General features: G+C 41.0%; 2 protein-coding genes, 1 long non-coding RNA gene and 1 other non-coding gene across 17 annotated transcripts; 2 read left to right on the forward strand and 2 right to left on the reverse strand.

Moving 5' to 3' along the window:
- Nucleotides 1-26,848: 26,848 nt before the first annotated feature.
- LRRC8B (leucine rich repeat containing 8 VRAC subunit B) lies at nt 26,849-100,343 on the forward strand. Of its 11 annotated transcripts, none has more exons than XM_055401697.2 (6): nt 26,849-27,132; nt 74,136-74,190; nt 77,522-78,955; nt 83,139-83,241; nt 85,358-87,525; nt 95,129-100,343. In XM_055401697.2, exons 5-6 carry the CDS (start codon nt 85,384-85,386, stop codon nt 95,399-95,401), a joined length of 2,415 nt encoding a protein of 804 aa, XP_055257672.1. In that variant the 5' UTR covers nt 26,849-27,132; nt 74,136-74,190; nt 77,522-78,955; nt 83,139-83,241; nt 85,358-85,383; the 3' UTR covers nt 95,402-100,343. The 11 variants fall into 11 exon arrangements, with proteins under 11 accessions (XP_055257672.1, XP_055257668.1, XP_088691591.1 ...); XM_055401693.2 differs by having other exon boundaries at nt 26,849-27,094; XM_088835465.1 differs by having other exon boundaries at nt 26,849-27,094; nt 77,522-77,749.
- Nucleotides 100,344-105,647: 5,304 nt separating this feature from the next.
- LOC148778062 (uncharacterized) lies at nt 105,648-137,648 on the reverse strand. 4 transcript variants are annotated; one of them, XR_016037216.1, is made up of 5 exons: nt 137,511-137,648; nt 134,544-134,637; nt 132,019-132,079; nt 128,562-128,765; nt 105,648-105,865 (listed from the first exon to the last, which is right to left on the reverse strand). It is a non-coding gene; the product is annotated as an uncharacterized LOC148778062 (long non-coding RNA). The 4 variants fall into 4 exon arrangements; XR_016037215.1 differs by lacking the exon at nt 128,562-128,765; XR_016037214.1 differs by lacking the exon at nt 105,648-105,865 and having other exon boundaries at nt 127,523-128,765.
- A 346-nt stretch (nt 137,649-137,994) lies between these two features.
- Nucleotides 137,995-229,951, forward strand: LRRC8C (leucine rich repeat containing 8 VRAC subunit C). Its single transcript, XM_055401970.2, has 3 exons — nt 137,995-138,133; nt 186,284-186,425; nt 223,072-229,951. The coding sequence occupies exons 2-3, from the start codon at nt 186,288-186,290 to the stop codon at nt 225,343-225,345; spliced, it is 2,412 nt and encodes an 803-aa protein (XP_055257945.1). The 5' UTR covers nt 137,995-138,133; nt 186,284-186,287; the 3' UTR covers nt 225,346-229,951.
- TRNAS-GGA (transfer RNA serine (anticodon GGA)) lies at nt 157,171-157,242 on the reverse strand. The gene has a single exon. It is a non-coding gene; the product is annotated as a tRNA-Ser (tRNA).
- Nucleotides 229,952-288,358: the final 58,407 nt, after the last annotated feature.

Here is a 288,358-nt window from a genome sequence, read left to right on the forward strand (position 1 = left end):
GAAATTAAAAGATACCATGAAATTAAGTGACACTTGCTCCTTGGAAGAAAAGCAATGACAAACCTAGACAGCATGTTAAAAAGCAGAGACATTACTTTGCCAACAAACGTCTGTCTAGTCAAAGCTATGGTTTTTCCAGTGGTCATGTATGAATGTGAGAGTTTAATCATAAAGAAGGCTGAGAGCCCAAGAACTGATGCTTTTGAACTGTGGTGTTGGAGAAGACTCTTGAGAGGCCCTTGGACTGCAAGGAGATCCAACCAGTCCATCCTAAAGGAAATCAGTCCTGAATATTCACTGGAAGGACTGATGTTGACGGTGAAACTCCGATACTTTGGCCACTTGATGGGAAGAACTGGCTCATTAGAAAAGACCCTGATGCTGGGAAAGATTGAATGCAGGAGGAGAAGGGGAAGACAGAGGATGAGATGGTTGGATGGCATCACTGACTCAATGGACATGAGTTTGAGCAAGCTCTGGGGGTTGGTGAAGGACAGGGAAGCCTGGTGTGCTGCAGTCCATGGGGTCGCAAAGAGTCGGACACAACTGAGTGACTGAACAACAACATTTCATAACCTAGATCCTTCGGTTGCCTGAGTAACCTCTTGGTCCACCTTCACCTGGGCTTCCCAGGTGGCACAGTGGTAAAGAATTCACCTGCCAATGCAGGAGAGCCAGGAGGCATAGGCTCAATCCCTGAGTACTAAGGGATACTCAATACTGCTCCAGTATTTTCGCCTGGAAAATCCCATAGACAGAGGAGCCTGGTGGGCTACAGCCCATGGGGTCGCAAAGAGTAGGACACAACTGAGCACACACACACACACACACACACCACCTTCACATAGTAGTATAAATGTGGTGAAGAGCGTCACTTGAATATAGATCCTTGGAAGTTCTGAAGTACAGAGATGTGATATCTATCACTTTGAAAAAGAGTTGAAAGTTGGAGAGAAGCAATAGAAGGAGTTCCAATAGTAGGCAGGGTGGATTAAAGGAAAGTCAGTATGGAATGAAATCATACAAGAAAAATGTCGTAGTCATGTAGCAAAAATCTTTCACCACATTCTAAGAGACTGACTACACTCACTCGATATCAAGAATGAAATAAAATACAACATCATAATGGACCAGAGACTTTGAACCCTGTGCTTTTTTTGTTGCAAAGAAGGGAACAACAGATTATTTATATTGATGGCATTTGAAGAGTATTTGAAACTAGTAAATGATGCAAAGTTCCACTGCAATTAATAGTATATCCAAAGCCAGTGATATGGAAGGGAGAAACCAGATGCTTTTAGGGACCCACTCTTAGTGCGAGAGCTGAATCCCCAGAGCAAAAATGAATACTAATGAAGAGAACTGGCTAGCAAAATAGATGACTGGAGCTATCATACAGCAGTTGGTTCCGTTCCAACTCAAACAGCAGACGAATCTGAGGCACTCTAATATCTTTCTACAGCCTGGCACCGGGCAACAAATAGCCCATCTGTATTGCTGAGATGGCACCAGTGAGAGCAGACGTCTATTTACATGAGGACAGATTTCAACGGCTAAAATTACTCTATGTTTGGCATGGTTTGCTCGTAAAAACTGAGCATGTAATATGCCAGTGGGCTATAATTGGTTCTATGAATTGTTTTCCTCATGCATGGTAAATTTTCAGTATTTTTCAAGAGTCTAAATTTACAATTTGCAAGGGCCCAAATTGTTTTAACTTAAAGCAAGCTAACTAGAAAAGTTATTTTACACGTTGTTGGAATATAACTATGTGGCCCTTTGTACTCAAAATATATATATTTACTATTTCCTTCCAAAATCAAGGGCTTTTTTTTTTAAGTTTTTTTCTTTTTGGTTGATAAACTGGGTTGGGTTTTTTTTTTTTGGTTCTGTTTTTGTTTTTAAGGCAAGGACTATGGAGTCTATGGATCTGGATTATAAACTACTTTTCATTCCTTACTAGCTGTATTACTGTAGTTATTTGTGGGCCTCTGTTTCTGATCTTCAAAGTAAGAATAGGAACGTTCTTTTCAAAACTGTTGATGCTAAATGGGACATAGAGCATTTCACAAAGAGTCTGGAGAAATTAAATATTAAATAAATATTAACTACCTCTGCTTCTTTCTTCTCTACCCTCAGTGTTCTGACACAAATGCAATGTTTTTAAATTTTAAAAAGTAATTTGACCTAAATCTGACCTAAATTTAGCTCTCTGCCCAGATAGATGTATTTTTCAGGAAGTAGTTCAGAGAGGAATCTATGCAGTCATAATGATTACGGGTAAAGCTAGTACACAAATTGAATTTTTTTAATCAAATTATTAACAATGATTTTTTTAAAGAAAAATTTAGAGAACAGAAAAAAGGTTTATTTAAATAGTGAAATCAAACAAAATAAAAACCAATGATTTTTAAATCAGAGTTCACACTTCAGAAAGAATCATGTGAGGTAGTAAACTTTGCTTGGAAAAAATAATCACCCCTAATTAATCTGCTTTATAATTCTGGGTTTCTGGTCCTATATGATGACCTTGTCTAAAATGGGATATGTCTCTTTGTAGTTCTTTGTAAGCCTATAATTAAATATTTACTCATCAAAGCCAATAGATTTTGAAAAGGAATACTGCATAATGTTTATTATATTTTGTATTTGAAAACATACTCTTTTCAAGAGTAATATTTCAATTTTTTGGAATAATAGGGCCATTGTTATACTTCAATCTTCCATGGAAAAAGCCTGCCTGATGTGTGAGTTTGTGTGTGTGCGTGTGCATGTGTGCGTGTTATAACACGGAATATAAGCATATACTCCACCTAGTACATGGTAGATCACCAGTGACTGCTGGTTTTAGCAAATAGTGGTGCTAGTGGTAAAGAAAAGTGAAAGTCGTTCAGTCATATCCGACTCTTTGCAACCCCATGGACTGTACCGTCTACGGAATTCTCTAGGCCAGAATACTGGAGTGGGTAGCATTTCCCTTCTCCAGCAGATCTTTCCAACCCAGGGATTGAACCCAGGTCGACAGCATTGCAGATAGATTCTTTACGAGCTGAGCCACAAGGGAAGCCCAGTGGAAAACTCGTCTGCTAATGCAGGAGACATGGGAGACATGGGTTTGATCCCTGGGTTGGGAAGATTCCCTGGAGCAGGGCATGGCAACCCATTCCAGTATTCTTGCCTGGAGAATCCAATGGACAGAGGGGCCTGGCAGGCTACAGTCCTTTGGGTTGCAAAGGGTGCAAAGAATGAAGCAACTTAGCACACAAACCCTCATCAGCCACTAACACTTCTTTAATCGATTTAACTGTTACAGAGTTTAAAGGGTTAACAAGAGGAGAGATAAGACTGAAAGGATGCAAAAGGTCTTATCCCCTCCACAAAGAGTTTGGAGCTGTGGGACACTGAAGGGAAATACAGGGTCACTGAAGATAAAAATTCACTGCAAATGGAATACATCTGAGAGAAAAACCATAGAAATATTAAAAATTGGCATATGCAGAGTACAGGTTATTTTGCATTACATCTTAAAGTACTTGTCCATTGCTCTAGCTGCATCATAAAATCAAAATAATAATACAAAATAATAGTGAATTATAGGTGGGTCTGATTTTGTCAGAAATCAAATATCAGACATGGCCATCTAATCAATTAGTATCATTGTGTCAAGTATTCTATTAATCCAGCTGTGATTTCTGAACCTACCTCTACTGATATGGATAAGGAATCACTTTTTAAGGAAAATTTTTTAAGTTCTCCTAGAAACTTCTATCAGAAACCTTAAAAAAATTTAAATGTCCTATGCTAAAAAATTTTCTTGCATGACAAATTTAAGCAATGTGAAACCCAAGAGACTAGAAATATGGTTCAATCATGTTACCTGTCTTGACTGGCATTGAAAAAGCAGATGTTAGACTAAACTTTAAAGCATTTCGTTTGAATATAATAGATCTAAATTTTTCTCAAATGTCTTTGTATAACTTCCACACTATTCATATGACAATGAAATCTCTGTAAAATTTGGTTGTTGGGGTTATTAACTTGTCAGATTGCATTGATATTTCTAGATCTGAAAGCATAACTTCTATTTTAGGAGATTAGGAGAGTTTTGTGAAGAAAATCACCACTTTCAAATATTTCTGTGGTATTCACATGGCACACTGTTTGGAATCGCAGGTGTTACTGAGAGAGTAATTTATATGCTAATATATTCTGAATTAGCAAGACACAGTGAAAAAGTGATTTTGAACTTCAACTATACATTCACTGTTTAGTTAGGTGCCTAATTTATCATTTAAGTAGAATTATAGTCCTGCTGAATAGCAATTTCTCGTTCAGTTCAGTTGCTCAGTTCAGTTCAGTTTAGTGACTCAGTCGAGTCGGTGATGCCATCCAGCCATCTCATCCTCTGTCGTCCCCGTCTCCTCCCACCCCCAATCCCTCCCAGCATCAGAGTCTTTTCCAGTGAGTCAACTCGTCGCATGAGGTGGCCAAAGTATTGGAGTTTCAGCTTTAGCATCAGTCCTTCCAATGAATACCCAGGACTGATCTCCTTTAGAATGGACTGATTGGATCTCCTTGCAGTCCAACGGACTCTCAAGAGTCTTCTCCAGCACCACAGTTCAAAAGCATCAATTCTTCAGCGCTCAGCTTTCTTCACAGTCCAACTCTCACATCCATACATGACCACGGGAAAAACCATAGCCTTGACTAGACGGACCTTGGTTGGCAAAGTAATGTCTCTGCTTTTGAATATGCTATCTAGGTTGGTCATAACTTTCCTTCCAAGGAGTAAGCATCTTTTAATTTCATGCCTGCAATCAGCATCTGCAGCAATTTTGGAGCCCCAAAAAATAAAGTCTGACACTGCTTCCACTGTTTCCCCATCTATTTCCCATGAAGTGATGGGACCAGATGCCATGATCTTAGTTTTCTGAATGTTGAGCTTCAAGCCAACCTTTTCACTCTCCTCTTTTACTTTCATCAAGAGGCTTTTTAGTTCCTCTTCACTTTCTGCCATAAGGGTGGTGTCATCTGCATATCTGAGGTTATTGATATTTCTCCCGGCAATCTTGATTCCAGCTTGTGCTTCTTCCAGCCCAGCATTCCTCATGATGTACTCTGCATATAAGTTAAATAAGCAGGGTGACAATATACAACCTTGACGTACTCCTTTTCCTATTTGGAACCAGTCTGTCAGTCGCTCAGTCGTGTCCAAATCTTTTCGACCCCATGGACCGCACCAGGGCTTCCTGTCCATCACCAACTCCCAGAGCTTGCTCAAACTCATGTCCATCAAGTCAGTGATGCCATCCAACCATCTCATCCTCTGTCTTCCCCTTCTCCTCCTGCCTTCAATTTTTCCCAACATCAGGGTATTTTTCCAATGAGTCAGTTCTTCCCATCGGATGACCAAAGTATTGGAGTTTCAGCTTCAGCATCAGTCCTTTCAGTGAATATTCAAGACTCACTTCCTCAAGGGTTGATTGGTTTGATTTCCTTGCAGTCCAAGGGACTCTCAAGAGTCTTCTCCAACACCACAGTTCAAAAGCATCAATTCTTCGGCGCTCAGTTTTCTTTATAGTCCAACTCTCACATCCATAAATGACAACTGGAAAAATCATAGCTTTGACTTAGATGGACATTTGTTGGTAAAGTAATGTCTCTGCTTTTTAATATGCTGTCTAAGTTTGTCATAGCTTTTCTTCCAAGGAGCAAGCATTTTTTAATTTCATGGCTGCACTCACCATCTGCAGTGATTTTGGAGCCTAAAAAAATAAAGTCAGCCACTGTTTCCACTGTTTCCCCCATTTATTTGCCATGAAGTGATGAGAACAGATGCCATGATCTTAGCTTTCTGAATGCTGAGTTTTAGGCCAGCTTTTTCACTCTCCTCTTTCACTTTCATTACGAGACTCTTCAGTTCTTTTTGCTTTCTACCATATGGGTGGTGTCATCTGCATATCTGAGGTTATTGATATTTCTCCTTGCAATCTTGATTCCAGCTTGTGCTTCATCCAGCCCAGCATTTCTCATGATGTACTCTGCATATAAGTTAAATAAGCAGGGTGACAATATAACACCCTTGACATACTCCTTTCCCAATTTGGAACCAGTCCATTGTTCCATGTCTGGTTCTAACTATTGCTTCTTAACCTGCATACAGATTTCTCAGGAGGCAGGTAAGGTGGTCTGGTATTCCCATCTCTTTAAGAATTTTTCATAGATTGTTGTGATCCACACAGTCAACGGCTTTAGTGTAATAAATGAAGCAGAAGCAGATGTTTCTCTGGAACTCTCTTGCTTTTTCTTTTAACCTAATCTAAAAAAGTAAAGGTTTTGAAATGATCTCTACCATCTACTTCACAAAACATCTTCGGTGTAAAAAGAAAGCATTTATTGTACCCAACAATGAGTATTGCTCAACCTATAAATCCTCCTTTACATTATTCTTACTGAGAAATATCACACTGTCACTTATTGAAGAGAGACCAGGTGCTTGTATCCTCTGTTTAAAAAAATCTGGCTCCTTTGGAATAAATCACTGCAGGATGCTATTTAAATTGATATTCACGAAGCACCTAAACCTTTAGCACTTGAACCACAATGGGGCTTAGCGGGTATGTAACACCACTTGAAGTCTCTCCATTGCCAATTAATTTGAAGGAAAATATTGCCATGTGGGGTTCTTGCTTTAGAGAAAAAGCTCTGCTCCTTGCTAAACCAAGTAATTTAAGCATGTTGAGTGGGAAATGGGCCCATAAGCATATTACCCAAAATTTTCACTCCTTGGAGGAGCTTAATCAACAGATTTCAGCATTGTTGAGCCCTAACAAGGCTGACCCTAGAAGACTTGATCAAAACCAAGGGTATTTGTGCTAATGAATATCTACTGGAGCAAGTGCTGGTGTGTACTCCCATGGATACCGCTGAATTTCTGCTTACTATTTTATTCTCCTTGTTTCCCCCCTTTTTATTTTCATTTCTCATTTCTTTACTCCTTCCTGGACAATTTTGTGTAGGTAACAGACAGAGGACAGGCTGAGTGACCTAGGATAGATCAGATCTAATCTCTTCATCTGCAGAAATGAAAGAATAATATTAAATTTACTGTGTTATAAGAATTGGAGATAGTAAGTGTAAACTTATTTAAAAGATAGAAGGTAGCCAATGAAAGTAGCTATTATACTACTTTTATTAATATTACTACAGTTATTTTTATGAGGTTGATTTAGATTCTTATACCAGGTACGACTGAACTCTACTCTGAGTTTCTTTACTACAAAATATCCATCCCTAGATGCTATGAGCGTTGGCTGCTAGACAGGCTCACGCCATCTCCCTTGAGATGCCTGGGAACTTGCATGCTCTCATGTCATGACTTCGCTGAAGATTTCTTCTAAGAGGACTTAATTAACCAATCATCTATAAGAACTATGACCTTAGACTTTGCCTCTGGGATACTAACCTAAGAAAGTTATTGTTAGTAGTAGTACTGCTGTGACTCAGTCATGTCTGACTCTGTGACCCTTTGGACTGTAGCCTGCCAGTCTCCTTGTCCATGAGATTTTAAGGCAAGAATACTGGAGTGTGTTGGTATTTCCCACTCCAGGGGATCTTCCTGACCCAAGGATCAAACCCATACCTCTTGTGTTGGCAGGTGGATTCCTTATCACTAGTGCCACCTGGAAAGCCCATTAGCAGCAGGAGCAGCAGTAGTAGTCAAATATATCTCATGCCTCCCACTAGCAACTAAAAATACTTCAAGCATTCAACTAAAGACAACGGTAATCTACACTTGATCAGTTTCTCCTTCCTACTTCCACTTCTGGCATTACAACGTGCAACCCAGACTCACTCCTCAGCAAAACTGAGGAGAAGTATTTTTTAAACAGCCATGTAAAAATAGCTGGCTGGGGACTTCCCTGGTAGTCTGTGGTTAAGAATCCACCTTCAAACGCAGGGGATGCAGACTCAGTCCCTGGTTGTGGAACTAAGATCCTACAAGATGCAGCAGGGCAACTAAGCCCGTGAACCAGAACTGGAGAGAAGCACAGATGTCACAGCTAAAGAAGCTTGAGCTCCACAACGAAGAGCCCTCATGCTGTAACTAAGACCCAACACAGCCAAACGAAAAAAATATATTTTTAATTATTAAAAAATAAAAATAGTTGGTCGTATAGGTATATAAAATATAAATGGCCCTACAGCATACAAGGAAATATTTACTTAAGAATATTTACTAAAATTCCATAAAACTACAAGAGTCTGTAGTATCTGAACCAAGATGCACACTGTCCCTCCCTATTACCAGCTCAAGGAGATGGGAACTCCACCCAGACTGATACAGCCAAGAACACAAGGTTCTGACTCCTCCCCAGGTCCCAGCTGGCGGGCTATCTTCCTGGGAGGGATAAGAAAGACATCAGCATTTTTCATGCTGCACCCAGCAACTTGTTCCTGAGGGAATGTTCTAGATAAGTGTAGCCAAGAGGCAAGGGCTCCGTTCTACCATTCATGAGACAAAGGTTCTACCTACGTAGGACACTGGGATCCCAACTAATCTTGCCTCAGCTCATAGGACAGGGGATTTATGCCAAGGGAGACAAGCCAAGGCCACCCGGGGCTGTGCCCCACATCCATGAGCACTTAGTTCCTCAAGTTGGGGTGTCACTTAGAATTGAGCTGTTTCTTTCGATTTTTTTTTTATATTCTTTTATTTGACTGTGCCAAGTCTTAGCAGCAACACACAGGATCTTTGACCTTCACTGTAGCATGTGAACTCTTAGTTGAGGTATATGGGATCTAGTTTCCTCACCAGGAATGGAAACCGGCCTCCTGCATTAGAAGCACCAAGTCTTAACCACTGTACCACTAGGGAAGTCCCTTGAGCTATTCTTACCCTAGGGCCAGAGTTGTGGCTCAGATAATCCTACCAAAGGCAGAGACTGTCAAACTGGGTTCATGAAAAAAAAAGATCCAAATATGTGCTAACAACATTGCTAATCGGCTATTGGGCTTCCCTGGTAGTTCAGATGGTAAAGAATCTGACTGCAATGCAGGAGATCTGGGTTTGATCCCTGAGTCAGGAAGATCCCCTGGAGAAGGACAGGGCAACCCACTCCAGTATTCTTGCCTGGAGAATCCCATGGACAGAGGAGCTTGGTGGGCTATAGTCTATAGTGTTGAACAGAGTTGGACACAAAAGAAGCAACTTAGCATACTCCAGTATAAAATAAAAAGTTTTTTAAAAAACAAACATATGCTTTCTATAGGAGACGCAGGTTATTGTCAAAATTACAAATAGATTAAAAGTTAAATAATGGAAAAAGATGCACCCTGCAAACGACAACCATAAAGCTGGAGGGACATAATATGATACTAAAATTATCAGTCCATTAGGAAGATATAGCAACTATAAATATATTTTCACCTAACCACAGAGCACCAAAGATATGAAACTAAACCTGACAGAAATGAAAAGAGAACTGTATACTCATCCTTTAGTATCCACAGTGTATTATTGGGTCTAGGACTACCCACAGACACCAAAATCTGTGAATGCTCAAGTCCTTTATATAAAATGGTATAGCACAGTTGGTTCTCCATATCTGCAAGTTTTGCATTTGTGAATTCAATCAACAACCAGTTGAAATTCAATCCACAGATGCAGAACCTGTGGATACAGAGTGGTGACTATGTTTACATAAAGTTCCCCCTATCATAGCATCCTTAAGCCCTGGTCAGCATTTCTTATAAAGCCCCAAATGCGCAGTTTGGGGAATACTTGATGGAAGATTAATTATTTTATAGTTTTTATTTTTAAAAATTAATATACCTAATAGTTTGCCTAATAAAAGGCAAAAAGTTTAAATTTAATAAAACCAAAATAACCTATTACATTACTTTTATCACTTCTTAATCAGTTCTTTTGGCATTAAAAAGACATAATTCTGGATTATTTCTTTAGCTTTAAAATAAAAAGCAAACAAACAAAACAGAAATCACTTGATAGGCATAGCTCTACAGGAAATCTTTATATGGCAATGTCCAGATTCAAAAACTCCTCCAAAGCCTGAAATTTTGTCCTATGGTTATTAGATTTGGATATATTCAGAAGACATTGATTCGGCTTAAAAGCAGATGCAGTTCACAGAACTCACCTTTTTAAAGCGTACAATTCACTGTTTTTTAGTATAGTCACAGAGTTATGCAATAATCATAACTGTCTAATATCAGAACATTTCATCAACCCCCCAAAAAACACTGTACCCATTAGCAGTCACTTTCTGTTCCTTCTCCACCAGCCTCTGGCAATCACTAATATATGTGTGTGTGTGTGTGTGTGTGTGTGTGTGTGTGTGTGTGTGTGTGTGTGTGTGTGTGTGTGTGTGTAGAGTTACCTATACTGGACATTTCATATAAACAGATCACGTATTATGTAATATTTCATGACTGGTTTCTTTCACTTAGCATGTTTCCGAAGTTCATTTATGTTGTGTATGCTTGCTAAGTCGCTTCAGTCATGTCCAGCTCTTTGCCACCCAGTAGCTTGTAGCCCGCCAGGCTCCTCTGTCCATAGGATTCTGCAGGCAAGAATACTGTGGCAGGTTGCCATGCCCTTCTCCAGGTCATTTATGTTGTAGCATATATCAAATCTTTATTTTTATGGCTACAAAATATTCCATTGTATGGGTATACAACAATTTGTTCATTCATTCATTAATCGGTGGACATTTGGACTGTTTCATTTCGGCTATTACGAATAATGCTACTATGAACATTCATGTACAGTATTTTGTGTGGCCATGTATTTTCAATTCTCTGGAATATATTCCTAGGAATAGAATTCCTGGGTCATATGGGCTTCCCTGGTAGCTCAGATGGTAAAGAGTCTTCCTGCATTGTGGAAGACCTGGGTTTGATCCCTGGGTTGGGAAGATCCCCTGGAGAAGGAAATGGCAATCCATTCCAGTATTCTTACCTGGAAAATCCCATGGATGGAGGAGCCTGGCGGGGTACAGTCCATGGAGTTGCAAAGAGCTGGACACAATTGAGCAACTAACACTTTAACTTTCATAGTAATTTCATGTTCAACACTTTGAGAAACTGTCAGGTTATTTTTCAAAGTGGATACACCAATTTACAATTCCACCAGGTATGTCATAAGGGTTCCAGTATCTCCACATCATTACCGAGATTTGTCATTTTCTAGTAAGTTTGAAGTAGTATCTCCTATGAATTTGATTTGCATCTTCCTAATGACTAATGATATTGAGTATCTTTTCATGTGCTTATTGTCCATCGGTACTTTTTTTTGGTGGGGGGGAATGTTGATTCAAACACATTGCTATTTTAAAATTGGGTTATTTTTCTTCTTTTTGTTAAGTTTTGTTTCTATATATTCTGAATACAAGTGTCTTATCAAATATATGATTTGTGAATTTTTTTTAACATTCTGTGGGTTGTCTTTTCACTTTCTTAACATTAATATTTTATTTAACACTGTGCTGTGCTTAGTTGCTCAGTCGTGTCCGACTCTTATGACCCCATAGACTATAGCCTACCAGGCTCCTCTGTCCATGGAATTCTCCAGGCAAGAATACTGGAGTGGGTTGCCATTTCCTTCTCCAGGGGATCTTCCCGACCCAGGGATCGAACCCAGGTCTCCTGCATTGCAGTCAGACTCTTACCAACTGAGCTATGAGGGAAGCCCAGAATAAGCTCCAAAAATGTGAGTTCCCTTCTGTACCCTGAAACAGTCAAGATAAAGTCCTCTGTTTTGAATTTTTGGACTTGACTTTGTCTTACCACTGCTGCTAAGTCACTGCAGTCGTGTCCAACTCTGTGCGACCCCATAGACAGCAGCCCACCAGGCTCCGCCATCCCTGGGATTCTCAAGGCAAGAACACTGGAGTGGGTTGCCATTTCCTTCTCCAGTGCATGAAAGTGAAAAGTGAAAGTGAAATCGCTTAGTCGTGTCAGACTCTTCGCAAACCCATGGACTGCAGCCTACCAGGCTCCTCCGTCCATGGGATTTTCCAGGCAAGAGTACTGGAGTGGGTTGCCGTTGCCTTCTCCATTTCCTTACCACTAACTGAACTGAACTGAACCCTTATCTTTTTACTTAAAATGAATGTGAAAGAATACAATATTTGTATAAATGTATAGCTACAAATGCTCTGGAGGAAAGGCAGAAATACAAGGCAAGGAAGTGAGACTTGGATTTTATCACAAATCATGCCATTCTCAAGGCCATAACACCAAATCTGTATTTGCAGCACAGTAAAACGGAGAAGGCAATGGCAAACCACTCCAGTACTCTTGCCTAGAAAATCCCATGGATGGAGGAGCCTGGTAGGCTGCAGTCTGTGGGGTCCCTAGGAGTCAGACACGACTGAGCGACTTCACTTTCCCTTTTCACTTTCACACATTGGAGAAGGAAATGGCAACCCACTCCAGTGTTCTTGCCTGGAGAATCCCAGGGAAGGGGGAGCCTGGTGGGCCTCCGTCTATGGGGTCACACAGAGTTGGACACGACTGAAGTGACTTAGCAGCAGCAGCAAAACATGTCTATCTGCCATATCCTATTTCGAAAATCCAGGACATCTGAACTCAAATCACTGTCTGTCATCAAAAAAAATAAAACACAATGAATCTTGAATTCCTGCACTATGAATATCTCCAGCAGAGAGCACTAATGTTTCTTGAACATTTTGTGAAAGTTGTGTTAAACTAGAAAAGTCTTAGGAAGCAGTTACGACCATTTTCCATTTCCACATACCTGGGAACATAAGACACAGGCATTTATTTCACATTTATTAACAGTTTATAGAGTTTCCTGGGTAGCAGGAACAGCTTATAGAACACTCAGTATTTCCAGGTACCATGTTAGGCCTTGGGATCCTAAAGAGGAAAAGATACACTTCTTACTCTCAAGGAATTTAGTGTCTAGTGAAGAAGCTTATCTCAATTTCCCAACAGTCTCCTCTTCCATCAATCAAGGAAAGCATTAACTAATTAATCATGCATTTCTCCATCCCTAACCACACACATATATGGTAGAAAAATGCATGAACTGTTTTTGCTTGAAAAAAGTAGGTCCTGGAGAGCCTTGGAGATAATATAGTCAAAGCCTCTCATTTTATACATAGAAATTCTAAACCTGGTAGGTGACTTACGCAAGATCATGATAAAAGCTAAGATTAACATGGGACTTACTATGTGCTTGGAGCTACTATTTATTTAATCCTCACAACCCATTTTCCAAATAGAAAACTAAGGCATGGAGAAATTAAGTAATGACAAAAATCAAACAGCTTATAAGGGCAAAGCCATGATTTGAATCCAAGCAGTCTTATTCCAGAATCCATGCTTTTAAACTATGCTATATTCAAGTAGCTATTTCTACAAGTAATCATGATTTTCTGACTCATGTCTTTACACTGTCTTGTTACTTTCCAGCATCTCTAAAGCAAAAATTTTGGTCAAGAATTATCAAAGAAATCTCAAGATATTATGGCACTTCAAAGGCACAAGACACTCAAGTTGGGAAAAACAGCCCAATCCAATGTGGATGTATACATTACCACGGGGAAGAGATGGAGGCATTCATGTGTGTGGCTGTTAAGTCGCTTCAGTCATGTCTAATTCTTTGCGACCCTATGGACCATAGCCCACCAGGCTCCTCTGTTCATGGGATTCTCCAGGCAAGATTACTGGAGTGGGTTACCATGCCCTCCTCCAGGGGATCTTCCTGACCCTGGGATCGAATCTATGAGAAATATAATAAGTAATCTTGTAATAGGCAATTTTTTAACTAACTTTGACAAATGTTGCCACTTGTATATCATTGCTTTTTCTTCTTGACTCACCCCCATGTACTCCTCCCCACGTCCAAACCCCAGTCTTTGCTTTTGGGCTGTGCTGGGTCTTTGCTGCTCTGCACTGGCTTTCTCTAGTTGCAGGGAGCTGGGGCTACTCTTTGTTGCAGTGCGTGGGCTTCTCTTGCTGCAGAGCACAAGCTCCAGGTGCGTGCGCTTCAGTGGTTGCGGTATGTGGGCCCAGTAGTTGTGGATCTTGGGCTCCAGAGCACAGGCTCAGTAGCTGTGGTGCAAGGGCGTAGATGCTCTGTGGCATGGACCAGGGATTGAATGTTGTGTCCCTTTCATTGGCAGGTGGATTCTTAGCCACTGTACCACTGGGGAAGTTCCAAATCCCAGTCTTTTAAATTTGCTAATTCTTCAATCAAGTAAGATCAAGTTAAACTATGAGAACTGAAGTGAACAAATCTAGGAATTAAATCCTGAGATGACCCTAGAATACACAAGGTAGAAAAGATGTGCATTTCAGAAGTCTCAAACTTCATTTCATTTTACTCTTTCCATTAACATCCAACAAATACTTGTTTTGTGCCTACTATGTGTAAAACGCTGCACCTGTTTCTGAGGATGCACGAATCCTTGTGATGGATATGACCTTTGCCCTCCTGAGGGTCGCAGCATTCCTGTAGAGGCTGTTAGGGATGTAGAGTTAAGTAGTCGCCAACTTTCAACCTACTGGGGCTCTGAATGATGGCTGAACTACAAGAGGATTAATAGAGTGGCTCGGCAAGTCTAAGGACTGCTAATAGATGACACCACTCTTAGATATACAGACTTTAAAGGAAGAGCATATTGTTTAGAAATGCTTGTAATACATTATTTGAGTGATTTGTGTGAATTATAAAACAGTCCATAAATAGAAATTACTTGCATTATGATTATATTTTCAGAATGCAACATCCTTTTTGTCTTCAAGGACCCTGGAGAACAAAATATTCTAGCTTTTTATTGAATTAGTAAGTAAATTAAGTAAATCTAGGAATTTTACTGGACTGTCGACTTCATTGAAAGAACATAAAACTATAAATTTCCACCCACTCATATATCTGTTTTCATCCTTCAGTACTTGTAACCAAGCTGTCTGTAACTCCTCCACCTACACAGAGACCTCTGTCAGCCACCAAAAGCTGTTCCACTCACCAAAACAATAGGCTTCCTTTAAACCCTAAGTCATTTACCCATTAGGTCTCAATTCCTCTGAGAAGTCTTTCCTACTTTAACCCACTCTTTCTTCTACTAGTATAAGACCTGACTACCTTTGCCCCTCAATTTTGAAATGAGATAAAGGATACCTGGTTTATTACTGCTCTTTTCATAAGGTAACCTGGTTATAACAGCTATTATAAAGTGTATTTGAGTTGTAGGTTCTGAACCATATCAATATCCTGCATTAAGAGATGTTACTTAGCTGCTCATAAACCACAGTTATATGAGCTCATATAATCCACAGTTGCTCATGTAACCAGCTATATGTTTACCTCTATTTCTTTAAGATTTAAAACTTTAAGCTTCTCAAAGGTACATGTCTTTTTGCTCTTATATGCTCCCCAAACAACAATTTGGTGGAGATAGTGAATTGGATGTAAAGAAGCCTGCGGAGATATGTTAGTAGAAGAATAAGCAGATAATTTAAATGTGTGTCTGCATTTGGGTACACAGAATTCAGGAGACAAAGCCAGAGAGGATGGTGATGTGGAGAAACACTGGAGTTTGGTTAGTTAGTCCTCACTGATTTATTAATATCACAACCAGCCTAACATTCCCTGGAGGAATGCTGGGAGACTGTAGACCTCAGGAGGGCAAAGGTCACATCTATCACATGACCCAGTGTATCCCCCAAATCTAGTACAGTGTTTCACACGTAGTAGGCACAGAATAAATAAATCAATAAATATTTGTTGGATGATAAATGACTGAGTCTCCTTCATGGATCACAACCTTGTCAAGGCAGAGGGGTTTGTGTAACTCAACAAAGCTATGAGTCATACCGTGCAGGGTCACCTAAGAAGGACGGGTCATAGTGAAGAGTTCTGACAAAGTATGGTCCACTGAAGGAGGAAACGGCAACCCACTCCAGTATTTTTGCCTGGAAAACCCCATAGGCAGCATGAAAAGGGAAGAAGATGTAACACTGGAAGATGAGCCCCCCAGGTAGGAAGACGTCCAATATGCTATTAGGAAAGAGTGGAGAAATAGCTCCAGAAAGAATGAAGAGGCTGGGCCAAAGTGGAAAAGATGACCAGTTGTGGATGTGTCTGCTGGTGAAAATAAAGTCTGATGCCATAAAGAAAAATATTGAATAGGAACCTGGACTTTTTGGGTCATGAATCAAGATCAATTGTATGCGGTCAAGCAGGAGATGGCAAGAGTGAACATCAACACTTTAGGAATTAGTGAACAAAAATAGACAGGAATGGGTAATTTTAATTCAGATAACCATTATATCTACTGCTGTGGGCAAGAATCCCTTAGAAGAAATGAAGTAGCCCTCACAATCAAAAAATGGTTCTGAAATGCAGTATTTGGGTGCAATATCAAAAATGACAGAATGATCTTGGTTCATTTCCAGGGCAAATCATTCAACATTACAGTAATCCAAGTCTCTGCACTAACCACCAATGACAAAGAAGCTGAAGTCGAACAGTTCTATGAAGACTTACAAGACCTTGTAGTGAAGTAAGTGAAAGTCCCTCAGTCGTGTCTGACTCTTTGTGACCCATGGACTTTAGCCTACCAGGCTCCTCTGTTCATGGAATTCTCCAGGCAAGAAACCACTGGAGTGGGTTGCCATTTCCTTCTCCAGGGGATCTTCCTAAATCAGGGATCAAACCCAGGTCTCCTTCTTTGCAGGCAGACCCTTTACCGACTGAGCCACCAGGGAAGCCCAAGACCTTGTAGAACTAACACCAAAAAATGATACCCTTTTCATCATAGAGGATTGAAATGCAAAAGTAGGAAGTCAAGAAATACCCAAAAAACAGCAAATTTGGCCTTGGAATATGAAATGAAATAGGGCACAGGTTAACAGAGTTTTGTCAAGAGAACACAGTGGTCATAGGAAACACCCTTTCCTAACAACAAGAAAGGTGACTCTACACATGAACATCACCAGATGGTCAATATCAAAATCAGATTATGTTTTTTTGTAGCCAAAGATGAAGAAGATCTATTCAGTCAGTAAAAAAAAAATACTTGAAGCTCACTGTGGCTCAGACCAAGAGCTTCTTATTGTAAAATTCAGACTTATATTAAAGAAAGTAAGGAAAGACAATAGGCCATTCAGGTATGACCTAAGTCAAATCCCTTATGATTATACAGTGGAGGTGATGAACAGATTCAAAGAATTATATCTGGTAGACAGAGTGCCTGAAAAACTGGACAGAGTTTTATAACATTGTACAGGAAGCAGTGACTAAAATCATGGCAAAAAGAATGCAAGAAGGCAAAGTAGTTGTCTGAGGGGGCTTTACAAATAGTTGAGGGAAGAACAAAAAAACAAGGGGGAAAGGGAAAGATATACCCAACTGAATGCAGAGCTCCAGGGGATAGTAAGGAGAGATAAGAAGGCCTTCTTAAATGAACAATCCAAAGAAATAGAGGAAAAGAGTAGAATGGGAAAGACTGAAGATCTCTTCAAGAAAATTGGAGATATCAAGGGAACATTTCACTCAAGGATGGGTATGATAAAGGACAGAAATGCTAAGGACCTAACAAAGCAGAAGAGATTAAAAAGAGGTGGCAAAAATACACAGAAGAATTATACAAAAAAGGTGTTAATAACTCAGACAACAACAACGGTGTGGTTACTTACCTAGAACTGGACATCCTGGAGTGTGAAGTCAAGTGGGTCTTAGGAAACATCACTACAAACAAAGCTAATGGTGGTGATGGAATTCCAGTTGAGCTACTTAAAATCCTAAAAGATGATGCTGTTAAAGTGCTGCACTCAATATGTCAGCAAATTTGGAAAACTCATCACTGGCCACAGGACTGGCCAAAGGTCAATTTTCATTTCAATTCCAAATAAGAGTAATGCCAAATAAAGCTTCAACTACTGTACAACCGCACCCATTTCAAATGCTAGTAAGGTTATGCTCAAAATCCTTCAAGCTAGGCTTCAGCAGTACCTGAACCAAGAATTTCCAGATGGTCAAGCTGCGTTTCAAAGAGGCATAGGAATCAGAGATCAAATTACTAATATTCATTGGATACTGGAGAAAGCAAGTTAATTCCAGAGAATCATCTACTTCTGCTTCATTGACAACACTAAAACCTTTGACTTTGTGGATAACAACAAACTGCGGAAAATTCTTAAAGAGATGAGAGTACCAGACCACCTTACCTGTCTCCAGAGAAAACTGTATCCCAATCAAGAAGTAACAGAATTGTACATGGAACAATGGACTGGCTCCAAATTGGGAAAGGAGTACATCAAGGCTGTATATTGTCACCCTACTTATTTAATGTTTATGCAGAGTATATCATGTGAAATGCCAGGGTAGATGAAGCTCAAGCTGGAATCAAGACTCCTGGAAGAAATATCAACAACCTCAGATATGGAGATGATACAACTTTAATGGCAGAAAGTGAAGAGGAACTAAAGAGCCTCTTAATGAAAGTGAAAGAAGAGAGTGAAAAAGCTGGCTTAAAACTCAACATTCAGAAAACTAAGATCATGGCACCTGGTCCCATCACTTCACAGCAAATAGAAGGGGGTAAAATTGAGGCAGTGACAGCTTTTATTTTCTTGGCTTCAAAATCATTATGGACGGTGACTGCAGTCATGAAATTTAAAGATGCTTTCTCCTTGGAAGGAAAACTATTACAAACCTCAGTTCAGTTTAGCCGCTCAGTCGTGTCTGACTCTTTGCGACCCCATGAATCACAGCACGCCAGGCCTGCCGGTCCATCACCAACTCCCGGGGTTCACTCAAACTCATGTTCACAGAGTCGGTGATGCTATCCAGCCATCTCATTCTCTGTCGTCCCCTTCTCCTCCTGCCCCCAATCCCTCCCAGCATCAGAGTCTTTTCCAGTGAGTCAACTCGTCGCATGAGGTGGCCAAAGTATTGGAGTTTCAACTTTAGCATCAGTCCTTCCAGTGAACACCCAGGACTGATCTCCTTTAGGATGGACTGGTTGGATCTCCATGCAGTCCAAGGGACTCTCAAGAATCTTCTCCAACACCACAGTTCAAAAGCATCAATTCTTCGGTGCTCAGCTTTCTTCACAGTCCAACTGTTACATCCATACATGACCACGGGAAAAACCATATCCTTGACTAGACAGACCTTTGTTGGCAAAGTAATGTCTCTGCTTTTGAATATGCTATCTAGGTTGGTCATAACTTTCCTTCCAAGGAGTAAGCCTCTTTTAATTTCATGGCTGCAATCAGCATCTGCAGTGATTTTGGAGACCAAAAAAATAAAGTCTGACACTGTTTCCACTGTTTTCCCATCTATTTCCCATGAAGTGATGGGACCAGATGCCATGATCTTTGTTTTCTGAATGTTGAGCTTTAAGCCAACTTTTTCACTCTCCTCTTTCACTTTCATCAAGAGGCTTTTTAGTTTCTCTTCACTTTGTGCCATAAGGATGGTGTCATCTGCATATCTGAGGTTATTGATATTTCTCCTGGCAATCTTGATTCTAGTTTGTGCTTCTTCCAACCCAGAGTTCCTCATGATGTGCTCTGCATATAAGTTAAATAAGCAGGGTGAAATAAACAGCCTTGACGTACTCCTTTTCCTATTTGGAACCAGTCTGTTGTTCCATGTCCAGTTCTAACTGTTGCTTCCTGACCTGCATATAGGTTTCTCAAGAGGCAGGTCAGGTGGTCTGGTATTCCCATCTCTTTCAGAATTTTTCACAGTTTATTGTGATCCACACAGTCAAAGACTTTGGCATAGTCAATAAAGCAGAAATAGATGTTTTTCTGGAACTCTGTTGCTTTTTTGATGATCCAGTGGATGTTGGCAATTTGATCTCTGGTTCCTCTGCCTTTTCTAAAACCAGCTTCAACATCTGGAAGTTCACAGTTCACGTATTGCTGAAGCCTGGCTTGGAGAATTTTGAGCATGATTTTACTAGCGTGTGAGATGATTGTAATTGTGCGGTAGTCTGAGCATTATTTGGCATTGCCTTTCTTTGGGATTGGAATGAAAACTGACCTTTTCCAGTCCTGTGGCCACTGCTGAGTTTTCCAAATTTGCTGGCATATTGAGTGCAGCACTTTCACAGCATCATCTTTCAGGATTTGAAATAGCTCAACTGGAATTCCATCACTTCCACTAGCTTTGCTTGTAGTGATGCTTTCTAAGGCCCACTTGACTTCACATTCCAAGATGTCTGGCTCTAGGTGAGTGATCACACCATCGTGATTATCTTGGTTGTGAAGATCTTTTTTGTACAGTTCTGTGTATTCTTGCCACCTCTTCTTAATATCTTCTGCTTCTGTTAGGTCCATACCATTTCTGTCCTTTATCGAGCCCATCTTTGCATGAAATGTTCCCTTGGTATCTCTAATTTTCTTGAAGAGATCTCTAGTCTTTCCTATTCTGTTGTTTTCCTCTACTTCTTTGCATTGATCACTGAGGAGGGCTTTCTTACCTCTCCTTGCTATTCTTTGGAACTCTGCATTCAGATGCTTATATCTTTCCTTTTCTCCTTTGCTTTTCAGTTCTCTTGTTTTCACAGCTATTTGTAAGGCCTCCCCAGACAGCCATTTTGCTTTTTTTGCATTTGTTTTTCACTGGATGGTCTTGAGCCCTGTCTCCTGCACTGTGTCACGAGACAGTATTAAAAAGTAGAGACATCACTTTGCCAACAAAGGTCCGTAGAGTCAAAGCTACAGTAGTTAAGTATGGATGTGAGAATTGGACCATAAAGAAGGCTGAGCACTGAAGAACTGATGCTTTTGAATTGTGGTTCTGAAGAAGACTCTTGAGAACCCTTTGGACAGCAAAAAGATCAAACCAGTCAATCCTAAAGGAGATCAGTCCTGAATATTCATTGGAAGGACTGATGCTGAAGCTCCAAATCTTTGGTGACCTGATATGAAGAGCCTCCTTATTGGAAAAGACACTGATGCTGGGAAAGACTGAAGGCAAAAGGTGAATCAGGTGGCAGAGGCTAAGATGTTCAGATAGCATCACCAGCTCATTGGACATGAATTTGAGCAAACTCCAAGAGATAGCAGAGGACAATGGAGCCTGGTGTGCTATAGTCCACGTGGTTGCAAGAAGTTGGACACGATGTAGTGACTGAACAATAACAATAACAAATGTTTGAGTAAAATGAAATCTGAGATATATGAAAGATGAACTATACCTATATTCTTTTCTTATATAGTCCAGGATACATATATTAACACATTGGAAATTAGAAACTCTAGCCTAGACTGTTAGTGGCTTGTCCTGGGTCTCATGGCCAGAAGAAACACCAAGTTCTGTGCTCTTTCTGGCATATATTTTTCTCCTGCATCTCTGAAATGTTCTGAATCTTATTCTTTTATTAATAAATTTATTTTGATTTCGAAAATTCTTAATAAACTACATATTTAATATACATATTAGCTCCTACTCTTAGAGAATCATTTTATATGAAAATTGAAGTCTAGTTTTTGTCCATTCTAAAGGAGATCAATCCTGGGTGTTCATTGGAAGGACTGATGCTAAAGCTGAAACTCCAATACTTTGGCCACCTCATGCGACGAGTTGACTCACTGGAAAATAGTCTGATGCTAGGAGGGATTGGGGGTGGGAGGAGATGGGGACGACAGAGAATGAGATGTCTGGATGGCATCACCGACTCGATGGACATGAGTTTGAGTGAACTCCAGGAGTTGGTGATGGACAGGGAGGCCTGGCGTGCTGTGATTCATGGGGTCGCAAAGAGTCGGACACAACTGAGCGACTGAACTGAACTGAACTGATAATTAACAGATGGCCTTATATTAGGCCAAGAAGCCACACATACAAGTACACACACCCACAGCTGTTGAGAAAAAAAATAATGGTGGGAGGTGGTGGGGAGAATCAAGGGCTGGCTGGTGTTAGATCTGAACTACTTTAAACCAAAGAAATGGAAGGGTCTACTATAAAGAACCTCAGAAACCAGTCAAACCAGTTGCTTTTACCAGTAGCAGGAGACTTTTTGCCTAGATTTCAACATGGTTCAGGGAACACAGACTCAGTCCTCAAAGGGATCCCAGTAAGCACTCAGTGACTAAGGGCTTTTTTTTTAGACACTTTGCAGGAGCACAAATTCTGGTTTAATTCTAAGATTTCAGTCTGGCTTCACTTGTAAATATTTTCTTAGAAGTCTTCTTTTTATGGATAGGAAAGGGACAAGAGTCAATAATTGGATGGCTGCTGTGTGGCAGACTCCAATACATGATCCAGATGACGGTATATATTCTTTAAATGGGATGCATGGGAAACTTTCAAAGAAACATTTGGACATCTTCCCAGAAGATAGATCAACTGGGGATGCTGGGCATCCTGCTGCAGGAATTCATGTTTTTCCTTTGGAGAAGAGGCTGGAAGTTCACCTTTCTAGCCCCTGTCTCGTAAGGAAATGAAAATGCATATTTAAGACAGAGTGGGCGATCAACACAGTGGGATGTGAGAGCACAGTGTAACTAGTCATGAGTATTCCCTCCTAGGGCCATGATAAAGGATCAGCTCACACAGAAGTGTACAGCCGGCCCTGCACAGTTTCTAGTCAAGCTCCTTTATTCCAAAAACACGTGCAATATCCCACTCATTCTACCTTTGGAATTCTCACCACTGAGCTCAGTCTCAGGGGTCATTCCCAGAATTTTCCCCAGGTCCGTGGAAAGCTCATGACAAACCTCTGCAGAGACTTCCTTGGTGGTTCAGTGGTTAAGGTAGAGGCCATGGGTTGGATCCCTGGTTGGGGAATTAAGATCCCACACACAGTGCAGCCAAATAACTTGAAAACAACAACAACAAAAAACCCCTCTGCAACCATGAAATTGAAAAGATCAGGAAAACATGGTGAAGAGTTTGGTTAAAAATAGATAAAAATTTTTGTCAGTTACAATAAGCCCAACTATACACAGCTGAACCAGGGGGGTTCTGGCAAAGTTTCTGAGAATGCAAAACCATGAATGCCTTCTAGCTTTTCTTTTCTTCTGACTTGATGTCTTGGTAAAACTAACAAACTTGAACCATGATGGTGACACAGTATTTTAAAGTAATATTCTAATTTAGAAACTTAAAGCTAGCCAAACTTCCCCAAACCCATGTTCATTTAATTCTCCTCCAACCCTTTATGGCTCACCAACCTCACCTCCCCTTTAAGATGCTATATGTTATCTGGATAAACCTCCTTCATTAGAGTACACATCTTTTAAGAAAAGGAATTATTATATTTATCTCAGTATTCTCCCTCACCTCTGTCAGATCTCCAGTACTTTCTTTTATACACTGTAGGCATTCAATGTTTAATTAATTTAAAGAAATAAAGGATTTTTCATTATCAGAAATAATTTTAGAATTAGAAAAGAACTGTTAATACTGGATAATATTCTCTTACATTAATCATGAAAATTCTCAAGACACAGAGAAAACTCTTATCAAGGCAGCCACATGGAGCATAGTTTAATGCTGATGTCACTCAGATTTTTTCCCCAGGGTGTCAGCTCAAAAGGGGCCTGCAAAACCCAACAGTTACTTAATTACTTCTTGTTGGTCATATAGTTCAATAACCAGATGACCAAATCATAGTGTTCCTTTCATTTCTATTATCTGTGTCACTGGGCAGAGGAACCAGACAAATTTGCTATCTATAGTCATCCCCTTTGTCATATGAATATGACGAACCTATCACTCACTAGCTAGTCTCTTACTCAATGGGTTGTTGTAGAAAACAGAATTTCAACTTCTGCTTCTTCTAGAAAGTCTGAACTTAACCAGAAAGAGATTGACTGAGCCCTGAGAATGGATTGATTATTTTAAAACAATATATGGGGTAGATAAGACAAAGATATAGGATTCAGTTTTCCTAAATTTTGCTTCCCTTTCAATCAAGTTCCCCTTTCTTCATGAGGCTTTGTCTATAACCATCTGCACTGATCCATCTCTTCAGTGGAGCCTAAGCAGTACTTGTTTTCAATGTGTTCATCTAAGCTATGGGCTGCTGAGGTCAGGGAAGGAGTCTCAGGCTTTTTTGGCATTGCCCACCATGTCTAGCATAATTATGTGCACATAATAAGTGCTTTAATATACATGCATGCATGCTAAGTCACTTCAGTCATGTCCAACTCTTTGCGACCCTATGGACTATAGACCGCCAGGCTCCTCCTCTGTCCATGAGATTTTCCAGGCAAGAATACTAGAGTGGTTTGCCATTTCCTTCTCCAGAGGATCTTCCCAACCCAGGAATCAAACCTGCATCTCTTGTCTCCTGCATTGCAAGTGGGTTCTTTACCACTGGCAATAGATTTTGACAAATTTGGCTGTGGAAATAGTGACTGAATCTCTTAGAATTTTCTTTGATCAGAATAACTGATTTTCTTTCATCAAAATAAATTGATCAGAGCCCCTTAAAGGATTTTAGATACTTCTTTAAGGACTGAGCATATTTCAAGATTCCACTCATCCTGTTTTCGAAGAGATTACAATGTAGTAGAAAAACTGGGCACAGGCATAAAATTCAAAAAGTATTTGTATTTCTCATTATAAAGTCTAGCCTGGGATGCCAATAATTTCCAGTTACTAAATATTCCCCTGTATGGGCTTGAATCATGTGCACAGTATTAAAGTTCTTTGAGAATAGCATTTGAGGTCATTTATTTTTCTCCTGTAATGTAAGCAAGAGCTTATATGAAGTGAAACAGGAGAAAGAAGAAACAAGAGAAGCATCTGTTTGACGCTAGTTTCAGAGAAGTATTCTCAGAAGCAATGTCACAAATTCAGAAGCCCACTTTCTCCAGTGTCAGTAATACATGTGTCACCATGGAGGGTGATTTTGTTCGTGAGAACTGGAATAAATACATTCATAAGCCACATATCCGAGATGAACCCAAAGCTAATACAGTTTTAATGAACTTGAGCACTTTAACCTCGCCTGATGGTGACTTGGGTTATCAAACATGGGAGTCACTTTTTTATTCATACTCTCATAGGAATTGAAAACATAATTTTCAATTATGATCATTCAGTTTATAATCTATTTTACAGATGAAGAGGTTGACTTCCAAAAAGGTTAAGTATAACTACTCCACGTCACACAAGTAGTGATATTCATGGTTTTGGGAAGGGGAGAGAATATTCCTTTCCAAACATTCAAAGATACATACGGAAAATGAGACATTAAAAAATTTTAATGTCACGACTTTACAATCAATCAGTATTTCTTATAGCACTTGCTTTTTTCCTTTTTCATACATAATTCTGTCTTCTCCTCCAGGTTTTAAGCAGTTTGATGACCAAACTCAAACCTAAATTAGCTTAACACATCTGTACATACACAGTGTCTCACACTCATAAGCTATATTAGAACTCTATCGGTGACCAAAGGAAGGAATGCTCTTTTGGCTTTTCCTCCAAGACAGCTGCCAACCCAGAATGGAATGGACCAGGAGAGAAAAGAGTAGTGTCATCACAAAGACAACCAAGCCTCTTATTCCTTTCTGGGCTAATTCAAATAGCAGTCCTCCTCTCAACAGTCTCTGACTGACAGAAGCCAGTCTCACATAACTCAGTTGTTCCGTTTTCTCTCCTCCCATTTATACAAGCCGATCAGATATGTTCCAACTGCGAGTCTTTTATAGTCTCTATTTAATTCCTTTGAGAGGTCCCTGTACAAACATTTTTTTAATGGAAATGTGACTGCCATAGCAACTCAGATATAAATGTTGCCTAAGTGAATCACAGTGTTAAGGATGGTAGTCTGCAAAAAGACTGAGTTAAATCTGGGGTGGGGATGAGAATCGAGAGTGAATGACGATGATAAAAAATTTTGCCCCCCGAATTCCTGGCTTTGGATTTACTTTTTAACTTTTCCCACCTAATTGTGGAGGGAAAGCAGAGGGGCAGTAGATGGGGTGAGCCTGCAGTTTACCAGCAGTAAAACGCTGCTGCTGCTGCTGCTAAGTCGCTTCAGTCGTGTCCGACTCTGTGCGACCCCATAGACGGAAGCCCACCAGGCTCCCCCGTCCCTGGGATTCTCCAGGCAAGAACACTGGAGTGGGTTGCCATTTGTAAAACGCTGGTGATGAGTAAAACAAGACCACTCTACAGCGTTGTTCTCTCCCCATGCGGAGGATAAGGACATATATGAGAAAGGCGGATGCTGTTGGAGGCCCAGAATCTTAACTTAAGCCGCTTAGTTTGGTACAACTATAAACTGCCACACAGGGCTCGGCCCAGCAGCCTAAGGACACAGCGTAAGGAAAGGTAAAGGGATTTCCCGCAAGCCCCACCCCAGGCTTCCCTGAAGATTCAAATCACATTATGTAAATAAGTTACTCTGGGTATGCACGTGAGAAGGCGCTGGTCCGATACAAAAATACTGTACTTCCACGTGCACCTGGACAGTCCTAAGCCCCTCTTTGGTCTCTTGAAACCAGCCCTCCGCGTTCCTAGCCCCAGCTCGATGGGCGCAGGGTACTGCAGCCTGCGCACCGGAGGCTGTGCGCGGCGGGCCGGGCGGCCACATGGCGCGCTCCCGGGTGATGGCAGCTGCGCTTTGTTTCCATCAGCAAGGGGTGAGTCACAGGTTCCCGCAGTTCTTAAGCTGGGCAAACCACTCGGGCCAAGTCTGCTGCAAATGTAACAGCAGGAGCAACTGCCGAAGCAGCCGCATCCCGTTTCTCCTCTCCTACTCCTCCACCACCGCCACTGCCGCTCGGCCGCGGCCGCCTCCGCCTCCTGCCTCCGCCCAGTCCCCTCCTCCTTCCCCCGCGAACTTAGTCAGCGGTTCGCGCCGCCGCGCCCCGATTGGCCGGCGGAACGCGCCGCGTCACAATGGAGCCGGTTGGAGGCGGCGAGCCGGGCAGCGCTGGGGCTTCCCGCTGAGCCCGCAGCAGCCGGCGCCGAGGAAGTGCGGGCGCGGGGCCGCCGCCTGCGCGCCCGAAGCGGCGCGGGGCGCACGCCGTGGGGAGCGCCGGCGCCCGGGGCCGGAGGCGCGCGGACAGGTCCGGGCCGGACGCCCCCGGGCACGGAGGAGGCGCGGAGCCGATCCAGGTGATGGAGGCAGAGAACCGGGCGAGGGGACGCAGCAGGTGGGGTTGGCCGAGCAGGTGCGGTTACCTGTTCTCGCCTCACCTGAGAGCCGGGCCTGCGGGCAGGTGGCTGGGCGGGAGAGATGAGAAGCGGTTCTGCCACTCCCTTGTCTCCGGGAGAGTGGGAGTGATGCCCGTGACTCCTCCGGGGTGCTGGGGTCATTCGGGGCAGGAGGAATGGACGCTGTCTCCCGCATAATCGCGGCGCCACACCTGAGTGGGAGCCCTCGGGGCGGGGCGGGAACCGACTTCTGGTTTCCCCGGGCTGGGTCTCGCCCTCTCTAGGTGAGCAGACCTGGCCGGAGGGCGTCCGCGCTTGGGTCGCTTTCCTTTGCCCCCTGCCCTGGTGCCGTTCGTTGGCACACGTTTTTCTGCTCTCGGGAAACCTATTGTACAGTTGGTCACCTGCTGATTGATGGTGGTGTTGCCACTCATTTGTTTGAGGGAGAAGGGAGCAACTTCTACCGTTTTCGGAGAGAGAATCTGAGTTTCCCCTTCCTAGGCTGCCGCTGAGCAGGTGCCGAGAGGTCAGAAGGGAGGAGGCTCAGTGTTGGCTCATCACTTTGTCCTCGGCTGACTTCCCAAAGTCCATAGGTTGCCTTTAGTCAGATGACGTGTGGGGAAGACTTTTGTGGTCAGGAAGACCCTATCGGCAGCCCGCTTCCTACCTCCCCCGAAAAAGGTCAAACCTGAACTTAGAAACAAAAACCTACCCTTAAACTTTCTTGAATAAATTCGCCTTGCCAAAAACTTTTAAAAATCCGTAAAAAGACACCGGTATGAAAATTTAATTTGCAAATAGGTTACCAACTTAAAATAGACAATATTCACTTTTTTTTAAAGAGGAAATGGTATGTGTCTTTATCAGACTATTAGGTCTCTAAACCTTAGTTAGGTTGTAGTACACAGAAGCAACCAAAATGCAGTGTAAGTATTTAATTACAATAACCTCCAGGTGCTGAGGTTGAACCTCCTGAGAACCCCAAGTGCTCTTTGATTTGTGAGTGTCAAGGTGACTTCTTTTTACTCCTGGTTTCCTAGTCAACAGCTTCACCCTTGAAGGAATGTGAAATGACAGCCAGTCCGCAAGTGACTGGGCCTCTGTGTTTTAAGACTATTCGTCCTAACATGTCTGATGTTACTCTTAGATCAGGTAATGAGGGGGACAGAGTTGTCTCCGAGTGTGCAGTTGAGTCATGATACCTACTGTCCATTTACTACATGTTGGAATTAAATTTTGTGTTATTTGAAACTTGTTCTTTTTTTCTTAAATTGGAAAAGTGTCCCAGCACGTCCAGCCTAGCGTGAAGATTCGCATGTCGAGAATGATTTCATTTGACTAGTTGTTAAGATTTGCTTTATAAAAAGCATTGCCCTCCCCACTGCTGTTTCATTCCTCTGAAGCCTCGGAATGAAAAGGGTTCTATTGAATATCACTGAAAAAGGGTATCAGGGTGTCTAAGGTGTTTTTTTTTTGTTGTTGTTTTTTTAAAGAGAATTTATTTTTTAAAGCAGTTTTAGGTTCACAGCAGAACTGAGAGTAGCTGCAGAGAGTTCCCATATACCCTCTGCCTCCATTCATGCATAGCATCCCCCATTATCAACATCTCCCACTAGAGTGAGACCCTTGATAGAGCAGATGAAGCTGCACTGAGCCGTCATCATCCAAAGACCATAGTTTAGAGTTCACTGTTGGTGTCATACATTCTATGGATTTAGCCAACTGTGTAACAACGTATATCTGCCATTATAATACCATCAAGTATGATCCTATATGGTATGATCACTACCCTAAAAATCCTCTGTGATCTTCCTATTCATTCCTGTTGACTGCCTAGCCCTTGGCAACCAGTGATATTTTCACTGTGTCACACTTTTCTTTTTTCCAGAATGTCAGATAGCTGGAATCAGTCTGGAGCCTTTGTAGATTGGCTTCTTGCACTTAATATTATGCATTTAGGCTTCCTCCATGTCTTTTCATGGCTTGTTAACTTTTTTTTTTAAGCACTGAATAATATTACTTTATGGCTCTAGATTTTTTTAGACTGTGTGGGTAATTTTCCTGTAAGTGGCTTGAAATTTGTGATTTTTTTTTTTGTTTTATTTTCTGGTGTGGAAGGTTGGAAATATTTTAATATGTGAAAGATTCTTGTTTGAGCTAAAATTTTTATTTATAAACAAGTTTTTGTAATTTATGAATCTATTTTGATGGTATTTAATATTTTTATTTTCTTTTTGATTTTTTTTTTTTTTACTGCCCATAAAAATAGCCTATTTAATCTAATCTCTGATGTTCATGTAGTGTCTCTCAAGTTGAATTTCCAGATTTGTTTTTCTCTTTCCAGCATCCTTCTCGCATACACTGGTATTATCAGAAACAAATGTATGCTGACTCTGTCCTGTTACCCCAGACTCAATGGCATGGTTTCCAGTGCCTTCCATATAGCGTGTCCCCTCTGCTTTCTTGACTCAGAGAGTACTGCTTGTTCTGCAAACATTACAAACCTATGACCACTCATGAGGAATTTGGGAGGCCCAATTACAGTGTAGAGTTTCTTTAATGAATTGTAAAGTGTATTCTAATTTCTGTCATGTCTGTTTTCATATTGCTGCCTTTTATTTTATTGCTTTTGCCCACTTGCATTTTATTTCTCATCTGTATTTTCTAAACTTCCTATGTACCTTTATTGTGACAGGTTTTTACCAGGTGTTTAAACTAATGTCTATGGCAGACATAACAACTTATTTTTTCCTTTTCTGGATCATTAAGAATGATCTCAAATAAAATTAGTCCTGTCTGCAGTTACTGAATCTGTCTGCTAAGTTCTTATCAGTGCTGTTCATTTAGAAATTGAACAAAGGGAAATAATAAACTCCCTGTTCTATGACTTCCTCTTATTTAGGATTCTGCTCAATTGCAACAGAATTTAAATTCATTTCTTCAATGCTGTTGTGAACGCGTGTAAAGGAATTGAATAAAAATGAGTTGTCAGAGCTTCAGCCTTGACCTTTCCTTTTGCCTTTTTGGCCCTTAAGCCTTGATATGGGTCACGTGATTCTCCTTGGTTCTTTCCAGACTATCTTTGAACTTCATCTCCTGCTTCTTCAGTTTCAGGGTTCCTTTAATTCTTTGTTGTGTTTGTTTCATCCTGTGGCCATTTTCAGGGATTTGTTTTACAATGCCTACTTCTTGGTCAACAGTATCTGTCAGAGACATCATCAGCTGCAAAACTTCTATTTCACTTGTCTTTCCAGCTCCACACAGTTGACTCTGCCCGTCTCTTATGGAGACTGAATTCTTTACTGTCAAGTAGCATATTCCCTTTGTTGGTCTCTCAGGTAGGAAGATTTGAGAGCATATTCAAACCTTCCTTCTTTTCTTCTGTTATATTTTTTTCAGCATTTTTACACTTCCCCCTCATATCTATTGCAGATTATAATCAGGAATTCTTCAGGCTTCCACCTAAGAGCATAAACTATGCATATTGATGGGCCTGGATTTGAACCCTACACTGTATCACTTTGGATGAGTTACTCGATTAGTTAAGATTAGCTGCCAGTTACAGAGACCACAAAGAACAATGGCTTAATTAAATAAAGCAATGTTTGTTTCTCTTTCATGTTAAAAAAAAAAGTTTGCAGAGAGACAGTCCAGAGCTGGTATTATGATTCTGCAAATCTTTTCAGACCTAGGCTGGTTCCACCTTTTAGAACCCCAAACATCAAATCAGACCCTCAATCTCATGATCCAAAGGGGAGCTTAGGCCGTCACATTCAGGTTCCAAGTTTAGAGAGGAAGACGGAAGGAAGGAAGGAAAGAAGATGGGGGAAGCAGGAGCCCAGGGTCTCTTAAGGAAATTTTCTGGAGGCTGTCGCACACTTCTTACTACATCTCATTGACCAGACTTTGAGTAATATGACCTCATCTAGCTTTTCACTTTCATGTGTTGGAGAAGGAAATGGCAACCCACTCCAGTGTTCTTGCCTGGAGAATCCCAGGGACGGCGGAGCCTGGTGGGCTGCTGTCTATGGGGTCGCACAGAGTCGGACATGATTGGAGCGATTTAGCAGCAGCAGCTAGGATAGAGACTAGGGATTATTGTCCTTACTTGAGACAATCTTAAGCCCAGCTAAAACATGGGAGTTTTTCATCCTTAGTAAGATAGAGGGAAAGAAATATTGGAGTAGTCAACCACCACTGTTATTCTACACCTCTTTTTTCTTGACTGTTATTGCCCTTCTCACAGGAGTCTTAAGATTAAAAGAAATATTAACATGAAAGCATATAATACATTATCTGGTGTTAAACAAGCTTTCAGTAAATGTTAGTTCGTATTACTCCTTATTCCTTTTTCACAAATTATCTCATTTCTCTGCTACCACATCACTGATATCCAAATCCCATTTTAAATACTGGCCCCAATTGATGGTACAAGACTATAGTCGGGTTCCTTATCATGGGAGGGAGCAATACATTATGACTCAATGTCAGCATCTACTTCTTAGCTTAAAGGGTGGCTAAGATTTAAGATATAGCTCTTGGAATCAAATATAGCTAAATATAAATCCTGGCTCTGTCACTTGCTCAGTATGTAACCTCAGCCTCTTGCACCCTCAATTTCCTCGTTTGGAAACCTGGGGTAAGATTCAGATATGAGGAGTATGGAAAAATTATATTTAGAGTACCTAAGAAATTGCATGATAAAGTGCTAGCTTTTCTTTTAAAATTTGGCCCAATCTTGGTGAACCTTTCAGAAAATGAACTCTTATTCCATTAAAAAGAAATTTTAAAATTGGTCATCTCCATACATATCTAAAATGAGTGTTGCTAAATTTTTAGTCAGACTTTTTGAGAATTGTCCCCAAAATCAGTTTAAACCCTTGAATAGCAGCAGTCTTTGCTTTTTTAAAAAAACACAAACCAGAATAGCTCAGCCTTAACCTTCTTCAGCCTTGATTTGAATGATTTTGGCAGATCCACTCTCAGAAGCAGAATCATTCCCACCAGTGAGTATGTGTCATAGTATTTTTTTTTCCAGCATCTGTTTGTTAAGCACCTACTGTGTACCAGATATGACTATGCCAGGTTCTAGGGACACAGCAGTAAGCAAAAACGTACATGGTCCCTGCCACCATGGGGGTTGCAAGGTACTAGGGGAGACAGGAGAATCAATCACTGGAAATGAAAAAAATTGCCACTTAACATGGTCAGGAAGGAGATATACAGGTGCTATGAAAGTAAGTGCAAATATCTTATGGTTGGAAGTTGAATGGTGTCTTTAGGAAAACATTGGCCAGTGAGCGGAAGCAAAGAGGTGTTGTGGGAGTGTGGTTTGAAATGAGCTCTGCCATGAGACGAGTATGGTCTGAGCATGGATCAGAGTGTCCCACAGGTTTCCAGCACCATACCAAAGAGGGTGTATCGTTTAGAGCCATCATTAAAAGACGTGTACATAATATATAACTTCTCCATGTGAGTCTCTGAAAGGGGCTACATAATTCAGGAACAATTTAATTCTTTTATAATTTATTTATGCTTCAGTGACAAGCTTTAAATTCAGATACCTTTTTTTTATTTTTGATACACCAAGCAGATGCATCTGAGAAAATAGTCAGTAAAATAGGGTCTTTTCAGAGGGTCAGAGGATTGATCTGCATCTTCCTTAGGGAGTGGAATTTGAAGACCTTTGGCTGGACAGGGTTACATGAAAGAATGTTGACAGAAGAATAGGTAACCCACAAAGCAGCAGTGGATGATGACCACAGGCGGGGAGGCAAAGGCAGTGTTTTCTGGAGAGTAGGCTGCATTACTGAGCTTGGGATGGCCCATCTCAGGGCCCACAGGCCGCCCAGCATCCCATCTCTCCAAGGCTTTCAGGCTTGCATAGGTAGGACCCGGGTTAGCACCTTGACAATGGTATACCATTTTTCCTTATCCTTTCCAGCTGAGCTAATGGGGGCATCCTTTGGGAGAAGTGTTGTGTCTCTCATCCCTTTGAGGGCCTTGGAAAGTGTCTGGGAAGCTCTGCTCCCACATAACATGTTAAGGCATGACTGAGCCTGTGGGGCAGAGCTACCTGCCATTGGACTTCAGATTGTGTCTTGCTCTGAGCAGATAACATTTATGATGAATTTCATCCTGGAATGCAGGAGACCCGGGTTCGATCCCCCTGGAGAAGGAAATGGCAACCCACTCCAGTACTCTTGCCTGGAGAATCCCATGGACGGAGGAGCCTGCGAGGCTGTAGTTCAGGGCTTCCCTCGTGGCTCAGAGGTTAACGCATCTGCCTCCGATGCGGGAGACCCGGGTTCGATCCCTGGGTCGGGAAGATCCCCTGGAGAAGGAAATGGTAACCCACTCCAGTATTCTTGCCTGGAGAATCCCATGGATGGAGAAGCCTGGTAGGCTACAGTCCCCGGGGTCGCAAAGAGTCGGACACGACTGAGTGACTGAACAGAACAGAACAGAAAAACTTTAAAGTTCATCTCTCTAGGCAAAACTGAGTTTGTTCCTGGCCCCTGTTTCAATGCCCAGATAGGCAATTGAGCAAGTGACTTCTCTTTGAAAAGTGTGTGTGAGTCATGATGCCGTTTCTAGATATGCAGTGCTGTGCTTGGTGGGCAGATTCCCAGAGAATTTATGCTCTGCTAGCACTGCCCTAAGGGGCCGCAAACCTTTTAACTTCACCCTCCCAGGAATGCCTTTGGAGCTGGGACTTCCTCTGGCTAACCGCTAGCCTGGTAGTTGGAATTCCTCCCTAAGGACATGCCAACCTTGTTACTACACCAGGGACTTCTCCATTGCCTGGACCCCCTTCCTTTATGAGTCTGTGTAACTGCTTCCTTTTCAATGAATACTTGGCTCCAGTGACCTCAGGGATCCTTTCCCTGATCACCTCGGATAAACTACATCCGCCTGCCCTCATTGTAGTCTTTCAGGCTTTGATTTATTGTTTGCTGGCTTGTCCCCCTTCCTACCCCTACCAGAATATAAGTTGTGTGAAAGCAAGGATCTTGTCTCCCTAGTATACCTGCTCTTAAGCCTGATATGTGGTAAAACTCCCCAGACTGCTACATGTGGTTTGGGGCAAAAAAATCAGTCCTTTGAACATAAAATGGGGATGATAGCACCTGTGCTACCTGCCTCACGGAACAATGAGGAGCTGGAGTTACTGTATACCAAAGATACTCTCCCCACTCCAAACTTGCTGTTATCTTTAGATTTCATATTTTTGCAAATAGCAATATCATTAACCCAATTATATAGCCCTAAATACTTAGAACTCATTCTGGGCTTCACTTTGCTTTGTTCCCTGTTAAACTGCTCTATAAATTATGGTAACCAGTTTGTCCAGAGGCCGCATCCTTCAGGTCCCTCCCATCAGCACCCTTCCTTCACAGCTTCTGGACTGCCTTGAGTCTTTTCCAGGCCTGCTGCTTATTGCCTGCAACCAGTAGTTCAGTTTATAGTCTTTCCAGTCTTCTACCACCACCCCTCAATTCGTTGTCCGCACAAGAGGAAAATAATGATTATGAAAGGTAAATTTCATACCACCACTGCCTCGTTTAATAATCCTTTAATGACTTACTCTGTCAAAGTATCAAGTCCAGATGCCTTGGAGAGCCATATAGTACAGTCTTCCTCTGCCTGCTTCTTTAGGTCTCCAGTTTCACCTTTCACCCCTCTCACCAACGCATGCACTGTGGACACAGCATGCAGTCACACCCCACGTACCAGGCATCCTAAACTGTTTGCAGTGCAAGGAGGAAGGTTAAGAGGTAGTCAGATGGCTCCACTCCATGCCCCACCTGCTTTTTTTTTTTTTTGCCTTTTCTCCATCTGTGGTGTTCATATCCCCTTGTCACTTGCTCATGTTTCAGGAGTCAGTTCAAGATACTTTTTCTGGAAGACCATTCCAGACCCTTCCCTCTGCCTGCCACTTCCAAGAGATCCTGATTCCCTTCTCTGTGCTACCTCCGAGCCTTATACACTTCCTATATTGTTTTGTTCATCCTCTGATTGAGCTTCCTGAGCCAGGCATTATACTTGGCATGTAAATTGATATCTGGGAAAGAATTAGGCAATTAAACTCAGGATACTTATTATCTAGTCCAGGGCTTTATTTCAATAACATTCTTCTGACTGGTATTTGAAAATTTGAAAGATCTCCTTGAAGGTTAGAAGTAGGAAGAATTATCATATATATGCTGGTGAAAGTAGTCACTCAGTCATGTCAGACTCTTTGTGATCCCGTGGACTGTAGCCTACCAGGCTTCTCTGTCCATGGGATTCTCCGGGCAAGAATAGTGTAGTGGGTTGCCATTGTCTTCTCCAGGGGATCTTCCCGACCCAGGGATTGAACCCAGGTCTCCCACATTGGAGACAGACGCTTTAACCTCTGAGCCACCAGGGAGGTAGTAGGTATCAACTGAATGACTGAAATATTTTGTCAGTGTGCTAGTATTTACTGAACATTTATTGTGTTCAGAGTTCTGGATTTGGCCATTTGCAGGATAGGCTTGAGTCAGCTCTTAGAACTTTTCTGAAATAACTCTGGCTTTATCATTCTATCAGAAGTCAGAATTTTAGATGGTCAGCACAAGTTCTTGGTTTACAGGCAGTTTAGAACAAAGTATCTGAATGTTTTTCATCCATTACCCCCTAAAAGGATTTTGAAACACTATCTCCCCTCTTCATGTGTTTTAAAAGTTTTATCTAATTTTTTTATAGTTGTAAAAAATGGCATCTGTGATATATAAATATTGATTTAGAAAGACATCTTTTCTAATGTACCCAGTGTAAGTTAAATACTAAAATGATTTTGTATCTACCATGCCATCCATTTAAAAAACACAAAAACAAGCTTGTTTAGAAAAGCTGGAAATTTTACATAGTTGTTTCCCTTGTGGAATGCATTTCATTCTTCTATAAAACTTACTCCCCATGTAACATTCTTATGTTTGAAAATCTTTCATTGAATTCCTTATCATACTCTTATAACACACATATACACACAACATACTTTTGAAGTTCTTGTGACTGTAAGGCTCTAAATGTTGCATAAAATTTCATTTGGATTGAGTTTTTGTGATTTTGACCAATATACAGTTGACCAGAACAAGTATATTAGAATTTTGATAAATAATTATTAAGCATAGGTAAAATATTATGGGAAATAACTTCTCGATGAGATGCCTGGGACTTAAAAATATTCATGCATAAGTAAATATTTCATATTGCTAAGATAAGATAGGCTTCATAATCAAGTTTTCTTTTTAAATGTAAATGCTTAAGACACATTCCCATGTGTATATGAAAATGAAGGCAGTGTAATTCCACTCTGTTTTTTAAAATTCTGAGGTGTATGCCAAAATTACTTAGTAATTGATCACAAAAATGATTTACCATGTTCTGCTGTCTGACTTGGTTGTATCTCCCTCCAGTGTTGTTTGAAGCAGAAAAATGGATGCTTTTCCTTAACCCCCAAAAGGATGTTTCAGTCTTCAAAGTCATTCACTTTCTTAACATCTGTAACCCTACAGTTATCTCAAATGACCCTCAACTTGGGGCCTGGAGATTTTTACTCCCCAAGGCAGTGTACCATAAGCAGACTCCTGAGAAATGAAAGGTTTGCCTTTCTTATGGTGTGTGGGGAGAGGATGACTATGAAAAGGGAAAGAGGGAGATGACCGGAAGGAACCAACTGGACATCAGGTGTTCTGAAATAGATACATTATTTTTTGGCTATGCTGCAAGGCATGCTCAGGCTCTTTGTTCCCTGACCATAGATTGAACCTGTGCCTCCTGAAGTGGAAGCACAGAGTCTTCACCACCGGGCAGTCAGGAATGTCCCAGAAGCAGATACTTTTAGACAGGCGTTAATTGGTGATCTGAAAGTAGATTCTACCAGATTACCCCTTCTTTTGAAAACAAAAGGCCCTCCAAATCCCATACCTCACTTTGTAGATCAATTGGTTGGGTGCTGAAGAAAACTTTTCCCTATCAAGATAGCTAACTTGTCATGGAAAATCATGGAAAATTCCCCTAATATGCCAATATAAAAATTTCTTCTTGGTGGACAGGAATATTCAATAGGGAAAGAACATGGTTAGCGTGGATCACTGTTTTAAAAAGGCTTGATGGAAGCTAATTTGATACCATAGTGATGGAATCACCATTATCCATTTTAATAAGTATACTCAAACTCTCCTAGAATATTTAGAAATACTTTTTATACCCATTGCTAGGTAGGTAGACTAGATACAAATAGAATGTTGGTAAAGATCAACAGATGCTTGACTGACAGTCACATAGGTCAGTATGTGACTGATTTCTAATTAGTCCCATTGAAAAAATTTTTTCTGCAGCGTTTTATCAGGAATACTAGTTTTTGGGTTTTTTTTTTTTTTTCCCAAAGAGGAGGTTGTGAATTACATGCCAAAAGGTTTGGTCCCAAGCTAGGTTTAGGACATTTTTTTTTCTTTGCAGATTAATGCATTCTGAAGGGAGAGGAGTTGAGCCTGGCCATCATCCCATTGATTAAGAAGTCTTTCCTGGGGTCCTCTTGATCCTAGATGCTCTCGATACCATGTATGTAAAGACAGTGTTCAGAGGTCCGCTGTGCCCTTGCCTTCTCCCACCAGTTTGTAGCAAATCTCTCCCGAAACACTTACAGAGCCCCCACTGCGTTACTTACTATATTTTTTGATGTTGCTTCTAAAATACTAAAGCATTTCTACTCACATTTATTCTCCTGGTGACTTGTGGAAGACAGGTCAAGTATTATTCCCATGATGCAAATATGCATACTGGGTTTATAAGGGGATATGTGGCTTGTCTCAGCACACTCCACATGTTAGCTGCAGATCTGGTACCTGATAAAGCAACTTTTTCTATGTATATTGGCTGCTTCCTTTTCCCAGAGTCATTTTATAGAAGGCTCTAAAAAGGAAAACTTGCTGTAAAGTGGTCATATAATAATTAAGATAAATATGCTCACAAATGCTTAGTGTAGAGTACATTGTTCTTAGCAGGCCCTCAACTTTTTTAAAAAGAAAAAAGATGTATTTGAATTTTGAATTTGCTTTTCTTCATTTTATGGATTTAAAAAAATTATTCAGTATTTTTTGGGGCACTTAATATTTGCCAGGCATCACGCTAGCCCTGGAAATAAATCAAACAATGAAGAAAACATAAAAAAAAACGTTTTTTTTTGCATGGAGTGTACATCCTAGAGGAGGGAAGATAGAAAATAAGCAAATCTGACATACAGTGTTGATCTTAACGAGTATCTCTTTTTAACATTTTTATATTGTAGGTATCCTTGAGGGTCTTTCCCAGAATAATACAACACATATGCATAACATTTTAACATGCCTTGAAATCATCCTTACAACACTTCATTATTTCTGTTCTCAGTTTTTCTTTTTACTGATAAGAGAGTAAGGTTGAAAAAAGCAAAGTGAAAATCATCCAGTATCACAACTAGTTGGCTTCCCTGGTGGCTTAGCATTAAAGAATCTGCCTGCAGTGCAGGAGATGCAGGAGACTTGAGTTTGATCCCTGGGTCAGGAAGATCCCCTGGAGAAGGAAATGGCAACCCACTCCAGTATTTTTGCTTGGGAAATTCCATAACAGAGGAGCCTGGCAAGCTACAATCCTTGGGGTCACAAAGAGACACAACTGAGCCGCTAACCAACAACAAAGTTGCTAGATTGTTAAACTCTTTCAATTTAGTCCATGAAGTGTCTCCTGCTTTATGTCTCTCTCTCTCTCTGTGTGTATACTGCTTTTATTTATGTAGAAAACCTCTCCAGGTAGCTTATGTGGCTAAGTGTAGCTCCTTTTCCCATTTCCTGACCCATAACAACATAAATAATATCCCAAGTATTCCAAATGTCTTAGAAAATGGTCAATGAGGAGAACTCAGGCTGGTAGCAGAAAAGGAAAAAAACAAAAACCAAAATGGAGATCGTGGAGTGGGAAGATTTTCTTACAGACCTAATAGGGACTAGCAGTGCCTTTGAAGGTCTGTGTGCAGACACCAGAGGGATTGGTGGCGGGAAAGGCCTTGTCCCAATTTCAACAGGGACAGTGACTTCCTAGGGTGACACAACAGTCACCCTCACCAACCCACCCAATGATTTCCCCTTTGGACATTTTATACAAAAACTTCGAAGATAAACTTGTCAGTTTCAGGAAAATACTCATTGTGTCAACTTATCTTCCCAGCCACACTTCCGTCACAGATGTCTCAACTTTTAGTACTACGAAATAACCAAAAAATTTTTTTTTATTTTTTTATTTTTATTTTTTTTCGAAATAACCAAAAAATTTAAGTAGCAATCAGAATGAGTGTGTAATTTTCAAAATTGGATGCTGTGTAAAGGTTTTGATTTGCATGCAAAATTTTCTAATAAAATACATCTAGCTTTTAAAACCTTCAAAACTTACCAACTCCACCTCCTACAAAACACTGATATTTACTGAAATTTTAGGCTGCTTTCTATTGTTGCTCTCTTAAAGACAAAGAAAACTTACTTTTTTCCATTAGAAGTTCCCCTTAATGTTATGTTGATAGAAGAATTGTATCCTCTTCTCTCTTAACCAGTGAAAAGCCCTTTCTTCCATACTCCCCATCCCCACCTCCATTTCTGAGTATTTCTAGCCTACTTTTCCATCTGTGTGCCTTGTTACTATGGTGATGGGCACCATAGAAATGGAGAACAAAGCGGATGTAATAAGCATCTCCTCCATGGTTCACAGTGCTAAAAAGGGATCTAGGTTTTTTCAGGCTTGTTCTTTATTGGTAGTAGAACTGGACCAACCCAACTGGGAGGGAGCACTGGGATTATGAGCTGATTCAGGCCCTGCTTTTCCCATTGTTCGCCTCTTCCCCAGATCTTTCTTTACCCAGAGGCATGAAGGTGAGCAAAGAGTAATGGGGGCTTGTGGGGAGGATGTAGTACAGAAATTAATGCCATAGAGTCACCGCACTGCAAAAGACAAATCTACTGAAGCATATTACATAGGAGGGAATCATGAACTGGTTTTAACGTTTACCAGTCATCAATCCTATTACCTGAGTTAGCATTGTTCAACTTTACCTTTGCCTTAGAGATTTGCCAGCCTATGTTTTCCTGCCTTCAAGATGCTTAGCCTGTTTTAGACTTTTTTAAAAAAATGAATACAAATTTATCTTAATTACTGATAGCTTGCAGTAATTGGTCCCATCTGTTTGAATTTTTTAAAATAAGAGGTTAAACTAATATATATACTTATTTTGCTTGTTTTAGAATTACAATTAAATATTTTCCCTGCATTGTAAAATTAGTATTTTCCATAAAATCTGGGCGAAGGCGCCCACAGGTATTTACTTTTATTTTTAATTGGAGGATAATTGCTTTCCAGTGTGTGTTGGTTTCTTCCATACAACAGTGTGAATCAGCTATAAGTATACATGTATCCCTTCCCTCTTGGGCTTCCCTTTAAACCTTCTGCATGCATGATCATTCTTTAATACATCTTCATGTATCAGATTCTTGGACACTCATAATGAGATACCCAAAAATTAAATAAAATATTCCAGCTGATCAGTTCCATCTTCTAGACAGTTATTTCTAAATTTTTTAAAATTATGTTTTAAGTTTTACATTGCTCATGTTTTTTGTCTGTGTTTTATGTACAAGGGAAATAATTTAGCACAGTGCTTTAGTATATACAGTCATAGGACATGAATCAAATTTGGAGCTAACCAAGCTGAACATTTTGTTTTTCTGTCGCATTGTAGCATGAAGGCCTGAAGTTCTTTTTGACTCTAAATTCTTGCTTCTTTGGTCACGTGACTCCTTTCTTTTTGCCTGATGAAATAGTATTTTGCCAATTTTATCTGCTATAATGGCTCTTATACTGATGTGAAAATAAGCTCGAAATCAGCCTCACACTTTGTGTGTTTTAAGTATAGACCCAGCATGGCCCTCCCTGCCAAAGTCAACGCTCCCCCTTTGTGTCGTGAGCAGAAGAGTGAGAGCGCCAGAGACTAGAGTGGGAGCTGGAACTTTGAAAATCAGCTTCTGCGATAGCAGAATTCATGTGTTAAAACCTACCCCTTAAGGTGATGGTGTTGGGGAGACAGGTGGGAGGTAGTTAAGTCACAGGAGTAGAACCTTCAAGAATGGGAGTTGTGCCTTTATGAAAGAGACTCAGGAGAACTTCCACCACGTGTGGACACAGAAGCAGCCCATCTGTGAACCAACAAGTGAGCTCTCACCAGACACTGACTCTTCTGGCACTTGATATTGGACTCCTTAGCTTCTAGAACTGTGAGAAATAAATGCTTATTGATTAAGCCTCCCAATCTTTGGGACAGCAGCCCGGATGGATTAAGACAGCTTCAAAACCTGAGTGTCTTCTGACTAGAAACGAGAGAAGACTTGGGAGAAGTAGTGTGGGTTCTGTGGGAAGAATAATGACTCTTTTTGCAGAGGAGAGGTCTGTGGAAACCAGGTAATCACTCCACGCAGGACAGCTCCTTGTTTCCCAGAAGGCTTGAAAACTGTGGGCATGTTGGGTAGGTTTTGTGGGGAGAATAGAGCTTGTATCTGCCAGGAGTTTCTCCCTTCATGGGCAGTTGTTCTCTGATGCCTCCTGGGAGGAGGGAGTATCCATTGCATTTGATATTATCATCAGTGAGAAGGTAGAAAGTAGGCCGGCTGAACTATTTCTATTTTTACAATCAAGCTGGCTTTCTGAGACACTGTGTCACTTGGCTCCCAGTTAAGGAAGATGTTAGGCAGGATAAGAGTTCACTCTCCTTAGTCATTTTGCTGACCTCTACATAGCTCTCCTCATGCCTGAAGGAAGAGGTGAATGAATGAATGCATGTTTACTGCTGGTCATTTTATTGAGTTGTCAGTCAGTCAGTTCAGTCGCTTAGTCATGTCCAACTCTTTGCAACCCCATGGAGTGCAGCACGCCAGGCCTCCCTGTCCATCACCAACTCCCGGAGCTTGCTTAAACTCATGTCCATCGGAGTTAGTGATGCCATCCAACCATCTCATCCTTTGTGGCCCCCTTCTCCTCCTGCCTTCAATCTTTCCCAGAATCAGGGTCTTTTCCAAAAAGTCAGTTCTTCCCATCAGGTGGCCAAAGTATTGGAGTTTCAACGTCACCATCAGTCCTTCCAATGAATATTCAGGACTGATTTCCTTTAGGATGGACTGGTTGGATCTCCTTGGAGTCCAAGGGACTCTCAAGAGTCTTCTCCAACACCACAGTTCAAAAGCATCAAATCTCGGCCCTCAGCTTTCTTTATAGTCCAACTCTCACATTCATACATGACTACTGGAAAAGTCATAGCTTTGATATGACCTTTGTCAAAGGTCATAGATAGACAGACCTTTGTCAGCAAAGTAATGTCCCTGCTTTGTAAGATGCTGTCTAGGTTAATGCTGAGCTTCTTTATATTCCCTTCAAAGATCTCTTTGAAGACTATGCACATTCTGGCTGGTCTTCTGAGTTTGCCAGTTGTGCTGACATAGATAAATTCCGTAACTCTGTCTCAGTTGCCTCATCTGTAAAGTAGAGATAGCCTCGTGGCGTTGTTGAGAGCATGAATAAGTTCATTGATATGAAGGGCTTAGTAGAATATGTAACATATGATTATCTTTGGTGAGCATCATCTTCCATGACTGAGTGTTACAATATGCTTAGTGAATTTGACTACTTCAGCCTCGCATTACCTACTTACAGGGGCTTCACAGAACACTGGGCTTGTTTTGTCTTATCTACCTAGGAGGAGCTAATAGGGCCAGTCCCATTTCATTTGTCTTTTGATGATTTATAATAAGTTGTTTCACCTAAGTAGGCTTTAGATGGACATTTTTCTGGTTATTTTTATTTTTTTTATTGGAGGCTACTGTGTGGATCACAATAAACTGTGGAACATTCTGAAAGAAATGGGAATACCAGACCACCTGACCTGCCTGTTGAGAAACCTGTATGCAGGTCAGGAAGCAACAGTCAGAACTGTACATGGAACAACAGACTGGTTCCAAATAGGAAAAGGAGTACGTCAAGGTTGTATATTGTCACCTTCCTTATTTAACTTATATGCAGAGTACATCATGAGGAACGCTGGGCTGGAAGAAGCACAAACTGGAATCAAGATTGCTGGGAGAAATATCAATAATCTCAGATACGCAGATGACACTACCCTTATGGCAGAAAGTGAAGAGGAACTCAAAAGCCTCTTGATGAAAGTGAAGGAGGAGAGTGAAAAGGTTGGCTTGAAGCTCAACATTCAGAAAACAAAGATCATGGCATCTGGTCCCATCACTTCATGGGAAATAGATGGGAAAACAGTGGAAACAGTGTCAAACTTTATTTTTTGGGGCTCCAAAATCACTGCGGATGCTGATTGTAGCCATGAAATTAAAAGACGCTTACTCCTTGGAAGGAAAGTTATGACCAACCTAGATAGCATATTGAAAAGCAGAGACATTACTTTGCCAACCAGTGTCCGTCTAGTCAAGGCTATGGTTTTTCCTGTGGTCATGTATGGATGTGAGAGTTGGACTGTGAAGAAAGCTGATCGCCGAAGAATTGATGCTTTTGAACTGTGGTGTTGGAGAAGACTCTTGAGAGTCCCTTGTACTGCAAGGAGATCCAACCAGTCCATTCTAAAGGAGATCAGTCCTGGGTGTTCATTGGAAGGACTGATGCTAAAGCTGAAACTGCAATACTTTGGCCACCTCATGCGATGAGTTGACTCACTGGAAAAGACTCTGATGCTGGGAAAGGTTGGGGGCGGGAGGAGAAGGGGACGACAGAGAATGAGATGGCTGGATGGCCTCACCGACTCTGTGGACATGAGTTTGAGTGAACTCCGGGAGTTGGTGATGGACAGGGAGGCCTGGCGTGCTATGATTCATGGGGTCGCGGAGAGTCGGACACGACTGAGTGACTGAACTGAACTGAACTGAATTATTTTACAATATTATATTGGTTGGTTTTGCCATACATTGACATGAATCCGCCCCTGGTGTACATGAGTTCCCCTTCCTGAACCCCCCTCCCACCTCCCTCCTCCCTTTATCCTCCTTCTGGGTCATCCCCGCACACCAGCCCCGAGCATCCTGTAACATGCATCGACCCTGAACTGGCGATTCGTTTCACATATGACAACATACATGTTTCAATGCCATTCTCCCAAATCATCCCACCCTCACCCTCTCCCACAGAGCCCCAAAGACTGACTGTTCTATACATCTGTGTCTCTTTTGCTGTCTCATATACATAGGTTATCATTTACATCTTTCTAAATTCCATATATATGCATTAGTATACTGTATTGGTGTTTTTCTTTCTGGCTTACTTCACTCTGTATAATAGGCTCTAGTTTCATCCACCTCATTAGAACTGATTCAAATGCATTCTTTTTAATGGCTGAATAATACTCCATTGTGTATATGTACCAAAGCTTTCTTATCCATTCGTCTGCAGATGGACATCTAGGTTGCTTCCATGTCCTGGCTATTATAAACAGTGCTGCGATGAACATTGGAGTACATGTGTCTCTTTCAATTCTGATTTCCTCGGTGTGTATGCCCAGGATCTGGTTATTTTTAGATTCAAATTACTTAAGCCTTGAAGATTAGGCTTTTGGATAGTTATTGATTGTACAGGAACACTACAGACAAAGAATTTGTCTGTACAAAAAACACTACAGTGTTAGAAGAAATTATAGCTGTCCCAGGAGCAGATTGGAAAAGCCTGTAAGTCTTTATTTTAGCCTGAGATTTGTTCAATCTTCACATTCTCTGAAATTCAGCCTTGAATTATTCAGCAAATGAACATGTAACAAACTTATGGTCCTTCACATTTTTAATGCAAATTTTCTGTGATATGTAAACTTTAACTTTGAAAAGTCTTTCATGATAATTGATCAGCATGGGTAACAATACTGAAAGCCACATAAGTCTAGATGGTATAAAGTCCCCATTGCTGTTTGTTAGAAGCCTTGGAACGCCTTTGTTTCTTGTCTTGTGCATGAAGGTGACTGAATCAGTGACTGGTAGTTTCCTTAAAGCGTCTAGATAAGAGAGTTTATTCTAACAATATGATCTCATTTTTGAAAAGTGATTTTTTTTGTTTGTTTGTTTTCTTCAATCTCTGTGTGTGAGTGAACAGAGAATGAGTTTTAACGGTGCAGAGAGTTAGTTGGTGTGTGCAGTATAGGATGATGGGAGGGGAAGGGAATAGAGGAAGGGGGAACTGTTCTGTAGTTCTCCCTTTTGATTCTGTGTTTTTCCTCTCAAGTGAAGTCCTTGGAGATGTTACACATGGTGCAGTCTTACCAAGAAAAAAATTCTCTCTGAAAACATTTTGTTTCTTAATGAGATTTATTTTGGTGCTTTGTTGTCAAGTGCTGGGAATTTTGAAATGTTTTCTGTGTATTTCTGTAATTTTTTACCTAATAATCTCATTTGGGTTTACCACGCTTAGCAGCTGTTGTTTCTACCAACTATTGCTAAATTGTGTTAATGTTCAAAGTTGAAAAACCCTGTTTTCTACATTGGCCTAGATTATCCAGAGTTTTATAAAATTTAAGTCTTTTCCTCATTCCTTGTACTTTTCTTTTAGTTGCAAGAAAACTTATAATATTAATATTCTAATGGATGGTTTAGATAGGCTGAAGCTGTCTCTCCCAGGACTCCAATGATAGCTTGCAGTGTCATTTGTAGAACAGTATTTTTTTGATAAAGCTGTCTATCCTCTTTTTTACTGGAGGAGGGAGAGACCTTGATTCTATTGTAATTTAAATAGTGTTTAGTGTAATATGATAAGTGTTTGCAGTTTGATAGTAATGATTACTCTCTGGCAAAGCGAAAGGAATATTTGAGAAGTCAAAGGCTTTGAAAATGTCCTGCTGCTGCTGCTGCTAAGTCACTTCAGTCGTGTCCGACTCTGTGTGACCCCATAGACAGATGCCCACCAGGCTCCCCCTTCCCTGGGATTCTCCAGGCAAGAACACTGGAGTGGGTTGCCATTTCCTTCTCCAATGTGTGAAAGTGAAAAGTGAAAGTGAAGTCGCTCAGTCGTGTCCGACCCTTAGCGACCCCACGGACTGCAGCCCACCAGGCTCCTCCATCCATGGGATTTTCCAGGCAATAGTACTGGAGTGGCTTGCCTTCTCCGTGAAAATGTCCTAGGAGAGAATAAACTCAGAATTATAGCCATTTTAATGGATAATTCTGCAATTTTATTTGAAAGAGAGCATCAAATGTTGAATTTTGACTTTTCATTTAATTCAAGTAACAAGAAGTTTTATTAAATAGCTGACAATACATCTTGCTTCCTTTGCAGTCTGTTTTTAGAGATCCTTCACTGTGTCTGTTTTAATTATAAAGCAGTGGTGGGGGGTTGGGTTTTTTTGTTTCATTGATTGTTTTTGTCTTGTTTTTTTGTTTCTTTTGTGGCTGTGCTGCTCAGCATGGGGGGTCCTAGCTCCTCAACTAGGGATTAAACCCATGCCCCCTGCAATGGAAGGATGGAGTCTTAACCACTGTATCGCCAGGTCCCAAGGCAGTGGTTTTTGCAACTAGACTCTAGATATGCTTTTAAATTCCACCAGGAGTTAACTTTGTTAGTTCTGAATCTCATCTGACTTCTATTTTTCACATTCCCATTTCCCCTGTTGAGAGCTTAAATCTCTTCTCATGTATTCAAGATCTAAAGCAATAGTTGTCCTTGTTATCAAGTCAGATTTCCTAGTAATGATGTGTATCAACAACATGCTTTGTAATTACAAAGCCATCTTTGCCTATATAATTGCTTTTGATTCTGACAGTTCCAGGTGGCTCAGAGGTAAAGAATCCGCCTGCCAATGCAGGAGACACAGGAGATGCGGGTTCGATCCCTGGGTCGGGAAGATCCCCTGGAGAAGGAAATGGGAACCCACTCCAGTATTCTTGCCTGAGAAATCCCATGGACAGAGGAGCCTGGTGGGCTACAGTCCTTGGGGTTGCAAAGAGTCAGACATGACTGAGCATGTACGCATGCATGTATGGCAGTCTAGGGAGGAGAAGAGAGAGAAAATGGCTATAGTTAATTCCTATTTTATGGGAAAACTTCAAGAAGCCACTCAGTATAGCCCAGAATAACATATAAACAGTAGGACCAGAACAAGAACTAATTCTTTTAGCTCCATGTCTAATGTTCTTTCTGGCTATCATACTTCGTGGGCACACCCTGTAATATGCCATGAGATGTTTGTCATACAAGTAATTGAGTCAATATGCTGTGTGAGATTGGTGTACTAAATTTTTATAAACTTTCTAAAACCAGGTTGTTACTTAGTTCGCTTCCTACTGAGCGTCATCATTTCACTGTCAGTTCAGAGCAGTTTCCTGCTTTGCAAGCTAATGACATTGTGAATGTACAGCTTAGGAGGTCAGGAACAACAGAACAATAGTAAGAGAGGCGCCCAAGGAGACTTATAACAAAGTGACAGGTTCAGTGGAGAAGCAACATAGGAAGAGAGACCCAAGCCAGCCTCGTCGGGTGAGAGGATTTGGAAAGGCGAAGGGAGTGGAAGGGAAATATCTGACTGGAGATGTACGGGACAGAACTGAAATACTGTATATTTCAATATACAGTACTGAAATATTTGTGGGTGAAATGATGTCCAGGATTCACTTCAAAATTAATCCTGAGCATGGGTGTGATAAGAGTGTTAATTGTTGAAACTAAGTGGAAGGGTACATGGGACTTCCTTGTACTTTTATGTGTACTTTTGTATGTATTAGGGATTTTTCATAATTAAAAGCTTAAAATATAACAATGGTCCGTATTTTTGGACAATGAGTCGGCTGCCTATTTGGAATTAAGGGCGTGTTCAGAGGCGTAGTGGGAGATGATGTTGGAAAGGCAGTGTGGGAACAGAGTTGGTGCTGGGAAGAGTTGATGAAGTCTGGGTCTCTCTGAAGTCCAGACTTTCTGGAGTCCTGATGAAGGCCAGGACTCATCATGTTCTAATGGAGTCTCTGCCGAAGTCCAGACTCTCTGGAGTCTGGGTGATACTGGTAGACACCGCTTCATTTTCTAGACTTGAGTTTCACTTAACTGTGAACTTAAAAGTGGAGTTGCAGTACAGCCTGCTTCTTCATCAAAGAGGACAGCAGCCCCACTTGGGGGTTTATTTGGCCCCATCACATCTGACATTCCATATTCCACTCTGGAAAAAAGGGCTTTTACAAACAGAGTTGATGGTTGTGTGACAGAAGGTGTTACATCTTAGGAATCTTTCTTGTAGAACATTTCATCAATTTATGGATGTCTACCTCAAAAGGACTTATTTTTCCATCTACCAAGTTCCTCCTCTGCTCTTTTTAAAATTCTCTGTCCTGTGTGCCTAAGAATGAGCAGTAAAAGCGAAATAAAAACACTGCTGTTGTTGTTTAGTCGCTCAGTTGTGTCCAACTCTTTTGTGGCACATGTGCCTGACAGCCCGTAATTTCGCTTCCTGGAAGCAGCCTTTAACAGCGGACTGAGTTACACACAGCAGCACCGAAGTCTATAGAAAGCCAAACACCTTAGTGTAGCTTTCTGAAGCAAAGTTCCCTCTTCCTTCCTACTTAATGTTTCTCTGATGCTGAGGGAAAAGAGTTGAGAGAGAAATTTGATAGTTGGTTCTAATTTGATAGTATATTAAAAAGCAGAGACATTACTTTGCCAACCAAGGTCCGTCTAGTCAAGGCTATGGTTTTTCCCGTGGTCATGTATGGATGTGAGAGTTGGACTGTGAAGAAAGCTGATCGCCGAAGAATTGATGCTTTTGAACTGTGGTGTTGGAGAAGACTCTTGAGAGTCCCTTATACTGCAAGGAGATCCAACCAGTCCATTCTAGAGGAGATCAGTCCTGGGTGTTCATTGGAAGGACTGATGCTAAAGCTGAAACTGCAATACTTTGGCCACCTCATGCGATGAGTTGACTCACTGGAAAAGACTCTGATGCTGGGAAAGGTTGGGGGCGGGAGGAGAAGGGGACGACAGAGAATGAGATGGCTGGATGTCCTCACCGACTCTGTGGACATGAGTTTGAGTGAACTCCGGGAGTTGGTGATGGACAGGGAGGCCTGCCGTGCTATGATTCATGGGGTCGCGGAGAGTTGGACACGACTGAGGCACTGAACTGAACTGAACTGAACTATGGAGGAATTATTATTTGGTTTTGATTCAGTGGTATGATGGAGTTGACACGAGTTAATTATTATATTTTCAGGAATTCTGCAAGCCAGTTGTTAAACACAGCCTTCAAAAAACTACACAAACTTAAAGTGTTAAAGTAACACTCAAAACTTATCACTTCCTATTTATTTTTCTATAATTTGCTGTTATCTGTGCTCTTAAGGTTATTTATAAATGTATAAACTACTTAAGGTTATTTGCATGTAATGTATATGTAAAGTTCAAATTACCATACAGTTGGACTCATATCAGCAAGGTCTGCTCAAAATCCTCCAAGCTAGGCTTCAACAGTACATGAACCGAGAACTTCCAGATGTACAAGCTGGATTTAGAAAAGGCAGGGGAACCAGAGATCAAATTGCCAACATCCACTGGATCACAGAAAAAGCAAGAGAATTCTAGAAAAACATTTACTTCTGCTCCATTAATTATGCTAAAGCCTTTGACTATGGATCACAACAAACTGGAAAATTCTTTAAAAGATGGGAATACCAGATGACCTTACCTGTCTACTGAGAAACCCATGTGCAGGTCAAGAAACAACAGATAGAACTGAACATGTAACGATAGACTGGTTCAAAATTCGGAAAGGAGTGCGTCAAGGCTGTTTATTGTCTCCCTGTTTATTTAACTTACATGCAGAGTACATAATGTGCAATGCTGGGCTGGATGCAGGACAAGCTGAAATCGAGATTGCTGGGAGAAATTTTAATAACCTCAGATATGGAGATGACACCATCCTTATTGCAGAAAGTGAAGAACTAAAGAGCCTCTTGATGAAGGTGAAAGAGGAAACTGAAAAAGCTGGCTTAAAACTTACATTCAAAAAACTAAGATCATGGCATCAGATCCCATCACTTCATGACACATAGATGGGAACAGTGGAAACAGTGACAAACTTTATTTTTTTGGTCTCTGAAATCACTGTAGATGGTGACTGCAGCCATGAAATAAATTAAAAGACGCTTGCTACTTGGAAGAAAAGCTATGGCCAATCTAGACAGCCTATTGAAAAGAGAGACATTACTTTGCCAACAGAGATCTGTCTAGTCAAAACTGTGGTTTTTCCAGTAGTCATATATGGATGTGAGAGTTGGACCATAAAGAAGGGTTAAGTGCCGAAGAATTGATGCTTTTGAACTGTGGTGTTGGAGAAGACTCTTGAGAGTCCCTTGGACTGCAAGGAGATCAAATCAGTCAACTCTAAAGGAAATCAACCCTGAATATTCATTGGATGGACTGAGGCTGAAGCTGAAGCTCCAATACTTTGGCCACCTGATGGAAAGAGCTGACTCATAAAGACCCTGATGCTGGGAAAGATTGAAGACAGGAGGAGAAGGGGACGACAGAGGACAAAATGGTTGGATGGCATCATCAACTCAATGGACATGAGTTTGAACAAACTCCAGGAGATGGTGAAGGATAGGGAAGCCTGGTATGCTGCAGTTCATGGGGTCGCAAAGAGTTGGACCCAACTGAGCAACAACATGTATAATGTGTCTGCATAGTGGAAGTACCATATATATGCTGCACATTTCTTATCAACCCCATTGAAATTGGCAAGAACTACCCTCCTCCCCTGGCTAGAGAAGTGGTTGTTAAATACATACCAGTACACTCTTGGGTATGATTATGATGTTGTGGTTATGTTTTTTAGAAATTTTTTACCTGTTGGAGATGAGGACTGAAATAAGCCCGATAAAGGATTATATCTAGTATTTGTTTCAAATAATCCCACTGGAGTGGGTATCATGTTTGTTGTGTCAGAGTAATGGACACACAGGCTTCATTTTACTACTGCTCTCTACTTTTGTGTATGTTTCAAATTTTCCACAATAAAATGTTAATAATTAAGGAATGTGCTAAGTTGCGTCAGTCGTGTCTGACTTTTTGCAACCCATGGACTGTAGCTCACCAGGCTCTTCTGTCCATGGGATTCCCCAGGCAAGAATTCTGGAGTGGGTTGCCATGCTCTCCTCCAAGGGATCTTCCCGACCCAGGGGTTGAACTCATGTCTCTTAAGTCTCCTGCATTGGTAGGTGAGTTCTTTACCACTAGCTCCACCTGGGAAGCCCAATTTAGGAATATTGCAATATAAATAAGTTGCCTATACCCAGTAGATGGTCTAGTACCTGTCTATCCCTCAAACTTTGGTGCATCAAACATTGAAAAAATATGATTCTCTAATTTTAGAGCCCTTTCTTGTAACTGGTTGATGTAGATCATTGAAATAAATGTCTCTTTCTTATTAAACAAAATCAAGAAATCACTATGTACAGTTTACCATACCTGTAAGTATAAAGGAACCCAACAGAGCCCTCTATGACACTGAAAAGCTCTCCCTTCACAGTGGGATGAAAATGTACTTGTGGGATTGCAATCCTGTTTGCAGAAGCAGTTGAACAGATAGGGGAAAATGAATCAAATTATTGCTCAGAGGACTACTTTGGGCTATATGACAGCTGTGTACCCTCTAGATTTATTTTCAGTCTAACTGATTTGAGTCATTGCTCAAGAAAGGAGTGCTGTCAAGTGCATTGTCTTCTCTGCAGTTGATGAGCCTTTCTAAACATTGCCTTGCTGATAAAATTGATGTGTTTGGAATTGCTGGCCTATGAATTAAATTAGGCCAAATCCAATGACTTAAAGCACGTAGCCTAGGTTATGTGCTGACTATCTCACAGAGTGCACAAGCACAATATTTTTTCTAACGTATATCTAGACATCAACTGGATAATTTGTAGCTTAGAATACATCTATTTTTTTTTCTAAGTTTGAAGTCCTTTTTAATTTCATTCACTGTATGCATCTGGAGACTGGTGGTAGTTTTCTTCTTTTCTTTGATTGTATAATAATTCCTACTTACCAAATGCAGTTGACCAGAGAAAAAAATTTATGTAGAATAAGGAATGCAAGTGATCACTGTGATTATCCCATCAAGCAGAGTGGTGAGGAAATTATTAGGTTTTATGTGAGGGGGACAGGGAAGGGCAATAAGAACCTTTAGGGGAAAGTAGTCTATAATATTTATCTTGTAACTTTAAATTATGTGAGTTTCTAGGCTGTGTAAGAAATACAGGCTTAGACCATCCTCTGGATTTAACCACATACACCAAAAAAAAAAAAATTAAAATGTCAAGCAGTAAAAATAACAGATGTTAAACTCAGGTACCCTGGGGTCAGATTACCAAAAGGAAGTCTAGGTTGAAGCAGATGCTGCAAACAGGAACTGAGGTCAGGAAACAAGAAGTCAGAGCAGGAGGGTAGAAGAATCATAACTCCTTGTAAGACAGAGCTTGGCAGAGGAATCACCCGGAGAATCTGGGAAGGTATAACACTTGGCTACCATTTCTGCCACGTTCATTCTTTTGTACCAGTAACCTTCAATGCCCTACAGAATCTCACAATGATACAGGTCCTAAAAGAATTTCTTTGGAGTATATGAAGAGAAATCATGGTTCAAGATGAAGTTAGAATATGGAAATTGAGTAATGATTGCTAAGGAAAAACACACGTCAAGTTTGTGAAGTACAGTAATCACAGGACTGTGATATATTCACTCAGCAGTTATTTACTGAGCTCCTATTATCTGAGTTAAAAGCTAGAGAGAGACATGTCATTGAACTTTACAGATAAAAGCTTTGTGCTCTTGGAGCCTACTGTGCCTGGTGGGTAGACACAGAAAGTAGACAAAATAATTATGTAGTACATTAAACAGAGATAAATTACATAGAGAAGAACAAAACAGGAAGTATTCTTCAGAATTGGATTCCCCAAGGATACATTTCCCAATTCTATCAAAGCCAGCAAAGGAAAGATTGATATTTATAAATATACAAAACGTAGCACATCTGAAATTCCTTCCTGTTTCTGTTAACTCTGTTGATAAGCTAAATATATTCACTGTTTCTGCAACCAACCAGTAAATTCAGAGCACAAAATGAAGGTTAAGTTGCATGAGAGAGAGCAGCTTTTTTACACCGAAGTATACCATGAAAAGGGACTTCCCTGGTGGCTCAGACAGTGAAGCGTCTGCCTCCAATGTGGGAGACCCAGGTTCGATCCCTGGGTCTGGAAGATCCCTTGGAGAAGGAAATGGCAACCCACTCCAGTATTCTTGCCTAGAGAATCCCATGAATGGAGGAGCCTGGTGGGCTACAGTCCATGGGGTCGCAAAGAGTCAGACACGACTGAGCGACTTCACTGCACTTCATACCATGAAAAATCTGCCCTTACACATTTTGTTAGAGACTTGGCCATTCATGATCAGGAAGGCAGTGAACACCTCCAATGGGAGACTGGCAGTTCATATTTAAAGTCTTTCAATCCTGTTTACCTCCATTTGGGCAGACAAGTAAAAGTCACCTTAAGAGGCGTGTATGAGTGTGTGTGTTTTATAACATACAGACTTTATATTTTAGTCAACTTGATTGCCTTCATAAAAAATTAAGTTGTCTTATCTTTAAATAGAAATGTTCACAAAGGAAAGTATTAAGTGAACTACTTTTTATAGGAGATAGACTCAGTCTACATTTAGTTTTTAATTTTAAATAACTTATTTTTTCCAAATTACCAAGCACAAGCCTTTGAATCCAGCATTGGCCAGAGTCAGTGGCAAAAACAGTCTAACAACTCATTCATATGTTCTCCAATCCGCAGGGCTCCAGTTTATTTCCTACTGCCTACCTAAACCTTACCACCTAAAAGGTACTTCAAACTCAGTATTTTTAAAAAACCATTCTCCACTGACCAATTTTCACCATTTACCCTGGGTCCAAAACAAGGGTGGTCACTTGTCCCTGAGTCCTGGCTCTCCTTAACGTTGGGTTTGCCACCAGTCCTGATTAGTACCTGAGTGGCCCTAGGATGGTCTTGGTCCCTGTCTCCTGTACAATGTCACGAACCTCCGTCCAGAGTTCGTCATGCACTCTATCAATCAGATCTAGTCCCTTAAATCTATTTCTCACTTCCACTGTATAATCATAAGGGATTTGATTGAGGTCGTATCTGAATGGTCTAGTGGTTTTCCCTACTTTCTTCAATTTAAGTCTGAACTTCGCAATAAGGAGTTCATGATCTGAGCCACAGTCAGCTCCTGGTCTTGTTTTTGCTAACTGTATACAGCTTCTCCATCTTTGGTTGCAAAGAATATAATCAATCTGATTTCGGTGTTGACCATCTGGTGATGTCCATGTGTAGAGTCTTCTCTTGTGTTGTTGGAAGAGGGTGTTTGCTATGACCAGTGCATTCTCTTGACAAAACTCTATTAGCCTTTGCCCTGCTTCATTCCGTGCTCCAAGGCCAAATTTGCCAGTTACTCCAGGTGTTTCTTGACTTCCTACTTTTGCATTCCAGTCCCCTATAATGAAAAGGACATCTTTTTTGGGTGTTAGTTCTAAAAGGTCTTGTAGGTCTTCATAGAACCGATTAACTTCGGCTTCTTCAGCATTACTGGTTGGGGCATAGGCCTGGATTACTGTAATATTGAATGGTTTGCCTTGGAAACGAACAGAAATCATCCTGTCATTTTTAAGATTGCATCCAAGTACTGCATTTCGGACTCTTTTGTTGACCATGATGGCTACTCCATTTCTTCTAAGGGATTCCTGCCCACAGTAGTAGATATAATGGTCATCTGAGTTAAATTCACCCATTCCAGTCCATTTTAATTCACTGATTCCTAGAATGTCGACGTTCACTCTTGCCATCTCCTGTTTGACCACTTCCAATTTGCCTTGATTCATGGACCTAACATTCCAGGTTCCTATGCAATATTGCTCTTTACAGCACCGGACCTTGCTTCTATCACTGGTCACATCCACAACTGGGTATTGGTTTTGCTTTTGCTCCATCCCTTTATTCCTTCTATAGTTATTTCTCCACTGAGCTCCAGTAGCATACTGGGCACCTACTGGCTGTCTGAGGAGGCCTTACAAATAGCTGTGAAAAGAAGAGAGGCGAAAAGCAAAGGAGAAAAGGAAAGATATAAGCATCTGAATGCAGAGTTCCAAAGAATAGCAAGGAGAGATAAGAAAGCCTTCCTCAGTGATCAATGCAAAGAAATAGAGGAAAACAACAGAATAGGAAAAACAAGAGACCTCTTCAAGAAAATTAGAGATTCCAAGGGAACATTTCATGCAAAGATGGGCTCGATAAAGGACAGAAATGGTAGGGACCTAACAGAAGCAGAAGATATTAAGAAGAGGTGGCAGGAATACACAGAAGAACGGTACAAAAAAAGATCTTCAGGACCAAGATAGTCACGATAACGTGATCACTGACCTAGAGCCAGACATCTTGGAATGTGAAGTCAAGTGGGCCTTAGAAAGCATCACTACTAACAAAGCTAGTGGAGGTGATGGAATTCCAGTTGAGCTATTTCAAGTCTTGAAAGATGATGCTGTGAAAGTGCTGCACTCAATATGCCAGCAGATTTGGAAAACTCAGCAGTGGCCACAGGACTGGAAGAGGTCAGTCTTCATTCCAATCCCAAAGAAAGGCAATGCCAAAGAATGCTCAAACTACCGGACAATTGCACTCATCTCACACGCTAGTAAAGTCATGCTCAAAATTCTCCAAGCCAGGCTTCAGCAGTATGTAAACCGTGAACTCCCAGATGTTCAAGCAGGTTTTAGAAAAGGCAGAGGCACCAGAGATCAAATTGCGAACATCCGCTGGATCATGGAGAAAGCAGGAGAGTTTCAGAAAAACATCTATTTCTGCTTCATTGACTATGCCAAAGCCTTTGACTGTGTCCATCACAATAAACTGTGGAACATTCTGAAAGAGATGGGAATCCCAGACCACCTGACCTGCCTCTTGAGAAACCTGTATGCAGGTCAGGAAGCAACTGTTAGAACTGGACATGGAACAACAGACTGGTTCCAAATAGGAAAAGGTGTACGTCAAGGTTGTATATTGTCACCTTGCTTATTTAACTTATATGCAGAATACATCATGAGGAACGCTGGGCTGGAAGAAGCACAAGCTGGAATCAAGATTGCTGGGAGAAATATCAATAACCTCAGATATGCAGATGACACTACCCTTATGGCAGAAAGTGAAGAGGAACTCAAAAGCCTCTTGATGAAAGTGAAAGAGGAGAGTGAAAAGGTTGGCTTGAAGCTCAACATTCAGAAAACAAAGATCATGACATCTGGTCCCATCACTTCATGGGAAATAGATGGAAAAACAGTGGGAACAGTGTCAGACTTTGTTTTTTTGGGCTCCAAAATCACTGCAGATGCTGATTGCAGCCATGAAATTAAAAGACGCTTACTCCTTGGAAGGAAAGTTATGACCAACCTTGATAGTATATTAAAAAGCAGAGACATTACTTTGCCAACCAAGGTCCGTCTAGTCAAGGCAATGGTTTTTCCCGTGGTCATGTATGGATGTGAGAGCTGGACTGTGAAGAAAGCTGATCGCCGAAGAATCGATGCTTTTGAACTGTGGTGTTGGAGAAGACTCTTGAGAGTCCCTTATACTGCAAGGAGATCCAACCAGTCCATTCTAAAGGAGATCAATCCTGGATGTTCATTGGAGGGACTGATGCTAAAGCTGAAACTGCAATACTTTGGCCACCTCATGCGATGAGTTGACTCACTGGAAAAGACTCTGATGCTGGGAGGGATTGGGGGCGGGAGGAGAAGGGGACGACAGAGAATGAGATGGCTGGATGGCCTCACCGACTCTGTGGACATGAGTTTGAGTGTACTCCGGGAGTTAGTGATGGACAGGGAGGCCTGGCGTGCTGTGATTCATGGGGTCGCGGAGAGTTGGACACGACTGAGCGACTGAACTGAACTGAACTGAACTGGCCCTAGGATCCATGCCCATAAACTATTTTGCAAAGTACCTGCTTGAAAGAGTGATGGTACTTTAAAGTATTTGCTTTTATTCCCCCTTTTCTCACATTCAGTCACATCTTAGTTCAAACCTTCTTTTTTTGTTTTTATCCCTTGGACTATTGATCTGGTCTCATACATTTCCCCCTTCTAATGACTCCTCCCTGCTACCAAAGCAGCAAATACTAAATTTCTGAGTTTGAAATTTAACACTGACCAGATCATTTCACTTCCTTGTATAAAAATCTTCATGGTTCCATAGCATGGTACCCAAGTCTCTTTATGATCTGAACCTAAGTGGCCTTTTCACCCCACCTTCTTCAACTTTCCCACAGGGTTCATTCCCCAGAGCAATACTCAGTCAAAACTTAGCCTAGCCAAACCCCTAATAAAGGAATAAAACCTTTATTATGTTAGTAAATTATCCTTGATCAAAGTGAAAACGAAATTCACCAGACTGCTCATTGGCCTTCCAATGAATAATTGAATATTAACTCACACTTCATGATAAAGCCTTTCACCCAACTTCATTCCTATTTCCTTTCCTCATATCTCCCATCAGCCAATACTTGTCAAGTTTTTTTCTGTTGCTGCCTCTAAGTCGCTTCAGTTGTGTCCGACTCTGTGCGACCCCACAGACGGAAGCCCACCAGGCTCCCCCGTCCCTGGGATTCTCCGGGCAAGAACACTGGAGTGGTTGCCATTTCCTTCTCCAATGCATGAAAGAGAAAAGTGAAAGCGAAGGCTCTCAGTCGTGTCCTACTCTTCGCGACCCCATGGCCTGCAGCCCACCAGGCTCTGCTACTTAAATTCACTCCTGTTAGTTTCACCGACACTACCCCGTTTGGGTCCCCACTACTCAGTTATTGAATTACTACAGTAGGATCCTACCTGCTTCCCTTGCCTGCACTGTCTCCCCTCACTTCTCCTGTCCCAGGGGTCTCCCATGCCCCACTAGGTTCATTTTCCTAAAACAGTCCTTGCATTCTATTTTAGAACATATAGTGTTTCTCTTTTGTGAGTCAAGACAAACTATATTCTTCACTCTGGAATCTTAAGTCTTGAAAGTGTCTTTGTACATCATTGTGAAGTCATTTCCCTTTGGCTAGAAGACTACCATCCGTCATCAGTGGGACCTGCTGACTCATTGCTCTTCCTCACTCAAGACCTCCCTGCTCTTGCCCTTCCCCAGCTGGAATTCTTCTTGATCCAGCTCCATCTTATTCCCAAAGTCTCAGATATACATCACCTATGCTGCTCTCTCCATTCCCTGAACTCTTACTGTTGGCCTTTGTGAGAGGCAGCATTAATAGTGAGAACACCACCATATTTGGTGTCAGTAAGGGGATCAAGCTCCTGTTCACCATACATCTGACTTAGGCAGCTGTTTTTCCTCTCTAAGCTGGTATCCTTAGTAAAGTCAAGTGAGTGATTTAAGTGACTTATGGGAAAAATTACTCCATAAGCTTTAAAGCATTATGCAGGTGTATCTCACTGTTGTTTCAACTACACTGTTCAGTCCTTGATTATATGTATTTCTGTTCCCTATTCATTTTGTGTGTATTTCCCATCGCCCTAAGTTTTGAGTGTTTGAAGGGTAGATGTGAGATGAAATGCAGAAGTAAAATGAATTCCCATTTAGTGAGTGTCATTCCTTCTTGTCCTGTTTAGCCCACAACACAGCAGGTGTTCAATAAATTCTCCCCGTCAAGAAAATCCAGTGAATACAAACGTAAACGAAAAGGCACTAGAGTGGAAAGTACAGGGAAAGAGTAACTGGCAGACAGTGAGATGACCAGAGGAGACTGTCAAGGCCACTGGCCTGCCTCAGTACTGACGGACTTTATCAGCTTACTGGTGGGCTCATTAGACCCCTAGGCCGTATCTTTAGACAGGATGATAGAATTGCCTCATTTTCTTAGGAATAATACAGTTCTTGCATAGAATAGGCTCTCAAATGTTTATTGAATTCACTATCTACATAATTAATTATGCATCCTATTATATGCACACGGTTTATACAGGCATGTATAGTGCCCGTGGGTGGATGTCACTGACATTCATAGTTGGTTTTTTTTTTTCCTTTAAATTTCATTCTCGTGTGTAGCAGCAGTGTCTGCTTTGTCTACAGAGGAGCACTGGCCTATTTACCTTTGCATTGTGTTTGTGCAGTGTCTGACAGGGAGTACCTGATTCCTTGTTGAAGCCTAGCTTATTTACCTAAGAAATGTCTATAGAAATATTGCATTATTTTTATAGTAAGCTTAGTCAGATCCTGCTTAAAATTAAAAAAGAATAAAAGTAACTGTCAGTAAGTGGAAATTCCTTCTGTTTTTGCACAGGTATCTTTCAGCTGCCTCTTCCACAAGGCAGACCTCTAGGAATGAAGGAAAAGGTGCGGAGAGCAGGTGCTTACGATTCTGCTTGGTAGGGGAATATGATCTGTGACAAGTCTTGTTTGATAACACTTTTCTTGAACAATAAAAAGAATCATTAGATACGTATAACTCTTGTTATGTCTGGGTCACTGAGTCTTCATACTCAGTGAAAAAACAAACTGATCAAACAGTAAAATATGGTTCCTATTTTTAAGGAGTTTATAATTTAAAGTAAATCACAAGGAATGACAGAAATCTCGGCAAAACCATTAGGAGGGATTTGCTTGTTACCTTAGAAGCAAAAGGCACATTTCTCCAAAGTAAGTCATTAAAGACTGCGATTGTTTTCTTTTTTTTTTTTTCAGGACTGACTATGTATCATGAAAATGATAGCTTAACCCTGTTTCCATTCACCAGGCAGGTGGGTGAGCGCCCTCGTTTCAGATGAGCCAGCCCAGCTGCAGGAAAAGGCATTTGCATAGGAGGTTGAGGGGAATTACCAAACAACAAAATGAAGACTTCTGCTTTTGCAATTCCTCCTAGTACAACTTTAAATAAATTGATGTTTCCATAGGAATGAATTCTTACACGAAATCTTAATAGTGCTTCAGCAGATTCCAAATGTATTCTTTCATCTTACTCTGCTTTCACAACGTGATCATATTTGTTCTCACTTCCTGGTTTGTCCACACAAGCCTGTTGCTGGGGAATGTTTAAACAAAGTGTTTATGAAAGAAGGATATAGTTTTTAATGGATGTGTTTTGATTTGATGTAGATTTAGTTCCCATAGTAGTTTTTATAGAAATAAGATTTCTGATGCCTAAACTGGTAAATCAATTACGTAAAGAACACTTTTAAAAAATCTCTTTTGGCACTGAATTTAATTAATTTACCTTGTGGTAAAGTCTACAGAACTGTTTGATTAGGCACCGGTTGTGAAACAAATGAAATGTTGGCCCATGATTAGAGTAATTGTAACTTGATTTTAAAAAGAGATTTGGTTGCATGGTGAGTGACATAATGCCTAACGATTTCTCCAAAAGAAAAGCCCATATACTCTTGGGTGGATGGCTTGCCTCGGGCATGTCTAACACGGCCACTTGTGTATCTAGCACCATTGTGTATGTGTGTGTGTGTAATGACTGCTCTACTCTGTTACAACATTGCATGAAATATTTGGCTACTAATTCTAAAAGTATTATTTTTATCTCAAAGCATCTAAATTCTACCAAAGTATTCAAGTACCACCTAGTGTAGAAAAACTAATCAGGAATTTTCTTGGCAGTCCTATGGTTAAGACTCCATGCTTCCACTGCAGGGGCCGTGGATTCAATCCCTGGTCCAGGACCTAAGATGCCTGCGTGCCTCTTGATGCAGCAAAACAGTAATAACAACGACAGAAACTAATCAAATCCTTGTCTCCTTTGAAAACATCAATTACGACTTCTAGGAAAACTCTGTCCCCTCAAAATCTAATTGTTTTTTCCAGTTGCATCATTTTACTGGCTAATCTGAAAGCTTAATATTTTTAAGCGTAACTGCTTTTCTACTTGGTATTTCAAAGTCCCAATATGTTTTATTTTACAAGGTGACATGCTGTATACCCTAATACAGAATTAGGCTTCCTGCTGTCATCCTCAAATCCTTTCCAATGCATACTTCCTTATGCTTTCAAATTAATTTCCTTAATATATACTAATATGCCCTTGCATTTTTTTCCCATCATTCCTCTGCTCACATGCCATCAGTGGTTTCCTATTGCTTGTATTTTCTAATCTAAATTCCTTTTTGCTCTCATAAAAATACTTGACTATTAATTCTAAAAGTGATATTTCTATCCCAAAGCAATTATTTCTCAGGTGCCTGTTACATACCAAGGGCTGAGATGCATCTTGAAAAATTCTTAGCCTGACAATCTAGACTTTAACCCTAATCTACTTTACACTCATCTCCATTATTGCTGGCTCAAAAATTCCACTCCATCCGCACTAACTAAATTCCACCCCAGTCTCTTCACTAACTTCTGAAATATCCTTTTGCTTTTTATTTGTTCCGCATCCCTTCACATAAAATATTATGTGCCCCTTATTAATCCTACCTTCTATCCCTCATCCCATTACCTCCCATTTATATAAATCCTGTGCATTTTTCTTGGTCCAACTCATAAATCCTGTGCAATGGCTATTATTTCCTTAGCATACATTACCTTAAAATACAACTATGTGATCCATTTGTTTGATCTTTCTTGTATTCATGCTTTATTTACCAAAGCATAAGCTCCTTTTGAAGTTCATGTCTTGAGTCTGACACCTTTCTGTCCCCTTCAGCACCTGGGATGATGCTTTGCACCCAGTAGAGGCTAGGTCATGATTGTTGAGGGTACCTAGTGCATGAAAGGTGTGGAAGTCCTCCCGCGCTCTGAGCCCCATCTCTGGCTGGGACCAAGTTGGTGGCACATAGGACCCTCTTCACTCCTGTCTCTGTTCAACTGACAGTGACTTTGTTGTTGTCTTCCTTCGATGAGTAAAGACTTTCCACAATAGAAACACGCGTTGTTATTGGGTGGAAATAGAAAAATGTTATTTATCATGTATGGATTAAGGGGAAAATAATAGAGATAGGAAAAAAAGACACCATTAGCTTTCTTGGCACAATCTTTCTACCTTCAAGTTTGTTGCTGAGAAATAATCATAGATTCATTTGCTGTGCGCAGAGGGGAAACCCAGGTCACTGACCAAAGATGATACCTGTTGTGCTGCTCAATTTGTCACTGAGCCAGGCAAAGCCCCACCCTGATTTACAAGTCATGTATTAAACTTCCAGACAGCGAGTGTGGCTTCTGTTTCCTGGAAGCCATCACAACTCTAAACTTTCAGAGAGAGCATGGTTTCTCTCCTTTGCTAACACCCCATGAAGCCACAGAGTCCTCTGAGTTCTGAAGCCCAAAGCCAACCCAGTGTGTGGAAGCCCTACCACTCCCCTTCTTTGGAATGGGGACTACCTACCTGATTCCTGTTATTACAGTTCTTTGTGGGTTCTTTTAGAAGCCTGACCTTCCTCTTATCACCTCAGTAACCCCAGAGCTGCCTTGAATTATTCTTAGGACCATGCCTAAACTAAACCTTTTTCTCTGCTGACAGGGCTAGAATAGAGACATAATTTCGTAAAGGATTCTGGTGATTTGAAAATTAGATGATGCAGTGTTTGTAGGAAATGGTTCTGGGTTTTGCTTCAATCTAGGGGGAGGGAGGTTCTAATTTTAATTATTTTAATGTTCATTTAATATTTAACAGCAGTTCTGCCTGCTTAGCCCTGGGCATACAATGATGAGCATGAGACATGTAGACCTCCTAGAGCTTATTGTTTTAGTTGAAGAGAAATAAACCTCAATTAAATGATTACATAAAGGTATGTAATAAATGCTGTGAAAGCAAGGAATAGAAAACTAAAAAAGCCGGATGTGAAAGTCCTGGTCAAAGGTGTCCCTTAAGAAGTAACTTCTCTAAGTCATTAACTCAGGACATCCATGGCTTAAGTGACTGCCTGCTCTGTTTGGGCCTTGAAGGTGAACCTGACTTTCTAAGTGGACCACTTGGCACGGTTTCAGACTACAACTATTTTGAATAAGAATTAGCCCTCCTGTAAGACTGTTCTCATGCAATGTGATGCCATGAGTAGTATAATAAATACATGTATATTTGGTCTTTGCCTTCAGTTTATAACACAGAGCTCCAAAAATCCTTGGAATTTCCTGATAGAAGCATCTTTTGTTCCACAGGATGAGTCCCTTTTAACCCTACCCGAGTTAATGCAAATAGAGTGACTCTGGGGTGGCTTCTAGATGGGGGCTGATTGCCATAGGAACCAACCAGGTGATTAGAGGGTTGGAACTTTCAGTCTAGCCACTGACCTCTGAGGAGGGAGGAGGGGGTGTTAAGAGATTTCTAATCGCCAGTGGCCAGTGATTTAATCCATCATGCCTATGTAATGAAACTTCCAGAAACATGCCTAGACTACAGAATCTGGGAACTTCCAGATTAGTGAACATATTGAGGCTCTGGGAGGGTGTCATACTTAGTGCATGAAAGCTTCACACCCTCCGCCACCCTCCCCACACACACCTCCAAATACTCACCCTGTGCATCCCTTCCATTTGGTTGTTGCAGAGTTGTATCCTTTATAATAAACATGTAAGCATAATATGTTTTCCTGAGTTCTGTGAGTCATTCCAGTGAATTATCAAGCTTGAGGAGGGGGTTGTGGGAACCCCTGAATTTGTAATCACTTTGGATAAAAATGTGGGTCAGAGTCCCTGGGACTTGAGACTGGCATCTAAAGTAGGGGCAGTCTTGTGGGACTCTACACATAAACCTGTGGAATCTTGCATGAACCTAAGTGTCAGAAGAGGATTGCGTCGAAGGCTATCCAGTTGGTGTCAGAGAAGGTAATGTCAAAAAAGACGACTCACTATGTCTACCCTAAATGGAAGCCAGACATTTCTCTGCTGCAGCAGAGCAGCAAGTGGAAAGCAGTGTTTTTGACCACCAGCAGGCGTTAACCAGGGTTGCAAATAGGAAGAACTGATTTAACACCAAGGTGAAAGTGGACTTTTTAACTTCTGAAAAGTAGATGATATAAGAGCTTGCTTTTCAAAACTGACCTACTTCTCTCTTAATGCGCTTGCTCAATCGTTTACTTCCCACACCTTCCAGGGAAAACAGGAGCCAGAAGAGATAAGCAGTCTTGGCTGATAGAATGTTTTAAAAGGCCTCTGGGTTGGGCAGACAGGAATGGCTGCACTTCTTTGGCACTGTGAACCAGAGATTGTGGGTGTTATTTTTTTAATCTGTCTTTCTTTCTTCCTTCTTTCTTTCCTTCCTACCTCTCTCTTTCATCCCTAATTAACAGTATGAATGGTCCATTTTCAGTCGAATTTGGAGAAGACCCATGTACTTGAGTTATTGTTTTCTCACAGTGAAGAGACTATTGTAGTTTTGTGTTTTGGTCACATATTTCTACCTGGACCCCTGTGCCTTTTTAAAAAATTCTTTTTGACTTTGTAGTAGGACTTCGATGTGAGGAGGCATCAGTGACTCTGTAACACTTGCTGTTTTGTTTCCTTGGAACCAAGGTGGTATAAATAAAGCTCACTTCATGGGCTGTTTTGTTTCAATTTAGGATAGTGCCCCAAGGCCAGAAGCAGGATCCTCCTCTAAAATTACCAGCAAAAAAATTGGCTTTCTCTAATGGGTTCCCCTTTACATTTAGGTACACCTTTAATGATTGCAACGTGCTTCTGCAGTATTTCTTTATCACTATTATCAAGTCATGGGGGCAGTATAGATTGGCCCTATTTCAAAGCCTAGGACATGGTGGCCTGGACTAAGTGAGTGGTTTGCTTTAGCCCCTGCAGATGGTGGTGGAGGCAGACGTGGGAATCGTTCCAGTGTACATTTTCCACTGTGAGCAGAGAAAACCAGCCCCTACCTCCTACTCTCACTTGTGGGTGGAGTGGAGGGTTAGGGGAACAAAAGATATGAATAAATAAAACGTGGGCAGTTTGCAGTCACCTAAAGCAGCTCCAGAACATTCACAGAGCAACACCTGTTCTCAAGTGACTGGTGATCACAGAATAAGGTCCAATCTGCCCAGCCTTTGGGGAAGGAAATAACAAGAGCTAATAAGACCACAAAAGGAGCTGGATAGCTCTCCTTTCCATGCTGTTCCATTGCCAACTTCCCTCCCACCCCCCTGAGGCATTATAATAACAAATAACCAAATCAGGAGATGATATGTTTTAAAAAGAGGTCTGTAGCTACAGTATGGAGTTGGAACTAAGGAAGTCAAGAAAGGAGGCTTTTCCAGCTGTCTTCCCCAAAGATGAGGCAGGCTTCATCCAAGGCAGTGGTAGCAGGGATGCAGAAGGGAATAGTTTAAGAAAAGAACCAATTGATTTCAGAGAATAGAGGAAAATAAGGTTTGGGGTTAGGTACGAGAGTTCTGGATGTTGCCATCAACCTTCAGCATCATTCAGCTGTCAGTGTTAATGTTGCTTCCAATAGTCAGGCACTCAGGAAGAGCAGGTTTGATGTGGGTGTTGAGAAGTGACAGGTTCAGTTTGGGAAATGCTAAGTTTCAGTTTTCCATACGTCTCAGTGTGCAGCCAGGAAGATAATGGGGAGGTGATCCTGTGGTTTAGGATTAGGGAGCTGGGCTTGTCATGTAGTGTTTGGGAATCATCTGCAGGGAGATGTGGATGATTCTTAATAGAGGATGTCCCCCCAGGAGAGATATACATGCGCAGAGAAGCTACTAGCCAGGGACTGAATCCTGGCAAACCCTGCTGCCTAAGGGATGATGGTGTTAGGACCCTTCCATGGTTCCCACTTACCTTTCTAGCTCAGTTAACATCAATGCTTTCATCATATGCTTCACCTGATGACCTTCCTTTCTTGCGGTGACCCAATTTTCCTCTCATTTTGGCAAGACCAGTTTATTAGTTTCTAATTGCATACCATTCAGTGTACTCTCCAAAACACAGCATTTACCGTCAGGTTAATGCTTTTCCTGGTCATATCACTTTCTTCTCTTAAAGCCCTGCTCCACTCCCATCACTCCAAAGTGGTCTTTTCAGATTAGGTCTCACTTAGCTCCAGCTTCAGTCAGTCAACTCACAGGATGGTGGAAATGCTGGGAGTCGGAGGGTCTATCATTTGGCTCTCTGTAACATGACAAGTGAGGGAAGTCGGGTCAGATGAGGTGAGATGACTTGTCTAACATATGATCAGTTAGGTATAAAGTAAAGAGTAGAAATTGGGTTTTCCCATACCTAGTCAGGGATTCTTTCTGTTAGGGCATGATGCCTCCGAGTCTTGATTCTTCCCTATGCCATGGTGATAGTTACTTTCCTTCATTTAAACATCCAATCTCATTACTACATTCCCCTCATCCTTCTTCAATATATCCCTGTGGAGAGGCAGTGCAGTTATTTCTCATTTTAAATTGGCTCTCATTTGATATGGACCATTACCTTTATTCACTCATGCCTTGAATGAACATTTCTGCCACACATAACGCAGAGATCAAGGAAGTAACAAGGCAGTCCTACAGAATTGTGTGTTATGAAAATCTCAAGGATTGATTGATTGACCACTCTAAGAGCCCGATAAGTATGTCTGCTATCATTAAGGCAAAGGATTGTGGCGAATCTTCTCTAACCACTTCTACACACAAACACACACACATACAATCTCTCCATCTTAGCACTAACCTCTCCCTCCACCCTGTCTCACACCCTATAAGGCTATCCTAGATGCTTTTCGCTGAACTGACCTCTTTATAAAAGAAGATTAACAGGAGGATCAAATACTTTCCAAATTCATCACAAGTTATTAATGGCTTTTATAAACACGTGGGTTCTTCATTTCTTTTAGGAGAAAAAAAAAAAAAGATCTCATATGTATGTGTTTTCCTAACTAGTCACTAGAAGATTTTTGAATGTCTTAGCTTCTTTATATATGGCTGTTTATCTAGTATAAAAGAGACCCATGCCTTTTCTGGGCAAATTAGTGAGATCATATCTCCCCCACTCAAATCCTTCCAATTAAAAGTAACCAAAAAATTAATAATGAAATATTTAGTGTTATAATAATTGGTGAATTATGGACAAAGCAAATTTGACATGGTATAACTATATTTTTATGTGTTGGTATGTTTGTACATGGGGGCCTGCTGTGTATTTCGTTTGTGTAATCCATTTATGCTCATTTTAAAGCAGTCGGGATTTCCCTGGTGGTCCAGTAGTTAGGACTCCATGTTTTCATAGCCAGAGGTGTAGGTTCAATCCCTGCTCTGGGAACTAAGATTCCGCAAGCTGTGAGGCATGGCCAAGAAAAAAAAAAAAGAAAAAAGAAGCAGATAGTTTTCCTGTTTTACATGAGAGATTTTTTTTGTGGTAAACTATATATAAAATAAAACGTACAGTTTTAACCATTTTAAAGTGTATAGTTCTGTGGCATAAAATATATTCACATCTGTGTGCATCTGTGATTATAGACTTTAAAACATGGCCTTGGGTGACATTAGCTGTATCTGACTTGTCTGCATCATGAACCTTGATTGGAAAGATTGGCATTGCTAGAACAAGTGGAGGTTACTTGGACAGGTTAACTTTTTAAAAATGTTGCATCACCCTGTGTTGTTTTGGCTTCACAATACTTGGTCTTCCCTATGTGTCATATATTAAATAATTGAGGTAAGTTACATTTATATTTATATTTCACAACACTTTGTAGTAACTGAAGTCATGTAATACATTGCAAAATCTGGCATGGAATTCACTAACTTGGGTGGAGAACCAAACTCCCTAACATCCAGTCTGGTTTCTCTTTACAGGGTAATACTTTAAAGGCAACCTTTAAAGAATTCATTTTAGATATACCTATTAGTTACCATAAAAAATTTCCATTGTTAATGGTAATTAAAAATTACCATTTTTGAGCATTTACTTCGAGCCTCCTGCTATGCTGAGCATTTGACTTTTGTAGTTACCTCATTTAATTCTGAAAATATTTAGTTCTTATTGTCATCGTTATTTTGCAGATGAGAAAACTGATACTTAGTTTATCTAAGATCAAGCACGTGGTGAATGACACAAAACTTGATCTTAACCATTCTGCTACACTCCCTTCCTCATAAGAGTGTCAGGTAAGATCTAGGCCTGACAAAGCAACTAACAGATTAAGACATGCAATAGCTTCTTTATTAAGTCATTCAGAAAGGTCATATTTAGGTGTTATGGCATAAATTTATTTTGTCGTTTTAATTGCTAAGTCATGTCCAACTCTTTGTGACCCCATGGCCTGTAGCCCTCTGGACTCCTCTGTCCATGGGATTTTCCAGGCAAGAATACTGGAGTGGGTTGCCATTTCCTCCTCCAGGAGATCTTCCCCACCCAGGGATTGAACCCACATCTCTTATGTCTCCTGCATTGGCAGGCAGATTATTTACTACTGAACCACCTTATTTTAATAGGAAAACCAGGAAGAAAAGCCATGTAAAACATCATTTAAATACAGATGAAACTTGGGTTACTCCTCTTGTCATTACAGGGATGAGTGAATGTTTCTCTATAAGAGGCTGTGGCAGAGGATGCACACCTGCTCCGGCTGGCTGTCATGCTGATCTTAATTACTTAATAGAGGCAAGCAGGATGGAGGGAGCAGTTGGTGATTCTGTTTCACTGGATGGAATACTGAGTAATGAACAGGAAAACTTTACAGATCTGATTTTTAGATTGTGTCTTTCAGTTTCTCTAAAAGATAGATTTAGGTTTTTTCTTTTTTTTAAGCATTCTCACATTCTATATAAAACTCCTTTTAACATAGCTCACTGGGGAGGCGGTGTAGCAGATGGCTGTTAGTCAGAGCTGGTGTGAATTCTGGCTTGCTTTGTGAGCTTGAGCCTGAGCAAGCTTCTTGGTTCCTCTCGTTCTCACCTTTCCCACCATTAGAGTTGAGACCATATTATCTACTCACTAAATGCACATTACATGGGAGCCTTCTCCTTTCCACCTCCCACCGCCTTTCTCCATTCAGCAGACCGTTGCTGAGAATCTTGTGTGTTAGCCCCTCTCCTGCACGTGAACTCTTCTAAGAGCTCATAGTGAGAGGCGGGAAGGCATCTGACCAGCTCTTGGTGATGCAGTTCAATAGCAGCGGTATAACACTCAGCCCCTGCCTCAATGCTGAAGAAGCAGCAGGTACGGAACCACTCCCTGTTTTGGGGAGTGAGTGGGTAGCAGTGTTTGCTTTAAACATCTTCTGTGTTGAATGTTTAGTGGCCATTCAGTACTTGGTGAACCTTCAGTTCAGTTCAGTTCAGGCCAGTCGCTCAGTCATGTCCAACTCTCTGCGACCCCATGAATCACGGCACGCCAGGCCTCCCTGTCCATCACCAACTCCCGGAGTTCACTCAAACTCATGTCCACAGAGTCGGTGATGCCATCCAGCCATCTCACTCTCTGTCATCCCCTTCTCCTCCTGCCCCCAACCTTTCCCAGTATCAGAGTCTTTTCCAGTGAGTCAACTCGTCGCATGAGGTGGCAAAAGTACCTTATAGTTTTATATTTTGTGGTCGGAAATTAGCTTGATCTTAACACGAGTCTGATCTGCAGTGCGTGGCAATTTATTTTTGTCATTGGGTTGACAGTATGGTAGTGCAGATATAGCATTTTTTACAGTGACCACGGTCAGAAGTTACTGGTTTTATGAGACTGTAACCATCCCAGGACATGAATATTGTCAGCTTGATCATAGCACGCAGTATTGTGGAACTACAATAATTAGGGAGCACCTAATATGTGGCAGGCCCTGGGCAATGTCCTTCCCTTCCCAGAGCCTATGGTCTTGGGGGAAGGTGGACTGGGCATCAAGTGGGCACAGAATGACTTGGTGCACATTATCCTTCTTAGGTGGCAACTTGATACTTCCTTTGGCCCACGTGTTTTCTCATTGCCTTATACTGTTAATTTGTACAAAAGAAGAATTGTGAAGTCATAATTTGATAAGATATTAAGGTCACTTAAGAATGCTGTGGCATTTATCCAGCGATCCATCACTGATTCAAATTGACTCGCTGTCATTATAATGCAGCCAGTCAGGCTGAATTTGACAGCGCTTCTCTGTTCAGATTTGTGAGATGTCATGTTTGGTGAGTAAGTTGGCAAATATGAATTTTTCTCCTTTCTTTCTGAAGGGTAAAGGCTTAGCTTCTGCTTCTGAATCTCTGCACCTGTCAAGAGCTGATGGAAGTGCCTGAGGCTCTGTCTCCACTGCTTTACTTATCACCCTTCCAGGCCCACTGTACTCTGCGTGCACATATCTTTTAGAGAGCCAGGCCTGCTCCTCCTTGGTGCTTAACTGGGTGGGGAAACCTGATCTGGTATTGTTGGTTCACTCGATAATTACTTAGTATTTATGATGAGGGCAAAGGCAGGACTGAGGCATGGGAGCACCCTAGGTGGACTATTAACTTGTCACTCTGGGCAGGCTAATGATTTGATGCCACTTCAGCCTGCTATTCTTTAAATATTCGTTCACAACATTGTTAAGAGAAGCCAGGAGCTGTATGAGAGATAATAGGGTAGCCAAAGAGTGCCTCTAGTTCCCCCCTTTGCCAGGTCTCAGGATCTCAACTGACCAGAAGAAAAGTAGCAGATTCCTTGCCTTTTCTTCCAGCCATATTCTGTACCGTCCCTGAGAAAAGGCATAATATTTTAGTTTAATTTCACTAACTTTCCAAAGATGTTTGAACACCCCATTGATGAATTGGTACAGGGAAGCTGCCATAATATCTAGGCCCTAAGTCTAGCCTTAGAAGGAGACACTGGGCTAGATCCTGAGAATATAGGTAAATAAGATTCTGCCCCAGCCCTCAAGGAACTAGAGACAGTAACTTATTACGTGTTATAAAATAGCAGGAGAGAACTATTGTTCAGTTGCTCAGTCATATCCAGCTCTTTGCAACCTCATGGACTGCAGCACACCAGGCTTCCCTATCCTTCACCATCTCCTGGAGCTTGCTCAAACTCACGTCCATTGAGTAAGTGATGTCATTCAACCACCTCATCCTCTGTTGTCCCCTTCTCCTCCTGCCTTCAATCTTCCCAGGATCAGGGTCTTTTCTAATGAGTCGGCTCTTCCCATCAGGTGGCCAAATTATTGGAGTTTCAGCTTCAACATCAGTCCTTCCAATGAATATTCAGGGTTGATTTCCTTTAGGATTAACTAGTTTGATCTCCCTGCAGTCCAAGAGACTTTCAAGAAGTCAAGGGACTTTTCTAACACCACAGTTCACAAGCATCAATTCTTCAGTGTTCAGCCTTCTTTAAACCATAACTTTACATATCTTTGCTGGCAAAGTAATGTCTTTACTTCTTAATATGCTGTCTAGGTTTGTCATAGCTTTTCTTCCAAGGAACAAGTATCTTAATTTCATGGCTGCAGTCACCATCTACAGTGATTTTGGAGCCCAAGAAAATAGTTTTTCAGTTTCCATTGTTTCCCAATCTGTTTGCCATGAAGTGATGGGACCAGATGCCATGATCTATTAGGCTTCTGGGAAAGCAGATGGAAGAACAGTGAATGTAACTTGTGGAGGTCAGTGTGGCTCAAGGCAGTGATTCATGACAGTGATCCTAGGGCGAGATCATTGGTGAAGTGAAATACCCTTTCTTAATTTTAAGTAAATCTGGTATTCAGAGTTTGAATCTATCAGATGGATGAAAATAGGATACTTTCAGTTTACGCAACGTAAAGTGTTAAACTTATGGAATTGCACAAGGCAGGTTGAGTTAGTGTGACATTGCAGTGATTCTTACTATGTTGACCTGGTAGCTTAGATGATAAAGAAAGATTCATAATTCCTTGCTACATCTTAAAAGGAATCTATCACTGAGAGAGAAATTCTCTCAAATGGAAGGCCTTTCTCAGATTCTAAAATTTTATGGTAGGCCTTTGCATTACTACAGAGAAGTTTGTTTCCTCAGACTCTGCTATCTCCACTGATTAGAAGGAAATAAGAGCCCCTGGCGTCTCAGTTTTCAAAGTAAAAACCTTGGGACCTTTTGTGCTTTGTATCAGAAAGCTGGTCATCCCCTATTGTTCCTTAATCCACAGTCCCTTGGGAGTATTCTGTTTTGTGTCCCTGCCTGGGAGCTTTCTGAAAAAACCTCTTATTTGAGAAAGGGAGTTCTCAGTGTTTGTCATCTCCAGATCTTCCAGAATACATTTTTAAGGTTATCTTGGGATTGATTTTTTTCAGGGAAAATAAACGTCTTGTGTCTTGCCCCTGGGGAGAGTAAATGTTTTTCAGAGGGTAGATAAGGCCAGTTTTGTAACACTCCAGCACAGCGAGCTGGGGAACTCGCTGATGCTGCCTCAGCAGCTGGGTTTGTCACAATGATTGTGACAGTCCAAGTCCTATTTTAATCTTGCCTAATATGGAATATTTATTCTTAGAAGCATTGTGATTTAGTACTTTCACATTTCATTATTCCAGCTTGTACTGTTTGGTGCTGGGGAGGAAGAAAGGTGTTAACTTTTGCTGTTGTTTCTAAGATGAATTTGCGTGATTTGATTTTAGGCTGGATGAAGACACTGAGCCACATTTTGTTGGTTTTGCTTTTTTTTTTTTTTTTACTTGACAACAGTGGCTTCACTCTGAGATGACAAGCTGTCATTGTGAGAGAGTTTGCATTAAGTTCTACATTTGTATCTTCTCAGCAAAATACTCCAGTTTAGGTAAATGTGAAATGGAAAAGAGTAATGAAACTCATTGTTGAAACATGTTGGGAAGCATTCAAGCCAATTCAAAGAAGTGTGCAGTAAAGCAACAATGAGATTCTTTTCATATATGGAATTAGCAAAGACTTTTATTTTTAAAGATGATTCCCACCTCTGGTGAGGGTATTACTCATACTGTTCACAGGAAAGAAAATTAGTGTAATCTCCTTGGGAAATAATTTGATATATCAGAAGCTTTAAAATGTTTATGCTCTTTAGCCTACTACTGTTACTTCCAGAGGTCTCTGCAAAGGAAATCACATGAACAGAGTTACGTATTAGTAATAATATGCATTATTAGTAATAAAAAGAGAAAAATCTATGATTCAGTAGGGAAATGATTTTGTAAACTATGACATATCCAGGTGTGAACTGTTATGATTATAAAATGATGTTTAGAGAAACTACAACATCAGGAAAGCCTATGAGAAATGATGAGTCAAAAATCTCAATATCTTATCATTGAATTTTATAATGGTATAATTGTATAAAACTAGCAGGCCAGCAGAAACCAAAACAAAAATAAAACTGGAAGGAGAAAATGATCCTAAACATTAAGTCGTTTTCTCCCCAGGTTTCCCTATTTTCTGTAAGAAGCATAGATATTTTCAATGAATTTTTCTTTTAGTTAAGAGAAAACAATTTTCTTGTAGTGGTGCCTTAGATATAATGCTTATCTCATTCCTCATTAAAAATTTAAAGTTTATATTTTATGGCTTGTAAATTGCCATGGTGATGGGATTAAATGCTTAGCTTATGACGTGCATGCGTGCTAAGTCATTTCAGTTGTATCCAACTCTTTGCAACCCTATAGACCACCAGACCCTCTGAACATGGGATTCTCTAGGCAAGAATACTGGAGTGGGTTGCCATGCCCTTCTCCAAAGGATTTTCCCAACCCAGGGATTGAACCTGCATCTCTTAAGTCTCCTGCATTGGAGGCACATTCTTTAACCATTAGTGCCACCCAGTGATTTATTTACCTCCCTGGGTTTTAGTTGACAACTTTTGTGAGAGGTTAAAAGTGACCTCTCTAACAGCAGTTGCTTTATTAAACCCTTATCTTCTGTATGTTTCAGAAAGTTGTTATAGATGTTTGAAACTTTAGAACCACAAAAATGGATGAAATTGTCTGGCAGTTTGTGATGGATACAATGTAACAGTATGTTTATGATTTCTCTTTAGGAATTTTTCAAATAGAAACTAATTGCAGCCTTTCCAGTTGACCAGCATTCATAGGGTAAGATTAATATTCTGAATTGTGAACACATGGTAAAGATAATTACTTTTACATTGGTAGCTTGGGGCAAATAAGTACTGAATACTTAGTACGTAAAAAGATCACTATTCTTACAGATGTTTTGAGTAAAATCCTTTTGATGTTTTAAAACCAATTAAACAGAAAATTAAATCTGTATACATTTTGGTAAAATATCATCTTCCTATCCTTTGTTTATTTTGTATGTAGGAAAGGATATGTGTGTGTGTATGTGTTAGATATTTTTAAGTTTTTAACGTTAAAGATCTAAAGAATATAATAAATGTTTATGAGAGGCTTAGACTCCATGACTCCATGTCTCTATTTTTCTGATTTTTGTTTAAGGTAGCATTTTTAATGCATAGAATTGGTTTGCTTGGTATGTTTCCATAATAAAAAGATGGCCTAGCTTTCCTCGAGTAGGTAAGTCAGAAGTAAACAAGTCCCATCTCCTGTTGCTTTCTGCAAGCATCATTCATCTTTTATAGTTGCAGAAGTTTAATATTGAATTAGCTCTGTGGCAGAGCTCTTGACTTGGACATAATGAATGATTAATTTTTATGTATTAAATTGCATGGCTCACCAGTGTTCTGAATATGGCATATGTCTTAAAGCTGTGTCACCCAACTGAACATAGTCCTGGTAAAGCAGTGCTGAGGACAGTGGGCCTGTCTCCTACTGTTTTCTGAGCATCCTTCTTTTTACAGATGAAGGTAGACACTTGGACTTCTTGAGTATATCCACATTTTGCTGTTGAATTATCGAGTTCACTGTGAATTCTGAAAAGCTAATAACAGATCAACCACTTCTCTTCTTATAACTTCAGTGACTTTTCCACCACTCCTATACTACTTGTTATCTGAACTGTGTATCTGGCCTGCAGGTCCTCTGTTACTCTTACTTTCCCCAGGCTTCTGACACTGCAACCAAGTGTCCTCCTTTCTGATCTGCACACATCCTAGGCTTCTTGCACCTTCTGCTTAAGATGATCTCCCCCAATATCATCACATGGTTGGCTCCATTCTCATCTACATTCTAGTGGTAGTCCCTCTAAAGAGAGAGGCCTGCCCTGACTCCCCGGTCTAAAGTAGCTGTGTCTTCTTCATAGCTTTTCTGATTTTATCATGTGCATGTATCTGATTGTCTGCCTATCCTTACTACACAGTAAGGTCGCTGGGAGCCAGGATCTTGTCCTTCTTGCACATTTCTACATTTCCCTAACACTTAGAACTCTATTTGGCACATAGTAGACACAAGTCACTCCAGTACTCTTGCCTAGAAAATCCCATGGATGGAGGAGCCTGGTGGGCTGCAGTCCGTGGGATCGCTAAGGGTCGGACACGACTGAGCGACTTCACTTTCACTTTTCACTTTCACACATTGGAGAAGGAAATGGCAGCCCGCTCCAGTGTTCTCGCCTGGAGAATCCCAGGGACGGGGGAGCCTGGTGGGCTTCCGTCTATGGGGTCACACAGAGTCGGACACGACTGAAGTGACTTAGCAGCAGCAGACATTCTAAATATTTGTTGCATAAAAGACTAAAATCCTGACCTCTCCTTGACAAGCACTGCTTTCCTGTTCTCCGTAATGTTTCACCCATTGTCTTTGGGTATTTTGTTTGTATAGAACCAAATGCAGTGCTTATTTTTGGCCACCATCCTACTCATTTTGGCATTGAAATGACAGTGTAAGATGGTGTTGCTAACTCTCAACTATGCATGTCATCTCTCCACAATAGGATTTTAAATCCCATGAAAGCAGAAACAAGGCCTCATGTTTCCTTGGTATACCTTTGTAATCCTAAACGCCATGATTGAATGCAAGTAAATGTTAACTTTAGAGAAAGGGTTAAGACCAATGGCTTAATCATGTTTTTAAGTACCTAGAAATACTTTCTAGGTACTTAAAAATATAATTCTGGTTTGTGTGTCCTAGAGCAGGGGGAAAAAACTTCTCATTTTGATTTATTGTTTAAAATATTTATAACATAGAAATGTTTTGGACTATTGTTTCAGCTTCATGTTCTAAAACTATTTAAGAAAGCCTATTATTACTTAGGCTAGGTGGCCAGAGCAATGCTCTCAACTTCCCAGTTCTTTTCAAATTAGGCAATAAACCATGTTTTACTACCCTGTGACCCTAGAGAAGCTACTTAAACACCTCTGAAATTTAGTTTCTTTATTTGTAAAAAGTTAGACTCTGATCTCTATGGTTTCTTCTTGGGTTAAATAGTCTGTATGATTCTGCTCCTGTGAAAGGTAGGTCACCTGAGGAAGAATTAGAAGCAAATGGACTGATGACTGCTGTTGTCATTTAAAAGAACATGCGTGATTCCCCAGGGACTGAGTTTGGCTCAGCTTTGTGGTTTGCTGACCCTAGGATGATGGGAGGGGGTCAGGAAAACAGTTTTATAAACGATGAAGATGGTAGAGAAGGGTTGGAGGTTGCTGTCTGCACATTCTAGGAATTGTGTAGCCGCTGGTGGCTCATGCTCTACTGTTAATGAGATAGTAATAGGGCTGCAGCTTCTCTTCATTTTACACTAGATGATTTGGTATCTTACCTAAAACATCAAAGAATTGAGAGGTCTTTCTGAAAGCGCAATTACCATGTAAATTAAATACATGATGTGTTTCATAACCATCAGAAACAAGAAGTGAAGCAATGTTCCTTAAAGTTCAACAAATCCGATTTAATTAGGATTTCAAGAGATGGTCACATGCTCTCAATTGTCATATTCAGTAACTTTCTCCTGGGACTTCAGATGATTAGGGTAATTTTTCTAATATTTAGCATATCATTTGATTGTTTCACAGATCTCTTACCACTCTACAGCTTTGGATAAGAAGCTGCAGAATGACAGCTACCCGTCACTGTTCTCCTTTGGTTTCTCTGTTTTGACTATGATGTCAGATCCTCTGATTTCTGTGCTCCAGAAACACTGTGCTGCTCTTTTACCTGCTTCTCTGTCCACCTTTACTCTTCATTGTCTGATAGCCCTTCCTCATCTGATATGTTACAAAGGAGAGAGAGATCCTAGTCTTCTTTCACCAAATTCTTCCAAAGAATTCATTTCTTTGGCACTATCTGCTACTTAAATGCTCAGGACGTCCCGTGGTGGGTTAAAGATGGCTGCAAATACTTTGTGATTTTTTTTCCTGTCAAGAGATGGAGTCTGTTTCCCGTCCTTTTAAATCTGGGCTGGCCCTGTTATTTTTTCTGACCCGTCACATGTGGCAGAAATGGTATGGGGTAAGGCCGGGCCTTAAAGGGATTTGTAACTTCTGCTTTTGTGTGCTTATAATTTTCTCAGTTAGAACTCAGCCACCTTGCTGTGAAGAAGCCTAAACAGCCATGTGGACGAGTGGTAAGGCCCTTGGTCAGTAGCTGAAGCTGAGGTCCAGGCCAAGCAGCCAGCCAGAACACCAGCCCTGTGACTGAGGCATCTTGGACCTTCCAGCCAGCCCAATGTTCCAGCCAACACCATGCAAAACAGAAGAACTGCCTCTTCATCCCAAAGAGTCATCAGAAATGATGAATGGTTATTTCAACTGCTAAGTTTTGGGCTGGTTTGTGACATAGCAATAAAGAACTAAAATAAAAATTGGTGCCTAGAAGCAAGGTGTTGCCACAGCAAAACATCTGGCATTGGCTTTGAGACCAGGTAGCAGTGAACCTGAAGGGGAAGTAAGATTATTATTAATGGTGGCTGGAAGGGCAGAAAGGAAATTTATACTGGAGGATATAAAACAGTACCCTTGTTATGTATTGGCAGAAAACTTGACAAGACTGACACCATAACATGGAATATAGAAAATGAACCTAATCGATTTGTATATCTAGCTTAGATTTTCCTTCAGAAAATGGAAGTACTAATTGCCTTCTTAAAAACACTTATGACTAAAGTAAGAGAGAGATTAATTATAGAAGAAACAGTTCGGATTTTAAGTAAACTTTTAGAGGACTTATTTCCAATTCAGAATTTTCTGGGGTCATGAATAAAATTGTTCCTTATTCCTAGCTTCTCTTCCAAGCAAAAGGTACTCAAAGGTGAGATCCAGAGCAGCGCTAGTGCAGTAAAACTTGGTCTTAAGGTCGGAATAAAGGCCAGGGCACAGGTATAGGGCCCTGTACTAAGACTTCAGGAAGATTTAAGGCAGTGCCTCTTCTCAGCTAGATAGAAAGGCTTCTAAGAATCTTAAGGGTGTTGTTCCATAGTATTCCAAACATGATTTAGATGACAAGATCCTGGACTTTAAGCCTGAACTTGATGCCATAGTGGAATAAAACTTTGGGCTGAGGGCAGGACTTGGGAGAGGGTGAGGCTTTCATGTGAGAGGAATGTAAATCATTTGTGGGTAGAGAGTAGACTGATGTCTGCACATTCTTTGCCGTTCTTCCACTGAGAGGAGGCATTTATTCCCAAATAAATCTGGGCTGGTACATGACTCCTTTGGCCAATAGCGTATGCTGGGCATGACACCGTGATTTGAGCTGTGCCATAAAAGAACTGCGGTTTTCACCTCTCTGTTTGGAATGCACCATCATAGAACCCAGGCACCATGCTGTGTGAGGACACTCGAACAACCACAAGAAGTCTCACATGAAGTTCCAGTCAGCACCAAGTACCAGCCTGATGAATAAGGACATTTTGGACCTTCCAGCAATCTCTGTGCCAACCAACTCCAGGAAGTGAAAGAACCACCCACAGAATCACAAGAAATAAACTTATTTTTAAGCCACTAAGGTTTGGAATGTACAGACTAACTAGCCAAAATCCTTCCCATCTATATGCTTCCAAGATCTTGCTTCTCCAAGGAGAGGCTTAATCCCTTAGATACATCCTGCCTAACATGTGAACATAATACTCTTCTGCCCTATGCATTTTTGTACATTCAGTTATTTATTGTACAAATACTTATTGTACACCATATGCTAGAAATTGTGGGAGATCCTATAATGCCATAGGATCAGAATCAGAATTCTTTTGACCCTGCTTCTCCATGGTCCTCTCTTAGGATATTTGATGTTGCTAAGTGGTGTTGAATTTTCATTTACAGTGACTATTTTATTCACTGCTTCTTTTCAAATATATTGCAAAGGCTTTCAGTATTATTTCTGGCCCACATGATTGAAATAACCTTTCAGCTGCCCGCCTGTTTCTAATCCCTCCACCTTAAATCCATCCTGCAAATCTCTGTAGCTCAGTGACTCATTGTTCCCCTTCACCTGAAGGTTCCTGTGGTTGATGGTAGCTGTTACTTTGTAGTCTTTGGGAAGTGGGTGCGCTCTAGACATCTGAAATTTCCAGGAAGACTTAAAAGACAGGCGGTTTCCCCAGTTATTTTGTTGCCAGTCTATCTTGTGAGCTCTCTCCTCTGACCTCACTTCCACCAACTTCAAGAGTGGCATCTGGGTTTCAGTTTCTTATAAAAGTGCTCCAGATAGTTCTACTGTGAAACCAAAGTTGAGAACCACTGTCTTAGATTTGTGATTCTCAAAAAGTAATCTTGTACCACTAGCATCAGCATTACTTAGGAATTTGTTAAAAATACACATTCTTGGGGCCTACTGCAGACCTAATGAATCAGAAACTCCAAGAGTGGGGTTTATCACGTGATTTCACAAGCTCTCCAGTGATTTATGAGCATTAGTGTTAGAGAAACACTTTACTAGATGAATCCTACAGTTCCCTTCTAGATCGCAAAATTAGTGTCTGGCTAGTGATTCTTCAAGTGCTTGAGGAATGCTAAATAATTGTCATCAGACCTCTGAAGAGTGGTTCAGAGGATTATTTAGTATAAAGCAAAGGAGCCAATGAGTCCTGGACACTAATGCATTGTTTCCCAGAGTGAATTTAAATTTCAGCTAAAGATATGTTAGACCCAAGAAACATGATGAGAAGAGTAGGGCTAAGTATTTTGAAAGACTATAAAGTGATTTTTAAGTCAATTATCAGTGAGAGTAGTGTACAGAAACCCTATTTTGATTTGTTTGGCTATGTCCCTGCCTGGAGCCAGAGACAGAGATCTTTGAAGTAGCGTCCAGTTCTCAGCATAGAATGACTCTAAATACCATCTGATCATCATTTGTTTATTTTTTCACTGGTTATTTTGGAAATGCTTTCAAAGTAAAATTAGGACTAGTGGGAAGTAAAGACCGTCTAACTTGAATGTTGTTGTTCCAGTCTTAGAGACTTCGGGGTGAGATTGTCAAATGAATTCATGTGCTTTGAAAAGCTTTTATGATTTTTTAATGAGGTTTAAAAGCTAAAGGAATGGGATTAAGACCATAAAATCCTTTACTTTTAACATTGTTTCTTTGAACTGATTTAGTGCATTTGTATATTAGAAATAGAGATCTGATTTGGATTGAATCCTCATTGTTTGCAAAAATATGGTCTGGAAAAAATTTCCTGGACACACAAACAGTATTCAACTTTGTAACAACAAAGGACAGCTATGTTCTAACTCTCCAGTTAAGCACTTCAATTAGAAAAATTAACATCATTTAATATACAGGAATGCTTGAGACTTCATACAGCATTAAATGCAGATGCTGTATATTTATATAAAGTCTTAAATAGTTCAGTGGAACATGTTTAGTAGAAAAAGTTTAGCTGAGAAAGCAGATTATATAGTATGTAACTGGAGACAGTGCAGAAAGCTATACATTTATAGCCTGGTCTTTCCAAAGATTGAAATGGAACCCACTTACAGCGCAGATGCTGGTGTAAGTTGATGTCTTAGTTCCTTCAGGATGCTATACAGCAAACCATCGCAGCAAACATTTATTTCTCAAAGTTTCTGGAGGCTGGAGAGTCTAAGATCAGCAGATTCAGGGTCGGAAGAGAGCTCACTTCCTAGTTGGTAGATAGCCATATTCTTTCTGTTTCCTCACAAAGTGGAGGGGGCAAGAGAGCTCTCTGGGGACCCTTTATAAGGGCACCAATCCCATTCACTAAAGTACCATCCTTGTGACCTACCTCCCAAGGTCCCACCTCCTAATCCTGTCATGTTGGGCATTAGGATTTCAAAATACATATTTTTCAGGGACACAAATATTCAGTCCATTGTAGTGGGGGAAAGAGTTAAATATTCAACTTTTTCTTAGCTTTTGAAAGAACTGAGATTGGCACAGTTAAGTGGATTAAGTGGCCTCGACAATGTGGTCTGGTGTGGACGAGACTTGAGATTTTATCCTCAGAACCTAGGTTCTAGTTGTAACTATTTCTTGCTGTTCTTGTCACCTTGGACAAGATAACACCTTTGGGGCCTGCCTTATTTTCCATGTTTATAAAATGTAACGAATCATACTTATTATAATGGTTTGTTGTAGGTATAAAACTAATATAAGTGAAAGTGCTTTGACAGTAAGAAAACCGATATTAGATTATTGATAACAGATATTTATTTGTTCTCTCTCTTATTGATGAGGAACTTATCCAAGGAAGTCTAAATTAGTTGATTAGAGGAAAAGTTTATGATTCTTAAAAAGATGAACAGGAAAAATGATTTACACATAATTTAGAATAAATGTCACAGATTTGTAGTGAATTGTGGTCCTCTAACAGGTTAGTTATAGTAATCTCTCATTCTGATTATTTTAAAACCATTACTGTAGTTGGAAGTTTGTGATTCTATTTTTTTTTCTTCTTATGTCTAAAGTAGAAAATATATTTGCAGTCTTCAGGGAAACTGTGTTGTATAGTGAGTATTGTGATGGCTGGGCAGCATTTTAGAATTATGCAATAAATTCTCTCCTGGTACTTTACAGCTGCAGTGCAGCGGAACAATATGTAAAATGTTTCACACATCAAATGTCTTTATCATGCTTACTACACATAAATGCAGTTGTCTATTATATGTTGTCAGACTTGTAAAAATCAATTGTGAATAAGAAACTCATACTCCAGTGGTCCTAAGTTTGAGTTAATATACAGTTGGGTTGTCACACACTAACTGTGCTTTCTGGCCTGAAAAATAATTTGATCCTGGGTAGTAGTTATAAAGAAGCTTTTACACATGGATTGGTAAATCCGAAGTAAATTTCAGACATGCTAACTTTTTGATCTTTGAAAATGACAAGATTACAAGAGTATTGCTAAAAGTACCTTAAGTATAATTTGGGGTCAGTACTCTGAGCTGGATTTCGAGTACTTAATAAACCAAAAAAAGGATTGTATATTCCAGGCAAATATATGAGCCTTCTCAGCAACTTTTCAGAGGGTACATAGGCACTAAAAAATACAGTTTTCACACCCAACTAAAAAAACTTTTGTATGTTTTAAAATGTTCTCACATTTCAAACGAATCAGTATATGTGTAATTTAAATAATTGAAAATTATTGAAATAGATGCTAAGAATGACTTTTATTAACTTACTATGTACAAAACAAAAACCTATTAATGTAAAGGACAGCTACATTTAATAATATAATTTTAGAGAATTTCAGTCTTATTTCTGAGCTGTGTAAGTTATTAACTTGTAGCTATATTTAATGAATTAGTAGGCTGAATTTTAAGAGCACTGAGTCTCATTTGGATAGATGTGTGATAAAGTGCAGAAATTATATGATTTGACAGGCCAGCTGATGAATGCAAATAAGACCAACTGAATGAGCAAAATTAGAGTATGTAGACTGCCTGGAAAAAGCTAAGTGTTCACCCAAGTGTTGTAGCTATGGCACTTTAAAATATGTTATTAATAACATGTAAATTTCTGTAGAAACATCTCTATAAATTAAGGTCAGAGGCCATATATGATCTGGTCTGTGGATGGGGTCTTCTATAAGTAGCTTTGCCAGAATGTCCTCCAGTGTGAAAAGTAAACTGAGTTATGAAAATGGAGAGGGTCTCTAAAGACAGTATCTCCAATTTTGTTTGTTTGAATTATCACAGCTATTTCAAGATATCTATACTTTCTTTTAGAATGAAGACAATCACAGAGATGGTGTGTCTAAGAAATTTCAAAAGGTGTAGGCCTCCTGATTGAAGTACAGTCAACTTACTGGATTCATTTTTTTTCATTATAGTAAGTATAAACTTTTAAAGTATATTGTTCCGGCCAGTGTTGACTTGTATTCTTTGTTGAATAAATATTACTCTCTGTCAAATACCGTTATTGTTAAAGCTGTTTCTGTTTATATTATTCTATAGTTTATTGTGTAGCTTTAATGAATTTAACTCTGAGGATCTTTGAGAGAACAAATAAAGCTATAGACTTTGAGCTGGCAGAGCCCTTAGAGATGATCTCTTTCACTTTCTTTGTCCATTACAAGAAATTCCTTCACAACATCCTTGACAGATGGTCATCTTATTTAACTCAGTCCTGGTAGGGAGAAGGGCCTAAACTATTTCACAGAACTATTTCTGTGGATGTCCCAGCACAAATTAAATCAAAATACCACTTTCTAAAATGTGCACCCTCTTAGTTCTGCCTCTGGAAGAAATCCACGTATTCTTTAATCCAAGAGGTAGTCCTTCAAAAAGGTTTAAGGATGAATTCTTAGATTCCCCTAGTCATCTTTTATCTCAGCTGAATATCATCAGTTTCCTGCGTTCCTCCAAGGGAAATGGTTCATAAACAAGAAGCTCCTGATTGTTTCAGTGTCCAATTAGTCTTTAACCTGTGACTCAGCGTTGGGTTCCAGGTGTGATCTCACCAGGCAGCCACAGAAGGACTGTTGCCCCTTTATCTGAGTTCATGAATTAATATGGCCACAGGTTACAGTCATAGTATAGCTATATGGAGCATAAATATAGCTACATGTTGCATAATAGCTATGGCACAGTTAGCTTAAAGCATGCATTCATGTCAACTAAAATCCTTAGGTATTTTTCCCATGTTCACCCAGCAGTGTCTTCTGCCATCCTTCCCTCCCATCACATTTATGGTATTTGGGGTCCAAGTCCAGACTTTCTATCTGTTGCCTGTAATCCTCTTGTTTTGGGTTTTTGTCATGTCTTGACACAGTTATAATTAACTGCAGTGGAGTGAGGCAGAATGGGAGGAGTTGAGAGTTAGAAGGAGATCCACTAAACCAGAGTAAAGGAGGGAAGCCCTGGAGAGCTATTTAATCAAGTCATGGGTCCTAAGAGGAAGTTGAACCCATATAGTATGATGTTGCCTAGAAAGGATGCAGGTGGAAACTCGTGCTGCAGGCCAGTAGTTAAAATCAGAGATCCTGGGGTGCCCTAGCAAGGGGGAGAGCATGAAGGTATAGGGTTCAGAGTTGGATGGCCCGTTATATGTTAAGGCTGACCAGCCAAAGAAAAGTAAGGAGTGTACTATGAATACTTTTCAATATGAAAATGAAAAATCCACCTTGTTGTTTCTGAAGGCAAAAATAATAATAGCATATGCCCTTAATCATTTGTTGTATTAGTACTTTGCCGTCAAAACACTAAATACAAGAGAGTCCCCATAGTAGGGTGTTGTGACTAGGGCTTTCTTCCCCATCCATTTTTATAAGCCATCACCATTATGTGTCAGCTTTTAAGTATTCTAAGTTGGATGTGAATTTAAGTCACAAAGTTAGAGCTTAGGGGAAAAGGAGATAATATATTAAATCATAATTTTTCCGAACATAGATAGGATTGGTAGATCCTGCTAATCCTAAGGGATAATTTTATAAAGTAGTGCTTGCTCAAAGGAAGTTCCTGTAGTGGTTGAAACATAGCTCCTAGGCTGTAACCGATTCTCCAGCCTTGGAAGTGGGATGTGAAATAGAGCTTATTCAGACCATTTAGAAGGTACAACCTATGGTTGTTAGAAATCAGTAGCATAGGAACAGATTTTCCTAATGTTGATTGAAGAAAATTCAGTTTCTGGTTTTTAATAGATTAGCATGAAGTGGAGATGCAGGAGGAAGCTAGATAGTTGCTTCACGTCCTACCCCAAATACCTTTGCAGAGATCCAGCCTGGCGATCACCAAATATTCTCTCATCTAAGGGACTTTATAGTTCTCAGTTGGCATAGCCTAAGGTTTCAAATGAAGCCAGGAGACTTTGATACTTTTTGATCATCACCCGTGCCTGCCAGGTTTTGCCCCTGAGCTTAAGCCTAATTGGATATGTACAAACATTAGAGTTTAAGCTTACTTGGGGTACTTGCTTCAGTGGTTTTTCTTTTATTTTCCTCTTCCAGTTTCTGTCATCCTACAAGGGAAAGCCATGATTACACTAACAGAGCTAAAATGTCTAGCAGACGCCCAGTCATGTTATCACATCCTGAAGCCGTGGTGGGACGTCTTTTGGTATTACATCACCCTGATCATGCTGCTGGTGGCTGTGCTGGCTGGAGCCCTCCAGCTGACACAGAGTAGGGTTCTGTGCTGTCTTCCCTGTAAGGTGGAATTTGACAATCACTGCGCCGTGCCTTGGGACATCCTGAAAGCCAGTGTGAACGCATCCTCCAATGCTGGGATGCCACTTCCGCTGCCCCTCAGAATCCAGAACGACCTCCACCGACAGCAGTACTCCTACATTGATGCCGTCTGTTACGAGAAGCAGCTCCACTGGTTCGCCAAGTTCTTCCCCTACCTGGTGCTCTTGCACACGCTCATCTTTGCAGCCTGCAGCAACTTCTGGCTTCACTACCCCAGCACCAGTTCCAGGCTCGAGCATTTTGTGGCCATCCTGCACAAGTGCTTCGATTCTCCGTGGACCACCCGCGCCCTGTCAGAGACGGTGGCCGAGCAGTCGGTGAGGCCCCTGACCCTCTCCAAATCCAAGGTTCTGCTCTCGTCCTCAGGGTGCTCAGCCGGCGATGTGGATTCCAACAAGCAGTCATTGCCCTACCCACAGCCTGGCTTAGAGTCAGCTGGCATAGAAAGCCCGACCTCTAGCGTCCTGGACAAGAAGGAGGGCGAACAGGCTAAAGCCATCTTTGAAAAAGTGAAAAGGTTCCGCCTGCACGTGGAGCAGAAGGACATCATCTATAGAGTGTACCTGAAGCAGATCATAGTCAAAGTCATTTTGTTTGGCCTCATCATAACTTACGTTCCGTATTTTTTAACCTACATCACTCTGGAAATTGACTGTTCAGTGGATGTGCAGGCTTTTACTGGATACAAGCGCTACCAGTGTGTGTACTCCTTGGCAGAAATATTCAAGGTCCTGGCTTCATTTTACGTCATCTTGGTTATACTTTATGGTCTCACCTCATCTTACAGCTTGTGGTGGATGCTGCGGAGCTCTCTGAAGCAATATTCCTTTGAGGCACTCAGAGAAAAAAGCAACTACAGCGACATTCCAGATGTCAAGAACGACTTCGCCTTTATCCTCCATCTGGCTGATCAATACGACCCACTCTACTCCAAACGCTTCTCCATATTCCTGTCAGAGGTCAGTGAGAACAAACTGAAACAGATCAACCTCAACAATGAATGGACGGTCGAGAAACTAAAAAGCAAGCTTGTGAAAAATGCCCAGGACAAGGTAGAACTGCACCTTTTCATGCTAAACGGTCTTCCCGACAACGTCTTCGAGCTGACAGAAATTGAAGTGTTAAGCCTCGAGCTGATCCCTGAGGTCAAGCTCCCCTCTGCGATCTCGCAGCTGGTCAGCCTCAAGGAGCTCCACGTGTACCATTCGTCCCTGGTGGTCGACCACCCTGCCCTGGCCTTTCTAGAGGAGAATTTAAAAATCCTCCGCCTGAAATTTACTGAAATGGGGAAAATCCCACGCTGGGTGTTTCACCTGAAGAATCTCAAGGAGCTTTACCTGTCGGGCTGTGTGCTGCCTGAGCAGGTAAGCACCATGCAGCTGGAGGGCTTTCAGGACCTGAAAAACCTGAGGACCCTCTACTTGAAGAGCAGCCTCTCCCGGATCCCACAAGTTATCACTGACCTCCTGCCTTCGCTGCAGAAGTTGTCCCTCGATAACGAGGGGAGCAAGCTGGTTGTATTGAACAATCTGAAAAAGATGATCAATCTGAAAAGCCTGGAGCTGATCAGCTGCGACCTGGAACGTATTCCACACTCCATTTTCAGTCTGAACAATTTGCATGAGTTAGACCTCAGAGAAAATAACCTTAAAACTGTGGAAGAAATCATTAGCTTTCAGCACCTCCAGAATCTTTCCTGCTTAAAGTTGTGGCACAATAACATCGCTTATATTCCAGCCCAGATCGGGGCGTTGTCTAATCTAGAGCAACTCTCTTTGGAACATAATAACATTGAGAACCTGCCCCTGCAGCTTTTCCTATGCACCAAACTACATTATTTGGATCTAAGCTATAACCACCTGACCTTCATTCCAGAAGAAATCCAGTATCTGAGTAATTTGCAGTACTTTGCTGTGACCAATAACAACGTAAGTAAATCCATTCTTCCCCTTTTTTGGCCAGTCATTTGAGTGTCTGCTGTTGCAGTGTGTGGCGTCACTAAAGATAATGGACTTTAAGTCATGCTCAGCATCCTGAGCTTGGCCTGACTGCCACTTACAAGACATGTGACTGTGGATGAATTATCAAAACACTGAGAGTCAGTTTTTAATGTAATTTACGAGTTGTCATGGAGATTTTATGAGAAAAAAATAAAAGCATTTGGCACAGTTTCTGGCACGTAGTAGGTACGCAAATATTCTCTTTATCCTCTTTCCCTGTTTTTTAACATAAACATCACAAAAGTTATGGCAGAGCTTACTTTCGTTTCAGAAAAGGCTTAAGTACAATATTTAGAAAGTTTCATAAAATTTTTCAGCTTTCCAAGTCTGACATAGGAGAACGTCTTGTAAAAAAATTCTGGGATTGTGAATTATTCATAAGTTCTTTCTGTGATGCGGTAAGAAAGACTTGAAATCTCCATGCACGTCTAGAAAGACAATTCAAAATGAAAGGCCTGGTTCTATAATGCAGCACTAGGGCTTCTTAGAAGCTTTTTCCAGCATCCATGCTTTAAAAATGAACCATAATTTGCAACAGTAAAGCCAAATTAAGGAGAACTGAACTTAGCTGAAACAAGAAAAAACAGAATAAATGAGTAGTTTCCTAGGTTAAAATGTGAAGAAGAAGGAAAAAGACAAAAATCCTTTTGGCTGAAAGGACAAGAGAGTGATGGTAATATCCATATGGGAAGAAGAAAAAACCTGTCAGAAATCAGGTCTGCCAAAAGTTGAAAGTGACTCCCCTTTAGTTAAAATGGGAACTACTTTCTTCTACCCCACCCCAAAAGGTATTATCTCCTAGACTTTTTTATTTATTTTTAATTGAAAGATAATTGCCTTACAATATTAATTTGATTTCTGCCATATATCAACATGAATTAGCCATAGATGTACTCCCAGACTTTTTAATAGTTTATATTTCATGCTAAATATATCTGTGAACATGGAGTTGGCCAATAAACATATTGATCACCAGACAGTGTTTTTAGAAACCATAAATTGTTGGAAAAATACCAGAGTTGGGGAAAGAACAGAATTTATGCTGACTTTTAGAACTCTGGCTTCATTATATGTAGAAGGATAGAACCCATTATAAGATTATGAGGTTTTAAAACTCCTTTAAAAGTTAGCAGTGTACCTTAGAATTACCTGGAGGGCTTGTTGGAACACAGATTTCTTGGCTCCACTTCCAGGGTTTTTCATTCAGTAAGTAGGTCTGGTGTAGGATCCGGGAGTTTATAGCACTAAAAATCTCAGGTGAAGCTGGTGCTGCTGGTCTAATGACCATACTTTGAAAACTACAGGTCTAGAGTTTTAGCATTAGTGTTGCTTAATTATAAAGTTGATTAACATTTTGGTTACAGTTTTTCATTGTTAAACCTGTACTAAAAAATATAAATAATTATTTTGAAAGGTATTGGTTTCACCAAGTTGTTGTCCAATTAAATCACTCCATGGAGTTTTGAAAGTCACAGCTGATTAAATTGTCATCTAACCATAATTATCTAAGTGTATCAGCAAGTTAATGATTTTCTCTAGTTTAATGTAATGAAACTGAGACTGTTGGTACTGTTGACACTAAGTTTATTGACTTCTTTTGTGTCTGAAAGGGAGACTAGGTGTTAGTATCAGATGTATTTTGTCTTGAATAAGGAAAGAGTACTTGGTAGCATATGAAAATTCTTATGCCTAAGATAATTAATGGCCCAAGAACAATGCCGTCTTGGGCTGTGTTGTCTCAGAAGTCATAACCAGCAGTTGTGAGCATCCTCAGAACTGTTGTAATGACTACAAATCTTGGACTGGGTGAGAAACACTCTTCTCAGAACTGTGAAGAGACTTACCTGCTAAGGATGTGGTGAAATTGGAAGACAGCAGCCAGAGAGACGAAAGGTTCCTCTCTGGTGGGACAGTGTAGCCTAGTGATAGGAAGCACTGGGAATGGAAGGGAAAGAGAATAGTTCACACTGTTGGTCTTCAAATATTCAGAAGCCCTACTTAGGAAGGAAAGCCTGTTGGGAGTTGCTGTTAGTGTTAGAGCTCAGACAAGCAAGAGAAGAGCTCATCTTTCCCAAGAAAGCTGTCCAGAGACTGAATGAACATCTGAGAAGGGAAAAGTGATTTTCTTAATAAAACTGTCCAGATATCAATCGTCAGCTGCTTGGTGGGAATACTGGTAAAGGGAACTGAGGATTCATGTTTTATGTAGGAATTTAAGTAACTTGAAGGTTTCTTTTTGAAACCTTAAGGTTCTCACGACTATAAGGTAGACCAAAATATTTATAAAACTTAGAAAATAAAGCATCAAACCTGCCGCATCAATATTTAGATATGCTTATACTCAGAAACGTGAGTTGATTCCTCTTTCTGGAGTGGAGGTTGGTAAAGATTCCAGAAAGAATACTTTTTTAAAGACTTGGACAGTGTGTCAGATTCATAAGATGGAGGCAACAAATGCTAACTCTGGGGTTAAGCAGAAAAGACATTTATTGAAAATATGTCATGTGTCTCATTACTGAAAAGGCTACAAAATCAGGCTGAGGAAACAGGGACAAAGTTAGATATCAAAAGAAAAGCAGCCAAAATCATAGTACAAAAGTAAAATTAATAGGTACCCCGACACTGACCATACCAGCACTGAAAACGATGCTGCTGTTACTGTGACCCTTGCTCTCCCACAAAATCGGTTCTTCATGGTTTCTGCTTTATGCCTTTGGCCCCACATCTAAGCAACTGATAGAGTTTGTGAATGCTCACGGGCTTCCCATGTGGCTCAGTGGTGAAGCATCCGCCTGCCAATGCAGAAGGTGCAGGAGACACTGGTTTTATTCCTGAGTCAGGAAGATCCCTTAGAGAAGGAAATGGTAACCCTCTCCAGTATTCTTGTCTGGAGAATCCCACGGACAAAGGTCTCTGGTAGGCTACGGTCCATGGGTAGCACAGAGTCAGACACGACCAAGCAAACACACATGCTTATGCTCATGAATGCTCACACTCGAGCTTCAGGAGATCTGGAAACAGAAGAATCTGGTTTGTCAGTTCTCCAGTGGGAAGTGGGTGCTGCTGCCCACCAAGAGCGCCATGAAGATAAGGTAGAGAATTCTCTAGACATTGAAAATGTTGGGCAGCCCCCAGATGAAAGACATTCACTGAGAGGACACTCCAGACTTTACTCCATGGGATAGTGATAGGTCTTCTCACAAAAAACATGAAACAGTTTTTAGCATGTTTTTGCGGCAGGATTCCTCAGAGCCTTTATCATATGAACATGCATTGTGCTTCTCAAAGAGGAGGATAGGGTGTGCAACATTTGGCACATGTATTTGAGCAAGGCGTTCTTTTTTATGGTAACTCTTGAGAGGAGTGTTCTGAGAACACTGATTGGGGAAATGTGGAAGGGTAGAAGTCATGCCCAGAAGATTGTCACTGGCATGCCCAGGTGTAATAAGAGATGAGAGCCTTTAGACAGTGGGGGAGGGGGGGTCCGAATGGAGACTGCCTTGAATTCTGGCAGTCTAGTTCAAGTTGAATCATTGGGTGGTAGCTAAGGTGAGGCTTGAGCCTGACAGTTCTAGGTAACCTGAATTGGTGCCTCCGAGGAGGCCCTGGTTGTGGCATACTCAAGGGTTGGAAGAGGACAGTCGAGAAACGGAACCCCATGGGAAGTTTTAATCAGTTATGATTTAGAAGTAGGAATATAGATTAAAAAGAGACTCATGTATGAAAGGAAAACTGTGGATCATTGGTCCTGAGGTCAGCAAAGTACAGCCGCAGAGCCAAATCCACTCACAGCCTAATTTTTAAGTGATTGAGGAAAGAAAAATAATAATACTTCCTCATATTTTAAAATTATAGGAAATCCAAATTTTAGCGTCCATAAATAAATTCCATTGTTCTCCCTGCTGCTGCTGCTAAGTCACTTCAGTCATGTCCGACTCTGTGCGACCCCATAGACGGCAGCCCACAAGGCTCCCCTGTTCCTGGGATTCTCCAGGCAAGAACACTGGAGTGGGTTGCCATTTCCTTCTCCAATGCATGAAAGTGAAAAGCGAAAGTGAAGTCGCTCAGTCGTGTCCAACTCTTAGCAGCCCCATGGACTGCAGCCCACCAGGCTCCTCCATCCATGGGATTTTCCAGGCAAGAGTACTGGAGTGGGGTGCCATTGCCTTCTCCCTAGTGGGCCTGTATTACCAAAAAAATTATACTTGTTATATTTTTCATTACATCACTTAGAAACATGTGAAAATTTTTTCTTTTGTTATTATAATTACCTACGTAGTATTTTCAGTTTTGCCATTTGGTCTGCAGAACTTTCAAGATATTTACTATCCTGCTCCCTTTTTTGTTTTTTTAAGATTTTTTATTGATGTGGACCATTTTAAAGTCTTTATTGAATTTGTTACAGTATTACTTCTATTTTTTTGCTTTGGGTTTTTAAGATCTTAGTTCCCAAGACATATGGGGTTTTAGCTCCCCTGCACCCCCTGCATTGAAAGGTGAAGTCTAAACCACTGGACCCCCAGGGAGGTCCCTCTTGCTTCTTTTGAGAAAATCTTTGCCAGCCTCTGTTCTAATCCAGTGCCCTCACTTTATTGATACTGAAACTGAGGCTCAGAGCAATTTGCCTGAGGTCCGAAGTTTCCCAGTGATGGATCTGGGCTGGACCCTCTGTTCAGCTCCTCCAGTGCTCTTCCTCCTGCAGCTCAGATGCATCAGTCCAAATGAGGCTCCGTGGGAAGCAGGGCTGTGTGTGGGTGATGGGGTGGGAAAGGGCAACCTCCAACTCTCTCCAGTGCAAAGTTAGTCAGACTATGATGGTGTTGGATGTGACCAAGAAGCCCAGGAAAGGAGGAGGATGTACTGGCTTTGCTCAGATCTTAAAAATGACTCCAGTTTATACCTCGGTCTTCCAGTTTCTCTATTTCTGCATTGAAATGCATTTTATAACTCACAGACATTTAGCCCAAAGGTGAATAGTGTAGAAGTCCCCTCTAAAGATCATTTATGTGGCAATGTTCCATGTTGGTTTTGACATTATCACTTAGATATGGAAATATTCAGCTTTGTCTCTTGAAATGATTGGACTTTATGGATTTAGGTTGGCGTGTTCTGAAATAGCATGTGTCAGTGGCCAGAAAAATAGGAAAGCTGACATTGAGAAGGATTCTGAAGTGAGGTCCCAGCCTCTGGGAAACAGGGAAATATTTAATTGTCAGTGTCAGCCATGAATACAGGAAGAGAACCATCCTCCCTTGGATGTTCTGAGGGCTTGAGTACATTTGGCTGAGACGGACACTGACACTCAGGAAGTGTGCGTTGTCCACAGCCTTTCACTCACTTTCTCAACAGTGACACTGCTGAGGGGCCCACCCCAGAGGCTCACTCTCATTGCCTGGTGAAATCCCTCACCTGTACCGGGGGCTGAGAAGAAGCTAAAATCACAAATTCAGAGGTCTGAAAGAAGATGAGTGAGACATGGTAGTGCTGATAGCCAGAGAGGACAATGGCTTAGGGTCTTCACCCAGTTAAAAAAATCAGTACAATTAAGCAAGATACCTGCTGGAGTCTGGAAACTTGACTGAAGAAGAGAGATTGGGATTCTTTGATGCAGCCCTGGTTAAGGCACTTTTCTTCATAGCAGCCTCTGTAGACTAATGATCTCCATAATTGTTTAATACTTCTCTTCCCCAGTAGACCAGTGCTTGTCAAAGGAGGGCAGTTGTACCCTGCAGAAGACATTTGTCTGGAGACATGTTTAGTTGTCACAGCTAGAGAGGGCAGTGGCACTGGCATCTAGCAGGTAGAAGTCAGGGATGCTGGTGAATGCACAGGGCACCCACACACAAATTATCCCACCCCAAATGTCCGCAGTGCCAAGGTGGAGAGACCCTGCGTGGGTCTTAAAGACCCATCTGTCTTGCTCAGCATTTTATCCCCAGCACCTGGTTGGGAGCCTGGCACAAAACCAGACTCTCAGCAGGCACCCACTGAATCCATGTGAGACAAGTCTGCCCTCCTTTCAGCCTGTTTGCCTAAGTCATTCCTTTTGTGCCAGCAGGCACTCTCAACCCTGAGCACATTCATTGCACAGGACTGATCATTCCCTCTACTTTGTACGTCACTGACCCTATTTTTGAGCTGCAGATAATGTCTGATCAGAAGGGGGTTACGTTTTTTTCCTCTCATTTTTCTGCCGTATCTATCCCGAAATTGATATATCTGTGGTTTTGTATCTGCATTCTTAAGGAATGAAATAAAAGGGTAGATATTTTCCTTTGCTTATACCACCTAGTATTTTGATGTAGAATGATGAGTTATATTGCATGATAGTCTTAGAAGCAGTGATCATTTGGTTTCTTTTCAAGGATATCCAGTACTGAATGTATGTATGAGTGATAGAGGAGGGGGCAGATTCCAACATAATAAGCCTTTTTTTATGCAGTCTGACCATCGTTTACACTGTATAGGGAATGTTTATCTTTTTAAAGTGATATTTCTGGAAGGCTCTGGAAGTTCCTGCAGAGAACTGGCTCAGTGGGGTTGTACTAGGTCATCAGAGGAGCAAGTTGAACTCTGGAGCGCCCCTTTCATCCCTCTTTCTAACAAAGCAACTTCTTGCACTAGGGAGCCTGCATTGTTTCATAGTTGCAGGGTTGCCTGGTCCAGACCTGTATAAATTTGTGAAGCATTAGAGGGTGGAGTATGTGCGGTCCAGCTTGGTCTGGAGCAAACTTGCAGTTCGGTGGCAGGATAAGAGCTGAGCGCATTGAGTATGCTAATGCTTTCTCTGGGTGTCTTTCCCCAATAAGCCCATTTCATATACACACTGTGGCTCCCTTAGAAACTCACATGCAACCTTCCCACCAGATAGAGGAGCAATTCAGTTGAGCATTTCTAGGTGTTGACCTAGTCACAGGCTATTGATCATATTCCAAATGATTTCTCTGTTTCATATGACTTAAAACTCAGGAGCAGGTAGAAGAGTTAATACTCGTGAGTGTGCATGTAGAGGAGAATGAAACGTTCATGTTTATACGATCACATCTTCTTGTCTCTGCTTCTGTCAGCATTTTTTTTTAAACCAGAAGGAAGTTTTCAGTCTATATTGTGAAACCCTAAGAAATAGCCTTGAGTCTGTTTTTGAGGTTATAGTTCATTACCTCACACAGTAAACTCTTTTTGAGGACTGTTAAGATTGATTTGCTTCTCCTGAGTTACTGGTTTGTAAATGAGTATGTAACTGATAGGTTTCCTTTGAGAGTTGAGAATTGCTTTGTTAGAGCTAATCTGTTGCCCACCCATAATACAACAGGGGTTTCGAAGTTCTTGGTGGCCTCAATCCTGACGCCAGAATGTCCTTATTCTTCCTGTAAGTTTCCCATCTACTTCAAATGTATCATCATTGTTATATGTACCTCTCTAAAATGTCTGGAAATGTTTTGGGGGAAAGGTAGGGGTATAAATAAATACTTGTAGTATAGTAGGCCCTCAAAAACCAGTTTTACTGGCTTCTTTTTTTTTCCCTTTCCAGATTGAGATGCTTCCAGATGGGCTATTTCAGTGCAAAAAGCTGCAGTGTTTACTCTTGGGGAAAAATAGCCTGATGAGCTTGTCGCCTCATGTGGGTGAGCTGTCGAACCTTACTCATCTGGAGCTCATTGGTAATTACCTGGAAACACTTCCTCCTGAACTGGAAGGGTGTCAGTCCCTAAAACGGAGCTGTCTGATTGTTGAGGAGAATTTGCTCAATACTCTTCCTCCTCCTGTAACCGAACGTTTGCAAACATGCCTAGATAAATGTTGACCTAAAGAGAGAATAATTTTTAAAAGTACATTCCAGGGCTTTAAATGAGAACTAAATTTTCTAAGTTATAAAGATGAACAGTGGATAGTTATCACTAACTATAACCAAATGTCTTATTATAATAAGGCAACTCAGTGTCTAAATTAAACAGGTAAAAAGTATTAACACTGAAACTAAGTTTTGTGAATGATTGATCTTTAACTTATGGAGATATAAGAAGTGTACACTTGGGTAGAATGGGGCCATGAAATTATTGAATCTCTACACTGCAGTTTTTATCTTTTGAAGATGAGATATTACTTACTTGCATACTTGTTTTAACTGACTTCCTGTTTTGATATTTATCACCTAGGCCATAAACTCATCAACATAAATTCCCTTGAGGTACACTCAGCACTGTCTTTGATTTATGTTCTTAAATACTTTTAGGCAGGATGCATTGCGCTTGGCAGAGTTCCTCCTTGGCTTAATTTTTACTTCCTGCCCCAGCTCGTTTGAGTCTTCCTTCACCTGGTTTTCTCTTAACAACAGTGATGAACCCTGAGAAAGTGCCTGCCTGTGGCCTTTGCACAGAACAGGAGGAGGGTATTTAGGACAAGTCATCCTCGTGCCATCCTGAAATTTTAATGTATCCTCTGCAATTTCTTCTTGTATATCATCAGAGCCTTTTTTATTTGCTACTAATTTTTATATCAAACGTAAAACATATAAATGTTTTCTATTGTGTAATCTTGGATTCAAAATCTGTGAGAATAGTTTTTGTAAGGTACAGAGAACACATCCTTTTCTTTAAGAACTTACTATTAATATACTTGGTTTCGGCTGCTCACGTTTGTGCGCACTTGGCTCCAAAATGTTTTTGCAGTCTGCAGCTAATTATTTCTGGATAACAAAAGCCTTGTGTTTCATGCCCTAAAATATTTGGGGGTTTCCTTCCAAGAGGATGGCCGCATCACCTACCTCTCTCTTCCCTAGCTGCTGTGCTATTGTACGGGTAACCCTTCTTAATTACTTAAAAAAACTGATGGAGGGGAGAGGTACAGATTTGGATCTTTAAAACTGATTTTCATACACTCTGTAGAAATTAAGTAAAAGTTAAACAAAGTACTTTCTTCTCCATCTGCATGATCTCTAGATAGGATTATAATGTGAAACACAGCCTCTATTCATTGTTTAATATGGGTTCTCAAAGCTCACAAAGAAATAGATCTAATTAACTGAAATTCATCTCATGTCTTTATCTAACTTTTCTGGAATACATTTTGCTCTTTTTTTTAAATAAAGAGTTCTGTGTTTGGCTTTTTATTATCATGCATATTGTAAAATGAATAAAGCCGACTGACTCATTTTGGGGAAATGTACATTTTCGATGTGTTTTTCTCTGTGTCTAGGCATTGTGATGCCATTTCAAACTATGAAATAATCTATTAACAAAACTGGACAATAATCTCAACAAAACTGGAAAACACTATGGGTAAAGCGTACTGTAAACATGGAATTGTGATATATGGTATGTTTTTTCCCTTGCTTTGTCCCTTCCAGAAGGATGAAAATGAGTTTTTAAATTATGGCCAAATGTAGCTTCCCTCACCTGCCTCACATCTTTGAGCTGACATCCAGAGAAAAGAATTGTTCACATCAAATAAAATTTGAGTAATAGCTATGAAAAACATAAAACACCAAAAGCTGCCTAAAACACTGCTGTTTATTCTGAATGAGGAGGAACAATGTAAAAATGCAATTCTTACCAAAACTTGCCTTTAGTCAGAACACTCAAGCTCTCAGGGACCCAGGCATAACTGATGAAACTTTTCTTCTAGGACTTCAGAAAACAGATTCTGACTCTAGGTTTTTTGTTATTTTCAATCTTTTTAATGTGAGATCCTTGTCATTTTAATGTTTCCCCTCTGTGTTGCACAGTAGAATTGTCATGTATACCAATTCCAGTATTGGATAGGATTATCCTATGTTTGGGACATGAATATGATACATGGAAATATGTTCATTTTGGGTCATATAATTACTCGTAATGTGTATGAAAAATCTGATCCATTTTGATAAGGAAATGTTTTCAAAACAAATTTCAGATTTACTACCATTCCCCTGGGGCTTCCCAGGTGGCACAGTGGTAAAGAATCGCCTGTCGATGCAGGAGCTGTGGGTTCGATCCCTGGTTTGGGAAGATCCCCTGGAGGAGGAGATGGCAACCCACTCCAGTATTCTTGGCTGGAGAATCCCATGGACAGAGGAGCCTAGCAGGCTACAGTCCATAGGGTCACAAAAAGTCAGACATGACTGAGCAGCTAAACACACACACCATTCCCCTGACTGTCTACAGCCCCTCCTGGCTAGTCACCAGGTTCTGTTCACCTGCAAAAGGCACTAGCTAAATCTTCCTTATCACCTGTCTACATTTCTGGAAGCAAGTTACTATCATAATGAGTTTTGTAAGCTGCTTTCCAAACACAAGAATTTGGTTACTAGTGCAAACTCCTTTCTTGATGCATAATTTTTAAGTTCACATTTTTATTTCAATCCTACACACCACTGGCTTTGGGAATGATGTAGCACAGATGCCATGAACTCTGAGACCACCACTTAACATGCAAAACTGTGGTGTTTGCCAACTTTACTGCAATATTGGAGCAGATCTTCATTTTGGAAGAGGATTTTCAAAGAAGCAAATGAAGTTTATTCAATTATAATTTTGAGACTAGTTGACACTTGCTTTCCAAGAATATGTAGTGTATTTTCCAAAAAATAAATATGGATGTTATTCAGAACAAAGTTGACGACTTATGCTAGCCTGGATGCATTTTATTTACATACTCACACACAGATACACAATGATGAGCCTGTATGCACATTCCTGTGTGTACAAAATTTATTTATTTTGGATATGTGTAATATTTTTCCAAAGTTGCAAGTGGTTGTAGGTTAATGCTAAAATATTCTTTTTTATTCCTTACTTGTAATCATGGAGTGCTCTGTTCTCTTAGCTATAATATTAAAGTGAAAGTCGTGTCTGACTCTTTGCAACCCCATGGACTATACAGTCCATGGAATTCTCCAGGCCAGAAAACTGAAGCAGGTAGCCATTCCCTTCTCTAAGGGATCTTCCCAACCCAGGGATCAAACCCAGGTCTCCCAATTGCAGGCAGATTGTTTACCAGCAGAGCCACCAGGGAAGCCCAAGAATACTTATTAAAAGAAAACCAAATGCTCAGACTTGGTCAGCAACCCAAGTGGTTTTGAGCATTTCAGGTAAAGTGTAGTGAGTGTTCCCTCCCTAATGTACATCAAGGTCCATCTGTGTGGCACGCAGATAAGGTGTTTCCATTCTTCATCCTTCGTCTTCATTTTCTCCTGATATCACCATGTTTCACTGTCACTTAGCAGATGTTTGTGTTAAACAGGGTAAACAGAGATGCCAAGATCTCATTGTTGTGGCATAGCTCCAGTGTATATGCTGTGGGGAGCTGCAGTGAGTTATGTGTATAAAATTATTGTTTGATAGTGGAAATATTTGTTTCTGTTCTTTAGGTGTCTCATGATTTAAATTTTGTATGTCGAATTAAAATATTGCATAATATTGATGGGTTCAAAACCATTAAAATAATCAAACAATTATTCTGTGGGTTTAGTTTTATTTCCTTGTATTTTCAATCAAATACTCTTTCCATTTCACTTTCTTGTAACCTTGTCCCATCCACATAAGCTATTTTGTTTTCTGTCTCTGCTCACCCACCTCCTTAAATTGATATAGTAACAGAATATATTTGTGCTAGAGAACTTGAAATAATACTGGAGCATGTATTTATTTGGGGGGAAGCCAAAGCCTGTGATTATGCCTAACTGAACTGTTCTACTCAACCTATCCTTGCAGTGTTCAGAGCTGATCCAGTGATCCTTCATCCATACCAATATAACTGAGAGAATGAGAATACAACTGTAACTCCACTTTGTTTTCAGGATCTGTACACTGCATCAGAATCTGTGTTTATTTCTTTCTAGAAACAAGAGGAAGTCTGGTCTGTGGAGGAGTTATTTTGCACCCTGGTTTGAATTATGAAGACATTATATACATGAAATGGCCTAAACTAATAACTGTTGCAAAATGCCCTGGATATAATAATTTCTTCAGCTGTATCTGAAAGCTGAAGCAGTGAAAAGAAACCAATATCTGGTTTCTTCCTGCCTCTGGTCCATCACTTCTGCATCCACTGAGACTTTTCTACTAAGTACCTTTTGGTAATGAACTACATTTTCTTCGCCTTTTTAAAAATATGAACAGTTCCGTCAAATCCTAAAAGTATTAGCATAGAATATAAGAGCCAAAGTACTGAGTTGAGATGGCTTCCGACTGAACTGAATTCATATTTAAATTTTGCATTTGATTTGTATAATACACTACGGCTGAGAAAAACAATTAGGAAAGCCTCCTGCATGTTACATGTTATCTCTTAAAAGAGATGGTGCAATTTAAAAAATTCAAAGGGGCACAGAATTAGAATGGGTGTGTTTGTACATATATATATTGTGTATAAACCTAAATATTCATGCTTAAATATTTTTCAAGCTCTTCAAATGTTTCACTCTCAACAAAATAAAGGGCCAATTCTGAGAAGAAACATTTTCTGTAGTTAGCTTCACAGAGAATGCTAGCATTTGTTATTTTTTTTGTCATGTATTTTGAAACATGTACATAATTGGTTTTTGCTTCTGGTAATGAATTATTAGAAAATGTAAGATTTTGTTGTGAGCTGAATGCTTCTGGACCTCAGGTTTACCATGTAAATCTGAATTTTGGTGTTAAATCCCTCGGCCTGAGATTTAGTACTTTTGAGTGAACTTTATTGTTTTTAAAATAAAATAACTTTTATGTAATATACAGATTCAACTTTTATAATAAATAGCAAATAAAAACAGATTCAGTGTTGGAGGAAGTTGACTGGACTAATTTTACCTGTTGCATTTATCAGTGCCCAGATTCCGGAAGTGAGTCCCTCCTCTTCCCTGAGTTCCCTGTGCAGTTGTGTTGTTATATTGTTCACCAAATGATAGATTTCAGATTTATGTTCTGTAATTGTCTTCCAGTTGCTAAGTTATGTCTGACTCTTTGCAACCCCATGGACTGTAGCCCGCCAAGCTCCTCTGTCCATGGGATTTCCGAGGCAAGAATACCAGAGTGGGTTGCCATTTCCTCCTGCAGAGGATCTTTCTGACCCAGGGATCAAACCCACGTCTCCTGTGGCTTCCGCATTGGCAGGCAGATTCTTTACCACTGAGCTACCAAGGAATGGTGGTATGACTATCATCACGGTAATATGAGTTTTTAAACTATGCTACAATGGCCACAGGGCTCTGAAAACTGTTGGACTGATCCTAGAGTACACTGTGGGAGGGTATGCAGTCTGTCACTCTCCTGATGCATCTGTCCAACAGTGTTCAGTGTTCACCCCAGTGTTCATCACAAACCAACCCACCTCCCTCCCTTTCTTCTTCTTGGCTCCTGTTTCTCCATTTGCTGTTAGTTTAGCACTAACATTGACTAGTGGACCAGATGAAATAAAAAGTAAAAAACTAAGACAGGAGATGTTGAAGTTTAGGTAGGGAGAAGAGATGGAATTATCTGGTAAACCAGGTGCATAATAGTTTGAACTTTTGGATAGAAGACTTTCCCCTCTCTCAATCACATACACAGAGTTTCAGGAGCACATTAGGAAGCAGATACCAAGAACTTTTCTTTGCTGGAGGGCAGCACTTGATATAGACTGAAGCAGGTTATGAAGGAAACTAGATGGCACGATTTTCCCCTGGAAATGTACTTTAAGCAAGGCTTTCTCTCACCTCTAAATGCCTTGGGAATGGGAGTATGTTGCGATGAAACCAGTGCCTGACCTAAGGCATCACTGTGAGGTGCTTTGGCTGGGTCCTGTCCTAACAGCCCAGAAGGCAGTCACTGGCCCCCACAATCGTGGCAACAAGGGTGGCTCCGGGTTCTTCACTCCTTTCCACTTTGCAAATCATTTTTCAAACATGCTGTGAAGGGAGCCTAGCTGTGCAGGCAGAGGCTGCGGCCATGCTGTTGAGACCACAGCCTGATGCTCTGGAGCTGCCCCTCATGGTTGGGTTTCTGCCCCTTGTTTGGATTCTCTGAAATCCAGGTTCCTAGCTTGTTTTCTGTGTCCCTCTCATCTCTGAGATCCAGAGAAAAGCAGTTTATCCAAAGGCACAAAGCCAGAGCTTGAACTCAGCCCCATATTTACAGAAAAATATCTTTATGCCAAGGAAGGATCAGAAAAAAGTCATCTTTCAACATGTGTAGTCTCTTTTCGGAAAATATAAGTCTCTCTTCACCCTGTGTTGTCTCATTATGCTCCAGATGAGGGTTCTAAGTCCTAAATACCAGTACTTCTATAGAACAGCCTGTGTGCCACTGAGCTTTTCAGATTACTTCTCATATAGCAAATATACGTTTTGTGTGCCTTTTTACACAGGCCTGTTGTTGGTTTGTGTAGGGCTTCGGGCACATCATTTTTTTACTCTCTGCCTCCCTCTGCCGCTGAGAAGAGAATAAATCAAATAGAAGCTTGCCTAGTGCCTATCAGTTTCTCCTTGCCTGCCTCCCGAGGGAAGATCTTTAGAATTCAGTGGCCCTCACTTAATCTCAGAGACTCCATCTCAAATGAGATGCACTTAGAAAGCCCTATGCAATGCCCAGCACCAGGATCAGACATGACATGTTGGGTGCCTGGGCAGGAAACAATTCAGCAACCTTGAAACATGCTTTGAATGTTCATTTATTAGGTGTTTGGTAAAGATGGGGGAGCTGGTTTTCTACTAGTAAAAATCATGAAGCTTAAATAGGCTAATTATTTCCTTCTCCAAGAGCAATACTCTCACAAAAAAGTGAGGTAAAGCTTAAAGATGACTGAGCAGAGAGACAGGTGGGGATTGGGCAGACAGTGTAAATAAGTCCTCATAGTATCCCTATCAAACACCCCTACAGACAGTCTCTTCTCCCAGGCCTCACGAGCAGGCCCATCAGCTGCCTGGTCTCCCTTCTCTTTTTTCCCCCCCAGAGCATCCTTCTCTTTTGACCCAGCTCTTTCCCTTCTCAGATTTCAGGTTCTGCACCCTTCAGTGTCTCTGTCTCTGACTGGACCGTTTAGCGTTGTCCTAACCACATATTCCATACTTTCATAAATCACCCTTTACTAAATCCCAACTTTGAGAGTATTAAATACCCATCCTATCAAGGGAGATGTTTTACGTGTAGTCATCAAAATAAATGTCTTTGAAATCACAGTGTCCAGAGGAGTATGACTGTCAGCTGGCTCAACGTGCTTGCAACCCTAGGAACTGGAGGCAAATGGGATTTTACTAGGGACAGGATGGTTTCCCAGGTTCCTCAGGTTGTAGGTTTACCAGAAGAGGAGTAATAGATTTGGACTGTTGAATATAACGTACTGAATAAAATAGGATACATTTGAAAAAAATAAATAACTGTCTTTCAGTTATCAGGATTCTCCCTTCCTACAAAGTGGTTTCTTGTCACAATTTCAAATTCCAAATGATAGACTTATTCACTGTGCTGGATGGAAGTAGGGCCAATTTGCAGTCCTTAGGCTGGTAACGAATTGCATATGAAAACCCAAGTTAATTTGTCCTGACCTATTATCAATTATTCCAATAATATTTGGTGTTCTTTGTAAGTTAGTACCAAGGCAAATGTTGTAACATTAAGGGAACCAAATGCCACCTGTCTGAAGGGAGTTTCCCTCTGCTGCTGCTGCTAAGTCGCTTCAGTGTGTCCGACTCTGTGTGACCCCATAGACGGCAGCCCACCAGGCTCCACCGTCCCTGGGATTCTCCAGGCAAGAACACTGGAGTGGGCTGCCATTTCCTTCTCCAATGCATGAAAGTGAAAAGTGAAAGTGAAGTCGCTCAGTTGTGTCTGACTCTTAGCGACCCCATGGACTGCAGCCTACCAGGCTCCTCCATCCATGGGATTTTCCAGGCAAGAGTACTGGAGTGGGCTGCCATTGCCTTCTCCGGAGTTTCCCTCTAGTCTTTCCTTAAACTGGGTTAGGATTCACATCCTTGTCTTATGTGCCTATGTCTTAACGTGCTTCTATGGCATGTCCTAAAAAAACTACACAGGTCATTTTGGGTTTTAGAGAAGAGTGGTTCTGTTACCCTTTTTATAATAGACTGAACCAGTCTCGGGTAACTGCTCTGTAAAAAAGGCAATCCAGAAGAAGGAGCCAAGTGAAAAAGCATTGATTCAATCTGCATTCTGAGGCCTGAGGGAAATTCACTGGCCCGGTGATTCCTGGGCAGAACAATATATTATAGGCCTCATTAATGGCTTCAAACTGAGGAAAGATAAAAATCTAATCATTTCATCCCTGCTCCTACAGCTTGGAGTCTGCCACCTTGGGGGAAACATCGTATTGGGATACACCAATAACATCATTTACCTTCTGCAGATTCCCAGGTGGCAGCAGTGGTAAAGAATTCGCCTGCCAATGCAGGAGACAAATTCGATCCCTGGGTCGAGAAGATCCCCTGGAGAAGGAAATGGCAACCTGCTCCAGTATTACTGACTGGAAAATTCCATGGACAGGAAGAGCCTGGCAGGCTACAGTCCATGTGTCCCAAAGAGTTGGACATGACTAAGCACGTACCTCCTGCAACCGGCCAAATATTCTAGTAGGTTCTTCATGTGTGCTGTCTCAGTCCATCCAGCAACCTTATTTGGCGTGTTATTCCCAATTTACAGATAAGAAAACAAACTTAAAAATGAGAATTTCCCCAACATCTTGTGACTGTTCAGAAGAGGAATCCAATTTAACTTACAGGTCTGCAAAGCTCTTTCTACAGAGATTTAGGTAACCAGCACCCCAGATGAGCACTTCACAGTCTCACCCACCTGAGTATTTGAAGACTCATGGATCATGCTCTGCTTTTCGGAGTTCACTGGTCTCCTCTTGGTAGCTTTAAGCCTATTCCTTCCTCCTGTTCTATATCTATCTTAGTTTGTCTTCTCCTGAGCCAGTGAGTCACTTCCTGTCCATACTATTTCCCCCATCCTCTCCTAGGATCACAGAACTTTCCAGAAGAAGAGACCATGGAGATTTTTAGATGAGGAAAACCTAGGTGACTTGTCTAAGATCACAAGCCCACTGCCTGGGAGAGGTGGCACCGAAATCTGCATATCCCCAATTAGTGCTCTTCTCAGGAGCACAGGAGTCTGTAATAGCAGTCTCCAATCCCCAGGCCATGAACCAGAACCCATCTGTGACATGTTAGGAAACAGGCCACCCAGCAGGATGTGAGTGGTGGGCTAGTGAGCGAAGCTTCACTGTATTTACAATCACTCCCCATTGCTTGCATCCTTCTGATTCATGGGAAAATTGTCTTCCATGAAACCAGTCCCTGGTGCCAAAAAGGCTGGAGTGTGCTGTGCTGAAGTCGCTTCAGTTGTGTCCAACTCTTTGCAATCCTTTGGACTGTAGCCGCCAGGCTCCCCTGTCCATGGGAGTCTCGAGGCAAGAATACTGGAGTGGGTTGCCATTCCCTCCTCCAGGGGACCTTCCCGTCCGTGGGGTCAATCCCGCCTCCTGCATTGGCGGGCGGGTTCTTTGCCACTAGTGCCACTTGGGACGCTCTGCTGGTCTACAACCAGAGCCCCGTGGAAGAGCCAAGACTAGCACCCAAGCTTCCTCCCTAACTGCAAGTCCTATGCTGTCTCTAACAAGCTGCATTCACTTCAGCTATGTCCTGTATCTTGATAATAACATTTTCTGGGCACAGTGCAGTGCTGGGCCCAAAGCACTTGAGGCTCCTATTCCCACTTCACTTATCAGACAGCTAGGCTCTGAAAGGAGCCATCAATAATGAATCATTATTGAGAGCTTTTGAGTTCAATGGCCATAGACTTTATAAATGTGTTTAAAATGTGTTAAGATAGGCACAGTCTCCATTTACAGAAAAGAGAAGGCAACCCAGGATGGTAAGTGACCTGTTAGATTATATAGCTAGTATGTGGCAGACCCAGGTTTTGGACTGGAGACTCTAGCAGCAAAGCACTGCTTTCTATATAGTGCCCTCTGCCAAGACCATGTGACTGACAAGTGATGGTGGTGTGAGAACAGCCTAGGATTTCAGCCTCTGATCCAGTATTCTGTCCTTTAGACTGTGCAGACATGCTGGGAAAGGATTGATATGCACACAGATATATCCATATACACAAACACATAGCTTTATACCCTTTAGTATAAATACAACAATTTCATCCAAACGACTAACGTAATTTTAAACTTGTGGTTATTTTTGAAACTGCAGTTTTTCTTTCAATGTCCTAACCTAAACTCGAGCACATGTGCTCTCATCAGAGGAACAGACTGCCATTCTGAGTTTCAGACCCTGTGGGAGATGATGGATGAAGACCTTTACCTGTTAAAAAAAAAAAAAGAGTTGTCAATATTTTGGTTCTTGCTTCAGGATGCACGTGGGGCTCCCAGTCAGTTTGGGTTTCATACAGAATGGCTGTTACAGTTTAACTCCCTGAGAATCTTAGTTTATTATACAGAGATGCTGGCAGACATTTTAGACTTGCAAAATGACTACCAATCACAGTTCAGGCTAAATTGATTCTAAATTTGTTCTGCTGATGTGGACTTTTGGAGAGTGCGGAGGCGGGGTAGGTGATGCTGTCCTTACTGAATGCCTGCTGTGCTCTGGATAAGGAGGTGTGTTCCTCACCCCAAGCTGGGGCTGTGTCCCTCCCTGGCTCTGCATATTGGCTGAACATACCCCTAAATGTGGAGAAAGCCTCACCTCAGGCTCTAAGAACCCACTCCTTGAAGCCTTGGTTCACTTGGCATTTCCCCTGGGTTTCTTCAGAACACCCGCCCTTCAAGACAAGGGCACGTCAGACCCACTGTGAGCTGCCCGATCAACCACCTCCAAGGCCCTTCACACAGTGGAACTGCAGCTCCCAGATGACCATCCACCCCGGCCACTGAGCTCAGCTCAGGAACAGAAGATGGCTTACCAAGTGACTTTGCAACATCACATTAGCTGCTTTTATAGTCTTCTAGAAAAATGAAAGAAATTGGCCTGCCTCCCTTTTTCTTTCTGATGATGAATCTAATTCCCCCAGTTTAGAAAAAGCGCCCAGAGATTTTTTTTTTTTTTTCAAGATTGAAAATGAGCCAAATGGCTCAGGTGCTGCCTCAGATAGTCAGCAGGGGCCCCAGCTGAGCCCCTGGCCAGAGTGGCTACAGGGAATCCCCTTCTTGGCATGAGCTGTGGCTCGGGAGTTTGGACATGCTGAGGATGCCGGGGGCCAGTTCGTAGTGGGAGAGAATGTGGGATCCTTGTGACTTTTAGGATTTGGCATTAGCCCTTGCAACTGCCATTTCCAGTGTGATCTGTGGGTGCCTGTGTGCTAGGGTCCCCATCTAATAGACCCTAATGAGAGGGTGAGCTTAGGTGTTCCCTAGGTTGCCTTCCAACTCCAGTATTCTGATCTATATAAGATGCTCAGTAAGTGGGAAGTGTTGATCAGGGTTATTATTGAGTAATTTTCCTAAGAACTTGAGCATGTCATACATTTAATTTTTAGCTTTATAAATGACTCATTTTCATGGCATGTGAACAAGTCTTTTATTCACTTAAGAATCTACTGCATAACAGCAGGTGAGGGAGGATGGAATGGATTTAAAGGGTTGTTCTGCCAAGCCTCCCATCAAGAGAACCAGATGTGCGGTGAAAAGGAGCCATGGAGGGCAGGGCAGATAGGTGCACTCCCAGGAGGTCCTATGTCCTCTCAGGTTACAGTTCCCTGTAAGGAGAAAAGACCTCGGGTGGCACGGGTAAAAAGGTGACCTGGGAGGTACTTGACCCTCTTGGGCTTTTAACACCAAAGCATGCAATCCAAGGCTGATCCATCACCACTGATGTCCAGCCCAGAGTCTAACCTGAGACCAACTGCTGCCTCCCAGTTTTCAGTTCTTTGGTTTCTGTTTCATGGGGCTCTGGGCCTAAGTGTTCCATCAGCCTAAGTGGCCTAAGTGTTCCTAATAGGCTCCAGCAGCAGAGACACGCTTCCAGGCTTGGGTGCACTGAGCGGTGTCAGCTTCTCCCTGCTTTAAAGGTACAGCCCCAGCAGGGTGCCAGTACCAAGGGCAGACTTGTATGGCTGATCTGACCCATGATTGGCAGCCCTGGAGCTGTGTGCTGTGCACCTACTTTGTGCCCTGGTTCCCAGCTCAAGACTGGTCCAGGCCTAGGTGTGAACTCTGCTGTGTTTAGAAGAGGAGAAAGCAAGCCCCTTGTCTTAGAGCTGGGCTGTCAGCCGGCTGCACCCTGGGTTGGAGTCTTATCTCTACCAGTGAGATCTGGGTAACCTTACCTCTCTGAGCCTCAGTTTCCTCATCCATAAAGTGTAGACTCTACCCTACAAATATTTAGTGCCTGCTCCCACACAGGGACTACCTTAGGTATTGAGGATACAGTGGGATCAATAAGGACAAGACAAACAGCCTCATGAAAACAGACCTCCCTTGGTCTCAGGAGGATTCCAGATTAAGTACAATGCTTAGCATCATGTTCAACCCCAGTGAGTGTTCACTGCATGTTAGTGGTCATGAGTTTCCTCCCAAAGACAGATGGTAGAAAATCTTTTAAAATGTGTTCTTTCTCATCTTTATCTTTACACATGTATTTCTCTTTCATGTTCCATTTGTCTAACTAACTTGAGTTCTTCCATTTCTTGGGTTTAATGGTCACTTCCCCAGCATAGCAGCTGCCTGACCAGGTCCACATTCAGGCTCCCCTGTTGTGCGTTCTCATGGCGACTGGCACGCTACTCTAAGGTAGCCATCCCCTTGGTAACTACTACTTGTTTAACGTCTGTGTTCCTGACTAGACTATAAATTTGGTGTGGACAGCACCCACAGCTGCCTGAAGCATCAGCACTGGGCTTTGAGATTCTCCATGAATGTCTGCCAATCGGACTGCCCTACACGTGGAGGGGATGTTCTCCTCTGAAAGAGAAAAGTACATCAGACCAGAAAACGGAGACCCTGATCCATTAGGAGCACATGGCCCCTTTCTTTCCTCCCTCTTTTCTCTCTGCTCATATGAAAACGACAGACAGCCAAGAGATGGCTGAGAAAAGCAGCCGTGCCCTGGACAGCACCCACATCTCCCTGGAAGCAATCAGGTAACCAGGAAGGTATCATCACCTGATATCAGGAATCAATCAGGTAACCATATTATGATGCAAAGGAAGGCAAGAAGGGTTCCCTGTTGGTCCCAAGCATGTCCCCACCACCACGCAGGGCACTGCTGAGAACAGGGCAGGCAGAGCCTTCTCTGATGTACCACAGTCACACTTGTCTGTTCTTCCTCTGTCAGATTGTGTGATTAAAGGAAGAAGCCTTGCCTCTTGTAGCTATAGAGAGAAGAAGGTTGAGAAAATGAAATCTGACTCCACATGACTGGAATGATATTAGCAGCAGAAATGCAACCATGTTGACTTTTCACTCTGTCACCCAGAATGACAGGAGCCGCCTCCTCCAACCTCCCACCTCAGTACCTTGAGAAAGAGACAGTCATTTACATGTGACTCACTGAAAATGTTCATATTCTTGCCCTCCAGTACACTGTGAGATTTAACAAAGCAGCACTGTGACCTGACCCCAGTGATTTGCTTCTGGCCAGCACCCAAACCCTCAGGGCAGTGCTGGACTTCCCACATGCATTCTTATAGGCCCACCACAGGAATGGCAGGGAACGGCATGGCAGTCCGCTAGGCCAGGCCTTCCCAAACCTCCATACCTTTGCCCACCCTGTTTTCTCACTCAGAGGCCCCTTCCTTCAACATAAATTTGGGAAATTATCTATCATCTATCTACTATTTAAAGAGATGGGAATATCAGACCGCCTTACCTGCCTCTTGAGAAATCTGTATGCAGGTCAAGAAGCAACAGGTAGAACTGGACATGGAACAATGTACTGGTTCCAAATCAGGAAAGGAGTACGTCAAGGCTGTATATGGTCACCCTGCTTATTTAACTTATATGCAGAATACACCATGCAAAATGCCAGACTGGAAGCACAAGCTGGAATCAAGATTGCCAGGAGTAATATCAACAGCCTCAGATATGCAGATGACACAACCCTTATGGCAGAAAGCAAAGAGGAACAAAAGGGCCTCTAGATGAAAGTGAAAGAGGAGAGTGAAAAAGTTGGCTTAAAACTCAACATTCAGAAAACAAAGATCATGGCATCCGGTCCTATCACTTCATGGCAAATAGATGGGGAAACAATGGAAACAGTGAGAGACTTTATTTTCTTGGGCTCCAAAATCACTGCAGATGGTGATTACAGCCATGAAATTAAAAGACGCTTGCTCCTTGGAAGTAAAGCTATGCCAAACCTCGACAGCATATTAAAAAGCAGAGACATTACTTTGCCAACAAAGGTCCATAGAGTCAAAGCTATGCTTTTTCCAGTTGTCATGTATGGATGTGAGAGTTGGACTATAAAGAAAGCTGAGCACCGAAGAACTGATGCTTTTGAACTGTGGTGTTGAAGACTCTTGAGAGTCTCTTGGACTGCAAGGAGATCAAAGCAGTCAATCCTAAAGGAAATCAGTTCTGAATATTCATTGGAAGGACCGATGTTGGAGCTGAAACTCCAGTACTTTGGCCACCTGATGCGAAGAACTGACTCATTGGAAAAGACCCTCATGCTGGGAAAGATTGAAGGCAGGAAAAGGAGATGACAGAGGATGAGATGATTCGACGGCATCACCGACTCGATCAACATGAGTTTGAGCAAGCTGTGGGAGTTGGTGATGGACAGGGAAGCCTGGCATGCTGCAGCCCATAGGGTCACAAAGAGTCGGACATGACTGAGCAACTGAACTGATCTATCTCCCTACTTCTTTATCTACCTAGCGGTCAACTTCTCAAACCTGCATTCATTTTTCAAGATTAAGACAAAATATTTTGTCTCTGACCACCTTCCTTCCCTCAAGTTACAGTTCAGTGCTTTTATTCTTAAGCTTTATAAAAAGGTAGTGAAGTTATTCATAGATTTCATCCTCATTAAACTGACAACAGAAACCAAATTTTGTTAATCTTTCTTTCCCTTTCAACTAGTAGAGTGCCCAGCACACTGTAGGTACAGAATGAATGAAAAGCAGAAGTTTAGGCATTGGCAAACCTCATCCCAGGACCAGGGGGTCAGTCAGAAAGCCCAAGGAGAAGTACACGTACCAGAAACTGCTCATGGGTACTTTTTGTAGATAGACTGTGAATACAGTAAGTCTTCGAAGGCTTGTGGGCATGTGAACAACATGAGGAATTAGAACTCTGGGTGCAGACTTTGAAGGTATGATGGGAATGATGAGGCATTGGTATGAAAATCTTATGCTCATCCTATCGATGAGAGAACTGAAGCTTGAGAATGTTAAATGTTTCTGTAAAAACTCACACCGCTGGTAAACAAGTCTGGCTTAGAATCCAGATCTGATTTCAAAGTTTGTATTCTTAGATACTATGCAGAAACTCAATCAAATTTGCAAACACCACCTTGAACTAACATCCTTTAGGTCTTCAGCGAACATTCTCCCAGCTTGTTAAGTGACCCCAGCATGTCACTAACCCTGACTATGCCTACTTCAGTTTTCTCTTCAGTAAAATGAGGAGCATTGAGGTAGGTGACTATAAGGCAGTTTCAGGCTCTGATTCTCTCTGGAATGCAAATAGTTTCCTAATCGGGGGATCAGTGTGGTCAAAACATAAGTGTACTTGTGTATTGGCCCTGAAAAAGTTTTTCACAGGTTGCAATTGTGACTCCAAAACACAATAAAGACTGCGAAATACAATCTTAAGTATTATCTTAAAGGTCTAGTCATTCTTCCCAAATGGGCAGTTAAAATATGCTCAGGCACTAAAGCATGACTGTTGAATTCACAGAAATCATCTGTTTATCTAAATAGTCATACTCAAGTCACAGCAAAGCTTTCACTTGCTTTCTACCACCTTAGGACCTTTATTCTACCTATAATTCCGTATCATAGTGAAAGAAAGTTCAGCATTGCACTACTCCGACCTGTGGCACCTACCCTCACCCCATCCCAGAAGTCTCCATCAGACATAAATGCATTTCTCTGCCTTCAGGCTGAATCTTAGGGTAGAGCGCCTCTGAAAATGTCTGTGTGGTTCAGGATGAACTTCACAGTGAAAAGTTTCCGCCCAAACCACTGACTAACATCCTGTTGTTGTTTTCATCAAATCTATGCAGTCCCTCCTTTGATTTGGTTTCATTTGGAGTGATCTGTCTGATGCCATTTTTCTGAAACATTCAGAGCAAGATACAATCTCATTATGGTCAGTGACAAAGAGTGGACCTTTCAGAGCATAAAGAAACATCTGTCCTCCATCTGCAGTGCCTAAAAAATAGGACTTTCAATAGAGTACATTGTAGGACTCTAATGCCTTTAAAGGGCAAGAAATCCATTTCTGACTAAAATCTCCAAAAATATGTCTAACAGAATATTTTCCTCTTACATACTGTTTTTCAAAGAGCATTTCAAAGGCCACTAGTGCATAGCATTTAATAAGAACATAATCTTTAGGTTCAACCAGACCTGGTTCAAATACTTTTTCTGTCATGTAGTAGCTGTGTGCTCCTGGAAATTGACTCAATCCTGATAATTTTAGATTTTTTCAGGGATGTAAAATAGAATAATTGCACCTGCCCTGGGAGATAACATTGTCAAAGAGAATGACGTGTGTGTGTGTGTGTGTGCGCGCGCGCGCGTGTGTGCGAGTGTGTGTGTTAGTTGGGAAGTCATATCCGACTCTTCCCAACGCCATGGCCTGTAGCCCGCCAGGCTTCTCTGTCCATGGGATATCGCAGGAAAGAAATCTGGAATGGGTAGCCATTCCCATCTCCAGGAGACCTTCCCTACCTAGGGATTAAACTAGGTCTCCTGTATTGCAGGCGGACTCTTTACCATCTGAACCACCAGGGAAGCCTGAGTGACACTTAGTCGGGCACTAAATAAACATCAGTTGTTGTTCCTACTTCATTGTTGCTGTTGTTAATCCTCAGGGCAGACTGGCCTGATTTCTCAGGCAGCTGAAAGAACACGGGATTTGGAATTAGAGGACCTGAATTTGCACCCTGCCACTGCCACTTACTAGTTGTGTGGCCTTGGGGAAATTACCGAATGCTCCTCAACTCAGCTTCCTCACCATAAAAGAAGGAACATAAAAACTGATGCCCAAAGCTCAACTTCTCTGCACACCAGTGCCGAATCAAATCTCAGAGACAAGAGTGAAACAGAGAAGGATAGTTTTATTACTTGGCCAGGCAAAGAGGAATATAGCAGGTACCTGACTCAGAAAACTATGTGTACCCCCACATGGAAAGGATAGTGAGAACTTTTATAGTAATGCTTCAAAGAGGGCTTGTGATCAGCTCGTGGACGCTCTTCTGATGTGTTGGCGGTGAGGTAAGGAGGAGTCTGCAACATCAACCTTCAGGTTTCAATTGGTCTGGGGTCTACATGCCTGAGGGCAGCATACCACAGTTAGTTGTAACTTCTTCCACCTGGAGGGGGTTTCAGTATCTGCAAAACAGCTCAGACATCGTTGTGTGTATCCGCTGATGGGGAAACAGGACCTTGTTTCTCTTGACTGTTTATCCCTAGTCTCGCCTACCCTCCCTTCCCTAATTAACAACGGCTTGAATCTGCCCATTGGAACTCAGGAAGGTCATGGAAGCTGAATAAAGGTTATTTCCTATAATCAAAGAAATGGGAGACACAGAAAGGCTTTGTGTCCAGGAGCCCCTGTAGCATCCTATTTGGTATCAAAACTAACATGTGAGGTGTAAATGAGCTGGTTTGTGTGAAACATATTTGCCAACTGTCAAACTCTAAGCGTTTAGCATTATTTTGTCATTGTTAATATTATGGGCTGAATGTAAATGTCCCCCCAAAATGCATATGTTGAAACCCTAACTCCCAATGTGATCATATTAGGAGGTGGGCCTTGGGCAATAATTAGATTTAGGTGAGGTCATGAGGGTTAAGCCTATAGCATAGGATTAGTGTCCTTATAAGAAGAGAGCCTGGAGTTCTCTCTTCTCTCCCACTCCCCATCTCTTTTTTAAATTATTTTTTAATTGATGTGTAATTGCTATACAGAATTTTGCTGTTTCCTGTCAAACCTCAACATAAATCAGCCATAGGTATACACATATCCCCTCCCTCTTGAACCTCCCTCCCATCTCACTCCTCTAGGTTGACACAGAGCCCCTGTTTGAGTTCCCAGTGACACGCAGCAAATGCCCATTGGCTATCTATTTTACATATGCTAATGTAAGTTTCCATGTTACTCTCTCCAGACATCTCACCTTCTCCTTCCCTCTCCCCATGTCCATAAATCTGTTTGTCTGTTTCTCATTGCTGCTGCTGCTGCTAAGTCACTTCAGTCATGTCTGACTCTATGCAACCCCATAGACAGCAGCCCACCAGGCTCCCCACTCCCTGGGATTCTCCAGGCAAGAACACTGGAGTGGGTTGCCATTTCCTTCTCCAATGCATGAAAGTGAAAAATCAAAGTGAAGATGCTCAGTCGTGTCCTACTCTTAGAAATCCCATGGACTGCAACCTACCAGGCTCCTCTGTCCGTGGGATTGTCCAGGCAAGGGTACTGGAGTGGGGTGCCATTGCCTTCTCCAGTTTCTCCATTGCTGCCCTACAAATAAATTCTTTGGTACCATCTTTCTAGATTCCAGCGTGGGGTCGCAGAGTTGGACATGACTGAGTGACTGAACTGAACTATTTATCTTTCTCATTCTGACTTACTTCATTCTGTATAATAAGCTCTATGTTCATCTACCTCATTAGAACTGACTCAAAGGTGTTCCTTTATATGGCTAAGTAATATTCCATTGTGCATATGTACCACAACTTCTTTATCCATTCATCTGTCAATGGACATCTAGGTTGCTTCCATGTTCTAGCTATTGTAAACAGTTCTGCAATGAACACTGGTGTACATGTGTCTTTTTCAATTTTAGTTTCCTCAGGGTGTATGCCTAGGAGTGGGATTGCTGGGTCATATGATGGTTTTATTCCTAGTTTTTAAAAAAATCTCCATGTCATCTTCCATAGTGGCTGTATCAATTTACATTCCCACCAACAGTGCAAGAGCATTCCCTTTTCTCCATACCCTCCCCAGCATTTATTGTTTGTAGACTTTTTGATGAGGGCCATTCTGACTGGTGTGAGGTGATATCTCATTGTAGTTTTGATTTGCATTTCTCTAATTGTTGAGCATCTTTTCATGTGTTTGTTAGCCATCTGTATGTCTTCTTTGGAGAAATGTCTGTTGAGGTCTTTTTCCTACTTTTTGAATGGGTTATTTTTCTGTTATTGAGTTGTATGAGCTGCTTGTATATTTTGGAAATTAATCCTTTGTTAATTTTGGAAATTAATCAGTTGTTTCATTTGCTATTATTTCCTCCCATTCTGAGGGTTGTCATTTCACCTTGCTTATAGTTTCCTTTGCTGTGCAAAAGCTTTTAAGTTTAATCAGGTCCCATTCGTTTACTTTTGTTTTTATTTCTATTAGTCTAGGCGGTGGGTCATAGATGATCTTGCTTTGAGCCATCAAGAATTCTGCTTATGTTTTTCTCTAAGAATTTTATAGTTTCTGGTCTTACATTTAAGTCTTGAATACATTTTGAGCTTATCTTTGAGTATGGTATTAGGAAGTGTTCTAATTTCATTCTTTTACATGTAGCTGTCCCGTTTTCCCAGCACCATTTATTGAAGAGGCTGTCTTTGCTCCATTGTATATTCTTGCCTCTTGTGTAAAAAATAAGGTTTCTGGGCTTTCTATCTTGTTCCATTGGTCTATATTTCTGTTTTTGTGCCAGTACCATACTGTCTTGATGACTGTAGCTTTGTAGTATAATCTGAAGTCAGGAAGGTTGACTTCCTGAAGGATGTCCTTCAGGAGAATGTCCTTCCTGAAGAATGAAGGACCAGCTCCATTCTTCTTTCTCAAGACTGCTTTGGCTATTCAGGGTCTTTTGTGTTTCCATATGAATTATGAAATTTTTTGGTCTAGTTCTGTAAAAAGTACCATTGGTAATTTGATAGGGATCACATTGAATCTGTAGATTACATTTGGTAGGATAGTCATTTTCACAATATCGATTCTTCCAATATCTCTTCATCTGTTTATGTCATCTTTGATTTCTTTTATCAGTATAATTTTCTCTATACAATTCTTTTGTCTCCTTAGGTGGATTTATTCCTAGATATTCTTTTTTGTTGCAACAGTGAATGGGATTGATTCCTTAATTTCTCTTTGTGATTTCTCATTGTCAGTATATAGGAATGCAAGTGATTTCTGTGTATCGATTTTGTATCCTCCCCTCCCCATCTTAATTCATCTGTCTACAAGCCAGGAAGAGGGCCCTCACCAAAAACTGAATGTTGACCTTGGACTTCCAGCCTCTGGAACTGTGAGAAAGACGTGGCTGTTGTTTAAACCACCCAATCTGTGATATTTTGTGACAGCAGTCCAAAAAGACTAAGACGACACCACCACCATCTAATTTTTTTTTCAGAAGTTTTCATTTACAAAAGTCTTGATTATGTGCTCAAGCAATGATAACTGATTTCCACTCAGCCTCTGAAGTGAGGGTTCTGGGACAGACTAAGGGAGCATTGAGGGTAAACCATCTGTCTTCCCCAACAAAACATCACCATTACATATTAGGTGTGTGAGTTAGTGCTGATCTCCATGAACATTTAATGTTCACATGTCTGAAGAGAGGCTGAAGCAGAAAAGGGTTGTTGACTATGATCTCCGCCTATCATGTGTTGTTTTTCTGTTATAATTGTTAGGTTTTTCATATTTTACCTCCTCCCCAACCCCACCCCCACCACATTTAAAGCAACTGGCAATCCAGCTCCTCCTACTTTCCTGGGAATCTGATCCATTTGTCCTGCCCATAGGGTGGAAGTCCTTGGGCTTAGGGCTTTAAAACCAGCAAAACTTAAGTTTGAAGCCTGCTTCCCCGACTTTCTGTGTTACCTTGGTCAAGTCACTTAACCTTTCCACACCTCCATTTTCTCATATGCAAAATGGGAGAGACTACCTGGTTGGGAAAAGTCAGTAAGACAGTACATTTAAAATTCTGAGAGCCACGTCTGTCAGCCAGGGCCACTCACCAGCTTCACCCTCCTTCCTGGAGCTCTTGTATTATCCCTGCTTGCTTCTTTTACTTGATTACTGACACCTCTCCAGGGCTTTTGGAGAGATGATCACCAACAGAGTCAGCAGCTATTGTGAGCCTGTAAGAAAGTATTCTCAGGGAAATACTAATCAATACGATATCTCAGTAAAAACAATAGACTTTATTAAATATATATGCTGATTGAATATTTGAAAGAGAGAGTGTGTAAGCCTGGATATTCACAATACCTCTGGTGGATATATACACAAAAAAGGTAACATTGTAGATCCTTTTCTCTGCATATATTTTGTATTTTCTTTTAATTTTGCATCATGTACATGTAATAACTATTTTTAAATTACTTAAAAAATGTCAGTGATATGGGAATACGTTCTTGATTTGGATATTCTAGAAAGAGTTCTCCAATACCCTGAAGGTTAGCATAAACTCCAAAACTTTCTAATATATGGATAGGGGAAATTGTGGTTTTTGAAGCTGAAAACTACTGTCTAATAATAGCCTATTAAAGGCTGGAAGAAGAGATTTTAATTCTGTGGCCTCTTTGCTGTAGAACATCTATAACCTCTTACCTCAAGGTGTGCAAAGAAACCATTTGTCACCAGTAATAGGAGTGATGCTAATGGAGAGCTCACTGTGTCATGCACTGTTATGTGCATATTTCACACACTACATCACGTTAATTTTGACAACATTCTTGTGAATTGAGTCATTACTCATATTTTACATAGTAGAAAGTTGAGTCTCACAGAGTTTCCTAATTAGCAAGTGGCAGAGCTGAGATTCAAACCTACTAAAGGTTTTTTAATGTTTCTTTTTTATTAGATAAATTTGACAGGGAACATTGTGTAAATTTAAGGTGATATTTATCACATTACATTCTTATAGTATTATTGTCTATATTATACTGTACCTTAGATCTCAATTACTTATAATTGCTCATTACAAGTTTGTACCCTTAAACACTGTCAGTCTTATACCCCTACCACTAGTCCTCTGGTAACCAGCATTTTATTCTGGTATTTTTATTTGTCTTTATAGGTCAAACCTGTTGTAGGTTATGACAAGGGCCATTGGATTATTATACAGGTTAAATTAATTAATATATTTAAGTGCTTAGAATGGAATTTCTTATAAGTATTCATTCTCATTAAATACCAACATTAACATCTTGGAGTCAGGGAGGAATTTTGTAAGTTAGAAATAAGAGCAAGTCAGGAAAAGTACACGGTCATTTTTATAAACTGAAATATGTTAAGGTCCCATTTATTCCGTAACTTAAAAGAGTTCTATGTTTTTCAAGATAGTTGTCCTTGTTTTTATTTCCTATGTATGCCATTTCCTAGATCTTCCTAGAAGGTCTCCTGCTGTCAATTTTTTGTGCCACTCCTCCTCCCCCAGCATTTTATGCTTTTTCATTACAGACTTTTTTTTTGGCCCTGCCATATGGCTTGCAGGATCTTAGTTCCCCAACCAGGACTGGAACCCATGCCCCCTGCAATGGAAGTTCAGTGTCCAAACCACTGAACAACAAGGGAACTCCCCCATCATAGAAATTTTTAACATAAAATCAGAGAAAGATAATATTTTAAGGTGTAGCTATTAGGATGACCACCCACACAAGCGGAAGTTTTATGTTTGGATCTTCCTTAGTGGTTCTGATTGGGCTGTGTTTCTACCTGTGGGAACTGAGAACAGGTGAAGCAGGAGACTTGAAGGGCAGTTTGCTGTTCCAAGTGTTTAAGTCATAAAGACAGTTTGAGATCCTATTTTCAACATATACGGGAATAGCAACTGCATAACTGCTTGCTTTAAGCAATATCTGAGCCTGACTGACAACATGTTTCTGCACTCACATGCCAGGCTCACAAAATTACAAAGCAAGAGAGGAAAATCCCTTCCTTTTGCCACCAGGCCGCCTTATCCTCCCACCAGAACTGCAGTCTATTTGAGCTGCTCTAACAAAGCACTGGGGGCTTGGGGAGGTGCAGGGGGGTAGGGGGGCAGGGGCTGGACTTCTTGCTATTCCTCAACAACAGCAGGTAATCTCCCATTTCAAGGCCTCCACCCAAATGCTTTTCCTCAGATACCGGATATCCATGTGGCTCATTCTCACACCTCCTTCAAGCCTTTCCTCAGCTGCCTCCTTTTCAGTGAGCTCTTCCATGACCCACAATTTGTAATTGCCCATCCCAGTTACTCCCTTCCCCTGCTTTATTTTGCTCCATAACCTTTATCACCAGCATATTTTACCTTCTACTCATTTGCTTTAGTGTTTATTTCCCTCCAAGAGACTCTAAACTCCACAAAGGTGGAGATCCTATTTTATTCACTGCTATCTTCCCAGTTCTTAGAACAGCGTCTGCCACAAAGTAGATGTTCCATAAATATTTGTTAAATGATTGAATGAAATCCTCATCGGAGGATAATGAAGCAGAGAGAAGCTCAGTTTTAGCCCAAGATCACAGGACTAGTGTGTGCAAGGTTCAGGATTAGAACTCAGCCAGAGCTCACTGCATTCTCTCAACCTCCTTCGGGGCTTCCCTGGTGACTCATTGGCAAAGAATCTGCCTGCCAATGCAGAAGACACAGGTTCAATCCCTGATCTAGGAAGATCCCACACGCTGTGGAGCAATGAAGCCCATGAGTCACAGCTAGTGAAGCCCATGTGCCGAGAGCCCGTGCTCTGCCAAAAAGACAAGCGACCACCATGAAAAGCCCATACACCACAAGAGAGTTGCCCCTGCTGGCTGTAACTAGAGCAAAACCCAGCAGCAACGAAGACCCTGCACAGCCAAAAATTAAATACATAAATTTATATTTTTAAAACTCTGGTTTAACAGCTGAGTGGGGGGACTCCCCATCCAACCATAAGAGCTGGCTGGCTGGGCTATACCGTGGGGGAGGCACTCACCAAGATTCAAATGCAAATCCTGCTAGAAGGGCTGAGCTGAAACAGAACCAAGTCTTCTGGCAGCACTGTTGACACACTCTGATTAAGGAAAATCATTTGAAGGCATATGAAGAAGCGTTCCAGTTTTAAGACTGGCTCTAACTATTTTTCTTTCAGCTGTAGCTTTCCGGGACGATGAATGTACCATATGTCAGTGTCTCCAGGTTCCCATACAAATTAGGAAACTAAAAATGCCCGATGATTAAAACAGATTTCTGCTTGTTTCCATGGGAAATCAACTGCTCCAAAACCTTAGGAAACTGGGAGGGAGGGAGACTGTTCAGCTCGAGGTGCTGTCTCGGAGTTGCTGCACTCTGCCTCCTGCCTAAGTTTCCCTCCAGTCTGTTCAACATTTTGGACAGGTGGGGTGGTGGAGTGTAGTCCTAGGTGGCCTACCCTGCTGGCAGCCAAGTGACACCACGAAGACCAGTGTGTCTTATCCAACTCCTATGAGCCTCCTGACTCCAGGGGACTGGACACTCTACTCCAGGCCCTTCAGTGCTGGATCCCAGGCCAACCACGCAGGAAGGGCCTCTTACAAATGACAAATAGACACTGAAGAGTGCCGAGCCCCTGGCCTCATCCTTCCAGCATGGTTTCAGCAAGTGTTGAGCCCAATAGCAGGTCTTCTCGTGGACCGAGGGATGCCTCTCCAGGACTCTTGTTTGCAGACTCACTGCTGGCTACTCACAAGTTCAGTTCAGTTCAGTCGCTCAGTCATGTCCGACTCTCCACGACCCCATGAATCACAGCACGCCAGGCCTCCCTGTCCATCACCAACTCCCGGAGTACATTCAAACTCATGTCCACAGAGTCGGTGATGCCATCCAGCCATCTCATTCTCGGTCGTCCCCTTCTCCTCCTGCCCCCAACCTTTCCCAGCATCAGAGACTTTTCCAGTGAGTCAACTCGTCGCATGAGGTGGCCAAAGTATTGCAGTTTCAGCTTTAGCATCAGTCCTTGCAATGAACACCCAGGATCGATCTCCCTTAGAATGGACTGGTTGGATCTCCTTGCAGTACAAGGGACTCTCAAGAGTCTTCTCCAACACCACAGTTCAAAAGCATCAATTCTTCGGCGATCAGCTTTCTTCACAGTCCAACTCTCACATCCATACATGACCACGGGAAAAACCATAGCCTTGACTAGACAGACCTTGGTTGGCAAAGTAATGTCTCTGCTTTTTAATATACTATCAAGGTTGATCATAACTTTCCTTCCAAGGAGTAAGCGTCTTTTAATTTCATGGCTGCAATCAGCATCTGCAGTGATTTTGGAGCAAAGAAAAATAAAGTCTGACACTGTTTCCACGGTTTTTCCATCTATTTCCCATGAAGTGATGGGGCCAGATGCCATGATCTTTGTTTTCTGAATGTTGAGCTTTAAGCCAACCTTTTCACTCTCCTCTTTCACTTTCATCAAGAGGCTTTTGAGTTCCTCTTCACTTTCTGCCATAAGGGTAGTGTCATCTGCATATCTGAGATTATTGATATTTCTCCCAGCAATCTTGATTCCAGCTTGTGCTTCTTCCAGCCCAGCGTTCCTCATGATGTACTCTGCATATAAGTTAAATAAGCAAGGTGACAATATACAGCCTTGACGCACTCCTTTTCCTATTTGGAACCAGTCTGTTGTTCCATGTCCAGTTCTGACTGTTGCTTCCTGACCTGCATACAGGTTTCTCAAGAGGCAGGTCAGGTGGTCTGGTATTCCCATCTCTTTGAGAATTTTCCACAGTTTATTGTGATCCACACAGTCAAAGGCTTTGGCATAGTCAATGAAGCAGAAATAGATGCTCTTCTGGAACTCTCTTGCTTTCTCCATGATCCAGCGGATGTTGGCAATTTGATCTCTGGTGCTTCTGCCTTTTCTAAAACCTGCTTGAACCTCTGGGAGTTCACGGTCCACATATTGCTGAAGCCTGGCTTGGAGAATTTTGAGGCAGTAGTAATTTGGGGAAGTGGGAGGAGTGGCCTCAAAACAGCAAGGGGTCCCTGGGCAGCTATACCAAGGATGTCTCTAGAAGACTGTGATGATTGCTTGCTCCTGCCTGCCCCAGATTTAGCACCAATTTATTTGCCTAAAAGAGAGACTGTTCAGAGAAAAGGCTGCAAAAAGATTTCAGTGTTGTCTTGCCAGTGGCAATCTTTTATCTTCTTTGGGAAAACTGGCTCAGGTGCTTACCTTAGCCTAAGTTGCTGTTTAGTTGATAAATTGCATCCAACTCTTTGTGACCCAATGGACTTTAGCCTGCCAGGTTCCTCTATCCATGGGATTTTCCATGCAAGAAAACTGCAGTGGGTTGCCATGTCTTTCTCCAAAGGATCTTCTCGACCCACGGAGCAGGAAGTATTGGCAGGTGGGTTCTTTACCACTGAGCCAACCTGGAAAGCCACAGCTTAAGTTCGGGGTTGATCAAACCACACCACCACTCTCCCTCAACCACCAGGCAAGCTGAGGGTGAAAAAAAAATAACTTTTTTCTGCTTTCCTAACCCGTAATGTGGAGAAGGCAATGGCACCCCACTCCAGGACTCTTGCCTGGAAAATCCCATGGATGGAGGAGCCTGGTAGGCTGCAGTCCATGGGGTCGCTACGAGTCAGACACGACTGACTGACTTCACTTTCACTTTTCCCTTTCATGCATTGGAGAAGGAAATGGCAACCCACTCCAGTGTTCTTTCCTGGAGAATCCCAGGGATGGGGGAGCCTGGTGGGCTTCCGTCTGTAGGGTCACACAAAGTCGGACACGACTGAAGCAACTTAGCAGCAGCAGCAGCAACCCGAAATGTAATTCAGGCATGCCAGGGTGAAGCCCAAAGCTGGAAAGTTGGCAGTAAAGTTGAGAGTAGAGTTTAAATTTGGATCCAGACAGCTTACTAACTTACTATCTGGGAGACCTCAGGGAACTCAGAGTCATAGTTTGAGTGTTTCTAAAGTGGTGATGACAATACCTCTTCCTCAGTGAGGTTACCAGAATGAAATAAACTAACTTAGGTAAAAGCACTCATACTGAGCCTGGTAGGGATTAGGTGCTCCGTGCCTGCGGCTTCTCTCTTCTTTCCCCCTGTTGCTATGTTTTACTGCCAAAATTGGAAACAGCTTGGTGAGCGATAAATAGGCAATGCCCTCACGCCACTCATAACCGTTATTACCAGCACTAGCAGTTCAATTCTTCTCAGAATTACTACTGGCGATGCAGATAGTACAGAGGATTCCAAATCCTTGGACATATTATCCCACTGGCAACACATCAGCCAGGCTTGGTCGTCTTGCCTAGGCAGAATGTTTCTCAGACACTAACTGGAAAAAGACAGTGTCATCTTCTGCCAAAATAAACCACTGGTAGGTCCTTGTAGAATTAAGTCCATAGATCACAATGCATTCCAAGTGCCTTCCCCTAGGCTAGTCAAAATATTTTAACTCCTCGTGTCTTTAAATGACTCACAGGTGTGATTGCTTACCATGAGGCCATCCTTATAGGTTTCACATAATCAAGATTAGAGGACACATGCAGTGTTATCCGGAGAAGGCAATGGCAAGCCACTCCAGTACTCGTGCCTAGAAAATCCCATGGACGGAGGAGCCTGGTAGGCTGCAGTCCATGGGGTCGCTACAAGTCAGACATGAGCGACTTCACTTTCACTTTTCACTTTCACACATTGGAGAAGGAAATGGCAACCCACTCCAGTGTTCTTGCCTGGAGAATCCCAGGGATGGGGGAGCCTGGTGGGCTGCCGTCTAGGGGGTCACACAGAGTCAGACACGACTGAAGTGACTTAGCAGCAGCAGTAGAAGCAGTGTTATCATTTTGTGGTCCTGGGGAGGCTTTCAGTAAATTAATCTTTACATCACAGCTCTTCTATACAAACTCATGCTCTGGTGACTTGATCTATTTCTGCAGATTTCCAGTAATGGCTTCTCAATACTGCCAGATCTGTTTCTACCCCTACCCCAGTTCTAACACTGACAACCCAGAGTTGACACAGGCTCCACAGGTTAAAGGCGAAGTCCTCCACATGACTGTCTTCACTTCAGATGCTAGACATGAGTCTTGGGAGATCCCCAGATCACTCATTCTTCTGCCCAACTAGCTACAAATTTGGGGGTTCCATGACTTTCCCAATGGCTCAGTGGGTCAAGAATCCAACTGCAATGCAGGAGACACAGAGATGTGGCTTTGATCCCTGGGGGAGGAAATGGCAACCCACTCCAGTATTCTTGCCTAAAAAATCCCATGGACAGAGGAGCTTGGTGGGCTACAACCCATGGGGTTGCAAAGAGTCAGACATGACTGACCAGGAGCACAATAAACAATATGACAACTTGAAACATTCACTAGAATGACTCACAGAGCTCAGGTACTAGATTTACAACTTTATTGGATACGACCAAGAGCAGCCAAATGAGATGCATGAAATGAGGTCTGGGAGAGAAGAAAGAGCTTCAGTGCCCTCCCCCCACGGAGTCAGGGCAGGTTACTCTCCAGGCACATCTATGAGTTCATTAACCAGGAAGCTCCACTGAGCCCCAGTGTCCAGGGTTTTTACTGGGGTTTCATTACATAGACACAATTGATTAACTCACTGGCCTCATGATTGAACTCAATCTCCAAGTACCCCAATCCCAGAGGTCAGGCTGGCCTAAAGTTCCAACACTCTAATCACATGGTTGTTCCTGCTGATGTCCATCCCTCACCCTGAAACTATCAAGAGGCCCAGGTGAGTCAATTCTTTAACTTAACAAAGACACTTCATCATTCAGGAGATTCCAAAGGAAGAGTCGGACACGACAGAGCGACTTCACTTTCACTTTTCACTTCCATGCTTTGGAGAAGGAAATGGCAACCCACTCCAGTGTTCTTGCCTGGAAAATCCCAGGGACGGGGGAGCCTGGTGGGCTGCCGTCTATGGGGTCGCACAGAGTCGGACACGACTGAAGCAATTTAGCAGCAGCAGCAGCAGCAGCAGCCCCAGCAATGGACAAACATCAGATATATTCTTCATTATATCACAGTCTCTTAATATTTACAAACCATCAGGATTTTGAGTTTAAGCTTTTTCCTTGGGGCGGTGGAGAGATATTTGAAATAAGTTGAAGTCATCATGTATTGAGAAACTACTATGGCCAGCCATTCAGAATATGTGCTGAGAGCAGAATTTGGACAATAAATTGGGCAACTATGTGGAGGGTGGTCTGGCTGAAGCTAAAATGGGGAAGACTGAGAAAGAGGCGGTGGCTGCTGTGCAGCCACAAAGTGGTGAGAGCTAAACCAGGGGAGCAGAAGTGGAAATGCAAAGGGAGACGTTGAGAGAGATTTTGAAGGAAGCTTTCAACTGATCATTTAAAGTTTTTTTTTTTTTCCATTACAAGAGCCTACACAATGGACTGAGAAATTAGAACTACTTGAAGAGTTAAACTACCTTCTAAAGATATCCAAGTAATATTGACAAAGTGGCTCCTCTGTAACAGAACTTTGTATTCTAAACATTAAAAAATGCAACATTAGAGATCTTAATGCTTTACCTCTTGAATAAATTTCAGGAACCCTGTTCTCATCATTAATGCCGTATTCCCATTCATTCTTCTGAACAAAAAATGGGGACTCCCCTTGTCTTCAAATGAAAGACTTATTTCTGTTTTAAAATGAATATTGTCAGTTTTCATCTTTCAAACAGCCTTTTGAAATTTCTTCACTGCTAAGTTCAAGATCCTTTCCCTCCTTAGATCAAAAATTCATGATGCATCCCTGAATAAATTATGTATAAAAGAGAACCTGTAATATTGTTGCATTAAAAACTAGCTATTTCTTCCTGCATACAGATTTCAGTAAACAATAAAAGTAATATTTCAGAATTCTGTGTATATGTTTTTCTCACACTAATTATTAAAACAGTGAATTACTCATATCTGTAGAAGTTCTGCAATATGACAGATATTTTAGATAAGAATTTTTCAAATAAAGTAATTTAATAGATTTAAATTTAGGGGCAAAGAGCAATGATGATTATTTAAATGTATAGAAATAGAAATGAAATAAGAAAAATTATACATAGCTTGTTCAGGCAATAAGCTTTCATTTTGTTGTTGTTTTTCATTTGCTAAGTCATGTCCAACTCTCTGAGACCGCATGGGCTGCAACACACCAGGCTCCCCTGTCCTTTACCATCTCCCTGATTTTGCTCAAATTCATGTCCATTGAATTGGTGATGCTATCTAACCATCTCATCCTCTGCCTCCTCCTCCTTTTGCCCTCAGTCTTTCCCATCATGAGGGTCTTTTCCAGTGAGTTGGCTCTTCACTTCAGGTTGGCAAAGTGTTGGAGCTTTAGCATCAGTCCTTCCGATGAATATTCACGGTTGTTCTCCTTTAAGATTGACTAGTTTGATCTCCTTGCAGTCCTAATGTTTACTGTAAGATTTTTAAATTATATATCAAGCTATTAGACATTGACTTTTAAGAAAATCGGCAACTGGCAACTCTTCATGTTTGTCAATATGCTTAAAAAATTTTGGAGAAAAGATTTCTTTGACATATTAAAATAATTAAGTGAACAAGTAGTTTTTGAACCTCAACTAGGTGGGAAACAAAAAAAATCTAAAGTGTCAAAAAAAGAAGATGTAATTAGCTGTTGAATATTAATAAAAATTAACATTTACTGCATGTTTACAATGTGTCAGGCATTGTGCTAATCATCACAGTCACACTGTAAAGTAGATATTAATACTATAATTTATCCCCATTAAACTATGAAGAAACTGAAGCTCAGAGGTTAAGCAACTTATCCAATTTCGCACAGCTAAAGATTCATTACTATAAGCATTTATAAAAAAGAAAGTGTTTTTATAAGAAACTTTATGGAGAGAGGATATGAATAGGACATTTAAAGACTGATGGAATTTGAAAGAGAGTAGAGAGATGAAGGAAAAATGAGAGAAAGCAGAAAGTAGTCTGAAGACCTGCACAAAGCCAAGATGGTGGTAGAGTCTCAAAGCCAGTGAAGGCGTGTGCCAATGGGGTGAGAGTGCCCCTCAGGGAAAACGGCTGCAACTCTCATGAAGGTGATTTGGACAAACCCTGGGTCCCTGGGCATTCAGTTATCATATTAGAAAAGCATGCAAAGCAGGCTAAAATCCAGATAAATCCAAATCCTTTTCATTAAGGAATTACACCACTTCTGCCCAGCTACTTGAGGCCTTGCAGAAGTCAGAAGATGGAACCCTACTTATGTTGGGGGAGGTCATCGAAAAGATGAGACAACTGGTTTTGACCTGCAAACTGGACCCAAGCAGTTGGAGGTACCCTACCTCCTCTCCTGTCCTTGGAATATGTCTTCTGTTTGCTTCCCCCACTCCCAGAAGCTGGCCCAAGAGGACTTCCCTGGAGGTCCAGCAGTTAAGACCCCATGCTTCCACTGCAGAAGTGCAGGCTTGATCCCTGGTTGGGGGAATTAAGATTCCACATACCACTAAGTACAGCCAAAAGAAAAAAAAAAAGGCTGTTCCCAAGGATGAAGCCTTGAGATAATAATCTGGTGATAAGCCTAGATTGCACGCAACCGAACCTAGTTAAGGACTCCATATAGACTTTTAAGATTCTGGTGGGCAGATGCAGAAATCTACTTGTTCTGCATCTGTCCAATATAAGCCTTATAGAAAATCCCCTTATGAAGCCTGCCACCTACCAACCTGGAGTGGTCTGCTTCTTTGTTCCTTCTCTCCCTGACTTCTGGGTATGGGCTTCAGTTTCAGATCACACCTGGGAAGTTCCCAAGGAGGTTTGTGAACCATCAACTTACTTCTCTTAAACCTCTAGATTCATTCCAGATTTGAGAAGAAGCTTCTTCCAGTCCTTGACAGAAAAAGAAAAATACCAACCAATCTCCACAAAAGTCATTCAGCAAAGCCCATGATGACTCCTGTATTTTCTTGTGAAAATGGTAGCAGGGGATGCAGAAGTGCATCTTGTTCTTGCAACTGAAATTTGTGCTGTACCATTTGTCTTCATTAATCAGACACTGAACAGATCTAACATTGCAGAGAGTTTTATAGGAAACTTCCCTATCACTAATTTTCAGAAATCGTTTTGGAATTTTAGAGACTGACCAGAAATCTATAAATGCTGTGCATTAAATGATCTCATCATTCTAAGTAGCAGCCAGCCAAGATTTTTAAAATTCCTTTCTCCTTAAAGCACTCAGAAGTCCCCTACTATTGCCCACCTCCATGCTCTTTGGGAAGATTCGCTCGGTTAAGTTTCCAGTCTGATTTGAAGAAAAGCACTGTGATGTGATGTGATTGTTAGCCTAGACGCAGTCACAATGTGCCCATCTGGGGACTGTGGCAACTGTGGGTGACTTGTGGGCTGGTAATACCACTCCTGATAATGAAAAATTAAAGCTTGCCCAAGTAAAGAACTGGTAACTTTAAAAAATATTGTTACTTTTACCTCCTTCACTGGATACAGACTGTAAGACAAAGGTATAACATCTATTGTATATTTGTTTTAGATTATTAAAATATTTTTCAAATGCATCTTGTGTCAGGAGTTTAACATGCATTGAAACGGAACATTTCAAAGTGGCTTAACTGGAGTATCTCCCTGCTCAAAATGAGCCACACAGTATCTCCCTTCTCAGTTACTGTGGGCTGATGATGGACATAATTCATCCTTAAATGGTCCTGAAATATATTATGTAGAGAGGAAGAATAAAACATTATATTTGTGAAGATAATCTGGAGATAAAACTACAAAGAAGCAAGGAAATTGATGTTTATTTCTCTTAAGCAGTCCAGAAAAAAAAATCACATTTTCTAGAAGTTTAAAAAATTCTGATGCTATAAGGCAGAAAAGGATACAAGACTGCAGTAAGAGGTCAGGCTTTGGGATCAGGTACCTTGATTCCCTTTCTGGTTCTGCCACTTTCCCAGGTGATACTAGTTGTAAAGAATTCACCTGCTAATGCAGGAGACGCCAAGAGACATGGGTTCAATCCCTAGGTCAGGAAGATTCCCTGGAGAATGAAATGGCAACCCACTCCAGTATTCTTGCCTGAAGAATTTCATGGGCAGAGGACTCTGGTGGGCTACAGTCCACGGGGCTGCAAAGAGTCAGACACAACTGAATACATATGTCCTGGGGCAAGACACATTACTTACCCGTGCCTTCAAGTTCCCTGTCTGTGAAATGGGGACAGTGACAGTACCTACCTCATACTGTTACATGGATTAAATGAAACAGTAAATGTAAAATGCTTTAAGCCCTGCCTGGCTGACAGCACTCAACAAATGTTAATTTATTGATACTACCCTATTTGTAGCATTCAAATCACTGTAGCAAATTATCAGACAACCTCTTAAAAATTCCACACTAGGTTGCTCACAAATCAATTATTGTTATATTCTCAAGTCCCTGAAACCCTTTTGATCAGAAAACATTCGTTTCAAAGCAACTGATCAAAAGCATTATTATAGAACACATAAAGTTTGAGTTCTGGTTTAGTCAATGAAATCAACATGAAGAAGTGACATCAGATAAGATGTAAATAGACTGTTGTTGTCAGGAGTATCTTACAAGCTGAAGAATATCATTGACATTCAAGAACTCTGGATGTTTTCAGTTTCTTAAATGTAATCACTGTTGTTTTCATGTTATCATAAAATGATCCTCCCTTCGGCCACGTGAAGCAATTTAACTATCCAAACTCCAGTGTTTTCCTTTATTTACACTGCTTTTGGAAGAAATTAGTGAAGTTAACTCAAAAATACCCTCCCACCCCACACACACATCTATTCTTTATGGTTATATGGTAAATTTATTTGCACTGAGGATTAACTTTTAAATTCCTTTAAAATAACAAGATAGAACATAAGATAGTTTATAGTCATTTTAATGAAAGGTTAACATGCTGGAAAGAAATTCATGGTGCCTTTCTTTGATAGCCCATAATCAGAGCACATCATTTCTATCAGCCCTCTATTGAATGTTCCTCAGAAACAGGGATGGACAGCTGTAAATATTACAACAGGCCTAGAGAAGCATTTGTAGGAGAGTATGTTCACAGTAACAGGGAGGGAGACCACCTAAGGTCATGAATTATTCCACCCATGTTCAATTCATAGGGAGGAAAAAGCCAGTTACTGTCAAGGACTGTAAAAGGCTGGAGACTTCATTATTTGCAAGCTAAAAAAATCAGCCTGCCCCAGTTTCTTGGATGCTGGTAGAAGACATTAAACTCCTGGATCAGAGATGGGGAAAAGTTCATTTCTTACAGCAATAGCTGTAGCCAGAATATCAGCATTTTCTGTGTGTCTGTTCCCTGAGCTTCAACATACTATCAGCAGGTTGTGTTGTAGAAGAGCAGCCATGATCTTAGGTAGTGTGAACCCTTTATAATGAGTGTGTCTGCCTGTCCTTTGCTCTGGAGAGAGACATTATAATATTATCGTACTGAGCAGTCACTGTGCTTGCCCTTTGCTCCAGAAGGAAGCATTATCACTACTGTCAAAGCTGTTCACCATACAAATGTCTTTGAAAATCTAGTCTGGAAGAAAGGGCAGTCAGTGTCTTGCTCACAAGATGTGCAGAAATATTATAGACGCATGGGCAGTTGTCTCCTGTCGGTTTATTCTATGCTATCCCTTCGAGTTCATGGAAAGTGTTAGTTGCTCAGTCATGTCTAACTCTTTTGCGAGCCTATGGACTGCAGCCTGCCAGGCTCCTCTGTCCGTTGGATTCTGCAGGTGAGAATACTGGATTGTCATTTCCTCCTCCAGGAGATCTTCCCACCCCAGGGGTGGAACCTGGGTCTCCTGCATTGCAGGCAAATTTCTGTCTGAGCCACCAGGGAAGGCCATAGAAAGAACCTAAAGGCTAACACAAACATGTAAAAGCAAGGGAATATTCCTCAGCGTAAAGGAACAAGGCCACACTATTACCAGTGAGAATGGGGGCTCCTTATCCTATTAAAGATGACAGGTACTCTATTATGGCTATTTGTAAGGAAAATGCCTGCAGATCGCATCTATCAAGAGGGCTTATCTTCGTAGGCATTCATTAAATTAATAGTTAATAGGGTCTATAATTCCCTTCTCTTTCCAAGGAGGGGAAATCTTTTGAAGGTTCTGACGTCTTTAATTCTAGAATAACAATTCAAACATTCTATTCTGAGAGATTTTATTTTCTTGGAGTGTTGATAGATATGACAAAGGAAATGGTTTCATGGTAAATGAAATTAGAGAAAAATCACTGCAGATGGTGATTGCAGCCATGCAATTAAAAGACTTAGTCCTTGGAAGGAAAGTTATGACCAACCATATTAAAAAGCAGAGACATTACTTTGCCAGCAAAGGTCCGTCTAGTCTAGGCTATGGTTTTTACAGTAGTCACATATGGATGTGAGAGTTGGACTATAAAGAAAGCTGAGCGCAGAAGAATTGATGCTTTTGAACTGTGGTGCTGGAGAAGACTCTTGAGAGTCCCTTGGACTGCAAGGAGATCCACCCAGTCCATCCTAAAGGAGATCAGTCCTGGGTGTTCATTGGAAGGACTGCTGCTAAAGCTGAAGCTCCAATACTTTGGCCACCTGATGCAAAGAGCTGACTCGTCTGAAAAGACCCTGATGCTGGGAAAGATTGAGGGCAGGAGGAGAAGGGGATGACAGAGGATGAGATGGTTGGATGGCATCACCGATTCAATGGACATGGGTTTGGGTGGACTCCGGGAGTTGGTGATGGACAGGGAGGCCTGGTGTGCTGCGGTTCGTGGGGTCGCAAAGAGTCGGACACGACTGAGCGACTGAACTGAAGTGAACTGAAGTTCAGCAAAGTCAACAAGTATTTTTAGAGCAGGACTTCTCAGAGCCCTTAGCATGTTAATATTCACTGTGAATCCCCAAGAGGAATAGAGTGTTCCCCAATGGCTCCCCAATAGAGTGTTCTCCCAATGGCCCCAAAGACCCCTATTTCTCAGGGTACTCAAAGGGTAATTCTACAAAATGCTACTTGGAAATGCCTCGGTAGAGGAAAGGGTTTATCTCACTGACAATGGATGGCTGAAGACACAGGTGCTTTGGGAAGAAATTGCCTGACTGGTCTGCCCCACTCTAGACATATTTCCCATAGATAACTGCAAAGGATGCCTTCCTGCATCTTTGATTATATGCTGGTGACTCATTACTTCCCGAAATCTAGGGAGGATAAATATTACTAGCAATAAGCGTGATCACCAAAGATCTTACCACTGTTACTGAGAAGGCAAACAAGGCTTTCTTGTTTCTTTCTCCAGAGAGGTAAACAATGTGAGTAAAGTTAGGAAATTAATAAATGAACTCCAAAAAGTCTCAAGAAATGTACCTTTTGTCAGTAGAGGTGGCAGCTTTAAGAAGACAGCATCCAGGCATGGCTGTAGCATTTTCTGAGTGAACAAAGCACCGTCCATGATACTTTTCCAAAGAGAGAGTCATGTTTATGTAACAAGAGCATCTGCAATTTCACTACCCTGATAAGGTGTCAAGACACCATGGATATTCATGCCTCAGAGAGACAGAGAAGAGCAGCATTTTAGTCAGAGGAAAGAAGCAATTCTTCAGGCCTGAAATAAGGTGGTTTGTCAGGGCTGATGTCACTGAAATTTGAAGCAAGTTGATGTTAAAGTGTCATCTGAGATGTTCTAGGGTACATTCTACATGCATAATATGGTGTTAAGAAAAGGCTAAAAATGTTTAGTCCTGGGAAAAACAATGAGTTACCTTCCTTAGGAGGTAAATCCTAATGTAGTTTGTTTAATAAATAAGAAAGTTCTAACCCTCTTAACAGTGTTTCATTATCTTTAGAATAATTTATTTCACTGCTAGAGCCAGTCATTTGTAGATTTAATTAACAAGTTAACACAGGTAAAGTTCTTAGATCAGTGGCTCTATGTATATGATTAAAAAGTAGTAGCAAGCAAATATTATTTAGTAGTGCAGTTATAGCAGTTATATTTGGATACAAAAAAAGTCACTCCTGAGACTATCAAATTCATTTTTACTTAAAACTTATACTATATGTCTATCATGTGAAAGCTATTTATCATTGGTCTATATAAAAATAAAAATTCCAAGATTGAGGCTGCCTGGTATATTTCATATTGCCTAAGCTCAGAACCACAGACACTTCATGCACTTTCATTAAGTTTGCTTTCAGTCATAAAATGCTTCTCAATTAAAGAGCAGAGACATTACTTTGCCAGCAAAGGTCCGTCTAGTCTAGGCTATGGTTTTTACAGTAGTCACATATGTCATTTAATCATCCCAGAAAGGCACATTTAGGATATGAGTATGCTAATGGGAAAAGCACAAATTAACTCAATTTCAAAAAGCATTGAAAAAGTACATCATAAACCTTACTGAAGATACTTGATGGAGTCAATTTAAAAATACATATTCCATTCCCATGTGATTGAATAGTGGTTAAGCCTGAGAACTCTAAAATTAGACTCACCTGGGTCCAGATCCTAACACTTTCACTCATTGGTCATATGGCCTTTGGCAAGTTACTATGTGGCCTTTGGCTAGTTATTTGATTACAATCTGCTTCTCTATCAATAAGAGAAAATACCACTGCCTACTAGCTGGGGACAGCAACTAAATGATACAATACATATAAATATTAACATAAAGCTAGTACTTAGCACATTAGCATGTACTGTGTAAGTGCTTATTCACCATTATTTCCAAAGAATATCTCACAAGTTAGTGGGACCAAACACTTACATATTGTGTTTGCACGTGCACACACATGCATGTGTTTTGAGGGAGATGTATAAATTATGATTGTAGAAGAACTTGACCCAAACTTTTCTAGAATCCTATTTTAAGTCCTCAACAACACTACCCTCGCCTCTGGCACAATTCTACTGCCATTTTAGGATCAAGCCCACATTTGACCACATTACCTCCTGGGCAACTTCCTGCTTACAGGACATTTTCTAGGGAAGGTTTCTCTTGTTTGAGCATTTTTATTGGCATACAGTCAAGAATTTAAAAACTGTACCTAAAGGTGGGTTTTGTCTTCCAGCTATTAACTCAGAAAGTGCTAATAGTTGCAACAATGTTAACAGCTGAAACTTAAAAACAACCAAGTTTCCTGTTAGTTCAGGATCCTTCCCACAAAGCTCAGAAGAGGTCTGCAGAGCAGATGTGCAGAGGGTGTGCAGAGAATGCTGGGTAAAGTTCTGCGGGTGGTTTTAGAATTTAGATTTTACTTTCACTATTACTGGGCAGGATCAACTGACATCCCACACAAAACACACAAGCATAGCAGGTTGATCTTAAAGAATGAGCCCAGCATTGAAAAATCAAGGTTTAAGCAGATACATGTACATAACAGATAATTTTAGTATAAAGTAAAGGGTTGAGGTTTTAGAGACTGCAGTTTAATACAAATTATACTGGAAGTCAGAACCTGTATAGGAAATGGAAATATTTTTAAATGTGTTCTTTCAAAATTTATTGCCAGGCTCTCTGCTAGTATTGACGTAGAAGTGAATAAAGAAACAGTAGAGAAGCAAGACGTAAAGAGATAAATGGCAGCATGCGACGCAGAAACAGAGATTCAAACATAAGTTCTATGGGAGCACAAGGAAGAGAGAATTACGCTTGTCCGGAGCCTGCAGAGCTCTACAGAGAAGGTGACTTTTGAAATATGCTTTCAAGGAATGAGATAGCTCAGGCTGCTTTTTATTGTAGCTAATAACAATGCAATATAATCACCATTTCCATACAATCTACCACGGCAATTGCATATATTCTTTCTAAGCCTCACTGGAACCTTAAAAAGATGGTATTATTCTTCCAATAAAGATATGGGAAATGGGGTTCAAAAATTAAGAAACTCACGATCACATAGCTGGTGAATGGCAGATTCAGGATTTGAGCCCAGATCTACATCATTCTGGGCTTCCCAGGTGGCACTAGAGGTAAATTACTCCACCTGCCAATACAGGAGACATGAGACATGAGTTTGATCCCAGGGTTGGAGAGATACCCTGGAGTAGGAAATAGGAACCTACTCCAGTATTCTCGCCTGGAGAATCCCATGGACAGAGGAACCTGGTGGGCTATAGTCTATGGGGCCACAAAGAGTCAGACACAATTGAAGCAACTTAGTATGCACATACTACATCATTCCAAAGTTTGTACTATGGTCAGGAGTTGCCCAGAAAGATCTACTTCTTTACCCTATTGTCAACCAGTATATGGTTAACTTGTAACTATACTGGACAGGGAGGCGTGGCATGCTGCGATTCATGGGGTCGCAAAGAGTCGGACATGACTGAGCGACTGAACTGAACTGATACCGAACTCACCCTGGAAGCCCACCTGGAATGCCAAACTCTGGCCTAAAGAATTGAATATGGAATGAAAGATCAAAATGGTAGCCTTGGCCCACAGGGCCCTCTCTTTTCTCCGAACTTCAACCATTTAGTTCAAAATGGTTTATACTGAGTCAAATGCATGCCAGATTCCCTCTCCCATGCTCTGTGAACACCTGGAAATCAGGGAATAAGCCTAATCCTCCTTTGAGACCCTCGGGGTCCAGCAATCACAGAAGCTGGCTGATTGGTAATTCACCTAGCGTTTTACAGAGGGCTTGATAAGTGTGTGTGTTGATTTCAGTTCAGTTGACTGAAGTGAGGTGACTATAGACTTAAGGCTTACATTCTGTAAAATAAGAAAAGGAGATCTAAGCAGTACAATATAGTAAGTTTCAGACTAGCGCCTCTCAGACTTTAGGGTGCATGAGAATCACCTGACTACACACAGAACTGTCCAGCTTATCCTACTAGAAAGCAGGCACAGAGTAGACAAAGGTATTGCAATTAATGGGGAGGAGCGGGGAGGGACTCAACTTGCAGGGACTCAAATCCATCTGCAAGCTTCATTGCTGTTTCTGGTCCTTTTGTTCTCTGAGCAATAGTGCAAGTCGCTCACTCATGTCCAGCTCTCTGCGACCCCATGAACTGTAGCCCACCAGGCTCCCCTGCCCATGGGGATTCTCCAGAAGAGAATACTGGCATGGGTTGCCATGTCCTCCTCCAGGGAAACTTCCCAAGCCAGGGATTGAACCCATGTCTCCTGCACTGCATGTGGCTTCTTTACTGTCTGAGCAATGAACTGTAGTAAATACCATGGCTACCATTTATTAAGTACTTATAAAGTGTTTGGCCCTGTTCTTGGTGATGTAAGTGTGTTATTTAATTCTCACAGTGCCCTATAGTACTATACTTACACTGCTGATGGGGTGGGGGGGAAGTAACAGTAATTTCCTTACATTTACACAGAAAAAGCAGGGATTTCTTCCTGGTTCACCTCAGTCCAAAGTCTAGGATTGTGATTCCTTGACACTGGGCAGTGAGGCAGCATTTCAGGGAGCACTAAGCTTGAGTTTAGGGTACTAGTGGCACAAGGAAGATAGAGGTGCAGGCAGAAAGCCTCTGGGGAACAAAGCCCTCGGCAGGATATGTGTGCTCTTAGTGCTCATGTCGCTGTTTAAATCCAGGGGACGACAGAGAATGAGATGGCTGGATGGCATCACCGACTCTGTGGACATGAGTTTGAGTGAACTCCGGGAGTTGGTGATGGACAGGGAGGCCTGGCGTGCTGTGATTCATGGGGTCGCGGAGAGTCAGACATGACTGAGCGACTGAACTGAACTGAACTGAAGGTTTTTAACTTAACTGAGTTAACTAGTTAACTCAGCTAGTACCTGGTGGACTGCAAGGTACTCAAATTTTTTTTTTTATTTTTTTTTAGCAAATTGCTCGTCAATTTCTGTCTTTTCTCTAGGAAACTTTCAGGAATTTTCCCACCTGCTATCTAGGAGGAAGGCCCCACTTTAGAATTAAGTGTTGTTCTCTAGGTTAATTAAGGCTAGTGTTAGGGTCATCTCCTAAAGACTAAGAGGGTTGAGGTTTTCATCTGTGAAAGACACCCAACAACAGTACTAGAATTGGAAAAAATGTAGGAATTTGCCAGAGGAACATGGAAAAATCAGTTAAGACTAAGAAATCAACTTTTTGACAAATTTTAATTTTGACCTGGAGATAAAAATGGGGTAAAAGGAGAGAGGCCTGCTTTCTTAAGTTTTGGGGTGTAAGAACAAACCAACTAGCAAAAAAACCGATTAGCTGTCTATGAATTGCTCTGCTGGCATACATCTCTCTTTTCCTGAATGGCAAGACAAAGCAATAGTTTAATTGTTGGTGTTCTTAGAAAAACTCATATTGGTAAGGCATTCCAGAAGATCTTATATTACTTAGTAATCTTGTCTGTACATTTTTCCACTGGGGAGATTTTCTATACAGATGACTCGGCTTTCAATAAGGCAGAGTTCACTTTTCATAATGAAACTGGGTAGGGAAAGGTGGAGAAGAAAAGCGTGGTTTAGGTCGATTTAAAAGATGGGGGGAGAAAGAGAAACCCCCTCCCCCATACTCTTTAAACAACAGGTGGTTTTGAGGAGAAAGATCAACTCCATGCTCAGTACGAAACTGCAGGCGGAGCATGCGATTTCAGTCCCCCAGAACCTGGCGCCAGGTTGTCAGGATGCGGGAACAAGGAGGTTCCTAGCGGACAGCAAGCTCAGGTGTCAAGGGAACGGCTGCTGGGCTTTATGGTCCAGGAAAACTGGTTTTTGCCTTTGTTCTCTGTCTCTCTCAGTGTGTCCCACCACCGCCTCCCACCCTTCTGCTCATCTGTGAGGGGAGCAGGATAATGAGGAAGGATTATCTCCCTCCTCCCCAGTCCTTCCGAGGAGTGCCCAGAAGGGCTATTTTTAGTGGTAGCGGCTCCCCTCCAACTTACCCCGGGGTGGAGCTGCGACTGCGGCGCGGCCGCCCAGCGCAGGGAAGCCTCGGGTTAGGGATGGGGAAGGTAGTGGCCCCGGTCCACTCCTCAGGCGCCGGCCGCCAGGTGGGCGTTCCAGAGGCCGGAGTGGCTCCAGCGGCAAGCGGCGGGAGAGCTTCCTGGGCGCCCTGAAGGAGGTCCTCGGCGGCCGGCCCGGGCGCGGGGTGGTCTCCGCGCGGAGGAAGTTCCCGGGCCCGGCGGCCTGCGTCACAGCGGGCTGGCACCGCGGGGCCGAGCGGCGGGCGGCGCGGCGACCCCGGGGCCGGGCGCTGGGCGGCGCTGGCTGCCGCTGGCCCGGCTGCTCGCGGGGCGGCGCTGGGGGCGGCTCCGTCCGCGGCCGGGGAGGCGGAGGGGCGGAGGGCTGCGGGGCTGGGGCGTTAGCTGCGTCCCGCCTCGGAGCCCGCGAAGAGCGCTAGGAGGGAGGCGCCGCCGTGGCCGCGGCCGCAGTGCTTCGGGGCGCGCCGAGCCATGAGCAGCCGCCCGGCGGGCGACCCCGCTGCCGCCGGCCGCCGCTGAGCCCGGCCGGGAGACGGCCCGCCGCTCCCCAGCGCCGTTCGCCGCCGGCACCCTCGCGCCTAGAGGTAAGGGCGGGGAGCGCCGAGGGATGGGATGGGATGCGATGGAGAGGGACGGCCCGCCGAGGACCGCCGGCTCGGTCCTCTAGGTGTGCTGGAGCCACGACCCGCCCCGCCTCGTTCGCGTCCCTGCCTTCCCCCGGCTCCCGGGCGGGCGGACTGGGGGCTCCTGCCCGGCGTGTGGTCCCTGGAGCCATCCGGCGCCGGGGCGCGGGGACCCGCCAACCCTCACCCCACCCATTCCGCGCCCGCCCAGCGTCGCGTGAGAGACCCCAGCCTGGCGCCGAGCGCAGCGCGGCAGGTTCTGCGGACTTGGGGGGATGGGGCTGGGGGACCAGGAGAAAACGGGGCCACGCAGGGGGAGATCGTCGTTCTTGTCAACCTTAAACCTCCCTGAGACCTCAGGGTCTTTACCTACTGGTCTGCTCTTCCCTTACCAACCCCGAGCCCCTGAAGTTAGCACTTTGGGGCGAGAGAGGAATTACGTCTCCCAAGGGAATGAGAGCGCGATGCCTGCTCCCCAGCAGGACCCGAGGGGAGAGAGGGTTTCGCTGGATCTCGCGGGCCCCAGAAACCAGGTGTCTAGGCCGGCGATTGAGACCAAGACCGCCGCTTTCGACACAAACTCAGGCTCGCTGGTCTTTCCCTTTCCAGCTGGTTCTCAGCGACGACATGGCTAGGGATGGAGTTAGCGACTCAGCAACCTTAGGATGTGCTCTGTACAAGCTAATTCCTTTCTTCTCTGCCAGTTCTTCCCTCCCCCACCCACGGAATACAGCGGATTCTAGTCCCTTCAGAACCTTGCTCTCTACCGAGCTTTGGGTGCCACGGACACCTAGCCCACATCCCAGGACAGATATTTCAAAGGGTTAAGGCCAAACTTCACTTTCTAATTCTTTTTAAGCATTTTAAACTCCCAGCGAATCAGTTAGGAAACACTTTCAAGTCCCTGTCCACCTTAAAGTAAAAGATAAGCACCCATCAAACTGTGTGAGTGCCAGCCGCGTTGGGCAGAGGGAGTTTTGAATGACTATTTCATGCACACTTATGGGGGTGGAACAGGTAAAGGAAATGGCAAGGCTTATTTTAGTGACACATTTCTTACAAGCTCTCGATAGTGTGAAAAATGTAGCCTTAACCAACGGTAACATTTCCGGACAGGTATATAGTGGTTTCCTAAGGCATACTGGAGTCTTCTTCATGGACAAGTTATTAAAATGCCCTCCAGATGAGAAATGAAGGCAACTGGTCTTAACTCTCTTGGCACAGTAGGGCACCATCACCTCAGCCATCAGCTTTATAGTTTTTATTTCTCTTCACATTCTATTTTTAAATGATTTGTGTAAACCCCAAAGGTAAGCCTTACTTCACAAAATTTGCTTAGATTCATAGACCTGTGGATGTGGGTAACAGATTGTCTACAGCTCCAATCTGTGATACTTGCTTTCTTGTGACTTGCTTAGATAGGGAAGACCATGGACCTGACCCAGACGGGCTTTGCTTTGGAGTGATCAAATACTCTCTTTAGGTCAGGTTGTTTGTTTGCTTTTGAGGGAGAGGTGGGGAGCAGCTTTGCAAGGATGGATGCTTTTCATGGTTCACATAACAGATTTGACCACAGATAAGGCCCACTCATCCACCAGCAGTGTCAGAGATAACAAGCATGTTTAACAACTTTCTTATTAATAAAATGATAATAGAAAGCCTTTGTTAACGGTACTGTCTTTATTTCTCAGATGGACTGGGCACTTAAGGAAATGTATTTTGAGAAGGGAATGCTTTTAGTGTAAAAAAAGTATCTAATTTGTACCAATTTGTTAATGATTCTTAACAGTTTGTACTTAAGTTGTAGTCACCTATAACTTCATAGTAAAACCCAAGTTTAAAAAAGAAATAGAGTGGAAATACACACTTATTTTTCCAAGTGTGGTGTTAATAATCTAATATGGAGCATTATTGTAGGTGCCTGACATGCATGATCTCAAAATCTGACAACAAACCCTTAAGGCAGATGGCCATTCACACATCACAGAAGAGAGAGGCTCAGAGTGTGTGACTTATCCAAGACCATACAGCTGAGTTAATGCCTGAATGAAGCCAAGCCTCTAGTTCTTTTTTTCTTGTTTTTAAGTTGGTATTGGGGTATAATTGATTTATAGTGTTGCCTAAGTTTCAGGTGTACGGCAAAGTGAATCTGTTATAGAAATACATATATCCAAATTCTCTAGTCTTAGTGATTTACTTTTTTGTTATTCAAAGCTGCCTCTCTTTTTTTTTTTTACCTAAATAAATTTATTGTTAACTTACTATAAGGACTGTATGAGGAAATGGGGGATTAAGAAAGTCAGGTCACCTGTTCAGGGTTTTCTGGTACCTAGCAGAATTCACATTTGGAATCAGGGCCATCTGTTTCCCAAACCCCTCGTCTTGCCACTGTTCTCTATTATATGACTGATTTAGAGCTTAACCTAATGAACGTTTCACTCTGGCTCATCAGCTATTCTCATTCACATGATAATGATGCCCTCGTGAGCTGCAACACACTCCCAAAGACTTTATACTCAATCCCTGGAGTGCTGGCTGTGTCTCCAGGCCCAGAACACTCATGAAAGCATATTGCAACCAACACGGTGACAGGTATCATAATGCAGGTATCCTTAATTCACTTAATGTCTCTTAAAATATAAATCATTGTAGACTGGTATGGGATAAACGGCATGGCCTCAACATAGGAAAAGCTGGTACAGATTCTGGCTCTACTGCATAGAACAAGTGCCAACTAATTCACATCATTGAGCTTCTCTGAGCCACAGTTTCTTGGTGTGTGATGGGCTTATAAGTAAAGCCTACCGAGCTGGATCACTGTGTGCATTCAATGTAACAGTGCTTACAAAGGACAGCTCCTGAAACCTGTGTGTTGTGTGTTCAGTCACTAAATCATGTCTGACTCTTTGCCATCCCATGGACTGCAGCACACCAGGCTTCCTTGTCCTTCACTGTCACCTGTAGTTTGGTGAAACTCATGTCCATTGAGTCAGTGATGCCATCCAACCATCTCATCCTCTGCCACCCCCTTCTTCTGCCCTCAATCTTTCCCAGCATCAGGGTCTTTTCCAATGAGTCGGCTCTTTGCATCAGGTGGCCAAAGTATTGGATCTTCAGCTTAAGCATCAGTCTTTCCAATGAATATTCAGGGTTGATTTCCTTTAGGATCGACTGGTTTGATCTGTTTGCTGTCCAAGAGTCTTCTCCAGCACCACAGTTTGAAAGAATCAATTCTTTGATGCTCAGCCTTCTTTATGGTTAACTCTCACATCCATACATTACTAATGGAAAAACCATAGCTTTGAGTATATGGACCTTTGTTGGCAAAGTGATGTCTTAACTTGTTAATACACTGTCTACATTTGTCTTAGCTTTCGTTCCAAGGAGCAAGCGTCCTTTAATTTCATGGCTGCAATCACCATTCGCAGTAATTTTGGAGCCCAAGAAAATAAAACCTGTCATTGCTTCTACTTTTTCCCCTTCTATTTGCCATGAAGTAATGGGACAAAGGGCTTCCCAGATGGCACTGGTGGTAAAGAATCTGCCTGCCAATGCAGGAGACATAAGAGAAGCGGGTTTGATCCCTAGGTCAGGAAGATCCCCTGGAGGAGGGCATGGCCACCCACTCTTGTATTCTTGCCCGGAGAATCCCATGGACAGAGGAGCCTGGTGGGCTACAGTCCATAGGATCACAGAGTCAGACACGACTGAAGCGACTTAGCACAATGGGACAAAATGTGGTCCTGTCACCTAGTAGATACTTAGTAAATGATAAGAATTACTGTATTCTACCACTGATTGAAATTTCTACTTAATTTTACATTTGCATATTTTACATGCATATCGCATTTAGTCAGCACTGTTATTGATTCACTCTTTATATAAAGGCTTATCTGCTTTTTAGCATCTTTAACTTTTGAATCACATCCTTTTTTTTGTAGTCTTGACTTATAAACATTTACCCACCTTATGTAGTTTTTCCTTTGCCCTACTCTGCACATTTTTTAGAATATTAGTACTCATCTTTCATTGGGATGGAATTTGTATATCTTGGCAAATGCACTGTCCTGTTTTCTGCCTCTCCTGATATCTCAGCCTTGTTTATCACTCAGAACACCATGGCAATCCTAGTATCTCCCCACCACATACCTCACCCTTCACCAATTCTCTACCAGCTGATGCTCTGCATCTACTTCAAGGCCCAACCTAAATGCTACCTCCTACGTGAGCTATAGACTTTCCATTTTTAATCATTTGTCAGTTCACTTATAATTCAAATAACATGTCCCCCTAATGATTTTTACATTTTTTAAGGTTATTTGTCCAAGTAATATCCTACAAAAAACTGTAAACTCTTTGAAGACAGGGACATTTTTCTATTTCTTTATATGCTTTGCTTCAAATAAAACATAGTTTCAATTTCCTGAATGAAAGATGAGTTAGATGTTCAGAGAGAGATCCTCACAATATTTAGGAAACACACCCAAGTTGTTTGTCTCTGTTAAATGAATAGTGGCACCCTCCTCTTTATTATGAGACTTGTTCATCCCAGCCTTCTTCACTCCTTTAACTGCCATTACATTTACTGGAAGGCCACAGTTCTTCAAAGCCTTGGCCATTAGGTACCAGGTAAGATAGCTATGTTTCATTGATCAGTTGCTTCCGTGGTGGTATAGTAACTTCATTAGGTTGTAAATATATTTGAGTACATCAACAGTATTTGAGTAGTTTGGCACTTTAGATGGGGTAATGATCCCGATGGATTTCTTTAATTAGGATTATAATTTACCTATGGGAAAGAAATGCAGGTTTCCCCCATTATCTGCAAGCAGAGTTCCTCTGAAAATTTATGTAAGCTGAAATAGCATAAAGGGAAGGGAACAGTTATCTTAGGACACATCTTACGAACGGATGCACAGAATACATGTAGATAAAGCGCAGATGCTCACAGATACTGTTCAGATATATGGGGCTTGATGTGGAGATGCTGAGTGTAGTTCCTGGGGAAGGAGCTTGGCGGTGCCACTGTCACTGCTGCCCTGGGTGTTCACTGACTCTGTATTCCTGCTTACTGCAAAACCATTCTTTCAGTTAGTCAAAACAGGCACCACTATAGGTCTTTCATAAAAGTGAAGTGGTGTAAAGGGAACTTTCAAAAAGCAGGTATACCTGTACCTGCCTTAGAGAGAAAGTTGAAATCAAAAGCAAGGAGGATTTCAAACCTCTTGGTTGAAAATAGGACTAATCATGGCACAGTATGGAGGATACAATCAAATTGACTTTCATGAGAGAATTCAGTTTAGTTCAGTTCAGTCGCTCAGTCATGTCCCACTCTTTGCGACCCCATGAACTGCAGCACACCAGGCCTCCCTGTCCATCACCAACACCAGGAGTTTACCCAGACTCATGTCCATTGAGTTGGTGATGCCATCCAACCATCTCATCCTCTGTCGTCTCCTTCTCCTCCTGCCTTCAGTCTTTCCCAGCATGAGAGTCTTTTCTAATAAGTCACTTCTTTGCATCAGGTGGCCACAGTATTGGAGTTTCAGCTTCATCTTCAGTCCTTCCAATGAACACCCAGGACTGATCTCCTTTAGGATGGACTGGTTGAATCTCCTTGCAGCCTAAGGGACTCTCAAGAGTCTTCCCCAACACCACAGTTCAAAAGCATCAATTCTTCTGTGCTCAGCTTTCTTTATAATCCAACTCTCACATCCATACATGACTACTGTAAAAACCATAGCCTTGACTAGACGGAACTTTGTTGACAAAGTAATGTCTCTGCTTTTTAATATGCTGTCTAGGTTGGTCATAACTTTCCTTCCAAGGAGTGTCTTTTAATTTCATGGCTGCAATCACCATTTGCAGTGATTTTGGAGCCCCCCAAAATAAAGTCAGCCACTGTTTCCACCATTTCCCCATCTATTTACCATGAAGTGACAGGACCGGATGCCATGATCTTAGTTTTCTGAATGTTGAGCTTTAAGCCAACTTTTTCACTCTCCTCTTTCTCTTTCATCAAGAGGCTCTTTAGTTCTTCTTCACTTTCTGCCATAAGGGTGGTGTCATCTGCGTATCTGAGGTTATTGATATTTCTTCCAGCAATCTTGATTCCAGCTTATGCTTCATCCTGCCTGGCATGTCACATGATGTACTCTGCATATAAGTTAAATAAGCAGGGTGACAATATACAGCCTTGACATACTCATTTTCCTGTTTTAAACTAGTCTGTCCTTCCGTGTCCAGTTCTAACTATTGCTTCCTGTCCTGCATACAGGTTTCTCAAGAGGCAGGTCAGCTGGTCTGGTATTCCCATCTCTTTCAGAATGTTCCACAGTTTATTGTGATCCACACAGTCAAAGGCTTTGGCATAGTCAATAAAGCAGAAATAGATGTTTTTCTGGAACTCTCTAGCTTTTTCCATGATCCAGCGGATGTTGGCAATTTGATCTCTGGTTCCTCTGTCTTTTCTAAAACCAGCTTGAACATCTGGAATTTCATGGTTCACGTGAGCATGACTTTACTAGCATGTGAGATGAGTGCAACTGTGCGGTAGTTTGAGCATTCTTTGGCGTTGCCTTTCTTTGGGATTGGAATGAAAACTGACCTTTTCCAGTCCTGTGGCCACTGCTGAGTTTTCCAAATTTGCTGGCATATTGAGTGCAGCACTTTCACAGCATCATCTTTCAGGATTTGAAATAGCTCAACTGGAATTCGATCACCTCCACTAGCTTTGTTCATAGTGATGCTTCCTAAGGCCCACTCAACTTCACATTCCACAATTTCTGGCGCCTGGTGAGTGATCACACCATCGTGATTATCTTGGTTGTGAAGATCTTTTTTGTACAGTTCTTCTGTGTATTCTTGCCACCTCTTCTTAATATCTTCTGCTTCTGTTAGAATTATGAGAGAATAATGAGAGAATTAGCATGAGAGAAAAGACCCAGGTAGTCTCACCACAAATATCAGAGGTGGAAAAATTTTCAAGGAACAGGTAAAAGAAGTGAAACACTGTAATTTTACAATACTATGCTATGTTCTCCCTATATATATGTCTGTGTGTGTGTGTATATATATATCTCACACGCTGCAACACCCTCTGACAATAACAAATACTATTATTTATTATTAATAATAGGTTTGCTAGATATGGGTCATTCTTGGATTATAGAAATAGGAAAGATACTGTGGGGTCAAGATGGGCAAGAGTGGAAACTAGTGTGGCCTCCAAGACCTAGAACAAGAACGTACTTCCATTTGCTCTCAGCACAGCCACAGAAAGGCAAGAGGGTAATCTCAGAACTTTACGTAAAATAGATAGTTCGGCAGATATAGTGAAAATCTCCTAAACGTATTAAAAGGTAGAGAATACCTGGACTCTTTTCCAATAAAGGCATGGAACAAAAAAATAGCCTGGGCTACCTACTTAAAAGTGTAACGCTCTGTCATAAGTTAAGGCAGTGAATTTAAAATCCTTTTCTGGTGTTGGATGTATTATCCTTTTAGAATATGATTCTATAGTCTGTGAATGGCAGTCAGTAGAGACATGGTAATATTCAGAAAAGGAATACAATTAAGAAAAGAGAAAAAGGCAAAATTCAAGTACCAGTTTTAAGAAAAATGTTGTAAAGTTTAGGGAAACAACTGAAAGTGTTCCAGATGACTGGGTATTTGAGGTCAAAGGCATCCAGGAGAACTATAGGTTCTTTAAAGAACTCAGAAGAATGAAAGCTCTGTCCTTACTGGAGATGGGTGGGAAGGAAGAGCAAGGAGGAAAGTTAGTTTGGCTGAACTCAAACACTGCCCAAAGGCTAGACGGGCAAGAAAGAGTAAGGAAGCTCTTAGGGAAGCATTTCTCAACCTTTAGTTCATGCCTACCTTCCTTCCAGAGATACATATTTTTAGATACATTGTAATGCCACAGATACCCTGTCTACCCTCTTAGGTACTGTGGCCTGTTGGCAGGCTGCAACCTGAAGATTCTTTTACTCTGCCCTGCAGATCCAGTGACCCACTCCAGTATTCTTGCCTGGAGAATCCCCACGGACACAGGAGCCTGGCGGGCTACAGTCCATGGGGTCACAAAGAGTTGTACACAACTGAGCAACTAAGCACAGCACACAGCAAACCAAGTGTTTGACAGGGACAAGATTGCCCCCCCTATTGAGAACAAATGGAGGAACATAATTCTAGATTATGTTTGAAAATCACAATTGAGCCATGTGGAACTAAAAGACATGAAGAACAGTGTATACATACACATTTTTCCTTTATAAGAAATGATATTTCATTGACTCTTAAGCTGAAATATATTTGTAAAAATATATCTTCCGGTTGTTCCAGTTTCATCTTGGCAACATTATTACATTCATTAAGTTATCTTTCAGACCTGCCTCTACCTGCATTCTTTTGTTTCAGGGGTGGGAAACCCTCCCCAGACTTTAAATGTGCAACATCTTTTATTTACTTACTTCTGTTATGCTGGGAAGGCTCTGATACTAACCATTCATTCTTGTGATTGTTCAGTTTTAATGAGTATAAATTAGTTTGTCTTTATTAGAGCATTTGCATTTTATGGCAATTGTTTACTATTATGAAACACTGTGTTCCCTTTCAAAGAAATTTTAACTCACAACAAGTAAATATTTGGTGGTGGGGGTGGGACTTCTGAAGTCACTCTTAGCTTTTTCGTGTTTGTTTCCATGCTCTGGTTCCATAGGGAGCATAAGCTTGGGTTTCTGACATGGAATCTCAGAGCTTTTAGGATTAGAGGAGCTTGGCTTCTTTATATAATGGCTTCTTTTGGCATTTGGACGCTGTGGGCTTCCCAGGTGGCGCCAGTGGTAAAGAATCCGCCTGCCAGTGCAGGAGACACAAGAGCTGAGGGTTTGATCCCTGGGTCAAGAAGATCCCCTGGAGAAGGAAATAGCAACCCACGCCAGTGTTCTAGCCTGGAGAATTCCGTGGACAGAGGATGCTGGTGGGCTGTAGTCCATGGGGTTGCAAAGAGCTGGACACCACTGAGCACACACACACACAGCCTTTGCATGCTCCTTCCTCCACCACAACTCATCTTCTTCTTTCAGCTTTTATTTTAACCATATTGTTCTTTCCCTCTCTCCTTTCCCCTCTAGGCTTCAGAAATATCTTTGTTTTCCACATCTTTTCTCTTTGTTTCATTTTTAGAGCTGCACTGAAAGTCCCATGAGGGCAGAGGCCATTTGGCCATATTGGTCTTGTTCACTTCTGTATCCACGGCACCTGCACAGTGACTGGATCAGAGCTGCTCAAGAAACATTTGTGGAATAAACACTTAATGATACATTTTGCACTAAAGTTTCTAACCTGTCATCTTACAGTATATCCCGTTCTGTTATTTTAAATTCTAGAAATGAAATTTAAGAGTGTAATTAGAAGTTACTCTTCTTAATAGGGTTGTGACATATGTACACAGAAATATTTCTATATGTCATTGGAAATTTGGAGTATTCTATAAAACATGAAGTCAGAACTTCAAAACAAATCCTAGATAAAAGTCACTACATAAGCTAAATAGATGAAAACTCATGGGTCCAGTAATCAATAAAAATTACTAACTACTCTTTCTTGAATACCTTAGGAATGTATTAAAATTAGAAACAGATTCAAATATCTTTTTTAAATAGGAATGGTATAACCTATAAATCCAGCTTCTGGAAAAATACTTTGGGGGTCATTTAGCTAATAACACCTTGACTTTTAAAAATAACTATGAGAATATCTTCATTAAGAAAACACCTTCAAGCTAATTTATATTATGTCCCTTGAAATAAGCAAGGTCCAGAATAATTTCCCATCAGCAAAGTTAGGAAATACTATATATAGCACACAAAAATACCTTTGTAGTTAATGCACAGCTATGTAGATCCCTGTAACCAGAAAATGGTGAAAGTTGAGGAGCTAGCACTAAGGGTGTGTCTAGGGTTTGGATCTTTGTTGAGTGTTTAAGCATTTTATCTAAGGATCTGATGGTATAGCATGTCTTTTATTTCTGTATGTGGCTCCATGGTGCATAATGTAGTGTTGAAGCAAGAGTTGGAAATGAGCTTGGCAAAATAAAATAAAAATGAAGGAAACAGTTAAAACTGAGCACTGAAATTCACTTAAGGAAAGTATAGGATTGTACCTTGAAGAAAAATAAATAAACCAAACATACAATATACTTGACTTTTGTTTGTTTTGTTGTGTTCATTTCTATATCACCAGTATTTAGAATAGTACCTAATATGTTTGCAAAGGATCAGTAGATATTTATTGAATGAATAAATGAGTGAAATGCAAGATGGAAAAAGACTAACTACATGCCATTAGGGCAAAAGTAAAGTTAATCCTATGGAGATGGTGATGGATAACTAGTAGACTGAAGAAACTGTTAGAAAACACTTTTTGGACAAATCATTTTTGAGTCTGTGTTACAGTTTTATTTTAGTCTTACATGTAAAAGACTTCTGGTAGGTCAGAAGTAGTTTAAAAATTCATCCTGACTAGGGACATTTTATAAGCCAAGTGGATGGTTAGATATTACTGTTAGGCTAGATTAAAAAATATGGGTTCAAGGTCCTTGGATTCTTGCCTAACAGTTGGGAAGGAAGAAGTAAAAGTATGTCTACTTACAGACTTTGTGTTTGAAATTAGGATTCCATATCCCAAGGAATCTACAAAGCAACAGCTAAAGATAAATGCCACACTCATCTCTAATTAACACGTGGGTATTTAAAATTTAGAAACAAAATCTTTGAAATAAATCTGTTGTCACTGACTGTTTCAGTCTGGCCTTGTACCTGAACTTGAAAATGATTTTACTTATCCTGAAAGGGTATCTAATAACATAATCACATTAATAACATTTTATTTAACGTTTTTACTTAACAGCTCTCCCCATAATGTCACTGCAGTAAACAGAACAGCCTACTGTTGACCTAATTAAGGAATTTAAGGAGCAAATCAATTAAAACTAATTATTTCCAGCATCTCTTACTTGTGACTACCGCATCCTGGATTATAGGAGAGGGAGCACACATTTGGTGTTACCCAGAGGCTGTCTAATGTGTCTCAAACGTGTTTTGAATATTTTTTAAAAAATTGCTCCTTTTTTATTGCTCTAAATTAGAAACAATCTTAAACCAATATTTTAAAATGTTGTCAGATAAGAATACAGATGCCCAGTAATAAGAGAAGGCCATATGGGTGGCTGGCTTATTAACTACAACTAAGCTCATGCAACGAGTTGACTCACTGGAAAAGACTCTGATGCTAGGAGGGACTGGGGGTGGGAGGAGACGGGGACGACAGAGAATGAGATGGCTGGATGGCATCACCGACTCAATGGACTTGAGTTTGGGTGAACTCAGGGAGTTGGTGATGGACAGGGAGGCCTGGCGTGCTGTGATTCATGGGGTCACGGAGAGTCTGACACGACTGAGCGACTGAACTGAACTGAAGAAAGTGTTTAAGAAATCTCAGAATTTTAATTTCTCTAAAGTCCAGGAATCTCCTATTGTTCTGTTTGTTTGCTTTTAGTTATTTATGATTTTTAAATTTCAAAAAGCAGCACAAAAGCAGGAAAGCTAATTGCCCCTTCTGAAAGAACACATTTGGTTTGAGTGAGGGAAAAAATACCTTTTGTCAATTAGGTAGAATATATGGTAAGTAAATAATTCTACATCTTCATATTGGGAAAAGTTTTTTCTTAGTTACCAATTACCTATTCTATTAAGCTAATTAAAAACAGTTAATTTTATTTCAGTGTATTATTTATCATGTAAATCACATAAGCTAAACAATGGTGAATGACAGTATTTAAAGTGTTACACTTCAGTTCTTAAGATAAAGTAAATTTTATAAAGCATGTTATAATCATAGTATTATTATTTAAATGTTATAAAGAGCAAATTATATTTATGTATAGATATGATACATGGGTTAAAACTATCATGATATTATTTGCCAAAGGTTGTTCATTAATTAATTATTAGTCCTAAGTCTTCATATTAATTGTCTTTAATTACAGTTTATACTGCCATTTAAAAATGATATAATCACAGTTCATATTAGAATGTATCAGAGAAATATGACATTTCATGGTTTCACATTACTGTAGGAGTACCTCAACCATTAAATAAACTGGCAGTAGTTATAATTCAGTGTTGTTGAACATATGTACAAAGACATAAATTTTTAGTGTAAATAATGATTTGGGGAGCTGTTTCTCAGAACTATCTGAGATGCTGTATTCTCAGTTTTATATATCAAATAAAACATAATTCTCAGCAACAACAACAAAAATGATCTGACCATGGGCTTCCCTGGTAGCTCAAACGGTAAAGAATCTGCCTGCAATGTGAGAATCCCAGGTTCAGTCCCTGGGTTGCGAAGACAGATCTCCTGGAGAAAGGAATGGCAACCTACTCCAGTATTCTTGCCTAGAGAATTCAATGGGCAGAGGAGTTTTGCGGACTACAGTTCATGGGGTCTCAAAGAGTCGGACATGACTGAGTGACTAACAATTTCAGTTGCACTTTCATGAGACAAATACAAAGAAGTTAGTAACTTCCAATTAAACAGGCATCCTATCAGAGAACAGGTCAGTCATGTAGGAACTAAAATACATTTTAACAGCTTTATTGAGATATAACCCACCTTCTATAACACTTATTTTTTTAATGTATATAATTTAGTGATTTTTAGAATAATTACAGAATTGTACAACCATTACCATACTCTCTGTTTTAGAACATTTTCATCACCTCCCCAAAAAAATCTGTACCCATAAACTCTCACTCCCCAACATACCTTCACTTCTTCTCCCAAGCTCTAGGCAGCTATCTGTCCTCAGGATCTATAGATTTGCCTGTTGTAGAAATTTCAGTAAATGATATCATGTTATATGTAATCTTTTGTGACTGGCTTCTTTCACTTAGTATATATTTAAGACTCATCTGAGTTTTGGCATGTATCAATACAGCATTCCTTTTAATTACCAAATAACATTCCATTATAGGGGTATACCATATTTTCTTTTTCCATTCTTCAATTAATGGACATTCATTCAGGTTGCTTCCACTTTGAGGCTGTGAGGAGTAAGCCTCCTATGAACAATCATACAAGTTTTTGTGTGGACATATGTTTTGATTTCTGTTAGGTAGATCTGTGTAGAGGTGGAATTGCTGGGTTATCTGGTGTCTCTGTGTTTAATACTATGGTATAAATGAGGTATAATTTTTTTCATGATCTCCCAATCTAGAATAAAATCAGGGCTAAGACTTTTAACTGTCTTTTAGTGAAATTTAAGAAAATAGTTTAATTTGTCCCGAATACTCATTATCAGGAATATCAATTGAACTTTGAATTTTATGTAATTCAGTGCAGAGTACTATAAAGCTTTGCTAAATCTCTTTGAATTAAACATTCTGATTGAGAAATATAGAAAGAGCTGTTGAAGGGTGACCAGAAAGCTATTTGCATAGGTTTTAGTTCCTCATTCTTACTGACAATTTCACCCATTACCTCCAAACTTCCCTTTTGTGCATTTTTCTTCTTCTTGTTGTAAGACAGTGGTGAATATTTTTTGTGTTTCTTTATTCTAGGTATATGTGTTTATTACCTCCTGCTTGGAATATGTGAATTCATTTAGTCTTTACAGTCCTGTTAATTTCCCTCTGGAAAGAGGGAAAGACACTTTTAAAAGTAAAACACCTTTCCTTGGCTAACATTCTTTCAGGCACTACTCTTTTGCCCAGGAAGGTGAGAGAGGGGCTGTCTTTTTAAATTGTAGATTCCATCTTTTTTATCTATTTGAACTATTCTTTTAACCCACTGTCAGACCAATTCCTGACAGAAATTTCCCTTGACTCTTTACTAACACAGCCTTATGAAATCACCCAAGCAGATTTCCCCTTCTCCCTTTATTTCAAACTGAACCTATTTAAGGAGGTGTTTTTCTAGGGGAAATAAGGACAAACTGACCACTTAACCTTCATTCTTAGAGATATTCAAAGCAAGGGAAAAAATATAGTTGTAGTAAGTGGCCAAAGAATTCACTGACCACAAAATAAACGAACAAACAAAAACAGAGCACTGTAAATAACTATAGAAACAGGCAAATATACAAAAAGATCTCTGAATCAATTCCTGCATACAGTTTTTTAACTGTTAGACAAATGTGAATACAAATGCAAACATATACACAAACAAACCCACTGTAAGCAAACACAAGATAAGACTTCTGTGAATGTCGTCAAGGGATAATGTTTAAAAAGTTAAACATGACTCGATGAATATAGAATGAACCTGTCAAAGATTTATTCAACTCCTCATTGAGGGAGCTGGTAAGATGGCAAAGCATTTAGTTCAAAGAGCATTCCAGGAACTGTTTGAAAAATGAATGTTAAAATAACATTACTAGGTTAGATACAAAACTAGGTAATGTCCTTCAGGGCAATAAAAAAGCATATGTTTTGGGTTTTCTTTTCTACTGAACAAAAATCTACAAGCCTGGGATGTAATCAGTAGTAATTATCAAGTCAAAATATATTTCCCTAAATTATTCTTGGGTAGGCCAGTTAAACAGTTCTGCAGTATAATAATAAAAGGATATCTGCCCTCTTTTTGCCTCACTTCCAAGTTTTAGATACTTTTTTTCCCCTAAAAATGCATAGTTGTTTATCCTAAGCTTCCTTTTGAAGGGCAGAGATTTGGCTGTGGAATGTGTCAAATTCAAAACACTGGTCATTGAAATTCTCAAATTTAAAATATGGCATGGAAACTTTGGATTCTATACTTGACTCCCCCTCTTGGGAGTCCTTTACGTCACTCAAATATCAAAATACCTCTCTGATCTCATCTTGGGGAGGAGTTCTTTAACTCCAACCCCAAGTTTAACCAATTCTTATGGTCCAGACTGCTCTCCAAGCTCTCAATTCAGATAGTAAATCATCGTAAACCCAGTGGAACAAGAGTCCTTTCAGGTGGCCACCAGATTTTGACATTCAAGAGATAAAATTGCTGTAGATCAGCAAAAAAACACTCCAGGCTCAGGAAGAGAAGCAAGGGATCTCAGTAGTGTACATACCATGAAGTTCCTTGATCCAGTGGCTGCTGTTTTGCAATGAGCAAATCTCCATGGGACCTTCAAGAACCATGACAACAAAAATCAGCAAACTATGGGCTGTGTAGTTTAGGTCTGCAACCTGGTTTTGTATGGCCTGCTTGCTGGGATTGGTTTTTACATTTTTTGAAGGGTTGTTTAAAGAAATTTTAAAGAATATATAACATAGACCAGATGTGATCTATAAGGCCTAAATATTTACTATCTCTCTATCTGTAAAGCTTCCCTGGTGGCTCAGATGGTAAAGAATCTGCCTGCAATGTGGGAGACCTGGGTTCAATCCCTGGGTTGGGAAGATCTCCTGGAGAAGGGAACTGCTACCCACTCCAGTATTCTGGCCTGGAGAATTCCATGGACAGGGGAGCCTGGTAGGCTACAGTCTATGAGGGTGGCAAAGAGTCAGACAGGGCTGAGCAAAGGGACTTTCACTTTTACTTTCCCACTATAGGATAAGTTTACTGATGCCCGCATTTAAAAAAAAAAAGATAATTTTGTTGTTAGCATGTATCAGAGAATTACAATAGATCTCTAGTAGGCTAATTCAAAGATTTGCTCTTCCTAGGGACATTTTATAGGAAAAGAGAATGGTTAGAGAATGTTAGATTCAACATCAAAAGAAAGTAGTATTTGGTTAAAGGCTACTAAACTCTTGGTTGATAACTTATCACTGGTGTGGTTTTTTTTTTTTTAAAAAGCTCTCTAGTAGGCTGATTCAAAGATTTGCTCTTAATAGGGATATTTTATAGGAAAAGAGAATGATTAGAAAAGTGTTCGATTCAACATCAAAAGAAAATAGTATTTGGTTAAAGGCTACTAAACTCAGGGTTGACAATTTATCAACTGCTTGGGTTGGTAAAACTAATCTCCCAGAATATCTTAATGTCATTAAGGTTTATTAGAATAATTTAATTAAGCATTGTATCAGGAACATTAATTTCTTGCTGGGAGGAGGTTGCAAGTTATATTACACAGATTTGACACACTTTTTCATTTATAAGGCAATGTATTAGTATATATTAAAAGTTATATTACACAGATTTGACACACTTTTTCATTTATAAGGCAATGTATTAGTATATATTAAAAACATACAATGGGTTACAATAAAAGTAGACACTAGGATTCTTTTGACACCGCATTATTAATATTAAAATTTCCGTTCCGTTCTGTCGCTCAGTCGTGCCCGACTCTTTGCGACCCCATGGACTGTAGCCTACCAGGCTTCTCTGTCCATGGGATTCTCCAGGTAAGAATACTGGAGTGGGTTACCATTTCCTTCTCCAGGGGATCTTCCCGACCCAGGGATCGAACCCAGGTCTCCCGCATTGGAGGCAGACGCTTTAACCTCTGAGCCACCAGGGAAGCCCAATAAATTTAGGACTACACAAATAGGAAGATGAAAAGCTTGGCAAAGAGTCAAAAGACCATCAGGAAGAGGATTAGAAGATTGAAGAAGCAAAATCTATGTGGGAAAAATGAAAGGGCCTGGGGTATTTCAGCTAAGGTGGGGAATACAAGGAGAAACTGAATGCTTCCAGTGGTATAAAGGGGTCTCCAGTTGAATCTAAAGAGTGATTGCATAGCTCTTTTGAAAAGACATAGAAGCTTAGCTTTCAGCATAAGAATTTAAAAAGAATTTGCTGACACCAAGTCATCAGACTTGCCACAGATTTTCATAGAGGCTGTGTCTTTGTTTAAAAATTGAACAGAGTTGGGGCTCTCTGCCCTGAGTTGAGTATGCTCTTGCCTGAAGGTTTAGACAGATAATCCCTTGAGATCAGCCATGTGTTTTGAAGACCATACTGGGTGTGCAAACCACCACCTGATCTGCTCTCCTTTGAGGAAATTAAAAACCAGCCACTATCCTTCATAACGTACTCTGTAACAGATGGGGTAGGGTAAACAAATATATGTGCGGCAAAGATAAGGGGTAGTACTACCATAGAAGAACAGGGAAATATTCACAAGTATTTAAACATCTGGAAAGAGAAACAATAAAAATACGGTTCATAAGGCAGAGATCTGGAGGAAGGGAGGGAGCCATTCATGTCTGAGGAGAGAGAGAGCCAAGAAAAGGGAACAGCAAACACAAAGGCCTGTCCTGGGCCTGATGGGCCAACATCAAGGAAGCCACTGTGGATGGAAGGCACTGAGCAAGGGGAAAGTAGTCGCTAGGATACTGAACCCTGTATAAGAGACTGCAAAAGAGACATAGGCATTTAGAACAGTCTTTGGGACTCTGTGGGAGAGGGTGAAGGTGGAATGATTGGAGAGAATGGAATTGTAGCATGTATATTATCATAAGTGACCAGTCCAGGTTCGACGCATAAATTTTCCTCTGTTCATTTCTTTGCATTTGTGCTTTTTTAATAAAATTCTTTTTTAGAAATAAAAAATAAATAAATAAAAATAGAAACAGAAAAAAAAAAAAGGAGAGGATACTGTAGGCTCGTGGAGCGTGTGTCCTCTCCTGTGAGTGAAGTGAGGAGCATTAGAGCGTTCTGAGCAAATGAGGGGCAAACTATGACTTGAGTTTTATTTTATTTATTATATGTATGTATTTATTTGACTGTGTCAGGTCTTTCTTGCAGCTTGAGGGACCTTTGTTGCCGTTCGTGGGCTTCTCTGGTTGTGGTGTGCAGGTTCTAGACTGCAAGTGCTCAATAGTTGAGGCCCATAGACTTTGTTGTTCTGTGGCACATGGGGTCTTAGTTCCCTGACCAGAGATCAAACCCACATACCCTGCATTGGAAGAGGATTCTTAACCACTGGACCACAGGGTAGTCCCGTATGACTTGAGTTTTAGAAGGATCACTCTGGTTGCAGTATAGAGAAGCCATTAGCCAGTGGCTTCAGTGCTTCTGTAATCTTAAAAAATTGAAGACTCCTAAAGAGCTTTACATGGCTTATAACTCTAAATATTTACTATATTGGGCTCCCCTGGTAGTTCAGACAGTAAAGAGTCTGCCTGCAATGCAGCAGACCCAAGTTTGATCCCTGGGTTGGGAAGATCCCCTGGAGAAGTGAATGGCTACCCATTCCAGTATTCTTGCCTGGAAAAGTCCGTGGACAGAGGAGCCTGGCGGGCTACAGTCCATAGGATGACAAAGAAATTTAAAGCTATTAAGTATGTATTAACTTATTTTAAAATAACAAGGAAACATGTTAACACACATAATGCATTTCTATGAAAATAACTGTATTTTCCCCCAAAGAAAGACAATGTCATTGTCTTATCTTGTTACATGTGTCTTTAATGCCTGGCATTCAGTATGCTCACTGACATCATATAGCCTCAAGAAAACGCTATACACTCACCAGAGAATGAGTTAAAAAGGCAAATCATGTGTAGTATTTGTACAGGAGTAGTTTTGACCTCACTGACTTTCTAAAAAGGCACACGTTGAGGAAAAATAAAATGGTACGGACTAGACAGTAGGAGACAAGGACGGAAACATGGAGACTGCTGCAAAAACCCACATGAGACAGACTGGTGGCTGGGACTACAACTGGCGGTGTAATTAATGAGAAATGGTCAGATTCTGGATATAGTTTAAAAGTTGAACCATTAGGCTTTGCTGACAGAATACACCTGGGTGCAAGATGAAGTCAAAATTAGCTTCAAGGTTTTACATCAGGGGAACCATAATGTAGAAGATTGTGGGGACAGCAGATTTAGAGTTGAAATGAATTCTGTTTTGGACTTACTTATTAAGTGAAGTGAAAGTGAAGTCGCTCAGTCGTGTCCGACTCTTTGCGACCCCGTGGACTGTAGCCCACCAGGCTCCTCCCTCCATGGGATTCTCCAAGCAAGAGTACTGGAGTGGGTTGCCATTTCCTTCTCCAGGGGTTCATCCCAACCCAGGGATCGAACCTGGGTCTCCTGCATTCCAGGCAGACGCTTTAACCTCTGAGCCACCAGGGACTTACTTATTATGAAATGCCTATTCAACATCCAATTGTAAATGTCAAGTTACCATCTGGATATACGTCCAGAATTCAAGGGAGAAACTTTTTATTGCCTTTACATCCCTCAGTACTTTTAAAAGAAAGAATGCATAAAGCTGAGTTTTCTGAACTTTTCAGTATCTGAAATATATTATTTATTCTACTTTCGGATTTGGAAGTTAGTTTGGTTGCATATTGAACTCTAGCTTGACAACAACTTTCACTAAGAATTTCAGATGTTTCAAAGAGGACACCGCAATTTGGGAGTACTTTCAGGCATATTCCATGAATGGTAGATATAGAAAAACATACAGTAAATGGAATTTTTAGAATCCAGAAGCTTCCTAGGAGAGAAGGCTAATATTTTAATTAAATAATGAAGTTGATAACTGTCATATTTACTGCCAAGAACTTTTCCAAGTGTGCATGATTTAAAGAGACTGCCACAGAGTTGGATTTCAAACCTAGGTCTTTCTGGCTTGAAACTTTGCATTGTAACCATTGCATTCGGATGAGTACCCCACTCCAGTACTCTTGCCTGGGAAATCCCATGGACGGAGGAGCCTGGTGGGCTGCAGTCCATGGGGTCGCTACAAGTCGGGCACAACTGAGCAACTTCACTTTCACTTTTCACTTTCCTGCATTGGAGAAGGAAATGGCAATCCACTCCAGTGTTCTTGCCTGGAGAATCCCAGGGGCAGAGGAGCCTGGTGGGCTTCCATCTGTGGGGTCACACAGAGTCGGGCACGACTGAAGTGACTTAGCAGCAGCAGCAGCCATTGCATTATTTTGAGTAAAATGGTGAATGGAGATAACTTACTTCCATTTTTACTTTTTAATGTGGCTGCTTATGACTAAACTTAGAGTTCTCAGAATACAGATGTTCAGTGAGGTAGTGTATACCCATAAAAGAATAATATTAATACTTTTATTAGTTTTACTGTTGTCATATATTGCTTTGGACTAAGGATTTTATAATCAGCCTTAATGTGTGAAAATGAAATCATTTCATAGCAAAGAGAATTTGTACAAACTGCCCTGAAGTTTTACATTAAAATACTATTAATAACTTGTCAGTGCCACAAGAAGGAACGTACCCCACCTTTATGAATGGTCTGCCTGGTAAACTCAGTCAGCAGTGGTCATAGTGGTTTAGAGGAAAGATACTTAGTATGATGACAGTCTGTTCCTGCAAAATTTCAGGAGACCTCTTCACTCGGGGCTTCCCTGGTGACTCAGCGGTAAAGAATCTGCCTGCCAATGCAGGAGATGTACGTCTGATCCCTGGGTTGGGAGATCCCCTGGAAAAAGAAATGGCAACCTGCTCCACTATTCTTACCTGGGAAATCCCATGGGCAGAGGAGCCTTGTGGGCAACAATCCATGGGTTCACAAATGAGTCGGACACGACTTAGTGATTGAAACAACAACAACATTCTTCACTAGAAGGGAAAAGAATTTTAGACCCAAACTGGAGCCATGCATAATGGACCATATCATATTAGAATATTTGATATGCAAAAATAAGAATGTTTTAGGTGAGGCAACAAGGTGTCAAGAAGCAGACATATTTGTAGAGACTGAAGAATATTGAGTATCTGAGAGCATCTTTACATTCACTCAGCTTTATTGAGATTTTTTTTAAAAATTGAAATATACCTTGCTTTTAAAAAGCCCCCTTGTGCCATATCCAAATCTGAGCAGAATAGGTCTTTTATACAAGGAAACCACAAATGTTAAAAACAGTGGTGTTCCTTGATGTTCTTTGGCTGTACCAATGTTTGGTTTAACTAACATTTCTGGCAGTGGAATCACTTGAGTCTCAGAATTAGTTTGCTTAGAATTTTTATGTTTTCCTGTTGACGCATTCAACCTGAATCAAAATTATTTGTATGACATCATAAGTAGTGTAAGTGTAGCATTTGAAAACAGTCTAAGGCTATGATATATTAATTAATGTATTTGGGTGTGTTTGCTTGGAAACCTGGAAGTCTGTTTTAAAGTATATCTGTCATTTAGACTAATCTGAGAAAGAGTCAGAAAATGTTTAACCTCTCTGACGTTTTAAAAGAGTCATTCCCTATCTTTCAATGTCTCATATACCAACTAAATCATTTATTTAGTGAAATTATGGAAAGTAACAGACATACTGTTTTTGAAAATAGAAAGTTATATCCTCCTTTTAAGAAAAATTATACCTAAGCATCATCAATATTTTTATATTAGAATCACCAATGAAGATTAAAGGAATCTTCATTATCTTTAAAAACAACACAGCATTTGATATAAAAATTGAACCTGTGTATTACCTTTCATTATCAAGTAATAAACTATAAATTTTTAAATTAAAAAATATGGAAATACAACAGAAAATTGAAATAGCTGTACTGATTTAGGATGAGATAGATTCTACTCTTAAAAATCTTTAAAGTTTAAAGTTATTAAGTGCTTGACCAAGAAACTGAAGAGCTAAGAGATTTAAAGCCATAAGCCAAAAAGTTAGAAGCCAACACCAATGGAAAAGCAAACAGAAAATTAGAAGAAAACATCTCTTAATATGTTATTCTGAATAATATGAATTTAAAAGAAAGCATTGCTGATTTTATAATGTAAGTTAATAGGACTTTTTAAAAATTTATTTATTTATTTTAATTGGAGGCTAATTACTTTACAATATTGAGGTGGTTTTTGCCATACATTGACATGAAATAGCCATGGATGTATATGTGTTCCCCCTCCCGAGCCCCCATCCCACCTCCCTCCCCATCCCATCCCTCAGGGTTGTCCCAGTGCACCGGCTCTGAGTGCCCTGTCTCATCCTTCAAACCTGGACTGGCGATCTGTTTCACATATGGTAATATATGTTTCTGTGCTGTTCTCTCAAATCATCCCACCCTCGCCTTCTCCCACAGAGTCCAAAAGTCTTCTTTACATATTTGTCTCTTTTGCTGTCTCACATATAGGGTCATCATTACCATCTTTCTAAATTCCATATATATGCATTAATATACTGTATTGGTGTTTTTCTTTCTGACTTACTTCACTCTGTATAATAGGCTCCAGCTTCATCCAGCTCATTAGAACTGATTCAAATACATTCTTTTTAATAGCTGAGTAATATTCCATTGTGTGTATGTACCACAGCTTTCTTATCCATTCGTCTACCGATGGACATCTAGGTTGCTTCCATGTCCTAGCTATTATAAACAGTGTTACGATGAACATTGGAGTACATGTGTCTCTTTCAATTCTGGTTTCCTTGGTGTGTATGCCCAGGAGTGCGATTGCTGGGTCTTATGGCAATTCTATTTCCAGTTTTTTAAGAAATCTCCACACTGTTCTCCATAGTGGCTGTTCTAGTTTTCATTCCCACCAACAGGGTAAGAGTTCCCTTTTCTCCACACCCTCTCCAGCATTTATTGTTTGTAGACTTTTAGATCGGAGAAGGCAATGGCAAGCCACTCCAGTACTGTTGCCTAGAAAATCCCATGGATGGAGGAGCCTGGTAGGCTGCAGTCCGTGGGGTCAAGGGTCGGACACGACTGAGCGACTTCACTTTCACTTTTCACTTTCACACATTGGAGAAGGAAATGGCAACCCACTCCAGTGTTCTTGCCTGGAGAATCCCAGGGATGGGGGAGCCTGGTGGGCTTCCATCTATGGGGTCACACAGAGTCAGACACGACTGAAGTGACTTAGCAGCAGCAGCAGCAGCAGCAGCAGACTTTTAGATAGCAGCCATTCTGACCAGCATGAGATGGTACCTCATTGTGGTTTTGATTTGCATTTCTCTGATAATGAGTGATGTTGAACATCTTTTCATGTGTTTGTTAGCCATCTATATGTCTTCTTTGGAGAAATGTCTGTTTAGTTCTTTGGCCCATTTTTTGACTGGGTCGTTTATTTTTCTGGTATTGAGCTGCATGTGCTGCTTTTATATTTTTGAGATGAATTCTTTGTCAGTTGCTTCACTTGCCATTATTCTCTCCCATTCTGAAGGCTGTATTTTCACCTTGCTTATAGTTTCCTTCATAATGCAAAAACTTTTAAGTTTAATTAGGTCCCATTTGTTTATTTTTGCTTTCATTTCCATTACTCTGGGAGGTGGGTCATAGAGGATCCTGCTCTGATTTATGTCAGAGAGTGTTTTGCCTATGTTTTCTTCTAGGAGTTTTATATTTTATATTTATATAGTCTTACATTTAGATCTTTAATCCATTTTGAATTTATTTTTGTGTATGGTGTTAGAATGTGTTCTAGTTTCATTCTTTTACAAGTGGTTGACCAGTTTTCCCAGCACCACTTGTTAAAGAGATTGTCTTTTCTCCATTGTATATTCTTTCCTCCTTTGTCAAAGATAAGGTGTCCATGCTGGTGCTGCTGCTGCTAAGTCGCTTCAGTCATGTATGACTCTGTGTGACCCCATAGATGGCAGCCCACCAGGCTCCCCCATCCCTGGGATTCTCCAGGCAAGAACACTGGAGTGGGTTGCCATTTCCTTCTCCAATGCGTGAAAGTGAAAAGTGAATGAGGTCGCTCAGTCTTGTCCGACTAGTAGTGATCCCATGGACTGAGGCCACCAGGCTCCTAGGTGTGTGGATTTATCTCTGGGTTTTCTATTTTGTTCCAGTGATCTATATTTCTGTCTTTGTGCCAGTACCATGCTGTCTTGATGACTGTAGCTTTGTAGTATAGTCTGAAGTCAGGCAGGTTGATTCCTCCAGTTCCATTCTTCTTTCTCATTATTGCTTTGGCTAATCGAGGTCTTTTGTATTTCCATACAAATTGTGAAATTATTTGTTCTAGTTCTCTGAAAAATGCCATTGGTAGCTTGATAGGGATTGCATTGAATCTATAAATTGCTTTGATAGTTTGATAGGACTACTTTTAAGTAGTCACATTTCTAGTTTTTCAGAAACTCTTCTGTAGAGTAAGGGAAAACACCCTTGCCTACTAATTCCTAAATTAAATCAAGAAGAAATTCAATTTTCAATTCTGTTATCCATGAAATGTTAGATTTAGTGACTTACTTAGAATAATTGGCTATAAAAACAGATCACCTGGTTTGTATTCAGGCTCCTCTAGTTACTGCTGTGTAACCCTGGGGACATTTGACCTAGTAAAGTCTCCATTTCTTCTGTAAGGGTACCCAGAACATAGGTTGTTTTGAGATTAAATGATATGATACATGTACATGCCTAAACCTTAGCTCATACTGTGATGGAGATGCAATTATTTTTATTTATAAATGGTTCTTTGCTGTTAAGATTCACACTCACAGTTATTCTCAAATAAAAAACCTATAAAGTTTAAATGGACCCCATCAGAACTACAGTTCTAATGTTCAAAGCATCATCTACATGTAGAAAATGTTCTGGAGGGTTAAATCATTACCATGCCTGTGGAGCACCTTGTCATTATGCTTAGATGACAACGTCAGAGGTTGGGAGTGCCAAAATGAGTAAGGTAGTATCTGCCCTTACAGAACTTAACAGTGTGGGTGAGGAAATGGGTGCGTATATAAATAACCAAGGGGAGTGAAGGAGTGAACAGACCAGGTAGGGAGAGAGTTGCTCTTGGCCTACATATGAAAACATGTAGCCACAGGCTTCCAGAATTGAACACTGCACTTATGGTCATGATCCTATCAAATGTTATCTTAGCAGCATGCTCTTTCTGCTTGAGGGTGGGCCACCTGGGGGAGCCTGTCAGTCCTGATGTGCTAATCCAGGGAGAAGTAAGGTACATATTAACTATAGATACGAAGTGAAAATGTGAGTCCATAGAGTACTGAAATCATTTTAAAGTAAGCAAATTCTGCTTTGGTAGGCCAAGCTGAAGCTCTCATTTTTCCTTAAGACCTTGCCTGGTTCATATGTTTACTTTTTATCACAAAAAGAGGAAGTAGGTTTCTAGGGAACTAGATCTCAACCTCAATTGCATGTTGGCATCACCTGGGCACATTTAAGAAGCAACGTCTTGCCTGGAGTGATTTTCTGATCTGCTTTTCAGCTGATTCCACACATTGAGAGCCTCCACTCTATGTACCCTGGGTTTCATTTCCTCCAAGATTTTTTATTTCAGGATCCTGGTTCAGCCCAGATGTTGTCAACAGGTTTTCCGATGGGTCATTCCTGATTTAACATCAGTCTGTGTGACTTCCCTTTGGGAACACATGGTGTTCTCTGCTGTTTCAATAAGTGATCCTGGCTCCTGGGGAAATACCCATCTTAGGCTCTGAGCAGAGTGCCAGGGGGCTTTCTCAGCTAGCACTCTGCCTCCAGGTTTTGAGTGTGAGTCTCACCCATTTTTCATGTCTCCATGGCATGACCAACCCACAGGTTTTGTTCTAGAACGTTCTATTGAATCATTTAACAGCGGGCTCTCCCTGTTTACCCTAAATCTCTTATGCAGCAGTTTGAGACCTGTTTTTACATCAAAATTGAAGTGCTTTATATTTGGCCATAGTCAATCCATAAACTTCTAGGTTCTTGCATCATCTGTTAGATTTGCATATTCCTTTGCTATCTCTATTTTGATATTAATAACATGTCTGTGTAAGTTCTGTTTCTGCTGGTTTATTCTTTCAATCAAAAAGTGTCTATTGAATGACAAATATGGGCCAGATACTCTCCTGGACATTAGGGACAAAGTGGTGTCCAAATCTGACAAAAATTTCTGCCTTCATAGGACTTATGGTCAAGGGGGAGGAGACAAGAGAAATATGTAAGTAAGTAAAATGTGTAGTATGTTCAAAGGTACTAAATGCTATGGAGAAAAATAAGGCAGCACAGGAAGAAAGGGACTGCTGGGCCTGGGGTGGGCTTGTAATATATTAAATCAGCTTTGCAGTATTATCCACGCTAGAGCTGGTGAAGGCTCAGACTAGAGTGGTAGTGACAGAAATGGTGAAAAGTGGTTGGCATCTGCATGAGTTTCAGCAGGGCCTGAAGAAGGCCAGGGACTGAACCCTGCAGGTATCAGGAAGAGGAGAATTCCAGGCAGAGATTAGGATATTGCAACTACGAGGGCTCTGAGGCAGGAGTGAACCTGGGATGTTGAAGAAACTGCAGGAAATACCAGTGTGGCTCGAGCAAGCCAGAGCGAAGGAGGCTGTGACACTGGTGCTGAGGGTGGGGAGAAGGCAGGTTAAATAGGAACTATAAAGATTTTTGTGAACATTTTGACTTTTTCTGAGTGAGATGGAATTATTAGAGGGTTTTGAGCACAGGAGAGACCCAGTAGGACCATTTTGGCTGCTCAGTTGAGACAAATCCATGTGAGTCAGTGATAGAAACAGGGAGACCAGTTGTGAGGATATTGCAGTAATCTAGCTGAGAGATGATGGCTTGGATCAGGCTAACAACAACAGAGCTGAGTCTGTAATATCGAAATCTGGATATATTTTTGAAGGTTGAGCTTGTTTCTCTTTAGTGTCTAATATATTTTCACATTTCTCTTGAAAGATGGAACTCAAACTCCAGTTAGGGACCAAGTAATGCAAGGAGATCCAACCAGTCCATTCTGAAGGAGATCGATCCTGGGTGTTCATTGGAAGGACTGATGCTAAAGCTGAAACTCCAATACTTTGGCCACCTCATGCGAAGAGTTGACTCACTGGAAAAGACTCTGATGCTGGGAGGGATTGGGGGTGGGAGGAGACGGGGACGACAGAGAATGAGATGGCTGGATGGCATCACCGACTCAATGGACATGAGTTTGAGTGAACTCCGGGAGTTGGTGATGGACAGGGAGGCCTGGCATGCTGTGATTCATGGGGTCGCAAAGAGTCGGACACGACTGAGCGACTGAACTGACTGACTGACTGAATGCTAGTTATAACAAAAGGTTGACTTGCAGGCTCTTGTTACCGCCAATTCAGTGCCCTGATTTTTTTACAGAATGATGGTAGATACACCATGGCTTCCCATAGTCCTGACTTTCCCATTTTCCTGCTCTTGTGCATTGCTGGTCATTTGCCATTGAGAATTCTAACCTAAACTATCAATGACCACTCTTGCCTGCTATTGTTTGGTAAGTACCTGTCCTTCCCTTCTTTCAGCCTTTACCTTATTCAGTGGTAGGTCCCTGAAAGATGATTTAGACAGGCAGTGGGAGTGAAGAACGTGATACTGCTACCGTTATTACATAAGAGTCCAAGGTTCAAAATATATCAGGTCAAAGACGCCTCTTTTCCCACTCCTCCCCTGTCTTCCCTCTTCCAACTTCCTGAACAAAGCAGAGAAAATTTTCCTTTTCAACCTCCATGTAAATCTCCCAGGTGGGCTTTTATGCCTTCCTTGCTTCTCTGCCCCTAGGTAGAGTGTAGGAATCATGAGACAATGCAGAGTGTTGCAAAAAAAAAAAAATTTGGTGATTCTCTTCTTCAAAATGCCTAACTCTAAATTCTGATAGTCATGTAAATATTTCTGTTATACAGGCATAGCTTGGAGATGTTGTGGGTTTGATTCCAGACTACCAAAATAAAGCAAATATCATGATAAAAATGAGTCACACCAATTTTTTGGTATCCCAGTACATATAAAAGTTATGCTTATACAATACAGTAGTCTATAAAGTGAGCAATAGTATTATATCTAAAAAACAATGTACATACCTTAATTTAAAAATATTTTATTGCTAAAAAATGTTAACTATCATCTGACAGTGCTGGGAGGCCACAAATTTTCAATTTGTAAAAATCACAGTATTCGTGAAGTACAATAAAACAGGTATACCTGTTCATTTTTAACAACTGAGAGAATTCCAAAACATGTGTATGCTCATTTCCATTATTCATTCATTTATGACATTATGACAGCAACCATTCATTGAGTCCTTTTTATGTGCCAGGCACTGTTCTGCACACTGGGAGGTACAATTGAACAAAATGAAGTCCCTGTTTCTTAGGAAATGTACCTTATAATGCAGGAGAAAGATAAAACACAAATAAATAAGCCCGTATGTAGTACATCTGATAAAGATAATACTGTTGATAAAAATCACTTAGGAGAATGAAAAAATGGACTTCTGGGATAGTGTGCCACTGATGGTGGCAAGTTAGTATTAATATTTTAAAGAAGGTCATCAGAGACAGTGTTACATTATCATAATAATGATGATATGACATTTTCACAGTAACCTAAAGGAAGTAAGAGAGTGATTCAATCTCACATCTGGTAGGAAAACGCTCCTTGCTGCAGGAAGTCCTTAGGTAGTTATCTTGTACTTCCTAGTGACTTCATCCTGTCCCATGGCTTTAATCCCTTCCTGTACCCTGATGAGCTCCTAATTTATATTCCTGGCCAAATCTTTCCTAAATCTAGCCTAGTATATCAGACTTTCTGGAGTCCCTCCCCTTAAATGTCTTAATCACTTCAGTTCAGTTCAGTTGCTCAATCATGTCCGACTCTTTGCAACCCCATGCACTGTAGCACACCAGGCTTCCCTGTCCATCACCAACTTCCAGAGTTTGCTCAAACTCATGTCCATTGAGTCGGTGATGCCCTCGAACCATCTCATCCTCTGTCGTCCCCTTTTCCTCCTGCCTTCAACCTTTCCCAGCATCAGGATCTTTTCCAGTGAGTCAGTTCTTTCCATCAGGTGGCCAAAGTAGTGGAGCTTCAGCTTCAGCATCAGTCCTTCCAATGAACACCCAGGACTGATCTCCTTTAGAATGGACTGGCTGGATCTCCTTGCAGTCCAAGGGACTCTCAAGAGTCTTCTCCAACACCACAGTTCAAAAGCATCAATTCTTCGGCGATCAGTTTTCTTCACAGTCCAACTCTCACATCCATACATGACCACTGGAAAAACCATAATTTTGACTAGTCAGACCTTTGTTGGCAAAGTAATGTCTCTGCCCTTTAATATGCTGTCTAGGTTTGTCATAGCTTTACTTCTAAGGAGCGCGCATCTTTTAATTTCATTGCTGCAGTCACCATCTGCAGTGATTTTGGAGCACAAGAAAATAGTCTGTCACTGTTTCCATTGTGTTCCCATCCATTTGCCATGAAGCATTTTCTGTCCCCTGCTTCTGGAAACATTGTGTGACCTGAATGGGGAAGCAAGAAATTCAGAATCATAATTTTAAAAAGACAATGAACACTTGAACCATTAAAAAAAAAATCCTCTTTGTGGGCATATCTGCAGTAAAGCAAAACACTTTGCTGAAGCATCAAGAAAAGGAGGTTCTGGTGCTTTTCTAAAAGGGGCAAGAGATGGTTAACAGTTCGTGTCTCAACTAAATTAACTTGAATAAGAACAATGAAAAGGAAGTAAGTATTCACTATACTTCTGTTTTAATTTGGAATATGTTTCCCAGTATTCAGATTTTCAGTACAGAAGATTTTTGCTGTTTTGCTGCACTGAGTTCCTGAAAGTCACATGTAGAATCCCTAAACGAGACTGGAACAGTGTGAAATCAGGCAAATTTCATTCTCCACCCAGGGCTTCCCCTGTGGCTCAGCGGTTAAGAATCTGCCTGCCAGTACAGAAGACGTGGGTTTGATCCCTGGGTCAAGAAGATCCCCTGGATAAAGGGCATTGACAACCCACTTCAGTATTCTTGCCTGGAGAATCCCTCATACAGAGCCTGGCGGGCTACAACCCATGGAGTCGCAAAGAGTCAGACATGACTGTAGCGACTGAGCAGAGCAGCAGGTTCTCCACCCAAGGGTTTACCATTAAATTAAAAATAGGTGTAACCAAAAGTATCACATAAAAGTCCTTCTGTGGTTCTGATAAAATTTGGTTTTGCTAGCTATTTACAACAGAAGAGTCAGCGCCATACTAGTTACTCCCTTAAGAGAAACTGAGTCCTTTATAAATTTAAAAAAGATCTTTCCTCAGACCGGATGTCTCTCTGAGTGCCAGATTTTAGACAATAATGCTAGTCACAAATCTGACCGCCCTGGATTTAGTCCTCAGATAATAGCTAGCTACCCAAATAGGAGTTTTTGTCAATGGATGACAAGGCTGAATTTCCCATTAAGGAGGTTGTTAGAGACTTAAAAAATTTCTCTCATGAAGTGGAATGAGTCTGAACATTGGAATCTGACAGAGCGGAGTGGGAAGTTTTGCTTTGCCTTCACAGGCTTTGTAACCTTGGAGAAATCATTTCATCGATCTTGCACATTTATTCTTCTGAAGAGCTAAGATAATACCTTACCTCATGGGTTTAATGTGGAAGCTCAGCAGGTAAAACTTTATTAATACCTGCTGTGTAGTAGGCATAATAATATTAAATGTTCATTGTTATATCTTTCCTCTCCCCTTTAAACAAAGTGAGCTCTCAGTTTGTTTCTTTTGTTTTATAAAGATTTGTTTTAGTGTGATACCTCAAGTTAGAGCTGAAGGCCATAAATGCCAAGCAATTCTTATTCTTCATAGTAAATTCCCTATCACATTTACCAAATTGGATTGTTAGCTCTATTGGTAATATTAACTGTTATCATATCTGAGTGCTAATTTCCTACCTAGAATAACAATTAGTGTTTGCCAGAATTACCTTATTTATACACTTCCCAGAAACTCTGTGAAGGAAGATACCATCCTTTTCCCCATTTTAAGGAAGAAAAAGGATTGAGTAACTTGTTCATGGTCACCCAGCTCCCCAGTGGCAGAGCCAGAATTCAGACCCAGGTACTTTGACCTCAGTGCTTTACCATGAATACTAGAGTAATCCTTTCATACTCAAGAATTATATTAATATGAATGTCTCTTCTTGCTTTAATCATCAGGGACATAACTTCTCCCTAAATGTGGAGATTGGACATGGAAAATGTAACCTATTCTTTCTGTTTTTCTTTCTTTTTCCTTTTCCTATAATCAAACCAGAGCTGTAGACTGGGTGAGAGATTCTGTACCATTTGGGGAAAAAATAAGTGGGTGAAAGTTATGCATTAAACTGAACTTTTAAAATCATTTAAGATCACATGTCACTGAGAAAAGTCTCATTTGATCCCTGCAAACCCTTTGCTTTCCCCCATTTGATTCTGTGAGTTAAAAGAAAGGTACAAATTATTTATTAGATCAGCTTAGTCTTTATTACTGTGCTTCTACTCCCTTGGATATTTTCTTTCTTTAATCTGTTTACACGTTTTTTGCCTGTTGCCATGGTAAAGCTCATTCCATGATGTGAGAGATCTCAGTGCCAAAGAAGGTTTTCCTAATGTTAAATCCTGCATTTTCACTTCCACATTTTATCTTGGTATTACTAGGGCAACCCAAATAATTTCATTTTCTCTTTGAAGTTGATATCTTTTAAAGTTTTTATACCCTCATGCTGACTCATTCACGTTCTTACTATTTTTTTTTTTGTTTAATTCCTATAGCTACTTTCTTTACACACACATTTTCTGCTTCTCTATAATCATAATAGCAGATGTACTGCGGTGTAATGATTAAGTATTTGGGGGATTACAAATCCCACTGGAGATTAGAAAAAGCCTATGAACTTTCTCACCAGAAAAAAAACAGCAGTTTAAGAAAAAAGATGAATATACAATGGGGAAAGGATTGTCCCTTTAATCAATGGTGTTGAGAAAACTGGACAACCACATGCAAAAGAATGAACCTGGAACACTATTGTATACCATACACAAAAATCAATTGAAAATGAGTTAAAGACCTGAATATAAGGAAGACCTGAAAACATAAAACTCCTAGGATAAAATATAGGGGATAATATCATTGACATCAGTTTTAGCACTGAGGTTTTGACACCCAAAGCAAAGACAACCAAAGCAGAAATAAACAAGTGGGATTACATCAAACTAAAAAGCTTTTGTAGAGCAAAGGAAGTCATCAAGAAATGAAGAGGCAACATATGGTATGGGAGAAATTGCTTTCAAATCATATATAAGTGATTAATATCCAAAAAATATAAAAAACTCATACCACTCAATAGAAAAACTCAAACAGTCCAATTTTAAAAAACAGGTAGAGGATCTGAATAGATATTTTTCCAAAGACGACATACAAATTGCCAACAAGCACATGAAAAATGTGCTCAACATCACTTATCAGCAGGGAAATGCAAATCAAAACCACAATGAAATCTCACTTCATTCCAATTAGAATGCCTATTATCAAACTTCCCTTGTGGCTAAGTGGTAAAGAATCTGCCTGCCAATGCAGGAGACATGGGTTCAATCCCTGATCTGGGAAGATCGCACATGCTGCAGAGCAACTAAACCTGTGTGCCACAGCTATTGAGCCTGTACTCTAGAGCCCGGAAGCTGCAACTACTGAGCTCATGTGCCACAACTACGGAAGCCTTCATGCCCTAGAGCCCATGCTCCATAACAAGGGAAGCCACCACGATGCAAAACCTGTTCACCGCAACTGGAGAGTACCTCCCATTCACTTCACCTGAAGAAAAGCCCATGCAGCAACGAAGACCCAGCACAGCCAAAAACAAATAAATAGTTATATTTTAAAAAAGAATGCCTGTTATCAAAAGGATGAGAAATAACAAGTATTGGTTAGAATATGGAAAAAGGGAAGTCCTTGTGCACTGTTGGTAGGAACATAAATTGGTGTATGCTTGATGCTAAATTCTTCAGTAGTGTCCGATTCTTTGTGACCCTATGAATTGTAGCCTGCCAGGCTCCTCTGTCCATGGGATTTCCCTGGCAAGACTACTATACAAAACAGTACGGAGGTTCCTCAAAAAATTAAAAATTGCCATATGATCCACCTCTGGGTCTTTATCTGAAGAAAATGGAAAAACTAGCTGGAAAAGATATCTGTACCCCCATGTTCATTGCAGCATTATTTGCAACAACCAAAACAGAAACAACATAAGTGTCCTTTGATGGATGAATGAATAAAGTAAATGTAGTAGCTATAAATATATACAATGAAATATAATCATAAAAAAGAAATCCTGCCATTTTCAACAATATGAATGGACCTTGAGGGCATTGTGCTAAGTGAAAAAAGTGAGCCAGAAGAAAAGAAACACTGTGTGATCTTGCCTATATGTAGACTCTTTAAAAAAAATAAAAAAGGCTGATCTCCGAAATCATAGATACAGAGAACAGACTGGTGGTTACCAGAGGCAGAGGGTAAAGGGTGGTGGCTGAAATGAATGGAGGTAGTTTGAAAAGTACCCAGTTATAAGGTAAATGAATTCTGGGGCCATAATAGACAACATGGTGACTGTAGTTAACAAGACTGTATTGTATATTTGAAAATTGCTAAGAGAGCAGATCTTAAAAGTTCTCATCACAAGAAAAAAGTTTGTAATTGTGTGGTAATGGATATTAACTAAATTTGCTCTGATAATTATTTCACAATATATAATATCAATATATCAAATCATTATGATATACAGCTAAAAGTAAGACTGTTATATAGCAATTATATCTCCATTACAAAAAGAAATAATGGATAGAAATATTCAATAGTCTCTTTTACCCAAATGTATTTGGTTCTTGGATTTTGAATAGCAAGCTGCAAGAATTTGTATGGCGAAAATCTATCCCAATCTATTCCAGTTCATATTGTCAAAATTAAGGTACAGTTTTTTCCATTTTTATTTTTACTTCATCCCAGGACAATTTCATGCCTGTTTTTATATCTTTGTCCTTCACTGGCAAGTCTCTTGGCAAACTACCTGCAGAGGTTAAATGGTTAGTTGGTATGCTGCTTTCCTAACGCAGGTCGGGCTCACAGAAAGCCTTTGGGTTTGAATTCATACAAAGAGCTAAGGAGCAAAAAGAAGGGATAGCAATTTGAGTCTCCTTGAGAGCACAGACTCAACCATCACTTCTTATTTCTCTTTTATCCCCAGTATTTGACACAGAGTGGTTGGATAACAAATGTTGGAAGAGAGAGAACGGGAGGGAGGAAAAAGGAGGGAATGGGAAGAAAGAAGTGGAAGGAAGAAGGTTCTACCCAAGGGAGGAAAGGAGAAAAAAATAAAACAGACTACAGGAGACTCTCCTCTGACTAAAGACTGCATTTCCTGTGTGGCTCAGAAGTCAGCTCCACAGGAGGAGTTCTAGAGAGACGCTGAGTGAGATGCTACCCTGCAGACTGGTGCACATTTGCATGGATGCAAGTGAGAAGAGCAGCCACTGGTCCTCATAAAAAGACTCCTGGGGAGTCCTCGTGACTCTTTGCCGTTTTCAGTCTAGGAACATGGAACTTGGGGACTCCCTCTGTCTCACAGAATCTGAACCAGCTCTGGCTACCCCTACCCTCATGTCTCCAGAGATAGAAAATATCAAGTTCAACCTTATTTGAATAAACAGAAATAGAATCTTTCTAATGAGTGATGGAGGGCAAAATAAACGTCTCAAGGGGGAACAAAAGACATCACATTGTAGACCTTTCATTCTGCCCAGATGTTCTCCTGGCCCTGCCCTTCCAACTTTACCAAAGTAACTGTTCCTACCTCTACTTCCTATTTTCATGCAGGCATCACTTCCTAAACCCCCAGTATCTCAGGTACCTCCAAATACTCACTACCAGGGGATCTCAAACTTCCACTTCATTGTACCTGTCACAGTTGTGATTAAATGATGGTATGTCATGTTTTATTTATTTATTTTTTTTACTGAATGTCTTTCTACCATCATATATGGTCCATCAGACAAAGGTTCAGTTCAGTTCAGTCAGTTGTGTCTGACTCTCTGCGACCCCATGAATCACAGCACTCCAGGCCTCCCTGTCCATCACCAACTCCCAGAGTTCACCCAAACTCATGTTCATCGAGTTGGTGATGCCATCCATCCATCTCATTCTCTGTCGTCCCCGTCTCCTCCCGCCCCCAATCCCCCCCCAGCATCAGAGTCTTTTCCAGTGAGTCAACTCTTTGCATGAGGTGGCCAAAGTATTGGAGTTTCAGCTTTAGCATCAGTCCTTCCAATGAACACCCAGAATTGATCTCCTCTAGAATGGACTGGTTGGATCTCCTTGCAGTCCAAGGGACTCTCAAGAGTCCTCTCCAGCACCACAGTTCAAAACCATCAATTCTATGTCTGTCTTAATCACTGGTATATCCACATTAGTGAGCTCAGTACCCTGCAAATAAAAGCTACTCTGGTACCTGTAGAAAGAGTGAATAGCTGCCAGGCACTGTGTGTTGTAGGTGCAAGGGATATAATAAAGCTTTTCAAAGGCACTGCATCTATCTTTGAAAAACTCTGCCTCTGGAGTAGCTATCTCTGATGATAATATATCCCTCTCTCAGCCTCCAGAAAGGAAAGATGAAAGATGAATCAAAATCCTGTGGCTTTTGACACCTCATTCCCCTAAATCCCACTTCTTTCCTATAAAAATACATCTTTCATATCTAAAAACACTGAGTAGAAACAAACCAATTTATCTTCTCACCAATTTCTGCTCCTTTGTTGAATAGACATTTATTTTGTTTTTCTGGAAACAATTTTGATTTATGTCTGTATAACCATTTTTTAAGGCCCTAGAACATTGGTCTGTTAAATTTTTAACATGGGTCATCTGAAAATAGGATTAAACATTACAGGACAAGTAAAAACAAACAAATCCCTACAGTTGTTCCATAAATTCATCTTTTCTGTTGGCCCTAAGTTACCCAAAAGATCGTTCACTCATTCCTAAATCCATTTTACTTCAGAACTTCCAGAACTCTCTCAGCTTTGAAATGTTTGATTTTTTTTTTTTTGGCTTACGTTTTTTAAAAAGTTTATTATTGGAGTATGATTGCTTTACAATATTGTGTTTCTGCTGTACAACAAAGTGGAAATGTTTGACTTTTGAAAATAACTTTTTACTTGTTTCTTCCTCACTGTTTCCTTCTAAATCTATTTTTAAATAAATGATTGTCTTTTCTACATAGCTTTTCAGTATTTGTGTTCAACAATGAAAACTTCCCAATTTAACAACTCTTGAATCAATTTTGTTCCTTTCAAGCATCCTTCATCTACCTTTTCATCCTATTGATGAGGTTTTTTGAACAAAACCGCTTTAAATAACTAGATGCTTTAGATAACTAATTGTCAACATACAAGTTGATGTATTACTGGGCTTCAGTATCTTGTTTTCTAGGTCTCTGAACGATTTAAAAATACATTTGACAGGACTCAGTATCTTTGAGATAGTTTTCTCAGGAAGACCTCATCTGGCCCCAAGCCATGTTTCTTAGTAATAATAGCGACTGTGAATGAACGATTTTAAAATACTATACAGTTTGTCTATAAAGATGGGCACTGTTTTGGGTCTCATTCCTAGTTAGCTGATGGGCTCTAAATTTTTCCCTCTCTTTTCCTTGTGCTGACAAAGTATTCAAATGAATAAATCTGAAATTTCACACTGGGAACTGTTTTTGGAACTTTGTTTTTAATGAATTATTCATTTGTTTGATGAACATATTGAGCACCTGTTATGTGCCAAGACTGTTAGTTGTTGGGAAAACAATGGAGACCAACATTCTTTTGGAAAGCAAATAAGCGAATGGGAAATGGTGCCTGTGGCAGGCACAAGAGAGATCCACAGTGCCGTAAGAGCCTGCAGAGCTGGATTTGACCTCGTCAGGGAGACCAAGGATGGCTTCCCTGAGTAAGCAGTACCAGAGGCCCACTCTGCAGAAGGCACAGGAGTCTGAAAAGTGAGAAGTTAACAAAATATCCCCATTATAGAGTTAGCACCACAAGGACCTGCTATAGTTGCTGGTATCTCCTTTGTGGTTACTTCTCAAGAGCCCCACACAACACTCAACCTTTGCAATCAAATAATGTATAGCACCTAGTTTCACTCTTTACTTTTTTTGGAGGGGGGGAAATGGAGGTTTTTTATTAGGTTTTCTATTTTGTTTTTGGTAAAGAATATATCATCTTCAGAAACAGATGTATTTTAATGAATTGGTTTATATTTTCTATATATTTTTTTCATTTAGATTTTTGGCACAGTCTCAGTCTGACTGAGAGTGTATACAAGTAGACTTTGACCATATTCTCCTAGAAGCTTCATATACAGAAACTTCTTATGCCCTTTGTCAGCTTCCAGAAGTGAGACTTGAGGAGAGTTGAATATCATCATGTTAGATTTTATTTAGCTTTGCTGTGAGAAAAGAATTGGAAGGAGGAACTCATATAATGTCTAACTTGGAAAAGATGAGCCATTAAATCAATATATTAACTTTAGAGCCAAACCCAACAGATATTTTTCTTTTAAGCACAAAACTTTGCATTAAATATTTATTGGCTGTATGGGTAAAAACAAATATTCCAATTTCCAGGTAGTTTTAATAGTCTAACAGTAAGATTCTGGTCATTTTTTCCTGTAGTTCCTACCCACCTTCCCAGAGGCTGGAGGATCTGAAAATCTTTTTTGCCATCATGGATTTTACTGAGCACAGCCAACAGAAAAAGACAAACCAAGAGTTGACTTCTTGTGAACAACTTTCTTGAAAAGAGATTTACTCAGCATTTAATATTTTTCCGCTCTTAACAACCCTACCATGTTACCTGATCTTAAAAGGGAAATTGTGAATGGTAGATTCTCATAAAGATGAGTTTAATTTAAAAAAGATGATAAAAATGGTGATACTATAAATCCTCTAGTCTCTCACTTTAACCATCAATCTCTTTGTTTACTGAGGAGTGTTGCTTTGGCTCCTACTGTATTTAACATGGCTGGAAATTTAAAATTTAACCTTATTAAACAACAAAAAAAGAGCTTAGTGGCAAAGTTTTGATAACAAGTTACTTTAACTTCCCTGTCACTCTTGATTGGTGCTCTGTTTTTGTAAGTTCCAGTCCATTTCTTGCCTGGAGAATCCCAGGGACGGGGGAGCCTGGTGGGCTTCCGTCTATGGGGTCACACAGAGTCGGACACGACTGAAGTGTCTTAGCAGCAGCAGACCATCTATGTGTGTGAAAAGTATTTGTAAAACACACCAAACTTTCTACTGAAACAGAAAAGGCAACTCCCCACTATCCCCCACCCCAGCCCCCTGCCACCAACCCCTGTAGAATCATTAGGAATTTAACTCAACAAACTATTGAGCCTTTTAGGCACCAGAGCAAGCAATATGAAATAAAAGATGACCTCTGCCTTTTCAATCTACTCTTTTTTGTGAAAAATAAGCAAAAAACTTCAGTTTTAATGTTCTGGAGAGCAGGAATATTTCTGTCTTCTCCACCTCTCCTCCCCGTCCTTTCCTTCCAGGTAGATGGCTTCCAGCACTTGTTTTGTTTGAATTTTCTGGCCTGCGCTATATATTCATGGTGTGTCAGCTGCTTAGAACTGTTGTGCTTTCTTTATTCAAGGGGGAAAAGTGGACTGGAGATAAACCTCAGTCTCTTTTTGCCCTTTGAAGGAAGAGAGACTTCATCTTCAAAACAATCACTACAGATATACTCAGTTGAAATCTAGACTTGGTTTTTGTATGTGGAGACTGATAAGAACTGAAATCTTGTCTAAATTACATTTGAATGATATCAACTATTTAAGGGGAAACACAGTCTTTTCAGGGGTTTAGAATCCTATGGGATGGGGGTGGGAGTTAAGTATACACTAACATCCTGGAAGACTATTCCTGGTTTAAGGAAGGCGGAAACTGTGGAATGAAGAGATGGCTGAGAAGAGCAGTGAGGTGCAGAGAGTTGAAACCTTGATTCTCAGAGAGACTTTAGATGTATTTAGAACAGAGATGAGGGAGAGAATGAATAACATTTGATGATAATCTTTTATGGTCAGGTTTTAAGAAACGATTAGCTCACTCTTTAGCCTCATTTTTGAAAAAATATCTGAGTTTACTTCAAATGTATAGAATAAGCATTAAATAATTATTAGTGTCATTTAGATGTAGCTGAAGTTCTTTGACAAAAATTCCAAAGTAAAAATCTCACCAAGATTTATAAATTTATAAATACTCACCAAGTATTCTAAACCATTATATTGTAAATAAGGCTTTTATGTTTGGATCTGTTTCTGTCACTTGTTTCTTAATAGAGTAATGTTCTGATAAGGGAATCACAAAATGTGGCCATTGGATACTGGCTGGTACTTAAGAAGTCATCATCGATCGATATATCCTCTTTGTAACTAGTGACAGACATCGTGCATTAAATTTTCAATGATCCTTAACTTTGAAATTATAAATTATTCCTGACTCTCATTCTCTTCTCAAAGAGTTTCTTCAGTAGTGGATGTTCCTTGAACAATCATTATTCAATGATTGTGAAGCTATGTGGTAATAATCATGCTCTTATTGTAGTATCAAGCTATAACAGAGGATAACAGTAGAAGAATTTGTCTTTACTACAAAATGCTCATTTGGGTGGGTTTACGACTATGTTTGCATGTTTAGGCCTCTTTGAATTTAACAAAAATGTGTTGAGGGTCTATTCTAAGACATTGTGCTATTTTCTAGAAGATACAAAGATCAACAAGATATAAATCCTGTCCTCAGTGAAATAAAAACAGCAACCTCTTCAAATGCACCATTGGCACTGGAAACAGTAATCGAAGATCGGTTACAATTCACGCTTTCACGGGAATTTGTTCAATGCATATTCTCCTAGAAGTGTACACAGGGGTGAGACAGGCACTTTGTCTGTTTTATTCCCGCAGCACCGTGCTTGACCTATCTTAAACTTTATATTTTTAGTGTACATTTTAATATATATTTCTTATAATCCTATAATTATTTATAGCAGGTACATAAGTAAATGAATTATGCTTGTGAGAGAAAAATAAGCTGCTGATAATAGGACATAACAAATTTTTAGTAAATTAAAAGCTTATGACTATGCTAAAGATAACTGTGGATACTGGTGTGTAAAGCAATAGCCTTGTGATATATGGTCTGAAGCAGTGATTAAAGGGTTTTTCTTTAAATATGGAAAGGATATAATGAGAAAAAGGTTACAATTATGTCTTAATTGATAGAGAATTAAAATTGCCAACTAAAATAATGTTTAAAACATTTTTGTTTGGCTACACTGGGTCTTTGTTGTGGTATGGGGGATCTTTTATCAATAGTTGCAGCATTAATAGTTGCGATCTCTTAGCTTCTGTGTGAGAACTGTTAGTTGCAGCATGTGGGATCCACCCACGGATGGAACCTGGGTCCCTGCATTGGGAGCATGGAGTCTTAGCCCCTGGACCATCAGGGAAGTCCCCAAGGAGTAATTTTTGTTCCCTACCACTCTTAGAAAAACAGGTTAAGCTCATTCTGAACGCTTCCCAAATAATGTGATTGGGCCATTAATTTAGCACATGACATCATGGAAATATTCAAGGAGATGATAGTACCAAAGTATCCTTTGGGTTGTCAGATCAACTTGCTTCTGAGTCTAAAGTTCTCGTTTATGGGACTGTAAGAGCACTAGAGCTTAAGAATCCTTTAAATATATTAATAATAGTTTATTTTTCATTTTATATTTTCAAAGAGAAACAAGAAATTCTATTTAAGCCATTTGTTTCTTAGTATATATTTTAGATTCTTTGCATTCAGATCAGCGTGATGTATTATTGACTAAGAGCTGTAGGGTAAGAGGTAAGGTTTGATTAGAAGTCAAGATACCACTAGCTGTGTTCCTTGGGCAAGTCACCAAATCTCTTGGCTCAAGTTTTTACACATAAAATGAGAGTTATGGAGTGGATAACTTCTGAAAGTGCCTTTCAGATTCTGAACAGTTATAACCCACCTCTGAGTTTCTTTAAATTAAGTAGATTTCTGCAGAACCATATAATCGTGGTCTTCTTTAGTGGATTTTTCTAAAAAAAAAAAAAATTTGTCATGTATACTGCAATTGCAGAGTAAAATACAATCCAGAGCCATGTTCTCATAAGAGAGAAATAAATCACTTTTATATGATTAGGAAATTTGGCTTTTTGTCCTGTTTTTTATTTCTATCTTTGCATTGCTACAGGAAAAGTCATTTGTTTTATAATTGATGTTTTGAGCATATTCTGATGACTTTATTTTGATCAGTACTGCTGAAAAGAACCCATAAATAAATCATGGTATTCCTGTGCTCTTTCTCTTTTGCACTCCTCTGCACTGGCCTTGGCTGTGCCAATGTTACGGCCCTGCACTGTGGGATCTTCCTTCTGTGACAATACTTAGACACACGCTTTGGTTTTATAATCATTATTTCCAAACCAAAAGGCAATCACCGCTCCTATCTTAATCAGAATTACTAGTTATTCAGTAATTTATTCAGCAAATATTGAGTGCCTACCATATGTCAAGCATTACTTTCTAGGTGCTGGGACACATCAATATACAAAGTAAAATTGAAAAGAAAATTTCTGTCATCATGAAACTTACATTCTTTTAGGGGAGACAGACAATACATTAAGGAATGTATAAGTTTTGACAGATGGGATGTGGGATGTAAGAGATGAAGACTCATGATGACTCCAGAAATTTTGGTCTAAGCCACTGGATATACGTACTTGCCATCAAGGGAGGAAAGTTGCAAGAGGAACTGGGCTTTGCCAGGGATAGGAGAGGTAGGGATAAGGAAATGGAACTGGAGTTGGTTCCAGACATCCTGAGTTTAATGTGTCTACTGGGTGTCCAGATGGAGATATCGAGTTGGCAGCTGGGTCCACCATTTAAAGCATGATGACTTCATGTGCTCACAAGGGAGTAAATGAGGTAGGGAAAAGAATTGGACTAAACACTGGGCACATCAAGGCCAGAGGTCAGGGAGAAGGTGAGGAAAAAGGGAGTTAAAGAAGGAACAGCATGGAAAACAGGAGGAAAACCTAAAGGCATCTGAAAGCCAAGTAGCGAATGTCATTTTATACCAGATGCCTCAGATAGAGCAGGTAAGGTGAGGGCTGAGAACTGACCATTAGATTTAGTTAGCCACACAGATGAATTATATATGTGGGTTTCTTTCCTGTAGAAGTCACATTTGTTGTGCTCAGGAATTATTGAATTTTTAACACTCATTTTTGTTAGGGGCCACTCACTGTGTTATCGATGTGATTACTAGGATCACTTGGAATGGCTCTTGTTTTCTTGAGCCGTACTATACTGTCTAATGTCTAATGCTGTTTTCCAACAGCCAGAAAAATGTGAGACAAAGCACTGGTAGTATATACCCACCTAATAGCCATTGGAAAACAGTGTTAGCAATCAGATTTGAATCAGAGTAGAATATATTTGATATTCTTAAAGTCCTGGGTAATAAATAGAGTAGAATTTGTTCTATATAATTAATTCTTGAGAAGAAGGTATTAAAATTCTCCTGAGATGGAGAAGAAAATATTGTTTCAGGGAGAACCAAATAAATGAAAGAAATAAACTCTGGGTTTACAGCTAACTTTACCAATATTCTTTACTAAAAGGATTATAGATCTGTATATTTTTGAAAGGTAACATTTTATTTTTTTTTATTTTTTTTATTGGAGGCTAATTACAATATTATATTGGTTGGTTTTCCATACATTGACATGAATCTGCCCTGGGTGTACATGTGTTCCCCTTCTTGAACCCCCCTCCCGCCTCCCTCCTCCCCTTATCCTCCCTCTGGGTCATCCCTGTGCACAAGCCCTGAGCATCCTGTATCATGCGTCAAACCTGGACTGGTGATTCGTTTCACATATGATAATATACATGTTTCAATGCCATTCTCCCAAATCATCCCACCCTCACCCTTTCCCACAGAGTCCCAAAGACTGTTCTGTACACCTGTGTCTCTTTTGCTGTCTCGTATACAGGGTTAAGGTTACCATCTTTCTAAATTCCATATATATGCGTTAGTATACTGTATTGGTGTTTTTCTTTCTGGCTTACTTCACTCTGTATAATAGGCTCCAGTTTCATCCACCTCATTAGAACTGATTCAAATATATTCGTTTTAATGGCTGAGTAATACTCCATTTTGTATATGTACCAAAGCTTTCTTATCCATTCATCTGCAGATGGACATCTAGGTTGCTTCCATGTCCTCGCTATTATAAACAGTGCTGCAATAATGAAAGGTAACTTTTTATAAACAATGAAGCCTTTAAAATGAGTTTTAGTAATAAATATTTTTTAAATTTATTTGTTTTAATTGGAGGCTAATTACTTTACAATATTGTAGTGGTTTTTGCCATACATTGACATGAATCGGCCATGGGTGTACATGTGTTCCCCATCCTGAGCCCCCTCTCTGCTCCCTCCCCATCCCATCCCTCAGGGGATGAATCTTTTGATTTAATTTGAAATGCCATGTTTCTAAAGGCATGATCAGATAAGCAAAAATCTTACATAGTAAGTTAGAAATTAGAGTTCGAAGAAATATTAATATAATCATTTATATTTCTAAACTAGGAAAAAAATATATAAATAGAATTATCCTGATTGATCTTTAGGGGAAAAAACTATGTAAACTTAGCAGTTTATTCAGAAGTGGCTTCTTCAACTTGAAATGATAACTCTCAAAATGTCACAAATCACTTGGAAAGGACGATGATAATGAAAGAGAAATTGTGTTGTCACTGTAATGCACAAGGAGGGTAGGCAGGGTAGGGAGGGGAACGTATATATAATTATGGCTGATTTGCACTGTTGTATGGCAGAAACCAACACGACACTGTAAAAAGTTTATAAAATATTGAAATAAAAATGGGGGAAAGCACTGAAATTGGTGAAAGAACACAAAACTTTTTTTCAGTTAAGCAAGTGCAAGATTCCTTCACCCTCTTTTTAGTTTCAGAGGTTTTAAGTCTTTTCCTATATTTCCTCTCTTCCCCCCGCTTTTTTTTTTTTTGCATCAGAAATAATTCCAAAGATTAAATCTGTGCTGGATATTGGCTTTGAGCCCTGGGATATGTTAAAACAATAAAGTCTATATGTGTGTGTCATACATGTGTCCACATACATTCATATGTAGTATGTGTGTACATACATATAAGGGCATGTACATACCACGTGCACATACACACACTTACCCTAAAGAGGTTAAGTACATTAAGAGTAGAGTTACAACTCTAAAAGCCTGTTTCACCTTGACTGTTTCCTCTGACAATCCCTCTTAACTAGGCTGTACCAGTATTAGGAAGCAGTAGACAATACTTAAGCTTCCTAGATTGCTTAGTTTGTCTTTATTTTCCACATTAAGAGAATGATGCCAATGAACCGGAGAGCCTCGCTGTTATGACTGCCGCAGGCCTTTGCTTTTTCAAGGCGAGCCACAGATGAAGGAACAGTGAACCTCTACCTCAGTGGTTCTCAAAGTGTGGTTTGTGAAGCCCCAGTCACCTACACATTTTTAGAGGGTCCACAAGATCAAAGATCAAACCAGTCAATCCTAAAAGAAATCAGTCCTGAAGAGTCATTGGAAGGACTGATGCTGAAGCTGAAACTCCAGTACTTTGGCCACCTGATGCAAAGAACTGACTCATTAGAAAAGACCCTGATGCTGGGAAAGGTTGAAGGCAGGAGGAGAAGCGGGCAACAGAGGATGAGATGGTTGGATGGCATCACTGACTTGATGAACATGAATTTGAGCAAGCTCGGGGAGTTGGTGATGGACAGGGAGGCCTGGCATGCTGCAGTCAATGGGGTCACAAAGAGTCAGACACAACTGAGTGACTGAATTGAACTGAACTGACAAGATCAAAACTAATTTTTAATGCCAAGATATTTCTTGCATTTTTCACTGATGGTACAAAATCATTGGTGGGTAAGTCATCTTAGGGTGAATCAAGGTAGAGGCACCAAATTCTCTACCTTGTAGAGTCACTGTATTCCTCATTGGCACACATTTACAACTTAACAGGAAAAAAAATGCTAGTTTTATTTAATGTCCTGGTTGAATCAGTAAAAATCATTATTTTAATAGCTCTTGACCCTTGACTACATATTGTAATAATACATGATGTGATGAAAGGGAAGAATACATAAAGCACGTCTTCTGAATTCCAAGTACAGTAGGTACAAGGGGAATCTTTATTTGAGTTGAAAGTTGAATTAGCCACTTTATCATAATGTATCATTTTTAATTGAATTAAACAACTGATATTCAGACTTGAGTATGCGGAAGATAGTTTCTCAAAATGAATGAAACGAGCTTGACATTTCAAGGAGAACACCATAATATTCGCTGCCACAAATAAAATTCAAACTTTCAAGTGATGATTAAAATTTTGGAAAATTTGTACACCACCATGAGCTTGACAGGCTCCAGTTACTTAAACAATTTTCTGATGAAAGCATTAGTGATTTCAACAAATGTGATTTCTAAGTATACTTTGTCAGCATTTGGAAAATCTGCATGACTAAGTGCTTCAGTATTTTCCATATTTTCCAAATGACCAATGTCGTTACCAAATCATATACGGATAAAAGATCCACTCAGAGTGCAAGACAGATGAATGAGTTTTAACAGCAAGGAGTTTGAAAAGTTCATTAATACAGTTTTCAGGCTCCATACTGCAACTTACCAAGTTAATTTGAAATATTATCAAATTATAATTATCCACAGTTACATGAAAAGCCTGTTAAGATAGTCTTCCCTTCTCTAACTGAATATATTTGATTCATAAATTTCAATCAAAGCAGCGTATCAGAGCAGACTGAATGAAGAAGCAGATAGAAGAATCCAGCTATTTTCTATTAAGTCCACTGGTAAAGAGATTTGCAAAACTGTGGGAAAAAATGCCACTATTCTCATTAATTGTTTTTGTTTTGGAGAATATAGTTACTTTATAATAACATAATTTATGTTAACTTGGAATGAGTATTATTTTTAAATGAGTTTATATATTTTTTTAATTTCATTTTAATTTCTGATATAGTAAGTATTGATAGGTATCACCCACCTAAAACGTGCTCTTTGAGGTCCTCCTCCTACGTTTTAGGACATGAAGGGATTCCCAAGATCAAAAATCTTGAGAACCACAGCTCTTCATTGGTGTATTTTATTCCTGAAATTGTTCTTTGCGGCAAAGAAAAGCCCAGTTCCCTCCAAGGTATACAGGAAACTTATCGCAAAGGAGACAATAACCAAATCTATCAAAAGATGTAAACTGTAAAGTACCATACTTGTTAGTGCTGTCACTGCAGCTGGCTCGGGTCACTCCTAATTTGATTAGGTGAGCACTGCTCTTTGAACAAGCATCTGAATCGACGCATCCATTTAACAGACAGTTGCTCAGGGCCTCTTGTTTTCCAGGCCATGTGGTAAGTGATGCGGGTGCAAAATAGAACAAAACAGTAGCTTCTAGGCAGAAAGTGGAAGTTAAGATGAGTTTTAGTGCCTATCTGTGACTGCCACTGGACAGCTGTGACTAGAAAACATTTGGGGCCATGAGATTATAATGATCCATTGAGAAGAAAAAGGTCTTAAAGTGTCAGGAAAATCAAACTTTGGACTAGTCTGAAACGTTAATAACGCTAGGAGTAGTTGAAGTTATTTAGTTTGGGTGACTTGCCTGAAACATATGTTTTGAAAGCACACATATAATAACATATAGGTTCTCCCTTCAAGAAGCTTGCAACCCAGTGGTGGTGAACAAAGTGGAGTTAAGAAAGTTGTGTTTCAGTAAAATGAGGAAGTTTTATCAAATGCTGCACAGATGTCAAGTAGGTAGATCATAGGTAAAAGGAATGCCAAGCAGTTGGATTTTCCATGTTGTGTTAAGACAAATTATTGCTTAAGAAAAAGTCAGGTAAAGCAGTGAGATGGGATGGAACATATTATAATCATTTCCAAAGATAAACACTAGTGAACCCAAATAAGAGGCTTTCATTTTCTTTAGGCTGTTTATTGTACAGCCTTTAATTCGGTATTAGGGAAGAGAAGATCCAGGAAACAAAAAGGCTTGGGAAAACAAGCACCAAATGTAGCCTTTCCCTGCTCTAAATCAGACTACATAACAAGGGCAGCTGTAAAGAGAGGGATTCTTGGATCCAAAGATGGCAAAAGAGAAAGTTTTTTTGACCCTCACTGGCCACCCTTTTTCCTTGCCATGAGATAAGGAAGAAATATTCCTTCTCCCAGTAGCCAGATGATTAACTTGAAATCTTAAATCATAATACAGGCAATGGGATTAAGCCAAAAGATAGAACAGTGCAGGCAAAGAAAAGGATGTGTCTCTTTTCCCAGAGCCTCAGTATACCCTATTCATCTTCTGTCATTCAGAGAGAGAGGGTGGGGCTTCCCTGGTGACTCAGTGGTAAAAAAAAAAATCCATCTGCAATGCAGGAGATGAAGGCTCAATACCTGGGTCAGGAAGATCCGCTGGAGGAGGAAATGGCAACCCACTCCAGCCTTCTTGCCTGGGAAATCCCATGGACAGAAGAGCCTGGCAGGGCTACACAGACCATGGGGCTGCAAAAGAGTCAGACATGACTTAGTGACTAAACAACAACAAACAACAGATGTTTCCAGGGAAAACTGACTTCTCAGAGGTTAAGTTTGAGGTTCACAGTGAAATACAAAGTGTTTAGGAAATGGGGGAAAAATCAAGTCAAAAATCACAGGGACCAAAAAAAAATAGGGCAAAAATTAAAAGTTCTCCCCACATGAGATGATCCCATTTATAAGAAGATGATTAGTGGCAAAGTCGTTTGCCTTTCAGGATTTAGTAAATAATTAATATAAACAAATGCTGAGGTTTACACTTTAAAAATAGTTCAAAGCAAAAAAACCCAAGATAACAAGATAAATGGGAAAAACATTTTAAAGGATGGGCTGTGCTCTTTCTGGCATCTTCTGGATCTTTCTGGCGTATCTTTCTGACTTTAGGGGAAAGGGAGAGACCAGGAAATAACAGGCAGCTTTGGTCATGCTCTCTCTCTGGGCCTTTAGCTTTGGCCCATTGAAGCTAAAGGGCACCGCTGATTGGACAGGAGTTAGTAAAGGTGCTTGCTGTTTCCATGTGGGGCTCCTTATTTCCTCAAGGGGTGGATTTTTCAATGACTTGTTAAAACCCTAAAGTACAGTGACAGTTTATGGACTAATTCAGACCACTGAATACGACAGGTTGGAGCAGAATTTTCAAATGCTGTGAACAATGCAGTATGTTGTGTGTAAAGATAAATGAATTCACCAGTCACCTCTCTTTTCTCAGAAACATGATTCCAGTGACAGAGTTCCGGCAGTTCTCTGAGCAGCAGCCTGCCTTCCGGGTGCTGAAGCCATGGTGGGATGTGTTTACCGATTACCTGTCCGTGGCCATGCTGATGATCGGTGTGTTCGGATGCACTTTGCAGGTAGATCAAAAAAGAGGCAGAGCAAGACACTAAGCCATCGAAACCTCTTAAATAAGTGTGTGATTTTTAACCATGTATACGTTCGTTGCTCTTTCTCTGTTTGCGTGTGGTATTTATAATCATGGCAGGGAGCCTGAAGCCTAATTTCCTGAACTTTCCTAATAAGGTAAATAGGGTATTTGTAAGATTTAGCTGAGTTCAAACAGCAGTTGAGTATAGTCAAGTAATATTTGATGTCATGAATATCAGAGGGAGTCTTTTATCTTCCAAAGTTGGCTTTACGGTAAAATATAGCGTATATACCCACAGTGCCATTAACATTGTTAATATCAAGCTTTTTTCTTTATCTCTTATTTTGACTCCTAAGATTTTCTGAAAGAACTGACATTTTGAGATGTTTTCACCCCCAGTGCTTTAGTTCTGAATTAAAATGTAACTGAATCATAATTTATTATCTATAGATACTGTACATTCACATGTTGAATATAGATTTTTTATGGGTCAGGCACTATCCTTTGTGGCCATAAGCAGCTCATTTCTAGGGGGAAGCTAAACAAGCAATCAAAACAGGTTGTGATAGAGGCTCCTGAAGAGCTCTGAGTGCAAGGAGGAGAACCGGAGAAATGGTTGCAATATTAAATCTTGAGAACCAGTCAGGAAGAGGGAGCTGGCAATAAAGAAAGTGCCAGGAAAAGGAAAGAAAGCTCTAAATCATGGATGTGAGAAAAGGACACGACGCCTCTGGGAGACAGTTTGTAGGACTGGTGCCCTTTGGGTGTCTTCAGTGTGAGAGTTAAAGCAGCGCCTGGGAATGGAGTCAGACCAGGAGGATGCAGTCGGTGAGGTAATGTCAGGAATGGCAGTAGAAAGTGAGTGATGGAAACTGAGGCGCCTCTGCAAAGGCTGACGAGGGACAGCCCTGAGGACAGGTGGAAACCAGGAGAGGGGAGAGGCTCAGGTGTGGTCGGTGAAGGGTGGTGGTTCAACTAACTCACAGGCTGAGGAGAGAAAAACAGCAGCTAGCCCTCTAGAAACCTTAGTGCAAGTGGTTGGAAAACTGAATGGAAGTTAAAGGCTGTGGGGTAGATGAGCTTTCATGTATTGATAGATCGTCTGAGAGGAAAAGTCAGCAAAGAGGGAAGTAGCTAGAAGTGGTGCAGAGTAGAAATAAAGACCTTTTTGTTGTTGATTTTAATAATAGTTAACATCTAGTGCTTCCTAGGGCTTCCCAGGTGGGTGCAGTGGTAAAGAATCCACCTGCAATGCAGGAGATGCAGGTTTAATCCCTGGGTCAGGAAGATCCGCTGGAGAAGGAAATGGCAACCCACTGAAGTATTCTCATCTGGGAAATCCCATGGACAAAGGAGCCTGGTGGGCTACAGCCCATAGGGTCGCAAAGAGTCGGACATGACTATATGTCTGAGCACAGTGCTTCCTACTTGTCAGACACTCTTCTGAACACTTTACATATGTTTTAAATCATTTCGTCCTCATACCAACCCTAGGATGTTCTATTATTATCCCCATTTATAGATGTGAAACTAAGGCACCAAGAGATTAGGAAAACTTCCAAGGTGACTGACGAAACCCTTGTTGAAATCCAAACAGTTTGGCCCCAAGTCCCTATCCTAATCCCTAACACCGGGCTGCATTTTATTTGCAGGCTGAAAATATTTCTCCCTCCTCCCCGCACCAATAAAATGATGCCAGTCAAAAACTAGAGCTTGAAAGAAAGGGCATAAATTCATTCATAAATAAAACAGATAGTTGTTGAAGAAGCTACTGTGTGACAGGCACTGTTGTACAGACCAGGCATTGTCAATGCAGGAGATAAAAATAAAAGACAAATCTAGCCTTATAAAATTTAAGTTCTATGGGGAAAATAATAAGCAAAATCAGTCAGCTATATGTTGATTCACTGGAAAAGACCCTGATGCTAGAAAAGATTGAGGGTGAGAGGAGAAAGGGGCGACATAGGATGAGATGGTTGAATGGCATCACTGACTTAATGGACATGAGTTTGAGCAAACTCCAGGAGATGGTGAAAGACAGGGAAGCCTGGTGTGCTGCAGTTTTTGGGGTTGCAAAGAGTCTGACACAACTGAGGGACTGAACAGCAGCATCAGCATACATGTTAGAAGGCAATGAGAACAATGGAAAAGAAAATAAAGCATACAAGAATGGTAGGAAATCCCAGCAGCTGAGATTAGCACTTGCGGTTCTCAAACAGGGTGCCCTCACCAGGGAGGTGACTTGTGAAGAAGGAACTGAAGTCAGTGTGAGAGCAGCCTATCCAGATATCCGGGGAGGAGCCATCCTATCAGAGGGAACAGATGGAGCAAAAGACACAGTGAAGAAAGCAGTCACAGTACCCTTCCCCTTCAACAGAAGAAATTGACATTTGGCTTTCTCAGCTTTCTATCTCAGTTTCCCTGGAGCCTGATACAGTAGAATGTTAATCGTGTTACTAGGCAACATTGCTTATGGCATCAATGGCTGCTGATAGGTCGACTACATCTGGGCTCGGGGAATGATAAAAATGACTAGTAGGAAGACATAGATGGGATTTCTGTGATTCTGGTGACACCTGTAACTGGGCATGTCCCTTGACACGTGAAGTATCTATCTACTAAGTTACAAGAGCTGTTGGCTCCTTGGGAACATAAGGCATCAAAGTCAGAGTAAATCCAGAACCTGCATACTGTGGATCTCTCTTCCTTGCACCTGAGATGATCGGGGAGGAAAAGCCTGGGGAGAGACTTAGCTCTTGGGCAGCAGTGTGGACCACCACACAGATAGTTGTGAAGATTCCCCCCAAAGGGAAAGAGCCTGATGCTGCCTGGCTGGCAAGCTCTGACTCCAGTCCTGTTTCCAAGTGATTCTGGAACCAAGTGAGATCTGTTATAACGCCATATGTTTGAATGTTGAGGTGATGTTACAGGCCTGAAGCAGGGGTGTTTCTCACACACTGAGGAAAAAGCCAGGAGGCCAGTGGGCTAGAGCAGAGTGAGTAGAGTAATAGGAGGTCGAGGCCTGAGAGGCAACAGCTGCCAGATCTTGGAGGGCCTGGAGGCAACTGTAAAGATTCTGTCTTTGCTCTGCATGAGATGCTCTGTGTTTGGAGGGCTGTCATTATCTGACTTAGGTTTTGACAAGACCACTCTGGGTGCTGAGAATACAGTGTGGGGGGCAAGGATGGAAACGGGAATGACTGAGAAGGCTAGTACAATAATCCAGGCATGACACAAATCAGATGGCTTGGACTAGGAGTGAAGCTGTGGTTCTGGATATATTTTGAATGAAAAAAAAATGAGAGTTGCTAGAAGATTGGATTGAATGAGATGAATGAGAGAAAAAGAAGTCAAGAATGACTAAGGTTTTTAGGCCTGAGCCACTGGAAAAAGTTTGTTTTTGATCATGTTAAGTTTGAAATATGTTAAATGTGCAAGTGGAGAGGAAGCAGTTAAATAGAACACCCAGGAGTTGATGGTAAGAGAAGAATTATCATCTTCAGGAGGAAGGAGGTGTTGGATCCAGGATCCAGGGGGGATTATCATTCATTTGGGTAGAGGGAGCACCTTCTATAGGAACAAGAATGATGGCTACAGAGACGTTTTTTGCAGGGAGAGGAAAGACACAGTAAGATGGGAGTGTATGCCTTAGAGCTTCCATGAAGTAGAAAGTGACCCATCTGCTGAGAGATTGTGGGGGAAGGGAGGCAGCAAGGTGCAGCAACAAGGTGGGTATGGATTGGGGTCCTCGAGGAGAAGGGCTGGTTTTGGGATGGCTAGTTGGGGAAATTGGAGAAGGAAATGGCAGCCCACTCCAGTGTTCTTGCCTGGAGAATCCCGGGGACGGGGGAGCCTGGTGGGCTTCCGTCTATGGGGTCGCACAGAGTCGGACACGACTGACGTGACTTAGCAGTTGGGGAAATAGCAGAAGGAGGGTAACACAGGTCTGCAGGAAGACTGCATCTGTCTTTCTTTATCCCTGTGCCTCAGATGACAGCAGAACTGCCGCAGGGCCTGCTTATTAACAAGCGCACGAGTTTTTCTTGTTTACGTATTCCATCATAGAAAAGGGAAACCACAAAGCATCTGTAAGAACTAGTAGCTAACTTGGAATAAAATAAATGAAAATGGGAGTGTGTACCTATGAAAATGCCATGATGAATATCATTTAGGGATATGGCTGCTGTGAGTTCAAGTACAACGTAAGCATCTCTTCCCGAGCCCTGGTCAAAACCATCTTCCTGGAGCACAGTCCCTATCATGTCTCTCTGATACACAGAAGCTTCCCACTTAGCATCCTGCCCAGCACATCTACTCCTCAGATAGGTGACCCACCTGGAGCCGTCACACACAGGCCTGTTTCATCCTTACCGCCTTTAAGAATATGGATGCCAGTTGACTGGATACCAGAAGTACAATCTGAGATGTCAAGGTTCTAAAACATCTGAAATACCCTAAGGGAAGATTGCATCAGAATGTGAAGGCTGCAGAGCCCAGAATTCATATGGGGTAGACTATGGTTCAACAAACATCCCTAAGCACCCTCAGTATATCAGGTGTTGTGTGGTGTGCTAGAGACACTGGAAGAGAATACAGTGCAGCCCCTGCCCTCGGATTGCTAACAGTCTACAGACCACAGGAATACAGAAGCAATAGTATTCAATGTGTAAGAACCTTGATGGTGGCAGACTTCAACAGCATTAAATATGATGTCATCTGAGCTACTGAAAGTTAGGGACTTGAGGAGGTGAATTTGAGTGAATTCTCAAAGAATAAGTATATAAAACCAAAATATACATTTTTTTAAAAGAGGAATTAAAGGAAAAAATCAGTATAAGCAGTAGATTTGGTGTGATTATTTCAGAAAGCCCTTATTGATGGGTCCTCACAGCCTTTTCAGGGGCATCCTGCTCTGGGTGGGACATTCCCACAGAATCCAGGATGTTAATAGCACTCTCATTGAGTGACACTGGTAAGGAGCCTGTGATAGAATCTGTATGCATTTTATTTAGCTCCTATAAGGACCCTTGGGAGGTAGATCAGTCCCATTTCTCAGGTGAGAATTCTCATCTGAAAGGTTAGGTGATGTCCCAAAGCCAAGAGAGATGCAGCCAGGGTTCAGATCTCAGGTCAGTTCTCCACCATGTAACTTTCACTCCTGTATACCCTGCTATGGGTGGGGTATTATGGAATCATTATAGTTGCAAATTGTAATGGCCAAATTTTGGCTTGTAAAACAGGATTCTAAGTATAAAAATAAATGCAAGTTGACTGAAAGAGAAAATAGAAAGTTATAACAAGATCAGTTTTTTCTGAATACAGCTTCAGTTCACTTCAGTCGCTCAGTCGTGTCCGACTCTTAGCAACCCCATGAACCACAGCACGCCAGGCCTCCCTGTCCATCACCAACTCCCGGAGTTCACTCAAACTCATGTCCATCGAGTCAGTGATGCCATCCAACCACCTCATTCTCTGTCTTCCCCGTCTCCTCCTACCCCCAATTGCTCCCAGCATCAGAGTCTTTTCCAGTGAGTCAACTCGTCGCATGAGGTGGCCAAAGTATTGCAGTTTCAGCTTTAGCATAAGTCCCAATGAACACCCAGGATTGATCTCCTCCAGAATGGACTGGTTGGATCTCCTTGCAGTCCAAGGGACTCTCAAGAGTCTTCTCCAGCACCACAGTTCAAAAGCATCAATTCTTCGGCGATCACTTTTCTTCACAGTCCAACTCTCACATCCATACATGACCACGGGAAAAACCATAGCCTTGACTAGACGGACCTTTGTTGGCATAGTAATGTCCCTGCTCCTTAATATGCTATCTAGGCTGGTCATAACTTTCCTTCCAAGGAGCAAGCGTCTTTTAATTAGGTTCTCTAAAAGATTATTCACTGTACATCTATTATTAACAAATAATAACTTCAAATCTGTAGTGAACATTAAAGAGACAAATACAATATAAATTACTAAAGAAAGTAAAACCACCCAGTATTCATATTGTGATGTTCTCAAGTGGGAGAGTTTAAGCTCTTATTTTAGCTCTGCTGTGATAATCCTGTTTAATGACTGATAACTTCATAAACAAAAGGTTCTCTTTGAAGCTCAAAATCCTTTCCCACTTCTAAGGGGATCTTACAATAATCACAATATGTTTTTATGCCTTGATTTTCCCTTTATGCAATAAAAGTGCAATCATTCATTCTGATCATGTTTATAAAACAAGATAACTCTTGGGATTTGAAAACACAGCAAAGCAAAAATCTCAGTAGGGTTTACTCATTGGTGGTAAAATAGGATTCCAGCAGCTTTTTTACTATTTTATAAATGGCCTCTTCCAATAGCGAACAATAGTTCATTATTTCTTTATTATTACACAGTTACCCTTTTACTTTATTTTTTAATTAATTTACTTTTTTAATTGGAGGATAATTGCTTTACAGTGTTGTGTTGATGACTGCCATGCAACAATGTGAATCAATCATTATATATCTATCTCCTCTCCCTCCCGAGCCTCCCTCCCACCCCACCCCCATCCCACCCTTATAGGTCATCTCAGAGCACCAGTCTGGGCTCCCTGTGTTATATAGCAGCTTCCCACTAGCTATTGATCTTACACATGGTAATGTATATAATTATCTCTTTATTCCAAAAGAGATGGTGTGCATATAGGTTTAACACTATGCAGTTTTGAAAATACTGGGGAAAGGAAGAAGATATTGTCTTATCAATGGTGTGTTGATTCTTGCCTCTCGATGTGAAGGGATCAAAATCAACATGTGTCTTACTCATCTGACAAATATTTATTCATTTCTGACCAAGTGACTATTTTCAAGGCTGCCAGGGACTAAGAGCACGCATAAAGAGCATTCCTTAGATTGTATCTGTCCACATAACAAACAAATATAAACTCATTGTAAACCAGGAGAGTGTATGTATCCTATTTCTGTACAGTCACACACCCTCAAGGACCAACAGCATAAACACCCAACCTTGTGCTATAAACAATACTATTCAAATACTCACATTCAATAAAATAGACGAAATCCTGAAAGGTCAACACACTGCTTCCTGGAAAAATAAGATTGCTTTAGATCTCTGCTCCATGACTCCAGGTTATCTTATTATGACCAAATCCAAAACAGCCCATGGTCAAGCTGTTACCAAATATAGAGTTAACAGTTAGAAACCAGCAACAGGAACTGGAAGACAAGCCCCCTGGAAACCCTAGGGGACTGCTCTGTGACTGCTACACAGGAAAGACATTTCCTGCTTTCTGAATTAGGAGGGGAAAAAGCCAAGAGAATGATTTCAATAACCTGAAATCACCTACCAAAAAATCCTTATAGACTAAGCCAATGGCCAGGAGCAAACTGTCCAGCAGAGTCACACTGGAGGAGTTTGGGACAACGGAGCTTGCTGGTTGGAGTTGATCCTCACTTTTATTTTTGCTTCATACTCAACTACTTCTCTGATTTAGAACCATCAGCATCAACTCCATGGCAAATGGCTTTCAACTGAAAATACTCATAGGCCGTTCACTGGAAAGCACAGGTGGTAAAAATTAGTGATTTCAGAGTAGTTCATTTTTTAAAAAAATTTATTTGGCTGTGCCAGGGCTTAGTTGCAGCACGTGGGATCTTGGTTACTCTGTGTGAGATCTTTTGTTGCAGCATGCAAACTGGGATTGAACCCAGGCCCCCTGCATTGGGAGCTTGGAATCTTAACCATTGGACCACCAGGGAAGTCCCCAGAATAGTTCATTTCGATTACACGCCCTGAATCGTTGCTTCTGCCTCTCTCCCCTAAACCTTTGTCCCATACTACCCAGGATCTCTAGTAGATTTTTCCTTTGCCAAACCTGAATTTATGGATGGAGACTCAGAAATTCTTACTTGGATTAGCCTGTTGTTTAAGGTGAAATTCAGAATCCTAATATAACAGCAGATAGTACCAGTGGGGAGGCTTAAAATGAAGACCTCTTCTAAGATATGTTTTATAAAATTTCTGTGTACCCACAACATGTCACCATTCTACTTCACTCTTTGGGGAATATAAAACAAAAATCATTTGATGGTGAAAATAATTTTAAAGAGAAACCTTTCTCATCTCATCATGGTGGTGGATGCTGTGAGAGAAACAGTTTCAAAATCCCTGTTACATCTGATAACAAAAATATGCCTTAGTTAGGATTTCCTTGTTATGATGGTTTATTCAAACTGATACTTTTTCTTGCCTAGAACTTTATTTCTTGTCATCTATCACCTTGACAACTTAATGTGCAGTGAATTCCTGACCACAAAAATAATATATGAGTGCCTTTCACCTCGTTCTCTCGGGTTTAACACAGGACATGAATCTAAATGCTTTTCTTAGACCATCTGATGCCGCCCAATGCCACTCAGTGAATGGGGAGCATTTCCTTTTATTTCACTATTGTGGATTGTTGTAACTTTGTTGCCTATTGATTGTTTAATAATACATCTTTCCCTCAGATAACAAAGCACTGACAAGAGTATTGAATTTTGTAATCTGTGAAGCAACTGAGATTTACGTATATTTACTCTCTTGTTAGGACTTTCCTAGTGGCTTGGTTGATAAAGAATCTGCCTGAAATGCAGGAGACCTGGGTTCGATCCTAGTCTCTTGTGGATCCTATGTTGTAAATCACCAAAATCTATGTTTAAAAATCTTTATTAAGCAGGTTTATCATGAGATGGAGGGAGATAACCTTGTATTTCTAATCGGGACCTTTGATTTGGAGACCCTCCTTGATCCTCTCATCCTGTCAGGCAAGCAGATTCACTTCTCCTTTTCCCTCGCTTGGCTCCTCCCCAAGACCCCTGTTTCCCATTTCACTGAGAACACTGAACATGTCTAGATCTTCTCAGCCTACACAGGGTCTCTGTGCTAAGGATTAGGTTAACACTTGGCACTGCATTTTAATTGCAAGGCTTGTAAGTTCCCACATTATATCTTGAATCTTATATTTAACATACATAATGCGTGCTGTTCTTTTGTCCCCATGCTACTGTTTTTCTTTGTAAAATCCTGCATTTTTGTTATTTTTGTTTTACAGTTCCTATTGTTTTGGAACATCTGGGCTTCCTATAGTTTTTTTAAAATCTAGTATTATTGTTTTGTATTTACTTTAATTTAAACTACGAAATAAAACACTCCCAACTAGAAAGATACATGTCAACTGAAAGATTTAACAAAATATAAGATCCCACTCATAGTGGCAATAGAAAGCTATTAAGTATCTAGAAATTAAGCTGATCAAGAATACACAAGAACTTCATTAATAACTTTTAAATGCCTCATAAATGACTAATAAGACAATTTGAATAAATGGAAAGACATTGTGTCTTTGGATGGCACAAACTTGACATTACAAAGATGTTCAGTCTTCAGAAATTAGTTTATAAATTCAAAGCAATATTAAGAATATTCTAGTTAGTTTATTTCTGAGAAACTTGGTGAATATATATCAAAATTTATATGAAGAGTGCTCACATGTGGTGAAGGGGAATAGAATGGTGTGGAAGCTGATAAAAAGAAAGAAAAGGGAGGAGGAAGAGGAGATGGGGAGGGAGGGACTTTGCAGGAACTGATAAAATACTGTGCTTGGAGGAATATGGAAAGTTCAGCCCTCTGTCCCTGAGGGTTCCCTTGCCCACCACACATGCAACAAAACACCTTGACTATATAAACTAATTTCTTCAGATTTCCTTTATAGAATATGGGTCAGACGCTTCATCTAATTCTCATTCCTTTCCCAATTGTAAATTTCTAAATCTGTCTGTGCAGATGTTCTATTTACAACCTGGAAATTTCCTAACTCTAAATTTCACAAGTGGGTACATCATTAACTCTTAAGATTTAGCATCCCATTGTTTCAAGAGCAAAACTCTAGCCGAAAGAATTATCTCTAATTGTTGGGAATAGAAACCTTGTAAGACCAGGCCTCACCTGTAAGGTTCATTCATGTGTCCCTGGAAGGAAAGACAGCAGTGGTCCTGGGTGAGTAAGTGCTCACCAGAGTTCATTCTGTGAAATGACAGGATGAGTGAGGAAGAGTGCATGAGACATTTTTGCCACGTGCTAACGTACGGTGAGTGTTTGTGTGCTAAGTCGCTTCAGTCGAGTCTGATTCTTTGTGACCCCATGGACCATAGCCTGCCAGACTGCTCTGTCCATAGGAGTCTCCAGGCAAGAATACTGGAGTGGATTGCCATTTCATTCCCCAGGGGATCTACCTAATGCAGGGCTCAAACCCATGTCTGTTATGTCTCCTGCATTGGCAGGCAGGTTCTTTACCCATGGTGCCACCTTAACAGCCTTGCAAAGGGACTGAGACCTTTGAATTACTGAGATACTATGCTTCTTTCTGGGTATTTTACACCATAACTTGAGAGATTGTGACCAGTGGAAAAAAGAGACCAAAAACCTATACAAGACCTAGTTGAAGGCACACATAGCCTAAAGCTGAGAAAATTAATGAGATCATGGGAAAAGATAGCAGGTACTCAAAGGGCTGCCATGTGGAAAGTGTAAATGGTCTAAACTGATTTCATGTGTCCTAGGACACCAGATAGAACCAACAACAGAAGTTTTAGAAGGAAAAGTTAATCTCTTTCTGAAAATACCATGTTCAGGTGTGAGTTTCCCGTTATTGGAGATGCACATACAGAGAGTGAATGGCCTGGTGGAAGGGAGCCTACAAGACCGATCCACGTGTCGAGAACTGTGGGCATTTGTCCTTTACATACGATTAAGTTCTAGGCAGTGAGTTTAGGCAGTGATAAAATGACAAGGCCCTACCAAAAAAATATCAACTGATACATTTAAAATATTATGTCAGGTGTATTTTAAGTGCTTTGTGAAAAAGCAGTGTAAGCAGAGAGAGAGACAGGGGCCCTACTTTAAGTAAAGTGGTCAAGGAAGTCCTCTCTGAAAAAATAATATTGGAGCAATACCAAAGGAGCTGAGGTGGGGAGGCATGGGGGTATCCAGAAGAAGAACATTCCAGGCAAAGGAAACATGACAGGCCAGTGTGGCAGGTACAGGGACGGCACAGGCGAGTGTGGTGCTTCCACTGTTTTCTTGCTAGGATCCACCGTGTGAGGCTTGACATCAGTATTGACCTAAGTGGAGCATTACCACAAATGTCAGGCACCTGAAATTTAAGCTTCAGACTTGCCAGAGTTAAGACAAAGAATTTAATCCTGTAGTGTGTAAAATCTGGGACCTTATGACCTCCCAAAGCAATTAGTATTACCTCTTTGTTGACAACTAATCACAGTGTGTAGAAGAAAATATTAACATATCTCACTGCCCATTCAAGACTTCAAGTTGCTCAAAGGCAGGATCTGTGTCTTAGATCTAACACACAAGAAATGTGTGTTGAGTGAATGCATCAATGTGCTTCAGCAGCTCTAAGAATGTATTAACTGTCTTAGTGAAAACAATGGTACAAACTCTTAATTTAAAACTGGATCATAAACTGATGGAGGAAAGCTTTGTGTGGTATAATTAATGAGAAGTGATAAAAATCAGATCTGCCCTGCAAAAAAGTAGAAAAAGCAGCCAGTAGCAAGTGATCTTTCTTTAGGAGTATCAGAGATTAAGCACAGCCCTCTACAGAACCGGATAGGAATGCGAGGAGCATCCTCTCTAGAACAATTATCATAAACCCAGTGCCGGAGAAGGGAGACAGGCCCTTAAGCTTGAGCAGTAAACTTGAAAGAAAAAATCCTCTGAGGATGTACTGCAAAGATGTGCTAAAAATAGATCAACAACTCCTGACTTGTATGTTATGTGCCCTCATGTGTTAGAAAACTACAACCAAAATTGTGTAAAAAAAAAAAAATCATGCTTTTATGACAAAGAGACTTAAGAAACTGTAGACATTGAGGCACCTTGGAAGAGCAAGTTACAGAATCATTGCAGTGAAGCCAATGAAGTATATTTTTACAGAACTAAGAATTTGTTATGTTTTGGCCATTTGTGGTTGTTTTATAATAAAGTTGAATGCCATGGTGAAAATCAGATTTTTCTTGTACAGATGATTGTCCATTCATATGGATGTTGGGTGGAGAAGTATTTTTAGGCATCCCAAACTAAACGTCATTGTGAATGTTGACTGAGTTCTATAATGGTATTAGTACTTGACCTTGTACCCAGGGAATAGATTTTACAAGCTGCCTTGAGAGTCTGAAAACCTCCATGTTGTTTTGTGGGAAAATGGTTTCTTCTTTCAAAACAACCAGATTTCAAACAAACTTTTGAAGGCTTGCTTATGTTCATTAACTATTTAGTATACTTTAGTCTTTCAGAGGAGAAGGCAATGGCAAGCCACTCCAGTACTCTTTCCTAGAAAATCACATGGACAGAGGAGCCTGGTAGGCTGCAGTCCATGGGGTCGCTAAGAGTCGGACACGACTGAGCAACTTCACTTTCACACATTGGAGAAGGAAATGGCAACCCACTCCAGTGTTCTTGCCTGGAGAATCCCAGGGACGGTGGAGCCTGGTCGGCTGCCGTCTATGCAATCGCACAGAGTCGGACACGACTGAAGCGACTTAGCAGCAGCAGCAGCAGCAGTCTTTCACAGATTAAAAAAAAATTTATTTAAAATTTAGTGGTTTCTGAGTAATGGTGATATTTTCATGATATTGGTTTATTCTAATCTAAGAAGGTCCTGCGCTAGTTAAAATTCTTTTAAATAAATAAAAGTAATAAAATTTCAGAATTGGAAAAGAATTTAGAGGTGATTTAGTACAAGTTCTCATCCAATATAGAAATCTCTTTCACAGCATCCTTGACAAATTAATATCTGGTTTCTATTTGAGCGAATTTGGTAATAGGGAGAAGTGTGCTGTTTAATCACATTTTTGCTATGAAACTGCAAGTAAATCAGTACATATTTACTGACTGTTGACTAGGTTCCCAGCGCTGTTAGATATTATTGGGAGCAAAAATAATTTAAGGCTCCATCTCTTAAGAAGCTTAAGGAATAGTTGGAAAGCAAAGTAACACATTCATTCATTGTACCATTTTATTCAGTATACGGTGTTATAGGCACTGTACTAAGTTCTGATAGCACAAAACTTGCTCTTGGCTCTGAAGATCTTTAAACTGTTGCAAAGATAGACACTCAAATACATCCTTCTAAAACACAATATAATTACTGGGGTGTGTGTGTATGTGCACGCATGCATGTTCATATTGTAACGACCATAGATTGCAATAGCTGCCAAAGAGGAAGAATAGTTAAATCTACCTGGGGAAATCAAGTTTCTTGTTATTCTGTGTAGGATGGTTTAAATTATATTCCTGGGAAAAAAAAAGTGTTGTGGTGTGTTACAAAGAATGAGACTTGTAAGGCAAAATAAAATTTAATAAATGTCCATGTGGAAGTGTCTAGTAAATAAAGACTTTCAACTTTTTAAATATAACAGCATTTTATTTCTAAGAATAAAGAAATAGAGGCTTTGAAATGTATACCTCACTGCTCATTATGTAATAGCAAGTTAAAATCTTTAGGTTTCCTAAGAAGTAAACTATTCTAACTGGCAGTATTAGAATTAGCTACTTTAGATTTGAGTTGGTATCTCCCTACTCAAGGTAGATTAGTCTTAAGAACTGGCAAGATTCTTTGGACCAATACCTGAAACTAAGGCTGTGTAATCTTAAATTCAAATATGTAAGCTTATGTTTTGGGATGTTAATGTAAACTTTTAAAATGTTGGAGCTGGACTCAGGAAATGTCTAATGCATGAGGAGACAATGTTGTAGAGATCCTCTTCTGAATCACTCTTGTACATTATTTGTATTGGTCAGTTGCTTAATTTTAAACTTTTAGAAGTTCTGTAGTATCAGCCACAAATCTCTTGCTAATAAACAGACCATCAACTGTGTCATCAGTTTACCTTGTAAGAAACCTCATATGCTCCCTGGAAATCTTAAATCTGGGTTAATTTTTATAATTTCAGCTAGGTCAAGTAAAACTAAAGAGAAAAGTTGAATCTTTCCCCAGAGCTTCAAGCAAAAGAAAAATGGAGACTCTGCCATATGATGTTGGGTAAAACACATGGCCTTTCTGAGCCAGCTTCATTAAGTGAGCAGTATTGGCATCATTTTCATTTCACAGATGATGGGAGAAACATAATGGTAAAATAGAAATGTGTTATGTTTAGTCTCTAACTCTAGACTTCAAAAGCCTTCTCTTCATCTGACATTTCTAGATGTCTTAGGTGTGATTAGTTGAGTCTCTGGCAAAGAGATTGAAAGATGTCTAAGGTCAAGGTCCAGATGCCCAGATCTTCCCTCTCACAGCTGTCTGCTTCCCTCTTCCAAAGGATCTGCAGAAGCTATATAGGCAAAGGACAGACAGACAAAAGAACTTTTGATGAAAACTAAGCTGTGGTCCCAGACCTCACTGTCACTCTCCCAGTGAGCTAAGCCAGAACTCAGATAAGCCACAAGGACTTCCTTTGGCTCAACACTGAAGGCTGGACCGGAAGCGGGTGGGCGAGCCCAGGAAGCCTCCTTTATCCTCTTCCCCTGTACTTTTATCTCTGTCTCCCTGGAGCAAGAAAAGGGGAAGCTGGGCAAAGAAGAGACGGGGTGAGGAGGAGCTTGTCTGAGCACTCCTCCTCAGGCCCTCCCAGGGTATAATCCACTTCTAAGAGGGGGTCAGCTCCAGACTCACCTATCACATCAACTTCACGGAATAAGAGAGACTTCACAGTGATGACTCCTATGAGAAGCTCTAAAGAGAGACTCCAAACAAACTAATTCCAAGAGAGCCCCTGCTCAGACTCAGAGCCTTAACCCCCTAGCCCCTTAAGCACCAAGGTTCAGTACCTTTTCCTTTAATGTTACCATCTCTACCAGCCCTCTTTCTCCTAGAAAGAAAAAAAGAAGGAATAGTCTTGAGTTCTGCCCAAAGATCAACCATCAGATGAGTTAGAAAAAAAGAAAAAAAATCCACAGCTGAAATTCACCTTATATGGTAAAAGATCTATTTGCCCAGAATGTGTGAAACCAAATCAATAGTATTTATTGAGTCAGCTAGCTTAACTTCCAAAAAAACATAAAATGATTGGAAAAAATATTCTCCATCCATCACACCTAAATGACTAAGGATTGGCATGACTCTTGCCTTACCTGCAAGCCTTCTGTAATATCATGTAAGTTAAAGTGTTTGTCTCTCAGTCATGTCCAGCTCTTTGAGACCCCCTAAACTGTAGTCTGCCAGGCTCCTCTGTCCATGAAATTTCTCCAGGCAAGATTACTGGAGTGGGTTGCTATTACCTTCTCCAGGGGATCTTCTCGACCCAGGGATTGAACCTGGGTCTCCCACATTGCAAGAAGAATCTTTGCCATCTGACACCAGGGAAGCCCTAGTGATATCATAGCAAGGTACAGCTGTTCTCTTCTGTAAATAATACCATCTATTCTTTCACATACTGGACCACAGCCTGGCAATTGATACCATTCATTTGCTGAGTAGTAGAGCAAATTATTCTTTGATTACTATAGAAAAATTTTGAAATAAATTATCACTTTTTAAAAAATCTTTTAGTACATCTTTGTTTATTTGGTTGGTGCCAGTGGTAGAATTCTGTATCTCTGTGCTGTTTGTACATTGGTGTGAATAGTCCAGAAGATTTATGTTTCTCTGGGACTCTTCAGTTTCTATCTTAACTCCTGCTCACAGATTTGTCAGTGAACTACAGGGTATCCAGAGATAAGTCAGTTGAACACAGAACTAAGATTTCAGTCCCTACACGTTGCTTCAGAAGGAGCTTTTTCTTCATTATTTCAAGAGCACGATTTTAAATATTTCAAAATTCCAAGCAACAGAAACAAACTATCTTGGTTATGAATCATAGCAGTATGTTCTTATTGTTTATCCATAGTTTTTGTATATGCACTGAATTTTCTCCTATGGTTTTGACCTTGAAGTGGACGCTTTCCACGTAAGTTGTGATGGATGAAATAATTCATTTGCCTACTTGGCTTACCTGAGGTTATTGGTATTTCTCCCGGCAATCTTGATTCCAGCTTGTGCTTCTTTCAGCCCAGCGTATTTCATGATATACTCTGCATATAAGTTAAATAAGCAGGGTGACAATATACAGCCTTGATGTACTCCATTTCCTATTTGGAACCAGTCTGTTGTTCCATGTCCAGTTCTAAGTGTTGCTTCCTGACCTGCATATAGGTTTCTCAAGAGGCAGGTCAGGTGGTCTGGTATTCCCATCTCTTTCAGAATTTTCCACAGTTTATTGTGATCTACAGTCAAAGGCTTTGGCATAGTCAATGAAGCAGAAATAGATGTTTTTCTGGAATTCTCTTGCTTTTTCGATGATCCAATGGATGTTGGCAATTTGATCTCTGGTTCCTCTGTCTTTTCTAAAACCAGTTTGAACATCTGGAAGTTCATGGTTCACGTATTGCCGCAGCCTGGCTTTGAAAATTTACGCATTACTTTACTAGCGTGTGAGATGAGTGCAATTGTGCGGTAGTTTGAACATTCTTTGGCATTGCCTTTCTTTGGGATTGGAATGAAAACTGACTTTTCCAGTCCTTTGGCCACTGCTGAGTTTTCCAAATTTGCTGGCATATTGAGTGCAGCACTTTCACAGCATCATCTTTCAGCATTTGAAATAGTTCAACTGGAATTCCATCACCTCCACTAGCTTTGTTCGTAGTGATGCTTTCTAAGGCCCACTTGACTTCACATTCCAGGATGTCTGGCTCTAGGTGACTGATCACACCATCGTGATTATCTTGGTCATGAAGATCTTTTTTGTACAGTTTTGTACAGTTGTACTCTTAATGTAAGTGAAAGAGGAGAGTGAAAAAGTTGGCTTAAAGCTCAACATTCAGAAAACTAAGATCATGGCATCCGGTCCCATCACTTCATGGCAAATAGATGGGAGAAACTGTGAAAACAGTGGCTGACTTTATTTTTTGGGGCTCCAAAATCACTGCAGATAGTGATTGCAGCCATGAAATTAAAAGACGCTTACTCCTTGGAAGGAAAGTTATGACCAACCTAGACAGCATATTAAAAAGAAGAGACATTACTTTGTCAACAAAGGTCTGTATAGTCAAGGCTATGGTTTTTCCAATGGTCATGTATGGATGTGAGAGTTGGACTGTGAAGAAAACCGATCGCTGAAGAATTGATGCTTTTTTTTTTTTACAATTGAACTATTTTAATGAATAAAGGTAAGTAACAGAAGAATAACATACTAAATAGTTCCATTTATGTAAACTTAAACAGGCAAATCTAAGCAATATATTTTTCCCAGATAACTTCAGTTTGACCCTCCAGATTCACTTTCCACACTTCTATTTCCAGGGGGCTGCACTGAGTGGACCGAATCTATGGGCCCTTTATGACTTGTAGCCAAATCTGGTTAGATTTGGCTGATGGGTGGTACCAACAGAAGATTGGAGAGGTAGAAGCAAGTGGGGTTGAGTGTTTATTCTCTGGTGCCCTTGCTGTGGGTTGCTATAGGCAGGCTGGATTCCCTCCAGAGAATGTCTCAGCTCCTATCAGGAGGCTCTCTCTGCCTGGCTTCCTGAAACTACCTCCACTACTCTTGCTTCGAGCCTATGGTGATAAAGAGCACTGTTACTAGCCTAAAGATAATATCCTGTTGTTGTATTCTTCTGTATCCTGCCTGCACCTTTGTAAATAATTCCTTTAATAAACTCTCCTCAAATTATACTAATTTGAGTGTGCCATCTGTTTCCTGCCAGGGCCCTAACTGATACAATATTGTTTGGGGATACAGAGACACTGTGGTAAAACTTACAAGAAAAAGCAAGGGAATTATTAACATAAAATTCAATATAGTTATTACCTCTATAGGGGAGGGAAATATGATACAAAAGAGCCACATGGGGGATTCATGTACTGATAATATTCTATTTCTTTTTTTTTTTTATAATTTTTTTTTTCTTTACAGTTAAAAGTATTTTTATTAAAAAAGCACAAATGCAAAGAAATGAACAGAGGAAAATTTATGCGTCGAACCTGGACTGGTCACTTATGATAATATACATGCTACAATTCCATTCTCCCCAATCATTCCACCTTCACCCTCTCCCACAGAGTCCCAAAGACTGTTCTAAATGCCTATGTCTCTTTTGCAGTCTCTTATACAGGGTTCAGGTTACCATTTTTCTAAATTCCATATATATGCGTTAATATACAGTATTGATGTTCTTCTTTCTGGCTTACTTCACTCTGTATAATTGGCTCCAATTTCATCCACCTCATTAAAACTGATTCAAATGCATTCTTTTTGATGGCTGAGAAATACTCCATTGTGTATATGTACCAAAGCTTTCTTATCCATTCATCTGCAGATGGACATCTAGGTTGCTTCCATGTCCTGGCTATTATAAACAGGGCTGCAATGAACATTGGAGTACATGTGTCTCTTTCAATTCTGGTTTCCTCGGTGTGTATGCCCAGGAGTGCGATCGCTGGATCATATGGCAGTTCTATTTCCAGTTTTCTGAGGAATCTCCACACTGTTCTCCATAGTGGCTGTACTAGTTTGCATTCCCACCAACAGTGTAAGAGGGTTCCCTTCTCTCCACACCCTCTCCAGCACTTATTGCATGTAGACTTTTGGATAGCAGCCATTCTGACTGGTGTGAAATGGTATCTCATTGTGGTTTTGATTTGCATTTCTCTGATGATGAGGGATGTTGAGCATTTTTTCATGTGTTTGTTAGCCATCTTTATGTCTTCTTTGGAGAAATGTCTGTTTAGTTCTTTGGCCCATTTTTTGATTGGGTCACTTAGTTTTCTGGAATTAAGCTGCAGGAGCTGCTTGTATAATTTGGAGATTAATCCTTTATCAGTTGCTTCATTTGCTATTATTTTCTCCCATTCTGAAGGCTGTCTTTTCACCTTGCTTAGAGTTTCCTTTGCTGTGCAGAAGCTTTTGATTTTAATTAGGTCCCATTTGTTTATTTTTGCTTTTATTTCCAATATTCTGGGAGGTGGGTCTTGGAGGATCCTGCTTGATTTATGTCGGAGAGTGTTTTGCCTACGTTCTCCTCTAGGAGTTTTATAGTTTCTGATCTTACATTTAGATCTTTAATCCATTTTGAGTTTATTTTGGTGTATGGTGTTAGGAAGTGTTCTAGTTTCATTCTTTTACAAGTGGCTGACCAGTTTTCCCAGCACCACTTGTTAAAGAGACTGTCTTTTCTCCATTTTATATTCTTGCCTCCTTTGTCGAAGATAAGGTGTCCATAGGAGCGTGGGTTTATCTCTGGGCTTTCTATTTTGTTCCATTGATCTATATTTCTGTCTTTATGCCAGTACCATACTGTCTTGATGACTGTGGCTTTGTAATAGAGCCTGAAGTCTGGCAGGTTAATTCCCCCAGTTCCATTCTTCTTCCTCAAAATTGCTTTAGCTATTCGAGGTTTTTTGTATTTCCATACAAATTGTGAGATTATTTGTTCTAGTTCTGTGAAAAATATTGTTGGTAGCTTGATAGGGATTGCATTGAATGTATAAATTACTTTGGGTAGTATACTCATTTTTACAATATTTATTCTTCCAATCCATGAACACGGTATATTTCTCCATCTATTAGTGTCCTCTTTGATTACTTTCACTAGTGTTTTATAGTTTTCTATGTACAAGTCTTTTGTTTCCTTAGGTAGATATATTCCTAAGTATTTAATTGTTTTCGTTGCAACAGTGAATGGAATAGTTTCCTTAATTTCTCTTTCTATTTTCTCATTATTAGTGTATAGGAATGCAAGGGATTTCTGTGTGTTGATTTTATATCCTGCAACTTTACTGTAATCATTGATTAGCTCTAGTAGTTTTCTGGTAGAGTCTTTAGGGTTTTCTGTGTAGAGGATCATGTCATCAGCGAACAGTGAAAGCTTTACTTCTTCTTTTCCAATTTGTATTCCTTTTATGTCTTTTTCTGCTCTGATTGCTGTGGCCAAAACTTCCAGAACTATGTTGAATAGTAGTGGTGAGAGTGGGCACCCTTGTCTTGTTCCTGACTTTAGGGGAAATGCTTTCAGTTTTTCACCATTGAGGATAATGTTTGCTGTGGGTTTGTCATATATAGCTTTTATTATGTTGAGGTATGTCCCTTCAATTCCCACTTTCTGGAGGGTTTTTATCAAAAATGGATGTTGAATTTTGTCGAAGGCTTTCTCTGCATCTATTGAGATAATCATATGATTTTTATTTTTCAGTTTGTTAATGTGGTGTATTACATTGATTGATTTGCGGATATTGAAGAATCCTTGCATTCCTGGGATAAAGCCCACTTGGTCATGATGTATGATCTTCTTAATGTGTTGTTGGATTCTGATTGCTAGAATTTTGTTAAGGATTTTTGCATCTATGTTCATCAGTGATATTGGCCTATAGTTTTCTTTTTTTGTGGGGTCTTTACCAGGTTTTGGGATTAGGGTGATGGTGGCCTCATAGAATGAGTTTGGAAGTTTCCCTTCCTCAGCTATTTTCTGGAAGAGTTTGAGTAGAATAGGTGTTAGCTCTTCTCTAAATTTTTGCTTTGATGCTTTTGAACTGTGGTGTTAGAGAAGACTCTTGAGAGTCCCTTGGACTGCAAGGAGATCCAACCAGTCCATCCTTAAGGAGATCAGTCCTGGGTGTTCATTGGTAGGACTGATGTTGAAGCTGAAACTCCAATACTTTGGCCACCTGATGCAAAGAGCTGACTCATTTGAGAAGACCCTGGTGCTGGGAAAGATTGAGGGCAGGAGGAGAAGGGGATGACAGAGGATGAGATGGTTGGATGACATCACCAACTCAATGGACGTGGGTTTGGGTAGACACCGGGATTTGGTGATAAACAGAGACACCTGGCGTGCTGCAGTTCATGGGGTTGCAAAGAGCTGGACATGACTGAGCAACTGATCTGACTGACTTGGCTGATTGGAAAATGCCATGAAGCAAAAAGAAAACAGTGTTTAATTTTATCCACTTCCTCATTTTTCTTTTCTTTTTTTATGTGTCCTAAAGAAGCTTTCCTCAAAATAAAAGGGATGAAAACAGTGTTCAGTTCAGTTCAGTTCAGTTGCTCAGTCGTGTCTGACTCTCCGCGACCCCATGAATCACAGCACGCCAGGCCTCCCTGTCCATCACCAACTCCCGGAGTTCACTCAAACTCATGTCCACAGAGTCGGTGATGCTATCCAGCCATCTCATTCTCGGTCGTCCCCTTCTCCTCCCGCCCCCAACCTTTCCTAGCATCAGAGTCTGTAGATACAACTAAAATTCAAGATGTAGGAAATGAAAACATTCTTGATGACTAGAAAGTCTCAAGCTAACCAGGGTTAAAAAAAAAATGACATTCACAGTATGTATAGTCATCCTTACCTTGAAAAGTCAGTGTATGTATATTCACAGTGGTAGGAGAATTGCCTTTATTATAGTGAGATATCAAAATGCAGACAGGATCCTAATGTAGATGTGTTGGTTTCTCCTTTTACTTGGGATTTAAATGAATGGGTAGTGCCTCTCAAATCTGGCACTCTCTGTATATCTTCAATGAGTCAGCACTTTGCTCCAATTTTAGGAATCCTTAGGCTGACATCACTTGGCAATTTGGAGGTTGTGTGAAATGAGCTGTTTCATCTCAGAGGAAGACAGCTAGAAGGCCAGTTTTTCCAGATGTTCACTGGCATCTGATTTTATACATGTGTGTACTTACCACTGTTGCAGTTTGTTTTCCTTTGGGGAGGGGGCGCAGTGTTTATTTATTCACCTCATATTTATTGCGCACTTAGTTTGTACCAAGCAGTGTCAATAAGAATGGAGCTTATCTGTATCTTTACTGGTTTAGAAGGTAAACTGATAATAGAAAATTAGACTATGCTTCCATAGGTGCTACAATAGAGGGAAAATCCAGACTTAAAAAACTGCTCCTGTTAACTGCTCCTGTTTGTTCTATACAGTAATGACCCAGGTAATTATGCTTTAACCTTTTCAGTGTTTAATTCTTACACCAGACTAGTGGCATTTGATGTTCCTCAGAGAAATTTTTGATGACACTTCACTAGAGAAGATCTGCTTGTCGTCCAGTTTTTAATCATGTACAGATGAATCCTACAGCACGTGTATTATTGCTGTACCTTACCACCAAGACAATTCATTAATTCAAAAATCTTAAGTTTTAATCGGTTCATCCCTCTAATCCCTTAGATTTTTTTTTTTCTGAGGACATTGATTCCATGCCTCAGAGGTGCCAGGGTATGATTTATTTTTTTCTCCTTTCCCTGTTGCTATTGAGGAAATAAGCAACCAATAAAAACAGACTTTTTACTCAGTCCTTATGTTTATTAATAAACATCTTAAAATTTGGCAATTTTCTTTATACTATTCTTTCTCTCTCTCTTTCTTTCTGTTTACACTCTGGGTCTAAACTTCCTCCATACACAGGGTGTTATTTCCTGACGATCATATAAGTTTTAAACATCATCATTAAATAAGGAAGACATCATGTGCATAGCAGGCAGGAAATGATGCCACACCCTTGCAGTTTTGCTTTTCCATTTCCCCTGGAGACAAGGACTTGTTTGTGTTGGTGAGAGTGATGCAGTGTGTGTGGTGGCTCATGCATGTCTATTTTTGTTCCTCATGGTGATTGCCCCCAAGTACACATGTATTGGGCTTGGAGACTAGCACGCTTTATGAATAAGACATTTGCTGAGAATTAAAGCATTCAAATCTTCACCCTTTTAGAACCATCTTCCTTGCCTTTTTCAGTTCCTTTTGTTTCTCAGTAAGATTTTTTGGTACTTAAAATATTCTCAGTAGTGAGCCTTGAAACAAATTCTGGCTTTCTGAGTTAATCCTGTCACTGATGAGGGTAAATCTTATGTCTCTTGAGGATAGATGCTTTTGTCTCCTAGCGTGTTTCTGAGAGAACATAATTAATGCAGTTTGTACATTAACTGATAACTTAGTGACATGAAAGTTAATTCCCCTCCCTTGTATTGCCATCATTTTTTCCCAGGAGAAATGGGTCTACCTCAGAAAGGATGGCAACAGTTTTTCTTTTTAATCTTTTTTTAAAAAATCTTATTTATTTATTTATGGCCATATTACACAGGCATGTGAGATACTAGTTCCCCAACCAGGGATTGAACACCTACCCCCTGCAGTAGAAGCACAGAGTCCTAACCACTGGACTGCCAGGGAAGTTCCATCTTTTTAACCTTATCCCTTGTTCTTTGCGAATGCAGCCCTTTGCCTCCTATCTGTGGATCCCACAGGGTTCTGACCTTATCCTCCACCCAAACCTATCCAGGTCCAGCAGCTTTGAGGCTCCAATGAAGTTGCTCCTACTCCATGAATCCTTCTCCGCTCACTGCAAGCCTTAGCTTATTGCACTTACCACATCATTCACTTGATGTATATACAACATTGTATGCACCCTTGTTTGACTTTTCATGTGGCTATTTATGTTTCTCCAACAAGAATGTAAGTGCTTTTAGAACAGGGAGTGTTGGTTATGCCTCCTTGATTTTCCTATGATGGTTAGCATAAAGTAGATCTTCAGTAAGTTTTAGTTAATAAAGGATAGCCTATCCTTCAATTCAGTTCAGTTCATTTCAGTCGCTCAGTCGGGTCCAACTCTTTGTGACCCCATGAATCACAGCACGCCAGGCCTCCCTGTCCATCACCAACTCCCGGAGTTCACTCAAACTCATGTCCATCGAGTCGGTGATGCCATCCAGCCATCTCACTCTGTGTCGTCCCCTTCTCCTGCCCCCAATCCCTCCCAGCATCAGAGTCTTTTCCAGTGAGTCAACTCGTCGCATGAGGTGGCCAAAGTATTGGAGTTTCAGCTTTAGCATCAGTCCTTCCAATGAACACCCAGGACTGATCTCCTTTAGAATGGACTGGTTGGATCTCCTTAAGCCCTGGGGAATAGATCTTTGGGATCTGTTTCTTACTAGATCATTCTAGATCAGCAGAGATAACTTGTTCTATCAGACTGGGGACAAATCTGGTTGGTCTTCAGGGTCCAACCCTCTGGAAGCAGTTGTGTCTGGAGAGTGGAGGGAGGTAAAGGATAAAGTTAATCACCTTCCTGTTGGCCCACCTGTCACTTTGTGACTCCAGTCTACCTGTCTATGTCCAACTTGCCATAACCAAGTTAAAAGAACAGGCCACTATCTCAAGAATATACCTGAGTCACACATTAGCATACTGGAATGATGACTGCTGATTTATCATATGCAGCAAGTTTTCTCACTTCTTTCAGTGATAATACAGTCATAGCTATGATTTAAATTCTAAACCAGGAAAATGATTTAGGGGTTATAATTCATAGAAAAAGAATACTGACTTAATTGTCAAAGTTGTAGGAAAATAAGACCTCCTATATGCTGTTAAGGGGAGATGTATATAAAGAAATCCAGACTTTTCTTGGTGGGAGAAGAATTTGACTTTGTAAGTTTACCTTGTTTGGCACTACCCAAGCAGTATTGTTTATTCATAATGGTAGCTTGCTCATCAGTCATTTCCAACTCTTTGCAACCTTTTGGACTATAACCCACACAGCTTCTCTGTCTATGGGATTTCCCAGGCAAGAATACTGCCATGGGTTGCCATTTCCCTCTCCGGGGAATCTTCCTGACCCAGGAATTGAACCCGTCTCCTGTGTTTCCTGCGTTGCAGGTGTATTCTTTACCCACTGAGCCATTGGGGAAGCTCATAATAGTCATGAGACAATTTCTTTTTTTTTTATTTCAACACACTGCCTCTCTCTTCTGAAAAGATAGTAAAGCAAGAGTTATGCTTGAAAACACTCTCTGTTCAATGTGCATAGCCATGATAAAGTGTAAAGAGAGATACTAAAAACGCATACATGGACTTAAAAGCGAGATAAACGGTTCTGTGGAGCATGAATAGAATCCTGAGTGGGGCTGAGGCAACAGCCCGGCTCTCGTCCAAATGTAGGCAGTAGCGGCCAGGAGTTCAGCTCCTGCCAGTAAAGGAACTAAAAATGCACCAAGCAAGATAAGAGACTGGAGTCCGGTCACTGTAGCCAAAGGCCCTCATTTCCAAAAGGAAGCTAAAAAGAATGGCGATTAACTGACTGCCAGAGCTGGTGCTTCAGAGGAAACCATGCATCTGGGGTGCCTCCCAACCAGGAACTGAGTCAGCCTGCCTGAACTGTGAGATCCTGACATCACAGTGGAGCAGCAAAACATCATGACAGGTCCTAATGGTGGACTGGGAGGCTGGTGCAGGAAACCACAAAAGAGCCCGCGAGAGAAAAACAGTCTCCTCAGAATGAGCCTACCACCCAGAACGCATGAAGACAGCCATGCTAAGAAAGCCTCTCAGCAAAATGGACAGTTGGAATATTGATTCACTCCACTCTAGAGGAAACTAAGCTTTGCAACAATAATGAAGTTAAAATAAATATATCTACTAAAGTATAAAAAAATTAAATGAAAAGCAGAAAAAATAAATTTAGAGTGGTCAAGGAGATAAAGTCAAAACATAAAAAAGTAGGTAGATATGTCATAAGATCAAATGAATATAAAAAATTTAGAAATCATAGAAATAAAAAAACACTGAAATTTAAAATATCAACAGGCAGAAGAATAGCACTGTACTCAGTTGCAAGAAGAAGTAATGAATTAGAATTCTGTGTTACCCAGAGCCCAGCACAGAAAGAGATGGGAATTAAGAAGCGCACACACACCCGTGGAAAGTCAATTGAGAGGCTTTAACATATGTCTAATAGGAATTGCAGGAAAAAATGGAAGAAATGATGAAGCAATTTTTGAAGCAATTATTTAAAGAGATTTTCCTGAAGTTTTCCAAAATTGAAGAAAGTCAAGTCCTTAGCTACACTTATTGAGCAGTGTTCAATACATTTAAAATTAAGGTGAAAATGTAAAAGATCTTTTATTAAAGATAAAATCTTCAAAGCTACCCTAGAGAAAGAGAGATTGCTCCTCAGAGAACAAATTCAAGCTGACAGCAGGCTTCTCATCAGCAAAAGAGACCAGAATAAAATGGAATAATATGTTTAAGTACTGAAAGGAAATTACTGTCAATGCAAATGGCAACCCACTCCAGTGTTCTTGCCTGGAGAATCCCAGGGACAGGGGAGCCTGGTGGGCTTCCGTCTATGGGGTCACACAGAGTCGGACACGACTGAAGTGACTTAGCAGCAGCAGCAGCAGCAGCAGCCTTGAGAATGGAGAAGGCAATGGCAAGCCACTCCAGTACTCTTGCCTAGAAAATCCCATGGATGGAGGCCTGGTAGGCTGCAGTCCATGGGGTCGCTAAGGGTCGGACACGACTGAGCGACTTCACTTTCACTTTTCGCTTTCATACATTGGAGAAGGAAATGGCAACCCACTCCAGTGTTCTTGCCTGGAGAATCCCAGGGACAGGGCAACCTGGTGGGCTTCCGTCTATGGGGTCACACAGAGTCGGACACGACTGAAGTGACTTAGCAGCAAATTATTTTTCAAGAGTAAAAGCAATATAGACATGTTCAGATGTATGAGGCATATGAATTTTCTATCCACAGGCCCTTATTAAAAGAACTGTTAAGGGAGACATTTCAACCCATAGGCAAAGAACTCAGGGGGAAGATAAAGGATCTGAGACAGTGGGTGAGCACATGATTTAATAAATACGTAAATAATCACAATGAATGATAGATTATTTTTTTATATTATGTGTTTCAAAGAAGAGCTAAAACAGACTCTGGGAGCAAAACAGGATAGTTCAGTGGGTAGTTAAAACTTGCTTGGAAGAGGAGGTAAGGATTCTGAAAAGCTTTAAGTGTATACATTCTAAGAAATTATATGTAACCTTCACTACAGAAATTTAGTCTACACATTCCCAACCAGCTGAGGCAGGGGAAAATAGGAGATGTGGACAGTGTTATTGGGCAACAGAAAGCAGGAAGGAGGAAGAAGTGGTATATATAAAAATAAAAATATGGACATAAATCCAAATATCACTAAATATCCAAATATGACTGAGGTGAGCTACAAAAATGTAATAGATTAAATTCATTTGTAAGAAGAAAGAGGTGATTAGTTTGGATTTTTTTAAAAGTCCATAAAACAGACACCTAAAAAAATAGCAAACTCACAAAGTTTCTAAATAGAGATTAAAGAAGGATATTAAAAAACAGGAAAAAACTGATGAAGCTCTGTTAATATTAGATAGTATTTAGACCTTCCATTTTCAAAAATGCACTCTTTATCAAAACAAGGTATATTTTTAAATTTTAGAACATGCATAAATTCTTGTTAACACCACACAGGATACAAAAGAATCTCAACACCCCAAGGAATTCCCGAGTGCTGAACCTTTTCAGTGAACCTCTGGCAACCACTGATCTGTTCTCTGACCTGGTTTACAGAATGTCATGTAAAATCAGGCAGCATGTAGTTTTTGAGACTGGCACTGTTTTTAAGTTAAAACTTTCCTGAATGCAATCATCATTGGAATATTTTTAATAAATTATAGCACATTCACATCATGTAGTAATGTAACCCTTAGAATGAAGTAGATCTCTATATGAGGGTGTGTTCGGGCCTGTAAGACATACTATGAAAGTGAAAAATTTAAGGGGCAAGAACAATGCATGTAGTAAGATCCCACATGTTTATATGTCGTGTGTGCAAAGTCACTTCACTCATGTCCGACTCTGCAACCCCATGAACTATAGCTTGCCGGGCTCCTCTGTCCATAGGATTCTCCAGGCAAGAATACTAGAGTTGGTTGCCATTCCCTTCTCCAGGAGATCTTCTTGTCCGAGGGTTCGAACCCATGTCTCTTAACGTCTCCTGCGTTGGGAGGAGGATTCTTTACCACTAGCGCCACCTGAGAGGTCATGTCTATGTCAATACACAGAGAGTATCCACCAAACTTATCAGGGCTTCCTAAGGAAGGGCAGGGGAGTGGGAAAGGTGAAGGGAGTACGCTCCCCTCTGTGCTAAATATGCATCTTTTAAAAAAAGATTTATAACAGCAAAAAATAAAATGTTTAGGCATAACTTAATAAATGCCCAAAATCTATTTGAGGAAAGATATGAAACACTCCTGGGAGACATAAAATCAGCTTAAGCCAAGTGGAAACACACACATGGAGAGGAAGAATCAACACCATAAAGATGTCAGTGCTTCTTAGTTTATAAATGTAATAAAATCCCAATTAAAATGCCACCAAGGTGGGTTTTCTTTGGATCTAGACTAGAAAGTTGATTATAAAGTTCATTGTGAAAGAGAAGCATGAATTTGAGCACTTAAAGCACTCATTACTGATTTAGTCACCTATCTCCTGTTCTGGACCTTGAAGGGTACGTTGCTCTTGGTATCTCTGACATGATGTCTGACGTACAGCAGGTCCTTCACTAGGAGTGACTTTTCCTGAGGCACACTCAAAACTAGTTAGCACTTGTGTTCGACATGTCCCACACCTCCCCCATCAATGTCATTTATGTCTCCTGCCTGTAAAAGATAAGCTGGCCCTTATTTACATTTCCCTCTCTTTGTTATATCAGGCAGTTTCTCGGAAGCGGAGTGGCTTTGTGGGGTTGGGTTTGAATCTCAGTCTTTGGGTCCTCATTCATGCACGTGTTCAACTGCTTCAGTAGGTTACCACGGGTCCCTGCTGCTTCTCACTGCACTGCTTTTCTGGAAAACTGCCTCAATTAAGTAGATCTTATTTGTTTACATTGTAATGATGGATGTTATGATTCTAACAAAGAGACTGAGAATCAAATAACCATCATCAAAAATACAATCAAAGAGATAGGTGAATATTAATAATTTTAAATTGTGAAAGTTACTATTAAAAGGTCCTAATTTACATTGACCATGCAAGATATTTCAATATGTGATCAAGTGTGTACATATTCCATGTAAAAATGTATCTGGTATAAATTTGGCAATTATGATTTTAAATGTTCGATTTCTTTTTCTAGCTCAGAGCAGCATTCCAGGACATAGTTTAGATATGCTTCATAGTTTAGGTTGCTGCTTTTTTTAAGGAAGTTTGAATTTTACTTTGTTTCTCTTAAAAACACACCTTGTAGAAAGCAAAATTAGGAAATGCAGTTTATTTCATTGACCCTACAATTTTTTTCCGAAAACAGCTGTTGTGTTATCTGAAAATAATTTGCAAATGGGAATTCGTGACTTTGGCTCTTAGTGAGCCCATTTCTCCAATCACTGCAACCTTTGTGTTTCTTTTCCAGAAATATTATCCAGGTATTAGGACAGTCATTGAACAATTTTACATGTATATTTTTTTATTTCTCTAGGAACTTTGGTTGTAAAGTCTTGAAGAGCATTTTATATACTTTGTTACCTGGATGTCAGATGCTCCATAGGATATAGAGGATATTGTATCAAATTCCAGTCCATGAGCTCTCTGCATTCTAACAGACTCCGGGAAGAATTAGGTTCTCATGGTCCCAGTTCCTGCTTCCATGGAAACAATTTAGATTATAGATTTTTAGCATCCCAGGCAAAATCTCCTTGTCTGTTCAGTTTTGAGCTAAGCATAAAATTATTTAGTCCTTTTGCCTGTGATTTCTACAGTTTGTTCATAATAGAGGTGGGTGTGTGTGTGTGTGTGTCTTTAGCAGATTTTAGACTTTATTTTTGGGGGGCTCCAAAATCACTGAGGATGCTGATAGCAGCCAAGAAATTAAAAGGTGCTTACTCTGTCGTCCCCTTCTCCTCCTGCCCCCAATCCTTCCCAGCATCAGAGTCTTTTCCAGTGAGTCAACTTGTCACATGAGGAGTTTCAGCTTTAGCATCAGTCCTTCCAATCAACACCCAGGATTGATCTCCTTTATTTTTTTTTTTTCTTTACAGTTAAAAGTATTTTTATTAAAAAAGCACAAATGCAAAGAAATGAACAGAGGAAAAATTATGCGTCGAACCTGGACTGGTCACTTATGATAATATACATGCTACAATTCCATTCTCCCCAATCATTCCACCTTCACCCTCTCCCACAGAGTCCCAAAGACTGTTCTAAATGCCTATGTCTCTTTTGCAGTCTCTTATACAGGGTTCAGGTTACCATTTTTCTAAATTCCATATATATGCGTTAATATACGGTATTGTGTTCTTCTTTCTGGCTTACTTCACTCTGTATAATTGGCTCCAATTTCATCCACCTCATTAAAACTGATTCAAATGCATTCTTTTTGATGGCTGAGAAATACTCCATTGTGTATATGTACCAAAGCTTTCTTATCCATTCATCTGCAGATGGACATCTAGGTTGCTTCCATGTCCTGGCTATTATAAACAGTGCTGCAATGAACATTGGAGTACATGTGTCTCTTTCAATTCTGGTTTCCTCGGTGTGTATGCCCAGGAGTGTGATCGCTGGATCATATGGCAGTTCTATTTCCAGTTTTCTGAGGAATCTCCACACTGTTCTCCATAGTGGCTGTACTAGTTTGCATTCCCACCAACAGTGTAAGAGGGTTCCCTTCTCTCCACACCCTCTCCAGCATTTATTGCATGTAGACTTTTGGATAGCAGCCATTCTGACTAGTGTGAAATGGTATCTCATTGTGGTTTTGATTTGCATTTCTCTGATGATGAGGGATGTTGAGCATTTTTTCATGTGTTTGTTAGCCATCTTTATGTCTTCTTTGGAGAAATGTCTGTTTAGTTCTTTGGCCCATTTTTTGATTGGGTCACTTAGTTTTCTGGAATTAAGCTGCAGGAGCTGCTTGTATAATTTGGAGATTAATCCTTTATCAGTTGCTTCATTTGCTATTATTTTCTCCCATTCTGAAGGCTGTCTTTTCACCTTGCTTAGAGTTTCCTTTGCTGTGCAGAAGCTTTTGATTTTAATTAGGTCCCATTTGTTTATTTTTGCTTTTATTTCCAATATTCTGGGAGGTGGGTCTTGGAGGATCCTGCTGTGATTTATGTCGGAGAGTGTTTTGCCTACGTTCTCCTCTAGGAGTTTTATAGTTTCTGGTCTTACATTTAGATCTTTAATCCATTTTGAGTTTATTTTGGTGTATGGTGTTAGGAATGGACTTGTTGGATCTCCTTGCAGTCCAAGGGACTCTCAAGAGTCTTCTCCAGCACCAGAGTTCAAAAGCATCAGTTCTTCAGCGCTCACCTTTCTTCACAATCCAACTCTCACATCCATACATGACCACTGGAAAAACCATAGCCTTGACTAGACGGACCTTTGTTGGCAAAGTAATGTCTCTGCTTTTTAATATACTCTCTAGGTTGGTCATAACTTTCCTTCCAAGGAGTAAGCGTCTTTTAATTTCATGGCTGCAATCAGCATCCACAGTGATTTTGGAGCCCAAAAAAATAAAGTCTGCCACTGTTTCCACTGTTTTTCCATCAATTTCCCATGAAGTGATGGGACCAGATGCCATGATCTTTGTTTTCTGAATGTTGAGCTTCAAGCCAACCTTTTCACTCTCCTCTTTCACTTTCATCGAGATGGCTGGATGGCATCACCGACTTGATGGACGTGAGTTTGAGTGAACTCCAGGAGTTGGTGATGGACAGGGAGGCCTGGCATGCTGTGATTCATGAGGTCGCAAAGAGTCGGACACAACTGAGCGACTGAACTGACTGACTGACCAAAGGTTTAGGGAAGAGTGAAAGGTATTTACATCTCCAACTGGAAATAATGAGTATGCACTGCAGCCTCCTACCACGTTGCTCGGCCTGTTTCCTTCAGTTCCACCCCTCTATTGATCCACCTCCCCCTCCCTCCCACTATGGCATGGGTGGTTTAGCCATCTTTGTGGCTGATTTCACCTCACTTTTGCCCCCAGTGACTCATGTCCTTCTATGTACAGCTTTTCCTTATTCTGAAACTGACTTAGGTATTTGCTTTAACTTAGATGATTTCATTCAAGAATTATTCTCAGAATTTCCCTGGTGGTCCAGTGGTTAAGACTCGGGGCTTCGCACTGAAGAGCAAGTGGGCTTGGTTCCTGGCTGGGGAACTAAGATGCTGTGCTGCACAGCAAATAATAATTATTATTATTATTCTCAAATCCGTTCTTAGGGTAGTAACTTTCTTACCTTGATATATCTTGGATCAGATTCTCCTGTTCATCTTGCTTTTTTAATTTTTTCCTCTTCCCCTTGACCCTATTTCCTTCCCCTCTTTCTCACCCTTCCCCTACATAAACACACTGTTTAGGTGTTACTCAATGCTTTTTTCCTCCTAAGGCAGTCTAAGAGTTGTCCCTAGAAGAAAAGTATTGGATTTCTCATCTGTGTGACACATGTATGGTACAAGCTGGGTGCTGATGCTCTGAGCCTTGATGTTCCGCAGAACAGGATGTGGTGGTGGGGCTTTCCTCCTGCTCTTACCCTAAGTACTCTTCCTTAGTCCTGCACTGCAGCCTGGAACCCTACCATTATTCCTTTTAAAAAAAAAATTTGCAGCTATTCTTTAAGGCTTATTTTGTACTCCAGTCTTTAAATTTCTGGATTAGGTAAAGAGAAGTGAGGTATTGGTTTAATTAGGCAAGCTTCTCAAAAGAGCAGAATAGCTGAAACAAAATATTTTAAGTTCTTACAAGCTGCTATTTACAAATATCCCCCAAAACACCCTTTACCCTTTTCTTTTTTAAAGGAAGCCTTTCTGTCTTCTTTCTCCTTCTTTGAAAACATTGATGCTTCTCCCAATTCTTCTCAGTGTGGGAGTGTTTACACTAACCATAGAAAGTAACTTCCTTCCTCTCTCCTATGGCTATTTCAGTGTTTAAATCCCCACAGTCTTTTCTCTTGGGCACCACAACCTGCCCTCTTCCTTCTCATAGTGCCAGATAGACAACCTGCCATCACATCTTTGGGAATTCAACTCCGAGCTGTATCCCTGCTGGAGTCTTCTTGTGATGTGTCCTCTTGGCAGTATGAGCAGCTGTTTTTCTTAGTGACCAAATTCCAGCATCTTTTTCTACTCACTGCTCATTTCTGACTAGTTAACAACTTCTGGAAAGGATATCACTATCTTTACCTTCCTGGGATTTAAATAAGCACATTTTAAAATGACATCTTGAAAGACTGAAAGAAATACGACGTCGGAAAGCTGAGAGGAACTTCCAGAGTTCATCTATATATTACCCTCCTACATTGGGCTGTTCTCTTAAAGCCGTCATAGCAGAAGTCTGGAGAAATGAGGAGACTGTCTGCAGTGGTGCTGTTTCATAGCTCTATGAAGGTTGGCAGGCTGTTGAAGTTCTCTGAAGCTTCGTTGGGTTCTTCTGTAGAATGGGGAGAAAATGACCTACTTCTGTAGCATGGCAGATGCTAGCCAATCAAGTGCATTTGTCCTGAATATAAAGAGGTATCCCAGGAGGGCACACAACTGAGCCAGGGAGACACAAGCAGGATTTCAGGCCACACTTGCTCCTCAGCTGGACACCCTGGCACCCAGCATAACCTGAAACCTTCTGCAGCAGCCAGGCTCCAGAGGTTAATCATCTGCCCCCATGAGGAGCGAGTCTGGAGAAGGGCAGGGCAGGAGGCAGTACTGGGACCATCTGGGTGCTTGGCAGGGACCTAGAACCTCCAGAAGGTACCTACCTGCCTTTTTACCTTCTGGCTGATCTTGCTTTAACCAGTGCATCTTTGTTTTCATCACATCATTAACAATGTCATATTAACATGCTTGGAGAAAGAAATGGCAACACACTCCAGTATACTTACTGGGAAAATTCCATACACAGAGGAGGCTGGTGGGCTATATAGTCCATGGGGTCACAAAAACTCAGACATGACTGAGCACAGCACAGCATTAACATGCTAGCTCAAAGGTGTCACTCTTGGAGAAGGTGCTAGGGAAGCATTTCTGTCCATACTGGTCTCTAGTCCCCACCTTCTGCCTGCTTCACAGGTGTGCTCAATTGCTCAGTTGTGTCCGACTCTTTACAACTTCATCAACTGTAGCCGGCCAGGCTCCTCTGTCCATGGGATTTTCCAGGCAAGAATACTGGAGTGGGTTGCCATTTCCTTCTCCAGATAATTGAAGCTTCACAGGTAATTGGAGCATTAAATGAGACTACATTTGGGAAAACATCTAGAACATGACCCCAACCATTGGATTTCTTTTTCTGTTTGATATTTCTGCAGGGTAGACTCTAACATCCGTTTAGGCTTTCTCCTGCTATTTTTTGTTCCAGGGGTTTCCATGGTAGAGTGCTTGACCCCAAAAAATATAAAGGATGCCCTATTGAAATATGAGATTAAAATGAAAACTTTATGTTTATTTTAAACCTAAAGGAAAAATAAGTGTTCTAATATTTGGCTGATGGATTGGCAATACTTTATGGTTATAATTATAAATAGACATATGTGAACGAGTGAAAGCCACTCAGTTGTGTCCAACTCTTTGTAACCCCATGGACTATACAGTCCATGGAATTCTCCAGGCCAGAATACTGGAGTGGGTAGTCTTTCCCTTCTCCAGGGGATCTTCCCAACCCAGGAATCGAACCCAGGTCTCCCTCACTGCAGACAGATTCTTTACCAGCCAAGCCACCAGGGAAGCCCATAGACATATATGCCCAAAAATATGGACATGTTTAACATTTTTTTTTCTGATACAGGTAAGTGATTAAAATGCTTGTTTGAAGACATTCTCAAACATTCTCACACCACTGTAGTCACGGAACCCTCTGAATGCAATCACATTTGTTTTTCTTCCCTGCCTTCTTCTGATTTACATAGTAAATGGTAGCCCCTGGTAGATCTTCTAGTCTACAGTCTACAGAGCGTTTATATATCTTTATAGACAAAAGTTCCTCTCTTCCCCCTAACCTCATTCTTTCATTGTTATCCACATAGGATATGGGAAGAGATACGCTTTTTCCCTAAAACATGTATAACTTATAAAAGGTAGTTTGTTACTTAGGATGAAGTAAAATTGAGATCTTTTTGGTTTAATCCTAGAAACTCAGTAAAATAAAATAAGAATGTGGGTGCTGGGTCCAGGTGGCCTGGGATAGATGACATTAAGCTAGTTATCTAACCTTTCTGTGCCTTCATCTCCTCATCTGTGAAACTGGGGTAAAAAGAGTAATCTGCCTCATCAGGTTAAGGTGACAATTAAAATAATTAATGTCTTTGACATTATTGGAATAAGATTGCATGTTAAATACAACAGAAAGTTTGGTGCTGTCATCACTGTAATCATTATCCTTAACTTTATCCCTAGGAGAGATCCACGCCCAGAACTATGCAACTCTGAATTAGAAGGACTAGTGTCAGTGTCAGTTCTAGATTAATCCACTTTCTCAACAAACATACGGAGAAGGCAATGGCAACCCACTCCAGTATTCTTGCCTGGAAAATCCTATGGATGGAGGAGCCTGGTAGGCTGTAGTCCATGGGGTCGCTAAGAGTCGGACACGACTGAGTGACTTCACTTTCATTTTTCACTTTCATGCATTGGAGAGGAAATGGCAACCCACTCCAGTGTTCTTGCCTGGAGAATCCCAGGGACCGGGGAGCCTGGTGGGCTGCCGTCTCTGTGGTCGCACAGAGTCAGACACGACTGAAGCGACTTAGCAGCAGCAGCAGCAAGTATATACTGGCGGTCTCCTATATATCTGATACTCAACTAAGGGCTGGACACTCCACTGCATTGTCAAACCTTGTACAGCACTTCTCTCTAGGGGGCTGTATCTCCGCATCACCAGCGTGTGGTCATATTCCTCATGCCGTAACAGTCCACTTTGTAGTAGACTCAGTGAACACTTACGTGTATTTCTTCCTGGAGATGATTCCTCCAGGTTGATTCAAAGTGTATTTTGCCTCATCCTATCTCATCTTTGGGAAGAAAGTGTTCTCTCTTACTGAAATTGCTATCTTATGAGACTGCTGGACTTACTAGGGCTTAATATGATTTTCAACAAACTGAAGCATTAGTAGGGGAATAGAAGTTGATGTAATATTTTGTGTGAAAAGCAGCAAGTTTAGACATAACTATTTTACTATCAAACATTTCTATAATCTTTCATCTCTCTCTGAATAGTTTTTACAAAAGCATAATAAATTCCCATTTTATTAAAACTAGTCATATTCATCTGTGCATGACTAGGATATGGGTAGAAAGAGGAAATGATAAAGACAGGAATTTCTCCCATATTTCCTCCTTTTAATCCTTTTACTTCTCATACAGAAACTAATATAATGTTGGGAGCCATCCAATTCAAGACTGAATCTGATAAGAGGATATACTTCCCAGACCAATAACTGATTCCCCAAGGCTTCAGTGAAAGAAGAAATGCAAATTTTTTAAAATACGTGAAATGTTCTTCAAATATTTATTTTGTCATGAACTGTCCTGTGTCCTGACAAAACTTCTCCTTTTTGTGTCATGAGTTAGATGTGGCAAACAAAGATATACATTTCATTTTCCCAGCCTGTGGGCTAAGAATAAAAATCTCGGTGCTGGAATTGAACGTTGTATTCTCCAGGCAAAGGAAATGGACATTTATTGGATGTTATTGCTGCTTTCCTTCTCACTAATGACATTATGAAAGCTCTTTGAGTAACATAATTTGAAAATATTATTTCTGTGTTTCAGGTCATGCAAGACAAGATAATCTGCCTTCCGAAAAGAATACAGCCTTCTCAGAACCACTCTTCCGTTTCAAATGTCTCCCAAGCAGTGGCCAGTACCACCCCACTGCCTCCACCAAAACCATCTCCTTCCAACCCGGTCACTGTGGAAATGAAAGGGCTGAAGACAGATCTGGACCTTCAGCAGTACAGCTTTATTAACCAGATGTGCTATGAGCGAGCCCTCCACTGGTACGCCAAGTATTTCCCGTACCTTGTCCTCATTCATACCCTGGTCTTCATGCTCTGCAGCAACTTTTGGTTCAAGTTCCCTGGCTCCAGCTCCAAAATAGAACATTTCATCTCAATCCTGGGGAAGTGTTTTGACTCTCCCTGGACCACACGAGCCTTATCTGAAGTGTCTGGGGAGGACTCAGAAGAGAAGGACAACAGGAAGAACAACATGAGCAGGTCCAACACCACCCAGTCTGGTCCAGAAGGCAGTCTGGTCAACTCTCAGTCTTTAAAGTCAATTCCTGAGAAGTTTGTGGTTGACAAATCCACTGCAGGGGCTCTGGATAAGAAGGAGGGTGAGCAGGCAAAAGCTTTATTTGAGAAGGTGAAGAAGTTCCGGCTGCACGTAGAAGAAGGTGATATACTGTATGCCATGTATGTTCGTCAGACTGTACTTAAGGTTATAAAATTCCTAATCATCATTGCATATAATAGTGCCCTGGTTTCCAAAGTCCAATTTACAGTGGACTGTAATGTTGACATTCAGGACATGACTGGATATAAAAACTTTTCTTGCAATCATACCATGGCACACTTGTTTTCAAAGCTCTCCTTTTGCTACCTGTGCTTTGTAAGTATCTACGGATTGACGTGCCTTTATACATTGTATTGGCTGTTCTACCGTTCTCTGAAGGAGTACTCTTTTGAGTATGTCCGGCAGGAGACTGGAATTGATGATATTCCAGATGTGAAAAATGACTTTGCTTTTATGCTTCATATGATAGATCAGTATGACCCTCTGTATTCCAAGAGATTCGCAGTGTTCCTATCTGAAGTGAGTGAAAACAAATTAAAGCAGCTGAACTTAAATAATGAGTGGACTCCAGATAAACTGAGGCAGAAGCTGCAGACAAATGCCCATAACCGCTTGGAACTGCCTCTCATCATGCTCTCCGGCCTTCCAGACACTGTTTTTGAAATCACAGAGTTGCAGTCCCTAAAACTTGAAATCATTAAGAACGTCATGATACCAGCCACAATCGCACAGCTAGACAATCTCCAGGAGCTCTCTCTACACCAGTGCTCAGTCAAAATCCACAGCGCGGCATTGTCTTTCCTGAAGGAGAATCTCAAGGTCTTGAGCGTCAAGTTTGATGACATGAGGGAGCTGCCCCCCTGGATGTATGGCCTCCGGAACCTGGAGGAGCTCTACCTGGTTGGCTCTCTAAGTCACGATATTTCCAGAAATGTCACCCTTGAGTCTCTGCGGGATCTCAAAAGCCTTAAAATTCTCTCAATCAAAAGCAACGTTTCCAAAATCCCACAGGCAGTGGTTGATGTTTCCAGCCATCTCCAGAAGATGTGCATTCACAACGATGGCACCAAGCTGGTGATGCTCAACAACCTGAAGAAGATGACCAATCTGACAGAGCTGGAGCTGGTCCACTGTGACCTGGAGCGCATCCCTCACGCCGTATTCAGCCTGCTGAGCCTCCAGGAATTGGACCTCAAGGAAAATAATCTGAAATCCATAGAAGAGATCGTTAGCTTCCAGCACTTGAGAAAGTTGACAGTGCTAAAACTGTGGCATAACAGCATCACCTACATCCCAGAGCATATCAAGAAACTCACCAGCCTGGAACGTCTGTCCTTCAGTCACAATAAAATCGAGGTGCTGCCTTCCCACCTCTTCCTATGCAACAAAATTCGTTACCTGGACTTGTCCTACAATGACATTCGCTTTATCCCCCCTGAGATCGGAGTTCTACAAAGTTTACAGTATTTTTCCATCACTTGTAACAAAGTGGAGAGCCTTCCAGATGAACTCTACTTCTGTAAGAAACTCAAAACTCTGAAGATTGGGAAAAACAGCCTATCAGTACTTTCCCCCAAAATTGGAAATTTGTTATTTCTTTCCTATTTAGATGTTAAAGGCAATCACTTTGAAATCCTCCCTCCTGAATTGGGTGACTGTCGGGCTTTGAAGCGAGCTGGTTTAGTTGTAGAAGACGCTCTGTTTGAAACCCTGCCTTCTGATGTCCGGGAGCAAATGAAAACAGAATAACTTATTTTTGTTTAAAGTTTGACTGAAACACGCTTCTACCAAATACAGTATAAATAATTAGGTAGTCTTAATGCCTTTCCTACTTCATTATTGTTTTTCTTCTTTTTCGCACAAAACAAAATGTACACAAAGAATGAGTAAGGAGTATGTATTTTTTAATAAAAATTTAATTGTATTTTTTCAATATTAGTATTTTAAAGGTTTATTTGTCCTGGAACCTAATGTATCTATTGTTGTTTTCTACTGACAGAGACAGATGGTTCCACCTGTTTTTGTTTGGTTTTTTGTTTGTTTGTTTGCTTGCTTGCTCGTTTGTTTTGGTTTTTTGGTAAATTCTTGTGAAAGGAAGGGAATTTTAAGTTGCATGCTTTTGGTATTTTATAAATCGATGAAGATACTTTGCCAAGGTCATTTTTTAGCTTGTTTACATCTGTACAGCATCTTTATTTTTGTTTTCATTGTATGTGTACGAAGGAATCTCTGCTAGTTATTTTAATACCAACTGCCTTCTGCATTGGTCAAGTATTTCATTGTATACAAAACTCTTCTCTGGAGTATAAGCTCACATAAGCGCATTGTCATGGACTATTATTTTCAAAATTTCCCCTTGCCTCCAGCAGAACCCTAAATTGTATTCTTTCACATACCTGACAGTTATTTATCATTAGGCAAGGATTTTGGAAGTGAGTAAGGACGATAATCTTCCATGGTCAGCTTGCTTAGATTGGTCATTTATAATTTAACTGATTTACATTTTTACTAACATTTTTAAAATGTTGAAAATATTCTCCTTCAGTGAAAAAGGAAATGCAGAAGCTCCTCCCCTTTAATATCAATGTTGTTATGTAGTTCTGGTGAACAACCTTAGAAAAGCTAATTTATTTTAATTAAAATAGCTAATTAAATTTGAAAATCAGAATCAGAAATCTGCTTTTTAGTAATTTAATCATCTTTGATATCTTGATATGTGAATACATCCGATGGGAAAAAAAAAAAAGTGCTACTAAAACACCATGCTAAAGAACTGGTGCACTCCAGTCAGGCACACTGGTTCCTCTGGGCAGTGTGGCAGTGGTGATCTCTATTCAAATTCTGCCTGTTATACAAACTAATCAATGTATACATATATATATATATTAATCAATCTCCCTCAAGTCTGCCCTTGCTATGAATGCTAGTGATACAAGCACAGAAACTCTGTTCTCTTTGGCTTAAAAAAGTTTATCTCATCTAAAATAATTCTATTCCTTTATTTTTTTAAGTGTGAAAAAATAGCTGAGTGGATATCACTTAGAAATAATTTTTGCCTGGTGTTCAGCAGAGCTTTTATTTTATCTCTACACTAAAAAATCCAACATAGTGTGAAAGCGAAAGTAGCTCAGTCGTATCTGAGTCTTTTGACCCCATAGACTATACAGTCCATGGGATTCTCCAGGCCAGAATACTGGAGTCGGTAGCCATCCCCTTTCCCAGGGGATCTTCCAACCCACTATCAAACCCAGGTCTCCCACATTGCAGGCAGATTCTTTACCAGCTGAGCCCCCAGGGAAGCCCAAAATGTATGGGTCTTGGGCAAAAGTTTTCACTGACTATTAAACTGTATAGAACAGGAAAATGAAAACACTATTTGTGCCCTCAATCCAGGACCAGTGCTATCATGGGAATTTTGTTTCATGCTCCAACTTCACACTCACTGTTTTCAGAACCCTAGTCTCATCTAAGATGGTTTTGTGACTTAACAATAAAAAGTAGGAAGATGGTTTGGGTTTCAAAATGCTGGTTTTAAAATTTACTCCTTGATCCTGGTAAATTTGCTTAATGACACTTTCAGTCATACACAGGACACAGCTCTACAAACTAATCAGAATATACGTGTACCTCAATTGTGTTTTAAACGTTATGATACATCATGGGGTAAAGGATTTGGGGAAGAGATGCTTTTCATTTATTTAATAATTTAATCATGTAGACCAAAGTGCTTTGCTGTTTCTTCTGTCTGTTTAAGTGTTAGAATGGAGATTTTGTATAGCTGGTTTATTTAGACCTGGAATTGAAACAATATGTTTAAAATAGCAACATGGTTTTACTTCTTTGATAAAATATTCAATTCTAGTATGTTTTTAGGATCTTGAATATGAACCATGAGTTGTATTTAGAGACATAGCACTACCTGTTTTAAGCAAACAAACAAACAAACCTGGAAGATTGTCTGTCACTGAGCATGACAAGAATACCCCTGTTGAAAGGTGAGCTTTGATAACTACTGTTAAGACACTGGGTGCATTATTTTTCTGGATAAAATTTATAGTTGTTTTCTATATCACCCTTAAAAAGGGATCTATTCAGGTTAAACATCATATTTATGCTGAAATCTTTATCTGGTGTTAACTTATAATCTCCCATGGGTTCATAACTGAAGTAAGTCACTAGTAATTAGTCTCTGTGACAACTTGCTCAAAATGTCAAAATAATTTTATTTACTTCCTTAATGATTTCACAGGTTGACCCTAACCTAAGTTCTAAATAACATCCAGTAAATCAGTAGAGTTCTGAGTTTATGGTTTAACTAGGAAGGAAAATTCATACATGTTTGTTAGATTTTATAAAAATTCAAAATGTTCAAACTTCTTCTTGAGTCTAAATTTTCCAACTGACCCTTTTAAATATTGTATATTTTTGTTCACATTCTTAAGTAAAAAGCATTTAATTACTCTTTAGCCGTTAAATGGGAAACTCAGGTAAATGAACTGCTGACTTTTCTAAAGTTCTTTAATGAATCAACTCAGTGTTAAAAGGGGTATTTACCTAATCCTTTTCATATTTTTACAAGTGCTCTTGCTAAAAAGGAACAACTAGCTCTGTTTCTCCAACTTCTATAAGATTCATGAGAAACTGCTTATGTAAATATAAAAGCATCATACGTACTCAAGTCCTATGGCTACTGGACACCCTAGGGTGAGTATGCTTTTTGGTCAGTTTTAATGGTTAAGTATAGATCAGTTGTTCATGGATGGTCTGGTTGAAGCATAGCATCTAAGTATATCCTAGTGGAACTCACCTAAAAAGACCACACCTCAGAAAGATAGTTATTTGTTGGGTTTTCACTCACTTTGTTTTGTTTTTAGTACAATGATTTTTAACATAAATGTTCTTGATTCAGTGAAACCTGTTATTTACACTGGTAAATTTTCTGATTGCTCACCCACCTTTCCCCTGCCTTAGGTTTCCCATGTAGTTAGTGCAATGAGTTCTACCAATGTCCATAGCATCCCATGTGCAGGCACTACTTTTTCAGAAAGGCCTGGAAAATAAGCCTGCTGTGAGTATTCTGTTCATTTATAGGTGCCTCCTTCTCTGCCTCTGAAGCCATCTTTACAGAGAGGGGTTTAGCAACCTGAAGTATTCTGTGAGTTACTGGGGATGAACAAAGTTCACGTTTTTGCAACATCTTATGATTTCTGTTATAAGAAAGGGAAGAAAAAAATATTTACATCTGTTGTTACCATTCCCCCCAAGAGTTTTGCTGTGGTTTATGTTCCTAATTCTAAGAAAAGTTCATTTTTTAGTAGTGTTTTACTCTCTAATATAGTGTAGTGTTACTCACTCAGCCGTGTCTGACTCTTTGCCAACCCATGGACTGTAGCCCACCAGGCTCCTCTGTCCATGGGATTTCATAGCCAATAACTGATCAGTAGTAGTGATATATTTATTATAAACAGTGATCCATCTTTATGGAAACTGCAGTATTTAGTAGTAAAGAGATAAGATAAACTTCAAGACAACTTAAATTTGTGTTTAAAAACTAAATTGATTCTGTTTGCATTCTCCTATGAATCTTGAATGTGATAATGCTATTCAAGCAGTTCACATTTTTGGTAGGATCTCAATAACTCAGGGTAGGTAGGGTTCCATAGCAAAATAGCACAGTTATTAGTGAGGGGAATGCCTCAAGGATCTGTAAGATTTTCTCATTTCTTTTTTCCTGTCTGTTCAGACACATTGTAAGAAAACTTGGACAGTCTCAGACCTAAACCTTTCAGATTTAGGCCTCAGTGACATGTTTCTAATACAATTTCATACCAGTCTTTCAAACTAGCTACCCACTCTTACTCCATCTTCTCAGAGACTTTCACTGATAAAGGTAACATGCTTAAATTCATTTTGGGGAGATGGGGAGGAGAGAAGCTCTCCTCCCACGCCAAGGAATTTTTTTTTTTAGAAGACCTTAAAAAGGGGTATATAACTTCAAACAGTTTTTTGGTCCTGTTATATAACAGTTCCTATGCATGGTTTTGGATATGGTGTAAATTTGCTTTCTACTGAACATTGTTCACTCTCCCATATGATTCTGCCTATTTAATGAATATTTTTTGTGGGGTTGAAACTCAATGCCTTATGTGGTCACTTAGATTTCCTTTCGCTGCTTGTTTCCTCTTACTGTATATGTTCAGATTTTGTCAGTGCTGGCAAAACCTCCAAGACTGTCAAGAAAATGCTTGAAAGTTGATCTGTCATAGTGTAAATTCATGATACAATGTCTTAATGTTATTTGGCTATGTAGTACATAGGAACAGAAAATAAATAAAATCGTTTTTGTAATTTAAAATTGAGATCAGTCCCTTTTTTATTTATTTGTAGAAATCATGTTTATCTTTTGCATTTCTCTTGTGTTTTTGCATATTCTGTTACCAAGGCTCCCTGTACTCTTCAGGAAATAGGCTGCATGCATTTTTTTCACTTTGTATTTGGCTAGTTTCTCCAATTGTGACTAATGATTTCCTTCCTTAATTCTCTGTACTGCATCTACCTAAGGTGCCCCTGGAGTTTCATTTGGGTCATTAGTGCCTTGCTATGTAATCTGGAGCGCAGTTTCTGTGTATTTGCCAGATCAGACTGTACAATGGCTGTCCAGCCCAGCTGTCAGTAAATACTTTTATGGTAATAATTGGGCCTATTTAAAAATATCAGAATGGTTCTGTACAACTAGAAAGACTTCCCTAGTTAAACACATACAGTCCAAGCATAGGGAAGTGCTTAATAAAATAACTTTATGAACCACTTATGTATAAGAAAATTGTGACTGGTAACTTTGAAGCTAAATTATCATTTTACAAATTTTTCTCTAGTTATTTATAACTCAGTTATTTCACTGATAATCAACTGATAGTCCTTTGGGAAAGAACTGTCGAGATAAGGAGAGATTGTGAGTGCGATGAGAGAGGCCCTGCGAATATGTGTACAGAAACTGAGAAGGAGTGATGGGAGAGCCCTGGAGAAACTTCAGAGACGAGCTGAGATGGGCAGCGGATCAGAAACGTGTCGTGACTCCAGTGCAAGTTGCACAAAGAAAAAGTCTCTGTCCACTGCCACCTCCCACTGCCCCATCTTCCAGTCCTTTCATTCATACAGAATATTGAGATCAACACTAAAATAAACTCAGTTGTTTCAGTTAGCAAGGTACAGGATAAGCACTTTCATTTGGATGGAGAGATATATGAAAGTTACTAAAATAAGTAGGGTACTTAAACAGCTATAGTACCAGGCCTGTGTGTTTCTGAATGTATATTTGAATGTCATTCTAAATATCCAAGCAGGAAAAAGTGAAAAGCTCTTCATAAGCTGCATTATTTTTATGTACAAATCCTTGAATACAGGTTATAATTGGGGTTTCATATTTAAGCATTTGTGAACAAATCAAGGTGCAAGTAAACATTTATGTGATCAGGCATACCACAGTGATGAAGTATTTTCAGAGTCTGGATATTTTGCATAAAAATCAGAGCCCTAGGGGACTTCCCTCGTGGTCCTGTGGATGAGAATCTGCCTTGCAATGCAGGGGACATGGGTTCAGTCCCTGGTTGGGGAACTAAAATCCCACATGCCGCAGAGTAACTAAGCCCATGCACTGCAACTACTGAGCCCAGGTGCCACAGCTAGAGTCAGTACACCACAAAGAAAGATTCCACATGATGCAGTGAAGAATCTGTATGCTACCACTGAAACCCGACTCAGCCAAATAAATAATAAAATAAATATTTTTAAAAACAAAGCATCAGGCGAAGATTTTATCACCAAACATCTTAACCAAACTGGCCGTTCTGATTATTGTGATTCAGGGGTTCCTCTGTTGTAAAGTTTGGAAACAATTAGAAGATGGACTTTCTCTTTATTTTTTTAGTCCTTTAATTAATCTTTTGAACTGAAGAATAGTTGATTCACAATGTTGTGATAGTTATTACACAGCATAGTGATTCAGATATAAAGATATTGCTGCTGCTATTTAGTTGCTAAGTCTTGTCTGAGACTTTTCCAGCCCCATGAACCTGTCAGACTTCTCTGTCCATGGGATTTCCCAGGCAAGAATAGTAGAGTGGGTTGCCATTTCCTTTCTCCAGGAGCTTTCCTGACTCAGGGACTGAACCTGCCTGTCTTGCTTGGCAGGCAGATTCTTTACCACTGAGCCACCTGGGAAGCCCCAGATATATGGATATAAAAATATATATATTCTTTTTCATATTTTTTCCATTATAGGTTATTAAAAGATATTGAATATAGTCCCCTGTGCTATGCATTAAGTCCCTGTGGAATTAATTTTATTTCAACTCAGGTTACATCCAGTCACCACCATTAAAAATATTTAGTTCCATTCTTATTAGTACAATATGATAATTACCTGATTAGGTAATACAGATCTTGGGAAAAATGACACAAAGAGGCCATATATAAGTTTTGCATTTTATATATCTTCCATAATTCTTCTAAGAAAAAAACCAACTCCTCAGCAGTAATTTTGGTATAGGGATAAATAACATTTTTATCTGATTTACAAAGTTCTTGGGGTTCCATTGTAATTTCACATAGACTATCTGGAATAATTTCATTAAAATCATACTCTAAGTAACATTTGAATGGCTTTCAACTTGTCAGGCTGATTTAGTCCAAAAATAAATAAAATCAATACAAGAACATGAAGCTACATCATTGTAAACTTGAGAAATAAATGTCCACAAATTTATGAAGTAGCAGGTGTGTTCCATTTATTCTCTTAAGTTATATGTATAAATTATAGTTCTTCATGATTTAAATTGCTTCATGAAAAATACTTTATGATGTAGCCAGTCTCAACAAAAACCTGAAGCCATGTACATTAATGACCACTAAAGTGGTGTTAAAGAAAAATTGATCATGATACTTGTTAGCATGGTAAGAAAGACTTTATTTAGAACTTATTATTTATTCAGGGTTGTTTCTTAATTCTCCAGAGGTTCTAGCCTCTGGTAATGTGACTTATAGACTTTCTTGGAAGTCACATTCTGAACCTTAACAGTATCAGCATGTTCAGAGGCTTAGTTGTTTTATGCATCCAGAAACAAAGACAGGATGCTAACTGTCCGTCCTTTGGTGAGGAATTATTTTCCCCACTTTGGTGGTTTTTTCAAATTGAAGTACATTTCATTAACAATGTTGTGTCGCTTCAGGTGTACAGAAAATTGATTGGGTTTTATATATATGTATGTGCGTGTATGTATACTCCTTTCCAGATTATTTTCCATTATAGGTTATTACAAGAAGTGAGGAAGTATTTAAAATGAGTTCATGCTTGTGAAATAGGAAATTAGATATTCAGCTTCAATCAAAACTATTCACTCTAAGCATTTAGCTATATAAATATTTTGTAAGTCCAGATAACTTCTCAGAGAAACTGAACTGGTGTCTAATGGGAAATATGAAAAATGTCAGAGGGATTAAATACCTGGTTTATTTACATAAGAGTGCCTGATGAACTATGGACGAAACTTCGTGACATTGTACAGGAGACAGGGACCAAGACCATCCCCATGGAAAAGAAATGCAAAAAAGCAAAATGGCTGTCTGAGGAGACCTTACAAATAGCTGTGAAAAGAAGAGAAGCGAAAAGCAAAGGAGAAAAGGAAAGATATAAGCATCTGAAAGCAGAATTCCAAAGAATAGCAAGGAGAGATAAGAAAGCCTTCCTCAGCGATCAGTGCAAAGAAATAGAGGAAAACAGCAGAATAGGAAAAACAAGAGATCTCTTTAAGAAAATTAGAGATACCAAGGGGATATTTCATGCAAAGATGGGCTCGATAAAGGACAGAAATGGTATGGACCTAACAGAAGCAGAAGATATTAAGAAGAGGTGGCAAGAATACACAGAAGAACTGTACAAAAAAGATCTTCACAACCAAGATAATCATGATGGCGTGATCACTGACCTAGAGCCAGACATCTTGGAATGTGAAGTCAAGTGGACCTTAGAAAGCATCACTACAAGCAAAGCTAGTGGAGGTGATAGAATTCCAGTTGAGCTATTTCAAATCCTAGAAGATGATGCTGTGAAAGTGCTGCACTCAATATTTTGGAAAACTCAGCAGTGGCCACAGGACTGGAAAAGGTCAGTCTTCATTCCAATCCCAAAGAAAGGCAACACCAAAGAATACTCAAACTACCGCACAATTGCACTCATCTCACACGCTAGTAAAGTCATGCTCAAAATTCTTCAAGCCAGGCTTCAGCAATATGTGAACTGTGAACTTCCAGATGTTCAAGCCGGTTTTAGAAAAGGCAGAGGCACCAGAGATCAAATTGCCAACATCCTCTGGATCATGGAGAAAGCAAGAGAGTTCCAGAAAAGCATCTATTTCTGCTTCATTGACTATGCCAAAGCCTTTGACTGTGTGGATCACAATAAACTGTGGGAAATCTTGAAAGAGATGGGAATACTAGACCACTTGACCTAACTCTTGAGAAACCTGTATTCAGGTCAGGAAGCAACAGTTAGAACTGGACATGGAACAACAGACTGGTTCCAAATAGGAAAAGGAGTACGTCAAGGTTGTATATTGTCACCCTGCTTATTTAACTTATATGCAGAGTATGTCATGAGGAACACTGGGCTGGAAGAAGCACAAGCTGGAATCAAGATTGCTGGGAGAAATATCAGTAACCTCAGATATGCAGATGACACCACCCTTATGGCAGAAAGTGAAGAGGAACTAAAAAGCCTCTTGATGAAAGTGAAAGAGGAGAGTGAAAAGGTTGGCTTGAAGCTCAACATTCAGAAAACGAAGATCATGGCATCTGGTCCCATCACTTCATGGGAAATAGATGGGGAAACAGTGGAAACAGTGTCAGATATTTTTGGGGGCTCCAAAATCACTGCAGATGCTGATTGCAGCCATGAAATTAAAAGACGCTTACTCCTTGGAAGGAAAGTTATGACCAACCTAGATAGTATATTAAAAAGCAGAGACATTACTTTGCCAACAAAGGTCCATCTAGTCAAGGCTATGGTTTTTCCCGTGGTCATGTATGGATGTGAGAGTTTGACTGTGAAGAAAGCTGATCACCGAAGAATTGATGCTTTTGAACTGTGGTGCTGGAGAAGACTCTTGAGAGTCCCTTGGACTGCAAGGAGATCCAACCAGTCCATTCTAAGGGAGATCACTCCTGGGTGTTCATTGGAAGGACTGATGCTAAAGCTGAAACTGCAATACTTTGGCCACCTCGTGCGACGAGTTGACTCACTGGAAAAGACTCTAATGCTGGGAAGGATTGGGGGCGGGAGGAGAAGGGGACCACAGAGAATGAGATGGCTGGATGGCATCACCGACTCTGTGGACATGAGTTTGAGTGAACTCTGGGAGTTGGTGATGGACAGGGAGGCCTGGCGTGCTGTGATTCATGGGGTCGCAAAGAGTTGGACACGACTGAGCGACTGAACTGAACTGAACTTTGTTTGTTGTGAAGGCATGGGGAATAGAGGTGTGAATAGAGGTGTGATTGACTAACCAGGAGCCTCCTAATGAAGGATGCTTAGTGCACTTTCTAAACTTCATGCTGATTCATTGCCCTTCAGTTCTATCAACAATGTTAAAACCATCAAAAATCTCAATTATTGAAAACTAGCTAGATCATTATTTTCAGAAAACTTCTCCTAAGTCAGAAACTGATATAATAAACTAAATAAAAATAAATAATTTTTAAAGAGTAACTACTAGTGACTATTGAGAACTTTAACTATAAATCTGATCAAGAACTCACATCAAAAATGCCTGAAAGTTTACTGCAAAACCTTGTAGAAAATGCTTGTAAGACAGAAGTTGCATTCTAGGTTGTTTTAAAAATATTTAGACTCATAGACATTTTTTTCTTATATGTACAAGGAGGAAACAAACATAATACAAAAATGTCTAGGGCTGTATAAATGCTTTAAATAGACATGACAATAAAGGAGTTATCAATAACCTCAGATATGTAGCTGACACCACCCTTATGGCAGAAAGTGAAGAGGAACTAAAGAGCTTCTTCATGGTGAAAGAGGAGAGTGGAAAATGCTGGCTTAAAACTCAACATTCAAAAAACAAAGATGGTGACTAGCAGTCCCATCACTTTGTGGCAGATAGATGGGGAAACAATGGAAACAGTGACAGACTTTGTTTTCTTGGGCTCCAAAATCACTGCAGATGGTGACTGCAGTCACGAAATTAAAAGACGTTTGTTCCTCGGAAGAAAAGCAATGACAAACCTTGACAGCATATTAAAAAGCAGAGACATTACTTTGCTGACAAAGGTCCGTCTAGTCAAAGCTATGGTTTTTCCAGTAGTTGTGTATGCATGTGAGAGTTGGACCGTAGATAAGACTGAGCACTGAAGAGTTGATGCTTTTGAACTGTGGTGTTGGAGAAGACTCTTGGACTGCAAGGAGATCAAACCAGCCAATCCTAAAGGAAATCAATCCTGAATATTCATTAGAAGGACTGATGCTGAAGTTGAAGCTCCAATACTTTGGTCACCTGATGTGAAGAGCTGACTCATTAGAAAAGACCCTGGTGCTGGGAAAGATTGAAACCAGAAGGAGAAGGGGATGACAGAGGATGAGATGGTTAGATGCCATCACTGACTCAATGGATATGAGTTTGAGCAAGCACTGGGAGCTGGTAAAGGATAGGGAAGCTTGGCATGCTGTAGTCCAGGGGGTCGCAAAAAGTTGGACACAACTGAGTGACTGAACAACAGCAGCAATTGATAAGACAGGGATTCACAGGTTGTTAAATTTCATAAAAATGTCCCTTCTATCTTCAATCCTATCCATCCAAATCTAATTTTGGCTCTACTTATACTAAGATCCCAGAGATGTTTTTAAAGAATTTTAAGACATTAAGAATTTCAACACTTTCTACATGCCTCGTTATCCACCACACTTACCACTTGTACTATGATTATCTTAAAATACCATGTCTCTCCTTCCAGAGTTGTAGTTCCAATGATTTCAGAAACAAAGACCTAATTTATTTTTGTATTTTTCTGAGTGCTTCTCATTCTGACTTCTATGAAATGAATCCTAAAAAACCATTCCATTAACTGAGAGCCTTGGAGCTATGAAGGGCCATCATCTCTGTTCAAACTGGTTCTTGAATGTAGTTGTAACAAACTACCCACACTGGGTGGGTTAAACAAACAGAAAGTTACTGTCTCATAGTTCTAGATCAAGGTGTCATCAGAGTTGGTTTCCCCTGATGGTCATGAGGGAGAAACTGTTTCATAAGTCTGTGGTTTGCAGGCAATCTTTGGTAATCCTTGGCTGATAGATGCATCACCTGGTCTCTGCCTCCATCTTCATTAGGAGGTGTTATCACAGGCATTATCCCTGTGTATCTCTCATTGTAAGTACACAGTAATACTGGATCAGAGCCCATACTGATGCCATCATCTTAACTTGATAATCTGCAAAGACCTTATTTCCAAATAATTTCACATTCACAGGTAAGGATTAGGACTTCCTCTTTGGGGGAGAGGACACAATTCATGACACTGAGCAAGATAATTCTTGATAAAGCTATTAAGTTCTAGATTTCTTAGAAACATGGGATTTGGAGGCCTTGGTTGATCCAGAGGTTTTCAAATAGTATTCCAAGAAGCTCTAACTCTCTGAAACTGTATCTCAGGACGACTCAGAGACCAGATAGGTCTCCTGGTTTCATATCTGTACTACTTACTATTGCCTTGTAAAAAAAACAAAAAACTTAATAGGGTGAAGCAATTATTTATTACACTCCCAGAATCTGTGGATAAGGAATTTGGAAAGGGCACAGCAAAGAGCTTATCTCTGCTCTACGGTATCTGAGACCCCAGTTGGGAAGACTCAGTGGATGGATGCTAAAAGCATCTGGAGACATCTCTACTCCCATGTGTGGCATTTGATTCTGGCTGTTGGCTGGAACCTCCTTGGGCCTCTCCACACAGCCTGAGAAGCTTCAGGGTAGTCAGAGATCTTAGATGATAACTTAGGGTTCCAAGGTTGCTATTTCAACAGGCAGAAAGTATACAGCATCACCTTTTATGACCTCACTTCTGCCATATTCTACTGGTGGTTGCCGTTGTTCAGTCGCTAAGTCACGTCCAACTCTTTGCAACCCCATGTCTGTGTCCTTCACTAGCTACCGGAGCTTGCTCAAACTCATGTCCATTGAGTCAGTGATGCCATCAACCATCTTATCCTCTGTTGCCCACTTCTCCTCTTGCCCTCAACCTTTCCCAGCATCAGGGTCTTTCTATTGGTTGAAATAGTTGTAAATCTTGTCCATGTCAGGGGCAGAGGAGTGGGGACACAGAACCCCACTTTTCGATGCAAGGAGTGTCTATGTCCATTCCATCCACATACATGGAACAGGAGATTCTGTTGAGACAAATCTGAGAAAAATATAATCTGACACACTACCCACACCATCCTCTTCCACTACTGGGCAGCTGATGTTCACTGGCACTTGTAGCTAAGAAATGCGGGATCTGTAGAGGCCAAGCACACTCACAAACTTCCCACCATCTTTCAGTATGTCCAGTGATTATTGTAAAAAAACTAGAGAATTGAGAAAGCTAGCATTTTCTTCACTTCTTTGTTTCTAATTTCTTTAGGAAAGCTGGGGGAGCCTGGCAGAATTTCTACTATGAAATAACTGGAAGAAAGCCATCGTTTCATTTTATTGAAATCTATCTTAAAGATCATCAGTTTTTTGACTGAGTATAAGCAAGGGGCATTCAGAAACCTCATTTGATATCACATGTTTCTCCCAATATTAGCCGAAAGTTCCTCAGTTTCTCAGAGATGCATGTGTACACACATATGCACACACCCCTGGTCTGTGACACAAACTCTTAAGAGGAAAAGTCCCGTCAGTGTCTGTGGGGGAAAGTGCTCCCTTTGTCAAGTTTCTCAGTTAATGTTCTTTTCCAGGCATAGAAGCCTTCCTCCCACCCTAGCTCCCTGCCTGACAAACCCTCACAGTGACTGCAGGACAGGCAGCAAGAACAGGTCTATTAAGCCTCCGACCTCTTGCTTGCAGCAGCGGTCTCTGTTAGGTCCCACACTTCTAGCTCAGGAGGAACATTTGGGGGCTCCAAAAGTTTTCTAGGAAACAATTACTCATGAACAAAGGAACCAGAAAAGTCTCAGAGATGTTTTCCAGCAGACAATTTAAGCTAATGACTTGCAGCTGGGCAGCCTGCCCTGCAGCAGTTGAGGTGAACTGTCTATGTGTTGCTGCCTTAAGATCTGTGTTCTCCCTGTGTGTATGTATGTGCTCAGGCATGTCCAAGTCTTTGCGACCCCGTGGACTATAGCCTGCCAGGTTCCTCTGCCCCTGGAACTTTCCAGGCAAGAATACCAGAGTGGGGTGCCACGCCCTCCTCCAGGAGCTCTTCCCAACCCAGAGACTGAACCCTTTGTCTCTTGCATCTCCTGCATTGGTAGGCTTCCCTTGTGGCTCAGACAATAAAGAATCTGCCTGCAATGCAGGAGACCTGGCTTCAATCCCTGGGTTGGGAATCGTTGCTTTGAGCTTCACTTGTTTAACTATTCTTCCTGTCTTCAAAATTTCCTGCCTTTCTTCTTCCCTTTGAATATCCCAAATCTCCAAGTTTAATCCTCACTCCTTCATCTCTCATCATTCTTACCTCAGCCACTAGCGATCTCACTTTCGGAGCTTTGCAGGTTCTAAAGCCACTCACAGATCTCTGCCTCTAGTTACCACTTCTCTTCTGCCTCTCACTTCTACCTGCCTTCTGGTGGAACTGAAGGCAGGGCAACAGCCTCCTTCATGGTCTGCCCACAGACCTCTCATCCCTCCATCCTCTCTTTCTCTTCTACATTGCCAGTTTTCCAAAGTATATTTCTGATTGTATTGCCTCTCTGTTCAAAAATCTTCACACTGTCATCTTAATACAGTCTTAGAATTCCTTTCATGATCTAACACAATCCGGGCCTGACCTGCATTTCCAACACAGGCCTTGTTATCCAATGCGAACTCAAATTGTCACTCTCCGTATAAATGCTGTATGACTTTGGGAAAGTGAATGTGAGCACTCTGATGTCTGTTTATGTTAAAGATGTCCATATTTTGGTCTTTTCCAAGAAGCACTAAAATGTTACATAACAATGCTGGTACCAATTCTGTCCTTACTAGTTGTAAATTGCTTTTCTTAAAATGTATTTTATTGACATATAGTTGATTTATAATGTTAATTTCTGCTGTACACCAAAGTGATTCATATATGTATATATTTCATATATATATACACACATTCTTTTTTGTATTTTCTATTGCAATTTTATCACAGGATATTGAAGGTAGTTCCCTGTTCTGTACAGTAGAGCTTGCTTATCTATTCTATGTATAATTGCTTACATCTGCTCATCCCAAGCTCCCAATCCATTCCTCTCCAACTCCCTCTCCTACTTGGCAACCGTGAATCTCTTCTCCATGTCTGTGAGCCTGTTTCTGTTTTGTAATTTCATTTGTGTCATATTTTAGACTTAAATATCACTGAAAAAGACTGATGCTGGAAGGGATTGGGGGCGGGAGGAGACGGGGACGAAAGAGAATGAGATGGCTGGATGGCATCACCGACTCTGTGGACATGAGTTTGAGTGAACTCCGGGAGTTGGTGATGGACAGGGAGGCCTGGCGTGCTGTGATTCATGGGGTCGCAGAGTCAGACACGACTGAGAGACTGAACTGAACTGATAAGTGATAGCATATGATATTTGTCTTTCTCTTTCTGACTTACTTCACTTAGTAAGATAATCTCTAGTTCTATCCATGTTGATGAAAATGGCATATTTGATTGTTGTTTGTGGCTGAGTAGGCTTCAGCAGCATGTGAACCAAGAACTTCCAGATGTACAAGCTGGGTTTAGAAAAGGCAGGGAAACTAAAGATCAAATTGCCAACATTCATTGGATCACAGAGAAAGCAAAGGAATTCCAGAAAAACATCTACTTCTGTTTCACTGACTACGCTAAAGCCTTTGACTATGTGGATCACAACAAACTGTGGAAAATTCTTCAAGAGATGGGAATACCAGACAACCTTACCTGTCTCCTTAGAAACCTGTATGCAGGCCAAGAAGTAATAGAACTGGACATAGAACAATGGACTGGTTCAAAATTATGAAAGGAGTACAACAAGCCTATATATTGTCACCCTGCTTATTTAACTTATATGCAGAGTACATCATGTGAAATGCCTGGGTGGATGACTCACAAGCTGGAATCAAGATTGTTGGGAGAAACATCAACAACCTCAGATATGCAGATGATACCACTGTAGTGGCAGAAAGTGAGAGGAACTAAAGAGCCTCTTGATGAGGGTGAAAGAGGAGAGTGATAAAGCTGGCTTGAAATTCAGCTTTCAAAAAACCAAGACCATGGCATCTGGTCCCATCACTTCATAGCAATTAGAAGGGGAAAAAGTGGAAGCAGTGACAGATTTTATTTTTCTTCAGCTCCAAAATCACTGCACATGATGACTGCAGCCATGAAATTAAAAGACGCTTGCTCGTTGGAAGAAAAGCTATGACAAACCTAGATAGCATATTAAAAAGCAGAGACATCATTTTGCCAACAAACATCCATATCATCAAAGCTATGGTTTTTCCAGTAGTCATGAGTGAGACTTGGACCATAAAGAAGACTCAGTTCAGTTCAGTCGCTCAGTCGTGTCCGACTCTCTGCAACCCCATGAATCACAGCACGCCAGGCCTCCCTGTCCATCACCAACTCCCAGAGTTCACTCAAACTCATGTCCACAGAGTTGGTGATGCCATCCAGCCATCTCATTCTCTGTGGTCCCCTTCTCCTCCCGCCCCCAATCCTTCCCAGCATCAGAGTCTTTTCCAGTGAGTCAACTCGTCGCATGAGGTGGCCAAAGTATTGGAGCTTCAGCTTTAGCATCAGTCCCTCCAATGAACACCCAGGATTCATCTCCTTTAGAGTGAACTGGTTGGATCTCCTTGCAGTCCAAGGGACTCTCAAGAGTCTTCTCCAGCACCACAATTCAAAAGCATCAATTCTTCGGCAATCAGCTTTCTTCACAGTCCAACTCTCACATCCATACATGACCATGGGAAAAACCATAGCCTTGACTAGACGGACCTTTGTTGGCAAAGTAATGTCTCTGCTTTTTAATATACTATCAAGGTTGGTCATAACTTTCCTTCCAAGGAGTAAGCGTCTTTTAATTTCATGGCTGCAATCAGCATCTAAGACTAAGCACTGAGTAATTGATGCTTTCTAAACGGAACGGAACGGAATTGTGGAGCTATAGAAGACTCTTTTGAGAGTCCCTAGGACTGCAAGGAGATCAAACTAGTTAATCCTAAAAGAAATCAACCCTGAATATTCATTGGAAGGACTGATGCTAAAGCTGAAGTTCCAATACTTGGGCCACCTGATGGGAAGAGCTGACTCATTGGAAAACACCCTGATGCTGGGAAAGATTGAAGGCATAAGGAGAAGGAGGCAAGAGGATGAAATGATTAGATAGCATCACCAACTCAGTGGACATGAATTTGAGCAAACTCCAAGAGGTAGTGGAGGACAGGGAAGTCTGGCATGCTGCAGTCCATGGGGGTCACAGAGTCAGACACAACTTAGTGACTGAAAAAAAACCACACAACAAAGTATTCCTTTGTATATTCATACAATGTTTTCTTTATCCAGTAAATATCTTTTCATAGGTTCTCACTGAACCTGGTTCCAATCAAGATAAAGACAATCTGTAGTCTTGAAATCCGACTTTCACACTTGAAATTCTACTTGCACCCACAGCCACAAATCATAGCTATTTTCAAGGTCTCTATGATACAACTTAAGGTTTGATAGCCAGAAAGTAAAATGAAATGACAATGTAGTAATATTGCAGTCAACCAAATGACTGGTTAGCTGTATGGTGGAGCAGTTAGCCGGGACTGTGAGAAGTGGGTAGAGTTAGGGAAGGAAAGGTTGTTTGTTTTTCTTGAAAGTTCAGATGCTGAAAGATAACTAGAGATATGGGGAGGAAGGGCTAGAGCTCAAGGGTGGCTGCCTCATGTGAATTCAAACCAGAATTTACATCTCATCTCTGCCACTGTCTGGATGTGTATATTGGGGCAAATCCCTCAGCTCCTTGAGTCATAGTCTCCTCATCATAAAATTGGGTGAGTGGTAGGGGGAGGGGTACACATCTGTTGTGATGATTAGTTGTGTGATGTGTAAGACACTCTTAGCTCAGTGCTCGTACTCAAGAAATCTGTTAATATTACAATGACTATGGACTGAGCTCTGGATAATGTAAAAAGTAGTCTACAGTACTGCACACTTTCCTAAAGTCAACACTCATTTTGCATCTAGAATGTGCCAGGCATTGTCTTAAAGGCATTGTCCTTTGCCCTCAAGAAACTGGAGGATCCCAGGAGAACCACAGATAAGTGATTACCATTAGGCAACATGCTGAGCAGTGCAGCAGGCATGTAAATGCAGCAAATCACCCCTTTTTATCTTCAGAGGATTGGGTCTGTGGACCGTAAAAGCCCAGAAGGCTGCAACTAGGACAAGAGTTTATTTAGGGTCTGAAAAATTGCATTTCAGGAGACACAGATTCAGGTAAAGCCAAAAGAGTATTCCAGGGAAATTGAAGAGTCAGGGGCTTATAAAGGTAATAGCCATAAGTCTGTATTCTGACATAAGAAAAGACATATTTGTCTTTAATGGCTGACACCAGTTGTTTTAAGGTAAGTATTGAGTAAGCATCTTGAGTTTCTGGCATTGGTTCTGGTTGCCTGCATTAAGACAGTAGTAGTCATAAGGTCTGATTCTATCTAGGAGAGATGAGTACAAGCCATACTTCCTCAATGGCTCCACAGCTTCATTTAGAGAGCTCTCTTAGCAACACTGGTGTCATATTGATTTTCCTTTCACAGCACCAGGACCCCTTGCAGATACAAAAATCTGTGGCTGCTCAAGTCCCTTATATAAAATAATGTAGAATAATCTGCCCTCTGTATCCACAGAACCAACTGCGCTACTCTGAAAACACAGGCACTTTCTCTAACAACGAGCATTTTCTGAGTACATCACAGGGACCAGACATTATTTTAGGTGCTGAGGGATCAGAAATGAATATGATTCCTGTGTTTAAACAGTTCATAATCCAGTAGGAAATGACTGGATTGTTTCCAATAGCTACAGTGTGTACTGAGATCTCACCTAGATGTCCATTCACACTACATGTGAGCACAGAGAAAATGCAGTCAGATTCACCTGATGATAGGAAGGGTTTCAGGAGGTGAATCTGAACTGGGTCCAGAAGCAGGTGAGGCCCAGGCAAAAGTGAGAGCACTGGGGGATAAGAGATTTCTGAGTGAGCATGGAGGTCTCAGAGACGCATGACGTCATTGGAGGGCTTAGGAGCAGGGAAGGATCAAGAACCTTTGAAGTGATGGGAAGTAAGGATGGATAGATCAGCTTGAGGATGCCCTGGATATGCCACCAACACCAGAGAGCTCTTTGGTTTATCCTTCAGGCAGTGGGAAACAGGAAGGAATTTAATCCTACCCTCAGTTATATTCCAAGCCTGGACAATCTTACAGAGGCTGTCTGAGATCTTCCTCTCTGTTTTCAAATCCTTGTGAAAAGAAAAAAAAAACTACCATCTGGTCTTGAGGAAAACCAAAGACTGCAAGGAGAAGCCAAGCATGGGCAGACTGACAATGGCCAGAGCAAATCTGGCCGAGCATAATGAGACTCATAAGCAGTAATGTGTTGCTTTAACTTGTCCTTGGCACTGGGAGACCTCAGGGAAACCACCCAGCCGACTCAGTCTCCTTTTTCCCTGCCTCTTCCTCTCCTTTCACACCCTAGTTTCTTCCTTTGCTTCGCTGCTTCTTTTTTTTTTTAAATGGACCAGCTGATTGCAGGAAACTTGCCCTGTTCAGAGTCTGGAAAGTCATAACAGAAACCACTCCATTAAACTGATCTCTGAGTAGTATTTTCAGGGCAAAACTTCTCCCTCTGCCTCTGCCCCTTGTGGTTTTGGGATGCTCATTTGGAGGTGCCATTGGTCTCGGCACAACAGGATGTACAGCCGTACCTGCCCACCCTCTCTGAAGCCAGCTCCGGGCTGAGCCCAGGCTGCCTGCTTGAGTCACTTGGGCTGGATGGCCCAGGCCAGGAGATGCGGAGGAAGACGTGGTTAGACTCAGCCAAATGTCCCTGTCTGACCTCTGCTCTTTTTCTGTCCCCAGAGGAAAGGTGGAGCTTTCCTGCCCACAGAACTTAATTTCCATTTCCCCATTCCTTACCACGCTGTACTCCTGTCCCACCTCGGGGAGAATGGGATTTGGTGTTTCACGTGGACAGCACTCTGCAGAATCCCCTTTTGCTCAAAACCAAGGGCTTTGATGGGCCTACTGGGAAGACTACACGTTGAAAGCCAGAGGTTATCCCCCTTCTCTGCTGGTTCCTTTCTTTGCACTTCCTGCCTCCCTCAGGGTGGGGCTCAGTTTCTGGCAGGTCCCCATGAGCCAGCCACAGTGGGAGCATCTAGGAACCCGTGTTCACCCTGACTAGACCAAGGGAGCCCCTAATCTGATCTCAGCTGGCGAGGCAGCAGCGAACAGTAGCATGAGGCAAGACCTTAATTCCCTGCCCAGGAAATAAGCCTGGGTAGCCCAGATGTGAACCAGGACTCCTAGCCACTAGACCAGCACGGGCTAGAGGATAGAAGCTATTGTTTCCCTGGATCTCAGCCCCAAGTGAAAAATGTGTTTATCATGGAGGCAGAAACTGGAAATGCAGCTACAAAGTTTATTATTAGAGACATAGCACAACAGCCAGTGGGAGGGCATGAAGATGTAGTTTGTTTAGTTAAGAGAGGAGCGAGGCAGAGATACACACCCAGAGAGAAGAGGAGTGCATCAAAGACACACACTCAGTCGTGTCCACCTCCTTGCCAGCGCCATGGACTGTAGCCCACCAGGCTCCTCTGTCCACAGGAATTCTACAAGCAAGAATACTAGAGAGGGTTGCCATGCCCTCCTCCAGGGGATCTTCCTGACCCAGGAATCGATCCCGCATTTCTTGCATCTCCTTCATTGGCAGGCGAGTTCTTTACGATTAGCACCATCTGGGAAGCCCAGCAGAGAGGCAGTTACGTCATGTATTCAGGTCGGTTCTTCTGCGTCTTTGTATTCCTTCAGGCCGATTATCTTGTTTCTTTTTCCACACCTGACCTACCCTGGGACCCTCCCCTGGGCTGCACACACACCCCTCAGCCAAGATGGATCTTGAAGTGAAGGCTTCTGAGAGAAGCAAGTCTCATTTCATTGGCTACAAAGTGACCAACAGTCGTGCCTGACTCTGCAATCCCAGAGACTAGCCCGCCAGGCAAGAATATTGGAGTTGGTTGACATTTCCTTCTCCTGGGGATCTTCCTGACCCAGGGATTGAACCCAGGTCTCCTGCATTGCAGGCAGATTCTTTATGAACTGAGCTACTAGGGGAGCCCCCTGGTCTGGCATTATCTCCTGACCTTTGACCCATGAAGAACCTTTCTGGGCGTGTATAACATCTCCCTTGTCCCAAAAGAGAGGGGAGTGGAGATCCCTTAATCGTTTACTCAAACAGTTCTGCTTTTCTTTTTCCTTGCTCTGACTATTACCTTAAGGTGTTTACAAGAGACAAACACTGACTATTTACCCTGCTTCTGTTGTTAATTCCATTCTGGAGGGCAAACAGAAGGCTGATTGTAAATGCCTCAACTGGAGCCCATCTAACTCTTGTCTCAGGAAATGCAAACAGGAGGCTAGTTGTAAATGTCTGACCTGGAGCCCATCTATCTCCTGCATCAGCTCTTCCAAGCACTTTCAGGCCCAGAGGAAGCACCACCCCCCTGGGTGTGACTCTACTCCCACAGCAACCAAGGGACCAGATGACGCTACTTGGAAGTGGGGAGGAGTTTATGCCCACAGGGTTTACTTGAACCAAAGTAGACCCAGGGATCCTCCCTGCTATGGATCATTCTGAGGCTCAGTTTTTAGGTATGCCCTGCTAGAGCTGTCCCACGTCACCAAGAAACCTGTCAAGTTTTATTGTGAAGCTGTGACCAACTCGTTAACAAGTACTCGCTTTTCTACTTCCCTGCCTTGCTTTTCTTTTTCGCTCACTTTCACAACTCTGCCATTGCACCTCCCAGAGAAACATTAGCAGGTAAGCTTTACCTCACACTGTTTTCTAGGGAATAACACTGACCCATTAATTTGGTTCGTTTTTTCCTAGGTTGGCCTGGGCAGGTTTTAATCACCTCTTCCCTCTAATACCCCAAAGAAGATTATTCCTTGCTTCTGTCTTGGAGCAGAACACATTCAGATTTGTAGATCCCTGGAAAGCATTTAGTCAGAAGGAGAGCCATCACAGCACTATAAACAAGAGGGGAAAAAAAGAAGTGGAAACAATCTAAGCTTCCCAAACTGGACAGTATTTATTTTAAATGCTAGATAGACATTTAAGATAATGTTGCAAACATATTTATTGACAAACTTATTTATGATTGTTAATTGAAAAAAATTAAATCTAAGCAGAGTGTAATCTCACTTTTGCGAGAAACAAAAAGAGATTGTCTCTTTGTAGAGAAAAACTGGAGGAAGGTGTATGTCAAATAAACAGAAGTTGTCATCTGGTGGTAGAGTTACGAGTGAGTTCTTTTTAAAAAAATTTTTTTTAAAGAAGTTGGCTCACATAGTAATGGAGTCCAGCAAGTTTTTAGAAAGGGTACTCAGGTAAGAGCTGATGTTGCCTTCTTGAGTCTGATGGCTGGAAACTCAGCCAGGGTTTCTGTGTGGCTGTCTTGAAAAGTCTTTCTTCTTTTACGTCCTGTTTTCATTTGCTGTACTTCCCATCATGTGGGATCTTAGTTCCCAGACCAGGGATCAAACCTGCACCTCCGGCTTTAGAAGAGTGGAGTTTTAACCACTGGACTATAAGGAAGTCTCTCCTTTGTTTTTTATATGTATCATTATTTTAAATTTTTCCTCTAAGAAATATAATTAATTGCAATTTTTTTTTTTAATTTAAAAGAAAAAAAGCACCCTGGGCCTGCCTGGTGCTCGTAAATTCACATTCTCTAGCAATATTCTGTCATTTTAGAAGAAACCAGAGATGAAGGGTTAGGGTTGAGAAACTTTTACTATTGGCGAGAATTATGAAGAGGAAGTGCTTTGCAATCATTCCAATGATGTGTATTTGTTGAATTTTGAAGGTAATATGTCCATGTCTCTATCAAGAGAAGGATTACAGTATTGCTGCTGTAATTCTCTCTTATGAGGTGGTTTATAAAGCATGACCACTTGCTTCATTACTTTATTATAATTAATAATTTTACTCTTCCTGAAATAAATGTATTATTTCTTAAATACTTACATTGATATATTTTTTTCAGTTTAGTTCAGTTGTTCAGTCGTGTCCCACTCTTTGTGACCCTACGGACTGCAGTGTGCCTGGCCTCCCTGTCCATCACCAACTCCCGGAGTTTACTCAAACTCATGTCCATCGAGTCAGTGATGCCATCCAACCATCTCATCCTCTGTCGTCCCCTTCTCCTCCTGCCCTCAATCTTTTCCAGCATCAGGATCTTTTCAAATGAGTCAGTTCTTCCCATCAGGTAGCCAAAGTATTGGAGTTTTCAGTTTTAGCATCAATCCTTCCAATGAACACCCAGGACTGATTTCCTTTAGGATGGACTGGTTGGATCTCCTTGCAGTCCAAGGGACTCTCAAGAGTCTTCTCCAACACCACAGTTCAACAGCATCAGTTCTTTGGCACTATATTTTTAAAATTCTTGATAATTTTTAAGAGTAAACCATTGCATTTTCATGGGGTGGGACAAGTAATGGGCAAACCACTTATTCAACATATACTGAGCTTTGTCCATTCTTCAGAAACTAACCTGGGGCCTGGGGAATCAGAAATAGAAGACATACACTCTTCCCTCAGTGAGCCGGTAGGCAATAAGGATCACCAAACTGACATTGCTGTTGACTGTTGTGGGCATTCTATGCCCAGGTCACAGAAGGACATACAGTCTGAATTGTGAGTGGTCAGGAGACACTTTAGAGTAGGTGGTATCTGAGCTATATGCTAAGGATATGTGGACGCTAGCTAAAGAAAAGGAAAAGGACATTCCAAGCAGAGGTTAGAAGAAGGCAACAGATCCAGAGACTGGAAAAAGCTAAATCTGTTGATTCATGGTGTCCAGAACTATCTGTGATGATGAGAAAGTTATTATATTGGGGCTGTTCAGAAAGGTAGCTGCAGGTGACATGTGGCTATTGAGCAAGTGAGGAACTGAAATTTTAATTTTATTTCAGTTTTTAAATTTAAATAGCCACCTGTGGCTAGTGTGATTTTTAAACCACTTTATTAGGGAGTGATTGACATCCAAAAAGCTGTGCATAATTGATGTATACGGCTCGAAAAATTTGGAGAGAAGTGTGCTCCTGTGAAATCATCACCATAATCTATGCCATAAACACATCCATCACCTCCTAAAATTTCCTTCTGTCCTCTATTTATTAGTCTTTTGTGTAGGCAGTGAGAATGCTTTACCTAAAGTCTAGTGTGTATTGAGCAGCATAGCTCTAGAAGAAATCTGCTGCTAGGCTGTGTACATTGCTTTTTTCTAGTAAATTTCATTTTCACCCTGAAGGTAAAAAGGAGTCACAGCAACATTTCAAAACAGAATAATTACTTAGGAGAAACTTTATATGCAAATTTGGAAGGAAAGTAATTTCACCTTTCATATAGGTCTAAAGAAATGTAACTTTATGTTGTTAAAAATATATGATCATCTGACTTCCTTGATTCCTTTTTTTTTAAATATTTAATCAGATGACTTTGTTTGGGCAGGGGAGAATGTGCTTTCTTTCAGTTGTTCCCACTTTTTTCTGCCATTTGTGTTTCTCTTTTACGTTCAATGTTTCAAATATGGTTTGTACTTAATCTGAACAGTTTTTAACATGCACTCACTTTCCATGACCCTCTTAGAGAAGATAACAGAAAAGTGAGTTGAACAACTTAGCCATAAAATTTATCTTTGGAAATGATCTGACAGTGGAAATTGCCAAACAATTAGGTCACCTACAAACCAATAAGTAAAAGGATAGCCATCTCAATAGGAAATTGAGTAGATGGCATTAATGAACCATTCCCTAGGGCTCGCATACAAATGGCCAATTAAACATGTAAAACAGCACTCAACCTTACCAGTATTCAAGCAAGTTTCCATGAAAATGAGGTTCCCATTTTTCAACAACCAAACTAGTGAAGTTTTATTTTGAAGACTGTATATCATTGAGGATGTAGATGAACAATTGGTCTCTTAACCATCTTAGGAATATGAATTGGTACATTCTTTCTGGAAGCCAGTTTTGTAGTATTTTAGCCAAAGACTTAAAAAGTTTAAGCTTTGTCAGCCAGCTATCCCATTTCTGGGAATTTGCCATAAGGCAGTAATTGGGGTTTCTTGCAGAGATATATGTACAAGGCCGTCTATGTCTATACTACATGCAATAGTGAAAAAAAGCAACCTAACTGTAGTTGGTTTTATTAACTAAATCATGGTAGACTTATTAACTAAATCATGCTGCTGCTACTGCTGCTGCTGCTAAGTCACCTCAGTCGTGTCAGACTCTGTGTGACCCCATAGACGGAAGCCCACCAGGCTCCCCTGTCCCTGGGATTCTCCAGGCAAGAACACTGGAGTGGGTTGCCATTTCCTTCTCCAATGTGTGAAAGTGAAAAGTGAAAGTGAAGTCACTCAGTCGTACATCTACACAAAACTGGACACTACATAACCATTAAATGCCATGTTCTATATGGAGACTAATCTGCATGGAGGAAATGGCTGTGATTTATTTTTAGTGGAAAAGATATCAACTCTATTAAAATGGAAAATTTACATTGACGATAAAAGATTGTGTAACTAGAAAAAATACTTGACAGATATTCAACAAAATGTTAGCTTATTGCTTAGTAGTGTGATTATGTATGGTCTTTGTATTTTTCTGTTTCTCTATATTTTATAATCTTCTACAATGAAAGTATATAGCATTTAAATAGAAAAACATTTTTTAGGTTGAAGTTGTTAATTAGGTGGGTAGAGTTCAATTGTGACAGAAGCAATTGAAAGAATGTAATTGCCACACTCCTGCTTTGCTAGATAAAATAATTAAAGTGCTGGCAGGCATGTACTAGTCTAGACTTGTGCACAGTAGAGATTTTAAAGAGGCTGAGTGACTTTGGAGTCCTTTCCAGAAGCTCTTCCCTGCTGTTGGTAGCAGCAGAAGTGCTTAGATTAATCAAGATAAAATGTTTTCAACCAGAGACAGTTATGAACATGAGATGATCCTGCAGCCAAATAGGTTTTTGGTTTATAAAAAGAAGGGATTTTCCCATTGTTGCATGCGTGCTAAGTTGCTTCAGTCATGCTTGACTCTGTGCAACTCTATGGACTGCAGTGTAAGGCAAGCACAGAGAAAAAGAGAGAGAGACAGGCAGTCAGGCAAGAAAAGGGAAATTTATTAGAGGGAAAAGAGAGGATGACTGGTCCTTAAGGAGAACCAGCATCCTCCCTTTTTGACAGGGTCTTTCTTATATCCCATCAATGAAAAATTCTCTGAAGGGATGCTTAATTTTTAGCCTGTCATTGAGTCCTTGGTCACATAGCCAGAGGTCTGGAATCTGGTGGTCTCGAAGCTTTGAGAAGATGTCAGTGAGAAAACAGAATGTCATTTGGGCAATTTGGTCAGCCTGAAGGATCACGGTGATTTTATTCTTTGTTTGTGAGGTCAACATGATGAGCCATCTTAACAATGAGACCCCATGTGGGCCCTATCATGTAGCCTGCCAGGCTCCTCTGTCCATGGGATTCTCCAGGCAAGAATACTGGAATGGGTTGCTGTGCCCTCCTCCAGGGGATCTTTGCAACCCAGAGATCGAACCCACAACTCTTATGCGTACCTGCATTATCCGGCAGGTTCTTTACTACTAGAGCCACCTGGGAAGCCCTTACCCCCTTGTTAGGTTCTTCCTAAAATTTTAACCCAGACACATCTGGAAAAGAAAAGATTGGAAAAGAAAGCTTTAACCAGAGATCAAATAACCAGAAACTTCAGTTAATCAGAAATTCATCTGCCTTTGATTTTTAGGAGAAAATGGAAAATCACACAAAAATAGCGACTATTAATCCTCAAATAGTAAATTGAAGATTACTCATAACCAACTTTCAGTACAATTCTCAAGGATTTATCGATTCAGACTAGTCTGCAGACTTCCCACATCAGTATTTGTCATTCTATCCAATGAAAACAGTTCCTAATGGTGCATTTGGAATTCCAGAAGTATTTTCATCATCAACCAAAACAGACTCAATAATGTTCTATACACTCTACTTACTGCTCAGAAGGAAGTGAAAACAGGAAGGCAGGAGGGAGTAGGGGAGGGAGGGAGGAGAGGAGAACATATAGACTGGGAAGGTTGGATCTCATCCAAAGAACATATTCTTGGTGTGGCCAGATACTTAACAGTGCAAATAAGAAAAAATAATCTATTTCTAAAGTGTTGTGGGTGGGTAATGGGGTTTGAGCTTAGTAGCAGAAATGAAGGATAGTTGAGCGGCAAATGATGGCAGCTACGGGTCTCAGCACATTACTCTGTTGAGTTACTATTATGCGACCAAAGCTGGGGGAACAGGACTGGGTTACACATGAGTCTCAGTGTATAAGAAAAGACAAGGACAGTATCAGAGTTGAAGAAACATACCTGCTTATAGTAAGTACATTTTAGATAATTTCATTCAGTAGATGCTATTGCAGAGGCAGCGTAAAATGAATGAGCAATTTCATTTTTGAGAGACCAATACAATAATCTAAGCAGGGTTCATCCAGAAACTGCTAGATTCTTGGCTCCTAAGAATACCTGGAACCAGTTCTTTTTTTTGTTTGTTTGTTTATCAAACCAGTTGATGTTCACGCACACGCAGGCAGCCCTAACATGGGTCAAAAAAAAAAGCTCGCTCTGTAGAACTGACTTTCATTCACCTTGCTTGGGTCTGGGTCTTGGGTGCTATGGTCTCTGACACCCTGGTTTGAGCTGGATGTGCCCTGATCATTGGTGCTCGCCTAAAGGAGACTTGGCTAATCTGAGATTCCTGTTCGGTATATCCCAGGATTTTGGCCCCAGCTAGTTCCTGGAAACTTGACTTCCTGCTCAGCCTTCCCCTAATTCCATGTTCTACTAGCTGCCATGCCCAGTTGCTAAGTGTGTCTGGGTGAGGCAGTCACACTTCAGATGTGGTACCCATATTGATGCTGCAAGTATCTCAACCAGAGAAATGGACCCGCCTTCACACTTGTGCTTCTTGGGTGGAGAGGAGGATAAAGGGGCAATGCGTATCAGGCTGCTGGCAGGTAATAAATGACATGGCTTCTCACAACTGAATGCCTCTCTCCCTCCCTCTTTCCCTAACTTATGTGTGGCTATAGCTACCTTGAAGTGTATAATACTCATGTAACTTTCATGAATGTCAGAACTTGCATCCCCCCAAATCTGGTGCTTAGCACATAGTTGATGTTCAACGAATGAACATGAATAATGTATGTGATCACTCTTACCTGGTATGGCTTCCTCAACACTGATCACCTGGCATGAATTTCCAAACCCTGCCCCCATTGATGTTTACCTTTGCCTGAGGAAATGACTAATATCTGCTCTTGGATGAATTGGTTACTTACTGTAAGAGCCGTTCACCAGAAGTCAGTCCTCTTAAGCAAGGCTGTTGTCTGGTGGACCACTCTGCTTCTGCTCAGTGCCCTGTCTGTATAAGAAGACAGGCTGCATTCTGTGCAGTCTTGTAGCCCAATTCCAGCAGAGCATCTCAGGCAGGCAAAGTGATGGCAGGGAGCTGCTGGTGTCCTGTCTGTTCTTGCTCCAGGCCCAGATTCCTGTCTGAAAATGAGAAGACCCCCGACCTCACAGCCAATTTATCCATCAGACAGAGAGGGCCTAAGGTCCATGAAACTTTTTAGAGACCCACAGAAAATGCTTTCATTTTCTCTTAAAATCAGAAGAAAATGAATATAATAATGCATATGTAATAATAATTCAAGCCTGCATTATACTTATTTTTGTACCAACACAGTCATAAAATAACATTCTTAATTTTTTTTAATGGAGGAGGGAGTCCATTAAAATCATAGTGCCAAGCCCTGTACTGCCCTGGGAGGGCTGGTCCCTCAGGCACCTTCCCAGAGAAGCCTGCTCTTCTGTATGAAGGCAGAGAGGGCTTCCGAACCGCCCTGGCCTCTTAAATAAGGCACATCCCAGTCCAGTATACCCTCTCCCCTCACTCCTCGACCTGAAATATGGGGAAAAGCTGCATGATCTCACTCTTCTCCTAAAGAAGACAAACCTGGAAGTGACTTCATCCCCTGACGCTCAAGCAGAGAAAGCTTATCGATGACGTTACCTCCTTTTCCCTCAAAAGTCAAGCTTAAGCATGACCTTTCCTCAAACCCTGCAGGAAAGATCAGGCATGATGTCAGCCGACCCCCACCCCACGCTTCTCTCCCCACCCAGCTGGCCGATGACTCGTTTTCACCCCGAGGACGGAAGACGGCATCTCAGAAGTGACTCTGCCTAGAGGTGTGGGTGTCTGGCTGGCGCTGCTTCCTCTCAGTCCCGGGCAGGCCCGTCTGCCTAGAAGGCAGCCAGGGCTCAGTGAGCAGTCTCACTAACCGTGACTCAGCACGTGGCAGCAGACAGGAATTAGTTCAGGGCTCAACATCCAATAAGGAGTTTTCAGGCAAGTCTGGAGGGCAAGATGAGCCAACTCACAATGAGAAACTGAAAAGCAAAAGGGGAAACCCAGGACTGAGAAATTCCTAGGAAAAAAAAAAAAAAAGGGTAACCTTGGCCGGGAGAAGGGTGCTTGAATTGACAGGGATATGAGGCAGGGGAGGCCTCAGACCTGCATCAGCTCAGGGCTCTGCCAGCACTCAGAAGCCAGCCCTCTCGGTGCAGTTTGCTTTATGCCCTTCTGACCTCCTCTGCAGGTGCTGGGTCCTCCTTGCAAAGAAGGACCAGCCCCAAGAAGGACAGGACAGCCTAAGTGTGCATCAGGGCCTCAGCACCCAGGGAGCAATAGTGTTTAAGTCTGCAGCCCAGATTTAACACATGAGGAGGGAACAGGACAGGAAGAAAATAAAAGATTGTAAATAAAAGATGGAATGTCCGTAGTGGGGGAGGCTGGTGGGTGGGAATGGGGAGGGGTGGGAATTTTCTGTACTTTCCACTCAATTTGCTGTGAACCTAAAACTGCTCTAAAAATAAAGTCTATTTTTTTTTAATGACTGAGATTTTTTTTTTTTAATCTGTTCTGTGGCCATGGAACCCCAGGTAGCATCACACAGAGAGGTCCATTCTAGCTCAAGAGGGAGACCAGTAAGCAAGCTGATTAAGCCATCCTGACTAAGGAGCCACAAACAATGGAACTTTGGGCATAGCCCCTGCTGACAGAATTCCTTAACTGTTTACAATAATTTTGCATTCTAGAGCTAGGAAGAAAGTTATAGCAAATACTTCTGGAAGAGACAGACTGTGGTGTAAGAATAACTAGTAGATCTGTTCTTGAGAAGAAGTTTTTATATTCTAAGCCTCAGTTTCTTCATCTGTGAAATGCGGATAACAGTATTATCTGTCTTCCTGAGATGTCATGTGGATCTACTTTCAGGTTTGCCATCCACCCTATTTACAATAGCCACACCTCCCCTCCCCAATGCTCACCAGCACTTCCTAGCACCCTACTTCATTTTACTTTTCTACAATGCATGCATTTATATATTTTACAATGCATTTATCATTATCTTCATATCATTTGTTTTACCCTTTAAATTCTCTTTATCTCCCTTTGGGATGTAAATTCCATAAAGGAAGGGATTTTCGTCTGCTTTATTCCATATCCCCAGCACCTGGAACATTTTCTAATATGTAGTAAGTTCTATATAAATATTTATTGGATAATATTCAATTTATGTGAAGTGCTCATCAAAATGCCCTGCATATGCCCTGTGTGTAATACACATTAACTATCTTTATTGTATTTTCCATGTTGCAAAACGGTAAAGACTGATAAATTTCCAGAGAGAAGAAAAAGGGATGCAGATAAAAGAGAATTAGTGAGGATTCGGGGACATAAAAACAGACTTCCTGAATGGCACAGTTTTGCTTTGGGTTAGGTCTGCAGATGTCAGTATGTGAATGGCTCCAGGCCTGGCCCCCTAAACAGCACAAAGTGCCCACCATATAATGATGATTGATTGTGTCTATCTCAGAGAGCTTAGAAAACAATATATGTGTGCTCTTTAGCCAACTAGTCTATCTTTTTTTGATTCTTAGAGCAGAATCTGCTCTGGGCCAGTTGGACTTTTCACTACAATTTTCATCACAAGCATTATATACTTTCAGTATTTCAATTGATGCTTAAAAGGAAATATGAAGAATTGTTCAAAACCAGCTCATTATCCATCCCACAATAGCACCATCAGGAGTGTGCTGGGCTGTAAGTACCAAAGCAGAAGCTCAAAGTGACATCAAAGCAGAAAGCTGGAGGTGCTAAAGCAGCTGGATCTGAGCCATGACACAGGAGAGAAAGAAGCATCCTCAGTAGATACCAAGCTATCAGGGCATCCTGACCAGGCACAGTTCTGTTCTATGAGCCCACAGACTGCATGTGGCCAAAATCAGTGAACAGCCTGCCTCCCATCTTGTTGGAAAGTTGGTTCTTTCAAAATGTGCTTCTATCTCCTCACTTTGTAAAACACACACACACAAACCACAAATCCTCTTCTGTCAAGCTCAGTTTTCTCATTGAAATACTCTGCTGATCTTCAAAGAGAAAAGGAGGAACTCTTCAAAATCATGATGAAGGTACCATTGTCCCAATGCTTTGGGAGAACTTTGCTCCTCTCAGCTCCCACCTTCCTCACATGGAGGTGCACTCAGGCCCCAGACAGGAGGGCCAGGAGCTGAGCTCCTCTAGGGGTCAATCTGCGAAGTCTAGGCACACCACCCTGCCTCGGCTGTCCCAAATGAAAAAAGCACGGGAGACAGCTATAAGCAGGTGATGCAAGGGGCGAAGCTACACTCCCAGTGCCTTTGTGCAAACTGTAAAAAGTTGCCTCTTCCAGGCCCTTGGATTGAAAACATTTTTTATTCCTCAAGGTTAGAGCACTTGTGAGAGAAGTAGGGCTATATTTTCCCTTGGTTGGACATCTCTGTCCAGGACAGAAACTGCAAAAGTGCAACTGGTGGCTGGCTATGTGAGAAGGGAGTATTGGAGGGCTGGGAGTCATGAAAAACAAAATGCCTGACCCCTATTGTATACACCGGAAGGATGAGATCCTTTTCCTTTGCAGCTGGAGTTTAATCTGTGGTTGATCTCCTCTAGAAGATGCTAACCTCCCAGTCTTTCTCTTCATGCTACCAATAGCACCAGCCCTGCTCGAAGCCTATGGCATCAATACTTAATGTAGGCTGAATATTTGGAGAAGGGCGATGTGACATCATGGCAGGGCCGTGGAAGCAGCTGGCCAGGCAGGGTGGCTTGATAGTGTCAACTTGGTGAGGATGAACTGCCTTTCCCAGAGTTCCCTCCCCTGCACGTGTCCCATTAGAGTGGCCACAGGAGATATTCTTGCAGGAGATTGGAAGGGGAGAAGCAAAGCAATGGTCATTTTGTAGCTCACACGTGTTGCCACTAATCTTCTGAGTCACTTCATTGGCCCCAAGCAGGTGTCTTTTATTGCTGTTCTTGCCTCCCCAGAACTCTCCAGTGAGAGAGCAACCGCAGCTGCCACCCCACCTCCATGACCTCATTCCAAACTTTCGAGCTAAGATCTCTTGCATTCTTAGCTGATAGCTAAATAAAACGACCCCATTCCTGTCCGCTGACCTCCCTCCCCTCCCAGGTAAAATGCCAGCACTTTCTCAGGGGCTTTGAGAGATAGGACTTTTGCTCAAAGAAAGGTTGGAAGCAGAGTTGGTAGGCACCAGACCAGACTGGTTAGGGAAGTGTTTGGGGTGGTTTCCTCCAAACCCCACCATGACCGGCATTACATACTCTATTTGGATTCACAATAAAGGTGATTATTTATGATCTTATTAGCAGGGACTATAAATATCTCAAAGAAGGCCTCCAGTGTTTAAATTCTTTTCCAGTCTTAGGAACATGATGGAATACCGAGCAATTCCGACAAGGAGGTCTCTCACCCCTCCTTGCCATTTATTTTACCCTCTGCTCCATCTGCACCCTCCACTCCTGACGTCAATTTCTACAGCCTTCCTCCTGCCACTCTTTCCTTTTCATCTTGCTGTGTTGTCACCCTGTCCTCCATCTATCTTTCCAAAAACGAACAAAGGGGTATAAGCTATCCTAGGACAACTTGACATAGAAAATATGTCTTTTCAAAGTCCCAGAATGTCACGATGAACTCACTGAGAAGCCATATGATAGACTGCATTGGCTTCTCCAAAGTCAGTCTCTGGAAAGAAGTGTTGAATACTTGACTCATTCACTGACAACTTGGGACAGTCAAGCAGGGGAGGAAGAAAGGAGAAGGAAAAGAGGAGTAAATAAATGGCTTCTTTTTATCTGTAGGTATCTGATTTCAGGTTCCAAGGCTCGTGAATCTTGGAATACAGACAGTTGCAGTCATGGATGATTCTCTGAAGAAGAGGCCAAACACTGCCAAAACAAAAATTTGAACCATCACATTCCTACTGTAATGGATGCTGAGAAATGGATGCAGTACAACCACCCACAAGTTTCCTGGTACTTGCTGCTGTCATTGCAAAATGCTGGCTCCTTCAAAGTATCATCTCTTGCCCCTGCCAGAAAAAGCCAGTCTTTAAGAGAAACTAAATCCAAGGTCACTTACTTCCACATAAAGAGAATATTTTGTCAGCTGCCAAAATTCATTTTTCTAATGCACTCTTATCCAATAACTTAAGCCTGGTATGCTGGGCAGAGTCCAACTTGGGTAATTCCATCCTCCCAACCAAATTTCCCCAAGGACTTTGAACTAGACACGGTATCATTCTTTACTTTCTTGACTGTGCTCTTATTAATCAAACTGATGCTTTTTATTTCCAAGTGATGGGGATATGGAAATGGAATTTCTGAAAAGGGATTATTCTCAAGAATTTAGTAATGAGAGGTTCCGTTATATGAATTCAGTCAGGTTCTTTGGAAGTCAAGTCTGAACTCATTTATTCAACAAATAATTATTAAAGTATATGCCAAGTACTGTTCTCAGCCTTGCTGATTCAACAAGGCACAAGAAAAGGTTTCTGCCTTCAAGAAATAAATATTAGAATAAGTATATGAGATGAGGTTGAAGTGAGAGGCAAGAGTCAGACCATTTAAGCCATGATCTAGAATTTGGATATTATTATAAAGACATGTGGAAAGTATTGGTGGAGCGATGTGATCATATTTGTTTGTTTTAAATAAGATAACCATGAAGGGGAGGAGCCATTATACAAGATATCTGTGGGTCAGGGTCCTAGTCTACTGCTATTTTTCACTGGAATTGATTTATTTGGGGGTCAACACAGCCATGTCCCTATTTTCCTCCCTGCAAGCTTTTCAAAGAGCATTGAATCTTGTTATGCTCATTGGGCCAAAAGGCCAAAGTTTGGCGGCGTGGGCCATCAGCAGTGGTTTGTTTTATGATGAATGTGGCTTCCCTCTTCCTCTCTGCCTCTGGCTGAAATTCACAGGCTCCCTTTGGTCATATGGGACACCAGACAAAAGAAGGTAAATGAAGAAACATCAGCTCATCTCCTCTGCTCCAAGAGCTGCCTGTGCTCTGCTGCAGGTAGCTCAAAGACAAAATCAAGGAGAACCGTCTATACTTATAAGTGGCTTATTGAATGGTGGCATTCTTAGACAAGCACTACCATTGAAAAGAATCATTTTAAACTTTCTATTTTTCGCCCGCTCTGTGAACCGTGACAAATATAATTGAGAAAGTCATAGAATCTGGGCATAGAAGGGAACATTAGTGGCCATCAAGTCCAGTCTTCCACCCCGTGTAGATGCTTCTGTGCAGCTCTGACAGGGAGTCCTGCAGTGTTCTTCACCCTTCCTATGTCAGATAGGGGCCAGACGACGGCAATTTCACTGTACATCATTCTGTTGGTTTGGGAACGTCATTGGTGATGGTACCTACTGAGTTATGGTCTGAAGGGCCAAAGGGCAGATAGAGAAAGTCACAACCTGAAAAGGGAACACCAAATAAACTTGCTAATCTCAGGAGCAAAAGAGAGAATAAAGGGCATTGAGCCACACGAGCAGATACACAGGATGCTGGTGAGGAGAGATAAAGAGCAGGTGAATTGGAGGTGAGCGGGTCTGGAGAAATCCCCAAGGGTTTGTGTGGGTGCTTATGATGGGATTTTAATACAGTGCTTACACACATTTGTATGATTGTGCCAAGTACTTTCAGAGAGGCTGGAGGGGAACCTGTATCCTGCTTCTGCTAAAGGGTCACTGCCTCACCTGGAAGCCCATTTCACCATTAAGAAGTGGTCTTCCCTCTGACCCGGCATACAGAGCAAATCTAATCCTTTTTCTTCAAGACAGTCGTTTGGATAATTAAAAAGAGCTCCCGTTGTTCCCTTTCGTTATTTCCTGCTTTAGGCTACGCATCCCTAGATTCTTTCAGCTGTTTTGGGATAGCATAATTTCAAGTTGAAAAGGACTTCAGAAACTCAAGTCCAGATCTCTCATTTACTCAGTCACTCAGTGGTATCTGTTTTTGCAAACCCATGGCTCTTCTTGTCCATGGAATTTTCCAGGGAAGAATACTGGAATGGGTTGTCATTTCCTACTCCAGGAGATCTTCCTGACCCAGAGTTCAAACCTGCATCTCTTGTGTCTCCTGCATTGGCAGGTGGATTATTTACCACTGGTGCCACCTGAGAAACCCTATATTAATATATACATGTGTGTGTGTATATATATACACACACAAATATACATACAAGAAAATATTGTTGTTCTGCCGCTAAGTTATGTCTGACTTTTTGCAACACCATGGCCTGATACACCAGGCCTCCCTCTCCCTCACTATCTCCCAGAGTTTGCCCAACTTCAAGTCCATTAAGCCAGTGATGCTATCCAAACATCTCATCCTCTTCCACCCTCTTCTCCTTTTTCCTTCAATATTTCCCAGCATTAGGATCTTTTCCAATAAGTCAGCTGCTGGCATCAATAGACTATTCAGTTCAGTTCAGTTCAGTTCAGTTCTGTTGCTCAGTCGTGTCCGACTCTTTGCGACCCCATGAATCACAGCACGCCAGGCCTCCCTGTCCATCACCTACTCCCGGAGTTCACTCAAACTCATGTCCATCGAGTCGGTGATGCCATCCAGCCAGCTCATTCTCTGTCGTCCCCTTCTCCTCCCACCCCCAACCTTTCCCAGCATCAGAGTCTTTTCCAGTGAGTCAACTCATCGCATGAAGTGGCCAAAGTATTGCAGTTTCAGCTTTAGCATCAGTCCTTCCAATGAACACTCAGGATTGATCTCCTTTAGAATGGACTGGTTGGATCTCCTTGCAGTACAGGGACTCTCAAGAGTCTTCTCCAGCACCAGAGTTCAAAAGCATCAATTCTTCGGCGATCAGCTATTACTCAGTCATAAAAAAGAATGAAATAATCCCTTTACAGCAACATGAATGGAGCTAGAGATTAGCAGACTAAGTAAGTCAGAAAGAGAAGGATGCATACCATATGATATCACTTACATGTGGAGCCTAAAATATGACACAAATGAACCTACCTGTGAAACAAAAGCAGACTCATAGACATAGGGAACAGGCATGTGGTTGCCAAGGGGAGTGGGGGTGTTGGCATTAGCAGATGCAGACTATTATATGTAGAATGCATAAACAAGGCAGTGCTGTAAAGCACAGGGAACTATATTTAGTGTTTGTGATAAACCGCAGTGGGAAGAATATGAAAATGAATGTGTGTAATGTATAAGTGGGTCACTTTTCTGCGCAGCAGAAATTAACACAACACTGTAAATCAATTATACTTTAAAAAAAATTCCCCTTTTTGTTTTCAGCTCTTCTCCTCAAAGATGACCTACAGTGATTTTTTTCATTTTCCAGGGTTGTCATGGCTTTAGTGCAGGGATCTACAAACTACAGCCCAGCCCAGATCTGGCTAGCTGCCTGCTTTTATAAATAAAGTCTCATTAGAGCACAGCCACACCTATTCATTTCCAAATTATCAGTGGCTGCTTTCACACTACAAAAGCAGACTTGAGTAACTGCAACCACGACCACATGGCCCACAAAGCCTAAAATATCGCCTTTACAGAAAACAATTTGCCAGCTCCTGGTCTAGGGTAAATTTCTGAACTCATTTGAAACAGACTATGTGATTTCTTTCTGTCAGCTCATCTATATTTGGATATGCTTCCTCTTTAGCCATCTTTCTTCTGCCTTTGCAATTTGATATATATTCTTTCTAATAAAGAATTCAAAACAAAATAGCTGCCTATTATCAACTGTTGACATATATCTTCTGCCCCATGCAGTGACTCTTCCACATTTGGAAATTTTAATAGTAAAGACCATTTATTTAAGGCAAAAATCACTCTTTTTCTCATTTTTAAATTACTCATTTACATTTTATTTTCTCTCCAGTTTTATTGCGATACACAGCATTGAACATTGTAGAAGTTTAAGGCACCCAACACAGTAATTGGATATATGTCTATATAGTGAAATGATTAATGTAAGTTTAGTTACCATCTGTCACCTCTTTACCATTTGTTCTCCTTGCTCTATACCTGTGTAACAAAGTTCACTGCATCACCTAAGGTTTTTTGGTAATATACCTTTCACTTTCAGCTTCGTTTTGCAGGTTATATTCTTGATTATTTACTCCTCTGCCAACGACCCTTTAAGATATGAACTTACCAAAGAGCTCTCTTTGCAGACACAATAATTTCTTCCCTCAGGATTACCTCCACTTTTGTTACCAGAATTCTTTTTTTTTTTTTTTTTTCTCCTTTATTTTTTATTTTATTTTATTTTTTTTATTTTACAATATTATATTGGTTGGTTTTGCCATACATTGATATGAATTTGCCCTGGGTTTACATAAGTTCCCCCTCCTAAACCCCCCTCCGACCTCCCTCCTCCCTTTATCCTCCCTCTGGGTCATCCCCGCATGCCAGCCCCAAGCATCCTATAACATGCATTGACCCTGAACTAGTGATTTGTTTCACATATGACTACATACGTGTTTCAATGCCATTCTCCCAATCATCCCACCCTCACCCTCTCCCATAGAGTCCCAAAGACTGTTCTATACATCTGTGTCTCTTTTGCTGTCTCGTATACAGGGTTATCATTTGCATCTTTCTAAATTCCATATATATGTGTTAGTATACTGTATTGGTGTTTTTCTTTCTGGCTTACTTCACTCTGTATAATAGGCTCCAGTTTCATCCACCTCATTAGAACTGATTCAAATGTATTCTTTTTAATGGCTGAATAATACTCCATTGTGTATATGTACCAAAGCTTTCTTATCCATTCGTCTGCAGATGGACATCTAGGTTGCTTCCATGTTCTGGCTATTATAAACAGTGCTGCAATGAACATTGGAGTACACGTGTCTCTTTCAATTTTGGTTTCCTCGGTGTGTATGCCCAGGAGTGCGATTGCTGGATCATATGGCAGTTCTATTTCCAATTTTTTGAGGAATCTCCATACTGTTCTCCATAGTGGCTGTACTAGTTTGCATTCCCACCAACAGTGTAAGAGGGTTCCTTTCTCTCCACATCCTCTCCAGCATTTATTGCATGTAGACTTTTGGATAGCAGCCATTCTGACTGGTGTGAAATGGTATCTCATTGTGGTTTTGATTTGCATCTCTCTGATTATGAGGGATGTTGAGCATTTTTTCATGTGTTTGTTAGCCATCTTTATGTCTTCTTTGGAGAAATGTCTGTTTAGTTCTTTGGCCCATTTTTTGATTGGGTCATTTATTTTTCTGGAATTGAGCTGCAGGAGCTGCTTGTATAATTTGGAGATTAATCCTTTATCAGTTGCTTCATTTGCTATTATTTTCTCCCATTCTGAAGGCTGTCTTTTCACCTTGCTTAGAGTTTCCTTTGCTGTGCAGAAGCTTTTGATTTTAATTAGGTCCCATTTGTTTATTTTTGCTTTTATTTCCAATATTCTGGGAGGTGGGTCATGGAGGATCCTGCTGTGATTTATGTCGGAGAGTGTTTTGCCTACGTTCTCCTCTAGGAGTTTTATAGTTTCTGGTCTTACATTTAGCTCTCTAATCCATTTTGAGTTTATTTTGGTGTATGGTGTTAGGAAGTGTTCTAGTTTCATTCTTTTACAAGTGGCTGACCAGTTTTCCCAGCACCACTTGTTAAAGAGACTGTCTTTTCTCCATTTTATATTCTTGCCTCCTTTGTCAAAGATGAGGTGTCCATAGATGCGTGGATTTATCTCTGGGCTTTCTATTTTGTTCCACTGATCTATATTTCTGTCTTTATGCCAGTACCATACTGTCTTGATGACTGTGGCTTTGTAGTAGAGCCTGAAGTCCGGCAGGTTAATTCCCCCAGTTCCATTTTTCTTCCTCAAGATTGCTTTGGCTATTCGAGGTTTTTTGTATTTCCATACAAATTGTGAGATTATTTGTTCTAGTTCTGTGAAAAATATCTTTGGTAGCTTGATAGGGATTGCATTGAATGTATAAATTACTTTGGGTAGTATACTCATTTTTACAATATTTATTCTTCCAATCCATGAACATGGTATATTTCTCCATCTATTAGTGTGCTCTTTGATTGCTTTCAGTAGTGTTTTATAGTTTTCTATGTACAAGTCTTTTGTTTCCTTAGGTAGATATATTCCTAAGTATTTAATTCTTTTCGTTGCAACAGTGAATGGAATAGTTTCCTTAATTTCTCTTTCTATTTTCTCATTATTAGTGTATAGGAATGCAAGGGATTTCTGTGTGTTGATTTTATATCCTGCAACGTTACTGTAATCATTGATTAGCTCTAGTAGTTTTCTGGTAGAGTCTCTAGGGTTTTCTGTGTAGAGGATCATGTCATCAGCGAACAGTGAAAGTTTTACTTCTTCTTTTCCAATTTGGATTCCTTTTATGTCTTTTTCTGCTCTGATTGCTGTAGCCAAAACTTCCAGAACTATGTTGAATAGTAGTGGTGAGAGTGGGCACCCTTGTCTTGTTCCTGACTTTAGGGGAAATGCTTTCAGTTTTTCACCATTGAGGATAATGTTTGCTGTGGGTTTGTCATATATAGCTTTTATTATGTTGAGGTATGTCCCTTCTATTCCCACTTTCTGGAGGGTTTTTATCATAAATGGATGTTGAATTTTGTCGAAGGCTTTCTCTGCATCTATTGAGATAATCATATGATTTTTATTTTTCAGTTTGTTAATGTGGTGTATTACGTTGACTGATTTGCGGATATTGAAGAATCCTTGCATTCCTGGGATAAAGCCCACTTGGTCATGATGTATGATCTTCTTAATATGCTGTTGGATTCTGATTGCTAGAATTTTGTTAAGGATTTTTGCATCTATGTTCATCAGTGATATTGGCCTGTAGTTTTCTTTTTTTGTGGGATCTTTACCAGGTTTTGGGATTAGGGTGATGGTGGCCTCATAGAATGAGTTTGGAAGCTTTCCTTCCTCAGCAATTTTCTGGAAGAGTTTGAGTAGAATAGGTGTTAGCTCTTCTCTAAATTTTTGGTAGAATTCAGCTGTGAAGCCGTCTGGACCTGGGCTTTTGTTTGCTGGAAGATTTCTGATTACAGCCTCTAGTTCTGTGCTTGTGATGGGTCTCTTCAGATTTTCTATTTCTTCCTGGTTCAGTTTTGGAAAGTTGTATTTTTCTAGGAATTTGTCCATTTCTTCCAGGTTATTCATTTTATTGCCATATAATTGCTGATAGTATTCTCTAATAATCTTTTGTATTTCTGTGTTGTCAGTTGTGATCTCTCCATTTTCATTTCTAATTTTATTGATTTGGTTCTTCTCCCTTTGTTTCTTGATAAGTCTGGCTAGTGGTTTGTCAATTTTATTTACCTTCTCAAAGAACCAGCTTTTGGCTTTGTTGATTTTTGCTATGGTCTCTTTTGTTTCTTTTGCATTTATCTCTGCCCTAATTTTTACAATTTCTTTCCTTCTACTGACCCTGGGGTTCTTCATTTCTTCCTTCTCTAATTGCTTTAGATGTAGAGTTAGGTTATTTAGTTGACTTTTTTCTTGTTTCTTGAGGTGTGCCTGTATTGCTATGAACTTCCCCCTTAGCACTGCTTTTACCGTGTCCCAGAGGTTTTGGGTTGTTGTGTTTTCATTTTCATTCATTTCTATGCATATTTTGATTTCTCTTTTGATTTCTTCTATGATTTGTTCATTGTTCAGCAGCGTGTTGTTCAGCCTCCATATGTTGGCATGTTTAATAGTTTTTCTCCCATAATTGAGATCTAATTTTACTGCATTGTGGTCAGAAAAGATGCATGGAATGATTTCAACTTTTTTGAATTTACCAAGGCTAGATTTATGGCCCAGGATGTGATCTATCCTGGAAAAGGTTCCATGTGCACTTGAGAAAAAGGTGAAATTCATTGTTTTGGGGTGAAATGTCCTATAGATATCAATTAGGTCTAACTGGTCTATTGTATCATTTAAAGATTGTGTTTCCTTGTTAATTTTCTGTTTAGTTGATCTATCCATAGATGTAAGTGGGGTATTAAAATCTCCCACTATTATTGCATTATTGTTAATTTCCCCTTTCATACTTGTTAGTAATTGTCTTACATATTGCGGTGCTCCTATGTTGGGTGCATAAATATTTATAATTGTTATATCTTCTTCTTGGATTGATCCTTTGATCATTATGTAGTTTCCTTCTTTTTCTCTTTTCACAGCCTTTGTTTTAAAGTCTATTTTATCTGATATGAGTATTGCTACTCCTGCTTTCTTTTGGTCTCTATTTGCATGGAATATCTTTTTCCAGCCCTTCACTTTCAGTCGGTATGTGTCCCTCGTTTTGAGGTGGGTCTCTTGCAGACAACATATATGGGGGTCTTGTTTTTGTATCCATTCAGCCAGCCTTTGTCTTTTGGTTGGGGCATTCAACCCATTTACGTTTAAGGTAATTATTGATAAGTACGATCCCGTAGCCATTTTCTTTATTGCTTTGGGTTCGAGTTTATACACCCTTTCTGTGTTTCCTGTCTAGAAAAGATCCTTTAGCATTTGTTGGAGAGCTGGTTTGGTAATGCTGAATTCTCTCAGCTTTTGCTTGTCTGTAAAGCTTTTGATTTCTCCTTCATATTTGAATGAGATCCTTGCTGGGTACAGTAGTCTGGGCTGTAGGTTATTTTCTTTCATCACTTTAAGTATGTCTTGCCATTCCCTCCTGGCCTGAAGAGTTTCTGTTGAAAGATCAGCTGTTATCCTTATGGGAATCCCCTTGTGTGTTATTTGCTGTTTTTCCCTTGCTGCTTTTAATATTTGTTCTTTGTGTTTGATCTTTGTTAATTTGATTAATATGTGTCTTGGAGTATTTCGCCTTGGGTTTATCCTGTTGGGGACTCTCTGGGTTTCTTGGACTTGGGTGATTATTTCTTTCCCTATTTTAGGGAAGTTTTCAACTATTATCTCCTCAAGTATTCTTTCATGGTCTTTCTTTTTGTCTTCTTCTTCTGGGATTCCTATGATTCGAATGTTGGAGCGTTTAACATTGTCCCAGAGGTCTCTAATATTGTTCTCATTTCTTTTAATTTGTTTTTCTTTATTCCTCTCTGTTTCATTTATTTCTACAATTCTATCTTCTAGCTCGTTTATCCTGTCTTCTGCCTCTGTTATTCTACTGTTTGTTCCCTCCAGAGTGTTTCTGATCTCATCTATTGTATTATTCATTGTATATTGACTCTTTTTTATTTCCTCTAAGTCCTTATTAAACCTTTCTTCCATCTTCTCAATCCTTTTCTCCAGGTTATTTATCTGTAACTCCATTTTGCTTTCAAGATTTTGAATCATTTTCACCACCAAAATTCGAAATTCTTTTTCATGTAGATTCCCTATATCTTCCTCTTTTGCTTGTGTTGGTGGGCATTTATCTTGTTCCTTTACTTGCTGGGTATTTCTCTGCTTCTTCATCTTGCTTATAATGCTTTGCTTGGGGTGGTCTTTCCCTCTTCTGGCCGTTTGTGGAGTTCTCTTTATTATGTAGTTTCCTTGCTGTGTGTGGGGTTGGACAGGTGACTTGTCAAGGTTCCCTGGTTATGGAAGACTGTGTCGGTGTTCTGGTGGGTGGAGCTGGATTTCTTCTCTCTGGAGTCCAATGAAGTGTCCAGTAATGAGTTATGAGATGTCAGTGGGTTTGGAGTGACTTTGGGCAGCCTGTATATTGAAGCTCAGGGCTAGTTTCCTGTGTTACTGGAGAATTTGCGTGGTATGTCTTGCTCTGGAACTTGCTGACCCTTGGGTTTAGCGTAGGTATGGAGACGTTTGATGAGCTCTTATCGATTAATGTTCCCTGGAGTCAGGACTTCTCTGGTGTTCTCAGGATTCGGGCTTAAGCCTCTTGCCTCTGGTTTTTGGTCTTATTCTTGGAGTAGTCTCTAGACGTCTCTGTCTGTCATTTCCAAGGTGGTTCCCTCTGTTTTAGCTTCTGTCTGCTGGTCTCTTCAGTGTCTAATTTCCGCCCTGATACTAGGGGGTGGGTGGACACTTTTTAAGGCTCAGTTGTTCAGTCCTGTTCTGGGAAGGGAGGAACGCTGCAGTCGATTATCTCTGGCGTCTGTGGGGAGTGCTCGCAGCGTCTCGGCCACACTGGGTTTGCCCCCGCTCACAGCACGTATGCTGTCCCAGTCTATACTGCACAGGCTCTAGGTTGCTCTGCCGGGAATGGTCTGAGGCCGGCACCGGGTTGTATGCACTTCCCAGGTCTGAGCGGCTCAAGTTCAGGATCTCAGGTACTCCACAAAGGCGCAGACTTGGTTGGGCCTGCGTTTTGTGCCTTCCCCGGTCCGAGCAGCTCAGGGGACCAGGTGTTTGGCGAGCGCGGTCTCTGCGACTTATCGCCTCCCCAGTCCCCGCCACTCAGTTTGATGGGTGTACAACCGGTGCACCTTCTCAGGGGGATATCAACCGGCCCGAGCCCAAGAAGTCCTTATTAGCAACAAGCCTGTCTGCAGTTTGTATCGGATGCCTTTCTGGGGCCGCGGTTGCCCGCTCCGGCTCTCGCTGCGCTCCCTGCCTGTCTCGGCGGGGGATGGGGGATGGGCCGACCGCAGCCGGCTCGCACTGCTCAGTCCTTTATTCTGTGAGCGGGGCTGGCCGAGTCATAAGTTAGAGCTTTCCGCCTTTTTGTGGGGAAGCTATCCCACAGTCTGCTTTGCTCTCCCCAGTTCTCTCAAATTGTTCTCACGGCATTCAAGCCCAGTCCTCTCTCTAAGCAGTTCAGCCGGCTCCTCCCTGCCCAGCCCCCGCTGCTACTGGCGTATGCAGGCGTCTGCGCTGCTTCTCCGCTGGGAGTTACCATTTGGCGGGTAATCTCCTTTCGAAGACAATGGGCTGCTTTTCTGGGTGCCTGACGTCCTCTGCCAGCATTCAGAAGTTGTTTTGTGGACTTTGCTCGCGTTCAAATGTTCTTTTGATGAATTTGTGTAGGAGAGAGTGGTCTCGCCGTCCTATTCCTCCGCCATCTTGTTCCCCTCCTTCCAGAATTCTTTTTGAACGTCACTTATCCACCCAGATTAGATCTCTTGATTATACTGTGAGTTTTTCTCTTTTTTCCCCAGAAATTTTCAAATGTGATTTTGAGTTTTGAGAGCATATCAAGGAGCCCAGTTGTCCTTCCCAAGCAATTCAGATGATTCCTACTCCCCTTCTACTCTTTATCATCCAGTCCCCACCCATTCAAGATTTTGGGTTGGATTATTCTTCCTCGAAAAGATGTGTTGAAACCTTAACCGCCAGCACCTCAGAATGCAATCTTTTTTATGGGAGCGGGGAATAAGGTCTTTAGAGAGGTAATCAATTTAAATTAAGATCATAATCCATAATAATGGTATCTTTATCTCCAACAAAGAGGAGAAATTTGGACGCAGAGACAGAAACACCATCGAGAGAACATGAGGTGAGCTTGCAAGCAGAGTTGGGACACTGCATCGCAAGCCTGTAAACTTCAGAGACTGTGAGCAGAGACCCAGGACCCAAGACAAAAGCATGGGACAGGGTCTGCCTCCAAGTCCTTGGGAAGAACCACAGCTGCCCACATCTTGATCTCAGACTTCTAGCATGCAGAATCACAAGACAACAAATTTCTATTGTGTAAGTCACCCTGTTTGTGGGTCTTTGTTACAGCAGCCCTAGCAAATGAATACAGTCAGAATCAGTCCAAAGACGTGCGAGTTTGCAGGCTGATTCCAGTGTGAGTTCCACCTCATTTCCCCCGGCTTTGCTGACTTTAGCTGCTCCTGTCAGAGCCTGGGGTCAGCCCAAGAAAGAGCTGCAAACTCCAGGCCTGACCTCCAGATTTGTTCATCTCAGTAACTCCAAGATGGAGTCTCAGGTCTGACTCTCATGAAGCCATAGAAGTGATTCTGAGGTATGAGTAGCAGGGAGGGCCTAACTCACTTTGTGATGTTTGGTCTCCTCCCTGGCCCCAGGGCCTTAGCACAACACCCGAGAACTGACAGACTCACGTCCACTGCTAACCCCAGACAGGATCCAGTGCTCCCAGTGGGCTACTCAGCTGCCTGGTGTTCCCAGGTACCCCTTCCTTAAACAAATCTAGATAGGGGTCTGCTATTTCTTCACCCTTGCCAGTCCTTCTTCTGGAAGACCCCTAACTCCAGACGCTGGTCTGGTGGCTGGGCCACTAAGCTCTGAGGACAGGTCTCCCAAATGAGTGTCCTAAATGATTCTTCTCAGTTCCTATGTGGGGAAACTGAGGTACGTTAAAGTTAAGAACCCTGTCCAGGATCACAAAGCTAAGCAATGCCCCTGGGACTTGAACTCATGCAGTCTGCCTCCAGGAGCTACACTTTTCTCCCACTTTTCCTATAAAGGAAAACATATTGCCCACCATGCCAGGCAAGTTTGAAACAGGTCCTCTATCATCCATCACTCTATCTACCTGCTTCAAATAGAGAGTTGCCAGTAAGTCCCTCTAGAGAAATCCTAGAATGCCCTTGGGGATACGTCAGACAGAGGGAGAGAGTGTTGAGTGCAGGCAGGAGTCAAGGGCTCCCAACCCTGATCCTGTCCCACTAGTAGAATCTTTCTCAGAAGAGAAGACAGACCAACAGATTACTAACATCAGCCACTTAAGGACACTTCCCCTGTCTAGTGAAGCATCCAAGGTGCACTGAAAAGGTCTGGGTGGATCTGATTTCCCTCAATCTCTCTGCCTTCACCTGCTATCTTCATTGCTCCAGTTTCTATTCTGCTTGACTTAACCACCTTCACAAGCCACAGAAATAATTTCTTGTTATTGGCCTACAGGTTTTTAGGCGTTATCAAGCAACCTCTATAACCAGGTATAGCTCAAGTCTTTGTGGGAGTTAAAGTGCCACCCTTTCACCCAGGCTCCATCTGCAGAGCACTTCCTGTAATTTCCTTTCTGCTTCTGTAATCTCAGTGGGACAGAGCTGTCCCTGTTCCTCTTTGCGGGGAACAGAACACCTTGCCACAGCCCCACCACCCTTCCCCCACCTCTAATCGTTGAAGATGGTCCTGACAGGCAGCCTGTTAAGGAAAATGATTCCTGGCTGGAGTTAAATAATAGAAAGCTTTTAGAAATCTAGATCTGACACGAGACATTTAAGACTAAGCGGGAGACTTGGCGGGAAAGATTCTACTCCACTTTCTGGTATTTGAACTTGCCTGTGATGTAAGTATTGTCTGCCTGTGTGTTCAGTCACTCAGTCGTGTCCGGCTCTTGCAACCCTGTGGACTGTAGCCAGGCTCTTCTGTCCATGGGATTTCCCAGGCAAGAATACTGGAGTGGGTAGCCACCCCTTTCTCCTCGACATCTTTCTGACCCGTGGAGCAAATCGGCATTTCTTGTGTCTTCTTCATTGATAGGCAGTTGCTTTACCACTGTACCACCTGAGAAGCCTTGTCTTGTCTAGCTTTTGATAAATGCTCCCTTAGCTGATAGTTTATACCTTCATACTAAAGGGATTGTTAATCAGCACAACATGGCAGCTAACATGTAAAACGAATGGTAAAAACGAAAGGCAATAATTTCCTCACTAAATGAAGAGATACACATCTGAGAAACACAATCTGACACTGATTGAAAGTAAATTACCAGCTGATTGCTGCTGCTGCTGCTGCTGCGTCACTTCAGTCGTGTCCGACTCTGTGTGACCCCATAGACAGAAGCCCACCAGGCTCCCCCGTCCCTGGGATTCTCCCGGCAAGAACACTGGAATGGGTTGCCATTTCCAGATGGCTGTAAATACAGAGAGAGAAGCCTGAGTTTTATAAGAGGGAAATTATAGAGGGTACAGGAGGTGCTGAGCATAGACAGGGCTGTGCAAAGAGGAACAGCGACAGCTCTGTCCCACTGAGATTACAGAAGCAGAAAGGAAATTACAGGAAGTGCTCTGCAGATGGAGCCTGCATGAAAGGGTGGCACTTTAACTCCCACTCTCTGAGTGCCACCTCCCTCGTGAGCCTGGTGGGGTTAAACTGTGGAACCCATATCCTGAGGAGGGGTGGTTGTTATTGCAACAAAGGAAGTATCAAGGATCTCTGTTCAGAGGGGGAAACCTGTTTTAGTTTATACTCAATCTGAAAGCTTCTCCCTTCCTGCCAAAAAGTTAGGGACTTAAAACCACTCTCATCCCTGCAGCCTCCAGGGACAGAGTCCATGCAGACCTCAGTGGGAGAAGTGTGTGCTCAGTCTCTCAACCGTGTCTGACTCTATGTGACTCCATGGGTTGTAGCCCACCAAGCTCCTCTGTCCATGGGATTCTCCAGGCAAGAAAACTGAATGAGGTTGTCATTTCCTCCTCCAGGGGATTTTCCCGACTCAGGGATCGAACCCCTGTCTCCAGTGTCTCCTGCATTGGCATACACATTCTTTAACACGAGGGCCCCCTGGGAAGCCCCTCAATGGGAAATGCTATCCCCCAAATAGCAGCTGGGCCACTTTCTACAGAGAGCAGAACTGAAAGAAGGAGCCCCCTTCTTTCAGAACTGAGAACCCTCTATAATCAGCAGAAGGAATTTGGGGCAAGGAAGGACAGAGTAGTGTCACTGTAAAAGTCGGGACTCCTCTGTGCATCCCAACAGAGACCTTATCTTTCTCTGGCAAGTCAGGTGAGAGAGTGTGATGTGCCTATAAGGTGACTGGGCAGAAATGGTGGGAGAGAAGGATGACCATGGTTTTTGCTCCAGTGATGGAAGTGAGCATAGCAAGGAAGACAAATGATGGTTTAGTCCCACTGGGTGTTATTGTTTCCATAGCCCCAAGCCCCGTCCCACAAGCATCGGTATGCCAGGCAAGGCAGCTGTGTGTTCTCATGGTCCAAGGAGGGAAAACAAAGAGGACACATAGCCGCTTGTTTAGCTCAGCAACACTCCGTCTTTGTTTCCTTTGGGTTCCTTCCCTCAGGCCCTGGACATGCCTTTCACCGCAGGTAAACTCTTGGGGGACAAGGGGCACAATGACCACATCAGCTACGGTTTGCATTCAGAAGGAGCTGTCGCAATAGAACATGGCAGAGCATATGTGAGGTTGTGTAAGCAATATAGAATAAGGATGATGGGGGAAGGAGTGGGGAAAGAAGTCTTCTCTGAGTTCAGATCAAGTCATTTCTTTAGCCACATCTGCTGAAGGCTGTCGGGGTTTCCCAAGTCGCTCAGTGGTAAAGAATCCACCTGCCAATGCAGGAGACACAGGTTCGAGTCCTGGGTCGGGAAGATCCTCTGGAGGAGGAAACAGCAACCTGCTTCAGTATTTTTGCCAGGATAATTCTATGGACAGAGAAGCCTGGCAGGCTACAGTCTATGGTGTCCCAAAGAGTCGGACACCACTGAGCACACACGCGAGGACCATGAAGGCCGTCATTAATTCCCTAAGATGTAGGCATTTTGAGTTACAACGTACCTAATGCCACTTGAAGCTTACTGTGTTGATGTCACATTTAAATGTTAACTGATACAACAACTGTTAACCGATACAACAACTGTTTAGTTAACTGGATACAGTTCTCATTTCACGTTAGGTTTGTCATTCTCAACAAATCTTTTGATTGTTGATTTCTATAAAATTCAGAGTTAACACCTTAAAAGCATCTGGGGATACCCCAAACTGTTGTCCATAGTCGGGATTCCCACAGTGGGAGGGCAAAGTTTGGACAAGTAATCATTGTTACCAAATGCTTCCCTAGCCATGCTTGCGGTGATCTGATGTGATGCCCTTCACAGACCCAGTATAAATAACATCACTAAAGGAGCTCACAATACTCAGCCTTGCCCACAGTGAATTTAGAGATTATTTTTTTAAAACTAGTCTGGGATCAACTTTCGGATGAGGACAAACGGGAAACTGAGTTCATTTCATTTGGTGTTAACTGAAATGAAGGTTTGGAACTTCCTGGAGGTCCAGGGGTTAAGATTCCAATCTTCCAGTGTAGGAAGTACAGGTTCAATTCCTGGTCAGGGAACTAACATTCCACATGCTGCCAGGCCAAAAAAAAAAAAAAATCCTCTATGCCTGTCATGATGGTAGGCAACTCTGTAAATATATCAAAAATCATTGAATTGTGCAAGTAAAAGCAAGTGAATTGTATGTAAGTTAGTATAACAATAAAAAATTTAAAAATCAAATAAAATGAGGGTTAACATGCCATGTATCTGGGTCACTGACTAAAACTAAGATAACAGATTGGAGAACTAAAGGTGTGACAAGGAGGATGTGGTGAAACCCAAGTGAAGGGTGTAAAGACAGGAGGATCTGATGCCAGAGCTGGTTCCCTCATGGGTAAGAAGCATCAAGAGAGTACAGGAGGAGAACAACGGCAGTGACGGGAAGTTGGAAGCCCTTCAGCAAAATTTCCCTTTACTGCACCACTACCACTTCTTCCCCTGCCCTAAGAACAGCTCCTGACGGTGCTGCTAAATGTATTTCCAATAAGTCCACACAGTCTTCCTTCTCCATCGAAGTGGGGAGGAGGATCAGTCTTGCTGAAGGAGACACTTGGTTCTTACAGACTCAAGAAGTATAACCTACTTCTCTTAAGACACCTCTATTCTGTGTTCCTAAGACAATGTATGAATTAAGAAGCTACAATGAGCACTAAAGAAGCCAGTGAGAAGCACTGAGTCTGTTGAGGAGGAAGAAATCTTTCCTCTGCCCTTCTAGGTTCTTCTGGCTGGTCTAAGAATTAAATTGACATGAGACAGTAACAAAAGAAAATCAAACTTGATTTCATACATATGGGAACCCCACATACATGACAGGGTCAGAAACCCCACATACTTTGATTCAAAGACAGATAAAATGAGGTATGCATGTCATCCTGAGCTAAAGAATAGGATAGGGGCCTTGGGCTTCCAAGGACAAGGAATAACCAAGGAGGGTTATTCACAGGACAAGAAGAGCAGATGATTGGTAATTATATGTTTGTTCAGCCACACAGATGGGGCCATGTCAATAAAATTTATCTCTGGTAATGACTCTTTCTGAGGAACATCCCCAATTCAAATTCTTCTAGGTAGCTAAGGGAGGAGCAGTAGTTTCTCTTGAATTCCCAGACTCTCAATTGCCTTTAACTCAAAATAATTCTTACATAAAAGTGATACCTTTGGCTTATTCTGAACCCCTCTGGAGAAGGAAATGGCAACCCACTGCAATATTCTTGCACGGGAAATTCCATGAACAGATGAGCCTGGAGGGCTACAGTCCATGGGGGTGCAACTAAATCATCACCACCACCTATTCTGAACACTTACAAGTCTTCTTAATTTCTGGATTCTAGGATGGAACAATATTTATTAATGAATCTTATACCAACAACAGCCCCCCAACTTTTCCACATAGAGTTTCTTCTCTATAACCAAAAAACAGATTGTATTGGCTGGAAGTAAAAAAATACCTTTAATCAGGTAAGACTTTAGGGCTGTTTTTTAAAAACCTTCTACTACAAGAAAAAAGGAAAAAAAAAACCACAAAAACTATTATCTTAAAACTAACCCGTATTAATGTAATTCCCATATAAATTTTAGCAAGTTTTCCTGTAGGCCTATACAAGCTTCCAAAATTTGTACAGGAAGAGAAAGGCTCTGGACCAGCCAAAGCTGTTTTGAAAAACAAGAATGAAGTGGGGAAATCACTCCTGTCAATGTTAAGACCTAGTATATAACTACAATTTGAGACTTTGTACTGCTGGTGGAGGGAACAGACACAGATATTAGTGGAACAGAATAGAGAACCCAGCTACAGATCCACACAAATATTTCCAATTAATTTTTGACAAAGGCGTAAAAGCAATCCAGTGGAAGACAAATAGCCTTTTTAGTAAGTGGTGCTAGAGTGACTGAACTTAAACCTGACACTGCACACAAAATTAACTCAAAATGGGTCATGGTCTTAAATATAAACACAAAACTATAAACCTTCCAGAAAAGAACCCAGGAGAATATCTTCCTGATTTAGGACTAGGAAGAATTTTTGGACTTGACATCATACCATTATCCATAATAGGAAAAGTATATAAATTGTACTTAATGAAAGTTTTAAACTTTTGCTCTGTGAAAGAGCCTGTACAAAGAAAGAAAAGACAAATTACAGCCTGTGGAAAAATCAAATCTGACAAAGGCTTTGGGTCTAGAATCTTAAAGAACTCTCAGAACTCAACATTAAAAATAAATACATCCTTTAGCACCATGTTTTCCAGCATATGTTCTGTAGACCACCTGACTTAGGATCTTGGGAGTGGGGAGTGACAAGGGGAGGGCTTGGTAAAATGCAAATTCCTGTGTAGATTCTATAGCTTTGGACAGGGCCTGAGAAATCTGCATTGAAAACAAGTTCTGCAGAAGATCTTTTTTTCTTACTAAAATTTGAGAGTTCCAACAGCTGTTCATCCTAACAAACTGTAAAGGAAGAACCACATTAGAAAGAAAAACCAAATAGGACTGGGCCATGTGTGCCCTGAAGGGGCAAACGAAGAACAGGGAATATTATTTCAAGATAACCAACAAATAGAAAGTGTTATGAATAAGTTCCAAGAAGAAGCAACTGCTCCCTAGATTTATCAGAGTGTGAATAAAATGTTGTCAGAGACCCTCCCTGACACCCTTTCCCTTCCACACACGCTCAAGTATACAAGTATGAGAAGAAGTTGCTCTGTTTGGAGAGATTTGAAAAACACTCTAGTAGTCCATTCTAAAGGAGATCAGTCCTGGGTGTTCATTGGAAGGACTGATGCTAAAGCTGAAACTCCAATACTTTGGCCACCTCATGTGATGAGTTGACTCACTGGAAAAGACTCTGATGCTGGGAGGGATTGGGGGCAGGAGAAGACGGGGACGACAGAGAATGAGATGGCTGGATGGCATCACCAACTCTGTGGACATGGGTTTGGGTGAACTCCGGGAGTTGGTGATGGACAGGGAGGCCTGGCTTGCTGTGATTCATGGGGTCGCAAAGAGTCGGACACAACTGAGTGACTGAACTGAACTGAACTAGTAGTCCTGCTGCTCAAGGGGCCTGGTGCCCCCTGGTTGTGTTTTCAAGGGGTTGTGAAGGCCCAGAAGAAAATCTGTTCTCTGAGGGTGGGGCGGGCCTTTTGGCAACTTGCAAAAGTGAAAGTGTTAGTCGTTCAGATGTGTCCGACTCTTTGCCGTCCCATGAGCCCACCAGGCTCTTCAGTCCATGGGATTCTCCAGGCAAGAATACTGGAGTGGGTAGCCATTCTTCAGGGGAATCTTTCGACCCAGGGAATGAACCCAGGTCTCCTACACTGCAGGCATCTGCTTTACTGTCTGAGCCACCAGGGAAACACTTGCAGTTGCAAGGGGGACTTATTCCCCAGCTGAACACTTTTCTTTGAAGCCCATGTGAGTTGGGCCTGTGGGAAACCCACAGACAGGGCCCCAGCTATTGATTATGGATGAAGGCTTACCTGGGGGTGGGAGGGGTCTGACATCACCTTCTACCACCATTTTCCCCACGCATTTCACATAAATACAAATGCAGGTCTAGAAAGTAAGGAGCAGCTCTTTTTCACAACCCAACAATTAGTCCATGCTTCTGCCTCCACCATTCTTCTTCCAAACCTCCACAGGGAGCAAAAGGAGAGCCTAAAGGCAGAACAACATCACTTAGTGCAGACCCAGATTGAAGCCAGGGCCCTCTAAGCAACTGGTGAGTAAGAGGGGTGTGACCATATCTCTGGGAAATGTGGACGGGGGCCAGCCTAACAAACAAAAGAAAAAACCACCCAGGGGAGGGTGAAGTGAGTACCTGTCAGCCCATCAAAAAGTGAAGCAGCGCTTAGTAAGATCAAAATCAGCCCAAAGAGATGCTGGGCTGGCCCACTCATCTGCACCTAAGGGCAGGACGTGTCTCCTGCCTGACCAAGGCACCTGGGTTTCTGAGATGGCCTTGTGCCCACCAAGGGGACTGTTGAGTGTCCTCCCAGCTCCCTGTACAACCCAGCTCCCTGGGTTTTCCATCCTTTGCTCATTTGCCACTATTGTCTGTCCTCTTTGTCAAAACTGATAGCGGCTAATTAGTGCTGAAGCCCAGACTGAGTTCACTTCCGTTCATCTCATTATTTGTTTCTCTTCTGGGCTGAAGCCAAGCAAAAAACATTCCCATTCCCCCTGCATGGCAGCCACAGCCATACACACGCAAGCATGCTCACACGCACCCAGTCTCACAACCAGGCATACACATACACTAACACACCCGCACCCACAGGTGTGCACACAAGATCTCACCCACACACGCGCACACATATATGTACACATGTCCTCACTTATATAGGGGCTTCCCTGGTGGCTCAGTGGTAAAGAATCTGCCTGCAATGCAAGAGACCTGGATTCTAACCCTGGGTCAGGAAGATCTAGAGGAGGAAATGGCAGCCCGCTCCAGTATTCTCGCCTGGAAAATCCCATGGATAGAGGAGCCTGGCAGGTTCAAGTCTATGGGGTCGCAAAAGAGTTGGACACAGCTTAGTGACTAAACAACGCTCACTTATATATACACCCTTATACATATGCATCCACACGTGTACACATTCACACACACTTCAAACCTGGGACAGAGAGAGGAATACAACACCTGCTGGCCCAGCTGAGTGACCATGGAAATCAGATTCAGAATCTCTGGCGCCTCAGGCCCCTGAGGCCAAGACCAGCTAAGGGCTGCCTCTAGGCAGCTGTTTCCCCCTCCCTAGCTCCTGTCTCCCACCGCACTGCCGCCTGCATTCATCGCTACATCTTAGACTCGTTTCCAGTCATTGTCCATCAAGTGGGAGACCCTCTAAGTTTCCGTGTCAGTGAAGATTAACTGCTCTAAACCCCAGCTCCCCTGAAGCCCTGACTTGGATTTTAAATAGCAGAGAAGCCCTTCCTGGGCGCAAGCAGGCGAGGCGGGGAAGCCCTCTAGTGGCCGTGGCTGATGTGACAATAGCCTTTGAGGGCTCAGGGACTCTGGATGCCCAGGTCAGTCAGCTCTCCTAGAAGACTCAGGAAGGAAAAGCATAGTAATAATATATTTAGAGCATAACTCCTCCCTCTCCAGAGCCCCCAGAGGACCCTGGGTACCAAGTCCTATCAATTTGCTCCCTCAACAACTCTCCTGTTGCCCCAGCCTAGCTCTGGCCTCGTCACCCATGCTGAGTTACGCTGCCAGAGTCTCTTTCCTGCTTCTTTGCCTCCATCTCTGGTGTCTAAACCTTTCCCCACCTTGTTGCCAAATCTGTCTTCCAGACATTCATTCTTGCCTTCCTTGTTCTTTGTTTAACAGTCTTCCTTGCTTCCCCATTACCTAAAGTGCCGATTCTCAAAAGGGAGATGCCCTTCCTGAGAGTTCAGGACAAGTGAGCAGCGTGCCCACATGGATGCTGGCGGTATGGATGCTTTTCCCTCAAACCATGCTCTCTACTGAACCCCTCTTACTGAGGGGCAATTCCTCAAACCTAGAAAAGTGATGAAAAGATGAAGAATCACAAATTCTCTGGGTAAAAAATTCAAATAGCTCGGCCTTCCAAAATCTGACCTCAGATTTCCTTTCTAACATTAATGCTGCAGTGTAATGTCTAAGTTAGGGCTAGAATTAGACTATCTGGGTTAGAGTCCAGGTCTGAAGCTTACCAGTTTTGTAATTGTGTGGCAGTTTCTAAATTGTTAGTTTCTTTACTGTTAAGAAACTAAGATAATTAATGAGCTAGCCCATGGATCAGATTTAGCCCAGTGCCTGGCACATAGTTCAGTTCAGTTCAGCCACTCAGTCACGTATGACTGTTTGTGACCTTGTGGACTGCAGCACGCCAGGCTTCCCTGTCCATCACCAATTCCTAGAGTTTGCTCAAACCCATGTCCATAGAGTCGGTGATGCCATCCAACCATCTCATCCTCTGTCTTCCCCTTCTCCTCCTGCCTTCAACCTTTCCCAGCATCAGGATCTTTTCCAATGAGTCAGTTCTTCCCATCAGGTGGCCAAAGTATTGGAGTTTAAGCTTCAGCATCAGTCCTTCCAATGAATATTCAGGACTGATTTCCTTTAGGATTGACGGGTTTGATCTCCTTGTAGCAAGGGACTCTCAAGAGTCTTCTCCAACACCACAGTTCAAAAGCATCAATTCTTTGGTTCTCAACTTTCTTTATAGTCCAGCTCTCACATTTATACATGACTACTGGGAAAATCATAGCTTTGACTAGATGGACAGTTGTTGGCAAAGTAATGTCTCTGCTTTTTAATATTCTGTCTAGGTTGGCCATAACTTTTCTTCCACGGAGCAAGTGTCTTTTAATTTCATGGCTGCACTCACCATCTGCATCATCTTTCAAGATTTGAAATAACTCAACTGGAATTCCATCACCTCCACTAGCTTTGTTCGTAGTGATGCTTTCTAAGGCCCACTTGACTTCATATTCCAAGATGTCTGGCTCTAGGTCAGTGATCACGTTATCGTGACTATCTTGGTCGTGAAGATCTTTTTTGTACAGTTCTTCTGTGTATTCTTACCACCTCTTCTTAATATCTTCTGCTTCTGTTAGGTACATACCATTTCTGTCCTTTATTGAGCCCATCTTTGCATGAATGTTCCCTTGGAATCTCTAATTTTCTTGAAGAGATCTCTTGTTTTTCTTATTCTGTTGTTTTCCTCTATTTGTTTGCATTGATCACTGAAAAAGCATCACTACGATCAAAGCTAGTGGAGGTGATGGAATTCCAGTTGAGCTATTTCAAATCCTGAAAGATGATGCTGTGAAAGTGCTGCACTCAATATGCCAGCAAATTTGGAAAACTCAGCAGTGGCCACAGGACTGGAAAAGGTCAGTCTTCATTCCAATCCCAAAGAAAGGCAACACCAAAGAATGCTCAAACTACCACACAATTGCACTCATCTCACATGCTAGTAAAGTCATGCTCAAAATTCTCCAAGCCAGGCTTCAGCAATATGTGAACCATGAACTCCCAGATGTTCAAGCAGTTTTAGAAAAGGCAGAGGCACCAGAGATCAAATTGCCAACATCCTCTGGATCATGGAGAAAGCAAGAGAGTTCCAGAAAAACATCTATTTCTGCTTCATTGACTATGCCAAAGCCTTTGACTGTGTGGATCACAATCAACTGTGGAAAATTCTGAAAGAGATGGGAATACCAGACCACCTGACCTGCCTCTTGAGAAACCTGTATGCAGGTCAGGAAGCAACAGTCAGAACTGTACATGAAACAACAGACTGGTTCCAAATAGGAAAAGGAGTACATCAAGGCTGTATATTGTCACCTTGCTTATTTAACTTATATGCAGAGTACATCATGAGGAACGCTGGGCTGAAGAAGCACAAGCTGGAATCAAGATTGCCGGGAGAAATATCAATAACCTCAGATATGCAGATGACACTACCCTTATGGCAGAAAGGGAAGAGGAACTCAAAAGCCTCTTGATGAAAGTGAAAGAGGAGAGTGGAAAGGTTGGCTTGAAGCTCAACATTCAGAAAACGAAGATCATGGCATCTGGTCCCATCACTTCATGGGAAACAGATGGGGAAACAGTGGAAACAGTGTCAGACTTTATTTTTTTGGGCTCCATAATCACTGCAGATGCTGATTGAAGCCATGAAACTAAAAGATGCTTACTCCTTGGAAGGAAAGTTATGACCAACCTTGATAGTATATTAAAAAGCAGAGACATTACTTTGCCAACAAAGGTCCGTCTAGTCAAGGCTATGGTTTTTCCCGTGGTCATGTATGGATGTGAGAGTTGGACTGTGAAGAAAGCTGATCGCTGAAGAATTGATGCTTTTGAACTGTGGTGCTGGAGAAGACTCTTGAGAGTCCCTTGGACTGCAAGGAGATCCAACCAGTCCATTCTAAGGGAGATCAATCCTGGGTGTTCATTGGAAGGACGGCTGCTAAAGCTGAAACTGCAATACTTTGGCCACCTCATGCGAAGAGTTGACTCACTGGAAAAGACCCTGATGCTGGGAAAGGTAGGGGGCGGGAGGAGAAGGGGACAACAGAGAATGAGATGGCTGGATGGCATCACCGACTCTGTGGACATGAGTTTGAGTGAACTCCGGGAGTCTGGTGATGGACAGGGAGGTCTGGCGTGCTGTGATTCATGGGGTCGCGGAGAGTCGGACACGACTGAGCGACTGAACTGAACTGAACTCACCATCTGCAGTGATTTTGGAGCCCAAGAAAATGAAGTCTTTCACTGCTCCCATTGTTCCCCATCTATTTGCCATGAAGTGATGGGACTGGATGCCGTGATCTTAGTTTTCTGAATGCTGAGTTTTAAGCTAGCTTTTTTCACTCTCCTCTTTCACTTTAATCAAGAGGCCCTTTAATTCTTCCCTTTCTGCCATAAGGGTGGTGTCATCTGCACATGGTAAGTGCTTAATTATCACTCCCCATTATAGGTCCAGCACAGGCTTTGCACTTTTTAACTCTGGGCTTTGGCTCCTGACACTTGATTTGCCTGGAATGCCCTCTCCCTCCTCTCTGATACCAAGACTCCACTATTGTCTCAAGCCCAGCTCAAATCTTAGGGATTAATATAATAATATTGGTCCTGTCAGTCTCACACATTATGTATTGTGAGAGGAAACTTAAATACTTATTTCAGTGCACCATATAAATATATATATGGATGTTTAATAGATAAGTATGATATTTTTTGGAGAAGGAAATGGCAACCCACTCCAGTGGGTTCTTGCCTGGAGAATCCCAGGGACAGAGAAGCCTGGTGGGCTGCCATCTGTGGGGTTGCACAGAGTTGGACACGACTGACGCAACTTAGCAGCAGCAGCAGCAGCATGATATTTTTATTAAGTGTATGATCATTTTGAAAAGCTAAATAAATCCTTTAATGCATACTGATGTGTTATGGAAATTAGTTATTTTAAATCTTTTACATTTTCCTTCTCTCCACAGGTAGATTATAAATGTCATGAAGATAAGAGCTCTGTTTTCTAATATAATCTCCATAGACCATATCTAACATAATACCTTCACTATATTAGTTATTTAGTAAACACTGCCTTCACTTAATTAAGTCACTGCATCTTTAATCTAGTGACTGCATCTCTAATAATAATATTAATGTATGTTCTTGTATCTTGAGGCAATTTTCCATTCATTGTCTCATGACCTTTGATTATCTAACTTCTGTAACAACCCTGAAAGAAAAGCAAAGCTTAAGCCTATTTCATAAACAATTTCTTATTGGCCACAAAATCTTGGAAACAAGTTTTGTTATTTATATTTTAGTAACATCACAATAACACAGTGTCCAAAAGGCAAGGTTATCTGGGTCAAATTTACAGGGGGTCAATTTTTAGAAGTATGCTTATGCTGTTTGGCCTCCCAGGTGGCGCTAGTGGTAAAGAACCCGCCTGGCAGTGCAGGAAAAATAAGAGACGGATTAGATCCCTGGGTTGGGAAGATCCCCTGGAGGAGGGTATGGCAACCCACTCCAGTATTCTTGCCTGGAGAATCCCGTGGACAGAGGAATCTGGCAGGCTATAGTCCATAGCTATACTCCAAAGAGTCAGACACTACTAAAGTGACTTAGCACACATGTACATACCATGTTTATTCACAATTTATTCTGGAGCCTAAAGCCTTTTACTATGAATTTCAAAAATAATTGGTATCCAATGATGAGATACCATTGCATGCTTATTAGAATGGCTAAAACGAAAAATGAAATTGGCCATGTCAAGTGCTGGCAAGGATACAGAGCAACTGTAACTCTCATACAGTGCTGGTGGACTTGCAAAGCGGGACAACTGTTTAGAAAACACTTTGGTAGTTTCTTATAAAGTTAAACAAACAATGAGCATATCAACCAACAAACCCATGCTTAGGTTTCTACTCTAGTAAAAGGCACACTTATGTGCAACAAAAACCTGTGCACCATTATCTATACACAAAGAACAGATCAGTATTTACCAGGAAGTAGGAGTGAGGATCGCATTTGACTAAAATGCAGCATGAGATAATTTATGGGGAGGTTGATAGAAATATCCTACTGAGGTAGCGGTTGCACAGATCTATTCATGTGTTAAAACTCATAAAACTGCATATCAAAAATGTGAAATTTACCGTACGGAAATATAAAATAAAACAGTACTTTTTAAAAAGCCTCAGAAGCAAACATGTAGTTTAATCTCAGGAAGTACAGAAAAAAGTGAATGGTGTCATTAATTAATTCAATATAAAGATATTGATCACTTTTTATGAATAAGGCACTGCGTGGGCTTGGCAAAAAGGAAACCAGAATCCAGTGATAAAGCAGTTTTAAGAACTTTGAAATCTGCTAGAGCTAAGATTGAACCCCTGGATTATCTCTTATGAAATATGTGTCCTTAGGGATGTTGCTTAATGTCTTTGAGCTTTAGTTTATGAGGATAATAAAACAGAGATTATGGACATAGTAAGAGGGCTGAAAATGATTATTATTTTTATCATAGCATTGCTAATATTAAAGCCGGTTATGCCAAGAATAAGGATGGTTCTCCATTAGAAATACATCCAGAATCTAACTAGTCTTGACATGTCTATGTTACCATCTGGCCCAGGCCATGACCACCTCCTGCAATAGTTTACTACATACACCCTGCAGTCCATTCTCAACCAAGAAACCAGAACTATCTCTTTCAAACGTAAGTCAGTTATGTCACTCAACTGCTCAAAACCTTCTTGTGGTTCCCCATTTCACTCAGGGTAAGAGCCAAAGTCCTCCCTGTGTCCAACAAGACCCCCTGCTCTAGCTCTATCTGCCTCTTGTAGGTAATCTTCTACTGCTTTCCCTCACTCCTTCGGCTTCTTCCACATTGACCTGTTTCTTTGACTTGAATGCATCAGGCATTTATCTACAGCCTTTGCACTGGCTCTTCCCTCTGCTCAGGACATTTTCCATATGCCTGCACTGATCACTTACCTCTTTTGTGACTTTTCTCAAATGTAACCTTCTCAAAAATAAAAAAAAAGAAAGCTTATCCTAACCACTGTATTTAAAATTTCAACCTGCCCCACTTTCCTCCAGTGTTAAAAATTCCTTGTCTTGCCCAACTTTTCCTCTTACCACTTTCTATATAACAAAACCAAACACTAACAAATGGTTGTCTCGTAAATTATGAGAGTATAACCAGAAGAAAAGGAATGCAAAAAAGCAAAATGGCTGTCTGAGGAGGCCTTACAAATAGCTGTGAAAAGTAGAGAAGCAAAAAGCAAAGGAGAAAAGGAAAGATACACCCATTTGAATGCAGAGTTCCAAAGAATAGTAAGTAGAGATAAGAAAGCCTTCCTCAGTGATCAAGGCAAAGAAATAAAGGAAAACAACAGAATCACAAAGACTAGAGATCGCTTCAAGAAAATTAGAGATACCAAGAGAATATTTCATGCAAAGATGGACTCAATAAAAGACAGAAATGGGATGGACCTAAAAGACGCAGAAGATATTATGAAGAGGCGGCAAGAATACACAGAAGAACTGTACAAAAAAGATCTTCATGACTCAGATAATCATGGTGGTGTGATCACTCACCTAGAGCCAGACATCCTGGAATGTGAAGTCAAGTGGGCCTTAGGAAGCATCACCATGAACAAAGCTAGTGGAGGTGATGGAATGCCAGTTGAACTATTTGAAATCCTGAAAGATGATGTTGTGAAAGTGCTGCACTCAATATGTCAGCAAATTTGGAAAACTCAGCAGTGGCCACAGGACTGGAAAAGGTCAGTTTTCATTCCAATACCAAAGAAAGACAATGCCAAAGAATGCTCAAACTACCGCACAATTGCACTCATCTCACATGCTAGTAAAGTAATGCTCAAAATTCTCCAAGCCAGGCTTCAGCAATACATGAACTGTAAACTTCCAGATGTTTAAGCTGGTTTAAGAAAAAGGAGAGGAACCAGAGATCAAATTGCCAGCATCTGCTGGATCATTGAAAAAGCAAGAGAGTTCAAAAAAAACATCTATTTCTGCTTTATTTACTATGTTAAAGCCTTTGACTGTGTGGATCACAATAAACTGTGGAAAATTCTGAAAGAGATGGGAATACCAGACCACTTGACTTGCCTCTTGAAAAATCTATATGCAGGTCAGGAAGCAACAGTTAAAACTGGACATGGAACAACAGACTAGTTCCAAACAGGAAAAGGAGTACATCAAGGCTGTATATTGTCACCCTGCTTATTTAACTTATATGCAGAGTACATCATGAGGAACGCTGGGCTGGAGGAAGCATAAGCTGGAATCAAGATGGCCGGGAGAAATATCAGTAACCTCAGATATGCAGATGACACCACCCTTATGGCAGAAAGTGAAGAACTAAAGAGTCTCTTGATGAAAGCGATTGAAGAGAGTGAAAAAGTTGGCTTGAAGCTCAACATTCAGAAAACTAAGATCATGGCATCTGGTCCCATCACTTCATGGGAAATAGATGGGGAAACAGTGGAAACAGTGTCAGACTTTATTTTTCTGGGCTTCAAAATCACTGCAGATGGTGATTGCAGCCATGAAATTAAAAGACGCTTCCTCCTTGGAAGGAAAGTTATGATCAACCTAGATAGCATATTAAAAAGCAGAGACATTACTTTGCCAGCCAAGGTCCGTCTAGTCAAGGCTATGGTTTTTCCAGTGGTCATGTATGGATGTGAGAGTTGGACTGTGAAGAGAGCTGATCGCCGAAGAATTGATGCTTTTGAACTGTGGTGCTGGAAGAGACTCTTGAGAGTCCCTTGGACTGCAAGGAGGTCCAGCCAGTCCATCCTAAAGGAGATCAGTCCTGGGTGTTCATTGGAAGGACTGATGCTAAAGCTGAAACTCCAATACTTTGGCCACCTCATGCGAAGAGTTGACTCATTGGAGAAGACCCTGATACTGGGAGGGATTAGGGGCAGTAGGAGAAGGGGATGACAGAGGATTAGATGGCTGGATGGCATCACCGACTTGATGGACATGAGTTTGAGTAGACTCCGGGAGTTGGTGATGGACAGGGAGGCCTGGCGTGCTGTGATTCAGGGGGTCGCAGAGTCAGACATGACTGAGCAACTGAACTGAACTGAACTGAACTAAAACTAAAAATACCCTATGCTACTCCTGGATGCAAATCCAACAGAAAGGAGGGCTTCTATCCACCAAGAGACACATATTAAGAATATTAATAGCAACTTTATTCAGAATATCTCCAAACTGGAAACAACCTAAATATCTACCTATTTGATTGCATGCTAAATCACTTCAGCTGTGTCTGACTCTTTGTGACTTTGTGGACTGTAGCCAGCCAGGCTCCTCTGTCCATGGGGATCCTCCAGGCAAGAATACTAGAGTGCGTTGCCATGCCCTCCTCCAGGGAATTTTCCCAACCCAGGGATCCAACTCATGTCTCTTACATCTCCTGCACTGTGCGGCAGGTTCTTTACTACTAGTGCCACTTGGGAAGCCCCATCTACCTACAGTACATTGGATAAATAAATAGTCATATTTTCAAATGTTTGGATAATACATGGTGAGAAAAAATGAATTACTGATACTCTTTCCAACATGAATGAATCATAGACCTACTATTGAGCAAGAAACAAAGGAGAACATTTTATATGATTAATTCATTTAAAGTTCAAGAAAGGCAAAGACTTAATGATATAAGACAAATAGAGCTACTTACTTCCTCAATGGGAAGGTAAACTAATCTCTCTGAAAATAATAATAATAATATTCATATTGCAGGTCTGGGCTAATTGCAGATAGCGTATATCTAACAGCTAGCACCCAATCTAGCACAGAGTATTGAGTAAATAATTGATAGTTTGTATTCATATATATTCTCAATTCATGTCA

The sequence above is a fragment of the Moschus berezovskii genome, chromosome 4, assembly GCF_049115385.1.
Source record: "Moschus berezovskii isolate FMDL1 chromosome 4, NW_MosBer_1.0, whole genome shotgun sequence".
Lineage (NCBI taxonomy): Eukaryota > Metazoa > Chordata > Mammalia > Artiodactyla > Moschidae > Moschus > Moschus berezovskii.

What these genes read in the sequence shown, in the direction of transcription:
- LRRC8B (XM_055401697.2), top strand. Translation starts at nt 85,384, where the DNA reads ATGATTACACTAACAGAGCTAAAATGTCTAGCAGACGCCCAGTCATGT. An exon ending in TTGCTGTGACCAATAACAAC is followed by an intron (nt 87,526 to 95,128) that starts GTAAGTAAATCC and finishes TTCCCTTTCCAG; the next exon opens with ATTGAGATGCTTCCAGATGG.
- LRRC8C (XM_055401970.2), top strand. Translation starts at nt 186,288, where the DNA reads ATGATTCCAGTGACAGAGTTCCGGCAGTTCTCTGAGCAGCAGCCTGCC. An exon ending in TGTTCGGATGCACTTTGCAG is followed by an intron (nt 186,426 to 223,071) that starts GTAGATCAAAAA and finishes TCTGTGTTTCAG; the next exon opens with GTCATGCAAGACAAGATAAT.